The sequence below is a fragment of the Sminthopsis crassicaudata genome, chromosome 2 (assembly GCF_048593235.1).
Source record: "Sminthopsis crassicaudata isolate SCR6 chromosome 2, ASM4859323v1, whole genome shotgun sequence".
Classification (NCBI taxonomy): Eukaryota; Metazoa; Chordata; class Mammalia; order Dasyuromorphia; family Dasyuridae; genus Sminthopsis; species Sminthopsis crassicaudata.
In genome coordinates, this window is record NC_133618.1 from 125,378,154 (window position 1) to 125,666,511 (window position 288,358).

Consider the following 288,358-nt stretch of genomic DNA (forward strand, 5'->3'; position numbering starts at 1 on the left):
CTTAATCTGCTGTTGGTTTAAGAGAAGGTCAGAGGAGGTCACAGGAAGCTGTGTCTGCTCTCTGCCATCTTGGCTCCACTCCCAAGACACAACTTTTTGTGTGTGGCTTGGGGGAATTGGATATTTTTAGAGAGTCCTATGGGTCAGATGAGGCATAGTAGCTAGATTCATAGTAGAAATTTTAGGAATGGCCTGGTCTGGCACTGGAGGGGGGCTTTCTTTGGCATTTCAAACTATACTTTTAACCTATGTCACAGAGCTCCCAAGTTCTAAGCTCCCATAGATTAGATATAATCTCAGAGGCAACTTAAATTATGTCCCTACTCAGATTAGCACTAGAAAAATTTCAAAGAATAGCCGTTGTCTCTATTAATGTATATAACAGGTTCTTAACTCTTACATAAATATTCGAGGTAACACATGTATATCAGGTACAGAGCAATCTTAATTTCATTTTAGAAAAAAATATTCCCATAGGAATTTCTAGAGAAATGATAAAGTATTTGCAATAGCTTGAAAATAATGAACATAATTATTCTCCTTTTCCAGGGAATCTGACATTTCCACCAAGGCCTCAAAATCCTCTTGACTCAATAACATCCTATGGTTTAGATTCCTCTTGGAAGGAAAATAAATTGGGATTGCCACTGTTATAATACCCTGCAATTCTGGATAAATCCCTGAATGAATCCCACATGGTATTACACTGCCTCTTCCAATATCCTAGGACCAACTTATGATTTGTATTTCTCAAGAAAACAATTACATTCTGGGACTTATAGACAGTTCCCTTTTCACAACTCTATACTGTCTGAATACTTCAAAGAAATGTACAGATTTTTGGAAACTCTTTACTAAGACTTAACTCTCTTACTACCAGATGTGTGTGCCATCCAGCTTGAAACAACTCTCAAAAAACAGATGTTAAAACCTTAGTATGAATGTTTCTAACTCAGAAAAGTGTTCAAGGCTGAAAATCATGTTTGCTTTATTCTTTTGTTGATTTTTTAGAGTTAAGAAAATGATAGAGAAAATATTAGCAATGTGAATTGACCTTAAAATTGTGCATTGTACATTTTGTTTTTCAGAGATCTGCTGGTTAAACATTTACCAGCATACCATTGCTTACTGCCCTCCAGCTCCATGGGCAATTTTCTTCTCTCTTTAAAGGACATGCTGCTCAGAGACTTTTTTTCTTCCCTACAATAAAGTATTGTCCTAGAAGTCATAGTCTTTGAAGTCTTTAAGGTAGAATTTTTAAGAAACAACCCCCATGATGTTTGCCTAAAAAATCAGCCCTCTTTGGCTAAAAGATCAGCATCCAGGATCACACTACCTAGGAATTCCTTCTTTTTTAAATAGAATGTAGACATTCAGAAATGTGTTGCTTATGAATTCCTTTCTTGGGTCATGGGCAAGCACTTGAAACCCCAATATATTTCTAATTTCCACAGCTATCCTGGCTACGGCCATCTTTTGGTCTGGATAAATTGTCTTTCATCTTTTGCTTGTGCTCAGAAATGAGTAAAAAAAAGATACAGATAACACTTTCTACTGTGTAATTTAGTTGCCCTATCAACCCCCACCCCTTACACACTTCCATACACACTTCTAGTATATTATTATTGTTGAATTTGATACCATTTTCCCTTTGTGAATTAATAACAGAAAACACACTCTAATGGTCTGTATAGTATGTGTTGTAGGGGGAAGAACAGAAAGAAAAAACAAATACTTGATCCATAAATTTAATCATGGTTAAAAGAAGAGAGAAATATAGAAACCTCAATAAACTGCCATAGATTTCTGAACCCAGAGAACTAAGAAGATTAGAGACCTCAAGAAGAAAATGGTTTGGTGCTCCTAACTGGAGTGATCAGGTAAATTTATAAGCTAGTAGGGAAAAAATCAATCTCCAGGGCAGTTTGGGGGGGGGGGGAGAAGTTGAAATTCCCAGGAAGCTGACTTTAATTAACAAGACTTGGCCGAGGGCCAGATCCTTTACAAATGCTATCTAAATACATCTGTATTTAGTTTTAACTGTTAATAACTTTCCCTGAAGCCAAAGAAAATTAGTTTATCTAGCTAAAGGCCCAGCAAGCCTCTAAAAAGGACACATGAATACCAACTAGTTAGAAAATAAATTACCAGCCTTGGAAACATTATACTAAAAGAAGAGAGTAGAAGCTTTATCTTTAATCAGAATTGCCTAAGCCATAAACAAGAATTTTATCTTCCACCTGGTGTATAAATCTTTAGGGGGTGAGTGCCTCAGGTGCAGGTGCTTCATCTGCAGAAAAAGTAGAAAGAATAGGTTTTCAAGTGGCTTGAGTTTGGGGAGGGAGGGAAACAGCACCAAGGTGACAGCTTTTATGTTGTACAGGTTAAATATATAAACAAACATTTCCAGCCTTGAGGTTTAAGATTTTTGGAGAAGTGAATATTTGTTTATTCAAAATAACATTTCTTTAAGAGAGAAAACTTTTGACAGCTAATACATTTCACATTGGGTTATTACCTGGTTTGCCATGGCCTCAAAATGACCTTGTCTTTAATATGCATAAAAGCAAATTACAATATTTGAGACCCACCCATAAGATAAGTGATTCACTCCTCCAATTCATTTTACAGATGAGCAAATTTAGAAAACAAGGTAAAATGACTTAGCCAGGATCACATAGCTAATAAGCTAATAAGCTAATAAGCCAGATGTGAAATTGGGCCTTCCTGACTTCAGGTTGGGACTCTATCTACTGCACCACCATCTAGCTGCCCCTAAATCCTTCCCATAATTTGATTTATCTCAAGTATTACTTCATCCATTCATCCATTCCAAGATTTATTGTCTTTGCAATTGTCTCCTAGAAATATTCTGTGACTACTGCAGAATTCATTTATGATCCATGATTTTAAACCAATGATCTGAAACAAAACTTAAATTGTGGTTTGTGACCCTATATGGGGTTCCTTAACTGAATATGGGGGTAGAGAAAAATTTAGCAACAGTAAAAGGTATCAGATATTCAGCCAAAATTTTCATATTTAATAAATGGTAAAATTATATGTATAAAGAATTAGTTTAAAATAATTTTTTATGATTTATTATCAGTAAATGTTTGATTTGTATACCTATTTTATATGCCTGTATACTCAGGGTTGGACAAAAATTTTGCAGGTGAAAAGGGGATGTGAAAAAATATTTGTAGCAGCCTTTTTATAATGGCAAGGAACTGGGAATTGAGTGAATGCTATTTAATTGGGAAATGACTGAATAAGATTATATATGAATGTAATGGAATATTATTGTTCTATAAGAAATGTTGAGCAGGTTAAGCTCAGAAAAGCCTGTAAAGATTTACATGAACTGTAAGTTTTAGCTTACCAAGTAAGTCTCCCTTTCATAACAAATACCTTCTGTCCATCTCAGCTACAAGCTTGGATGATCTTATCCCTGAGCTTTTATTACACAGAAACATTCTATCTCCTCAAATTCAGAATTCTGAAATTTTTCTGCCTATATTCTCCTACCATTCGATCTCACCTTGTGTTTCACCCTACCAAAACATATTCATCTTCACTGTAACTTAGAAGAAAACATGAACTCCTATTTAGCATTTCAAGTCTGTCACAGTAGAGCTCATCCTATCTTACCAGACTGATTTTATGTGGTTCTCCTGCAAACATTCTATATTTCAGCAAAACTGGTTGCTCACTATTTCCCATATACAATATTCCATCACTCACTTCTATGCCTTAACACAGATTGGTCCTTGTGACTGAAATGAAAGACTTTTCTCTAAAATCCTTAGCTCCCTTCACAGCTCAGTTCAAATCTTACCTTCTATAAAAGCCCTTTCCTGATCACCACATTTATTAGTGCTTTGTTCTACTCTCCTAAAATTGCTCTTCCTTTACTAAGTGTATGTATGTATGTATTATTATTATTATTGTTGTTAGTAGTAGTACTTACCTGTGTACATGTTTTCCACAGACCTTGCCATATTCTCCCAATAGAATTAAAACTACAATATTTGGGAGAAGAAACTTTTTGCATTTTTGTCATTGCATCTACAACCCATTAAATATCATATAGTATTTGTTTAATAAAGGCTTATTAAATTGAATCAAATCCCAATAATTCTAATTTGTAAAACTTCAAAGGAAATGATCTGGTGAATGATATAAAATAAAACTGGAAAAGCCGGGTAGCATCAACCTGTAAAGAAACTTGAATACATGTTTGAATTTTACTCAGTGAGCAGTAGGAAACCACTGAAGATTTTTAAGCAGAAGTAATAATGGATCTTTGCATAAGAAAGGTTACTTTGACAGTGATATGAAATAGGGAGAGAGTAGAGGCAAAAAGATCTGTTAGAAACCTATTTAGCTAAATCTATGATTTTATAAAATAATCCAGGCAGGTAAAAGAGGATTTATGCTTTAGTGATAGCACTGAGAATAAGGGAAGAGATTTGATTGATGCTTTGGAGTAGGAAAAAAAATATTTTGTTTGGGAAATGTTAAAATGTTTGGGACATGTTGGATATATCTTATAAGATATACATAAGAGATACAGGTCTAAAGTTCACTCATAAGAGAGATGGGTCAGACTTGCAAGTTAATAGCAAAAAGAGAGTGAGGAAATGAATGAACTTATCAAGTAAAAAAGTTTAAGGAGAAAGAAAGGAAACCAAGAGCAGAGTTTTAGGAAACACCCAATTTAAGACATCAGGAAGATAATAAAAACTCAGTAAAGGAAGGAGAAAATGATCAGCCTGAGATAATAACAGAAAAGCCAGGAGAGAGTAGGCAGGTAAACATTCTAATAGAAAGCTTGCCAAACCCAGAGTTAGGATGAACTGAATTGAACGTGGCCTTAGACAATTACTAGTTGTGGGACTCTGGGCAAGTCATTTAATTTGTCTTTCTCATTTATTTAAGCTGTAAAATGGGGATAAAAACAGAGTTGTGAAAATTGCTTGTTCCTTTTTTTCTTTTTACAAACAAAAGATCTCTCTTTAATTTCTCTTTAATATGAGAAATTTACAAATTTCCAACAAAAGTGGAAAAACCATGAGAAAAAAAACAACAGAAGAAAAATACCTGATGGGCAGAAAGTAGAAAAATAAATATTCTGATTCAATAAAAGGGGAAAAAATCTTATTATTTAGAATTGTAGAGAAGTAGAAAGAGCTGCCTTCATCCAACTAACCCCTGAGGACTCTAAGATTCTGATTGTCAAGGACTTTTTTTTTTCTTCTCTTCATTCTGTGGTTCATACCAGGATTTAGAAACAGCATTCTGTAGTACAAAGACCATTACATTAGTTTTGGCATCAAAAGGCCCAGTTTCAAGTTCTTTCTCTTAGTCTCAATTTCCTTTTCTTTGAAATGGGAAATAATATTTGAACTGTGTATAAAATAGGGCCAAACGTTCTCTGTAGCATAGTCTCCAACTCATTTGAATGAAATAGTTTATTTGCTAATTGCCAATTTTCCATAATTGTTGGCTAAAGCAATTTAAAAAATAATCACACATCCAATGAATGGAGGAGGCCACTGGATTAATGTGAGTTCAGAGATTTGGTTTTCTGAGTTCTTTACTTAAGAGGAGGATCATGTCAAAAAGAGGCTTTGTTAAGTGGAAGAGACAGGGTTGGGATTTACTCAATTAATGTCTTTTGATATGCAACAAGACCATGTAACATTTGCCAGACAAGGTTTAATGACTGTGCTAATGATCACAAATGTTTCTTGGGAACCTGAGATTTCTCAGATTCCTGGGAAGAACAAAAACTGTATCCGAAACAAATGAGGTTAGATCAGAGGATCTCTAAGGTTCCTTCTAATTCTGACATTCACGGATTCTATATTCATAGAAACAATGAAAAACCTTCTATAATTCTCTGTTATGATGGAGCAGGAGTTAAAAGAAAATAGTTATATTCTTAGTGAGAGGAAGGCAACTCCAAGGACATTTGTTTTGTATTGTTATTGAAATAGAAAATTTTAAAATTATATATTGTCCTAAGTGAGATGGCAACTTCACCTAGAGAGCTGAGGCTGAGCTTCTTGCTTGCTAATTTTATGTGGGCCATAACAAAACTGAGAAAGAAACAGAAAAAACTCAAGGGAAATGGTCAAAGGAATAGTGATGGTAATGAGGAGAAAGAATACCACCTTAGGGTAGAAAATTTGCACTAATCAGGAAAGACAAGGGGGATCTTGAGTGAGAGGATAAAATATTGAGAACTGGACAAGTCCAAAGAGATTGTAGACTCCAAAATCTTCATTTTATGATTAAAGAGTCAATCAATTAGTATCAAGCACTTACCATGTGTCAGACACTGTATTAAGAGCTGGAGATGCAAATGCAAACAAAAACAGCAGTCCTTGGCCTCGGCTTAGATTTAATTAGAAAAAGTCAGCACATAAAAGGAAAGCTAAAAGGGGACATAATTTGGAAAGGCATATAAGGTGGGAATATAATGGCTAAGTCTGGAATAATAAGGATGGATTGCATCACCTTCCCCAAAATTGAGGTTCCAAGAAGAAACTGAGGAACAGAGAAGGGAAACAAAGCTAGGATATAACCCCATTTCTCTGACTGCAAATCCAATATTCTTTGGCAATGCCATGCATAGAAAAAAAATCACAGAATTATAAAACTATAGATTTAGAGGTAAAAGAGATCTTAAAAGCCAGCATACTCATCCCTCTCATTTTATAGCAGAAAAAGCTAAAGTTGAGAAAAATTAAGGTATTCCTCCAAGGTCACACAGCTATAAAATATCTGGCTATGAGATCTGAGAAAATCACTTAATCAGTCTCTATTTCATTGGATAAAACAAAGAATACCAATCTTGGAATCAAGAAACTTTGACTTTAAACCAGCTCCCAGACTTGCTAGCCTTATGACTATGAAGGCAAGCACGAGAGCTATGTTCCTTCACCTCTTTCAATTTCAGCTTTTCCTATTACAAAATGGGGTTGATAATTTCCATACTTCAACTTTGTAGAGTTTTTGTGAGAAAATTATAAGCAATAACGATGGTAGTAGTAGTGGTGGTTATGACTGTAATGAAATTTAGGACATCATGTTGTTGTTTGCCATTTATTCTTGAAGAGGTCTATGACATCTGGGAGTTGATGCCGTGACATGGGAGTGAATTGCATTTAAATGAGTGAGGGCTGTGCAAAGTCACTTACCTCCTTTCTCCTCCAAAGCTATCTGTGGCCAAATACAGATCATGATAATTGCAAGTGAATCCAGTGGGAGACTTTGTTTTTTAAGCTAAAGTCTTTAACAGGTCTCAGTTTGACTGAAGTTACACCCATTTTATGATTAAGACTAGGTAGCAATTGTGGCAAAGAATGCCTTTTTTTTTTTTTTTTAAGACATCATAAATGCTGTGAATATAGACATGTTCATCAGCTTCCTGAACATTTAATTTAGTCTTTAAAGAGTAAACTTCCCCTTTTTAGTGTTGTAGAACAAATAAAAGTAGAAGTTTTATACAATAGGAAAAATTAGTTATGGAACTTACTGAACCAAGAGGAAGTCATATCAGAGACAAGAATGAAAATCAATGACCTAAAGATATGGATTGACATCTATTAGTAATAATGATGAATGCTAAAATGAGGTATTGAGCTGTAAGCATTAGGCTTAGTATTCATTATGAACCTTGTCCCTAACATGCTAGAACAGATATTTTCCCAGATTCATAAATCTCAGTTAGGAAGGTCTTTAAAAGCTACCCTAACCTGCCTCTCCTTGAATCAGCCTATTTCATTTGTAAGACTCAGTTCAAATTCTAAGGATTTTTTTCTTTTTCACATTTCCAAAATGAATTTGGAATTTATATTAAAAAAAAGAAATTTCTGTCAAAAAAGAATTTATCAAAGACATGAATTCAATGAAAAAAAAAGAGAAAAACCATGAAGTTAATTGAGAAAACTTTTGGAATTATGAAGAAGAGAGATTAAAAATATGAGAAGAAAGCTGGGGTACCTGGGGAAATTTGAGGTAGAATGATTCAAATTAAAGGAGGGGAAGGACTGATTCTGAAAGAGGAAAAAGAACTTCAATTGATCATTCAGTTAACCAACTTCTATACTGAACTAACACTAGTGATAAAAATACAAAAAGGAGACAGTCTCTGACCTCGTAGTATTTATATTCAAATAGAGAAAGAAAAGGTACTTGATAAGGACCAGGACATAATAGTCTGGAAAACCTGAGTTTGACACATATTAACTATGTGTGAACCTGGGCAAGTCAACTTAACCTCTCTTGTCTTCAATTTCCTTATCTTTGAGTTTGTGGCTATAAATGGCTGTAAACCTGTGAATATATGATTTTATGCAAGAAAAAATAAATAAAAAGAATTCGTAACACAGAGATTAGTGAACCTCAAGTAGGAAACTTGGCAGTAGTTAAGAAAGATAATGTCTGAAAATAGAATTTGTCTTTCTGGACTGACTTTAAATAGAGGCTTTCTGGCCAGATACGTGTGCAACTTACTAAATTAAAAAATATATATATTTACTTGGAGTCTCATAAAATTAAATAAAGTGCATAAATTGAAAAGGAGGGAAATAAATACCTGTCTATCAAGTAAGATAGTATAAAGTATAGCTGTGAAGTGAGAAAAAAAAATAACAGTTCAAGATAACAGAAACAAAATCCAAGAAAGCATTGGAAGCATAACATCTAACAGCTCAAACATCTATATACCCAATTGTAACGTGCTGTTGTCTCCAGAAGCTGCCGCTCGCTCTCTGGGAGAACTGCTGTGTCAACTCAAATCTCTCAGACAGATTCTTCTTCCTGCAGAGAGCTGCCTCAAGTCTGTCTAGAGCAGAGACTGACTTTTTTTCTCCAGATCTGCCCTCTTTCTCCTCCCAGAGAATGGGCATGGGATAATGCAAGGGCTTCTGGGAATAATCACTTCAACCAATGAACTTGCTCTTCCCAAGCACGCAAGCTCTTCCCCAGGAATTCACAAGTCAAACTCCCAGGAAAGGCCAGAACTAGAAAATTGTCAAGTATCGACTTAGCACTTAGTAAGAACCTAATATCTTATTATCTCATTAGCACTTAGTAAGAACCTAACACCCAATGTATAAAGTATAGGCAATACAAGAAAGCAAATATAATCCCTTAAGCACCACTGAGACATAAAGATCTATGACTGAAGCATGGCTTTGAATAGGTATACCTTATTCAAAAGAAGTGGGATAGGTAAAAAAGAGAAAATGATAGGTAGCATTAGATATGAAAAAGAAATGTTTTGGTGAGGAAAAGCAAGAACAGAATGAGGAAGTACTTGAATGAAGATCAATGAAGGCATAAACAGGAGCATTTTTGGCATTAGCATGTACTACAAGCCAGCCACCTAATCAGAAAGAGGAAATAGATAAGTAGATCAGAAAATGGAAAAATGGGTATAGAAAAATAATGTTTAAGCATGTCATAATGTCCTCTGCCCAAAAAAAGAAAAATAAAAATATTTTAAACTTGCCATAATGATAATTCCACTTTTTGAAAGATAAAGGAAAAAACAAGTAGAAATTCTATTTCAAATCTGAATTTTATCAAAAGGAGATTGTTTGGTGTAGAAATGATGGGAACTTTGGAAGGGGGAACTAAGGAAAGTGATCATTCCCTCTTGATTTAGTAATAGATATGGAGAGGAAAGCCAAATGTAATATAGAATTAATGCTAAATTTGGGGAGAATAGATTTCAAAGAATTCAAAGGAAGTCTATTTTGAATTTCATAGAGTAAAATCCATATAAGAAGTTAGGCCAAGAGAAACGAGAACCATGTGACATTGAAATTCCGAGGATCCAAATGGAAATAATCTTATTGAGGACCAAAAATGGGAATTCTTTTTCTGAAAGATCAACATAGGTACACAGGGCACTCATCACCAAACTTAGATTTTTAAAAGATGTGTACAGAAGACAAAAGCAAGGTATATCACAGGATGAGCACAAAAACATGAAGATACTTTAAGAATAGTGTCAAGGGCACTAAGGTATCCTGAGGAAAACAGGGTGGATGAGGAAATAACTAGCAAAAGTAAGAAGGTTGACCTGTTAAATATTATTTAAGGCCTCTTTTTCTGATAGCTAATAAGATTTGAATTGGAAATGACAACAAGAATAATAGTAATAATAATAATAACAAACATTTGTATAGCACTTGAAAGTTTTCAATGTGCTTTACAATATAATCATATTTTACAACTTTCCCAGAAGGTAGGGCCTATTATTATTCCCACTTTACAGATAAGGAAACTGAAGCATATGGATATTAAGAATAACAATAACAGCAATAATAACATTTATATGTGTTTAAAATGTGCAAATAACTTTACAAATATTTTTTCATTTTATCCATAAAACTACCATGGGGTATAGGTATTATTATTATTGTCCTTGTATAGGTGAGAAAATGGAGGCAAACACAGGTTAAGTGATTTACCCAGATTTACATAGCTAACAAATGTCTGAGGTCCTATTTAGAGTCAAAACAGAAGTAGTTAATAATAAGATCATACTGAAGATCAGTTTAGGGATATTAAGAGAGTACATGGTTGTCCTTGATGAGTTCAAGACAGTTGGTACAAATGAATTATATCCCTGAGTACTAAAAGAACTTCCAGGTATGATTGCTGGAGTGCTTTCAATGATATCTAAACAATATGGTAGAAAAGGGAAGTTTCTCTCAATCCTGCTCCTTCATCTGATTTCACTATTTTCATCATCTGAATGGCCTCCCATTGGTACTTTGGTGCCTCTTTTATCTGTGGTCAAGTCCTATCAATTTTATATGTCTATACCAGTGGTCCTCAAACTTTTTAAATAGGGGGCCAGTTCACTGTCTCTCAGACTGTTGGAGGGCTGGACTATAGTAAAAACAAAAACTCACACTTTGTCTCCACCCCTCAGCCCATTTGTCATAACCCTGTGGGCAGCATAAACATCTTCGGCGGGCAAAATCTGGCCCATGGGCTGTAGTTTGAGAACTCCTGTTACACCTTTATATCTCTTTCCTCTTTGCTTTTCCACTACCATCACCCTAGAGGACTTTATTCTAACGACCTAGATTATTATAACAGTCTTGAAACTGCTACATTAAAAATCTCTTACATTATTCTGGCTTCCATTCTCATCTCTTAACTCCATCTTCACACCTCTCTCAAAAATCATTCTTTTAAAAAATTATTGATATAATCTTTTATGTCATCTATTCAATATATTTCTCCTCCTCTTCCAAAAGTCATCCTTATAAAATATTTTTTAAAAGGAAAAAATAGTTTAAGCAAATTTCAAAACAACATGATATTAATATATAGTGTTCTACACCCACAACTCCCCTAAATCTGCAAATAAGTGGAGGAATGGAGGAGCTGCCTTCTCTTATCAACAACTCCTTGGGACCAAGTTCATACTGATTTTTTTTTTGGCTGAGGCAATTGAGGTTAAGTGACTTGCCCAGGATCATACAGTTAGGAAGTGCTAAATAACTAAGGTCAATTTTGAATTCAGGTCCTCCTGACTTTAGGGATGGTGCTCTATCCACTGCACCACCTAGTTGCACCTATACTGATTCTTAATATATAGATTTTTTTTGTCACTCCCCAACCAAAAAATTTATAATGGCTTTCTATTATCCATTAAGCAAAATTCAAACTTGTTTTCTTTAAAGTTCTCTCCAATCTAGCATCATTCTATTTTTCCAGCTTTATAACATATTATATTCTTTCATGAAGTTTATGATTTAGCCAAGTTGCATTATTCTATGATTCTATCTTTAAATGATCTGTTTCCTATTCCTAGATTTCTGTTCTTCTATATCTCATCTATCATTTAAAAGTCAATCACATGCCACCTTTTCCATGAAGCCCTCTCTGATCTCACATAGAACTTTTCTTACATTTTATAATCACATGTTATTGTGCCCTGTCATCCTCTCTTTCTTTTCTCCTTAATAAACTGCTAGCTCCTTGGGGGGAAGATTTGTATCTTCTACTTAAACTCAGATAATTCAGTAAGTGTTCACTCTATTGCTTTATATTTTACTGGAGAAAGCAATGTATATGAAATCAATGATTCTAAGTTCAGAGCTCAACTTTACTACTTACCATAGCAGGATCATAAACAAGTCACCACTCTGGATCTTGATATCTTAATCTGTATAATGAGAGAGTTGATTCTTAGATCCAATATAATTTTAAAGTCAGGGAATCAAATTCAATTTCCTCCTCAGTGTGAGCTTAGGGATAAGCCATGGAGACATTTCCAGAAGTGCTAAATAAACTCTTTGAGAAATGGTGTCCAGTGACCTTTCCTCTGGGATTATTACAGGAAGGCTGTGTTCATCTCTAAAGAAAGTGGCAAGTACTTGACAGGTACAGGAACCTTTGTTTGTCAGATTTACTTTCTCATCAAACAATGGATATTGTTTCTGAGAAGTTAGTATAAATTATGGGAAATAGTTGGTCTTATCCTGGGAAACCTGCACAATGGCATCAGAGGAAATCTAGTAGTTCCTAAGAAAAATAAATGTAGCCTACAGAAAAAAATATAAATTATAAGACTGGGCTACAAACCTATAGACATAAATCAAAGTTTATAGCTACATGTAAAATCCTATTTTGAAACTATAAAGACATCATTGTATAAATGTAATATTCTGGCTTTTTTGAACAATACTTATTGTTGAAGTTATGTCTAACTCTTAATGATTCCATAGGGTTTTCTTGGTAAAGGTAATTAGAATGGTTTGTCATGTATTTCTGCAGCTCATTTTACAGATGAGAAAACTGAGGCAAGCTGGGTTAAGTAATTTATCCAGGGTCATACAACTAGTAAGTTTCTGAAGCCAGATTTGAACTTGGGAAGATAAGTCTTCCTTACTCCAGGCCTAGCACGCCATCTATTGTACCACCTAGCTGCCCCATGTATCAAAAAATACATGGTTGAACTAAAATCCAGTGCAAAAATAAGTTGAGCAAAATCTTTTTATAAGATTGAGCTGACATCATACTACTGTGTTTACTGAGACCAGCACATTGCTTTGACCTAATAATGTATTGGAAGTGAGTTTCCGAGGTAGGACTTGCTGGCTTTTCTCTCTGTGTATGTTTATTATGCAGTACAAAGAGTCTAAGAAACATTTGATGTCGAGTGTCTGGACATAATATATTTGCTTCTCAGGTGATTAAAAGCACATTAACTGATCTGTCTTTTTATCATTTAGCATTTCACTGCACAAGCAGATTTCATCTAGCAACACATCTTAAATTATTCAAAAGCTGAGGCATTTAAAATTTTTTTAGTATTCTTTTTTCCTTCTTTATGCTCTTTCTCAAGGTGAGTGGCCATCTTCAAGAACTTATTTTAGAGTTCACTTCCTACTGGGAAACCAGTACCTCAGACCCAAGAACTCAATCATCTACCAAATTGAAGATCTTTCCAATAAGGCAACAAGCACCATATCAGGATTATTGTTCAATAACTTATGTTCAGGGAAGATAGCAAAATAAAGCAGAAGAGGACACTGGGCTTGAGATCCAGTTTCAACTTCACCAGGATAAGTGCATGTTCTTGCTTCCATGAAGGAACAGCCTCTTTAGCTGCTTAGAAGAAAGGGAGAGGAAATCAAACCCACAACTCTTGAGAAAGCCAAGAGAGGTTTACCAGAGGCCCAAGTCATTCATCCAAAAGAGAGAACAAAAGTCATCTCTTCCTTTTGGTCTACTGAATACACAATCCTTCCTGCTCATCTGCCAAACATCATCAGCACAAGCTTCTCACTTATTATTGGACTTAATGTGCATGCCAAAAGGGTCACACAGGAGAAAGGAAAGGAAGGGGGGAGAAAGGAAAGGAATGGGGGAGAAAGGGGAAAAATGAAAAGAAAAAAAGGAGCTATTATAACTCCTCATTTTACAGTAGAGGAAACAGATTAATTGACTTGCTCAGGGTCACATTGCTAGTCATTGTCTCAGACTGGAATCAAATCAGGTTTCTCTTACTCCAGGTCCAAGAGTCTATCTATCCACACCATCTACCTGACTCCACATGGGCCATATGTTCCTAAAAAGGATCCATTTCCAGGCATTCTCCCCAGAGGTAAGTTCATTATTAACATTAAGTTTAATGAAGCCACTTACTTTAGTGGGCTAAAGGGATCTTTGTTTTAAAATGCCATACAATGTCAGGATCATTTGCAGATGATTCCTGCTCCAGAGCATGCAACTTTCTCATAGTTCTCATGAAAGTTGACTATAAATTCAATTTGACTGAAATAACTAAAATAAATCATAGGAAAATATTAAAAATGTTTCCCAACTACTCATATCCTGGAAAATAATAAAATCATGTTTGTTTTTAAAAGCGTATATTTTGTGCTTTGAGCTGAGACCAAAATCTTTAGCTTGGTTGGCTTTGTAGACACCCCCCTCCACAGTCTTGTTCTGTCTTACCTTCCCAGACTCATTTAACACTCCTCCTCCTTATGTACCTTATAATCCAACTTATGCAATCTATTCTTTTTAAAATGTTCATTGATTAAATCTATTTAAGGAATTATTTCATAATATTCTCTATCACTTATATCTTCCATGAAAAAACATTGATTGTATTGCTAAATTAGCCAAGATTTAAGCTTTTTTTTTTTTTTTTTTTTTTTTTTTTTTAGGGTGTATAGAATATAGAGACTGAACTTTTGTATGGTCTAGAAGGAAATACAACCTTTATTCCATGGGGAGGGGAAGTAGATTTAGCCATCCTCTGGTGGTTAAAATCCAGTGGCCTGGGATTTTTTTAAGAGTGTATTGGCAAATTGGAATGTAGTCAGTTAAAGATGACTAGAATAATGAAAAAATCTGTACTAGGGCTGAATGACTGAGACCGCCACAGAATGCCAAAACTGTAAATCTATTGACATATGCAGTCCTTCAGAAGTGTAGAAATAGAAGAATTTAGCTCTTGATTTGGAAAAAATGCTTAGTAAAAATAGGTGTTCCTTCTTGTTTGACTCTTTGTGAACTCATTTTTCTGGGATTTTCTTGGCAAAGATACAGAAATGTTTTTTTTGTTTTCTTGTCCCAGTTCATTTTATGGATGAGGGAAATGAGGTAAACAGGGTTTAGTTACTTATTCTGGGTCATATAGCTGGTAAAAGTCTGAGGCTAGCTTTAAATTCCGGAAAATGAGACTTCCTGATTTCAGACTCTGTGCTCTATCTACTGCACCATCTAACTTTCCCCAGTTAAAATGAAAAGCTCCTATGAATATTGACTAGGGTACTGAATTCTGCTCCATCCTCCTCTCCTGTGTAGTGGCCTTTCCACAAGTAGTTTTATGATGATTTCCTAGCCTTTTGTCCCCCATCTTCCTCTTTCTTCTGGATAAGAGCCAATTTTATTCCACTTGCCTCAGGCATAATTTTTGTTGCTTGCACCAATTGCAAAAACAGTTAATAACTCTGATGATGGGAAATATGGAACCATACTATCTAAAGGCATATTTGAAGGAAATGGAAAATTTAGCCAGGAAAAGATCAAATATAATAACAGTCTTTGAATAGAGAAGGGCTATTATACAGAGAAGTATTGGATTTGTACATTGTAGATAGAACTAATATCAATAGGTGGAAATGCCAAGGAGGAAAATTTGAGCTCTGCAAAAAGAAAAACTTTTTTTTTTTTAACAGAATCGCCTACAAATAGAATGTATTGACTCATAAGATAGTGAATTTCCTTTTACTAAAGGAAACATTCTAGATAACCTCTTATTAGAAATATTTTAAAGGGGGTGCCTCTATCAAATATAAGATGGAACCAGATGAATACTAAGTTGTCTTCCACCTCTGAGATTAAACAAACTTCATTGAATTTCAGTTCCATCACTCATAAAACATAGGAGTTTGGTTGGTGTCTCTAAAGATTCTTGTTAGCTTCAAATTCTATTTATCTCTAATCCTATAATTCTACCAACTAGAGAATGTGTTTACATTGCAACAGAAGTTGAGTAGAAATATATTTATGAATCATGTAATTTGACTGCATTTAAGATTGTATATATCACTAATATCAATCAGTCAATATTTATGGATAAGTAGACCAGATAGTTTGCTACCTGAAATGATTTAATGCATTACCACCTGAAAGCAATGTAGAATAGTGAATAAAAGGTTCATGATTAAATCAGAAAGACTTGAGTTGATTGAAGTCTAGTCTCTGACATGTGACTTTGGAAAAGTCATTTAACTACTTGAAGTTCTATATAACTCTCTAAGACTATTGGGTGTTATAAAGTTGCTTCAATGGATAGAATTCACACAGGAGGAGTTAATATCCTATAACAAAAGATCCCACAAAAATTAAAATCTTAGAAATATCTCTCTAGCAAGATCTACTTTGCCATATATTATGGTATAAGTAATCCTCACTATTCAAGGGATTCACAGTTGAAATACTTCTTTTAGAAAACTATTAATCTACATTTGTAAATTAGATTTGTAGATTTGTAATAAATGCTTATTGATTATTAACTAAAATAACTTGATGAGGGGGGTGTGAAACTTACCCTTCTATTCCAATTCCCCTCTCCTCTCTTATGAGAGGACCTTTAACTAATCTTGTTCTTCCTAGTGATCTGAGGTTCAAGTCATTCACCTTGGTGAATCCAGTGGCTAATGAGCTGTAAGAAATAACTAATTCCAGAGCCTCTGAGGGGAATACTAGATGGTCATGGGCCACAATTTACAAAACAATATCTAAGTCATAAATCAACATGAAAGGTTCATTTAAAACCCCTTTTAATCTAAACTGTATGCAGGGAGTAGATAATAACTTGGGGAGAGATATCACTCTTCAGAACACAAGGTCCCAGACTCTGGAAAGCTACTATCAAAAAGACTGATCCCAGAGGGTAAAGAAGGGCAGGGGGAGCCTTGAGAGGACTTGACTGGTTTAGGTTGTCTAGAGTAATTGGTAGCTTCCTATTTTAACTAGTTATAAGAACAACTAACAAGGTGCAAAAGTACTATCAGTAATTTTAAGATTTCTACTTCCTAGGAAAATAGATCTGGTTATTTCATCAAAGTGAATGGCTCTGCTTAGAATTAATTCAGTGATCTGTTTGTATACCATGGAATCCCTTTACTATGGAGGTCTTGGGGATTAGGATTAGCATTCATGTTTCAGGTATATAGGATCATATGATAAATTTTTGTAGCTAGACATATTAAGTTTCCTCTGGCATCAGAGCTTCTGTTGAAACTTGTCATCTAGGGAAGCTCTTTCTTTAGTCCCATGTCTTTCTCCTTTCACTAGTTAAGTTTTCTCTAATACATGAATCCCAACTAGAGACAGTGACCTTGAGCTTTCTATATTCCCTACCCTACAAAATGTATTGTACTCAATCTCTGTTACCATAACTGAATGCTCTGGTATGGCCTCTGTATTTTTTTCTCTTCTACTCCTTCTCTTCACGTAGTCCAGGCTACAACAGCACACTTTCTAATCTTAATTATAAGAGAAAAGATTATACACCTACATACATACATTAGATACATGTAGCTAGATCAATAGACAGATAGACAGGCATAGATAGTTACACACATTTGGAAATAGCATTCATGGTTTTCATAATTTGAAGTGTACCAAAAGAAAAATAATTTAATCACAGATATTATGATATCTAATTTCTAAACTACCTCATCAAATTGTACTGTCCAATATTATATCATCCCCAATTCATTTCCCTACATCCTCTCATTGAGAATGTTTATGTGCTTTAGACTTTCACATAAGCAATACAGATTGAGGTAAATTGGTTTATTCCACAATTTCAAACTCATTGTCAGCCAATTAACAAGACTTCAGATTGTATGCCAGGTTTTCAGGGTTCCATTCATTATTTTGTTTTTTTTTTTTGTTTGTTTGTTTGCTGAGGCTATTGGGATTAAATAACTTGCCCAGGGTCACACAGCTAGGAAGTGTTAAGTGTCCGAGACCAAATTTGAACTCAGGTCCTCCTGACATCAGGGCTGCTGCTCTGTCCATTGTGCCACCTAGTTGCACTGGTTCCATTCATTATTGACAAATACTTCTTCAGCTAACAAAATATCTCTTCTTCCTGAAAGGTTGGGGAGTGAAGATAAAAAGAAGTAATTATGAAATTCCATCACCTCAAAAACTAAAAAAGTCTTCAAGAAGTACAAGAATGTATCTTTCTTCAATTTCCTCAGTTTCCTGATTTCAAATCTTGGATCAGGTTAGAATTTCCATTTTTTACTCCTTCCTTTATTAATAGACTCTGTTGTTCAAGGCCCTCCATGCATACCTCTATTGATAAAAAGGCTTCTCTTCCCCAAAGATCCAAACACAAATCCTATCTCTTTCAGGAAACCTTTCCAGGTACTGCAGGGCTCGCTGATCTCCTCTTCATGGTCACAGGATTGAAAACTAGAAAGAAACTTAGAGATATTCTCGTTCATGCCCTTTTTCATATTATGTATGAGGCAGCTCAAGCCAGAAGAGGCTAATGACTTCTTTCATCGAGATCACATTGAGAATAGTAAAACTGGGATTCAAACTCTAAAAAGTTAAGGATGAATGAGATTGCAAAATTAGATGAATAAAGGAGATGATAGTGCCCTCAATAGAAACAGAAGAGAGACAGACAACTGACAAACAGAGATATAGACAGAAAGACAAGAACACAGAACCAAAAAGAGAGTCAGAAAGACAGAGTGAGGCAGAGATACAGACAGACAGAGAAAGGAAGAGTGAAAGAGGGATGAGAGACAGAGAGACAGGCATAGAGACAGAGTGACAGAGAGGGATGGAAGGAGAAGAAGGGAGAAAGAAGGAGGGAGAAAAAAAGGGAGAGAGAGATGGAGAGGGAGAGAGAATAAATCATAAAATCCCCTGATTCATATTTCAAGCTCCCCACAATCTAAATTCAACCTGTCTTTTCAGAGATTTCACTGTCACTCCTCTCTGCAAATACTCTATATTCTAGCTTGATGTCCCATGAACGATATTCCATCTTTCATTATTGTGTCTATGAATACTGTATCTTGTATTCATGGATTCTCTACCTTTATTTCTGACCTTTATTTATTAGGTGGATATATCAATAAATCTAACAATTCATTTAACTGTAAAATGGGAACCATAATTGAAACATACCTCCCAGATTTGTTGTAAGGATCATATGAGATAACATTTATAAATCACTTACACAGTGCTTGCTATACAATAGGCACTTAATAACTGCATATTGCCCTTTTTTCCTTCTCCCTCAACTTAGATTTCCTAACTCCCCTCAGAGAAAGCATCAAAAGTGTTACTTCCTTTCATGAGGTCTTTCTTAATTTTGCTTAGATATATGCACTTTTCCTACTCCCAAATTACTTTGGATTTACTTTTCATATATATTTTGATTCTTTATATACGTGTATTTTTTACCCTAATAGAATGTGAGATCAATCCTTCAGGACAAAAACAGCACACTCAGCCCTAAGCCTAGTTTTGGGTGCATTTTAGGAGCTTAATACATGTATATTGAATAGAGTTGAATGGGAAGGGGGCAGTTGAAGGAACAATAGCTGTTAGTCCTTAATAATATGATACATATAGGAGCAATAGGTAGAAACTATAGTGAGACACAATTCAGTGCAATATCAGTGGAAACTTTCTAATATTTTATATATTTCTCATCTAAAGTATTTAGAACTGAAATGCATTGTCTTGGGAATAAGTTTGTTCTCTGTCCCCAGAGATGTTTAGACAGAGGTTAGATAATCCATTGCTGAGAATATCATAGAGAGAATTCATGCTTCAGGCAGATAGACCAATTATGCTTTAAGAGTCATTCCCTCTTTATAAATTCTACAATTTTATAACTTATGCAGGTGGGGTTGAGAGAAGGGGACACAGGATCAAGACTTCAATAGGAGGATGTAGAAATTTAAAAACAAAAAATGTTTAGGGAATCACTGTCCAAACTTAAAATAAGTACAAAAATATAAGTTCAAAAAATGAGTGAACATTAGGCCAAGTTCTTATTTTTAACTGAACTGGTGCACTCGCCCTTATCAAACAACAACTCATTTCCTGGGGCGCAACCCAGCTGCAAGCTGTAGAAAGAACATGCCATGCCTGCTTTGCACAGAGCACAATTACCCTCTGGCTTAACCAGCCTCACTCTAATCATCCTTAGAATCACTAGCGCCATTCCTCAAATGAGAAATGGTTCCCTTTCATTCAAAGATTGTGGCTTCCTATTACTTCTTGCTCTGCATCACATTTCCCACTCACTGTATTTGCTCATTATTTTCACTTTCCAACCCAGTTTTTTGGTACAGAACTCTATAGACCATCTGGGACGGAGCTCAGAAGTGTTGGATCCTTAAATAAAAATAAGTTTCTTCCCCTTCCAAATTTTCTCTGTTCCATGCTAAACATCCTCAGTTTCTTTGACAGATTTCTGTATGTATGTCACAATTTGGCTTGAAGTATGAGTAGCATTGATCCAGATATCAAAAGCCCTGACTCCATGACTGTGGGCAAGTAATTAAATCTTTCTAAGCCTCAGTTTCATAATCTGTAAAATGGCAAGATTAGATTTAGATGAAATCAAAGATCCTCTCCAGTTCTAATGCCTAAAAGCCTAAATCTTGTAACCTTTCTTATGACCTTCCTTTCTAATCTATTCTAGTTGACTCATCACACTTGTACATGGTAGTAAGACTAACTGGGATATAATCGTCAAAGAAAGTATTAGTTAAGAAGGCAAGGAGTAATATAGTAAAATGGAAAGAGCACAGCATTGGTGTCAAGGATCCTGTGTTCAAATCCTGCCTCATCACTTATTTTCATGTAATCATTGTATTAAATGAGAGAATATTTGCAAAGTGCTTGGCCCTATGTCTAGCATAAAATAAGTGTTCTATAAATGTTTATTTTCTTCCCTCATGTGAAACAAGATGACATTGAATTAAATGGTCCATAAGGCCCCTTCCAAACTCAAATGATATGTTAATTATAAAGCACTTTGCAAACTGTTGATTAGTTGTTTTGAGTTGTATCTGACCCTTCATGATTTCATTTGGAGTTTTCTTAGCAAAGATACTGGAATGGTTTACATTTTTCCCCTCTAGTTCATTTTATAGATGAAATTGAGACAAAGGGTTAAGTGACTTATTCAGGATTATATATCTAGAAAATCTCTGAGTACAGATTTGAACTCAGAACAATGAGTTTTTCTGGTTACTTCTATCCAGATGTTCTCTTTCCTAAAGATGATGCACATAGCTGAATACTAAACTCCATATATGGTCCAACTTGGATAAGATTATCACATCCTTTGTCTGAGTCCTATTTTTTTCTCTGTGGCTTAAGATCATATTCCCCCACTAAATTGCCTCATCATAGAAATGACAATGGTTACTTGAATGCTTTGACAGTGGAATACTGACATTTCAAGTCTGACAAATTTATAAAAGTTTTAAGTGTGGTCTCAGTGATGAATTATATGTCCATCTTTCATGGACAAGCTTAACATAATCCACAGAATTCATTACTAGTAAGACAGTGATTAATTTCTTGGCAGTAATAGCTCTTAAAGATCATATATGGGGCTGTGGAATTACAATCAATGTTGGTCAAATAAATGTCCATAGTGGCTAAATCTAAGATTGTTGAATTATTGATTAAAAGCTAGCATAGCTATTTTGGCTCTTGTGTCATATTGTAGTTCCATCAAGTTTGCAGCCCACTAAATCCTCCAGGTTACTGTCACAGAAACTGCTATTTGTCTTCCCCAATCTTATGCAATAAATCTTTTTGAATTCAAGTGATCCTTGAACTCATATTTTTGGACAACCACTCACTTCCCCCATCTAAGAGTCCCTATATCAGGAGTATTGTTATTATCCCACATATTATTTATGATTCCTCTACCTAAAATATCATTTCATCAGAGAGACCTTTATTAAATCATCAATCTTTAATAAACAAAATCCCTGCTTTTTATCAAATGGACAAATCCTTTAAGATAAATGTTTAAATGAAGAGAGGGAATATAGAGAAATTCAAGGTTTGGAGCATTTTTGGAGCATTCTTTATGAATAATCAGATTAGTAGGAGCAAGACTTTAAGAATTTAGTTTCTTGAGGTATTTCAGTCTATGGTTTCTCAATTTGTGAGTCACTTCAATTCAATTTAGCCAAGATAATAAACATTTTAATAAGCATCTACTATATGCCAGATACTGTCCTAAGCACTAGGAATTCCAAGAAAGGAAAATAAAACCCACTTCACGTTCTAAAGGAATTAACAATATAAATGAGTAATGCAATATTCAAACAATTATGCATTAAAAAGATATGTACACGAGATGATCAGGAAGACTTTCCCTAACAGTAAGGGAATTAGAAAGGTTTCTTGTAGAATGTGGGATTTTTAGCAAGACTTGAAAGAAGCCAAGGAAGTCAAAAAGTGGGAATGAGGAGAGAGAGAATTCTATCATGGGGAAATTCTATCATGGAGATAGTCGATGAAATTAGGAAGTATCAGATGAGGAAGAGCAAAAAGGTTAGAGTCTCTGGATCACTAAGTACAAAGAGAAAAGTGTAAGAATACTAAAAAGATAAAGAGGAATTAGGTTATGTTGTTGCTCAGTTAATTTCAGTCTTGTCTGACTCTTCATAACCCCATTTGGAGTTTTCTTAGCAGATACTAGAATGCTTTGCCATCTTCTTTTCCAATTCACTTTTTACAGATAAGGAAACGGAAGCAAACAGAGTTAATGACTTGTTCAGGATCACAGCTAATAAGCATTTGAGACCAGCTTTGAACTCAGAAAGATGAATAATCCTGAGTGTTCTATCCATTTCAGCATCTGGTCAGACTAGGTTATGCATGACTTTAAAAGATGGTTTTAAATTTAGTCCTGGATATAATAAAGAGCTACCAGTATTTGTTGACATTATTATACTATTCTCAAAGAAAATCACTTTGGCAGCTGAGTAGAGAATTGATTGGATTTGAAAGTGAAAGTCAGTAGGACTATTGCCAAAGCATGAACAGTAATGATTACCCTAGAGAAGTAACAGTGACAAAGAAGAAAAGGGCATATAAATCAGAAGGGTTAGAGGAAGAAAACAGAGACAGAGACAGAGATAGAGATAGATAAGGAGAGAGACAGAGAGAGAGAGAGAGAGAGAGAGAGAGAGAGAGAGAGAGAGAGAGAGAGAGAGAGAGAGAGAGAGAGAGAGAGAGAGAGAGAGAGAGAAAGGAAAGGAGGGAAGGAGAAGAGTCTAAGATGACAATTAAGTTGTAACCATTAGGGCTTGGAGAATAGTAATGTCCTTGCCAATAAGAGGAAAATTAAAAAGAGAGGAGGGATTAGGAGGAAAGATAATGTGTAAAGTTCTGGACATATTGAGCTTTTTATTTTATTTTTAATTTATACAATAAAAAATGATTGCATAGGAAACCACAGATATACTGTACACAATTTGCTATTCCTTTCAAGCATACAACAAAATTATCATGTAAATATTTTAAATGTTTGTGGAAGATTCAATTTGAGATGACAAATAGGCAGTTGGAGATGTAACACTGGAGATCAAGTCAGAAGCTAGGCTGGGATTGGAGAAGTAAATCTAATAATCATCAGCATATAAATGATAATTGAATCTATGAGAACTGATGAGATCACTAAGTGAAATACTATAGAGGGAGAGGAGAGGAGGGCCCAGACAGGACCTACATGAAATCTAGCGACTGAAAGTGAGGAGAGGTCATACAAGTAGAAAGAGACCCAGAAGACAGTGGTATGCAAACGTAGAAAAAGTTATCAAGAAAAAGGTGATGGACAATGTCTCAAACTGGAAAGAAGTCAAGAAAGATGAAACTTGTGAAGAAGTCATTAGCTCTGGTAATTAAGGGACCATTGATAATTTTAAAGAAAAATGTTTCAGTTAGTGATAAGTTCAGAAGTCAGACTTCAGCAAATTAAAAAGAATGAGCAGAAAGGAAGTGAAAGCATTGATTAAAGATAATCTCAAGGAATTCAATTACAAAAGTAAGAAGAGTTAAAGTATTCTATCAGAGAATGAAGGGACCCAATGAGGGTTTTTTGAACATTTTTTCTGGTTATACGTGTATATTAATTTTTCCAATGCACATTTCTTTATGAATAATGTTGAGAGAGAAAATCAGATAAGGGGAAAAAACCATAGAAGAGAAAAAAAGCAGAAAAAAGAAGTGAATATAGCATTGTTGATTTACATTCATTGTCCATATTTCTTTTTCTTTTTCTTTTTTTTCCATTGAGAAACTTGGAGTTAAGTGACTTGCTCAGGGTCACGCAGCCAGGAAGTGTTAAATGTCTGAGACCACATTTTAACTCAGGTCCTCCTGACTTCAGGGCTGATGCTCTAGCCACTGTGCCACCTAGCTGCCCATCCATATATTTTTTTCCGGATGCAGATAAAGTTTATTGTGATTGCTTTTTGATCACTGAATCACTGAGAAGAACCAAGTCATTCATATTTGACCATCACACAATCTTGCCATTACTGTGTACAAGGTATTTCTGTTTCTACTTATTTCATTCAGTAAATCTTTCCAGGCCTTTCTAAAATTAGTTTGTTAATCATTTTTTATAGAATAATAATATTAACTTACCTTCATATTACCACAGTTTATTCAGCCATTTCATAATTAATGGGTATCTACTCATTCTTCCCTTCTTTGCTACCACAAAAAAGAGCTGCTAAGAACATCTTTGCACATTTGGGTCCTTTTCTCTCCTTTGTGATTTCCTTGGGATACAGAATATGCACTGCTGGGTCAAAGTGTATGCACAGTTTTATAGTTCTTTAGGCATAGTTACAAATTGATCTCCAGAATGGTTGGAGTTCACAACTTCACCAACAATGCATTAGTGTCCAGTTTTCCCACATTCCTTCCAACATTTATCATTATCTTTTCCTGTCATTTTAGCTAATCTGAGAGGTGTGAGTGAGTGTGAATGGGGTGGTACCTCAGAGTTGTTTTAATTTGCATTTCTCTAATCAAGAGTGATTTAGAGCATTTTTTTTTTCATGTGACTATAGATGGCTTTAATTTCATCATTTGAAAATTGTTCACATCCTTTGACCCTGTATCAATTGAGAAATGACTTGCAATCTTATAAATCTGGCAGTGTTTTATATTTTTCAGAAATGAGGGGGCAGCTAGGTGGTACAGTGGATAGAGCACCAGCCCTGAAGTCAGAAAGACCTGAGTTCAAATTTGGCCTCAGACACTTAAACACTTCCTAGTTGTTTGATCCTGGGCAAGTCACTTCACCCCAATTGTCTTAGCAAAAAAAAATTTTTTTTAAATGAGATTTTATCAGAAACCCTGGCTGTAAAGATTTTTTTCCCAACTTTGTACTTCCCTTTCAATATTGTTTCTATTGATTTTGGTTGTGCAAAAATTTCTTATTTAATGCATTTCTAATTTACCCAGAAATATTTGTGAATAGTGAGTTCTTACCTCAGAACCTGGAGTTTGGGGATTTATCAAATATTATATTACTATAGTCATTGATTATTGTGTCATATGTGTCTAACCTATTCCATTGGTCCACCATTATACTCCTTAGCCAGTACCAAATGCTTCTGATGACTGCTACTTTATAATGTAGTTTTAGATCTGATACTGCTAGGGCACCATCCTTTGTATTTTTTTTATTAATTCCCTTGATGTTTGTGACATTTTTGTTCTTACAGATGAATTTTGTTATTATTTTTTCTAGTTCTATAAAATAATTTTTGTCATTTTTATTGGTATGGCACTGAATAAGTAGACCAATTTAGGTAGAATTGTAATTTTTATTATATTAGCTTGGCTTACCCATGAGCAACTGATATTTTTCCAGTTGTTTATTTTATTTATGTGAGAAGTATTTTATGATTTTGTTCATATAGTCCTAGGTTTGTCTGGACAGGGAAATGCCCAAATATTTTATTTAGTCTAAAGTTATTTTAAATTGAATTTCTCTTTCTATCTCTTGCTTCTGGGCTTTGTGAGTAGTATATAAAAATGCTAGTGATTTGTGTGGGTTTATTTTATTTATATACTGCAATTTTGCGAAAGCTGTTGTTTCCAGTAAGTTTTTGAATGATTTCCTAGGATTTTTTAAAGTATATCATCATATCATCTTCAAAGAATGATAGTTTTATCTCCTCATCGCCTATTTTAATTCCTTTAATTTTTTTTCTTATTGTTAAAGCTAACATTTCAACTACAATATTGAACAATAGTGATTCTTACTGGGAATGTATTCAGCTCCTCTCTATTACAAATAATAGTTAGCATTGATTTTAGATAGATACTGTTTATTATTTTAAGGTAAGTTCCCTTTATCCCAATGCTCTATTTTTTTAATAAGAATGGGTGCTGAATTTTGTCAAAAGCTTTTTCTGCACTTATTAAAATTATCAATATGATTTCTGTTGGCTTTATTATTGGTATGGTTGATTATGGCAATAGTTTTCTTGATATTGAACCAGGCTAGCATTCCTGGTATATTTCTTGGTTATAATATATTATACTGTTGATAAATTTCTATAATCTTTTTAATATATTTAATTTTTATATCAATATTTATTATGGAGGTGAGTCTGTAATTTTCTTTCTCTGTTTTGGATATTCCTGTTTAGGAATTGGTGTCATAATTATGTTATAGAAGGAATTTGGCAGTACTCCTTCTTTACCTATTTTTCCAAATAGTTTACATAATATTGGAATTGTTATTTAAATGTTTGGCAGAATTCACTAGTAAATCCATCAAGCACTGAAGATATTTTCTTAGGGGGTTCATTTATGGCTTGTTCAATTTCTTTTTTCTAGAATGGGACTGTTTAAGTAATTTATTTCCTCTTCTGTTAATCTGGGCTATTTATATTTTTAAAATATTGATCCATTTTGAATAGTGTCAGACTTACTAGCATACAGTTGGGCAAAATAACTTCTAATTTTTGTTTTGATTCTTTTTCATTAGTGGTAAGTGCACCTTTTCATTTTCTTCAATTAAACAATCTTTACTGTTCATTTTGTTGATTTTTTTTTCTTTCTTTTCCTAATCAAATTAAACAAAGATTTATCAATGTTAAAGATTTTATCATAAAACCAGTTGGAATGGAAATGGCCATTAGACAATGAGAGTTTGAAAATAAGTGAGGATGGGGATGATAGAAGGACCAATCTACTGAAGAAGATGGGATGGAAAGATCATGTGTGCATGTAGGGGATTCCTTGACAAGATAAAGGGCTACCTCTTCATATGAAATAAAAGTGAACAATAATACAATGGCAGAAGTCAACTGAATGATGTGGAATGAAGAACCATGAAAAGAATGAAAGTCTCTATAACTGACTTCTTTTTTTTACAATAAAATATAAAGTCAGATCATCAGCTGAGATGCTAGGAGGATGGGGAGCCATGACAGATCTGAAGAGGAAGGAAAAGGTTTGAAAGAACCTCAGTGGTGAGTGTAATAGTGAATCAATTTCATTACAAACCAATATGTGAAGAATTTGATAGTAGGAGATATAGAAAATAATTTCAGTAAAAGAGTTCTGTAGTTGGAGCCAGGAAAACTGGATTTGAGTTCCAGCTCTCCTATTTCCTGTTATACCAATGTGATGTGGAGCAAGTCACTTGTCCTATATTGGGTCTCCAATTCTTCATCTCTAAAAAAGATCATCTGACTCCTAAAGTTTTATTTTGTTTCCCACCCACGAGCATCACAAAGTGCTTTTCTCAGGAAAGTCCTATGAGGTAGATGGAAGAAATGTTATTATTACCATTTTTCAGATAAGAAAACTGGTTCAGAGATGTTGTCATTTTCTTGATGTTGTGTTAGAGCTGGAACTTGAACCCCAGGTTTCTGACCCCCCCAATTCAAAGCTTGGGCCCCATTAGATAGCAAAAGCACAAACATAATGGAAGAAAGAAAGAAAAAAGAATTCTTAGCGTTCTTTTCTCCCAACTTTCCATTTAGAGGTCAATGCATTATTATTTTGCTGTTACTTTTGAATAGCAGCAATCCCATCTGTTACTCATCAGGTTTGACTATTTTGTTTTTCAGTTGTATCCAACTCTTTGTGATACTATTTGGTGTAAAGGGCTGAAACTCTGAAAAAGGTGTGCTTGAATCAGACAACTGAGCACTTAAGGCTAATTACCTATTCCATATGAGACAATGACTCTATTAGCATATGTTTGGATAAATGGCTCTTCTCATGGTTAATGTGGGGTGAATGTTTGGCACTGTTAATCATAAGCAAGAATTAGAGGGCTGTGGGACAGAGGCCAGAGACTCACTTTACAGCAGGATGAGGAGGAGAGAAGTTGGTGACTTTGGACTTGAGAATCAAGGGTACATCTTTGGCTAGTCTGTGGTAGTTTGCCTGCTTCTCTCACTTCACCTCCTGAAGACTAAGGACTCTTATGTATCCTCACTCTTGCTGACCCCAAAGTCCTCCAAAGAACTAGCCTATACTCCACAATTTGAAATTTTCATTTTTTTCATTTTTAAACATTTTTATTTAAAACTTTGAATTCCAAATTCTCTCCCTCATTCCTTCTTCCCTGTGCCCTCACTGAGAAGGGGAGCAATAAGTTATACATATGGATAATGTAAAACATTTCAATATTAGTTATTTTGTACAAGAATACTTGAACAGGGATAAAATGAAAGAAATAAAGTGAAAAATAATGTGTTTCCGTCTGTATCCAATCAATTCTTTGTATCCAGTCAGTTCTTTTTTGGAAGTGGAGAATATGGTTCATCATTAGTTTTTTGAGATTGCCTTGAATCATTGTATTATTGACAATAGCTAAGTAATTCATAGTTTTTCATCAACATCAATATTGCTCTTATTCTGTCTTCTCCTGGTTCTGTTCATTTCCCTCAGAATCAGGTCACATAAGTTTTTCCAGGTTTTTCTGAATTCATCCTGTTTGTCTTTTCTCATAGCACAGTAAGATTCCAATATGGCATATACCACAGCTTGTTTAGGCATTCCTCAGTTGATGGGCATCTCTTTAATTCATAATTCTTATCAAGCCATTCTCCAATTGACAAATGGTCAAAGGATATGAACAGACAATTTTCAGACGATGAAATTGAAACTATTTCCACTCATATGAAAGAGTGTTCCAAATCACTATTGATCAAGAAATGCAAATTAAGACAACTCTGAGATACCATTACACACCTGTCAGATTGGCTAAGGTGACAGGAACAAATAATGATGAATGTTGGAGGGGATGTGGGAAATCTGGGGATGCATTGTTGGTGGAGCTGTGAAAGAATCCAACCATTCTGGAGAGCAATCTGGAATTATGCCCAAAAATTTATCAAACTGTGCATACCCTTTGACCCAGCCGTACTACTACTGGGCTTACATCCCAAGGAAATACTAAAGAAGGGAAAGGGACCTGTATGTGCCAAAATGTTTGTGGCAGCCCTTTTTGTAGTGGCTAGAAACTGGAAAATGAATGGATGCCCATCAATTGGAGAATGGTTGGATAAATTATGGTATATGAATTGTTCTGTAAGAAATGACCAACAGGAGAAATACAGCGAGGCTTGGAGAGACTTACATCAACTGATGCTGAGTGAAATGAGAAGAACTAGGAGATCATTATACACTTCAACAACAATACTATATGAGGATGTATTCTGATGGTAGTGGATATTTCAACATAGAGAAGAGCTAATCCAATTCCAATTGATCAATGATGGACAGAATCAGCTACACCCAGAGAAGAAACACTTGGAAATGAGTGTAAACTGTTAGCATTTTTTGTTTTTCTCCCCAGGTTATTTTTACCTTTTGAATCCAATTCTTACTTTGCAACAACAACAACAAAATTCGGTTCTGCACATATATATTGTACCTAGGATATACTATAAGATATTTAATATGTATGGGAATGCCTGCCATCTAGGGGAGGGGGTGGAGGGAAGGAGGGGAAAATTTGGAACAGAAGGGAGTACAAGGGATAATGTAACAAAAATTGCCTATGCATAAGTACTGTCAAAACATGGTATAATTATAAATTAAAAAAATAGATGCTGGCCATATCTGAGAAAGCATAAAAAATAAAAGCCCACATGCAAAATAAATTCATAATTCTTTGCCAATACAAAAGAGTTGCTATAAACATTTTTGTACAAATTGGTCCTTTCCTCTTTTTTAGATGTCTTTGGAACATAAACTTAATACTGGTATTGCTGGGTGAAAAGGGCATGCACTGTTTTATAATCCTTTGGGCATAGTTCATTTGAGATTTTCTTGATAAAGATATTTACGTAGTTTGTCATTTCCTTATTCAAATAAGTTTGTAGATTAAAAAAAAAACTGAGGCAAATAGGTTTAAGTGATTGACAGCTAATAATGTCTGATACTGGATTTGGATGCAAATCTTTCTGATTCCAGGCCAAGTACCCCTATCCACTGTGCTACCTAGCTACTCTTCAGGTTGGACTAGTAAAGCCCAAACAAACAAACCCCCTATGCTGGCTCAGTTATAAAAGGCTTTGTTCTCTCAACAACAGGGAAAATCATTCATCAGCTAATCAATAGCAGCTGGCAGGCTACATGGGTGGTCCTCCAGGCAGAGAGCATTTGGCTGAATTAATCAATACCACCCTTTCACTAATGATATGTGGCATTTGCCCTTGACCATGTCTAGAAAGGATTCTTCCTTTCTATTTAAGATATTTCTGCTTCAAGAATATTTTTTAAGAATATTCTTTTATGTTCTCAGCCTAGAATATTTTTTTTTCAATTTTGGGCCTGTACATTCTGGAAAATACCTGTCTCACCTACCTTCTCCCTAACCCATTTTTTATGTTGATCTTTTGTCATTAAAGAATATTATGCTGCGGATGAACTCTAACTGTATCTATCTTGGAAGTCTGCTAAAGGTAATGCACCTACCTCAGTACACTCAATCTCCTACCTGCCTCCCTTTTTCCAAATCTTGTCTTTCTGAAAGAAGATGCTCACATTAAGGTAGAGAGAAAGGACCAAGAGAAGGGCAAATAATGGCGTACTGATCTTAACACTGGAAGGATAATTGTCATCAACCAACACCAATTTTTATTATTATTTTACTTTTAAATAAAATTTTTCATCCTACTCTTTTTTTGCCATATACATAAAAAAGTACAATATGTCACTTGATGCAACTTGGTTCTTCAAATTTTGCTCTTTTTAGTTAAATCTGGCCAAGAGACATGACTTTTAGACTTGGCTTCTGTGTACTCTTAGGTAAATCACTTAGCTTTTCTAATCTCTTGTTTCCTCAGTGGTAAAATGAAACTGCTACTGCTCTTACTATTTCACAGAAATATGTTTATTAGAATGAAACGTGTCAGGAAAATTCTTTTAAGATATAAGAGAGCAATTCAAATTGAAACTACTAATAGTTATGATTAATTTTATTATGTACAATGTTATTCTCCCTTTATGTTCAGTTATATAATCCCTTTTATATACATATCTTTATTAAATGTATTCTTATCATATAGTAGGCATCATAAACTTATGATCAATGTAAAATATCATTCTATTTATATCAGAGTGGTTTAGTTGATAGAGTGTTGGACTTGCAATAAGAAAGACCTGTGTTCAAATAGCATCTCTGACATTTATTAAGTATATGAACCGAAGCAAGTCATGTTATGTGCTGAGAATACCAAAACAAGCACTCAGGATAGGATAGTTAAAGTTAGGAAGAAGTGGAGAGAGTATCTATGTTGAAGCATACTTTATTAAAAGCCAGAAGGTAGCCTAATTCCTGACAAGACAAGCTCTGAGAGCCCAGGGCCCCAGAAGCAAAGCCTAAGTACCATTGGTGGGAAGAAGAAAAAGGTCAGAATTCAGTTGGCATTATTTGGAAATGACCCCAAATTACTTAGATCAAAGGTATATAATACATAGCTTTCATGAGGCTCACCCACTCCTGACGGTGGCTCAAATGAGATTAACACAAAATAAGGGAATAGTTAACAAATACATGAAACATAGATAATATTAATATATGATTTTTAAAGTTAATATTTAGCTTAGTGACTCCTTAAAAACTTATCCAAGATGACATGGAGGCAGTGTGTGTTAGAGACAAAACTTAGACTCAGGTTCTCTGGGATCCCAGGTCATATCTCTTATCCCCCCAAATTGCTCCTAATTTGTTTAGTGCCTGCCTCCTAGGCTTATTGTGAGGCTCAAATGACATAATGTATCTAACATATTTTGCAAACTTTCAAGCACTATATAACTAATACTAGACTCTAAGACATCAAAATAATTATAGGGGGATTTTTGTAATATCAGCCACAATGGTAAAATTAAAAAGTGTAACTATAATTATGAGACTGGTTTTATTATAAACTTTTAAGAATTTAGACATCTAAATGAGTATCATCATATTCAAAATGGCACCCAAAGGTGACAACACACTTATCCCAATGATGTTGTTCTGGGAAAGGATTGGGATAAGGGCTCCTGCTTTTGAGGGCCTTTAGATACAAAACATTCTTTATAGCATCATCAATAGGAACACATTTGTATCAGAAAGTGGATTTGATTTTTGAAAGCAGTAAAAAGCTGCCTGGTTTCATCTGGCTAATGATCTGTGTGATCATGCTCATTGACATCAATTGAGATTTAAAAGAACAAAAACTTATTTTGTTTTTCTGGTTGCAACTGAGGAATGATGCTTATTAAGCCTCTGGGTTATGAGAAAGGCCTTAAGTATTAATATCTAACCTGGACCCACAGATTGCCATGAATAATGGGCTTCTCTTTTTTTAGCTTTTTGCATTTGTTCTCTCTTGATCTAGATAAGGTTATGAACCTTTGTGAACTTGGAAAAAGGGAGAAGAGCCCTGGAAGTTGGAATCCATGCTGAATTTTTCAGATGAGTCAACCTCATAAGGAGTTTGTCAGAAGTTAAGTTTGGTGAAATAGTAGTGTAGTTTTAAGGAACATCTTGCATAAAAGTGAATCAAAGGCAACTGAGAGGAAGTGACAATGACATTCATTATTTATATTATATACATATTTATGTATATATATCAGAAGTAAATTTGGTGGGAATATGCAGAATCTACTTTAAGTTTGAGCCCACTTTCTCTAGGAATCAAGGTAATATAGGAAAAAATATATTCCTGGGTGCCAAGAAGAATTCATATGGAAGAACAAAAGGTCAAGAATTTCAAGAGAAGTAATGAAAAAAAATTAAATGAAGGTGATCTAGTTGTACCTGATCTAGAACTGTATTACAAAGCAACAGTCACCAAAACCATTTGGTATTGGCTAAGAAATAGACTAGTTGATCAGTGGCATAGGTTTAGGTTCACAGGGCAAGATAGTGAATAAAAATAGCAATCTAGTGTTTGATAAACCCAAAGATCCCAAATCTTGGGATAAGAATTCATTATTTGACAAAAAACTGCTGGGAAAACTGGAAATTAGTATGGCAGAAACTAGGCATGGACCCACATTTAACACCATATACTAAGATAAGATCAAAATGGGTCCCAGATTTAGTCATAAAGAACGAAATCATAAATAAATTGGAGGAACATGGGATGGTTTACTTCTCCGACTTGTGGAGGAATAAGGGGTTTGTGTCCAAGGGAGAAGTAGAGACCATTATTGATCACAAAATAGAAAATTTTGATTATGCCAAATTAAAAAGTTTCTGCACAAACAAAACTAATGCAAACAAGATTAGAAGGGAAGTAACAAATTGGGAAAACATTTTTACAGGTAAAGGTTCTGATAAAGGCCTCATCTCCAAAATATACAGAGAATTGACTTTAATTTATAAGAAATCAAGCCATTCTCCAATTGATAAATGGTAAAGGATATGAACAGACAATTTTCAGATGATGAAATTAAAAGTATTTCCACTCATATGAAAGAGTGTTCCAAATCACTATTGATCAGAGAAATGCAAATTAAGACAACTCTGAGATATCATTACACACCTGTCAGATTGGCTAAGATGACAGGAACTAATAACGATGAATGTTGGAGGGGCTGTGGGAAAACTGGGACACTGATGCATTGTTGGTGGAGTTGTGAAAGAATCCAACCATTCTAGAGAGCAATCTGGAATTATGCCCAAAAAATTATCAAACTGTGCATACCCTTTGATCCAGCAGTGCTACTACTGGGCTTATATCCCAAGGAAATACTAAAGAAGGGAAAGGGACCTGTATGTGCCAAAATGTTTGTGGCAGCCCTTTTTGTAGAGGCTAGAAACTGGAAGATGAATGGATGTCCATCAATTGGAGAATGGTTGGATAAATTATGGTATATGAATGTTATGGAATATTATTGTTCTGACCAACTGGAGGAATACAGAGAGGCTTGGAGAGACTTACATCAACTGATGCTGAATGAAACGAGCAGAAGAAGGGGATCATTATACACTTCAACAATGATACTGTATGAGGATGTATTCTGATGGAAGTGGATATCTTCAACACAGAGAAGAGCTAATCCAATTCCAATTGACCAATCAATGATGGACAGAATCAGCTACACCCAGAAAAGGGACACCGGAAAATGAGTGTAAACTGAGAGCATTTTTTGTTTGTTTGTTTTTTGTTTTTTGTTTTTTGTTTTTTGTTTTGTTTTGTTTTGTTTCTCTTCCCAGATTATTTTTACCTTGCGAATACAATCCTTCTTTTGCAACAACAAAATTCGGTTCTGCACATATATATTGTACATAAGAAATACTATAAGATATTTAATATGTATGGGAATGCCTGCCATCTAGAGGAGGAGGTGGAGGGAAGGAGGGGAAAATTCAGAACAGAAGGGAGTACAAGGGATAATGTTGTAAAAAAAAAAAAAAAAAACTACCTATACATATGTACTGTCAAAGAAAATGTTATAATTATAAAAATTAATTTTAAAAATGTTCAAAAAAATAAAAATAAAATTTAAAAAAAAGGTATGCACATTTTGATAACTTTTTGGGCATAATTCCAGATTGCTCTCCAGAATGGTTGGATTCTTTCACAACTCCACCAACAATGCATCAGTGTCCCAGTTTTCCCACAGCCCTTCCAACATTCATCGTTATTAGTTCCTGTCATCTTAGCCAATCTGACAGGTGTGTAATGATATCTCAGAGTTGTCTTAATTTGCATTTCTCTGATCAATAGTGATTTGGAGCACTCTTTCATATGAGTGGGAAATACTTTTAATTTCATCATCTGAAAATTGTCTGCTCATATCCTTTGACCATTTATCAATTGGAGAATGGCTTGATTTCTTATAAATTAAAGTAAATTCTCTGTATATTTTGGAGATGAGGCCTTTATCAGAACCTTTACCTGTAAAAATGTTTTCCCAATTTATTACTTCCCTTCTAATCTTGTTTGCATTAGTTTTGTTTGTGCAGAAACTTTTTAATTTGGTGTAATCAAAATTTTCTATTTTGTGATCAATAATGGTCTCTAGTTTTCCTTTGGACACAACTTCCTTCCTTCTCCACAAGTCTGAGAGGTAAACGATCCTATGTTCCTCTAATTTATTTATTATTTTGTTCTTTATGCCTAAATCTTGGACCCAATTTGATCTTATCTTAGTATATGGTGTTAAATGTGGGTCCATGCCTAGTTTCTGCCATACTAATTTCCAGTTTTCCTAGCAGTTTTTGTCAAATAATGAATTCTTATCCCAAAAGTTGGGATCTTTGGGTTTGTCAAACACTAGATTGCTATTTTTATTCACTATCTTGCCCTGTGAACCTAACCTATTCCACTGATCAACTAGTCTATTTCTTAACCAATACCAAATGGTTTTGGTGACTGTTGCTTTATAATATAGTTCTAGATCAGGTACAGCTAGACCTCCATCATTTAATTTTTTTTTCATTACTTCCCTTGAAATTCTCGACCTTTTGTTGTTCTATATGAATTCTGTTGTTATTTTTTCTAGGTCATTAAAATAGTTTCTTGGGAGTCTGATTGATATAGCAATAAATAGATTAGTTTAGGGAGTATTGTCATCTTAATTATATTCGCTCGGCCTCTCCAAGAGCACTGAATGTCTTTCCAATTATTTAAATCTGACTTTATTTTTGTGGCAAGTGTTTCATAATTTTGCTTATATAATTCCTGACTTTCCTTTGGTAGATATATTCCAAAATATTTTATACTATTGAAAGTTATTTTGAATGGAATTTCTCTTTGAATCTCTTGCTCTTGGATTGTGTTAGTAATGTATAAAAATGCTGAAGATTTATGTGGATTTATTTTGTATCCTGCAACTTTGCTAAAGTTATGAATTATTTCTAATAGCATTTTGGCAGCGTCTTTGGGGTTCTCTAAGTATACCATCATGTCATCTGCAAAGAGTGATAATTTGATTTCCTCATTTCCTACTCTAATTCCTTGAATCTCTTTTTCAGCTCTTATTGCTGAGGCTAACGTTTCTAGTACTATATTGAATAGTAATGGTGATAGTGGGCAACCTTGTTTCACTCCTGATCTTACAGGGAAAAGGAACCACATCATCTTACAAAGACTTTGTGATAGGCTGGAAGAAGGCTGCTAGGAAAAGTCAGACTCAAAGAGTCTGGATTTCAAAGTGTTCAGAGAAAAAATAGGTAGGATCCCATGGTCTTAACTTCTTAAAGGAAAGTTAACTGAAGAAGGAGGAACGGCTGTCAAAGATGAAAATCTGATGACAAAACATAAATAATTCTGATGGAATTGAAAAGAGGATGGTATCTAGAAAGAATTTTAATAATTCTCTTAGAAATGATGCAAGCAAGGACTAAGATGAATAATGAACAATAGAATAGTCTGATAAAAAGTTTTAAAAGCTAAAACTCAATAAAAATTGAGATTTGTTACATATGTGAAAAGCAATGAACAAAATGACTCCCTTCCTAACTGGGAAAGAGGACAAAAATTAAATAATAGAACTTCTGCTTAGAATGGAGGGATAGGATTGGCTAGGATATGTAGAACTGCTCAAAATCAACCTTGCTTCTGCCTTTTTTTAAACTAAAGAGAATGATTTTTATATAGTAAAGGAAAGAACAAAAATTAAATTGTCTCACAAGTGAGATGATAAAAAGAGAGTACTTAACTTCCCTTAATAAGTTGAAATTGTCAAAATCAGACAAGTCACATTTAAGAATACTAAAGAACTTTTAAGATATGATTGCTGAGCCAAGAGGACCTGAAAGATATTCCAGGACTAAAAACAGAAGAGTACTGGTTGTGGAAAAGGGAAGAAGATAGACTCTCCAAAATATGGACTGGTGAATTTGGCCTTGTTTATGGGGAAATTTTGGGATTCTCTCAAAAGGGTGTTTTGTGAACTTCTGTTCCACTAAATGTCAATTTGGTATCATGGAGGTGGTCTATTCTGTCAAAGACTATAATGCTTTAGCATAAGCTCTATCAAGTCCTACCAAGTTGGAGAAGTTTCAAAATATGTACCCAGGGGAATCAACTTACTAAATAAATTGGATAACACTTATCAGTGTTGCTTGATGGTAAAGGGCTGAAACTCTAATTTGATGCACAGAAGTTGGACAACCAAGCACTTAAGGCTAATTACCAGTTGGCCAATACTCTATTAGCATATGCTTGGAAAATGGAGCTTCCCATTATTCTATGCTGGTTCAATCTTTTGGTGTATGTAGAGAATTGTGGAAAGGATTAGGGGGTGGAGTAAGACAAGACAGAGTCACCTTTGGAGGTAGAGAAGGAGAGGAGAAGGAGTGCAGAACTTTCATCCATCCAATTCACTTCTACCCCAAAGACTAAGAATAAAGACCAAGGACTTTTGCTTATCTTGACTCTAAGGTATCCAGGGTGCTAACTTGGTCTTCACAATTGGTGCTCAACGTGTGGACCAAGGACCCTACTTTCACTGAAGTCCCAGTGACCAGGAAATTGGGTGAGTATTTTAATAGACAAACAGGGAACTTACTTTGTTAAGAGTTAAACGAGTAACCTTTTCTAGATGAAATGGGGCAGATATTAGGAAAAGATTCTCCCCCATCTCCACTCCCACCCCCACCTCCGCCCCAAAGAGGCACTATAGAAAGCATACTTAAGTTGATCAAGGGAAAAGGCTTAATTGTAACTTGGAACAGATTGCTAGACTCTTGGATACATTAGAATACACATCCCCTGGTTCCTAGAGGAAGAAGAAATAGGGCCAGATAGTTACAAACTAGTAGGAGATCAACTATGTGAATATTTCAATGATAAAGATCCTCATTTAATTTCCAAGGAAGCATTCTATACATACAACATAATACAATTGGCTTTAAAGAATCCTGCAAATTACAGAAAAAAAGAAAGTTTTAGGAACAGCCAGATGAGGAAGTGTGAGGAAAAAGAAGAAGACAAATAACAGATTAATGACATTATCACCTGAGGGCATGAGGAATTAAGTCAGGTTCAAGGTCATGGTGATTCTAGTTCTTACAAGGCAGCTTCAACTCCATCTACAGGGCAGATCCTTGACATGCCCCCATCAAGTCCACCTTCCAGGATGGAGGGAGAAGGAGTAGTGGGAGAGGCAGTGATACCACCAGCAACTTCTTTCCCCCCCCCCCCAGTGATCACCCCCTCCTATGACTAGATTGCAAAAGGCAGTACTTAAAACCACAGAGGAAGGGCAGGTTATAGTTTATTTGAAAATAGGAATATATCCTGTGATTCAACAGTTTAACTCTTCAGGCCAAAAAAGTAAAAGATACACTCCTTTTGATATAGAAATCCTCAATGACCTGAAAAAGGCTTGCACTCTTTATGGGGTTACATCATTTGGCTTATGAAGTCTTGACCCCTAGTGACTAGAAATCTATAGCAAGTGTATGTTTAGAACCTGGACAAAATTTGTTGTGGCTTTCTGTACATAGTGAGCTCTGTAGGATACAAGCTCAACAAAATAGTGAAGTGGAGTTAATACTCCAATCACCTATGACCAACTAACAGTTGTAGGTTCTTATGCAGACATTTCAGTACAGATTAATTACACCATAGCAGCATATGAGCAAATTGCTGCTGCTGCTGCTATCAAAGCATGGGCTTTTCTCCCCAGTAAAAACAACAAGGGAGAGGCCTTCACAAAAATAGCACAAGGGCCAAATGAACCCTTTGCTGATTTTGTAGGACGTTTGCAGACAGCTGTCATACAAACTAATGGTGAAAATGAACTAATAGACATTATGATAAGACAACTTGCTAAAGAAAGTGTTAATGAGGTTTGTAGAAGAATTATACTAGGACTATGCAAGGATGCTCCTTTATAAGAGATCATAAGAAGCTGTGCTACAGTGGGCACAAATACCTTTTATACTCAGGCTATGGTGCAGACTTCCCAAGATCCCAACATAGGAAGACAAGGTCCCTTTTGGCAAGGGACTTCCAGAGAGACTCGTCAATGCTTTCAATGTGGTAAAGTAGGGCATCTGAAAGCTCAATGTTGGCATAGAGACAGAGTGAGAAAACAGGGTGGGAGAACAAGACCCAAAACCCCATGTCTAAAATGCAACAGAGGCTTCCATTGGGTATCAGAATGTAGACTGATTCAGGGATGAGAGGCCCAGCCCCAGGGCTCAAGGCAAAAAATACTTGGGGCATGAGGGGAGCCAATGCTACACCCAGAGAATGCCTAGAAGTTCAGTATCGAGACATGACCAATCAGCCAGGAAGCAACCTGATGGGAGAAAGAGATTACAATTGGGGAGAATGGAGTTATATGCAGCTGGGACAATTGACATACCCCCTGGAGAGGTAAAATCTGTTCCTCTCCAGCCTATGGATCACTTACCTCCAGGCACAGTAAGCTTGACCATTTCACTCCTGAGAGTACTTACTAAATAGTGTCTATCCATACACTGATATAGGAAACTGGGGAATGTGTAGATAACATCCCAGTCACTAATACAGGTAGATAATGTGTGACTTATCACCCAGAAGTAGTAGCATCAGGTTTATTGATACAGACTCCTAATAAGAAACCTGGTGATAGTTGCCCAGATTCTGACTCCAAGCAGCAAAATCCAGGAATATACTAGACAGCAGCTGTGACAACTGACCAACCTATGCTCACTATCTATATAAATGGCATACCATTGGAAGGATTAGTAGGCACTGGTGTAGATAATACAGTCATTAGAGATGCCAACTGGCCCAGTCACTGGCCAAAGATTAAGGCAGACACCTACATACCTCGTGGAGAAGGATCAATAGCAGTTGAAGTTAGTGCTACCCTTTTGAGATAGACTTTTGAAGGCAAAACAGGAGTTTTTACTCCTTTTATAGATGAAAAAAAATCCCCATCAATCTGTGGGGAATAAACATTTTACAACAATTAGAATTACAAATGAGTACTTCGGTTTTTTAGGCAGGGCTGCTGTTGAAGGCCTGCCAACACTTCCACCTGTTCCTATCCAATAGAAAACTGATACATCAGTGTGGATAGAACAGTGGTCTTTAGGTAGCTATAAAATTCAAGCCTTATTAGATATAGTATAGGAGCAACTTGACCAAGGACACTTACAACCTTTTCTAAGTCCTTGGAATTCCCCAGTATTTGTTGTAAGAAAGAAATCTGGAAAATGGAAGCTGTTGACTGATTTAAGAAAAGTAAATGAACAGATGGAAACTATGGGAATTCCTCAGCATAGACTTCCATCTCCTACTCAATTGCTTAGAGAATGGCCTCTTTGGGTTATAGGCATTAAAGATTTTTTCCATTCTAGCCCTCTAGATAAGGAGGATATGACAAGATTTGCCTTTTCAGTGTCCAGCATTAACTTAGCTGAGCCTTATAAAAGGTATGAATGGACAGTTTTGCCATAAGAAATGAAATACAGTCCTATTATGTGTCAAAAGTATGTTCCTGCTGCTCTTACTGAGTAAGAAAAGCATTTCTAATATAATGTTATTACATTTCATGGATGACATATTGGGATGTGCACCTGAGGAACAAATGTTAGAAGCATGTCTACAAAAGACAATGGAAACACTAAGGAATAACAAATTGCACGTAGCTCCAGAAAAAATTATTCAAAGACATGCTCCTTTTCAATATTTAGGATATAAAGTGTAGCTTAAGGTTCTTATAGTACAAAAACTTTCCTTAAGAACAGAGAAGCTAAACACCTTAAATGACTTTTGGAAATTGATAGGAGATATCCAATGGATGCATACAGTGTTAGGCTTGACTACCTATCAACTGCAGCCATTATATGACATATTAAGGGGAGACAGTGCCTTAAACTCACCACACCAGCTTACAAAAGAAGCTCAAGAGGCTTTGGGAGAAGTTGAACTGGCTTTATCCAATGTGGTTGAAAGAGTCACTCAAAAACCCTTGAAAATATCTGTTTTTGCTACACAAGAGGCACCCACAGCAGTCCTTCATCAAGGAGATAGTGTGATAGAGTTGGTGAACCTCCCAGCAAAACCAAAACAAGCCTTACCTAGTGCTTGTGGCTAGAATTTTATTAAAGGCCATTAAGTAAGCAGTACAATTATCTGGGATGGGACCTGACAAAATATACACCTTTTATATTAATGCACAAGTTAATGTGTGCTGTGAAACCATCCCAGAGTGGCAAATTTTATTGGCCATGGCTCCAAATTTTATACATGGGTCTCCATTAAAGATAACCAGACTGTTACATAATTGGTGATGGATTCTTGAAGAAAAGTTTTCTAAAGTTCCTCTTACAGGACCAACTATCTTTACAGATGCATCCAAACATAATATTTGTGCTGTATACGCTCATGACTTAACTATAAAGAGAGTAGTCAGAACACTTTCAGTCCACTCAGTAGAATGAATTGTATGCAATCATTCTAGCTCTTACTTATTATCCAGGACAAGAACCCTCATGGTTTGAAACCTAATGAAATTTTGCAAATGGATGTGACCCATTATAAATCTTTTGATCTGTCTTTTATCCATGTTGTGGTAGACACCTTTTCAGGATTCACTTTTGCAATACAGCAGAAAAAGTGGTCACTGAATTCCTTATACAAACATTTGCAATTATGGGTGTGCCACAAGCAATAAAAACAGATACTGGACCTGCATATACTTCTAAACATTCTGCACACTTTTGTGCACAGTATAAGATTTTACATACTACTGACATACCCTTTGATCCTCAAGGAAGGCAATAGTAGAGAGAAGAAACAGAGACATTAAGAGACATTAAGAAGCGCCTCCAAAAACAAAAGAAAGGGACAGCCACAGGTAACCCTAGAGAACTTTTTTTTTCCCCTGAGGCAGTTGGGGTTAAGTGACTTGCCCAGGGTCACACAGCTAGGAAATCTTAAGTGTCTGAGGCCAGATTTTAACTCAGGTCCTCCTGACTTCAAGGCTGGTGCTCTATCCACTGCACCACCTAGCCACCCCCTAGAGAACTTCTAAATCTAGCCCTTTATACTATTAACTTCTTGATTTTTGACAAAGATGCACTGGCTCTGATGGACAAGTTTTATAACCCACCAGAAGGGCAATGTCCAGTGCGAGCATCTCCACTATCTTTAGATAATCCCCAGGTGAGGTGGAGAGACCCAGAAAGCGATGAATGGAAAGGACCAGATAGGTTAACTCTTGGGGGAAAGGGTTTGCTTGTATCTCTACAGATGGAGAAGGAATCAGATGGGTGCCAATGAGCCATATTCGCCTTGTTCATTGGAGAGGGATGGAGCAGACCCTTGAAATGAAGGAGAAGATCCAAGAAACATTGGGTGGTTCCGTCGCTGACTGTGCCCACCATTGAAAGAGCATGGCAGCTATGGCGTTTGACTCATGGACATTAAAAATAGTTGGACTTCAAAACCCTCAGGAATCATTGGAATCCTTGAGACATGAAAAGATAATCATTGGATTCTCTAAGACATTATAAGACTGTTGCAGGACTTCAAAATCTGCAGGAATCTTTGGATTCCATAACATATAAAAAGACTGTTGCAGGACTTCAAAAACTTGTAGGGATCATTGGATTCCCTGATACATGAAGCAATGGACAATAGATTGGTTTTGGACTATCTCTTGGCTGCTGAAGGAGGCATGTATGTGATTGTTATTTACATACCCTCCTTCTAGGACTTCTGGAAATCTTTTACAAGACCATGTTGATTCATATTGTTTGTTATATCACTACTTGAATGTACAATTCATATTTGTTACACCTCATAGAGCCTGCACTGGCTATGGGGAGAGTCATCACTAATAGCCTGTGCTTAATTGCTATGTCCTTTGTTAATACCTCCCATGCTGATGTAATACCTGTTTCTAATAAGATCCTTCAGCCCAGAAACCTGCTAGCAATCCCCACTTCTCTTTGATGATTTTCATCTCCCTTCCTGAGAAGTCAGGGGAAGGCGTGATCATCTCCTTTTTGGTGTTTTCACCTCCTTTCCTGAGAAGTTAGGAAGGGTGTGATCACCTCTTTTGGGGGGTTTTCACTTCCCTGAGAAGTCAGGGATGTGTGACCACCTGTGTTCTAAACAAAAGAAAGTGGGAGATATAAAGGGCTGAAACTCTTGAGTTGATGCACTGAAGTCGGACAACCGAGCATTTGAAGCTAATTACTAGTTGGACAATACTCTGGAAAATGGCCCTTCCCACTATTCTGTGCTGGTTCAATCTTTTGGTGTATACAGAGAATTGTGGGAAGGATTAGGGGGTGAAGTAAAACAAGATAGAGTCAACTTTGGTGGTAGAGAAGGAGAGGAGAAGGAGTACACATCCTGCATCCATCCAATTCACTGCTACCCCAAAGACCAAGAATAAAGAGTAAGGACTTTTGACAAAGGTCTCATTTCCAAAATATATAGAGAACTGACCCTAATTTATAGGAAACCAAACCATTCTCAAATTGATAAATGGTCAAGGGATATGAACAGACAATTCTCAGATGATGAAATTGAAACTATTTCCACTCATATGAAAGAGTGTTCCAAATCACTACTGATCAGAGAAATGCAAATTAAGACAATTCTGAGATACCACTACACACCTGTCAGATTGGCTAAGATGACAGGAACAAGTAATGATGAATGTTGGAGGGGATGTGGGAAAACTGGGACACTGATACATTGTTGGTGGAGTTGTGAAAGAATCCGGCCATTCTGGAGAGCAATTTGGAACTATGCCCAAAAAGTTATCAAACTGTGCATACCCTTTGACCCAGCATTGCTGTTATTGGGATTATATCCCAAAGAAATACTAAAGAGCGGAAAGGGACCTGTATGTGTCAAAATGTTTGTGGCAGCTCTTTTTGTTGTAGCTAGAAACTGGAAGTTGAATGGATGTCCATCAATTGGAGAATGGTTGGGTAAATTGTGGTATATGAAGGTTATGGAACATTATTGCTCTGTAAGAAATGACCAGCAGGAGGAATTCAGAGAGGCTTGGAGAGACTTAAATCAACTGTTGCTGAGTGAAATGAGCAGAACCAGAAGATCACTACACACTTCAACAACAATACTGTATGAGGATGTATTCTGATGGAAGTGGAAATCTTCAACATAAAGAAGATCCAACTCACTTCCAGTTGATCAATGATGGACAGAAATAACTATACCCAGAGAAGGAACACTGGGAAGTGAATGTAAATTGTTAGCACTACTGTCTATCTACCCAGGTTACTTATACCTTCGGAAGCTAATAATTAATGTGCAACAAGAAAATGATATTTACACAATATATTGTATCTAGGTTATATTGTAACACATGTAAAATGTATGGGATTACCTGTCATCGGGGGGAGGGAGTGGAGAGAGGAAGGGGATAAATTGGAAAATGAATAATAAAAAAAATTTAAAAAAAAGAGTAAGGACTTTTGCTTATCCTGAATCTGGCTGATTCTAAGGTATCCAGGGAGCTAACTCGGTCTTCACAGTTGACAATGAAATGAGATAACCATAGTAATTCACAAATATCATCAAATAAAGTTTCTTTGTGATGAGGTAGTGGGAAGGGAGGGTTTATAATCTGCATCATTGAAGAATTTATTCACATGGATAAAAACAGATCTTTCCCTGTGATTATATTTTAAGTAGAATATATCTTCCTTAAGAACAGAGATTTTCATTTTTGCCTTTTATTTCCAATACCCAGGCAATAAAAAAAAATATTTTTAAAGTTGATTAAGCAATTTTTGAACACTTAGAAAAAGACTTGGTGATCATAATTCATAAACCTGAGTTCCCTACAAGGTTATGTCAGACTTACCTCAATTTCTTGGTTGGCAGTACTACTAGGTATGTAAGTCAGAGTAATGAAGCTGATAAAACATGGAATTTCAGCAAGGTATTTGATAAAGACTTATAAATCTCCATGTAGCAGATAGAAAGAGAAGGAGTAGATAGTCATATTGTTGGTAGATTTAAAATTGAATGATTAAACAAAAATAATGTATGCCATTCAAAAGTGGTAATTAAGAGACAGTTGTTAATCTGGAAATAGGTATGTAATAGAGTGCCACAGCATTTTCCCTTTTGTCCTGTTATAATCAACATATTTTTAATCAGTAATTGAAATGAATACATCAAAATTGGAATTCCATCCAAAGTGGACGCGTGGATATCACTGGAGGTCTTGTTGATCACTTGTTGATTACATTGTAGGAAGGATTTTTTTTTCATATAGGATTTATATTAGATGTATGATCTTTATAAAATGAAGACATCAAACGCAATGAATTTCAAACTTTAAATCCATACTATTATAATTTCTGAGCTACCTCCAACCTTTGAATTCTTTGATTCTTTTTTCTAGGAATAGAGGCAATCCAATTAACGCTTGTGTTTTGAACCCTTAAGGAATGGAACAAAAGATTTGATCCCTTATTTAATGTCATGTACAACTCCATGTACTGTCTCCCTTACCTCATTATGGGGTGTTTTATCAAAGGGAATTGATCACTAAAGCAGAAAAAGCAACCAACTTAATAAATATTTTAAAAAAGAGTGATTTTCTTGTTAGTATTCTCTTTCTATCTGCCAACCTTGTGAGGTCTCTGCAAAGTTCTTTTGGAAGAAAGATTGGTTTTCCAATTCCCACTCTAAAGCTATGATAGCTACTCACATGCTGCCTAGACAAGACAAGCCTTGATTCAATGTCCCTGGCTTCCTTTTCTGCTTATTTTTCTTTTCCTGAGTTCAGGTGACTAAGAAGTGACAGAGAGAAGCAGAAATATTGGGAGTGACTACCTTAGGAGTTTAAAAGTTATTGGGTTTTCATTTAGAATTTACTGACAACAACAGGAATTTTATGCAATTATAACTGTTTCAGTGAAAATGAGCTCTGCTCAAAGAATAAACCTGGAAAGAGTCATTCAGTAAAGAATCAAGGTAATGTAAAAAGGGCCATTTAACAGTCCAATTGTTTCATGTTTTAAGTATTAACTTCCCAGAAGAGTAAAATAGGCATTAGGGTTGCTGTTTTATATTTTCATATATCAGCTCTGAAGTAGAGGCATAAAGACCAAGAGACAACAATAAAGGGCTTGATTTCTTTAATAGTTCAAATCCCTCAGAAGTTACCTGATCCTTAGAGCTCAGGTTCAAATTACAAGTTAAAAAGTTGTTGTGTTGAATCATTTTTCGCTTGTGTTTGACTCTATTAGGATTTTTTTTTTTTGGCACATACTTGCATGGTTTGTCATTTCTTTATCCAACTAATTTGACATATGAGGAAATATAGCTAATAAATATCTGAGGCTGGATTTTAATTCAGGTCTTCCTGAGTCTAGACCTAGTGCACCATCTAGCTGCCCACAGAAGTCAGAGATTCCTGGGTTCAAAACCGGTTTCAGACACTTTGTAACTCAATGATTATAAAGAAGTTGTTTAAACCTAAATATTCCTTCCTATGGAATGTAGATAGCAATTATCACCAGCTTTACAGGATTGTTGGGAAATTAAATGTAATTCACTCTTTGCAAACTTTGAAACTGTATATAAAAGTGAATTATATTATTTTCTTTGCCCTTCTCCAGTTTAAGAAATGGGAAGTAGAATGGAACAATGAGGAGCTAATTTTGAAGTCAGAGACCAGAGTTCTCACTCAACTTCTGCTGCTTTCTGCCTATGTGAGCCTTGGAAGGTCCCTTAATATCTGTTTGGGTTCAGTGTTTTCACTGTAAAAGTTATGATATTGAACTCAGTGGCCTTTAAGGATCCTTATTTAAATCTATTATCTTATAATTATTGGACACACTTATTGTCAATTCTCCCTCTAAATGCCCTTATATATTCAGGACTCAAAAATCTTAGGAGAAACATAAATCTTTTGTTTTTTCTATTTCTGTTTAAGCTCAGTCAGGAGAGGGGACTGGAAGAAAGCTATGAAAGATGGGCTAATATCCTTGGTCACATGAGAAATGAAAATATTTATGGAACAGGCACATGCACATGATTGTAGAGTAGTTGTGATAATAAATTACTGAAAGAAATGGACAATTATTCACTGACCACAGAAATAATATTGGTTAAATAAAATCACCTCAATCACACTAAATATGGAGACTTATTCTTCCTTGCAAGATACTTGCAGAGATGTTCCTTCCCTTAGTGATGATTGTAGCTGCCTCTGGAATAGAACTAGGTGTTGTTCAGTCACTTCGGTCATGTCTGACTCTTCATTACCCTATTTAGGGCTTTCTTTGCAAAGATATTGGAGTTATTTGCCATTTCCATCTGAAATCTAGGGCCAGATTTGAACTTAGGAAAATGAATCTTTCTTATTCTAGATAAGGTACTGTACCACAAGGCTGCCCCTAGGGCTAGAACTTAGATTTCATAAAATCACGGTAAAGAGGAAACTGGACCACAAATACATTGTGATTATTATACCTATTACTCATACTGTTACCTGTTTTTGTCTCTTGCTTCTCAGTCTCTTTCTCTGACTCTGTGTGTGTGTCTCTCTGTCTCTGTCTATACCTCTCTATCTCTGTCTCTGTCTCTCTTTCCCTCCCCTATCTCTCACTTGCTTGCTCTCTACCTGAATCTGCCTCTCTGTTTCTGTGCCTCTGTTTCTATGCCTATTTCTCTCTCTCTCTCTCTCTCTCTCTCTCTCTCTCTCTCTCTCTCTCTCTCTCTCTCTCTCTCTCTCTTTCTCTCTTCTTCCTTCTCCTCCTCCTCCTCCTTCTCCTCCTCCTCCTCTTCTTCTTCCTTCTCCTCCTCTCCCTTCTCTCCCCAAGAAATCCTTCACTAAGTCACTTTAGCATGCTTGAAATGTTTCCTTTATACAAGATTTGTTGCACTTGGGCTTCATTGAACAGATTGTTCCCAAAATCTGAGTATAATTTTAAGCTTTAGTAAATTTAAGTATAGATTTATATTAACAGTGATAGAATTTTAGAATTACAGAACTTAAAAATTGGAGCATACCTTAAAATATCATCTGGTCCAACTCTCTGCCTTCATACAAGCAAGGTATTATCTCCATTTTTAGATAAGGTAACTGAGTCATAAGGGAAGCCAAATGGCATGTGGATAGAATACCAGCCCTGGAATTAGGAAGAACTGAGTTCAAATCCAGCCTCAGACACCTACCAGCTTCATGACCCTGAGTTAGTCACTTAACCCAATTTGTCTCTTTCCCTATCTATCAAATGATCTAGAGAAGGAAATGACAAATCACTCCAGTAGCTTTACCAAGAAAACTCCAAATAGGGTCATGAAGAATCAGACAAAACTGAATTGACTAATTAACAACAATGATAACAACTGAGGCATAAGGTCATATGCTATTAAGTTACAGAACAGCAGAATGGATCCAAAGCCAGAGCTCCTGATTCCTGGTTCAGGATCTTCCTGGAATACCACGCTATTTTTCCTTCTTTCTTGTCTCCCCTGAGATTGTAGTAATAATTATTATTAATTTTTAAAATAGCTAGAATTTGAATAGTGCTTGATAGTACTCAAAATTATATATACCTTGATCCTCACATATATATATATATATATATATATATATATATATATATATATATATATATATATATATATATATATATATATATATATATATGAATTTGATCCTCACAGAAACTCTGAGAGATGACCGCTTTTTATTATTTTCTTTTTACAAGTTAAAATGCTAAAAGAATTGAAGGATTCTTAGGGTCAAAATGACTAATCAGTGTCTGAGGTAGGATTTAAATTCACCTCTTTCTTACTCTACTTCTAGCATTTTGACTCTTATTACTTACCTGCCTAACCTCCTTGAGGAACCCAGCTTTCACTTTTTTTTTTGCGTGTTCTCCCATGATACCAACACTACTGGTATAGCTTGAGAATAACACATATATACATACTTCTTTTGAAAGACAGAGTATGTAAATGAAGATGCCATCTTAGAAAGAGAGAGTTAGATTCTAAATGCATGATTCCCATTAATTCATTCCTGCATGCATTCATCTGAGCATGAGTTGGAGGTATGTTGGAGAGAGTTTCAACATATATTGTCTGCTTCTCATAATGCAGGGCATGCTTAGGAACAGTTCTCAAGTAGCGATGGCATTTCTGGAAAGTGGTATGAAGGTTGTTCTCCTTTCTCAACTATTGCATCAGGAGGAGAGATTAAATGGCATTCCAGAGAATGAGAGTATGGTGGGATTCAGTCAGAGGGCATGTAACATTCCCCTGGCTTGATAGCTATACTTACATTACTGCTCTAAGGGCATTTTTGAATTTAACTAAGACAAAACTGAGAAAAAAATTACAGCCATGTTTCTGATAAAGTTCTCATTTCTAAAATATATAAAGAACTGTATCAAATTTATAAGTATACAAGTCACTCCTCAATTGATAAATGGTCAAAGGATTTTTTTTTCAGATGATGAAGTTAAAACTATTTGTAGTCATATGAAGAAAAGGTCTAAATCACTATTGATTAGAGAAATTCAAATTAAAACAACACTAAGGTACCACCTCATACCTTTCAGAATGACTAAGATGACAGGAAAAGACAATGTTAAATGTTGGAGGGGATATGGGAAAACTAGGATACTAATGCATTGTTGGTGGAGTTGTGAAATGATCCAATCATTCTAGAGAGCAATTTGGAACTGTCTAAAGGGCTATAAAACTGTGCATACCCTTTCCACAGCAGTGACACTATTGGGTCTGTATTTCAAGGAAATACTAAAGGAGGGGGAAAGACCTACATGTGCAAAAATGTTTGTGGCCGCTCTTTTCGTGGTAGCAAAGAACTGAAAAATGAATTGATGCCCATCATTTGGAAAATGGCCAAACAAACTGTGGTATATGAAGGTAATGGAATATTATTGTTCTCTATAAAAGGATGAACAAGCTGATTTTTTGAAAGTCTGGGAAAGATTTACACAAACTGATGCTAAGTGAAACAAGCAGAACCAGAAATACATTATACCCAATAACAAGAAGAATGTATAATGATCAACTATGAAAGATTTAGTTCTTTTCAGTGGCTCAGTGTTCAAAGGCAATTCCAATAGACTTTGGATAGAAAATTCCATCTGCATCCAGTAAAAAGAACTGTGGAAATTGAATGTAAATCATCAGCACATGCTATATTCACTTCTTTTTACTGCTCTTTTACTCTCTCCCATTGTTTTTCCTTTTGTTCTGATTTTTCTCTCCCAACATGATTCATAAAGCAATGTGCATTAAAATTAATTAATTTAAAAGAATTTAAGTAAGAAGGAGCAAAAGGGAAATGTGATTATAAGTCAAAAATAAGATTTTAAATACATGTGCTGTTGGTCTTTTCAATTGCCTGACGAACCTCTAGAATAAGACATAATTTAGGATTTGGAGAGAAAGAAACGGTGCAAGGAGAGGGCTCATTTGTTTTTTTGACTAGGCATTCTGGTTTCTCCCTTTTACTGGCTTTTGTGAGATCAGGACCATGGGCAAGTTTCCCTGTGCGGGAGACAATTGGTTCTGATCTTATCTCTTTTATTCTTGCTTTATGTGTGACAACTATGTCCTTATCAGTTAAGTAAACCATTGTGTTTTTTTTATTTTATAGATATGCCTTGCTTATATTAGACAAGTTATTTTCCATTTGAGATACCTAAAGTTAAGCTTCTTCAGTCTACTAGAATAGACATGATATTACTTGAAGGTAGCAACTGCATCTTTGGTTTTTGTTCCATGAAAGGCAAGACAAGGAAATAAACATTTTTATAGTGCTTCTATTACTAGGCACTATGCTAAGTGATTTTGACAAATTATCATCAAATAATTTGCAAAATTATTCACAATGATTTTGCTAGACATTCTTGTTTTACAGTTGAAGAAACTGGGGTGTACAAACACAGTGACTTGACTAGAGAATCTGAGCTACTCCAGGCCCAGTGCTCTATCCACCATACCACCAACTGCCTCTAACCATTTAGCATGATACTTTACACAAAGTAGGTACTAGATTAATCTGCATTTATTTGAACTGACATGACAAAAGAGGCAGAAACCAGAATAATAATAACTGAAATAAGGGAAAAGCATGAGTATAAAAACATCATCCTTCCCTAAAAAGCAATGGACGGCAATCCTAGCACCAATAAAATGTTTCCCTTTCTTCCTTCCCTGAATCTTTGCTGCCTTCCAAATTAAGAACATGATGATGATGATGATGATAAAGATGATTACCACAAAAGCTCACATTTATAGAATGTTTTGATGATGATGAGATGATGCAGCTTGTCAGAGAGAATACCTCCTGTCTCTGCAGCACATACTTCCTGCCTTCCTGGGCAGCCACTCCAAGATGCCTTTTAATAAGCTGCCTCTGCGTATGGAACATGTTATCTTTGCTCCATGTTTTTCACTCTGTGTCCTACAATCAGGAGTTACATTTAAGGCAGAATCCCAGGGGCAAAGCTTCTTGAGGATATTTTAAGCTTATTCACTGGCTGAGTTTTACATTATGTTCCTGATCACAGAACAAGAGGCATGAATGATTTCATTCCCTGGGGCTCTAATATCTCTGCTAAATGTGAGACCATAACAGTGATTAAAGTAAATAGCAGGATACTGCAATAGGAGGAAAGATCAAGGGCATTCATACTAGCTACCATCTCTTATGAGATAAGCATGCCTTTGTTGATAAAGAATATTAAGAAATAAGTAGCATGATTCAAGCATCAGAAGCACCTCCACTCTTCAAAGAAGCCCTAGAATTTAAGGACAACAATCCTAGTATTCCCCTCCCCATGTCTACAAACATGGTCAACTATTACCTTATCTCCTGTTCACAAAGTGACCCTTATGTGACCCTATTTCTGAAAAAACAAAGGGTACCTGTTTGATTTTTCTGGATTTTTCAACTTTCAGATTACTTCAATTCACTTTTGCTCCATTGGATTAGCTTAGTTCAGTTTCATCTGAATTCAAATCAAGTAATCCCTTTCCTTGTGAGCCAGGCACTAGTAGGTGTTGGAAATTAAGAACAAAAGTGGCTTTGAGCCACTATAAGTTTGCTTTTACTTATATGCTCATAATCCTATGATTTTAATATCTTCTGATATTTGAACTACTAATTCCATAGAATTACCAGGAGCAAAGTACATTGCAAATATTAGATTCCCTTCTCAACATGTGTTGGTGGTTAGGTCAATCAATGATTAAAGCAAGCCTAAGGGAAAACCTTTCCTGGGAAAAGGAAGAGTCAGGCACAGACTCAAGAAAGGGAGAAAAAAAATGCCAGTATGGATCAAGAATGAATGAATAAGCAATTGAACAAAAATGTATTTGTTACTATATTCCAAAGGTTGTGTTAAATATTGGAAATATAAATCAAAGAGGATTCCTGTCCTCAAGGAGTTTATTTTCTAATACTACCTAACACAAATGGAGAAGTACTGGCTAAAAGGCTGGGGTTTTTTATTTGTTAGAATGTCATAGTTATAATGACTAGAAGCACAGAGAAGCTGGTGGGGATAGCTTTTCTGATAGAATTAATTTGATTTTATTTCCAGATATGGAAAGGGGTTTAGGGAATAGGAATAAATCATGGCATGAATAGAGCATATGGTAGAGAATATGATGGGTGGCATAGGAATCATAGCTCAGGCCAGGTGACAAACTGTCCTAACAATGAGGATAGTTTGACATCCCATGTTTCAGGTTCCAAAGATGAGAGACCTAAATTCCCCAGGAAGATTAGGGCAGAGAGTAATATCTAGTAGTCCAGAGGATATAGAAGCAATCAGAGTAAATGGCCAAAAAAATAGAGATAACAAGAGTTTCTTTTGCACATCAGAGTGCAAAAGAATTGAGACTGAGTCAGAATCAGTGTCATTTTGAGCCAGAGGCACAGAATTAGGAAGTTTAAACTTCCAGGACTGCTGGCAAAAATGATAATGTGTCTGATTCCATCTTTTATCATTTTCCACTTTTTATTGTTCAATCCTTTCAGTTGTATCAACTCTTCATGACTCCTTTTGGAGTTTTCTTGGCAAAGGTACTGAAATGGTTAGCCATTTTCTTCTCCAGCTCATTTAACAAATTTAGGAAACTTGCTCAAGGTCACACAATTAGGAAGTGTTTGGGCCAGATTTGACCTCAATAAGATGGCTTCCTTACTCCAAGCCCAGTGCTGTGCTATCTAGCTGCTCATATTTGTTACTACTATCTTGCTTTTCTAGATAGTGTCCTTTTCCTGCACTCCCATCTTTTCAAATTATCATTTCAATTATCATTATTAATATTACTAGTATAATATTACCAGACTCATAATCAAATAGTAATTCAAAAAGCTCCAGTGGCAAAGCAGACACATTGGCTACACATTGACACATCAGTGTGGTCACAGCAGAGTAGGAGCACCAGGGTGCTGACTATAAGGTCCTTTGGGAGCTTTTATTGAGGCTTGTTTCTTCCCCCCAATATCCTCTCTGGCCTTTTTTCAATTACTTATACTTTTCTAAGTGAATTTTCTCTTTTATTCATGACACATAATTATCCTGTGCATTAAAAACATGCTTTGAAAGAGCTTCTAGGTTCCCTGTACTTTACTCATTTTTTTAAAAAAATTACTACTTAAATGTTTTTTTCCTGATGTCCAGATTATAACAATTATCTTTTCTCACACTTAAAATCTGATGCTAAGTGCTAGGGCTAAAAAGAAAGACAAAACAAAGTTCCTTATCCTCAAGGAGCTGACATTCTAATGGAAGATGGGAAACAACATGTAAATAATTATGAACACACACGATATATATAGGATGATGAAAAGTAATAACAATGATAATAATAGCTAGAATTTATGTAGTGCTATTAAGTTTTTCAAAGCGCTCTGCAAATTATCTTAGTTGATCCTCACAACAGTTCTTTGAAACAGGTACTAATATCATCCACATTTTAGGGATGAGGAAATTGATGCTGAATAAGTTTAAGTGTTGTGCCCAGGGTAATACAGCTAGTAAATGGCTAAGACAGAATTTCAACTCAAGTTTTATTGACTCCTTCAAAACAATCTACTTTGTACGGCTGGGATTTTCTTTAGAAAGTAGGATATGAACTGAATCTTGAAGAAAACCAGGGAAACCAAAAGATGAAGCTGAGAAGTGAGAGCCTTCATGGCATGATGGAATACAGTTAGTGAAAAAACTTGAAGTTTGGAGATAGAGAGCTACTTGCTGGAAACATTAAGAAGGCCAGTGTTGCTGTATTGCAGTATATGCCGAGGGAAGTAAATGAAAGAATATTAGAAAAACAAAAAAGGCAAGTTTGTTAATAGCTTTAAAAGCCAAAAAGATTTTATATTTGAGCTTGGAGGTAATAGGGAGTCACTAGAGTATACTGAGCTGAGCTTTATGATCTTCCCTTTGGCAAATAACAGAATGATAAGTTGGACTGAGGAGAAGATGGAGATTACACAGCCAACCAATATGCTGTTGCAATAGTTCAGAAAAGGAAGAAGAGTTCAGGAATAAGCATTTGTAGCAGCATGCCAGCCATGTGAGGACATATACAAGAAATGATGTGAAGGTAGAAATGACAAAACTGGGACTGGATATGGGACATAGATGCAGATAAGGAGTCAAAGATGATACCAAAATAGTGAATAGGAATTGAAAAGAAGAGATTTATTATCCAGTGATTCAAGGAACTTCAAGGACTCTCATATTTTACAAATGAATAAACTGAGGCTCAGAAGTTGAATTATTGCACTTGACCAAGGTCACATATGTAATAAGTATCAGAAGTGAAATTCAAACCTAAAGTCCTTTGACTCTAGAGTCAGTTCTGCTGAAATTCTGGAATGGTGTAATATTGCCCCACGTTGGGCGCCAAATGTAGCGAACTGTCATCTCCAGAAGCTGCCGGATCGCTCTCTGGGAAGAGATCTGCTGTGTATACTCAAATCTCTCGGACAGATTCTTCTTCCTGTAGTGAACCGTTGTCTCCAGACAGTTGCTGTTAACTCTTGTCCTTAGAAGTGACTTCCCTTCCTGCAGAGAGCCCCGTCAGGGCTGATGTAATGCAGAATCTTCTCCTCTTCCTGGAGTGCTGTCCTCTTTATCCTCCCAGAGAATGGGCGTGAGATAATGCAAGGGCTTCTGGGAAGAACCACTTCAGCCAATGAGCTTGCTCCTCTATCAAGTCAACCTGAGTTTCACCTTGTAATTGTCCAGACAACCTGAATTCTCACCTTGTCACTGTCCAGACAACCTGAGTTCTCACCTAGTAATCCTAACATCATTCCTTCTTTTTTTGAAGGGGAGGTGCAATTAGGATTAATTGACTTGCCTAAGGTTACCAGCTAGTAAATGTTAAGCATCTAAAGCCATATTTGAACTCAGATCCTCCTGACTCCAGGACTGGTACCCTGAGCCATCTTGCTGCCCTTATGGGGTAGTATTGTTAGGAAAGGCAGTGGGGTAGCAAGGTGGTACATAGAGTGTTGGGCCTGTAGGTAGAAGCATTTCATCTTCCCAGATTCAAATATGGCCTCAGATACTTACTATTTGGGTGACCCTGGGCATATCACTTAACCCTATCTGCCTCAATGTTCTCATTTGTAAAAGAAGCTGAAGAAGAAAATGACAAACCACTCTAGTATATTTGCCAAGAAAAGCCCAAGTGAAGTCACGAAATGTCAAACATGACTAAAATGATTGAATAACAACAGTGAGAAATTTCCCAGATGATGGATTTGGAGCTGCCAGATACTTTAGAGATCATCTACTCTCTCATTTTACATATTATCTTGAGAAGAGAAGTTGTTACTTTCTTTAAGTCATATAGGTACTATAATATTATTGGGTATTATTTGCTAAGGCAGATTATAAGGTTGGGAGGAACAGTGTGCTGATAAATATTTAACTGACACTCCCCAAAGCATTATACACTTTTAAATTTTATCTCCATTATTATGTTCCTTATCACCCTCAAGTTTCATCTGCATCATTAATATTTTATTCATCACTTTCTTATAGCTAGACAATCAACAAAATAATAAATCAAAGCCTGATTTGTATCATTTGCCTATTTCTGAAGTGTAAATGCTCCCAATGGAAATTTAACAATCAGCTTGCAAAGTCTATCTGAGCTAGCTTCAACACATTGGTACCTGAGATTCAAACCAAAGATCCATAATTCAAAAAATCAGAATTTTCCACTGCCTTTGAACTTTGGGTCCATGGAAAATGACAGTGATCCATAAAGGTTTGGCAGTGAGGTTAATAAGACAAGACAAGACAAGATAAAAGTAATGTTTCAGGATTTATCATTAAATAGCCAAAGAGTTCAAGATGGATTTGAAAGGATAAGGCTACAGGTAAGGAAACCTAGTGAGAGACTCCTTCAGTATTCCAGTTGTGAAGTTATGAGAGAGCCTGGAGGAACCAGGGGGAATGCAAAAGAGAGATCAGATGCAGAAAATAACTAGATTTCCAAAATATTTTACATTGCTCTTTGCTGAAGCTGACTTCACTTTGCAAAGGTTAGTTTAAGTTTCAATTAAGTTTTGATACTTCAAAATTTAAATTGTAGTTACTGAAGCTTAAGGAAAATACAACTTTATTACTGAAATTATATATTACTATTTAAGAGTATCATCTGTATGGGTAATGTAGCATAAGGGATAGAGGACCTGCCAAGAAGACCTGGGTTCAAATATATCCTCTAATATATATTAACTATGTGACCTTGGAAAAATCACTAGTATTCCAGACAACTCTCTAAGACTATAAATGACAGAAAAGGTAAAAACATTCATTAACAGAAGGAATTTTCTGACCCGAGACCAATCTATCCCAATGGAACCACAGATTAAGTCCCTATGCCTACATTAGTAATAATAATAAATGCCAATTATTATTTAATTCCAAAGTACTTTCATTACAATTGTTTGCTGAGGCAGATAGTAGCTCTTTGGGGCTTAACACACTTTCCTGATTTTATATTTTTTTCCAAACACTTACTTATTTGAAATTTAGATTAAAAATTCAATTGTGGAGCAAGCTCTTTCTGGTCTCTGTATGATACTTTTCTTTCCTTAACTATTCCTTTCAGGCCCATCAGAAGGAATTGAGCCTTCTAATAGCTTGATGTAGGAATGACTCTGATTTAACAAGTGTAATTATTCATCTATGTGATTACTGTGCTGGAGCTGGCTCCTGAATGCCTGAGAGTGAAAAGAAGCTCTCACCCTTGCAACCACTACCCTGAGACCTATCTTTAACTTTATTTTAATGAAGGAGCTGAGGATACTTAGCCTGATGGTAAAACAATTAAGCTAGTAGATAACAGTTGTCTTCATCTAAAGAGGGGTTAGATAGGCACCAGTCTACTTTCCAGTCTTATTTCATATGCTCTAGGGTAGAACTTCTTAAACTTTTTCAATTTGTGATCCCTTTTACCGGAGAAATTTTTATACAACCCCATCTCAAATGTGAGTTAAAGTTTGTCTGGAAGTATTCATGTATACACAGTGCAAAGTATGCATATTGTATGTATGTTCAGAACCAAGGCTGCAGTGAAGTCACACAATGTAACACAGCAAATTCTACCAGAAACACATGAGATTCATTACACATTTGATTTTTGAATTAATTTTTGGTTATTGCATTCAGAAACCTTTTACTATTGCTAGTTTTTTTGTGATTCCCACATTCAGTTTTGCAATTCTTTATGAGGTACCAATCCATAGTTTAAGAAGCTTTGCTCCATGAGTTCTTAATCTTTTGTGTGTGTGTGTGTGTGTGTGTGTGTGTGTGTGTGTGTGTGTGTGTGTGTGTGTGTCGTGAAGAATTTGGCATCTGGGAAATCTCAAAATAATTATTTTAAAGGCATAAAATGAAATGCATGGGATCACAGGGTAAACAAATATATTGAAATCATTATCAAATGTCTTTAAAAGTTCAGGGATACTGGGATAAGAAGCCTTACTCTAGGCTTAACTGAAATAGAGGAGAGGGAAGAGATTGGATTTGGATCTAGGAAGATTTGGGTTCAAGTGATACTGGATAGGTGGCTTACCCAACTAATTATTATCTGAAGGAAGATTTGAAATCAGATCTTTCTTTTCTCAAGTTCAGCAATCTACCAACTCTATCAAGGAGCAGTCTTTTCCCATCTTCACCCAATTTTCCCATGAAGAAATTTGTTTTATATCTTCCTAAAGTACTTATCATACAACATTATTATAGCTATCTTTTTCTAAGTCTTATCCTTCTAAAAATGTAAGCTTTATGAGATTCAGCACATAGCAGGTGCTATGCCACCAACACCTAATAATAATAATAGCTATCATTTATATAGTTCTTTAAGATATTCTCAAGCAATTGTACAAATATTCATCCTTATAACAGTCCCTTAAGTTAGGTGCTATAATTATTCTCATTTTAAAGAGAGAAACTGAAGCAGACAGGAGGTTACATAAGTATCTGAGGCAGAATTTGAATTCATCTCTTTCTGAATCTAAATCCAGAACTTTATCCACTGTACTACCTTGCTTACTATGCTAAAAAAGTCAAATATTAAAATATGTTTGGGAATTAAACAAACAAGCAATGCTTTGAATTAGACATGATTTCAAACAAAAAAAAATCCTCATTATTTTCCAGACATAATGATGATCCACAACAGTTTAAGAATATTTTTAATAGATGTTGCCTTAGAAAATACTCCCAATCTTCAAACTATTTAGAACAAAAAACACTCAATATGTGGAGATCTAGTGGAAGAAGGCAAAAGCATGGGTGAATAGAAAGTTAGACAATAAATATGAATGAATAACTGTGTCAGGCACTGTGCTGAGCACTGGAAATTCAAAGAAAGGCCAAAACATGTCCCCTCCATAAAGGAATACATTTCAATGGGGAAGATAGTTGAAGGTACTCAGAGATGGGAATGTGTGGAGGTATCTGGAAAAGGTCTGGATTGTTTAGAAACTTCCTTTGTGCCAGACAGGTTGGTACTGGGTAGAATATTGGATCTAGAGTAAAGAAGCGTTGAATTCAGTCCCAACATCCAGATATTCCAACAGAATAAAAAATTGAAACTAATGACACAATACAGGGATGGGCCCAAATATAGTATCCAGTGAATAGTACTCTGAGAGATGCAAAAATATATATACTTTCCCTCAGACCTTACTAGGTACTCAGAGACTTATTAGCTGGACAGCTCTGAACAAAGCACTTAACTTGTAGCTCTCAATTTTCTAAACTGTAAAATGGGGATGATAACAGCATTCTCCTCACAGGATTGTTGTGAAGATCAAATGAGATATAATTTATAAAGTGCCTGACACAATGTAGGTGCTTAATAAATGCTTTTGTCCTTTCTCTATCACATTCTACATCGTTTGATACATATATTGTATATGTTTATAATGTCTGTCCATATTGTAAAATCTCTATTGGACTAGAACTTTACAAAGGATGGGAATTATGTCACTTCAACTTTGTGTCCTCAGGACTAAAGTCACTGAGCACAGTTTGTCTTTATGAAGCATGTGATAAGTGTTTGTTGAATTGAATTAAACCGAAGACTTGTATTCTAGATTAGCATTTTCATAAATTAGCTAGGTAACTCACAAATCTCTCTACATCTCAAATTTTCTTATCTATAAACTTAAAAGATTATATCCATTCTCATACTTAGGTCTCCCCTTCCATCTTTTTTGTGCTCAAGCATACTTCTCTGTTAAGGATGCACACAAAATACCATAGAATTTCTTTCCAAGTTTTTGTGGTTTCCAAGTAGTCTGCAGTAAAAACTATCTGACTGCTTGCCATCCAGGAATAGGCAAAATAATGGAGATAAATGGAACATTCTCAACCTGGAGGGAGGTCGGCAGGGAAGTGATTCAAAATTCTAGCCTTAGTCTTGTTTTATTGAACATTTTTTTAAATCAATGATAGGGATGAAAGCCTGCTCTAAAGGGAATTGTCCTCAAATATATGACTGATATAAATCTAGGAGGTATCATTATCAGAATAAAAAATTGAATTTGACATAATATAAGGATGGGTCCAAATATAGTATTCAGTGAATAGTATTCTTAGAGATGCAAGAATATATATACTTTCCCTCAGACCTTACTAATCACTCAGTCATTCAAAAATCATTTATTGGGGACAGCTAGGTGGCATAGTAGAGCACCAGCCCTGAAGTCAGGAGTTTAAATCATATGTCAGATACTTAATACTTCCTAGCTATGTGACCCTGGGCAAGTAACTTAACCCGAATTGCCTCAGGGGAAAATCATTTATTAAGTTTTTACTATCTTTCAAATTTGCTTAATATTGAATCCAATTACCTTTCTCTCAGTTCTTATTCTCCTAGTTCTTTTTGCAGCACTTGCTATCATTGATTACTCTTATGAGATGTAGGATCCTGTTTATCTTCCTACTTCTTTGATTCCCATTTCATATTCTTCTCCACTCTTTTGGATTTGTGATTGATTCTCCTACCAGCAAATGAGCTCCATGTGGATAGGGCTAGGTCTTATCTAATTTTGAATATGCTGAGACTGAGTACCATAACCATCTTATGTGATGAACAAAAGAATAATCAATTAATTGATAATGGAGCTTTCCACCAGATTTCCTCATGGATAAAGGGCTTGTTTTAAATATCAATATTGAAATTAGAAAAAGAAAGAAATTCAGAGGTAACATGTCATCTGCTTGTCTCCATCCTCCCTCCAAAATTAGAAGCCAGAATCACTTCTTACTAGTAAGATCAGTCCTGTCTCAACTTCTGGTCCTATTCTTAAGAAGCTATTATATAAGAAGCCCCTGATCAGTAGGTTAGTGATCTGAGATAACTTTTAAAAAAGACTCTACTCTGTCCTGGTACTTTGAGAAACAGTGGGATAAAAGAGTACTTAGGAAAGAGAGCCATATAGAGGAAACATAGAAGAATGTTCATATTTAAAAGATTGGAAGAAGAATATGAGATATGAAAGGCTACATAGAAAGATCAATCAAAGAAGTAGGAAGATAAATAGGATCTCACATCCCATAACAAAGAAGTAATCACTGATGGCAAGTACTACAAAGAGAACTAAGAGGATAAGAACTGAGGGAAAGGTAATTGGATTCAATGATTATGAGGTCATTGGTGACCTTTTAGAATGAAATTTCAGAAGAGTAGAGGAGTAAAAGTCATATTTTCAGAAGTTAAGAAGTAAGTCTATGTCATCAAATATTTGTGGTCCTGTCATGTGGAATAATGATTAATCTTTTCCTCTTTGGTTCCAGAAGAAAGAATATGATATTGTGAACATAATGGGCCATACTGAATTAGAAAGAACACTAAATTTGATTCAGAAGATCAGGGTTCAAATCCTGTCTCCAGGCTCATATCCTGTGTGACCCTGGTCAGCAATTACTTAACTTTTCTGGGTTTTGGTTTCCATACACCTCTAAAATCAGGGAGTGGGATAACATAATCCAAAAAGCCCCTCTTGGCTCTAAACCTATGGTCATAGAAACAGCATAAGATGGGAAAATTATAAGAATATATATGCATATATATATATATATATATATATATATATAGAGAGAGAGAGAGAGAGAGAGAGAGAACTTCCTAATATCTAGGACTATCAAAAATAGACCCTCATCTATCACTGAAGGGTTTCAAAGTAGGAGCATATGACCATTTTGTATGAATATTATAATTACAGGCTTGACTCTGTGATCTCTGAAATCCCTGAAAGTCCATGATTTCAAGTGGAGGTGGCAAGTTTAAATTGTTTGGAAAACATCATGGGGAAACAAAACAAAACTAATATGTCAGGAAAGGAAGGGTATAAATATGTTAGTAGCTAAAAGGGACATCAAGATAGAGTAAAATTGTCTTTAAGGTGAAGTTATCTAGAGTACATTTGAAGACAAAAAGGAAGAAGCTCCTGGACAGCAATGTAAGATTTCTGAGAAGATAATTGAAAGAATGAGTAAGACATTTTTTAAAGGTCAGGGAAGCACAAGTAGAGTGTTTAGCTCAGGGGAACCTCAGCATCTCACATAGAATGTGGAAAGGAAGGATAGTTAAAATAAGGGAATGATAGAGGAGTTCACATTGGAAGTGCTCCATTCTTTCTGTAAGGTAGGAGAAAATGTTAGCTTTACTGATAAAGCATGAATGTGATTGAGAGACCTGACAAAAAAAAAGTCAGGAGAAAAATCATAAGAAATGAATAAAAGAATTATTGAGCAAGAGTGAGGTCCTAGGTAATGTTGGATAAATGAAGTTGTGATGAATCAGCTTAGCTAGGTCATGTGATTTTCTCCAATCCTCAATCATGGCCAAGGAAGTAGAAGTGCACAAGAGGGTGATTGAAGATTGGTATTTTGGGCATGCTAGGATTAATATAGACAGAAGCATGCTAGACCCAATTTAGATAGGCCCCTGGGACAAAGATATAATAGTCCAAAAAATTATCTACTTCTACTTCTTCTTTTCAATGATGAGAAATGAAGCCTCAAAGAAATGATTTGCTTAGGACAAAGTGCTAAATTAAGAAAATTAGAATGAGAACCCGTATTTCCTAACTCCTGATCCACTTTCCTTGTTTGCTGCACAATGTTGCCCTTAGTCTGGCTCTTTGAAAATAACAATAATGGGCTAGAGATAAAGAATGAGATATGCATTTTCAGACAAGTTTAGTATGTTGATTGGTTTTACTTGATTATATTTTACATATTTGTTTCAATGGTTGATTTATATTTCAATAAGATAGTAAAATAGTGGTTAGTGATAGATTTTTTTTAAAGCATCACTAAAACAATTTTAAATAGAAGAAAACAAAAAAAGGCACAGAATAGGATGCAAAGAAAAAGAATAATGTTGTTCCTGCCTTGTTAAATTATGTGTGTATATTTGTAGAAATATTATATATGTGAATGTATACATGTGTGTGTATGCATTTACACACATACATATAGAGGCAGCTAAATGTCTTAATTAATAGACTTCTGATCCCAGAGTCAGGAAGACCTGAGCTTAAATGTATTCTCAGACACTTACTATGTGACTGAAAAAATTCACTTTATCTCCTGTTGGAATACACAGGACAGCTGTTGGAGTACACAGGAGCCACCTGACAGTGGCTGCTAGAGATCCAACCCAGAATGGATCTCCTTTTGTGAGAGGATGATACAAGGAGACTGAGAGGTAGTTGCTGTTCTCTGACCTCTCTGACTGAGAGGCCTTTGCACTGTCTGACCTCTCTCCTCTTCCCTCTGCCTCCAATTTTTCTCATTTCTAGTCCTCAACACCTGTGTCAGCAAAGGCTGCCTTGCAACTCCTTCAGATGCTATAATCCACAGCTGTGGAGGCTCTAGGAGAATTGACCTGTCCCTTAACAATCTTCATTTGCTCTAATCTATTGGAGAAGGAAATCACAAACCTCTCCAGTATCTTTGCTCAAGAAAATCCCAAGGATACTATTGATGTGCTATAGTCCACAGGACCACAAAGAGTCAGACTGAATAACAACAATATACTTATACACAATCTTTTTTTTTTAAACTATATATATGAAAAATGGATAATTTCTTATACAATTCTTTTTCTTTTTTTGTATATTGACATGTATTAAATGATTAAGTTCACAATAAAATAAAATATAATAAATGCATGAAACTTGTTTTGATTGAGTCAGGAGAGCCTGAGTGATAGTCCCATATCTACCATTAATCAACTATGTGCTATGGAAGAAATCACTTTGGCAATCTGCACTTCAGTTTCATCTTATTTAGAAAGAAAGGTTTGATTAGATAATCCTAAAGTTTCCCCAACTCTAGAATTCTGTGTTCAATGATGTAAAGTTTCTTCCAGTTCAGACATTCTATATTGTAAGGCTTCTTCCAGATGTATATATTATAAAAATCTTTTCTGCCTCGGACACTCTGATTTCCCAGTCACAAAATAAAGATTTATTTTTCTTCAAAATCCTTTTATTGCATGCATTAGGATTCTTTGATATAACAGATGAGTTTCAATTAATCTTTATCCCTTCCCCTTACTTTCCCTATTTGAAAATATGTCCCACACTAATACATTGCTGGTGGAGTTGTGAAAAATCCAGCCATTCTGGAGAGCAATCTGGAATTATGCCCAAAAAGTTATCAAACTGTGCATACCCTTTGACCCAGCAGCGCTACTACTGGGATTATATCCCAAAGAAATACTAAAGAGCGGAAAGAGACATATATGTGCCAAAATGTTTGTGGCAGCTCTTTTTGTAGTGGCTAGAAACTGGAAGATGAATGGATGTCCATCAGTTGGAGAATGGTTGGGTAAATTGTGGTATATGAAGGTTATGGAATATTATTGCTCGGTAAGAAATGACCAGCAGGAGGAATATAGAGAGGCCTGGAGAGACTTAACATCAACTGATGCTGAGTGAAATGAGCAGAACCAGGAGATCACTATACATTTCAACAACAATACTGTATGAAGATGTATTCTGATGGAAGTGGAAATCTTCAACATAAAGAAGATCCAACTCACTTCCAGTTGATCAATGATGGACAGAGGTAGCTACACCCAGAGAAGAAACACTGGGAGGGGAATGAAAATTGTTAGCACTAATATCTGTCTGCCCAGGTTGCATGTACCTTCGGATTCTAATGTTTATTGTGCAACAAGAAAATGATATTCGCACACATGTATTGTACCTAGATTATATTGTAACACATGTAAAATGTATGGTATTGCCTGTCGTCGGGGGGAGTGAATAGAGGGAGGGGGGGTAATTTGGAAAAATGAATACAAGGGATAATATTATAAAAAATATATATATATATAATAAATAAAAAAAATTTAAAAAAAAAAAGAAAGAAAATATGTCCCACACTTAATTGTCACAAAATGGCTTACAGATCACAAAAGGAAAGATTGTAGTTTTCCTCTGGCATCAGCAACCCCTAGATATGAGCCTGAAAAACCAAGAACAGCTGCTCATCTTGCTGATATTCTCCCCTTGTTGATGGGCTAGAGCATGCCAGTTCATTAGCTCCCAAGGACAGCTTCTGTTTGCACAACTAATTAATTTCTGAAACAGTTAACCTAATTAGGTGATGAGACAGGTCCCTAGTTTAGAAGACAGACAGCTGAAGGAATTGTCATTAGTCTGGCATTCCAAATGATGACCTTTAGGTCATTAGGATGCCTGTCCTGAGAATGTCTGACTGAGTCCCTGATTCTAAAGGTCAAATAAGAGTCCCAGTAAGTTAAATGACTAAAGTCAAAATAGAAAAGCATTAGGGAGAAGCAGACAGACAAACAGAGACAGAGATAGAGACAGAGAGACAGAAGCAGGAAGGCAATAGGAGAAAGAGAGGGGAAAAACACATTGAGAAAGGTAAAGAAAGAAAGACAAAAATAATAGGACAATCCTCATACAAAAGGGGGTTTTAGTAGTACATGCAAAATCCAAGATGCCAGATAGAAAATGAAAAGAGTAGCAGAACTAGGGATTCTCCAGGACTCTATTTATAACCTGAGTAATCTCGGACAAGTCACCTCACCATTGTAGTCTCATTTTCCTTACCTATAAAACAAAAAAAGTTAGAATGGATAATTCCTGAAGTTCCTTTTAGCTCTGAATTTTAGTACTTTAAAATGAAGAAATCAAGGGGATATTTTAACCCAGAGCACTTGGAGGTAAGAGGAGACACTGAAGTATGAAGCAGATGAAGGTAGGAGTATTCCTCAACCCAACCAAAGGCAATGAATTAGGAATTGCCTGAATGCCTCAAGAGTAATCTTTATACAATGCTTTTTGCTTCTTTTTGATGGGGAGAGGAATAGAATTTTCATCCTCCACTGACTTTCTCTAGCTTTCTTTTAAAGCTCAACTCATTATCACCTCCTATATATGTTCTGGATCCCTGAATCTACTAATGCTCCCCATCTTGGAAAATGACATTTTAAGTGTCTTGCATATCTACAAGTGTGTATTCGTGTAATATCCACTACAAAAAGTCAGCTCCTTCAGGATGGGACTGTTTCAAATTCTGTTTTGTTCCTTCAGTACCTAGGACAGCACTTAAAATCATATTTTGAGTGCATAATAGATGCTGCTGTTTGAGCAATGACTCATTGTGGTATGCAACTGACCCTGGGTTCTCTAAGGCAATGAAAATGGATTGGAAGCTCAGTAAAGTTCTCTCAATTGGAAAAAATTTGAACACAGGTCCAGGAATTGCATTTAGCATTTTTTACTGCACAATACTATTCATTAAAAATGGCAAAAAGGTCCATGATGCAAAAACAATTAAAAAACCCTCAGAACTCAGGGTTATCTGAATATTAATCACCAGGATACATTATTGGTCAGCCTTTTAATAATGGAGAATGGAAATACCAAATCCCATCAATATGGGAAAATATTCAAATTCTATTTGAATGAATGAAGTTCTATTTCAAATAGTTGTCTTCAGGGGAACAAGAAAATTTGACATTTCATAAAATAGGTGGGGGAGGGAGTGAAGAGAACAGGATGTGAAGAGGGAAGAAGAATTATCTTGCAGCCTCTGAAAAATCAACCTAGGAGCCTAGATCAGTGAGAAACAGTCATAATCACTCCATGGTACAAATGTCCATTTATAATTAGTCCCTATGAATAAAAATAGTAGGATTGTATTTAAAAAGGAGCCTGACCTCTGGCTTTCTTGATCACCACCACGTTTTGATTAGTCATACACTCATATCCCTTTGACAATATTTAGCAATCAAAGGAGATTTGAGTCCAGGAATAATTGTTAATTGCTATGGAATTTTAATACATTGTTACTGTTGCTGCAGTTATTATTTTATATTTCTATTCTATTTATCTTACATATCCTATTTCTACTCTGCCTACCTGCTATCCCTCAAGCCACACTCACAAATTACAGTATGATATGCAATTTGGATCATAAGAAGCATTATCTATACTGGATCTTCCTATATTTTTGTGCCTGCCTGCCTCACATTTCTGCCTGTATTTTTGAGTAATATTTTGTTTCTTAGGGCTGCAGGGAACTAACTACAGAGTGTGTATGCAAACGAAATACACTAGACCATAGCATGAATTATTTATGATGATAAACCATACAGATACAAGCTTATGTAAATCAATTAAAGAATTATAGGCTGCGGCCATTTCTAAACCAAAACCCTGGAATGAATCCCTGCAGTCCTGAGGGATTCCATGATGGCCCAACCGATTTACTATCCTCAGGATTTAGTATCTCTGGAACAAGGAAGTTAATTCTTATTGTTGCAGTTTGAACATAGAGGCCACTACATCTCCAGAGACCAGTCATATCAGAATTTAGTCCTGGACTACAGGCAACCAAGATTAACAGAAATCATCAATAGACTTGGGTGAATTGAGTAAAGAAGAATATGGTTGAATGGAAATACACTAAAATTATTGATAGTCACACTTTTTGTAAAAGCAAAGACTTATAAGCTCAAGAGATAGTCATCATTTGGGGAATGACTCAGCAAAATATTAAATGTGACTGCAATGAAATAGGAAGAGCTACAATTTCTATCAGGCAAAGAGAATACTCAAAATTTCTTTCCTTTGCCTTCTTGGCGGAGTGGGGCAACTAACAGGGTGCTTACCTTGCTAAGCCTAGTAGAAGCGCAACACCAAGAGTTGGCCAGCTGGGAGCAGCAGAGAACAATGTCAGGAGTGAGTCTACCCACAGAATTACCCCTCCCCAACCTCCACCCCCGAACTATTCTGACCATTCCTATTTCCACTGAGTCACAGGGAAAGAACAGAGACATGGTGAAAAATTGACTCTGTGGTCTGCCCAGGTAGAGGAAACCTAGAAATTGCCAATTTAGATTTGAGGAATTTTTAGGATTGATGGTAGCTCATTCAAAAATTTCTACCTTTTTTTTTTCTTCTTTTAATCCAATAAACTTTCATTAATAACAATATGCACAGAAAATAGAAAGTCAGTTTCATTGTATTGTTGGGGATGGGGAGTGGGGAAAAAAGACAGGCAAGAGTTTACAAAGATTTTTTCTAAGTCTCCTGAGGGGAAGCTTTGAGAAGAAAGAATTTCTCCTCTTTTCTCCTCCCTCCATAAGCAATCCCCTCCCAAATCTTGTATGGGGTCTGACCAAAATAACTAGAATGATTTATTCATATTACAGTTGAGAAAACAGATCTAGATAGAGAAAATGTCCCTGATCATGTAGATAGTAATGCTAAAATTGAGATATGTTGCTTCCCAGACCACTTCTATAACTCGTTAGTCCATTTTCTCTTCTTTCCCTTTCCCTCCTTTTTTCTCCTCTTCCACTTTCCTTTCTTCCTTCTGATCCTTTCCTCACTTTCTCTCCTTTTTATTCTTCTTCCTTTTCCTCTGCCTTTTTCTATTTTCTTCCCTCTTTCTGTCATACCTCATAGACCAGATGATCAGTACATATCCAAGATACAATCTCCAAAATAGAGTCTGATCCCTCTGCAGAGGTTTATTTGAAAGTTAATAAAAATCAATTTAATCTAGGGATTTTTTTCAATAACCTTTGAGATAATTGTAAGTGCTCTAGGACTTCTTTCCATTTGTCCTGAAAGATATTGCTTTAGGACAAATACCAAGTGCTACTTTACTCAGTAGGGAATAAACTAATGGAATTCATTACACTAAGAGATGATTCAAAATATAGATAAAAATAAATTCCAAATGCAAATTCACGGATGACCAAATGGAATTATGGGGACTGCTGGGAGAAGATAACATAGTGTTCTGGAAAAGAAAAAAGAAAAAAGCTGATCTCAGAAGCAAAGTAAATGACAAGAACCCTAAACTTGAAATTGGGAGATCGGGGTTTAGATCCCAGATCTTCTTTATTTTAATTGTGTGATTTGGAGGAAGTTTTCTCTGGGTCTCAGTTTCTCCTCTATATTGAGGTCTTAAACTAAATGATCTTTAAAATTCCTTCCAGTTATAAATTAATGGTCCTGATTTAAGTCAAGTAACTCTTAGAGTCTTCTGACAACTTTTGGGAACTCTGAAGATCTTCTCTTCCCAGAATAATATCTTTGGGATGGCATATTGGGCTATCTTTTGTTTCATTTATTACCTAGTCCTTAGTCATTGAATGGACTTGACCCCAAGCAAACTGAGACTGGGAAAGACATTAATTTAGGAAGGCCAAGGTCACCTACTACATCTTAAGCTATCATAAGTCACCTTGTCCTTTATCTTGCCACTATCATCAATCATTTGAAGAGTGAGTGAGGCTGATAACTTTGTGCAGCTCTGCTTCATTCAAATTCAATTCACAGGTTAGTCAAGACATTTTGCTCATGGTGTCAAGTTCTGGCTCTGCCTTTCTTGAGCAGGTCCCTTTACCAGTTAATTTTCTAAGTAGCTATTCTTGGCAATATTAAAATTAGAACTGACACCAAATTAAGGTCTAGCTGATTAAAATGGGAGATGGTAGTAATAAAGAAGAGATTATAGTTATAGTCTTCCCCCACTAAGCTCCAAGTGAAACAGTAGAACCCAGAAAGTGAACTCTAATGAATAATATGACTAGGCTGAAGTATTAGCAATTTGTTATTGTTAGCAAGATACCCTTGATTCTTGATCTTTGATACAAAAATTTTACTTATATCTCAGAAAGGTGGATATCTCCTATCCCTGGCCCTCTCTTTCTCTCTTTCTGTGTGTGTATGTTTCTGTCTGTTCCTCTGTCTCTATCTCTCTGGTTGTCTCCTTTCTTGCTCTTCCTCCTCCTTTCATTTTGTGTGTCTGCTTTGGCCTGCACTTAAGTAGCCTGCTTCATCTTGTATTGAAGCAGACCTGATTAGATCCAAGAGAGGTAATCTATTTCTATCTTATTTACTGGAAACTTTATATGTCTTTTCTTTTTAGAGTTACTATTAAGAATTTTATTTTAGTTTATAGCAGTCATTTTGGATGGATTGGTATGTCATACCATATATTGGTATGAAATTTCCCCCAAAAGCTCATGTACTTGTTTGTCCTCATTAAATAGTCTCCCTCTCCCTTGAGCAAAGTTGTCTGTTCATTCAGTAGGATTAAACCTGTCAAGCAACCTATTGTCTAGTGCTTTAAAAGATATCTGATAGAAAAAGAAACACTCACATTCCAGAGTTGATGGAGAGAGGATTCGGGGAAACTGGTGGATTAGGAAAAAGGTGATAGAGAAACAGAAGATTTTTTAAAGTTCTCTTGATACCTTTTGGTTTTGTACTGTAGGAGGAGGAGAAAAGGGGGAGGAGGAAGAGGAAGAGGAGAAAAAGGAGGAGGAGGAAGAGAAGGAAAAAGAGAAGAGGAGAGAGAGGGAGAGAAAGAGAGAGAGAGAGAGAGAGAGAGAGAGAGAGAGAGAGAGAGAGAGAGAGAGAGAGAGAGAGAGAGAGAGAGAGAGAAGAGAGAGAGAGGAGAAACATCAAAAACAACATGGAGGATCCCCAGGAAAGGTTTGTCTCATTGGGTTGAAAGAACCTTGGCAATAGCAACAGCAGAGGTAGCAGAAGTGGCAGCAGCTGCAAAGGCAACTTTCCAAGGTCTCAGCCCAGAGACAGTAAAGGGGGTCAAACAGGCAGTCAGAAGAAGACCTCTTTACTAGCACTGAAGAAGGAATCTGGTGTTTTACCACACTAGAAGTTATAGCCACAGTGGAGTAGGGACCCTCCTCATAATTCAAAGGTTAAAAAAATGCTTGTGGTCACTCAAACACACTTCTCCTTAGAAGACTGAAAACTTACAGATTCCTAGAAAACAACCACATAAAAAACCCTGAATCTTGGCACATTGCATCCTCCATCCTAGAAACAGAGCCCTACTTTAATAAAGAGTTAAAAAGCGAGTAATAGGCTGGGAATGGGCAAACAGGAAAAAAAAAGATTCTGAACATAAAAAAGGTACTATGATTACAAGGAAGATCAAAACACACACTCAGAAAAAAAGTTCTATATCCAAAAATCTCCAAGAAAAATAAGAATTGGTATCAGGCATGGAAGAGCAACAAAATAAGAGAAATAGAAGAAAAATTGGGAAGAGAAATGAAAATGATTCAAAAGAAAATACAAAAAGCTAATGGGGAGAAAAATACCTTAAAAACCAAAACTTGTCCAAAATTGAAAAGGAGGTAAAGCTCACTGAGGAAAATAGTTCCTTAAAATTTTAAACTGAGCAAATGGAAGCTAATGACTTTATGAGAAATTGGGAAACAATAATATCAAAAGAATGAAAAAATAGAAAACAATGTGGAAGAGCTCATTGGAACAATAACTGATTTAAGAAATAGATCCAGAAGCTATAATTTATAAATCTTGGTCTACCTGAAAACTATGACCAGAAAAAGAACCTAAACATCATCTTTTAAGAAGCTATTTAAAAAGACAGTCCTTATATTGTAGAACCAGTGGATAAAATAGAAATTGAAAGAATACACCAATCACTTCCTGAAAGAGATCCCAAGATGAAAACTCCCAAGAATATTATAGCCAAATTCCAGTACTTCCAGATCAAGGAGAAAATATTGCAAGCATCCAGAAAGAAACAATTCACATTTTTGATTCAGTCAAAATAAGACAAGATTTAGAGTTCTACATTACATGATCCAAAGGCATGGGATATGGTATTCTGGAGAGCAATGGAATTAGGATTACAACAAAAAATCACCTACCCAGCAAAACTGAATCTTTTGGGAGAAAAGATGGATTTTCAATGAAATGGATGGCTTTCAGACATTTGTGATGAAAAGACTAGAGCTAAATAGAAATTTTGATTTTCAAATATTGGTCTCAATAAAAACATAAGGAGGGAATCAGAAAAGGAAAATAATATTAATAATATTTATCTATTTACATTCCTACATGGGAGGATGATATTTGTAATTTATAAGAACTTTCTCATTATTATGATAGGAAGAGTGCATATAGATAGAAAGCACAGATGTAAATTGAATATTAAAGGATAATATTTTTCAAAAATAAAATTAAGGTGTGAGAAAGAAATATACTGAGGAGAAAGGAAAAGAGAGATGGAATGGCATAAATTACCTTCCACAAATTTTTTACAGGGGAGTGGGAAGAGGGAGGGAAGAAAAAGTATGTGAACCTTACTCTCATCATAATTGGCTCAAAGAAAGAACATACATAGAAATATGTCTTATCTTATTGGAAAGTAGTAGGAAAGGGAACACATGAAGCAAGTAAGGGTGATAGAAGAAAGGGCATATTGGGAGACAGCAGTCAGAATCAAAACACTTTTGAGGAGGGACAGGATAAAAGGAGAGAGCAAACAGAATAAATGGGTGGGGGGTTCACCTACCAATAGTAATTGTGAAAAGATTTTTGATGAAGACTTTGTTTCTTATAAGTATAGGAAATGAATGAAATTTATTTTAAAAAAAACAAGAAACATTCCCCAACTGATAAATCATCAAAAGATATGAACTATGCCCAAAGGGTTATGAAATCAAACATATCCTTTGATCTAACAGTATTACTACTAGGCATGAATCCAAAGAAAAAAGGAAAAAGGCATATATGTAAAAAATATTTAAAGCAGCTCTTTTCTCAGGGCAAAGAATTGGACATTAAGGAAATGTCTATTAACTAGGTAATGGCTAAAAAAAACTGTCACCTGTGATTATGGTGGAATATTATTATTCTATGGGAAATATGAGCAGGATGCTCTAAGAAAAAACTTGGACTAGCCTCCATGAACTCAAATATGGTGAATTGTAATGTATACAAAGTAATAATGTTGTGAGGTGATCACTGTGAATCATTTTGCTATTCTCAAAAATACAATGATCCAAGACTACTCTGAAGGACCTATGGTGAAAATTGTTATTCATACTCTGAGAAAGAACTAATTGTGTCGGAATATAGATTAAACAATTAAAAAAAAACATTGTCTGTCAAAATCACAATCCTTCTCTTTGTCATGCTAGCATACAATCTGAGAATCATTCCTAACTCTCTTTTTAATTTTACCTATATCCATTCAGTTGTCAAGTTGTTCCCTCCTTTTCTGTCAACTAATACTGTCCCCATCCTATTTAGAATCTTTATTATTTCTTGTCTCAGTTTCTATAATAGTGTCCTAATTGATTTCCTCCATTACTGGCTTTCCCCTTTCCAAACTATCCACCTAATAAATAAAATAAGATTCCAAAGATTCAGGTTCAACAATGTCATTCTCCTGCTCCCCTGCAAGTGGTCCCATTTTCTCTAGGACAAAAAACAACTTCTTAATCTTAATATTTGAAGTCCTATACAATATGTTCTTTACTTATTTTCACAGCCTTATTTTATACCATTCAATTTAATAAATTCTGGATTCTATCTAAAATGTACTATTACTATTTCCCAAACTTGTTACCTTATCTCTTATCTCTATAAAGTTGCACAGACCAAACTCCCATACCTAAAATGTATTCCTTCTCATTTCCTACTCTCAGATCTTTTCTCATCTTTCAAAGTTAAGCTATACAGTTTTATCTGCAAAGACTTCCCTTTTACATCCAATTGTTAATATTTGTTTCCTTAATATATTTATTTGTATAAACATCCAATTGTTAATATTTGTTTCCTTAATATATTTATTTGTATATATATTGGGATTTCACCTATATACACATACACAAACACTTCCAGTGGTACAGTGGATAGAGGCCTGAAGTCAGGAACAATTATCCCTCTAATTTTAAATCTGATCTCAAATACTTACATGTTGTGTAACCCTAGGCAAGTTTGCTCAGTTCTCTCATCTATAAAACATGCTGGAGAAAGAAATGACAAGCCACTCTACTATCTTTCCCAAGAAAACCCCTAATGGGATCAGAAAGAGTCAGGAATGACTGAAATGACTAAACAACAACAATGTTGGGTGCTTCTTTTTGTTTTGATTTGATTTTAATTAATTTAATATTTTCTCCAAATTTCATTCAAAACTTTTTTTTTTTTTTCTGAGGCAATTGGGGTTAAGTGACTTGCTTAGGGTTACACAGCTAGGAAGTGTTAAGTGTCTGAGGTCACATTTGAACTCAGGTCCTCCTGACTTCAAGGTTGGTTCTCTATCTAGGTGCCACTTAGCTGCCCCTCAAAACATTTTTTTTTACATCTGGTTTTAAGATTTTTTGAGTTCTACATTCTATCCCTTATCCCCATCCACAATAAAGTGATACAAAACATTTCTATAATAATCAAGTTGTGAAAGTAGATCTCCTACCCTAATGAAAATTTAAAAAAACCTTAAAGAAAAATTATGTTAAAAAGTAAAGGAGAGATAGAAAGAGAAATAGAGAATGCCTCAATCTGTATTCAAATTTGATCAGTTCCTTCTCTAGGTATGAATAGGATTTTTCATCATAAGTCCTTCAGAGTAGTTTGGATGATTGTACTACTGAAAAAAACAAAATCATTTATGCTGGTCATCCCAGAATATTGCTACTTTGTCTACATTATATTTGCAGGTTTTTTTTTTTCCTGAGAGCATCCTGCTCATCACTTCCCAGAGAACACTAATATTCCAAGAAAGAAACTTGCTTCAATTTTTTTTAATTACTATGTTAATTGTACTTCCTGCCATATGTTTTCTCTCTCTTTTACCCTGTCCCAACTCAAAAGTATTTTGCTATTGACCACACCTTCCCTTAATATGCCCTCTCTTTTTATCACCCCCCCCTTTCGAATATTACATTCCCCTCCTACTCTACTGAAAATGTATGTTACATTCTATATGAACCAGTTCTGATGAAAGTAACACTCGATCATTCACCCTTTCCTCCCTCTCTTGCCCTTCACTGTAAACGTTTTTCTTGTTTTTTTTTTTTGTTGTTTTTTGTTGTTTTGTTTTTTGGCAGATAATTTGCACCATTCCACTTCTCTCTTTCCCTTTCTCCCAACACATTCCTCTCTCCTTAATTTCATCATTTAAAAATATGTATATTATGCCTTCAAATTCAACTCACACTCATGCCCTCTGTCTATATATATTCCAGTTACCATAACGAGAATGTTTTAACGTGTTACAAGTATCATCCTCCCATGTAGTAATATAAACAGATACATCTTATTAAGTCCCTTATACTATCATTTTCCTGTTTACCTCCTTATGCTTCTCCAGAGTCCTGTCAGTTACTTCTAAAGTTCAGAATGTTTTGTTTCTCTCTTCTCTCTATACTACTACCCCTACCATATACATAAATAACATTTATTTCAGTGTTTACACAAAGATGGTACTTTTTCTAAGTAGATTTTTATTGGTCACTTCTGGGTTTTGCATTGCATTGATTTCCCTATGTTTATCTTCTCCATTCTATTTTATTTATTTTATTCTTATAATAAGAATTATTTTTTAAATAAAAGGAAGAAGAAGAGCTAAAAATTTCCAAACCAGTGCATTAGAAAAAATCTTGCATTATATGTAATGTTCCACATTTGCAAAACTCCCACTTTACTTCATCATTGAAAAGAACTAAGTCCATCACAATTGATCATCACATAATCTTGTTGTTCCTGTGTACAATGTTCTTTTAGTTCTGCCCACTTCACTTAACATCTGTTCTTGTAAGTCTTTCAGGCTTTTCTGAAATCAGTATGATCATCATTTCTTATGGAACAATAATATTTGATTACATTAATATACCCTAACATATTCAACCATTCCCCAATTCATGGGTATCCATCAATATCCAGTTCCTTGCCACTACATAAAGGGTTGTTGCAAATATTTTTACATATGTTGATCCTTTTTCCTCTTTTGTGATATTTTTTGGGATACAGATCCTGTAGAGACATTGTTACATCAAAGCATATGCATAGTTTTATAGTACTTTAGGCATAGTATCAAATTGCTCTTCATAATAGCTGGATCACTTCACAACTCCACCAACAATGTATTAGGGTTCCAGTTTTCTCACATTCTGTCCAACAGTGATCATTTTCTTTTCCTGTCATCTTAGCCAATCTGAGAGATGTGAAGTGATACATCAGAGTTAATTTGCATCTCTTTCTTCAATAGTAATTTATAGCATTTTCCCATAAGACTAGAAATGGCTTAAATGTCTTCATTTCACAAGTGTATATTCATATCTTTGGCCATTTATCAATTGGAAAATGACTTGTATTATAAATTTGAGCCAATTTTCTATATATTTTAGAAATAAGGCCTTTATTAGAAGCACTGCTTCCCTTTTAATCTTGGCTGCATTGGTTTTGTTTGTGCAAAATCTTTCTAATTTAAGGTAGTCAATTTTGCATTTTATAATGTTCTCTAGTTCTTTCTTGATCATAAACTTTTCCTTTCTTCATAGGTCTGACAGTTAGATTATCCCTCATTCTCCCAATTTGCTTATATTATCAGCCTTTATGTCTAAATCATGAATCCATGTCAACATTTTAGTAGAGGGTGTTATGTATTGATCAATGCCTTGTTACTGCCATACTATTTTCCAATTTTTCCAACAATTTTTTGTCAGATAGTAACTTTTTTAACCAGAAGCTGGAGTTTTGGGGTTTATGAAACACTAGATTACTATAGTCACTGACTATTGTGTCTTATGAATCTATGCTATTTATGCTATTCCATTGATCCACTACTCTATTTTTCCCCAGTGCCATATGGTTTTGATGGCCACTGCTTTATAATATAGTTTTAGGTCTATAATAGCTAGGCTACTTTTATTTGCATTTTTTTCATTAATTACATTGAAATTCTTGAACTTTTGTTCTTCTAGATGTATTTTGTTATTTTTTGTCTAGCTCTATAAAGTAATTTTTTGGCAGTTTGATACGATACTGAACGAGAGACCAATTTAGGTAAATTGTAATTTTTACATTAGTTTAGCCTACTCATGTACTCATGAGTACTTGATATTCTTCCAGTAGTTTAGCTCTAATTGTATCTTGTAATTGTGTTCATATACTTCATGGCTTTGTCTTGGCAGGTAGACTCCCAAATATTTTATGTTATCTATAGTTATTTTAAGTGGGATTTCTCTTTCTATCTCTTGCTTCTGGGCTTTGTTGGTAACATATAGAAATGCTGGTGATTTTGGTGGGTTTATTTTATGTCCTGCAAGCTCATTAAAATCATTAATTGTTTCTAACAGATTTTTAGTTGATTCTCTAAATATACCATCATATCATCTGCAAAGAGTGGTAGTTTTGTTTGCTCATTACTTTAATTCCTTCAATTTTTTTCTCTCATTGCTACAACTAATATTTCTTTTACAATATTAAAAATAGTGATGATAATGGGCAACCTTGTTTCACCTCTAATTTTATTGGGAGTGTTTCTAGCTGGCATGTCATGAAATGCTTGTTGAGGATTTTTTGATAGGTGCTATTTATAGTTTTAAGGAAAGCTCCACTTATTCCTATGTATTCTTGTGCTTTTAATAAGAAAGAGTGTTGGATTTTGTCAAATATTTTTAATGCATCTATTAAGATAATCATGTGATTTCTCCTAGTTTGGATATTGACATGATCAATTATGCTGATAGTTTGTCTGATATTGAACTGAATCTACATTCCTGGTATAAATCCCACTTGGTTACGCTATATTATCCTGGTGACAAGTTGCTGTAATCTCTTTACTAATATTTTATTTAAGATTTTTGCATCAACATTCATTAAGCAAATTGGTCTCTAATTTTCTTTCTATGTTTTGGCCCTTCCTGGTTTAGGTATCAGTCATAAAGAGAATTTGGTAGGACTACTCCTATTTTCTGGATAGATTATATATTAGAATTAGTTGTTATTTAAATGTTTGTTTGACAGAATTCATTTGTAAATTCATCTGGCCCTGAAGATTTTTTATTAGGGCATTAATTAATGTCTTTTTCTTTTCTAATTGGGACTATTTATTTGTTTATCTGTTAATCTGGGCAATCTATATTTTATAATATTCATCCATTTCATTTAGACTGTCAGATTTGGGCAAAATACCTCTTAATAATTGCTTTAATTTTTCTCTTCATTTGGAGTTATTTACCCTTTTCATTTTTGATGCTAATTATTTGTTTTTTTCTTTCCTTTTTCTGATCAAATTAGCCAAATATTTATCTATTTTGTTGTTTTTTTTAATAAAACCAACTTTTAGTTTTGTTTCTTAGTTCAAAAGCTTTATTACTTTCAATTTTATTAATCCTTCCTTTGATTTTCAAAGTTTCTAATTTGATATTTAATTAGGTTTTTTAAACTTATTCTTTTTCTGGCCTTTTTAGTTGCATGCTTAATTCATTGACTTCTCTTTCTCTATTTTATTCATGTAAGCATCTAAAGATATAACATTTCGCCTAAGAACTGCTTTGGCAGCATCCCATAAGTTTTGGTTTGCTCTCATTATTAGAATTTTCATGGATTAAGTTATCTATTGTTTCTATGATTTTTTTTTTGTTTGACCCATTCATTCTTTAGGATTGAATTATTTAGTTTCCAATTAATTTTTCTCCATTTTTAATGGTCTTTTATTACACATAATTTTGATGCATCATGCATAATGCTATTTTCTTGGCTCAACTTACTTTACTTTATATTAGACCATGTATGTCTTTCTGTGTTTCTCTATATTCATCATCTTTGTCATTATATTTATGTGCCACAAAACTTTTACCATTCTCTAATAAATATCATCCAACATGTTTTAACCATTCTCTGATTCATAGGTATTCTCTTTGTTTCCAGTTTTTTCCCAGCACAAAAATATTGTTAGAATTATTTTGAAAAAATGAAATTTTCTTATTGTTGGTGATTTTCTTCTTGTATATGGAATCTCTGGACAAAATGTATAGATATTTTGTTATTTTACTTTTATAATTCCAATTATTTTTCAGAATCTTTATACTAATTCATAGCTCCATCAACAATGTGTTAAATTGCTATGATTGTTCTTTGTACTATTTCTTGTGTATTGATTACTCCAATCTTTTTTCATTTTTATTATTCCAATTTTCTGGATGTGAGGTGAAACCTCAGGGTTCCTACCAGTTATTTGAATTATTCTTTAGTATGATAGTTATAAATTTTTGTTTATAACTCTTGACAACTTATTTGTTATACAATTATTATAAGTCATATAGATCTGTTAGTTGTCTATGTATTTGGGATATCAAACACCTTGAAATTTGATAAAAAGTTGTTTAGGGTTTTTTTTTTAATTGAGTGCTTACCTTCTTAAGGACTAGATAGGTAGGTCAGTAAATAGAGTGCCCACCCTGGAGCTGGTGAATGGAGCATCAGAACTGAGTTCAAATAGAGCTTCAGACACCTAGACAGTGTGATCCTGAGCATGTCACTTAACCATGCTTGTTTCTTCTGTAAAATGAGCTGGAGAAGGAAATGGCAAACCACTGCAGCATCTTTGCCGAGAAAACCCCAAATGGGATCATGAAAAGTTGAACATGATTAAAACAACTAACTATTAACAACAACTTCCCTTCTTATTCTAGCTGCATTAATTTTAATTATGGAACAGCTTTATATTTTTTTTAATCAAAATTATCTGTATTGTCTTTTGCAATTGCCTCTCTCTTTTGTTTGTTTAAGAATGCATCATCTATTCATAGTGTGAAAGATCTATTATGTACTTATTTTCAAATATTTTGATGACATAATCTTAGTATTCAGGTCATGTATCCATTTTGGATTTATTGTGGAATATAGCAGAAGGAGTTGGTCTCAGCACAATTTCTGCCAGACTGTTTTACAATTTTCCCTGCAGCACTAATTAAAATGGGAATTCTTCCCTAAGTAATTTATGTTTTCAGGTTTATTGAACACTGAGTTATTGAGTTCCATTATTTCTGATTCTACCTTCCCTCATCTACTTTGTGAGTATACTTTTCTATTTTTTAAGCAATACCACAGTTTTGATGATTCCTGTTTTATATTACAGTATGAAGACTGAAAGTGCTATTCCTTCTTTTTTCCTTCTGGATAGTCTAAATTATTTATTAATCCAATTGAATTTTTTTTATTTAGCTCTGAAAAATATTCCTCTGTTAGGTTGATTAGCATAACAAAACTGTAAATTAACTTTGGAATTCATTATTCTTATTATATTGGCACAGCGCAGACATGATCACTAAATAATCCTATCTATAATAAGTGTTTATTGATTTGAACTGCACCTGTAAATTGTGTTAGTATAGTAGATAAGAAACTGTCCTCAAAGTAAGAAAGAGTAAGGCTTGTATTTCTGCTACATAGGATATTATGTACTGTCACTAAACTTCTAAGTGTTCCTCAGTAACTCTCTAAATTTATAGATTGTTTAGGAAATGTTAGGTGATAAAATTTGTATTGAGAGTTCCTCTTTAGAAAACTCACTATGTTGGTGAAATCACAGGTCCTATTAAAAGAATTGTAGTATTTGCATTATGTGCCTCACCAGATTGTTACAAGGAAAAACACTGTAAATTTGAAGTCCCATGTAAATATGAACTATTGTTATTGTCAACCCACAAAAATGGAATCAAGGAATCACAGAATATACATATAGAGAGTTCAGCGACCATCTAGACCTCAGATTCTGAAACTGTAGCTTGAACCCCATATGGGATCTCGTAACTGAATTGGGGATTGCAAAACTATGATTTATTATCAGTAAATGTTTTATTTGTATACATATTTTATGTACCTACATATATGGAGTAACATAAACATTTCTCAAGCAAAGAAGGGGTTACAAGTGGGAAAAGACTAAGAAGCCTTGATCTGGACCAACCCATGCATAATAAAAAGATAATCTTTCTAACAACTAAGCAGTAATCAAATGGCCTTTATGTGAAGACTCCCTCAAGTAGTGAAATACACTTTCTCCTAGGGCATTCTATTCTACTTTTCAGCAGATCTAATTATTAGGAAGTTTTTTTTCTTAAAATTAAGTTTAAAATTGCCTAATTTGAACTTTTACCCATTGCTCCTAGTTCCTTCTTCTGGACCCAAATGAAAGAAATCCAATCCATCTTTAATATAACTATTCTTGAAATACTTGAATGCAATTATCAATTTCCTCACCAATCTCCACTTAGTTTTCATTATTTTTTTTCCATTTTCCCCACATCCTTCAACTGATCTTCATATAACATTAAATCTAGATATTTTACTATCATAAACACCTCCTGATGTTCCTTACAGAGTCATGCAAAGATACCGTGGATACTTTATCCATTACTACTTCTTCTTCTTCATCATCATCATCATCATCTTCTTCTTCTTCTTCTTCTTCTTCTTCTTCTTCTTCTTCTTCTTCTTCTTCTTCTTCTTCTTCTTCTTCTTCTTTTTCTTCTTCTTCTTCTTCTTCTTCTTCTTCTTCTTCTTCTTCTTCTTCTTCTTCTTCTTCTTCTTCTTCTTCTTCTTTTTTCTGCTGAGGCAATTGGGATTAAGTGACTTGCTCAAGGTCACACAATTAGGCAGTATTAAGTGTCTGATTACAGATTTGAACTCAGGACCTTCTGACTTCAGATCTGGTGCTCTATTCAATGTGCCATCTAGCTGCTCCTCTGCATCCATTACTTCTTTCCAAAAATGGCAGCACATTAGAATTATTAAGGGCTATGATTTGAATCTAGCCATTCCATTAATTCTGGATCCATCTAATTGTCTTATAAGGTGTGTCTATTTTTTTCAACACTTAGGTTTCCCCATCCCAAACTAACCTACATAATAAGTGTAGGAAATAAAACCAACTTACCAGGTTTATGCTTTAAAATCTATCTTGGGAGAAGGAATCATTTCTTACTTATTCCCCACTATTGACTGAAGCAATGAAATCCTCAGTGTGAAATCCTCATATTCCATAAGGAGCAGTAGATGATGATTCTGCCCACTCATTCAAGAAAGGAGACTATTGAGGTTTGAGGGAAGTGAGGTAGGGTGCCTAGTAGACATAGGTCTACTTCCCAAATAGAGATCAAAAAGCTTTCTGCTTAAGAAATAGGGGACTGCACTGATCTGACATTAGTCCTTTTCACCCTAACTTTGCTCTGTAAAAAATTCTCATTTGGGCTCACACCCCACAAAATGAATAGTCTGAAAATACACAGCCTTGCAGAATCCATATGGCAGTAATACAGAAAGAGATCAAAGGGTGAGGAGGGGAAATGGAGACAAGAAACTGGGAATCAAGGAGAAAGGCTAGAAGATCAAAAGTCCAAGAATGAAAGCTTAAGAAAAAACTTAGAACAGAAGTGATTAACTAAAGGAAAAACGAATTAAGATGAACACAGAAACTGAAATACTACAAGCAAATTTTAAAGACAAATAAACTAAAATTCTTTTATAGAAAAATATTGCATTCTCCTTTGAGAACATAGAACACCAAAACACTCAACTGTAGTTCAAAAAATAAATAGTTATTTAAAGAAAATAGGAATTGAAATTGAAGCAAAAATGAAAGCCTTCAATGCAGAATTAAACAACAGATTATAAGACATGGAAGACATGATCTCATCACATAAATGAGGGATCTGAGAAAGAAAATAATATAATTTGGATGAAATATACAAAAGATGAATAATATTTGGTATAAGAGAAACTAAAGACAGACAATTAGAAGAATTCATGATCTCTGTAGAAGCTAAAGTGGCTGATCTCAATAAGCCAAATAGAAATAATAGAAAATATCATTGGTCTCCCAGAAAAACAAAAACAAGCAAATGACCAAAAATTGTTTACAACAAGAACATAAATGCCATAAGGTAGGAAATACTACAAGCTCCCTACATCTTTTGAGTTCAAATAATATACTATTCAACGTAATTTATAAATCACCACTGGAGAAAAACATAATATATAAAAATTTGAGGCATAAAGTAGTTCAATAAGAAACAACAAACTTTACAAGGAAATAAGAGGGATACCAGTAACTATGAAGCAACACTAATAAACCTATTCCAAGATAACTTCAGGCTTTTTAAAAATTTATTTTTAATTTATAGAATAAAATAATACTCCCCATAACATGGTATAATTAAAAAAAAGTTGTTTGTACATTAAATTGCAAATATGTTATGTATAACTTGCTATTTCTTTAAAATATATAATTAAGTTACCATGGAAATTCCTTTTTTTCTTCCTTCTTCCCCCCCCTTCCACTCTAAATTGGAGATGAGAATAGAATAATTTATTTCATAAAGCAAAGGAGGTAAAGCTATAACCCTAAGTAGCATATTCTGCTAAGTTGATCCTAATTCTTAGCAAAAATAAGTTGGGCCTTTCCCTAAAAAGTGGTTATTAAGAATATATTTGCCCCCAAATACACATCCCAAGGGGGGAAAAGGAATTGAACAAATATTTGACTTATAAACATTTCAAATAAAAGAAACACAAAATGCTCTCATATTTGTAGAGCATTTAAATAAGAAAAAGAGATTAAATTCAAGATAAAAGAAAGGTCCTTAAAGTCCAAAAAGGACCTAAAAGACTTAAAGTTTAAGAAACACTTAATCAGGAAGAGAGGAGGATATTACATGGACCAAATCTTGTGATGATTTGAGTAAATGTAATTTATTGAAGGTGTAACATTGTGAGATATTGCATGAATGGGAGTGGTAAGGTTAGAAAAAGAAAGAGCTAAAGAAGCAGCATAAAGAAGTCCATGGGTGAGGGGAAAAAAAGGATAATAAATTTGTTGGTCATTCAACAAGATTTAGAATTTGGGAGAATAGGACAGAAGTTGAAGGGAGGGACTGGGATTGAAGGGTTTATCTTACCCCTGAATAGAAAAGGAAAAGGTTTCTTTGGAGAATTTTTCCATGTTAGTGAAAGATGTGTAACTATGCTAAGAGACAATGATCGTTTAATGAATCTTACCTTAAGGTAGTTTAACATTAAGAAAGCACCTTCTTTGAGAAAGGTTTTACCTTCAGGAGCTATATTTTGTCTCATAATGTTATTCCCTGAATAAAATTATATCTCTCTTCCTCTTTAAGAGTGCGAGAACTGAGTCAAAAAAGGAGCTCTAGCCACTTTACATTCCATATGCATTATCTCGATCCTTGCTAGGATACTTTCCCCTCTATTTGAGTATTGCCCTTCACCTCACTGTCTCCTGCCCTTGACTTTCTTATCTTGACCCTTACCCTGTCAGGTTTAAGTTATGAACCTTTCCTGGAATTATGGCTTGTCCATTCACCCAGTATCCTTACCCCACTTATCTGCCTTTGTTTCCCCTATAAGATTGTAGCTATATATGTTCCTTGCCTTAGTTGCTTGCTGCTGGGTCATCAGATGATTGGTTTTACTGAACTGTTTCTTTTTCTTTTAAAATATTTATTATAAGAGTGAGTATACTTGGTAAAGGGACTAGGAGTCATAAATTTGAATGAATGTAATATGAAAAATGAAGTCTTTATTTTTACTTTATTTTTACAAAGTAAGCACACTTACTTGAAAAGCATTATGTAAATGTGTTTGTTAGTTTTTGTTATTATCTCCATCTTGTTTGCCTTCCTCTAGATAATTTCCATCTTCTCAATGTCTTAAAAAAAAAACTGGTATGCATAATGTAATATAGCACACCAAAATCTGAGCAAGGCAGAGGATCTTAAGACTAATGTTCTTTTATTCCTGACTGTCAAGAATCTTATACTAGAGCCCAACAAAGCAAATGACAAAATCTCTCAAATTATTCCTATGGAAAAAAAGTTCTCAAATGTTAATTCATAATGTTTTTGCTTTTTGTAGTATTTCTGTCTTATCTTGTGGATTCAGTTTTGGTTCCCCTATATTTTGCACATAATTTCCCTTTCTGATGTTTTATTTAGTCATCTTGCTGATCATGTGATACTACATAGAACATTAAAATTTATAGAGATATTTTCTTACAATAATCATCAAAGTGAGGTATCTCTAAGATTTCATATTTGTATAATACTCTAGTCTAGAGTTTGTAAGCACATTTCACTTACCACTTACAATTTTGTGATTAACTTTTATTATGATCTTTATTTTACAGATGAGGAAACCAAGCCTCAGAAAGTTTAACTTGTCTAGGGTAACATAGCTAGTAAATTTCTGAGATGATGTTAAAATCCAAATCTTTTTGATTCTAAGTCCAATGGTCTATATATTTACTATACTGCCAAAAAGTAGTGGCTACACTTCTTATTTAGAGAAAAGTAGTAGTCCTTTCTAGAACTACTGGTATTTCTTGCTATTTCTCCTAAAACTGTGTTCTTTTGCAAATTTTGATTTAAACTTCCTTCTTGAAAATAAATAACCTTACTAAAATGTTAGTTGGCATAATACTAAATAGTTATAGAGGTAGATGTTACCCAGAGTTTGGAGTATTAATGTAGTAAAATTTTTGGTACAGAAAGAGGTAGAAGTGTATGGTGAGGATAGCTAATCTCTTGCCAGTCAATATGGTCAACAGTTTGGATAAGTAGTGCACTTGAGTCTCTTGACCCAACCTGAATCAATATCCATATTCTGTAGAGCTAAGAGAGATTCATCAAGACTCCATACATATATGTGTGTGTGTGTATTTGATAGATATATTTGATATATTCATTCTCTTCTAAATAAATATGTCAGAGAAAAATTACTTTTAAAATTTTGGTTAAACAAAATAACTTTTCTTCTGCATCTTCATCCTAGATATTTGTAAAAAAAACCAAAAAACAAAAAAAAAACTTTAGTCTTCTCAAGAATTAACTATACAAATGAATGCGGTCTTTTTAAAACAAGTTCAGGCCAAGAAACATTTATTAAGCAGATATTAGCATTCTTACAAGATGCTGTCAGTTATCTAATTTATCATAGTACTTAGCAGTTCTCTATCTCACTAATGTACTTAGTACTTATTAGAGTTCTACAAGATTCACACCTTTAAGAGAGCATATATAAGCTAGGAGCCTCAACCAGGATGGACTCTGGGAGATTTACAAGCCAGGATTCAGTAAAGGAGATTCAGAAGTCAGAGAACACAGTCCGGCAGAACTGAGGAAGACAGAGAAGTGGTGGCAGACTGTCCTGTGGAGAACACTGAAAGCAAGATCCAGAAGGCCTCCAGAAAAGCTAGCCAAGCCCCAACTGAAGGAAAGAAATAATAAAGGATTTGGACCTTAACTCCTGGCTGCATTTGGGGCAATTACACTAAATTAAAATGAATACTGCTCCCAGAAGCCCCCCAAGAAACCTAATTCCAGAAAGCAGTACACTTTTAGAGAAGAACATATTTTTGCTCAAGTTCAGAGAGGTAGTAAATAGTGGAACTAAGATTTGAACCCAGCTTCCCCCAGAAGAGGTTGGTCCCCTTTCTTCAAGCAAAAATTGGATATCCACTCTTTAGGCACATGACTATGGAGACTCTTTTCTGATACAACTTGAATTAGGCCACTGAGGTCCAAGTCAATTCTCAGATTCTATGATTTTATGATTCATTTGCCTCCAAAGCCAGTACTGTCTTTGATTTTGTAGTAGTGTACCTATCTTACATACGAAGAAATTGAGTCATAGGGAGGTTAATAAATGACCTAGGGTCACAAATTAGTAAATAATTGTAAATATTCAAATGTGGTCATCCCAATTCAAAATCCAGCATGACTCCCATTATTCCACCTGTTCTCTAGAAATTTTAGGGTCTGTCTCTAATACAAAAAGAAGTTTGTTGTTGTTGTTGTTTTATTTTTTATGTTAGAAGCACAAAGTTGGAGAGAATAATGACTCGTGAAAATGGAATCTCCCCTTTTTACCTAATCCCCAAAGTGTTTCAGAGAAACAGGCATACTGCCATGTCCCCAAACCTACATTAAGTACTGGCAGAGTAGATAACTGCTTTACTGGTATGTTTCCCCCACACATACACCCATAAATAGGTCTGCCACTAGTTTGATGTAATGTCTAATGGATCACTACTAGCCACTCTGACTAGTTATCTCCAGATCATATTACCTCCTCAAAGACAGATTTTAGCTAAAATTTGAAATAGTGAAGAGAGGCCAAGAACTAGAGACAAAAGTTCACCTGTAAAAATGTATGGACTAGGGAGGAGTATTTTGTTCAAGCAGCATCAAGGAATCAGTGTTACTGGGGAGTAGATGTGGGGAAAGAGGACATGTAAGGTATGAGAAGGCTAGAAAGGAACTGGAGGCAGTTGGACGCAAAATCTTTAAGGGTAGGGATCATCTTGCTTGATTTATATCTCTAGCACTTAGCACAGTGTCTGGCATAGATTAAGTTCTTAATAAATGTTTACTGGTTTTTTTTCATTCATTCTTTTGGCTTCAGGAATCATCTTCAGACATCTGTTTCAATCCAAATAGCCTTATTGTAAGCTGTCCAGCTAATTTAGAGCTAGAAGACCTGATTTAGCATCCTGGTTCTGTTATTACTATTCAGTTCAATAGTTTTTATTATCTAGCTACAATGAACGATATTATGCCAGGTGTTAGGGATCTAGAGACTAAACAGAAGCATTCACTGCCCTTGAGAACCCTATGTTCTACTAGGAGACCACAAAGAAATTGGGGAGTATGAAGCTATAAAAACTGAGAAAAGCGGGGAGAACTTCTTCTAGGGGTGGTTGTCAAGCTAAGCCCTTGAAAGGGGCTTCAAGAGAGGGAGCTGAAGAGGCAGAATATTTCTGATATAGGGGAATACTGCCAAAAGCTACACAGGGAGTTCAGGAAGTAGGCCTGTTTGGTTGCAGAAAAGTATGTGAAGGGAAGTAATGTTTAATCAGCCTGGAAAGATAACCCAGAATCAGACTAGGAATTACTTCAAAATCTGAACACTGCTCTTTGTGTGGGTTTTGGAAAGTTTTTTAGTCTAATAGAGCTTCTGTTTACTCATCTGTAAAGTGGCAGGATTAAGCTAGATGATAGCTACTATCCCTTTATACTATAGATGATCGTTTATAAGTCATCTACACCAACATGGAGTTTAACTTTTCTAATTTATTTTCAATTTGAAAATTAGAAGAAAGGGATTGGAACTAGTTCTCTTAAAATATAGTGGCCAAGTTAATGTTATTATAACATAGCCTTGATCATTCCACTTCCCTGCTCAAGAAGTTGCTGTGGTTCTCAAATATTTCCCAAATGCCATTTATAAAATAAATGTCTAAGATTATTCCTGATCCCTTAAGGTACAGCTAAGAAAATTCTGATTTTCTTCAAACTCCTCTCTCTCTTTCCCACTTCTTTTAGCAGTCTGTTAAAGAAAAGGAATATTTTCCCATTTATGAAAGCAACTAAATACAATACAGACTAAATACAAATTATGAATAAGATAGTCGCAGAAAGATCAAAAGAATACTTTTCAAAGGATTCCAAAGTAAATATCAAGAGGTTCACATATGCAGGACCAAAGAAATATATAACACTTACTTGATCACAATTCAGAACAATGAATTCAGGTATCAAAAAATATGAGAAAAGACTGTTCTGTGCTTAGAGCTGTTCTTACTCTAGGCTGTTCCTACTTTTCAAACCTACCCAGATGAGGTAAGAAATGAAATACTGACACATGATGTTCTAGACCTATTACTGAAACAATTAGATATAAGGAACTCTTAGAGCTTTGAAGGAAATCAAGGATGAAACTGAAATTATTGTTCTAAGTGCACAATGTCTACTTACAGACAACAGGCTTGCTGAAGGATATGGCAGGCTGCAATTGTGACTGTTTGCAAAAAAATCAGACAAGCAAGCTAAATAGCTCTTTTATTATCAAGTTTTTGAAGGAAAGTCACACAACTCAACTGAAGATACCTGAAGGAGAATGAAGGAAAAGTAAGGAAGAACAAGGAAAGGGTTTTAGTGACTCATTTGTACTGGGCCCAGGACCAAAATAGAAGAAAGGGAATGAAAGGGCAGGGAAAATAAGGGAACAGAAGGGAAGGGAAGGAGAAAGGGGGAAAGGGCAGAGAAGAGTATGGAAGAAAGAGATTGGGAAAGGGAAAAGGGGAAGGGAAAGGAAGAATTTGATTCTCACAACAACTCTGAGAAGTATTGTTGATGTTGAGTACTTTTAGCTCTCTGTGACCACATATAGATCAGCAAAGATACTGGAATAATTTGCCATTTCATTCTCTGGATCATTTTACAAATGAGGAAACTGAGGCAAACAGAGTTAAGTGACTTGGCCAGAATCACCCAACTAATAAGTATCTGATACCAAATTTGAACTGGGGTCCTCCTGACTCCAGAACCAATATTCTACCACTGTGCCACTTAAAGGCTATCTAAAAGTGAAACAGACTGTCTTGGGAAATAATGAGATTCCATTCATTAGTCATCTTTAAGGAAAAGCTAACAATTTGTATATGTTACCAAGAGAATTCTTTTCATTAAGAAGTTGACTTAGATGGTCTCTGAGGTCTCTTCTGTAAAAGATATAATATGCATTTAAATCAGAACCAAGTGTCTAGAAAAGTCAGAATGGCTAGTTATTTGTATTCAAGAAAGATTGATTGTATACTCACTATTCTAATAGTGCTATATAACTAGTTTAAGAGAAGCATTCAAAGCATTATAAAATCAGTCATGGTATTAACATATAAAAGAGCTATTAATAATGCAAACACCAAATTATCTCTCAAAATATGTAAATAAAGCTGTGGACTCATGAGAAGTTAGTGAAGATTTGGGGAATTCTAATCATATTTTCTATATAAGCATACTTTAAGCTGATAAGGATCTGGCTCTTCACCTGATTATTTAATGTAGCTTTCAGTTACATTGGCAGGGAAATACGTTTTATCTCATTGTCTTACAGGCCAAAGCCCAAGTCTCCAAACCAATCTGAGAGCACATTTTGGAAATCTGTGAGCCAGAAGAGGCAGATGTTAACCATACTTGGACTGAGCCAAGTTCCTGGGTCTCATGCAGAGGTCTAGGAAATATGCCATCTGTTTGATCAATGTGCCAATGCTTATATATTCACAAAAAGTCAGTTTACAAAGAGCTATCTAGGTTTCCAGCTCTTTCACCTAAATCTTTGGACTTTGTGTCAGAAGACTAGTTTTAACATGAAGTTATACAGACTACCTGTGTAACTTTAGGCAAGTCATGCAACACGAACTCTCTGAGCTTCAGAGTCTTTTCTTCAAAATTAGAATTGTGCTATCTGCACTATCTACTTCACAGAGTAGTTATGCAGAAAGTATTCTGATAGATTCTATAGAAATGTGAGCTATTGTCATTACATGACTATTTTAATCTTTTATTGTACTCTTTCTTAGTGCTTTATCATGGCAAAAAGGTGGCCCTGGATCCTTAAACTCTATGCCAGCAAAAGGTAAGCTTTGGCAAGTCCCCAAATTTTAAAAAAAAGTCATATATAGAACTAATGATTGACTATGAATCACTTAATTGAGAACCTAGTAAAGTTTGTAAAAAAATAAATGAGATAAAGAAAGAGAAAATGTCAGAGAGAGAGAGAGAGAGAGAGAGAGAGAGAGAGAGAGAGAGAGAGAGAGAGAGAGAGAGAATTGAAGGAATATTAAGCACTCTGTAGTACCTGTAGTATTTTGCTACTACTCTGAAAATACAAATATGAACAAGCAAGACAGTCCAAAACTTCAAGGAACTTACAACCTAATTGAATGAGACAACACATAAAAGAGGAGTTGGAAGGTAAAGGAGGCAGTTTGGGAAGCAGTATGGCATAGAGAGGCATGGATCCCAGCAAAAGGCCAAAATTCACCCATCAGAAAAGAGAAATCCAGGGATGGAACTAAGTTTCTGGTGGGGTAGAGATGGTTGAACTAACATGAAGTAGTGTGGAGACCTGGACCTCAGTAATATAAAGCAAAATTTTATTCCTCTGCCTGACCTGAGAAGGGTTTAAGACCAAGTTTCTCATAGTTTGGATATGATTAGAAAATTAGAAAATCATCAGGTGATTTTCCACCAGGCAGGGAATATAAGAAACCTGTGAGTAGAAAAGAACTTAATATGCTTACAAAATAACAAGAGTAGCTCAAGCCACAGAGAATAGATTTTTGGAAATAATATTTCAAAATATTAATGGATTTCTGATCTCACCAGAGTAGGAACAGAACAAAAACTATTTATGCCTTCTCATCCTGGGTGCTTTTTTTTAAAATAAATTTCATTCATTTCCTATACTTATAAGAAACAAAGTCTTCATCAAAAATCTTTTCACAATTACTATTGGTAGGTGAACCCCCCACCCATTTATTCTGTTTGCTCTCTCCTTTTATCCTGTCCCTCCTCAAAAGTGTTTTGATTCTGACTGCTGTCTCCCAATATGCCCTTTCTTCTATCATATTCTTCCAACATATTCTACAATAAGTTTAAAATATTAAAGATCAAATACTTTAAAAATGCTAAGAAGCAAATTGTATGCATTTCATAGGTATAGAAAGAGATGATTTCTTAACCAAAGCAGAAATAGAGGCAATAACAAAAGGTTAAAAAAGGATAATTTTGATTAAATGAAATTGAAAAGGTTTTGTGCACACATAAAAAAAATGAGTGCAACAAGAACAGAAGTTCTTTACCTAGGGGCCATGGATCACCAAGTTGTATATAAATATATTTTAAGATGTCCATGAATTTAAATATGAAAATAATCATATCTTTATTTTGATATATCTGATTTCCTTTCTAATTTTCAATTTCATTTTACATGTTTAAATATATTATTCTGATAAGGAGGCAGTGAAGTTTTACCTGTGTGATAAATGGACTCTCACACATATATACAAACAAAAGTTTAGAATTTTTCATCTAGGAGAAGATGGCAAGCTATCTACTTGGAAAATAATCTTTGTTTCAAATTTTGCAGATTAGGCTTTGTCATATAAAATACAAAGACAATAGATAGATAGATAGATAGATAGATAGATAGATAGATAGATAGATAGATAGATACCCAAAGCCAAAGCCAGTTTCAAGTTAATAAGTGGCTAAAGTATGTGAATAGATCTCAAAAAAAGAACTTCAAACTCTTAAGAATCTTTGAAAGAATGCTTAAAATCACAAATAAGAGAAATGCACATTCAAATAATGTTGATGTTTCCCCCACGCTCAAAAAATTGGCAAAATGATATAATGTTTCAAAATAATAAATAGTAAGCTTCCCGATAAAGAAGAGATAGAAGAAGGAACCTCTTTTCCAACTCATTTGCAGAGGAAGCATATACATTACAGTAGAACATTATGTATAATGTCACACAAACATATAGATAGATAGATAGATAGATAGATAGATAGATAGATCAGTTTTACTGAATTTTTTCTTCTTTCTCCTTTTCTTTTTTTTCCAAAAAACAGATCTTTGTTGTAAGGGGTAGGGAAGAAGAGATACAAAGGTAAATTAGGCAATGTAAAAACAAAAGATATAAAATTTTGTTTTAAAATCACAGTACAGTTTCTGATTCCATCTTATCTGACCATTTTGTCCTATTCATTTCTGAGCTTCCAACTCATTACCTCTCTCCAATGACTCTTTAAGATAGATATGTCGGTGAACTACATCATCTTTATTCCATGTCCATTTTTATGTCCATTCATCCTTATGTCCTGGTATGAGCAATTGACTTATTTATTCCTTTGGTTTTTCCCATATATTATTAGACTAGACTTTTTTGATTGGTTATGAATAGTGTTGAGTCCTTTAATAATATGGGCTTGATTTACCACTCATAGTTTAAATTCCCTAGGAATATAACTTCCCTAAGTTCAAGGAACTCTGTAGATCCTTATTTATAAAACGATAATTCAGAAGTCATCATCAATGATTTTGCCTTTAGTAGCCAGAAGATACGAAAGGCTTTTAAACCTCTTAAGGACTTCATAAGAATAATGGTAATGCAATATCTCTTCTATAATCCTGGAAAAAATTCTTCCACAAATATGTATAGTCCCCATGGCAAGAAAAGAGTGTTAGAGGAGCCAACTTTAAGGAAAAAATACCATAACTTTAATGTTATTTGCAAATTGATAACAGTATTCATTGGATTATTGACATTATATAAATAAACAAGATGATTATATAATGTTGAGATATTTGGAGACTAAGGAAGAAATGGAAGAGAAAAAACAGTATTGATTGAATGCAATCAGGTCCTAAGCTAGATTTTAGCCTTGGTTTCACAACTAACTCATTATGGGACTTTGCTTCCCTGATCTTCAGTTTATATTTATAAAATGCAGTTGCAGTTAATGATACTCAACATTTATTTCAGTGCAAAAAAATCCATTTTCTATAAGAAATAGCTACAGTCAATTGTAATAGGTCTTGAACATTATTAGTCTTAGAAGTTCAGACTAATCTCAGTGCCTATTATGTACGAGGCCTGGGGATATAAAGTCAAAAGTGAAAAAAAGTCCCTGCCTTAACAGCTTATATTTTAAGTTAGAAAAACCTGGGTTCAGATCTTGACTTGACCACTTACGAGCTATATGACAATGCAAAAGCACCCAAACTTTTAGATTCAATTTTCTCTATTAAAAAAAAAAGATTAACACTTTTTATTAAAGAAATGAAATTAAAATAACTGTGAGATACCATCTCACACTTATCAAATTGGCCAATATGGTAAAAAAAGGGAAAGTGATAAATGTTGGAGAGGATCTGGGAAAATTTGGACACTAATGTACTGTTGGTGGAGTTGTAAACTGATCCAACCATTCTGGAGAGTAATTTGGAACTATGCACAAAGAGTAACCAAATTGTGGGTGTCCTTTGACACAGTAATACCACTACTAGCCCTGTATCCCAAAGAGATCATAAAAAAGGGGGAAAGAGATTCATGTGCAAAAATATTTATGACAACCATTTATATGATGGCAAAATATTAGAAATTAAGCTGATGCTCATCAATTGGGGAATGGCTGAACAAGCTATGATATATGAATGTAATAGTATACTATTGTACAATAAGAAATGATGAACAGACCAAATTCAGAAAAATCTGAAAAGTAAACTTTTGTGAAGTAAATTGAGCAGAACCAGGAAAATCATGTTCACAGTATCAGCAACGGTATGTGATCAACTATGATTGACTAAACTTATTTCAGCAACACAATGATCCCAAAGAAGTACAAAGAACTCATGAAAGAAAAATTTATCCATAACCAGATAGTTATGCAAATCAAAGCCATCTTTTCTTTATGTTTTTTCTATTTGTTTCTTCTTTTATAACTGTGACTAATATGGAAATATGTTTTATAGGATAACACATATATAAATTATATCAAACTGCCTACCATCTTTGGAAAGGGAGAAAACAAGCAGAGAGGGAGGAAAGGAGAAAATTTGGAACTCAAAATTTTATGAAAATGAATAGTAACAATCTTCTTGACATGTAACTGGGGAAAAACACTATTAAAATGTATAAAAATAAAATGAAAATGAACACATTTACTCTGTTCTGATGAAGAAAATGCTGTGTAAACCCTAAGAGGTTATAAAAAACATAATGTATCATTTTCCATCATTTTTATTCCTCTCCTATCTACCCAACCACCATCATCTATTAACTAACTTTATTCTGATCTTAAGGAATTTTGATTAACCAATTTATGCTAAGGTGTTGAGGATTTAAAGTCCAATCTTTCCTAGAGATATTTAATTTTAAAAAGAAGACAATATTTACTTAATACATAGTAATTACTGACTAACTTTGATTCTTTAAATCACAATTAAAAGGATATTTGGAGGCCCTAAAAAGAAATTCTTCAACCTTCTTTACTTCATCCTAGCCCTCTTTTTCTTTTTTTCCTTTCCATGAAGTGGAGGAAGCTCCTAATTCTATAACATATTCATTGTTTCTTTCTTTCTTTTCTTTTCTTTTTTTTTCCCTGAGGCTGGGGTTAAGTGACTTGCCCAGGATCACACAGGTAGGAAGTGTTAAGTGTCTGAGACCAGATTTGAACTCCAGTCCTCCTGAATTCAAGGCTAGTGCTCTATCCACTGCACCACCTAGCTGCCCCCATATTCATTGTTTCTATAGAAAACAAACTATGCAAAAATAAAACCTGGCAGTGCATATTAGATCTGCAGCTCCAAATCACTTTAAATTCATCAACACCATCATTATAAATAATTATAATTTGTTTCCCCAGTGCCTTTTTCATTTTCTTAAAGGAGATGAGGGTAGGAAAGGAATAAGCCTTTTATGTGTTAGACACTACTAAGTGCATTACAAATATTACATCAATTTTTCCATCACAATCAAAAGGGAAGAGCTGTTTTTATCTCCATTTCAGAAATGAGGAAGTCAATGTAAACAGAGATTAGGTTACTTGTCCAGGGTCATACAATTTATAAGTGTCTGAGACTAGAACTTATTGCTTGGGAAGAACTGTTTCTAGGATTATTATACTATGTTATATTATACTTTTTTACAACAGGATACTTTAAGGCATGGTACTAAATTTCAAGAAGTACTTTAGACAAATTCAGTTGTGCTGACAGGGAAATTAATTATTCTAGTGGTCTCCAAATTGTTGAAGGGGTATGTATATTACCTTTGCATCCTCACTCTTGTTACAGTTCTGCTCGAAGACCACTAGAGTTCTGATAACCAATCTTTCACAAAATCAAGCATGAAGCACCTTTGTGGAACTAATAATTTCTTAAACTAAAAAGCAAATTGATCTTAGTTATATTCCATTGTCCAGCCTTTGAAAGCCACACACCAGGACTAATGTTGATAGAGCTAATAATGAATGAGTCATTATTAACTCTTCCAGTAAAATGGAAGCATCTTGAGAGCAAAAACAGCATAAGATTATTTTGTCTTCCTACGACTTATTCCTATCAAAGGCAAATAATAGAGAAAAAGAAAGTGAAAGAGATGGGAAGAGAAGGAAGAAACAGCACACAGATAGAAAGTGTATTGAGTATAGTAAGCCCTGTACTCAGAAGGTTTATATGACAGGAATCTTGGTACCCCAATAGATTGTGGTGTATAGTTGACTCAATAGCTGGAAGTTTGAGGCAACTTCAATTCCCAGTAGGTTCAACACAAATCATCCAATACTAAAATGTATTGTTAGTTAACGCCTGTGGCTAAAACAATTCTCTTTCTTTTAGGTTGGAAGACAAGAGTTTGCCTCCTTCACCTCACTCCTACCTTCCCATTGCATAGAAGTGGTTTAGACTATGGGGATAGATAGCATTTACAAAATTTCAACTGAGAGAAATTGAGAACAATTGAACTAACTTGCTTGAAAGTGACTGGTTATCATGCTTCCTATTGGTGTATGATCCTATTTTTACCATAATATTTCTAACCTAATTAAACTTTTTGTTTAACTTGAGGCTGAAATGATTTGTGAATAAGATTCAGAAACTGGAAAAATTAGAAATTATCTGGTCAGATTAGGAAATATGAATCAATGAGAGTAGAGAATGGGAGTAAAGAGTCTTATACCGCCTCATTACATTGGTTATACTTACCTCTGTGAATCTGGACAAGCCAGCTAATCTTTCTAAGACAGGTTTCTCCTTTATAAAGTCAGGAAAATTAGCCTCTTCAAAAAGTTTTTATTGGAATAAGATAATGATATATATGAAACAATTTACAAAACTTAATTCACTAAATAAATGTCAGATATTATTACTGAATAACCCTGAATGCTCAGGTGAGGTGATATTTTACTTGTTTGAGTAATTCCTTATTTTACACATGAATATTTTGTAGGAACAAGTGAAAAACGTAGCCCTGAAAAATATTCTCTATTCTGAAGCATTTGCTGCCTCTCCCTTTTTTCTTCCTCCTTCTCTTCCTGCCTCCTCCCCTGTTCTTCTGTGTTCATTATCTTACTACCCCTTCTTCTCATTCCACTCATTTCACTCTGAGTGGGCACCTGCTTTGGCTAGTTATTCTATGTTCCATGCTATTCTCCCCTGGGCTTGGGAAATGTGTTGCTGATCTTCAGAAGCACAGATCAGTTTTAGACACACAGAGGCTAATTATAGCAAGGTTTCTAGTTGCCAAACCATTGCTAACCCAACCAAGGGATTGTGAGAATGACTCAGGTAATTAGCATATTTTAAGGGGTTAATGAAAAAAAGAATATTTGTAGAGATGGAGCTGTTGTGCTAATTAAAATGTCATTTATAGCAATTATTGAAACTATGAGAATATTTTAATATGATCCTTTATTTCTGTTCAATTTCCTTTATAGACCATCCTCCAAGAATTGATATTTTTAAGTACTTCATGGTCTTTTATAAAATCTTCTTAACTCATTATAGGAAAACTTTTAGAATGTCAATTTTTGTCTCATTTTTCTCTCTCCAAAAAGTTCCTCAGATCCATAAGTTCTCATTTTCCAAAGGTATTAAATATAGGACAAGTTTTATTAAACCAACAGAAATTATAAGAAGGTCTTAAACTTGAGCCCCTTCAACAATATGGAAAACTTTCCTTCCTTTTCCTCAACTTATCCTCTCCTTTCTGTGTATGGCTTCTATTTAGTTCACATCACTCTTGGTATATGTTGTTCACTGCTACTCTGATCTCTCTAGCACTGTTCAAGAAAATGACCATGAGTTCATTTCTCCCTGTTGTAATTCTGTGATTCATTGCTCCTCAGCATATGTTTCCCCTTTGTATACATCTTTCTAGCATTTGAGAAAGCAAAGTCCCGAGGAGTCCCTTGTAAACAAGGAACTAGAGACTTACCTTCATGGCCATGGCATTCTTTCCCAATTAAAAAAATACTGTCTCTTCAAATTATACTACTGAGCCCCAATCTCTCCAAAACATTATTTTGACCTATGCCAGTAAATATTAGCAAATTATTTGGTCCTGATCTTTGATAATCATTGGATTATAGAATCTGAAGTCAAGAAATAGAGGGGAACTTAAAGATCATCAACTACAACCCTTTTGGTTTATGAATGAGGATACGGAGACCCAAAAAGGGTGACTTGTCCAATTTATATATGTAATAAGGATCACCTCCAAAAGAGTATGTATCAGCTGAATCACTGCAAAGAGTACAGAAAGCTCTATAGCTAACTGCAGCCAGTTCTGTTCAGTTACATTCACATCTTTGGGTAGATAACAGATGCTTTCAATCCTAGTTGTCAGTCAGTGAATTAGCATTTATTAAATACATACTGTGTGCTAGGGACTCTGCTAAAATTTGAGATACAAAGAAAGGCAAAAAATAATAATAATGTCTACTTTCAAGGAGTTTACAATCTAATAGGATAGATAAAATAAAAACAACTACATATAAAGAAAATATTTACAGGATAGATTTGGGGAAGTCTCAAAAAGTTTGATTAAAAAAAACTGGAAGGGACTTCTTACAGAAAATAGGATGTAAGCTCTCCTGCTTTGAGGTCTACATAATCTATATTTTCAACCTAATCAAAATCCTGGTAGTTGTTTTCTATAGATATTCCCCTTACTTTTTCAAAGTGTTAAGTATTTGGCTAATGATATTGTTCTCCTATCCCAGCTTATTGTGAGTCTCTAGAGCACAGGGTAATAGCAAGCCTCAAAATGTCCTCTAGCCAAAGTAATATGTATTGAAAAAAGCCTTTGGTGCTGTTAATCTTGATATTGTAGCTTGCATAGAAAGGCCATGTGGAACCTCTCCAGGCCTTCTCCTCAGGTCTCAGGGCACCCAGCATTTTCAGCAGAGGATCATTAAGGTGCACTGGCTATGTGTTTCCAATATCTCAACCCTAATATGACTAAATCCTTGGCACACTGGATAACAGACTGATAGGAAACACACACACACACACAACCATTGTGCTTTGTTTTTCTTGTTGTTATTTTGAGAAATTATTCTGTAGAGCAAAATACCACAATAAAGGTTTTATTCTAACAAGGTGTTTCAAGTATTCAAAAGTATTTATTAAGGGTTTATGATATGCCAGGCAATGTTCAGAGGGCCAGGATACAAATACAGAAATAAAAAATGCCTTGTCCTCAAGAAGCTTACATTCTATAAAGAGAAACAACATACATTGATATAAATATAAACCAAATCTATACAAAGGAAGTTTAAAAGGAAATCAAAAATGGTCTAATTTACATAGCGATATTTGATCTTGAGCTTTTAAGAAGCAAGCGATTCTAAGAGGCAAAGATAAAGAAGTAATACTTTCCAGGCAAATTTTGCCTATACAAAGTCAGAGAAATAGGAGGCAAAAACAATTCAGGATACTTTGAGAAGTATAACAAAAATAAACTTATCCAATGACGCTATGATCATGGAGCATCTAGCCCTCCTTTCATTCATCTAAATCTTGTTTGTGAACTTCTCATTCAACTCAAACTGCCCTCTCCTGAGTTCTGGATGACCTCTTAATCAATATAAAATTCCTGTTTGACTTTTCAGTCCCTCTATAACTTGCCTCCTACCTATTTTCCAGTCTTCTTATACTTTACTCACTTCCATATCTATGATCCAGTGACACTCATCCAACTTTTGACTTCATGAGTTTTTATAGCTTGTCCTTCATGTTTGGAACTCTTTCCCTGCTCATCTCTCCTTCTTGATTCTCCTAACTTCCTTCATATCCTAGCTAGAATCCCCCTCTCTTCCCTCTAAGACTTTCCATTTCAACTTACCTATATCTTGTATAATTGTTTGCATGTTGGACTATGAGGTCCTTGAGAGCAGAAATTCATTTTTTGTCACTTTTATATCCCTCAGTACTCAAACTCAGTTCCTGACACATAGAAATCACCTAATAACAGATTATTTAATTGATCTTTCTTGATATGCCAAATCTAATGGCCTTTTCTCAATTTTGCTCTTCCATGACAACACTAAAACACTTGATTCTGTCACTCACCTTAACTTTCTGGCTACTGTTCCTTCTAGATTTTCATAATTCTACTCTATCCTGATTATCCCCTTGTTTTTTATTATTGCTTCTTTTCAATCTTTTCCCTAGTTCTTTATCAATGTCATGTCCACTAATTATTGGTATCCTCCAAAGGAACCTGTCCTTTTTTTCATTCTGTAGAGTCTTATTTAATGATTTCATCAGCTCTACTGGCTTCAATTATTGTCTGTATGCAGATGATTTCTAGATTGATTTATTCAGTTCTAGTCTTTCTACTATACTAAATAGTCATACATCTCTGCCTGCCTCTTAGCTATATCCAACTGGATGTTCCATAGAAATCTTCAGCCCAGCACATCCAAAATAGAAAGCAATATCTTTCCTTCTAATTTTTTCCCCTTCTCAACTTTTTTTTATTTAAAAGGCACAAACTCTATATACAATTTGGTTACTTTAACCTTTTTATAGTTTCTCAAGCCCAACACAGAATCTCTCATCTTCACATCTGTGCACTAATAATCCCTCGTATCTGGAATATTATAACTTCTCATCTCTCTCCCTAGTTTCATTAAGACTCAGGTAAAACTCTTCCCCTTTCATGGGTCCTTTTTCAGTTCTCCTGGCAACTTAATATTGTCTTCTTTCACATTATTTTCACATATTCTGTATATGTCATTAATATACTTAATTATGTTATCTTCCTCATTAATATATGTGCACCTTTAAAGTAGAGGCTACTTTTATCTTTCTTTATATCCTTAGCAGTTAGCAAAATGCCATACAAAGTATGAACTTATTAAAACTTGCTGACTGATTGACTAACTGATTATAAATACTAAGAGAGACATAAAACAAAGAGATGTGTTTGTACCACTGTGGTAGAAGAAATCCAAAATATGGTCAAAGTCATACATCATATGAAATTATACATATCCTTTGGCCTAACAATACCATCACTAAGCATGTACCCCAAAAGAGAATTTTTAAAAGGAAAAGGACCTATATGTACAAAAATATTTAAAGCAACTCTTTTTTCAGGGAAAATACAGGGAGAGAATTGGGCACTTAAAGTTTTAAAAACAAATGTTACAAATTATTTTATATGTAATTGGGGAAAATAAAATATTAAAATATTAAATAAATATTAAAATATTAAATATAATTTAAAAGACTAATTGTAAACTTTAAAAAGTACTCTTATTTTTTAACACATTTTAAAAACCTCCACAGCTGATTAAATCTTTTTAAATAACTTTTTAATGTTTTAGCTTTAGGAATTTATTATGATACATAGTGTTTGTGTGAGATCTGAATCTAAATATATTTTCTACTATAATGCTACTTGGTTTTCCTAACATTCATTATACAATGAATGGGGTTTTTTCCAAAAATTATTTTCCATAGGTTTATTAAACATTAATCTTGTATATACATTCAATATTCTTTATTATCTTAATTTTCTTTTATTGCTCTATATTTTCCTTTTTTTTTTCTTTCTAACCTGATAGTTTTGATTATAGGAACATAGATTTAGAACTAAAAATTACCCCAAAATAATTTAACTCCAGTCTCTCATTTTAGAAATGCTCAAAGTCACAAAAGTACTAGATATAAAAGCAGGATTTTGAAACTAGATCCTGTTCATATCTTAAACTCCAGAAGGGTCTACCTTATCCATGAGATTTCTACTTTGCCTTAGTTTCCCCTTTGTTTCCTCTCTCCCAACTCCAGCAGTTAAAATTTGATAAAGTTCATTTTTAGCCTCACTAAATGTGTATCAGGCAGACTGCTCATAGCATGATGTTATGCAATATGAACCCATCATTACCCTTTTCTCTCCCTACACCCCAAATAACAATCTATATTAGTGTAACACTTATTAGTGGATTTATTCATGCAATTCTCTCAAATGCTTTTAAAAATGTTCATAAAACTCTCATTTCTAAGAGAACAAAGACTTGTTATTGGCAGTATTAGCAGGCTAATTAAGAAATCTGTTGTAATGATTGTTAATAAAGGCAACATATTTTTGATTCAGAATGACACTATTCAGGGTATGTTCATCCAATAATTTCAATATAGCAAAGACAGGAATCAGTGGGCCTGCTCAGTGATTTATGATAGGAAAAAAAGAGCTCTTGGATGAAAATGAGGTATCAGAGACACTGAGATCACTTCCCCTCAACCTCACTTTTAGCTGAGCAAGATATTGAGGAAATTCCCCAATTATCTTTTTGACAGGGATAGGGATTCTAAATAAAAATCACAAGTTCATAAATTGCATTTGTTTTAAATAATGCAGAGATACACATTTGAGCACTAATAGCTAGTTAGGTGGCACAATGGATACAGAGTGGGACATGAATCAGAAGATCTAAGTTCAAATCCTACTTTAGACTCTTAGTAGCTATGTGATCCTGAGCAGGTAACTTAACCTTACTGTGTTTCAGTTTCCTTATGTACAAAAAGGGGATATCTCCAGCGTCTACCTCATTGGGTTGATGTAAGGGAAAATTATAAAGTACTTCACAAACCTTAAATAATTATATAATTGCTATCTATTATTATTGTTATTATTTTAAAGATGAGTGATTTCATATAAGGTAGGTAGCCTTTCTACAAATGGAGAGCAAAATCCAGCCATGACTCAGAAGATAGATTTTTATAAGTTGCTATAATCAAGAAAAAACATCACCCAGTGATGATGATATTCTTTCTGCTTAGCTTGACTATTTTTTGAACAACAGATACAGAGTCTGTTGTTGTTCAATCTCTGAAGATTTCTCTTGTGATTAAATCTGACCAGAATTAAATTCTTCCAGCACAGTCAGTGAGAATTCAGAATTGTTTTCACAACCCTGTGAAAACTTTAGAGTAAGACTTTAGTTTTTAACAAAGTATATGTAAATAAATGAATAGTTCTAGATGGCATTCACCCAAGAGCTTTAATGAAACGTAAGGATTAAATTGTGATAACATTGGACAAAATGCTATTCCAAACAGCTGCCATGCTAAAGGATTTGGTCCATTGCCAAATAATCTCCATTTACAACAAGAACTCCAACAGGGACCTGTAGTTTTCCAACTGGAAACTTCTCTATCAAACCAGATGATTATTATGTCCAATATATCAGGAACAATATGAATGCCATATAGGGAAGATAGTTTTTTTTTTTTCTAATAATACAATGAAACTGATTGTGGACTAAGGCTCAAAGCATTAACATAGCTTTCCTTTTAATTATGAGATAAAAAACTCAGCACAGAAGTAAAACTTCCTCAGGCTTGATATACTCTCCTTTCTGGGAACATATCTTAGAAAATGTGGAAAAAACAAACAAACAAACAAACAAACAAACAAACAAATAAATAAATAAATAAATAAATAAATAAATAAATAAATAAATGATTTTTTAAAAAAAAGAAAGAAAGAAAATGTGAAGGTGGGAGAACTGCATTCAATAAAATGCTAAATGCCTTCTTCCCTCCTGTTAAGTAAATGTTTTGATTGAATGTTATACTATCTACAAGCATATCATTTCATTTCAATAGAGAGCCTGAGTCTGAGGAAAGTCTGGCCTAAAACACACTACCTTACCACAGTGAAAAAACGATGGAGCAACAATTGTGATCTGGTGTAGAACAGGATCTAAATGCTGCATGCAATAGCTGAGGAGTTTGGAAATGGAAGGAAAAAACTGGGGTGATAAAATTATGATAGCATCAGGGAAGCTTTTGTCAGATGAACAAACACCTAGAATTGCTGATGACTTGAAGCAGAGAATCAGAAATGAGAAACAATAATCTGGAACAAGATGGATATGAAAAAGGTATGATATATGTCAAACACATAACTCTGCTTGTGTCTAAAAAGACTGGGCCTTTCCTATCTTTCCAATCTTCTTACTTATTACTCTGTGATCCTATTTTATCATCCTGGTTGCTGATATCAATTTGCAATGCTCCATCTAGCCTCTCTGTGCCTTTGTAATGACTTATTCCTATACCTAGAATAGTCTTTTTTCCTATATTTACATCTTGGATTATCTGATTTCCTTAAAAACTCAGTTCAAGTGCCACTTGCTACATGTGGTCTTTCTTGGTTACCCTCGCTACAAATGTCTTCCTTTTCTATTCCTCAATTTCTTATGTTAGCTGGCACCTGCATTGCAAATATAGTAGCTAATATTTTTATAGTCTTTTAAAGTTTGCAACATAGTTTACAAATATCTCATTTTATCCTCATAAAAACTCTAGGAGGTAAGTGTTATTATCCTCCTCCATTTCACAGATGAGAAAATTGAACCAGAGATAAAGTGATTTGACCAGAGTCACAGAGGTCTTCCTAACTGTAGGTCCAGTGATCTATCCAATACCATCTAGCTGCTTCTTCATATTTGCATGTTTATTCTCCCCCCAAAAAATGTTAGCTCTTGGCACAAATTAAGTGTTTAATAAATGTTTGCTGATCATTTCAAGACTTGCATGCTTTCCTATATATCACAATGACCTTTTAACTTATCTGAAATGGTTTCTTTATTTTTAAAATGTGGAGGGTTATGTTTGTATCATCTACTTCACAAAGTTGTGAGAAAACCACTTTGCAAAATCTTAAAACTATATATATATATATATATATATATATATATAGTGCATATGTATAAATATATGTGCATATGCATATACATTTATGTGAATGTATATGTATATATATGTAAATATATACACAAGTTACTGTAGTAGTTGATGTGTATATTAAAATTTAGCTCTCTCCATCCATTTCTGTGTGAAAAAGAACTAGAAACAAATGTAATATCATGCTAGCCAGTTATACCTGATGCATACATAAGGCTGAGTAACTAAACCCAACGAGCCTGTATTCAACTAATTGTTCCTTTTCCTTGACTGGCATGTAATTGTAATAATGAAACCTCATGACTTTTACTCCTTACTGCTACATTTTGGTCACTCACCAGGCTCCATTTGTTTCCCTCACTATACAATCTGTTGAGCACCTTTCATATCTGAGCCATCTGGGGCATCAAGCAAGATAAAGCTGAATATCATAAAGAGATTGTGTATGTGGTTGCATTTCCATTCAAGTCAATAAGCATGTATGTGCTAGGCAGTTAAGACCTGGCGATATGAAGAAAAGCAATAAAACCTCTGCCCTCAAAAGGTTTATAATCTATTGGATAAGACAATGCAAAATAACTATATACAAATAAGATTTATACAGAATAAATTGAAAATAATCTTAGAGGAGAGGTAGTAAGATTAGGGGGGAATAGGAATGATTTTTTATAAAAGGAGTTCGAAGAGAGCCAAGATAGCTAGGAGACAATAAGGAGAAAGAAAATTACAAGCGTGGGAGAGAGCCAGTGACAATGCCAGAAATTGGAAAATGTAGTGTCTCCTCTGAGGAATAATCAATCAGTCAATAAAAGTTATTAGAAACTATGTGTCAGGCACTGTGCTAAACAACAGGTGATACAAAAAGAGGCAAAAGACAGTCCCTGCCCTCAAAGAGCTCAAGTACCATATTCTACATGGTGATCTTTCCTGGTTACCCTAGCTACAAATGTATTCCTTTTCTATTCCTCAACCTCTTGGGTTACCTGGAACCTGCATTGCACATATTATAATAGCTAGCATTGGGGGACACAATAAGCAAACAAATGTGTACAAACAAGCTATATACAGGATAAATAGGAAGAAAAGAACTAGAATTAAAAATAACTGGGAAAGAGCCCATATAGAAGATAGGATTTTAGTTAAGACTTGAAGGAATCCAGGGAAGGCAAGAGGAAGAGATGAGAAAGGAGAACATTTCAGGCATAAGGGACAGCCCCAGAAAATGCCCAGAGCTAAGATAACATGATGACTTTGATTGATTGTGAATCTGCTAAGAATTCGATATTAATGGATTAAAGAGCTTTGTGAGGAATAAATATGAGAAGACTAGAAAAGGGGGAAAGCATTATGTTATGAAAGGCTCCAAATACCAAGTAAAACATTTTATTTGATCCTAGAGGTGGAATTTATTGAAAATGGATTAACATCATCAAATGTGCACTTTAGGAAAATAATTTTTTTTTATTGAATGGAGGATGAACTGGAGTGGGGAGAGACTTGAGGCAGTAAAGACTTACTAGGTTATTTCAATAGTCTAAATATGAGTTGAGAAGAGTCTATACTAAAGTAGTACCAGCATAAGAAGAGTTAAGAGGGTTTATTCAAGATATGTTATGAAAGTGAAGTCAACAGGTCTTGGCAAAAGATTGAATATAGTGGAGGGGAGGGGAGAGGAAGTGGGTAGCTGAGGATGAGGGAGTTGAGGTTTTGAGCCTGGAACCTGGAAAGATGGAGGTTTGATAATAATAGAGATGTTTGGAAGTATGCAAGATTTAGAAGGAAAGATAATGAGCTAAGTTTTGGATATGATGAACTGAAGATATATAGTGGACATCCAGTTTGAGATAATTAAAAAGCAGTTGGAGATGAAAAATTGGAAATGACCAGAGAGGTTAAGGGCAAGATATGTAGATTTGAGAATCATAAGCAGAGAGATGATAATTAACTCCACTGGATCTGATGAGATCACTAAATGAATCTATATATGGAGAACAGATAAGGGCTCAGAACAGCATCTTGTGAGACAGTGTTCAAAGGTCATGACTTGGGTGAAAATTCAGCAAAAAAAAAATTAGAAGAAACAGTCAGATAGGTAGGAAAGGAAGCAGGAGAGAGTGATGATCCAAAAACTTAGAGAGGAGACCAGTATTGTAGACTATGTAGAGGGAATTAGATAGAAGATTAGAAAGGTTGAAAGGAGTGAAGTTAAGAAGGATTGTAAAAAGAAATTGAAAATTTCATTTTTGATCCTGGAAGCAATTAGGCAGAGTAATGGATTAATGAATTACTGAATTGCAGAGGATGGGAAGGTGACCTGGTCAGACTTGCACTTTAAGAAGACTGATTTGCCAGCTGGGGAGAGTAGGGATTGTAGTGAGAAAAAACTTCAAATATGAAGACCACCTAGCAGACTATTATAATAATCCAGGCATGAGGTGATAAGGGCCTTAGTTATGATGCTATCAGAAGAGATAAGAGGTCCTAGGCTAAACTACAACATATGTCCAGTATATGGCAAAGAATCAGACTAGTGTAAGTATTCTTGTGTCTTTTATTATTGTGCCCATGTTAGTACCCTGGATATCTTAGAATCAGCCAGAGTCAGGATAAGCAAAAGTCTTTATTCTTGGTCTTTTGGGGTCTCTGTCAGGGTATTAGATCTAGGAATCTCCACACCTCATTCCTCTCTCTCCACCACCCAAGAATGATCCTCCTTCCCCTACTGCACCAATGATCTCTCCTCCCTTCTCTCATCACACCCACAGATGGAGCCAGCATAGAGTTGAGTAGGGTCATCCTCCAAACATGTTAATAGAGAATTGTCCAATTGATAATTAGCCTTAAGTGCTAAGTTAAGTGCATCTGCTCAATTCTAGCCCTTTACATTTTTATGTATGTGAAACTACTTTTATCTTGTATTTGATTAACATAGTCATTGGAGTAGTGATCTTTTTTTTTTTAATTGTTCAATAACCTGTGACCTCATTTGGGATTTTCTTTGCAAAGATATTGGAATATTTTGCCATTTTCCCCCTCCAGCTCATTTTACTGATAAAAAACAAAAGCAAACAGAGTTAAGTGGTTTGCCTAGGGACATACAATTGGTAAGTGTTTTAAGGTCAGATTTGAACTCAGGAATATAAATTCTAAAGCCAACATTCTATCTAGCCTCCAGCTAGCTGCCCATAGTAGTGATCTTAGTGGATGTAATTAGTCATAGTCTTCATAGTGATCACTGTGGTAATGGCCTAAGCAGCAGCAGCAGCAGCAGCAGCTGTAGTCATAGCAGTAGCAGTAATTTTTACAGAGAAGTAATCTGAAGCACAAAAGTTTTACATGACTAACCTGTCACACTGTCATAGAAATAGTCATACAAACCAATAAGATTTCAGAATATTTCAAAAGAAAAGGGAAGTTCATGATCAAGGAGATAAACAAGGAAATGTACCAGGCACACTAATTCTGTTAAACAGCAGGATATCGTTAATACTTCAAAGATCTGAAAAGGGAAGGTTACTTTTTTTACTTCTAGGAGAAATGAAGAGTCCCTCCCTCTGATATATTTCTTACGCTATATAGTTTCACTTTTCTAGGACACTTACTCTTCTTGATTTCCTATGATGTATATTCAGAGACCAAGAAATTAATATTTAATGGATTTTTCCAGTGGGGGTAAGCACTAAAAAGTGGATTGCATATTCTGAATAAATGATAAAACCGTGAGCTGTGGAATTTATTCAGGGAATTAACAAGGCACCCAGTGTTGGGTAAATTTACCCAATGTATCTTGGCAATCTTTGATGTGACTTATAATTGAATAATATGCACATTGTGGCTATTTCCTGAGTTTTGAACCCAAGATTCCCAAAGAAAACCTTTGCATAGGAACACCACTATAGTCTTTGATCACTACAAGGATCAATCCTAGAATCTATAAGATCTTGACTTCATTTGGGGGTTCTAAGAATCAATCCCTTCAATAAATATCTTAATTATAAGGCCCCAGGGGAATGAAATAGTGATACTTATTCTCAGCTGGACTAATTAAACATGTCATTTCCCGATGCCACCTAGCAGAATTCATTAAAAGCAGCCTTAAGCCTCATACACAAGGCATCTGCTGTTTCCTCAGGCCTCTCTGGTGGTACCCAGCCTCCTCTGAGTACTATTTATTGCCTCTCCAGGACTTCAAACTCCAGCTTAACATACAATATAGTGGGGAGGAGATATTTGCCCAAAAGTCAAGCCAAAAACTAAATCGAAGAAATTTCTAGAAATTCAGGATAGTCAAATTGTTTCACCAGTTACTAAGCAATTATATTATGTGAAGAAAGCTGTGTTAAGTTCTGGGAGAAACATAAAGTTAAACAAAATCCAGTCCTTGCCTTCAAGGAGTTTATAGTCTAGGAAAGGAATGCAACAGAAACAAATAACTAATAAAACATGATCCATTATTATAAAGATCAATGACTTCATCATATGAGCAAATATTCCCTCCACTAATTCATGAACCCTGTATAATTCCTCTTATAGTTATTCTCTGAGCACATTGCTATGATTAAATATGCAGTTTCCTTGTCTGTAAACAAGCTGCTGAGGAAAAGCTCCAAACTCTCCTGGTCTTAACCAGATGCCTTTGAGAACATGGACTGTGATGCTGCCTTGAAGTAGTCCAAAATATAATGTGAAATTGCCCAAGATAAATGTAAATAAAGTACTGTGTGAGATATGGAGAGGGAGTCATTAATTGTGAAAGGCTTCATGTAAGTGAAAGTAAATGATAGTTGGACAATACAGAAGAGTTCCGATTTCAACCATGAGAGGGAGGAAAGAGGGAAACATTCAAAACATAGAATAGTGTGAGCAAATACTTGAAGGCAGGAAAATGATATGAAAAAGAGAGAGACAGAGAGAGTGTGTGTTTATGATAGTATTTCCATTTGGTAGAGCATAGAACATATAGAGAAGCACAGAATCTCAGAATTAGGTGGGTTTTCAGAAAAATCCTACCCATATGTGAACAAGAATTATCTCAATGTTTAGTGGAAAGATAATCAAAATAACGCATTATTGGCACACCTGTGAATTGATTCAACTTTTCTGGAAAGCAATTTAACATTTTGTTAGAGCAAAAAATAATTTATTAGGTGCCTACTATTGCCAAGTACTCTACTAGGTACTTTACAAATATTGTTGGATTTAATCATCAAAATAGCTAGAAGCTATTGTTTTCTCATTTTACATTGAGGAAAGTGAGGCAGAGTTTAAATGATTTGCTCAGGATCATACACCTAATAATTTTCAGGTCTTTCTGATTCAACACTCAGCACTCTGTCCACTGAGCCTTCAAGCTGCCTCAAGAAAATTAGATACCCATATTTGACTCAGAGATAGTGCATATGATAGACATATCCTCACAGTAGGTAAATGATTAAACAAAACAGGTCCCATATAAACCAAAATTTTGAGAGCATCACTTTTTGAAGCAACATAGAACTAGGAATGAAATAGAATATCCATGAATTGAGGCATTCAAATAAATAAATTTTAGTTCATGAGTATAATGGAATATTATTACACAGGAAGGAACAATGAACATGATGAATACAGAGAAGTCTAGGAAGACCCATATGAACTAATGTAAAATAAGCAGAAAAAGGAAAACAATCTACTCAATTACTACAATGATATTAATGGAAAGAAGAACAACAATCAAATAAGCCAAATGGAGCAGAGCTAATACAGTGGCTAGAGCATTGAGCCTGAAGTCAGGAAGACTTGTTCAAATCTGGTTTTAGAGATATTTACTAACCAGCTATGTGACCCTGGTCAAGTCACTTAACCCAGTTTCTCTCAGTTTCTTCATCTGTAAAACGAGGATAATAATATCTATCTCCCAAGGTTGAGATAATAATTGTAAAGTGCTTAGCATAATTCCTAAAGCATTGTGTTTATATACATGTTAATTATTAGCTATTAAAAATGAATTCTATGAGATTATGATGGCCAAGGTTTCCCTCATCCTATATATACAATTAATTGTCAAATCTTGTTAATTCTACATCCAAAATAGCATTCATATGCTCCATCCTCATAAAGGCCCCTATCACCTTTTTCCTGGACTAGCAATTTTCCTACAATAGCTTCTTAATTGTTCTTTCTGATTCCAGTCTTTCCTTCTAAAATTCATTCTTCACTCAGCTGCCAAATCACTATTCCAAGAGCCAAAATCAGACCATGTCATCCTGTCCTCAAAAATCTTTCATGACTCAGTCTCATATTTAAGTTCCTCTGGAATTTAATTCTCACCTATCTTTTCAGTCTTATTTTCTATTCTTTTTCTTCACACACTCCATGTTTTTTTACATGGTCCCATGGTTGAGCTGCATGTTTCTTAACTCAACTCTGGCTTGCAGAGTATTTAGTTTCTTTCAGAACACAGCTTCAGGTCCACCTCCTACTTGCATCATTTCCTGATCCACTCAACCCCTTTGAAATTACTTTGTAAATACTTTTGATTTACTTCTTTTGTATATATTGTTTCCAAGTTTAATTTAACCTTCTTAAAGCCAAAGATTATTTTGTTTTTATCTTTGTATCCTCAATAACTAGCACAGTGTATAGTAAGTATTTAATTAATGCTTGTGGAAATATTTGTTGAATTGAATTGAAAACAAGCAACCCCTTTGGGGACCAGGGTTTATGATCAAAGCAAGAATGGCAATGAAATTGGGTTATTCCCAAGATATGAGAATATATGAGTCAAAGAAATAAATACTCATTACAGATTTAAGTGGACAGTTAGATGAAATGATGCCTAGAGTATACGGACTAGAGCCAGGAATACCTAATTTCAAACCTAGCCTCAGCAAGTTACTACCTATGTGATCCTGGAATCACTTAAACCTGCTTGCCTCAGTTTCCTCATTAGTAAAATGAGTTAGAGAAGAAATTGGCAAACTATGCCAGCATCTTTGCCATGAAAATCACAAATTGGGTTAAGAAGATTTGAATATGACTGAAACAAGTGAACAACAGTAACAACAAATAAATTTAACTCGCCAGCATTACCATATACTAACAACTTGTCATCAGCCCAGATGAATGCTTGGAAAAAGAAGTGATGAAATAAAATTTCACCCAAGGGTAGAAAAATCCTCAATAATAATAATTGAATAGTCTTCAGGCAAATTGAACAGTACAAGAAGAAATAAGAAAGGATGAAGGAAGAGGAAAACTTTCTAAGAACTAATCTCAAAGAATAGACTTCATGGGTCATGAAGTTATCAATAAAATCTATCATTCTGTACTCAGGAATCCAATCTGTCCCTGGACAATGTTCCTCTAGTTTTGCCATGAAAACCTCTGGAGAGGAAGCTCATTAACTCATTAGTTCTTGAAGGAGCTCATTACAATTTAGGACAGATGATTATCAGGAAGCTTTTCCTAATAGCAAATTTAAATCTGCTTCTCTACATTTCTACCCATTTTTCCTAATTGTGACCTCTGGGGCCAAGCAGAAATAATCTAATTCCTCTTCTTCATGACTGGAAGTCAAAAAAAGTAAGTTATCTATAAGATTCTCCTCTAAAACTTTTCTACTTCAAACTAAATATCCCCAGTTTCTTCAATAAATTTCATATCCCATGATTTCCAGAGAGGAAGGGAATAATAATCATTTATATAATACCTACTATGTACCATCCACTGGACAAAGTAATTTTACAATTATTTCATTTGATCCTTACAAAAGTGCTTCAAGGTAGGTTCTGTTATTAGCTCCATTTTATAGCTGAACAAAGTGAGACAAACTGAGATTGTGTCTTCTCCAGGGTCAAACAATTACTAAGTGTCTGAGATTAGATTTGAACTACAATCTTCCTGACTGAAAGTTGAGGTCTGTATATAATGCACCATCTAGCAGCCTTTCATAATTTTTTTCCTCATCTGTAAAATGATGAAATTGAATTAGATTATTTTTAATGCTTCATCCATTTCTACCATTCTAGCATGAATCAGAGTCTCTGGGTCATGGTCAATCTAGGCCCTATCTCCCCAAAGCTTTCAGGCTTTGTGCCCAATTTGGACGGGCAGAGGGCTGGACATTCTGAACTTCCTCAAGATGATATCCTTTGATAGTACAGTAAAAGCACACAAGGGAGGGATTCTGTGGTAGGAGGGAGCATTCATCATCATTCTTTTCCAAAACACCTGCTCTGGTGAGAAATAGATTAACTTCTTGGAACTATGCTACATTAATCCTTCAACAGCCACCATCTATTGCATCAAAATGTGGGCAAAATGAACATTTTTCATCAATGAGCCTAGATGCTAAGAACACAGGTGTGGTTTCAATAAGGATGAGGTTTATTCAATTATAAAATAGAGATAATAACATTTGATCAGAAAGAGATTTCTGTTCCATGCCAAAAATCAGTAGCCATAGTTTGGAGAATAATCAGTCTTCTTGTGAGAAAACACCACGCTTCCTCAAAGCTACTTCATGTTCTTTCATAGTCTTCAATTAAATATGTATGGAAGAGGTAAGCTTATAAATCTGAGAAACTGAACTCTTCTGTATTCTCACCCATCATAGACTGTGAAAAGTAGAAATATGTCTATATGTTACACAAGTGTGGAGTATGAGGGGACAAACCCCGATTCTGCAGACAAAGGACTAAGGGTCAAATTCTACTATGATCCTTATTTGGGTGATTTTGGGCAAGCCAATAAAACAGTTATTTGTGCGTAAAATAGTATGGCAAAGTTAGCATGACTTGAGTTGAAATTCTACTTCTAACATTTACAAGTTCTATAACCCTAAGCAAGTCATTTTACCTCTTCATGTTTTCATTGCCTCATTTGTTGATAAATAAATAAAAAAATTTAAAAATAAAAGAATTGAGCTCAATAGCTTCTAAAGACCTTTCCAATATCAAAGCAATGATCTTATGACTAGTTTATATCTAACATATGAACCAGTATCAAAACTACATTGAAATAATCATACTAGACCATATATAATGGTGTATTTATTATAGAATTTTGATTATGGAATTTTACTGATCACCTCATCCAATTTCCTTCTTTTACAGAAAAAAAGACAAGCTCACTGTGGCTCAGACACAAAGAGATAAAGTGACTTGTAACCTATGAATGCATAATATATAACTTTATAATGTTTACTGTTGTAAGCATTAGCAATTTTGCTCTAAAAGATTGTTCTTAGACTCTAACCTAGCTATAATATATTATTGAAGTGTACATGTTCACAAGGACTTAACAAAGTTCCTGTGATTGCCTAAGATATATTAGAGTAGTGAGATATATAGGTATAGAAACTGAGTATACGTGGGTAATAAGCATAATGCTTGGCACTTATATAGTATTTTAAGATTTATAAATACTTCCCTCAGAACAACCCAGAGACAAAGAATGAGAATTGGTAATTATTAATTGTGCCCCAGGTAAAAGAAATATTTCCTGGGAGGGGATATAACATTCAGCTATTCATCCTTTCTTTCTAGCCATGAATTCCTTGTGCCCATATTGTTCAGAGGTAAGGGCAACTATGAATGGTTTAGTCTTATTCCCCATTCTTTCAGTTTATGATTAAGGGAATGGGACTGCTAAGGCATGCCTCTGATTGGGAGGGGCAGGCACTTTTTTTTGATACTTACAAGTGGGGAATAATGTTTCAATACCTTTATAATTAAGCACAGAAAGGATAAAGACAAGTGGCATGGAGTTACAGAGGCAGATCATATAGGGATGAAGTGGTGAAGGGAGTTACACAGCATGGAGAAAGAGAATAAAGAGGGATATAAGAGTACAGAGAGTCACTTACATAACTGCAGAAAACAGAAGGGTACACTCGGGCAGCATGGACCTGTAGCAGAAGATCAATTTTTTAATAGATTTTGGTAATGGAGAATGAGATAACACTTATCCATACCACTTTAGGGTAAGTGCATTAACATATTCAAGTCATCTCAAAGTAATCAGCAACACTTTAGCATTAGTTCATTAGCATAAGGTTTGCTGGTATTCTTACTGTGGATTTCTAGAGTTTATCTCTGATTTACAGATCCTGGGCAGTTAGCAAGAATAAGAGCCTTTTTTTGTGAAGCCTACCTAACTTCCCTTAATTTAACACATAGTCTTAGGATATATTAATAGTTCATTTATGAGTTCTAATGGCCCCTATGTTCTACTAATTTATGAGAAAGTTTGCAAGTTACTGATATGCTCACTTAATTTATTGGGCAGTCTATAAATGACTTCTAGATTACTCTTTGTAATCTTATTTCCTACAAATGCTATCTCATACTAGCTATTTATAAACTTATTATACTAATTAGAAAACCTAGAGGGGGGTAGAGAGACCAGAACAAGACAAGATTTTAACAAAAACTGGCATGCAGATAACAAGGAAGTAGGGGCTTTTGTTAGATGATTCTCACCTCTATTTTTTCAACCCTAATGTTTCTCTTTTAACTATTAGTCTTAAACCTGCAGCTGCCTATTAGACATCTTGAACTGATTGTTCCATACGCTGAAATTCAATATGCTCAAGACTGAATTCATTATGACTTCCAACTGGAGGGCCACTATCCTCCTAGTCATCAAGACTCAAAATAGTTGTCATCTTTTATTTTTAACCTCACTTATTCCCCATATCCAGTTAGATGGCAAATCCTGTCAATTCTATCTTCTCAACATCTCATATATTCCATTTTCTCTCTTCTGATATTTTTATCACCGTATGGTAGTCCCTTGTCCCCTTATGTCTGAACTATTGCAATAGCCTACTGAGTGGTATCCCTGCCTCAAATCTTTTCCCATTATCTTGCTGACAAACAGATCTATCTAATATACAAGTAACACATAGCTCCCCAATCAATAAAATAAGTTCTGTTCCTCTTCTCCACCATCCAATTCAGAGACCCTGTGATCCTGAGAATAGGACTTGGGGTTTTGCTCTGTTTTTGTTCTCTTGGACATTAGATGAAGTCATTGAGTCCCCATATCTAGATTTGAACCATGGTAATCTTGCAGGCAGGATTTCAAGTAAAATATTGCTGATATCCTAGTAAGAAAGCCCTGAGATGCCAGGGTAACTCAAATTTAAGCTGGGTTGGGATAGGATGCCCTTTGGACTTGAAATTTAGTGACACTAAGTGATATAAAAATTATGTTAAGCTATAAATCATATCTCCTTCATTCTCAGAGATTGATGAGATATAATGGGTGATAATGTCCCATTTCCAAGGGGGAAGTGGTGTTGCTATAATAACTTTGTTCATTATATGCTCATTATACCTTTTAAGTAAACATTTCTTTATATACAAGCGATCCCTAAAACTGAGGGAACACCTGTAGAGGGCTAAAACTCCAAAAAGGTATGCTTGAATCAAATAACTGAGCACTTAAGGCTAATTACCAATTCTATGTGAGATAATTGCTCTCTTAGCATATATTTGGATAATGGTTCTCCTCATCTTTGGTGTTTGCTGATTGTTTGGTGTTAAGATAATCATAGGCAAGGATTAGAGGGGGAGAAAAGGGGTGGGGGGAAGAAGCCAGAGGCATTTGGTGGCAGGACAAGGAGAGAGGCTGGAGACTCTGGACTCAAGAATTCAGGATTCTTCTTGCTTGCCTCCTTCACTTCTCCCCCTAAAGACTAAGGACTTCAATTTATCTTGACTCTGGTTGACCCTGAGGCCCTCTAGGGAGCTAGCAATTATTTTACAAACACCAAAAGAGCTAAAGTCAATGTTAGAAAAAGGAGAATTCCCACACCCCATTAACAATTGGAGAACTCTGGGGAAGAATAAAATGTATATATCTGGCCTTTGTGCACTGGCCTTATTCAATGTCAAATCATGATACCATTTGCATTATAGCATAAAGCCATCTTTTTGGTGATAAGATGTGGAAAAGAAGAAAAGTATAAATCCTAGTGTAAAGGGCTGAAGCTTTGAATAGGTGCACTTGAATCAAATAACCGAGCACTTAAGGCTAATTACCTATTTGAAATAAAACAATGACTCTATTAGGATATGTTTGGATAAATGGCTCTTCTCACCATTGATGCTGGCTCAATATTTGGTATAAAGATAATTGTAGGCAAGGATAAGAGGGTGGGATGACAAAATGCCAGAATTCACTTGAGGGCAGGATTAGGAAGAGAAAGGTAGAGATTCTGGACTTCAGAATCGAGGAGAAATCCTTGGCAAAACTCCTAGCAGTTTTGTCTGTCTCCTTCACTTCTCCCCCTAAAGACCAAGGACTTTTGCCTATCCTGACTCTGGGTAATCATGAGGCCTCCAGAGAGCTAGTCCAGACTTTACATCTTAGGATGTAGGAGTATGAAGTAGAATATGCCTGCTTTTTTTATAACCTTACTTTATTCATATTTAATCATTGTCTTTCTCAGTACACATCATATTTCATAACATGTTTTGCTTTAGTAATATATTAAATTCTCCTAAAACTGCATAAAGAAGTTACCCAATGAATCCAGTGTGACAAGCCATTGGTAGGCTTCTGTTTTGTTTCAATTTGTTTTTTTTGGAGAATAAGAGAAAAGTCAACAACTTGGGGAAAAAAAATAAAACACAAAAATTGAAGACAACAGCTGCTTAAAATAGAATTTTCCAAATGGGAAAAAATATACTGAAGAAACCAATTCCTTAAAAAAGTAGAATTAGACAAATGAAAAAGGAAATAAAAAAGCTAATTAAAGAAAATAATTTATTAAAAATTGGAATTGAATAAATGGAAACTAATGATTCTATGACATAGCAAGAATGAAAAAAAAATGAAAAAATCAAAGAAAATATAAAATACCTCATTGAAAAAAGCCATTATAAAAAAGGAGCCTGAAGAACAATTTTCAAGAAATCATTAAAGAAAACTGTCCTGATATCCTAAAACTTGGAGCCAAAATAGTCATTGAAAGAATCTACCAATCACATCCTGAAAGAGACCCAAAAATGAAAATGCCAAGGGCTATGGTAGCTAAATTCCAGAATTATCAGGTTAAGGAAAAAATATTATAAGCAGTCAGAAATAAATAATTCAGATATCAATGAGTCACAGTTAGGATTTCCCAGAACTTATCAACTTCTATATTAATGGATTGAAGGGCCTCGAATGAAAAAATGAATATTTATGATTCTAGAATGAAAAAAATGACATTCTGAAGGTAAAGGTATTTGGACTGCATCTAAAAATCAACTACCCAGCAAAACTGAGCATAATCTTTCAAGGGAAGAGATGGATATTCAATAAAATAAGGGTTTTTCAATCATTTCTGGAAAAAAAAAAGGAAACAGAAAATTCATCTTTCAAATACAAGATTCAGGAGAAGCATAAAAAGGTAAATGGGAAAGAAAATAATATTTTATCTAAAAGTCAAACTATTTCCATCCCCACTGAAGTTTAAGAAGTTAGGAATTACATGGAGTCATCTAAAAAATTCACAGGTCCGGACCATCTATGAGTCAAGGATCAAAAAGCTTTTATTAGAATGCTATAAGGCAGGGAAAGCCCCTATTAAACTCACAATTAACAAGAGAAAAGAGGGGACCTTATACAAGAAAAAAATAACATTGGGGTTGGCATCTGTAGTTTGGCCTCCTACAGTAACTATGGGGTCAAGGTAATCCTGTTGATGCAAGGAAATCAACAAGAGCCCATTTAAGAACAAAATAATGCTGTCAATATCTCTCCCTATGGTCCTCCTAGACACTGGATTGCTAGAAGGGACATGGTCATTTGCTGGGGTCTTATTTACTCCATCATCCCTTCGTGGAAAGATGATATTTATAAATCTTGAGAATTATTGTTAGGGTTAGAAGGGATATACATAGATAGAGGGTGTATCTTTGTGGATTATAAATGGTATAGATAAACAGAGTTATAAGTGATGATATAAAAAATTAAATGGTGGAAGGGGAAAGGGGAGGAGAAAAGGAGAAAAAAGATAAAATGGAGTAAAATACACCATGTGAGGAAGTACAAAAAGTCTCATTACAGAGAATAAGATACATACTTAATTTGGTGTAAAATTTATCTTACCCAACTGTTGATAATATAAAATATTTGAGAGTCTATCTGCCAAGGCAAAGTCAGGAACTATATGAAGACAATTACAAAACACTTTCCATACAAATAAAATCAAATTTAATCAATTGGATAAATATCAAGTGTTCATGGGTAGGCCAAGGAAATATATTAAAAATAACAATATGACCTAAATTAACCTACTTATTTAGTACTATACCAATCAAACTCCCAAGAAATTATTTTACAAATCTAGAAAAAATAATAACAAAGTTCATCTAGTGTAATGGACCTGGAACTGATCCCCCTGTGCGGAAGGGAGCCGCCCTAATATCAGTCATCTCAGATATGGTTCCGGGTTAACTGATAGAGCTATGTGTGGATAGATGCGTGGAGCTATGAGTTGCCTGGCCATATAAGGAGAAAAACGGCTAGGCATTGCTAAAGGAGCTGGCCCCGCCCACGAAGGGAGGAATGGGGAGGGTCCAAGAAGATTCTGTATAAAAGTAGGGAACAGCAACGGCTAGGGGAGACATTTTGGGGAGCAGACAATAAAGAACAGCTCTGCTACATGTTGGCTCTCTGTTTGCTTATTCCCCGCTCCTCTCTCCAGAGCAGGGCCGGAGACATCCGAAGGCTGGTGGAAGCTAGAAGCGCGCGGTAAGAAACTTTCGGTTTCCAGTGAGACTGCAACAAGGGGTGTGGCAAAAAACCCCAACAATCTAGAAGAACAAAAGATCAAGAATTTCAAGGGAATTAACAAAAAAATGCAAATGAAGGTAGCCTAGTTGTGCCAGATCTAAAACTACATTATAAAGCAGTGGTCATCAAAAACATTTGGTACTGGCTAAGAAACAGAGTAATCAATCAGTGGCATAGTTTAGGTTGACAGGATAAAATAGTCAATGACTATACTAATCTAGTGTTTGACAAATCCAAAGAGCCCAGATTTGGGGATAAAAACTCACTATTTAACAAAAGCTTCTGGGAAAATTGGAAGCTAGTATGGCAGAAAGTAGGCATTGACCTACACCTAACACTCTATACCAACATAAGGTCAAAATGAGTTCAAGATTTAGATATAAAGAGTGATATAATAAGCAAATGAAAAGAACAAAGAATAGTCTATCTCTTAGATCTGTGGCGAAGGAAGGAATTTGTGACTAAAGAAGAACTGGAGATCATTGTGGATGACAAAGAAGATAATTTTGATTATATCATATTAGAAGGGAATATATTATATTATATTAGAAGGGAAGCAATAAACTGGGAAAAAATTTTTTACATTCAAAGCTTCTGATAAAGGCCTCATTTCTAAAATATATAGAGAATTCACTCAAATTTCTAAGAATTCAAGCCATTCTCCAATTGATAAATGGTCAAAAGATATGAACAGAAAATTTCTAGTCATAAAAAGGTGCCCTAAATCACTACTGATCAGAGAAATGGAAATTAAGACAACTCTGAGGTACCACTACATACCTCTCAGAATGGCTAAGATGATAGGAAAAAAAAAGGGGGGGGATGTGGGAAAACTGGGATACTAATAAATTGTTGGGGGAGTTGTGAACTAATCCAACCATTCTGGAGAGCAATTTGGAACTATGCTCTATATGCCCCAATTTGTAACGTGCTGTTGTCTCCAGAAGCTGCCGATCGCTCTCTGGGAGGAGATCTGCTATGTCAACTCAAATCTCTCGGACAGATTCTTCTTCCTGTAGAGAACCATTGTCTCCAGACAGTTGCCGTTAACTATGGCTATCAAAATGTGCATACCCTTTGATCCAACAGTGTTTCTACTGGGCTTAATTCTCAAAGAGATGTGAAAGGAGAGAAAAAAAATGATGTGCAAAAATGTTTGTGGCAGCCCTTTTTGTAGTGGCAAGAAACTGGAAACTGAGTGCATGTCCATCAGTTGGAGAATGGCTGAATAAATTGTGGTATATGAATGTTATGGAATATTATTGTTCCATAAGAAATGTTCAGCAGAATGATTTCAGAAATGCCTGGAGAGACTTACATGAATTTATGCTAAGTGAAATGAGTAGAACCAGGAGATCACTGTACAGAAACAACAAGATTATATGATGATCAATTCTGACAGACATGTCTCTTTTCAACAACAAAATGACAGAGACAAGTTCCAATGATCTTGTGATGAAGAGAGCCATCTACACCCAGAGAGGACTGTGGGAACTGAGTGTGGATCACAACATAGCATTTTCACTCTTTTTGTTATTGTTTGCTTACATTTTATTTTCTTTCTCTCTTTTTTCTTTTTGATCTGATTTTTCTCATGCAGCAAAATAATTATATAAATTTGTATGCATATATTGGATTTAACATGTTTTATTGTGTTTATCATATATTGGATTACTTGCCATCTATGTGAGAGAATAGAGGGAAGGGAGGAAAAATTGGATCATAAAGTTTTGCAAGGGTCAGTGTTGAAAAATACCTATGCATATGTTTTGAAAATATAACTTTAATAACAATATAAAAAATAAAATTTATCTTACCCTATTGGGAAGTGAGAGGAAAAAGAGAAATAAAATAGGAGCTGATAAAAGGGAAGGAAGATTGAGAGAGGTGGGTGTTAAAAGCAAAACACAGATGATGAAGAAAAGCATGAAATGAGAGAGAAAAATATAAATGAAGAAAAATAGAATGGAGGGAAATAAGGTTAATAATCATAACTACATATGTGAATGAGATGAACTCTTCCAAAAAACCAAAATAAAGAGCAGAATATATTAAAAGCCAGAATATCACAATATGTTGTTTATAAGAAACACATTAGAAGCTGAGATACACAGAGAATAAAGGTAACAGGCTGGAGCAGAATACAATATATTTCAGCTAAAGTGAAAAAAAAAGTAGAGATAGAAATCCTTATCTTAGACAAAACAAAAGCAAAAATAGATCTAAATAAAAGAGATAAAGAAGAAAACTACATCTTGGAAAAAGTCCCGTAGACAATGAAATATCAATGCTAAACTTAAATGCACCAGGTGGTATAGCATCCAAATTTTTAGAGAAGAAATTAAGTGAGTTACAGGAAGAAATATAAAACAAAACTATACTAGTTGAGAATCTAACCAAAAATAAGAACCAATTTAGAAGTGAATATAATTTTAGAAAAGTTAAATATGATAGACCTCTGAAAAAAATTTGAAGGGGGATAGAAATGAATATACCTTTTTTCCAGTGGTGCATGGCACCTATACAAAAATTTGATTACATATTAGAGCACAAAAACCTCACAAATACAAAAAAAGACATATTAAATGCATCTTTTCAGATCACAATGCAATAAAAGGGGTGTGTAATGAAGAACCATGGAAAAATAAACCAAAAACTAATTGGAAATTAAATAATCTATTCCTAAAGAAACATCCATAGAAACTATCAATAATTTTGTTCCAGAGAATGACATTAATAAGGCAACATATCAAAACTTTTGGAATTCAGCCAAAGCAGTTTTTAAGGAAACTTTTATATTTTTAAATGCTCACATGAATAAAACAGAGAAATTGGAGATTATTGAATTGAGTATGCAACTAAAAAGCTAAAAAAAAAGAACAAGTTAAAAATCTCCAATTAAATACCCAATTAGAAATTTTGAAAATTAAAGAAAATATCAATAAAATTGAAAGTAAGAAGACTATTAAGGTAGTAAATAAAACTAAAAATTAGTTTGTTGGAGGGAGGAGGAGTGGACAATAAAAAAAGATAAATCACTGATTAATTAAATTAGAAAAAAGAAAGAGGTGGTGCAGTAGATAGTGCACAGCCCTAATGTCAGGAGGACCTGAGTTCAAATTTAGCTCAAACACTTAAAACTTCCTAGTTGTGTGACCCTGGGCAAATCACTTAACCCCACCTGCCTTAGGGAATTTTTTTTTTAAAGGAAAGAAGAAAACCAAATTATTAGCATCAAAAAATGACAAAGATGATCTTAACTGCCAATTAAGAAGAAATTAAAGTAATAGTTAAGAACTATTTGCCCAGATGTATACAAATAAATCTGATGATATAATTGAAATATATATTTACAAAATATAAATTGCCCCAGATTAAGGGGAGAAGAACAAAATACATAAATAATCCCATTCTAGAAGAAAAAAAAGAATTTAAACAAGCTGTCAATGAATTCCCTAAGATAAGACTCTCCAGGCACAGGATGGATTTATGGGGGAATTCTACCAAACATTTAAAGAACAATTACTTCTAATACTATATAAACTATTTGGGAAAAATAAGTAAAGAAGGAGTTTTGCCAAGTTCCTTTTATGATGCAAATATACGAGAAAGAAAATGATAAACCAATTTTCCTAATTTTTTTTTTTTTTTTTTTTGAGGCTGGGGTTAAGTGATTTGCCCAGGGTCACACAGCTAGGAAGTGTTAAGTGTCTGAGATCAGATTTGAACTCCGGTCCTCCTGAATTCAAGACTGGTGTTTTATCCACTGTGCCACCTAGCTGCCCCTCAATTTCCCTAATTAAAGTCATGCAAAAAACTTCAAATAAAATATTATCAAAGAAATTATAGCAATTTATCACCAGGATAATACAAGTGATCAAGTGGGGTTTATTTTAGAAAGATTGGTTTAATATTAGGGAAACTATCAACATAATTGACCATGTCAAAAACCAAACTGAGATTATAAATTTGTCTCAATAATTGCAGAAATAGCTTTTAAAACAATACAGCACCCATTCCTATTTAAAAAATACTAGAGAGCATAGAAATAAATGGATTTCTCCTTAAAATGATAAGCAACATTGGAGGCAGCTAGATGATACAATAAATAGAGCACTGATCCTGGAGATAGAAGGACCTGAGTTCAAATGTGACTTCAACACTTAATACTTACTAGCTATGTGACTCAGGACAAATCACTTAATTCCAATTGCCTTACTTAAAAAAAAAAAAAGATAAGCATCATCTATCTAAAACCATCAGTGAGCATTTATATGTATAATGAGAATAAGTTAGGAGAGTTCTCAATAAGACCAGGGTGAAAGAAGCATGTCTATTATCACCCCTTTTGTTCAATATTATACTAGAAATGTTAGCTATAAGAGAAATGGCTGAACAAATTATGATATATGAATCTAATGAAATATCATTTTTCTTTAAGAAATGATGATGGGGATGCTTTTTTGTGAAAACTGAAGACACTTAAATTAATAGATACAGAGTGAAGTAAACAAAACTAAGATTAAAATTTAAATAATGATAACAATATTGTAAAGACAAACAACTTATAAAGATCAGGAACTCTGATCGATGTAAAGAATGACTATGTTTTCAGAGAATTCATAGTGAAAGGTGTGAGGGATTCAAAGAAAAGAGTCATATTTCTTTTGGATGTGGCCAACGTGAGCATTTGTTTTGCTTAAATATTTCTTTAATATTTTGTTTGAATATTCCCATTTGTAAAAGGAATTTTGTTTTTCTTTTTTTCTCACTTCAGGGGAAGGGAAGAAAGTAGAAAAGGTATGTTTTTTGCTGGTTGAAAAAAATTTTTTTCCAAACAGTTCTCCAAACTTTCTCCTCTAAAATTCTCCATTTTTCAGTTCTAACACTCCATAATTCCAAATAAAAGTGGCACTAGAAATGAATCAAAAAATATCAGAGCTAAAAGAGATATTAAAGATAATCTATTCTGGCAGAATGAAAATAACTATTAAGTTCTTGTCTATTTTTTTAATGGCCCTCATTTTAATGGAAAAAATTGAACCCCTTGCTTTTATATTTATGTATTTCCAAAACCAACTTCTCTTTCCTTACTATGAGAGGGGAGTAATTTGTAATTGAGTCTGAATTTACAATGTGCAAATTGCTGTCTAGTTAATAAATGAATCACTAAAAATAGTATCACATTCCTACCAACAAAAGGTTCTCAGTATCACAAAGTAACCCACAAATACTGGGTTTTTATTCCTGAATTTCAGACTTTTCTTATTGTAATGCCGGAGAAACTGAAGCAAGATAGAGATTAGAGAGTATTTAATATTTTATTTGAAAGGGAGAGGTTTACTGGGACCAAATGAATCCATGATTTGGTCCCAGGGCTGAATGAGACTATCATCGCCAAGAATCCAGCCAACAATGTGAGTTCTCAATGGCATATATACACATGGCTCAGACACAGGGGATAGACCGAGGCAGGGGCAGAATCAGGGTGCTGAAAGTGGAAACACGGGACTAACAATCAGGTTCTGACAGAATGAGGGGAGGCATAGGGGATATCTGATAATTGGGATTACAGAATGGGAAGAGGCACCCAACATTCTGATGATGCCTAAGAGAAAAGATCTTTTTTCCTCATCTGTATCATCATGATTAGGAGGGAGGGATGGTTGAGCAGAAACTGAGGCAGAACAATTCAGGGTAACCAAATCAGGACAATTTAGGGGAACTGAGTCAGGACAATAAAAGAGAATAGTGGCACAACATGATTATATCTGTATTATTGTACATTTCAAAGAAATTGTTGTTTGCCAGATTCATTTAAGAAAATGATATTAATAAGCAGGTTAATAATCTGTTAATTTTTAAGGCAAAGACCTTTAAAAACTGCTTATCTAAACCAACCACTATTATCAGTCGTGAAATTTTCATCTTAATATTCAAACTAAATTCAACCTCCTTAAAATTTAGAGATGAGTCTTGATTTGTTCATCTATACAATGAGAGGAATGCACACACACACACACACACACACACATGCACACACTTTTTTCAAAGACACAAACATTTATTAAACACCTACATGTACAAAGTACTATATCAGGCACTAGGGAGAGACATAAGATTAAAATGTAGAATTGAAGATTTAAAACTGGATTGAGTTGCTTTTATTTTCTTATATTTTCAGAAAATACAATAGGTCAAAAAGCAAAATCTTTTTAAAAGTAGACTCAATCTTATTGTGAAAGAAAATGTCAAGGTCATTTAATCCAATCCCATATTAAAAATGAGAAAACTGAGTCCTAGAAAGATCAAGTGAGTTAACTGAAGTCATACAACTAGTCAATGATATTATTAGGTTTTGAATCAAAGTACTCTTATTTTTTCATTGCACAATGGTCCCCTTTTGTTCTTGCTTAATTAGTCTAGTAGTAGCATCTTCCCATCAGCCTATACTTTTTGAAATCAATGGGTTTTTTCTCCTCTCTTTGTTTTGCCAGTGCATAGCCTATTACCTGGGACATAGTTGGCACTTAAATGCCTGTTGACAAACTGACACAAGACGAAGATTTCTATAAAACAACTTCTTTTTAGAGACTCAGGCATTTAATCTGCCTTTTCCTGGGGCCCCTTGTAATTTGCTTTTCCAAAGTCAAGGCTTATATCAGATTATTTTACATTATTTTCCTTACTTCCCCTACCTTTTGAAAGATAAAATCATCAGTAAAAAAGAAAATCAAAGTTTCCTTAGCTGCTCTTTGTGGCAATAAAACTAAAGCAGGTATCCTATAAGTTAACTCCAATTCATGCTAGCATTGCATTCTTCAAGAAGAATTCAGCATCTAAAATATCTCCTCATGTCCAGGTAATGTTCAGTTTATTTGCACCAAAATATCTTTTATTTTTCTCTCTCCTGTCTTAACCTGTATATGGTATCTACTACATGTCCTCCTTTAGAATCGTAGATTTCTACAAGCATATCTTTTTACTATATATCTCTCCTGTTACAAGTCTCTTCCATAATTCAGTGATACCTATAATTATGTTTGCCTACTTATATTCAGATTTATGTCTCATTTATTATCCATACTCAGCACACTTGTATAAGACATAAAAGGGTATAAATATTGATCTCATCACTTCCCAATTCTCTGTAAACAACAATTACCTTCATTATTTATAGACACATAGAAAAATATATACATACATACTAACATATATGTGTATGAAAATTTAGTATATATAATTACATATTATATGAGTGTATTTTATACTTATGTATATGTGTACACATACACACACACACTTATGTATGTATCATAGCTTTTATTCTCTTCAGTACTTGGTTATATGAGTATATCAGAGTAGCTTTCTTTATAAAAATTTTATAAAGCCTTTATAAAAATAGTTAACATGTATATAGTTCTTTAAGCTTTAAGCCTATGTTATTTAAAGTTTGAAGGTGTTTTATATATGTTAATTTATTTTATCTATGCAGCAATCCTATGAAGTTGCAACTAATAGGCAAACCCAATTTTATATCTGTTTTATAGATGAAGAAAATAAAGGGCAGTTGGTACACAGTGGACAGAGTATCAGCCCTGGAGTCAAGAGAACCTGAGTTGACATCCAGTCTCAGATACTTCAACTAGCTGTGTGACCTTTGGCAAGTCACTTAACTCTGATTGCTTCACCCCAAAAAAAACCCACTATATAAAATGAAGAAAATGAAATACAGATCAGAAAAAAAGATTAGTTTTTAAGACACTTCTAAATCTCAGGACCCCTTTATATTCTTAAAAATTATCAAAGATCATCTCCCCCTAAAAGCTCCTCATGTATGTGGGTTGTCTCTATTGATATCTACCATTTTACAAATGAAAATATCTAAGTATTATTATGAAAGTAGCTATGGATCCTCTAAAAGGGTCTATGGACAATTCAAAACCAATGATCTGACAAGCTTCATAGTCAAATATTCCACACTCCAAACCCCTGCTCTATCCAATATGCCAGCTAAAGGCCTGGTTGGAATTGGTTTTACTAGATTGGCCAAAGTTCTCACATTTTTGTCTTCAACCATGAACCCAGGAAAACCAAATCTCATTCTCTGAGAGCTTAGTTCATTCCTCATAGATTGCTGTTTATCAACTTTGATTTCAATTGACAGAAGAAAACTTTTCTCTTATGATTTATCCTTCATCATCCTATATGGAGCTTTACAATTCTTAGGAACATTTTTTTCCTCTACTATAATCCTTTTCCCAATGCCTCAACATGCTGTTGAAGTCATCCAAAGTTCTTATCCCAGAATAAATTTTTTGCAGGACCTACCAAGGTGGATAAACTGCAAGAACATATTATGTTTGTGACTCAAGGACCAAACTAGATAAATTTAGAGAGATATTACAAGGTTGGCCACACCGTTTGATTTTTTTAGGCCAGAGAAATTCAGAAAAATTATTTACTAAGTCATAGAGGGATTATGATCTGTGTTTTGGAAAGAGTATATACACTAAGAAGATCGTGAAGTCATGGAGACCTAAAGTTGCAGGGATGTCTGCAAAGTTCATCTGGTGCACCAATCACTCATTTCCACAAGGCACCATAAATACTTTATGGTCCTAAATTTGGCAAGGATCTGGAAATTATCACTTCCCTATTGATTCTATTAAGTGGACATTAACCAATAGGACATATCCTTCTTTCCTATGGTTAGTAATAGATGCTCTCAATACTGGTGATCTCCTTATTTCTTGGTAGAAGACAGAAAGATGGGTAGTATTATGGAAATATTTAGTCTTAGGAATCTGAATTTTAATGGCATCTCCACTATTTACTAGCTGTATGACCTTGAGCAAGTCCATGTAAGCACTTTAAAATTCAGATAAAACTAGCTGACCTTCAAGATTCCTACCAGTTCTAGATCGGTGATATGATTATCTTAATGTTATTAACATCTTTGTTTTTATATTACAAACATTTACATATTACCCCATTTCATTACAGGGGTTCTTATAACAAAGTAAAATAATCAAAAACTATAGTCAACTCATCTGAAAATATATTCAGCACAATCATAGTACCTCTCCAATTTCATTATTTTCAAAACATTTCAAATTATAATTCACTTACTTTTAATATTCTTTTTTAAAAAATTTTGAGTTCTAAATTCTCTCCTTTCTTCCTACTCTCTCTCACAATCACTGAAAAGAGAAGCAATATGTTATCAATTATACATGTGAAAACATATTTCCATATTAGTCATATTTCTCAAAAAAGCAAGAAAAATAAAGTGAGAAAATTATCCTTCATTTTGACTCAGTTATATACTTAGTATATATTTGAGAAATGAGGCCTTCTTTAGAGAAATCTGCAATAAAATTTTTTGGTTTTACTTCCTGGTCTGTATTACTTTTCAGCATAATGGAGTTTCCCTAATTTATCACTTTTAATTAGATCTATTTTTGCTTTTGCTTTGTCTGAAATCATTATTGCTTCTTTGCCTTTTTTACTTCAGTTAAAGCATATTAGATTCTGATCCAGCCCTTTATTTGAACCCTGAGTGTGTCTTTTTGTTTCAAGTGAGTCTCTTACAAACAACATATTGTTGGATTTTAGTTTCTAATCCATGCTTCCATTTTTATGGGTAAGATCATCCCATTTAACATTCACAGTTATGATTACTTAATGTATATTTCCTTGCATAATATTTTCTTCTTCCTCTTCCTCTCTCTCTCCCTCTTTATCATATCCTGCCTAAAAAACTTATTTTGCTTCTCATTACTGCCTTCCTTAATTCTCCCTCTCTTTTTTTTTCTTCTCCCTACTTTCTCATATCTCTTTTCCCTCATATTTTTCTACTGGATACATTACATTTCTATACACAACAGATGTATGTGTATGTATTCTTCCCTCTTTGAACCAATTCTAATGAGAATGTTGAAGTGTTGCCCACCCCCCATTTTCACTTCATTGGATACCTCTTTTTGTGAGAAAATATTCCCTTTCTACCCTTCCCTTTCCTTTTCTCCTACAGCATTCCTCTTTCTTATCCATCTACTATGAGGAGATCCTTCTAACATAGTTTAACAGTTTAACCTTATTGAATCCCTTATAATTTCTCTTTCACATTTACCTTTTTTGTACTTCTTTTGAGTAGCATTTAAATGCTGGATTTTCATTCAGTTCTGCTCTTTTTATCAGAAATGCTTGAAAGTTCTCTATTTAATTAAATAGTCACTTTTCTCCTGAAGGGTTTCACTCACTTTTGCTGGGTAGGTTAATTTTTTATTTTAATCCTAGCATTTTGTTTCCTAGAATATCATATTCTAAGTCCTTTACTCCCTTAATGTGGAAGCTGCTAAATCTTGTGTAACGCTGACTGACTGCATGATAATTGAACTGCTTCTTTCTGGCTGCTTGAAGTATTTTCACTTTTACCTGAGAATTCTGGAATTTCGTTATAGTATTTTGGGGAATTTTATTTTGGAATTGCTTTTAAGAGGTAATTAATTGATGGATTGTTGTTATTTCTGTTTTACCCTCTATATCAAATTTTCTTGATGATTTCTTGAAATACATTGTCTAACTTGTGATGGAAAGAACCATTTGCATTCAGAGAAAGGACTATGGAGACTGAATGTGCATTACAACATAATATTTTCACTTTTGCTGTTGTTTGCTTATTTTTTTCTTACTCATTTTTCCCTTTTGATGTGATTTTTTTTTGCACAACATGATAAATGTGGAAATATGGTTAGAAGAACTGCACTTGTTTAATCTATGTTGTACTACTTGCTATCCAGGAAAGGGGAAGGAGGAGAAAGAAAAAAAAATGGAACACAAGGTTTTGCAAGGGCTAATGTTGAAAACTATATTTGCATGGATGCCCATCAAATGGAGAATGGTTGGGTAAATTATGGTATATGAATGTTATGGAATATTATTGTTCTGTAAGAAATGACCAGCAGGATGAATACAGAGAGGCTTGGAGAGACTTACATCAACTGATGCTGAGTGAAACGAACAGAACCAGGAGATTACTATACACTTCAACAACCATACTGTATGAAGATGTATTCTGATTGAAGTGGATATCTTCAACATAGAGAAGATCCAATTCAGTTCTAGTTGATCAATGATGGACAGAAACAGCTACACCCAGAGAAGGAACACTGGGAAATGAATGCGGACTACTTTCATTTTTGTTTTTCTTCCCAGGTTATTTTTACCTTCTGAATCCAATTCTTCTTGTGCAACAAGAGAACCATATGGTTCTGCATACATATATTGTATCTAGGATATACTATAACATATTTAACATGTATGGGACTGCCTGACATCTAGGAAAGGGGGTAGAGGGAAAGAGGGGAAAATTTGGAACAGAAGTGAGTGCAAGGAATAATGTAAAAAATTACCCATGCATACGTACTGTCAAAAAAAAGTTATAATTATAAAATTAATAAAAAAAGAAAACTATATTTGCATGTATTTTGAAAAAGAAAGTTATTATTAAAATATATATACTTACTAATCTAATTTTAAAAAAGAAATATATTGTCTAAATTTTCTTTCATGGTTATCAGGTTCTCCAATAATTCTAAATTGTCTCTCCTCAATTTATTTTCCAAGTCAGTTGTTTTTCCAATGAAATATTTCACATTTGCTTTTATTTTTCATTCTTTTGATTTTGCTTTATTGTTTCTTGATGTAGATATTAGCTTCCATTTACCCAATTCTAATTTTTACCTCTTTAAACATTTTATTTTTTATTTAGTATTTTATTTTTCCCCACTTATATAGAGAAGCAATTTCTAGCATTCATGTTTAAAACTCTGAGCTTATAAAAATTTCATAAAGAAGTTTCCCCAAAATTTTTGCTTTGTTTCTTCCAGAGACTCTAGTTGCATTTGTACCTAAGGTATTTTCACCTTCTCTCTGCCCAGGTATTTTTTTTTTTTTTTTGGTAGATATCTTAAGTTATTCTCTTCTTTTGAGTTTGTGTCTTGAATATTCTTATTGCTATAAAAGTTCATTATAGCAGGATTGTTTTTGTTATCTACCTATTATGCCAGTTTATTTCTTGATTTTTGATTTGATGTTAAAACTAGGCTCTGCATTGGCTTATTTATTTATTTATTTATTTTGCTGAGGTAATTGAGATTCAGTGACTTGCCCAAAGTCACACAGCTAGGAAGTGTTAAATATCTGAGGCTAAATTTGAACTCAGATTTTCCTAACTTCAGGGCTGGTTCTCTAACCACTGCACCACCTAACTGTCCTCTATCAATGATTCTTTTTTTCTTCTTCTTTTTTTCTCTTTATTTATTTATTTTTATTTATTTTAATTAGTTTTATAATTGTAACATTTTTTACAACATTATCCCTTGTACTCCCTTCTGTTCCAAATTTTCCCCTACTTCCCTCCACTCCCTTCCCTAGATGGCAGGCATTCCCATACATATTAAATATGTTATACTATATCCTAGGTACAATATATATGTGCAGAACCGAATTTTGTTGTTGTTGTTGTTGTTGCAAAGGAAGAATTGGATTCGGAAGGTAAAAAATAACCTGGGAGAAAAACAAAAAAATGCTAAAACTTTACACTCATTTCCCAGTGTTCCTTTTCTGGGTGTAGCTGATTCTGTCCATCATTGATCATTTGGAATTGGATTAGCTCTTCTCTATGTTGAAGATATCCACTTCCATCAGAATACATCCTCATACAGTATTTTTGTTGAAGTGTATAATGATCCCCTAGTTCTGCTCATTTCACTCAGCATCAGTTCATGTAAGTCTCTCCAAGCCTCTCTGTATTCATCCTGTTGGTAATTTCTTACAGAACAATAATATTACATAACAGATGAAATCCTGTTCTGATTCTGAGTTCTGAGCCATACAAGTACTGTTGCTCCTGCTTCTGGTGGTTTCAAAATTTAAGCCTTGCTTAATATATTGCCTAGGGCCTCTCTCAGCAGATAGAACTGGCCTTTTTCAAGTTCCCTTTTCTGCTCACCCTTTCTATGGCCCAGAAGTGGGTAGTAGAAAAGTAAACTTTGTACCTGTCCATACACAGGTACTCTCATTTGGATATTTGAAAAAATTTGCTTATGAATCAATCTAATCCTGGAAATTTTCCCTATGGAAGTTGATTTTGTTGTATTCAATTCCTTCCTCTTGAATTGAATTGTTTAAAAATCTCCATTACTTGTTGTGTTGATATGAATTTTGTGTTTTGTAAATATTCACTTAAATTATTATTAAGTACCATGACTCTTCTCCCATAAATTTCAGCTGCCCAATACAGAAGAAAATACTGGGACCTACTACATAGATTCAACACACCATTACTTCCCTGTCTTTTATTTTTAAGAGATACCACTCCATCTTTTCAAGGATCAGTTGAGTTACTCTAGCCCTTCTATTTTCTCTACCATCAGAGAGACAAGTTGATATTTAACTCATGTAAAGTTGTTGGCTGTCCTTTGGAGGAAAACTAAAAGAAATGTAATCCCTACGGGCTGCTGGCAAAAATCTATAATTCTACAAATCAGCTGAAAACAAAATCTTCTATCTTTTGTACCCATCTTCCCCTCCCAAGTATTCCTGCTGTTGATTTCTATAGTAAACTACTTATTTTCAGGCCACTGGTCTCTGTTCTTACTAGAGGATTCTGAACAGCTGCCTTTATGAGACTGATTAGCCTTTACTCATCTACTTTTAATGCTACCTATAGGAGTAGAAAGCTTTAGCTATTAATCATCTCCTACTAATGTTCTACTGCAAAAATAACAATAAAAACCCACTCAACAGCAAAAAAATCAAACATTTCTGAGATTCCAAAAAAAAAAAAAAAAGAGAAGAGGGAAAGGGGAAAGAAAGCTTCAGGGAAAGATAGGGGAAATAAAGGAGATGATTGGTTTCAGGTTATTGTGGAAGAAAATCAATTGTGAAGGAAAATATAGAAAGTGAAAGTAACACACATGTGCAGAAAGAAAAATAGCAGGAAGAAAATACCTCTAAGAAAGATCAGGAGACTGAAAACATTTGTTTCTAAATAGACAGCTATGTTTAGACTCTTCAGAAGAAAAAAAAATGGGTACTTATAGAGAAAATCATGGACTGAAAGAGCAAGGCAGTATACAGGGGGAGGAGACTAGCCCTGCCCTTCCACTAGTATATGTTATATCACATTAGCAAGCCACATCATCTGTCTTGGACTTAGTTCCTCCTTTGTAAAGTTATGAGATTGAATGAGATCTTTGAGTTTCCTTTTAATGCTATTATTCTGAAGCCTATTGCTCTTTACCCTCCCAGGTAAATAAACCTCAAAGTGAAATCTGAATGTGAGTCATCTTGATTGTTGCCACTGATATTGTTACTATCCTTATTTTATACTCCACAAAATTCAAGTTCCAGAAGAAGAACGACTACCAAAGAGGAAAAGTATCATCAATAGAAACTACAATAAAAGGGGAAAACAATTAATTGATCAAGTATTTATTAAATATTTATGTGCTAATTACCTTGCTAGATGCTGGAATACAAAAACGAGAATGAAATATCTTTTTGCAATGACCTTACATCATAATGAAGAAAACAAATACATATGAAAATATATCCAGCATAATTATAGTGTGTGTGTGTGTGTGTGTGTGTGTGTGTGTGTGTGTGTGTGTGTGAGAGACAGAGACAGAGACAGAGAGACAGAGACAGAGAGACAGAGAGAGATACAATTGAGAGACTCAGAAAAGATGCTTGACTAAAGGAGGACAGGAGTTCTGTGAAGCACAAGGTAGGAGAGGTGGTTGGATTCCAAGTATAAGAGACAGTTAATATAAAGGCAGAGAGATGGGAGATAGTATCCAATGAGGCTGGAAAGATGGGTTGAGGTCAGTTGTTTAGAACTTTCAAAGTTGGAGAAATTCTATTTTATTCTAAAGGCAATAGAAAAACATTGAAGATTGAAGTTGGCTGAGTAATGGAGTCACATGGTCAGATCTCCACTTTAAAAAATTAGAGAATTCTGTGTAGGTTGGATTGTAGCAGTGAAAAACTTAGGACAAGAACACCAATTAGGAGGGTGTTGTAACAAAATAGGCAAGAAATAAAGAAAGCCTAAATTAAAAAGGTAACTATGTGATTGGAGGAAAAGGGTCAGATAACAGAAATGTTGTGGTAAGAGAGAGATTATTAAAGAAAGAGAGGAATAAAGGAAAACACTGAGATTACAAATCTAAACTACCAGAAGGATGGTGGTGCTTCTGATCAAAATAAAGAAGACTGGAAAAGGGGAGAGTTTAGGGTTAAGGATAATGAATTCTTTCTTCTACATATTGAATTTAAGATGTTTCCAGGACATCTAGTTTAAAATGTCTAATAGACAATTAGAGATCAAGGAAATTATCAGAAAAAGAAAAAAAAAGAAGGAATTAAAAAAAAAACCTCTGATATTTCCCTGGATAAAATCATACAAGTTTAAAGGTAACACATCTTAAATATATAAACAAATGCAATCCTTTAGTAATATTGTAGATTTAGACAAACTCACATTCAATACCAAGGGCAAATAAAAAACATACTTAATATCTTTTTGACATATAATTTATAACTTTTTGGAAATCTCAGAATATAATTTGATTGTAATTAGTCTATGTCTATGTCTTTATGTCTAGTTTATATCTATGTCTCTGCAGATGCAAACTAAATTATCTCCAGATCCAATACAAGGATTCAAGATAAGTTATAGTATAGATATTTTTGTTCCACCCCATAGAATTTGAAAACATAAAGTACATATAATGACCCATACATAATCATTATAATTCTATAATACAATACAATATCCTCTCACTCGTGAATATCACCTATAATACACATTTAAAAACAAGCACAATTTTAGGAGTAAGCCAGGAGCATGACTTGTATTGTGAAATCACAATGAGAATGAGTATTTAGTGATGTTCACTACCAGCCTCTGCTGAATCATCATCAGCCTGAGATGATGTGTGTTCTCTCTATATAAATTAGAGGATTAGTCCTAAAGGAAAAAAGGCAATTCCCTAGCATGGAGCTCACTATTGCTCCATGGTAGATGTTTGATGGTAGAGTGGAAAAGGGAAGGTGAGGTAATCTGAACTTTATAGCTAAAATAATTATATAATCTTGAGATTTTTTGAACAATGAATGATAATGATGATATATAAATGCTATAGATTATTCTGTCATAACTAATAACAAATATGAATAATTTAAAGGGCATATGGGAAGTTTTGTATGAAATGATGAATAAAGGAAGAATAGCCAAAAGAATACAATAACTAGAATTATATGAATGGAAACAATATTTAACTAAAAAGAACAAATTTAATATGGAAAATAATAGTTTTTTACTTAGGTTCAGAAAGTCATATATTACAAGCATAATGGGAGTGTATGGCAATATAATAGTGTAAAAAAGATCTGAAGAATTTAATAGGTTACTCATGCATTATGTTTCAACAATATGATTAGCTAGTATAGTCTTATTGTTGTTTAGTTATTTCAGTCATGATGATTCCATTGGGGTATTCTTGACAAAGATACTGGAATAGTTGTCATTTCCTTCTCCAACTCATTTTATAGATGAGGAAGCTGAGGCAAACTGGCCCATGGTCACACAGCTAATAAGTGTCATAGGTTACATTTAAACTCAGGTCTTCCAAATTCCAAGCTCATCATTCTGTCTACTACTAGTACAACCTTAGGTTTAATTAAAAGAGATATAGTATCCAGAATCAGGGAGTTGATAGTCACAGTATACTTTGATCACACTGCACCTAGATTATAATCAATTTTGGATATAAGAACTTAAGAAAACTATTGATAACTTGAAGAGCATTCAAAAGAAATACAACCAGAATGCTGAAGAACTCTTAGTCTCCAGCATAGAAACATCAAATTAATGGATTAATAATATTTAGCAAGAAGAAGGAAAAATTGGGAGGAAGATGATGGCTGTCTTTATTTGAAGGTCTATCATATAGAACAAAGGTATTAGAGTCTTGTCCCACAAGTCCAACAAAACTCCCAAATATGCCCTGAGAGACCAATTAAAATGTAATTGGGAAATGTTTAACAAAATAAATAAAATACAGATAATTTTTATTTGTGGCTTTTCTATGTCACTATGCAGCTCACAGTTTGTATTTAAGTTTGACACCACTGATGTAGAAGACAGATTAGACTTGATATGTTTATTCCCAAGGGGCTAATAATGAGAGTAATGAGAAGTTACAAGGAGATAATTATAGGATTGATATGGAGTTTGGGGGGGGGGGCATCATACTAATTAGGTCTATCCAAAGACTTATCTTAAGAGGTAACTAGGTGGCACATTGAATAGAACATTTACCTTAGAATCTATCTTAGACTGGACAAATTGGAGTTCAAATTCTGCTTCAGACACTTAGTAGTTGTATGGCCCTAAGCAAGTCATTCAGCCTTTTCTTTTCAGTTTGCTCATCTTTTAATCAGATAAAGTATAGCACTTAATTGCCAAGTTTGTCGTGGGCTCAAAATAACATCATATTTCTAAAGTATTTTGCAAACTTTAAGGTGACATATAAATGTTAGCTATCATTATTGTGGTGGTGGTGGTGGTGGTGGTGATTGTTGTTGTTATTGTTATAGCTGGATGACCCTCATCGGGTCAGTTAACTTCTGTTTGCCCCAATTTTCTTATCTGTAAAATAGGGATAATAGTAATATCTATCTCACAAGGATATTATAAGGATCAACTGAGGTTAAAAAATTATAAATTATTTAGCAAGTTGTCTGACGTAGTAAGTGCTATTTAAATGTTAGCTATAACCATCATTATCATCATTATTGTCATTATTTGGAAGTGGTAGTGAGTTGGCTATTACTTTAAGTCACTAAACAGAGGATAGTTCATTACCTGTACACTATGTTGTAAAGGGGATTATTGTAAAGGTCCATGGCTTAAACCAAATGGTAATTAAGGTTCTTTCCAACTCACATGTTCTGTGAATTTCAAATTGTGGTGGTGATTACTGACATTAAATTTAGAGTTTAAACTCTTCCTTTATATTAACAGCTAAAAAAAAAGTTTAAGTTGAGTTGCATATTAGCAACAGTGAGAGAAAGTTCTTTTTTATTTTGTTTTTCTTAACTGTTTTCAAGAGACACAACTATAGATGATTGGTTTGTGTATTTGTTTAGATTTGTCTGCTTCATAAAAGCAAAATCTAGCCAACTCTTTCAAGTCATGGGAGCAACAAGAGGACAAACTAGACATTTCTCTATGTCCTTGCACCTTCTCCAATATAGAAATTAAATGTCAAAGATAAATCAACTTCAGCAGTTTCTGTTATCTAAGTCACCTGGTATTCAAGAATAGGTAAAAAAAATTCTTCCCAAACCTAGGAACTGATATTCATTGACCTTGAGCTTAGTACCCCTGTCCTTCCTCCCACACTACCAACAGCAAAGCCACACCAGGAAACCCAAGGAGATAATACAGGCTTATAAAAATCCACCCCTGTATCCTACTTCTCCATCCACTTTCCAGATTTATAGACATCCTGGCTCTAGGCTGTGGAAGTTTCTTCATGTCTCAACAGCTTGTTTGGCCAGAGCCCTTCAAGAGCAAAAATCTGTTAGGAGTAACATTTTGGAAGCATCAGTGATGCAAAGATCTGGTTGCCAGTACCCAGGAAAGCAGTCTCTGAACTGCCAATGCTAGATCAGAGAACTGTAGGACAGAGGGAGTGTGTCATGAAGCAGGACAGAACATTGTGCGGGTAGAGAACTATGAAATACTCCACCAATTCTGAAGGAAAAAATATAACAGATAGCTGCAACTAGTTCTGAACACTTAAAGTCGGTTAAGGCAGAATCCTAGGTTGTTAAAACCATGAATTGCCCAGTGTGGGAGGAGACTAGTCTCTTTAATAGCCATCACTTAAGAAAACTACTATTACTGGGAAAAGAATGAGGAAGTGAATGATTAGGGGGATAGTGGAGAAGAGTTGACAATATTAAAGATTTTAGGAAGCAAAAAACTCAAAAACTGTGAACAAAAACAGACAAATCAACAGAAAAACAGTAATAACACGAGGGAAATATGGTTTCAAAAATCTAGTAAATAAATTCAGAAATCTATAAATAAATACTGAAGAAAAAATAAAATTATTAAATATTTAATGAGACAAATAACTCTATAGAATTTGAGATTGTATAACCAAATATTCTGTTTCTGAGTGGTTTAAAAGAGAAATGAGAATTATGAATACAAAATTTATATCCTTCACAATAAAAACAAGGAGCAGAAGAAAAACATGAGTTTGTAATGGCAAGCTTCAGAAATGGAGACAGAGAATGTTGATTGGGAAAATACAAAGAACTGAAGGACCTAGACAAAGAAAAGTAAAAAAACAATAATACTAAAAGAAAATATGATTACTATGTAAGGAAAACATACTGAACTCAAAGATAAGAGGAATAGAAAATCTACAGATCTTAGGTTTTCCAAAAGAAAAGGACAAAAATTTTCAACATCAAAATGAAAGAAATAACAAAACTGTTTAGAACTCCTAAACATAGAAAATGACATATTAATTAAAAGAATTCACAGATCACCTCTAGGAAAAAAAACTACGAATTTTAAAAAAAGAATCTTAGGACTTAGATAGAAGAGAAATTAATAATCATATAGCCCAAATCCCTCATTTTAGAGATGAAAACTAAGACCTATAGAGATTAAATATTTCGGCAAATTTACCTAAGATGCAAAGTTGAATTTTAAATTCAAATGATCTAAGTTTTGTTCTTTTTCTTGTAACCACAGTCTATATTTCAAAAAATAGTTAACATTTATTTGAATTTGTAAAATTATTGCATTTCTAAAACAGATGATTGGTGGGTCTCATTTCTACAACCATCTTCTTTGTCCTTTTTCATCTTCCAAATAATAATTGCCTTTTTTAACCAGCAGGACTGCATTTATTTCACGTTATTTGAGATCATGACAGAATACAAATAGGGCAAGTGTTGCTACTTCTAGGCAGCAAGCAGTACACATTTGTTTTACCCATATGTTTCAGTCCATTGCAAATACTTTTGGAGAATATTTTTTTGTATTTGATACTTTCTTTATTAAAGCTTTTTATTTTTAAAACATGTGCATGGATAATTTTTCAACACTGACTCTTGCAAAACCTTGTGTTCCAAACTTCCCCCTCCTTTCCCCCACCCCTCCTCTAGATGGCAGATAATCCAATATATGTTGAACATGTTAAAATATATGTTAAATCCAACATATGTACACATATTTATACAATTATCTTGTTGCACAAGAAAAATCAGATAAAAAAGAAAAAAAAAGGAGAAAGAAAACAAAATTCAAGCAAACAAAAAAAGAGTGAAAATGTGTTGTGACCACATTCAGTTCCCATAGTCCTCTCTCTGGATGTGATGTCTCTCTTGATCATTGAAACTGGCCTCAATCATCTCATTGTTGGAAAGAGTCACATCCTTCAGAATTGATCATCGTATAATCTTGTTGTTGACATGTATAATGATTGGAGAACTTTTTTTGACCTAGAAGGTCATGATTTTAGTTATGATATTCCCAGGAATCTTCATTTTGGGGTTTCTTTTTAGTTGACAACTGGTGATGTGTGAGTGTCTGGATTACACCAAGTCTTCATCCAGCCTCTTTTTGGGTAAGAGGGAAGTTGTTACAATTCATTTTTTGAAAGCTGAAATTATTTTTTAAAATTCTGTTAAGACAAATTGTGTTTCTGTAAAACATCTACCAATTCTTATGGTACTCTTTAGAGTCATATAGATAAGGTATAATTTTTTTGTAGGATACTTATTTTTCTCTTTGAAGACAGCAATGTCTTCCTAAGTTTTCTTTTATCCAGGCTATAAACAAGTAATTTCTTAAGATGCTCATCATGTAACATGTTTTAGAATCTCTTCACCCTCTGAGTCACATTCCAGTATACTATTGACTCTAAAAATCCAGGCCCCAAACTAAAGAGCTATATAATTCTTGATATTGTGATTCTGTGATATTTGCTCTGGAAAAAAAACCAGAGAGCCATTGTTGTGAGGAATTATCACCTCCCTCATTTTGGATTCTATAATTTGATAAAGGTGACCTAGGATCTCTTCAGTTTCAGGAGTTGCCTCATCACATTATTGTTTCCCACTGAACTTGCAGTTCTTGAATCTTCTAGGGATTTTTCAAAGAAACATGATCATGTATAATCATGTCTTAATTTAATTCTAAAAATATTTCCCTCATCCTGCAATGGTGATGTTAAATTTTTTTTTAATTAAGTTTAAGACTTCAGAAATAACCCAATTAAAATTTGATTTTATACAGTCAATTGTTGTAGCATCTAAAATATTTGTGGATCCTGTTAGTGATTTCTGTCATCTACATGTTGGACATGCAAATTATTGTACAATATTCATCTCATTCAGTGACAGAACAAATTAACGGAACAGGACAAAGAATAGGATGTAATTTAGAATCATTCCACCTTTAGTATAATAATCAATAACTTTTTAATGAATTTGTTCTATCATACAGTCCATATTTCATCATCTTGTTCATAGAATATCATGAGACACTGTACAAGATGTACAAGATATATTATTTTCCCCTGATAAAAATGTTTATAAATTATAGGTCTCTCAAAAAAATTAAGGTAAGTCTAAATGACTTTTTTTTAGTGAACCCATAATGTTTTCTAGTGATCATATTTCCTCCTTTCTAAGGTTCCCCAAACAGTCATTTAATAACCTCTTCTAAAATTGTAACAGTGTCAAAGTCACCACTCTACATTTTGTAAAATGCAGCCAGTAGAATCTAAATTTTAGAAAGCAGAGACTGGATAGTGCCCTGGAGTTTTTAGGAGGACCTAAACTCAAATTTAGCCTCAGACACTTGAAATTTATTAGCTGTGTGACCCTGAGCAAGTCACTTAATCCCAATTTCCTCACCAAAAAAAAAAGAAAAAGTAGAGAAAGTTTTATATTTTGCCTGGCTATCTCCATTCTTGCACTTAATGAATGATTTGTGTATTGAATTGAATGCTGTTTCCTTCTGAAAACTGAAAATTGTCCTTTAATATTTTAGTATCCAACTTGTTCTTTTTTGTACCCAAGTTGAATTTTTTTCTGAGATATTTTGATATTTTGAAGTCGTTATCTTCTTTTGGGTTTATGTCTTGAGCATCCCTGCCACCATAATTGCTCATTATGACAATAGTCATTTTTTGCTTGTCCATTATTCTATCCTGCTTCATGATTTCAGACTTGATGGGAGTACTAGGCTTTGTCAAACTTCTGGAGGAAAGTTTTGCTTTGGACAAATTTCTGTTTTCTTAGACTATTGAGTGTTGCAATTTTTCATGATCTCAGGATGTCAGGATAGAGGTTTTCAAAATGGTCTCATGCAAAACAAAGCCTATTTGTTGCCCCTATGATCTGAACTCTGAAAATTCCTAACCTGAGTTTGTTTTTAAAAAAAATAAATTACTGCTAGCTCTGCCCCTATCAGTCAGCTAGATTGTAGATGCCCATTTAGTCTCACACTAGTCAGTCTTCCACAGTCTAGACAAAATGCCATAAATGAAACTTTGTTCTGCATCTGGGATCTGAGCATACTGTTACTGTTGGAATTCTAAACATCTTCACCAACAGGTCTCATTCTGCTCTGGATCTGATTATTAATAACATAATGGTTTACAAAGCTTCCTGGTGGCATTTATCCTCACCATAGTGTTTTATTATGGGTTTGCCAATTAGTACCCCACATGAATCTGAGACATTCTCCTACACTGGTGCATAGCCTCTCTCCAGTGTTAAAATGCTTTCCATGTAGCAATGTCCTGATCAACCTGTCCTCTGTTTTCAGCAGAACCCACTATTTGTTTCTCAAGCTGTGTGAGACAAATGACTCGTTATGACTTTTCTTCTAGATTTTCCAATCAGAATTCAGTCTGGTGCATTCTCTAGAATTTTGTAGGATGTTTTTGGAAGGAAGCTTGCCATACTATATCTTATCACTCTGCCATCTTGGCTCCTCCTTTCTTTTTCTTCTATTTTCTCTGATTACTTGAAAATTACCAACAGCAATCTACTGATCATATCTTTGAATCTTTTTGGAATACTGGGGATGAAATTCATCCAAATCAGGTGATTTCAACGTACCCAGGCAAATTAGTTTATTCTTTGTATCTCTTTACTTATCTTGGCTTCTATTTTCCCTTAAAATATTTTTATTCTAGATTCCAAGATTATTCACCTTGAAAGAGAAAATAATAGTAAGGTAGCCATTGACTTTGTAACATTTGTTAATATTATCTGCATCTATTAGAAGTCTATCCTTTCCTTCTTCATTTGCTTGTACTGATTGTTGTGTTCAATTATTTTCAATTATATTTAACTCTTTATAACTCCATTTGTCATTTTCTTGGCTTAAGTATTTTCTTCCCTAGCTCATTTTACAGATGAGGAACCAAGGCAAACAGGGGTAAGTGACTTGTCCCGGGTCACATGGCTAATACATCTCTGAGGACAGATTTTAACTCAGGAAGATGAATCTTCTTGATTCCAGGCCTGCCACTCTATCCATTGCATCACTTAGCTGCTCATCACTATTCTTGCACTAAACATTGCTTTGAATTTTTTTAATAATTGGCAATTACATTTTTCACAAGCTTTATCTTATTCTAGAACTTTAACATTCTTGACACTAATTTTTATATATCCATATATCTCATATATTACTATTCTTTGACAGCAGAATTTTATAAAGAATACACGGAATTACAAATCAAAGGACTTTCTTTCTATTCCTAATTCTGTGGTATGATTTGAGCAAGCTGCTTAACTCCTCTCTCCAATCAATCAATTAATGAACATTTAGTAAGTGCCTACTATGTGCCAGGTACCATGCTGCTTTCAATTTCCAGTTTGTAAAATTACTTGTACAGACTAGACAATTTCTAAGATGCTTTCTAGCTCTACATGATTTTCAATAATTTAAAATCTATAAAACAATGTATTAGCAGGTAGCTTTTTGAGATACTTATTTCAGAGTACATATGACAATAACAATAATGTTGTTTCCTCCTATTAAAATATAATAGTTGTAGGATGATTTCAGAAAGGCCTGGAGAGACTTACATGAACTTATGCTGAGAAATGAGCAGGACCAAGAGATCATTGTATACTTCAACAACAATACTATATGAAGATCAATTCTGATGGACGTGGCCATCTTCAACAATGAGATGAACCAAATCAGTTCCAATAGAGCAGTAATGAACTGAACCAGCTACACCCAGCAAAAGAACTCTGGGAGATGACTATGAACCATTACATAGAATTCCCAATCCCTCTATTTCTGTCCACCTGCATTTTTTATTTCCTTCACAGGCTAATTGCACACTTTTTCAAAGTCTGATTCTTTTTGTAGAGTAAAACAACTGTTTAGACAAGTATACATATATTGTACTTAATTTATACTTTAACATATTTAACATGTATTGGTCAATCTTCCAGGGGGTGGGGCGGGAAGGAGGGGAAAAATTGGAACAAAAGGTGTGACAATTGTCAATGCTGTAAAATTACCCATGCATATATCTGGTAAATAAAAACTATAATTAAATTTTTAAAAAAATAATATTCTTGTGAAAATATTAAATAAAAGTTGGCAAAGAGATTAAAAAACTATAATAGTTGTGTGAACCAGAACTTACTTTTCTATTTCTATCTCCAGCTGAACATGCTTTGCATATAGGAGGAATTTAATAAAAAAATTCTTATTATTTACTAAGGGAAATAAAAAAATATGGTTTACTATGAACTCTCTTCACAAGATTCAGAGGTAGATTATATGATAACATTCCATGGCTAATAACAATGACAACAACAAACAACAATATTAATTGATTATTTTAAGAATCCATGATTTGTTTAGAGTTCCCACAACTTCTATCATTAAATAACAATTACTAGATGATTGGTGAATTTCTGTGGCTGAAAAAAACATATCACACTGGGGTCAATGTGATAATGATCATCATATCAAAATTTCAGCACTTCAGAATTAAGATTAATTGTATCTCCTCCAGTGATTTAGACAAATCCTCTACTGCTGAACATTTCTTTAAGTGTAGTTTTGTGCTTAAAACCAAAAGCTAGTATTATTTGCAATGTGAAAGCATTAGAATATTTTTCTACAAGAAAAAGAAAAAAGTGAGACTTTTTTCTTGCTATTTTTTTACTCGGTTTGAGAAATGTTATGGATAGCAATAAGGCAAAAGAAAGAAATTAAAACAAAACATTGAAAAATCAGAGACAATATTAGTTTTAATAATAGCTGATATATTGGCTTGCTTAGAAAATCTCAAAGAATTAAAAAAATAAATCAAAACAATTACTCATTTCAGTAAATTAGAAAATATACAACACATTTATGAAATAATTAGCATTTCTATATAACAAAAATTCAAGGAAGAAATGACCCAAGATAAATACTTCTCAAAATAACTATAAAATATATGAAATATCTGGGGACCAATCTACCAAGAAATTCTCACTACTTATATAAATATAATAAGAATGACAAACAATTGAAGGGATATTCATTGCTTATAACTGGATCACACCAACATAATAAAAATGCCTAAATTATCTAATTTATAAATTTAACACTATATTAAAACACTAAGCTACTATTTCAGATAACTAAATAAAACAACTCATTTGGAGAAAGAAATGCTCCAAATTATTGAGGGAAATAAAAGAAAAAGTAGTAAAGGATAAAGAATTGTTTTTCTAAATTTCAAATTATGTTTTAAAGAAGTTGTTAAAATGATTTGGTACTAGTTTAAAAAATAAAAATAATTCAGTGCAACAATCAAGGCAAGATCAAAAATATTCAAAGCAAATAACCCAATGTTCAGTAAACACAAGAAAAATAAATACTTAACTCCCAGTTTGATCACAACTTTAGAGAAAACTGTAAAACAATTTGGCAAAAATTAGGTTCAAACCAACATCTTACAACACATAAAAAAATCTCAAAATGCTTATGCAACTTGAATATTAGGTTATATTATAAAAAGATAGGTGAGAGGAAGACCAGATACTATTCAACTAGCTTTAGGGAAAAGAATTCTTCATCAAACAATTGAAAGAGGAGGAGTTAAAGTACAGAGGTGATAGAGTAAAATCAATCAGAACTTAATCTCCAGTGGAAAAAAAAAATGTTTAAAGAAGCCAATGAGAACTTTGGGAATGTTAAAGCAACAGAGAAGGAATTTAATTTAATGTACATAGTTCTCATAACAATAACAATGGTACTGAGCTCATTTTATAGATCAAAAGTTCATGAGAGTATAATTTTAGAACTAGAAGGATCTGAGATCATCTAGTCCAATCTCTATTGTATAGGAAACTGAGATCAGGGGATATAAAGTGATTTCTCTTAATTCACCCAAGAGTTAAATGAAGCTAAGATTCACACTCAGGTCTTTTGATTTCAGGACAATTCTTTCTCTCTCTCCCTCGATTTCCTCTCCTTCTCCTTCTCCCCTTCCCTTTCCTCCTTCCTTTCCCTCTTCTCTCTCAGCTTCCCTCTCCTCATTCTCTCTCTCCTCCTTTTCTCTCTCTCTCTCTCTCTCTCTCTCTCTCTCTCTCTCTCTCTCTCTCTCTCTCTCTCTCTCTCTGTCTCTGTCTCTCTCTGTCTCTCTCTCTGTGTCTCTCTCTGTGTGTGTCTCTCTCTGTCTCAGTCTCTGTCTGTCTGTCTGTCTCTCTCTGTCTCTCTCCTTGTCTTTCTCTCTCTGTCTCTGTCCTTGTCTTTCTCTCTCTCTTTCTCTTTCTCTTTCTCTCTCTTTCTTTATATTGCTGAGAATGTCTGCTGCTGCGAAGCTCACTAAATTAGGACAAGCTTAAGCATTGGAAACTTTTCACAATAAGAAAATCTCTACTGAAAGAAAGTGAAAAAAAACAATTTAATCTGAAATGTCAATACTGGCTATCTTTCAGGAAGAAAGATCATTGGAACTCAGGAATGTGGTGTTGCTGTTCAGGTCAAACAAGTTGAACAGATCTGTCTTCATAATATTGCAGACCAGGAACTTTCTCTCCTAATTCTGTTCAGAAAGTGCTGTTTGAAGTTAATGATTTTCAGAGAGAAGCAGAGACAGAGCTTCTCAAATTGTCACCACTTTTCTTCCATGGCTACAGGCTGTAATGCCGAGAAGTTAATGAGAGATGATGTCTGCCCTGCTCTGCACAGGCTTCTGTTCTTCAGTTCTTCTGGAGCCACCGTCAATGACTCTGTGGTCTCCTAAACATGGAAACACATGCCTTTGCTGAGATTGGCAGAAGGAGAATGTGCCAAAGGCAAATTCAGACAGAAGCTCCTCCAGTTGGGTTAAAAAAATCAGTTGCATAAGTGCATGGCTGGGTAGGATCAGGATAGGGAGAAATACAGCTAGCTAGTTTGCAGGCTTAATATCAATCAGTTCTATAAATGTGGAAGCCAAAAATAGCTAATGTATTCTTGTTCTGTATTAATAGGGGATATATTGAGAGCATATTAGATATGTGAAACTATGTAGTCTATACTCAGTTTTGGATGCCATATTTTACAGAGAACATACACACATTCTAAACAGGTGAAAAAAACAACAACTATTTAATCTGGAGAAGACAAGACAGGAAGAAAGAGGGAAGAAAGGGAAAGGCATGATATCTATTTCCAAATGTTTTAAAATTGTCACTATAAAAGAGTGCTGGAACTTTATTTACTTAGACATGGGGAGAATGGTATTTAATAAATGGAAAATCAAGTTAGGAGAAGAGATAGTAGTCCAGTTTAAATAGAGATAGCCATAAAAGAGAGTAATGTACAATAAAGCTGAAGAGAAAGGAAAAAGCCAGATTATTAAAGGTCTTAAATATAATCTGAGTTTGAGTTTTATCCTGGAGGAAACAAGGAACCAATTAAAGTTGTGTGAGAGCAGAATCATGATGTGATCAGATCTGTGCCTTAGGAAAGTTGTTTTAGAAATTGAGAAGAGGATGGATTAGAGATAGGAGAGCCTAGAAGCAGGAAGACCAATGAGGAGACTATTATGGTTACATGAGCAAGATTGGCAAAAGTCTGAACGATAATGGAGGCTATATTAGAGTAAAGGAGAGAATGAATGTTAAAACACATTATGGGAAAAAAAGAAATCTTGGCAACTGATTAGATTTGGGGAAGAGGGGGAAAAAGATGGAAATTTGAAAATTGACTCCAGGGTTATTAGAAAACTTAATAACCCTATAGACAGGAATAAATGAGTTAGATGATGGTAGTGGGGGAAATTATAAATTCTATTTGGGAACTGTTGAGTTTGAGATTCTTTGAGACACATAGATGGAAATAACTAGTAGTCTATTGGTGAGCTGTGATAAGGATTCTCAAAAAAAATTGGAAATATATTTAAGTTGGCCTTCATATTCATAGAAATGATACTTGAATCCAGAGTGTAATGAAATATTGAAGAGAGATACTTTAGAGAGAGATTAGAAGATGATCCTAGTTGGTATTTGGGAACACTCATGTGGAGGAATCCCCTTAACATGTAAAAGAAAGACTGAAAAAAGTATAAAGAAAACCAGGAGCAATGTCATAAAAACCAAAAGAAAGAGTATTCAGTAAAAAGGTATATAGTCTGTATAAAAAGCTGTGGAAAAATCAAGCAGAACAAGAACTAAGAAAATTTCACTGAATTGAATTTAGCATTTAAAAAGATGGGGATAGATGACTTTTGTTTGCTAAAGTACAGAGTAGTTTCAGCTAAGTGGTAGAGTTGGAGATCTAATTAGAAGGAATTAAGAAGTAGAAAGCAAAGAATTGGAGAAAACAAGTATAGACAATTCTTTTAAGGAAGTGGAAAGAATCTGAATTAAGATTATTGGTTGATCACTTGAGACAACAGGAAGATCAAGCAAAGATATTTTAAGCAAGAGGTAGACCTGAACATCTTCATTGGTGTTGGGAAAGGAACCAATACAAACTTAAGATGAGAGAGATCATAAGTGCTCTCTGAAAGGATAGTGGGGAACAAAATTGAGGAAATAGGAATGGGAAAGAAAGGTTGACTTTGGCAAGAAAAAGAAACATTATGCTCAGAAACAGAGGAAAAGAAGTGGGAAAAAATGTGTGAAAAATTATGTAGTCTAGGGACATCTAGGTGGTACAGTGGACAGAGCACTAACCCTGATGTCAGGAGGACCTGGGTTCAAATGTAGCCTCAGAGACTTAAACCTAGTATTAATTCCAATTGCATCAGAAAAAAAAAGTTATGTAGTCTAGAATCCAACTTCTTAAACTATGCGTTATGACCCTAAATGGGGTCTTATAATTGAATTGGAGGTTGCAAAATTATAATTTATCATCAGCAAATGTTTCATTTCATACCTATTTTATGTATCCATATACTCAGAGTCATTAAATTTTTCTTGGGGGAAAAGATGTTGTGAAAAAGGAAAGTGTAAGATGCCCTGGTCTAGAATGGGAAAAAGAGGGATTTCTTTGCAGATAATCTGTATTTTCTTAGAAAAAAAGTCAGGGCTATTAGGGATCAAATGAACAAATTGTATTCATATGAGCAGTAAGAGCCCACTGAACTGAGAGCTTCAGACTTTGATCTGTGAGATTTTGACTGATACTGGCCAATTTTTTTTTTTAATTCCTTCCAAGGAATGGTATATATAGGCATTTTTTTATTACACAGATCAATCATTGAAAGCAGCACGAGTGATACATTCCATTCAGTTAAATTCACATAACACAGTAATAGTTGCAGGAGAAACACTAGTATTCAAATATTACTCTCATCAAACATAGGAATTAAATTAAATCTTTTTGTTAACCTCATATAAAGAAACAATTATAACTTCTCCCTATGATAATAGAATCTTGGAAATAGAATTGTCATGTTATTTATGGATTTGAAAATTATTTTATTCCAAGCCTTGTCTCATTCAGATGAAGAGCTGTGAAATATTATTAAGCAGAATATAATTGCATAAATTCTTCAAATCTAGCTCCCGGTGTTAGGTTTTAAGACAAATTAAAGTAGTTTTACATTTGACAATCTCATTGTTAAAGGATTACTTTCTACCTCAAGTTCATTCTTCCCATCTCCAGTACTGGCTTTTTTTCTGTTTTATGAGGATTTTGCAGCCAGCTATGTAATATCCTTTGAGATCCTCCTGGAGTCAATATCAATGTAAAATTCTCAAAGTGTTTCCTCCAATGGAACAAACCAAAAAAGAGGTTTGAATATGGAGACTTTGCTTTCTCATTTTTTTCCTCTTTGATCTGTGTTATGGGCCAGAACTCTGAACTTGAAACAAAGGATTGAAACAAGGTGCTAAGTCAGTGGAATTGATAGAGACAATGATTATTTAGCATGGTATTTAACAGTTCTCTAGTTCAGTACATGTACTTAATACTTACTAGAGTTCTACAAGCTTCACACCTTTAAGAGAGCATATATAAGCTAGGAACCTCAACCAGGATTCAGTCAGGGAGATTCAGAAGCCAGAGATGGCAGTGGAGGAGAGCAAAGGAAGACAGAGAAGTGCGCAAAAGGCAGTACTTAAAGCTACAGAAGAAGGGAGGGATATAGGTGATCTGAGGCTCCAAATATATCCCATGATTTGAAAGTTTAACTCTTTAGGTTAGAAGTTAGGTGTAGAAGATACATTCCTTTTGATATAGACGTCCTCAAGGACCTGAAAAAAGCTTGCACTCTTTATGGGGCTACATCAGCTTATGATAACATGTTATTACAGAATTTGGCTTATGAAGTCTTGACCCTTAGTGACTGAAAATCTATAGCAAGGGTATGCTTAGAACCTGGACAAAACTTGTTGTGGCTTTCTGAATATAGTGAGCTCTGTAGGTTACAAACCCAACAAAATAATCAAAGTGGAGTTAATACTTCAATCACCTGTGAACAACTAACAGGTGTAGGTTCTTAAGCAGAAATTTCAGAACAGATTAATTACTCTATAGCAGCATATGAGCAAATTGCTGCTGCTGCTATCAAAGCATGGGCTTCTCTCCCCAATAAAAACGACAAGGGTGAGACCTTCACAAAAATTGTACAAGGATCAAATGAACCCTTTGCTGACTTTGTGGGACATTTGCAGACAGCTATCATATGGACAAATGGTGAAAATACAGTAACAGACATTTTGATAAGGCAACTTGCTAAAGAAAATGCTAATGAGGTTTGCAGAAGAATTATACTAGGACTTCCTAAGGATGTTCCTTTAGAGGAAATCAGAAGATTCTGTGCCACAGTGGGCTCAAATGCCTTTTATAACCAGGCTATGATGTAGAATTCCCAAGATCCCAACATGGGAAGACAAAGTCCCTTTTGGCAAGGGACTTCCAGAGAGACTCGTCAATGCTTTCATTGTGGTAAAATAGGGCATCTGAAAGCTCAATGCTGGCATAGAGACAGAGTGAGAAAACAGGGTGGGAGAACAAGACCCAATACCCTATGTCCAAAATGTAACAGAGGGTTTCACTGGGCATCAGAGTGTAGACTGATTCAGGGAAACAGGATGAGGGGCCCAGGTCCAGGGCCCCAGGCAAAAAACACTTGTGGCATGATGGCAGCTGATGCCATTCCCAGAGAGTGCCTAGAAGTCCAATACCCAGACATGACCAGTCAGCCAGGAAGCCATCTCATGGGAGAAAGGGATTAGAATTGGAGAGGATAGAGTTGTATGCAGCTGGGACAACTAAGATACCCCCTGGAGAGGTAAAATCTGTTCTTCTCCAGCCTATGGATCCCTTGCCTCCAGGCACAATAGGCTTGACCATTTCACCTCCTAAGAGTACTTATAAAACAGTGTCCATCCATAAACTGATGTGGGAAACTGGGGAATGTGTAGATAATATTCCAGTCACTAACATAGGTAGATAATGTGTGACTTATCAATCAGGAGAAGTAGTAGCATCAGTTTTATTGATATAGACTCCTATTAAGCAACCTGGTGATAGTCGCCCAGATTCTGATTCCAAGCAGAAAAATCCAGGAATATCCTGGACAGCAGCTGTGACAGCTGACCAATCTATTCTCACTATCTATATAAATGGCATACCATAAGGATTAGTAGGCACTGGTGTAGATTATACAGTCATTAGAAATGCCAACTGGCCCAGTCACTGGCCAAAGATTAAGGCAGACACCTACGTGCCTGGTGGAGAAGGATCAATAGCAGCTGAAGTTAGTGCTACCCCTTTGAGATGGATATTTGAAGGCAAAACAGTCATTTTTACTCCTTTTTTAGTTGAAAAAAATCCCCATCAATGTGTGGGGAAGAGACATTTTACAACAATTAGGGTTAAAAATGAGTACTTCAGTTTTTTAGGCAGGGCTGCTGTTGAAGGCCTGCCAACACTTTCACCTGTTCCTATCCAATGGAAAACTCGTCCACCAGTGTGGATAGAAGAGTGGCCCTTAGGTAGCGATAAAATTCAGGCCTTATTAGATATAGTACAGGAGCAACTTGACCAAGAACATTTACAACCTTCTCTAAGTCCTTGGAATTTCCCAGTATTTGTTGTAAAAAAGAAATCTGGAAAATGGAGGATGTTGACTGATTTAAGAAAGGTAAATGAACAGATGGAAACTATGGGAACTCTTCAACCTGGACTTCCATCTCCTAGTCAATTGCCTAGAGAAAGGCCTCTTTGGGTTATAGACATTAAGGATTGTTTGTATTCTATCTCTCTAGATAAGGAGAATATAAAAAGATTTGCCTTTTCAGTGTCCAGCATTAACTTAGCTGAGCCTTATAAAAGATATGGACAGATTTGACACAGGAAATGAAAAACAGCCCTACTATGTGTCAAATGTATGTTGTTCCTGCTCTTACTCCAGTAAGAAAAGCATTTCCAAAAAGTAATGTTATTACATTACATTGGGATCTGCTCCTGAGGAACAAATGTTAGAAGCATGTCTACCAAAAAACCCATAGAAACACTAAGGAATTATAAATTGCACATAGCTTCAGAAAACATTCAAAGGCATGCTCCTTTTCAATATTTAGGATATGAAGTATATCCTAAGGTGCTTACAGTACAAAAACTCTCCTTAAGAACAGAGAAGCTAAACACTTTAAATGACTTTCAGAAATTGATAGGAGATATCCAATGGATGCGTCCCATGCTAGGCTTGACTACCTGTCAATTGCAACCATTATATGACATTTTAAGGGGAGACAGTGCTTTAAATTCACCACGCCAGCTTACAAAAGAAGCTCAAGAGGCTTTGAGACAAGTTGAACTGTCTTTCTCCAATGTGATTGAAAGAGTCACTCAAAAACCCTTGGAAATATCAGTTTTTGCTACACAAGGGGCACCCACAGCAGTCCTTCATCAAGGAGACAGTGTGATAGAGTGGGTGAACCTCCCAGCACAATCAGAACAAAGCCTTACTCTTTACCCAGTGCTTGTGGCTAGAATTTTATTAAAGGCCATTAAGCAAGCAATACAATCACCTGGCAAGATATACACCTTTAATACTAATACACAAGTTAATGTGTGCTGTGAAACCATCCCAGAGTGGCAAATTTTATTAGCCATGGCTCAAAATTTTACACACGGGTCTCCATTAAAGATAACCAGACTGTTACATAATTGGCAATGGATTCTTGAAGAAAAGGTTTCTAAAGTTCCTCTTAAAGGACCAACTATCTTTACATATGCATCCAAACATAATATTTGTGCTGTATACTCTCTTGCCTTAACTATAAAGAGAGTAATCAGAACTCCTTTTCAGTCCACTCAGCAGAATGAATTGTATGCGATCATTCTAGCTCTTACTTATTATCCAGAAGATATAAACATAATATCTGATTCGGCCTATTCAGTAGGTGTGGTACAAAGAATTGCCACAGCCCAAATAAAATTTGTAGCCTCCGATATATATCAGGTATTTTTTAAAGAACTTCAAGAGCGAGTGAGAAAGCATCCAGGTAAGATTTATATATTGCATGTCCAGTCTCATAGTGGACTTCCAGGTCCTATTTTTGATGGTAATTCAAAGGCAGATAGCCTATTAATATACTCCTTTATTTCACGAAGCCCAAGAATCTCATTCTAAATATCACCAGGCTGCCCAAGCTTTAGGTTTACATTTGAAATAACAAGAGAAGAAGCTAGGGTCATAGTAAAAGCCTGTACAGCTTGCCTTCCTTTTCATGCTCCTACTCTACCTCCAGGGAAGAACCCTCATGATTTGAGACTTAATGAAATTTGGCAAATGGATGTGACCCATTATAAATCTTTTGGTCATCTGTTGTTTATCCATGTTGTGGTAGACACCTTTTCAGGATTCACTTTTGCAATACCAGCAGCAAAAGAGACAGCCTAAGTGGTCACTGAATTCCTTATACAAGCATTTGCAATTATGGGTGTTCCACAAGCAATAAAAACAGAAAATGGACCTGCATATACTTCTAAACATTTTGCACACTTTTGTGCACTGTATGAGATTTTACATACCACTGGCATACCCTTTAATCCTCAAGGACAGACAATAGTAGAAAGGAGAAACAGAGACCTCAAGATGCTCCTCCAAAAACGAAAAGGGGAGCCACAGGTAACCCTAGAGAACTTCTAAATCTAGCCCTTTATAATATTAACTTCTTAATCTTTGACAAAGATGCACTGGCTCCAGCAGACAGGTTTTATAATCCACCATAAGGGCAGTTTCCAATATGAGCAGCTCCACTGTCTTTAGATAATCGCCAGGTCATGGGGAGAGACCCAGAAAGTGGTGAATGGAAGGGACCAGATAGGTTAACTGCTTGGGGAAGAGGGTTTGCTTGTATCTCTACAGATGAAGAAGGAATCAGATGGGTGCTGATGAGCCATATTCACCTTGTCCATTGGAGAGAGACAGAGCAGGCTCTTGAAACAAAGAAGACCCAAGAAGCATCGGGTAGTCCCCTTGCTGACTGTGCCCACCACTAAAACAGCATGGTAGTTATGGCGTTTGACTCATGGACATCAAAAAGTGTTGGACTTCAAACCCCTCAGGAATCATAGGATTTTCTGAGACATAAGACTGTTGTAGGACTTGAAAGCCCTCAGAAGAAAGTGGGAGATGTGAAGGGCTAGAACTGAGCAAATGCACTTAACCAAGATAACCTAGCACTTAAGGCTAATTACCAATTGGACAATTCTCTATTAACATATGCTTGGAGGATGATCCTACTCAACTCTGTGCTGGCTTGATCTGTAGGTGTAGACAAAACCCTCAGGAATCATTGGATTTTCTGAGACATAAGACTATTGTAGGACTTGAAAGCCCTCAGGAATCATTGGATTTTCTGAGACCTGATAAGACTGTTGTTGGTCTTCAAAACCTGTAAGAATCATTGGAAAAGTAGACACTGTGGTACTTACCCCTCTGTGGTACAATGGATAAAATCATAGAGTTGGAATCAGAAATATCCAAATTCAAATTCTGTCTCAGGCACCAGAAAACACTGAGGAAACTGCTTTCCCTTTTTCAATTTCATTTTATCTGTAAGTAGATCATAATAACACCAAATTCACAGAGTTTTTCTGAATACCAAATGAATACTTTGCAATCCTTAAAGCTAATGAAGGGCTTGCTTTTTAACACAATTTTACCCATTATGGGTCAGTATTCCCCTATACTACCTCTCTCTCACCACTGAAAACTTAGAACTACTTTGGGCATTAGCTCCTCAGAGCAACTACAATCTAATGGGAATCCAAATATCAAACTACTTATAGCAGTGGTGCTAATAGGATTCCCTGCCTTGTGGACTTCCTATTCCCAGATTACAGTGTGGTTGCCACAGGTATCATTCAGTGCAGATTCTGGGGCAGTGGCTAGTGGGGAAGGCTTTAGAATTGGAAGGAAAAAAAAACAATACTCATATAAACAATTTGGGGGGGTTGGTGGGAAACAACAATTATATATACACATACATAGCTTGTGATCTTCACTACAAACCTCCTTATATTATCTTTCCCAAAAAATCTACATTCTTCCAAACTTCTCTATCATCAACATCCTTTCACTATCTCAAGTTCCCAAACTTAGCATTATATAATAGTCTTTATCCAATCAATCACCAAATCTTGCATTTCTTATTTTGGCATTTTTCATATCCATCCTCTTCTCATTATTTCCATAGTTAATATCTTATTTCAAACCCTCATCATCTCTTACAAAGAGTATTGAAATAGATTCCTAATTGTTCTCTTTGTCTCAAGTATCTTCTGACTCAATTGCCAAATTATTTTCCTAAAGGTCAAGTCAGACTATATCTTTTGCTTATTACTCTACTAGCTCTCTATTGATTCTAGGATCAAATTATTTCATCTTTATCTAACCCTTCTTAATTTCTATTTTTGTATAAGTTTTATAAAGTATGTAGTTATAAGTAATTATATATAATTAATAAATAAATAATTTTATATATTGGAATTGAATAATCTATTTTTTTTCCTTTTTTTACTGATAGGATATATGATCAAAAATTTTGAGCATCACTGGTCTGACACATGGAAGAGTTATATTCTGTGTTGATGAAGGAAGTACAAGGACAAAAATCTGGATCTTTCAACATACCAAAGAAAAACAACACAGACTTACAAAAGAATACAGACACTATTAGAAGTTAAGAGATTGTCAGTCAAAGAAGGAGCTTTTATTTATTTATGCTGGCAGAAGGGCATATTCTTGAAGGGACAATGCAATAGTTTTTATTTTTTTTTAAATTTCTCAGTATTCTGTAACTTTAGAGTCCAGGATAGCATAGTTGGATGCTTTCATGATTTTAGAGTAATAACATTATGATGTTGATTCATTGTTCATTTATTCCTTGCTTATAGCCAGGACAATTGACTTTTTTCCTTCTTTGATTTATTCTGTCTTCTTGTCACATTCATTTTTCTTTGGTATTCTTACTTGGATGACTTGTTGATGAACTCTAAATGAAAGTCATTTTCATTTTTAATGAGAAATGCTATTTGATATTTAATGAGCAGCAAACTTGGAAGACAGGTAATGGACTTGTGACCATGCTTGAAAGGTTACTTAAACTGAGATTAATTTAAGAAGGAAAAGGAAGAGAAGAAAAAAATCCACTAATCTTTTTCAATGATGAAAGAAGATTTAATTTGATTAAAAACAAAACTGAAGATATCCACCTCTAGAAAAAGAACTGATGGAACCTGAATGCAAATTGAAGCATACTGTTGTTTTACTTTATTTTTCTTAGGGGTTTATCAGTTGTGCTTTCTTTCACAATATGACTAATATGAAAATATGTATTCCATGATTGCACATTTATAACCTTTATCAGATTGCTTGCTTTCTCAAGGGGAAGGGAAGGAAGAGAGAAGAGAATTTATAACTCAAAATGGAAAAAAAAAGGTTAAAATTGCTATTACATCTAATTGGATAATCAAAATATTAAAATGAAAGCTACATTTTTTTAAAATCAAAAAACAGACAGGGATAAGGGGCACCCATAAAATCCTCCTTCCCAAGGCTTAGCCCTTTATAAAATAATGAAGAAGCAGAAGATTATCTTGCGTGTTCTCCTTTCCTTCAGGAACATTTCCCTCTCAGACACTGAGTTCTTTGGTGTTTTTTACTGTCAAATCAGGTCAGTGGGTACTCAGTATCATGCTACTGTGTATTTCATTTAATCAGTATATCATCTTTTGTAATGCCTCATGCCAGATCACTTGATGTTCCACTAATATACTATCCTTTAACATACCAGATTATTTGCAGTCATGGCAATTCACAGATGGCAGTAAATGGGAGATTCTAGGAACATCCAGGGCTACCTTGAGACTATATAGAAGCTGAATTGTGAGGGACTGTGAAATAATGAGCCAGAAACTAAGTAAGCAATAGAAATTTAGAACATAGAACTATCAGAAGGCAAAACAGGACTGTGGATCTAAAGTAAACAATTTGATGCAATAGATGCAGATGATTTGAGGGATAGGATGGAAGAAGATAGTGCAAAGACAGGAAAAATATAACAAAAGATCTCAAACACTAGGAGAGCAGAGACAAGATGAACAAGAAAACATACCTGGCACAATCCCACCCAGTGAACTCCAAAGAAAGAACTATGATACTAAGACTACTTGCTGTCCCAGTTCAACTACCTTTGTGCTCCATTCTTCTTCATAGAAACCAATGGCTTGACTGGTCTGAATGTTTCCTTATGATCATAATTGCAGACTGTTGGTTGGTTGATTTATGATAAAGAACTTGAGAATTGGCTAAAATAAGGTTTTGGGCTATGTGGAATATAGGCTTGATATTAGGAAAAACTTCCTAATGATAAGACATGTACAAAAGGGACTGTATCAAGAAGTAGAGGGTTTCTTTAAATCAGAGATTTTTAAGCATGGAGTGAGTGGATAACCATTTGTCTAAAATATTAAGTACAGCAATTCCTTTTAGATATAGTATAGACTAAATGATTACTAAAGTCCGCAAGTCTGAAATTTTTAATCCTGTCAAAATTTTCCCATATTTGTTACATGGTAGCATTTGGGTGGGAGAAACAAATTAGTGAGGAATGATAGAAGTGAAAAACAAACAAACAAACATTAAAACTTAAAAAAAATCACTGAAGAAAATGAGTGCTACTAAGGGAACATTGTATACAGTAATAGCAACATTGTAACGATGATTAACCTTGAAAGACTTAGTCACTCTGATCAATGCAATGATCCAAGACAATTCATAAGAACCCATGATGAAAAGTGTTCTCTACCTCCATAGAGAAATCTAATGAACTGTAAATTCAGGTTGCAGTATTTTTTCACTTTTTATTTTATTTTATTTTATTTTTTGCTTTTCTGCAACATGGCTAATATGGAAATATTTTTTACCTAATTTCAGAAGTGTAATTAATATCACCATTCTTGCCCTCTCAATGGATGGGGAAGAATTGAGAGGAAGGAGGAAATGTTGAAACTCAATATTTTAAAAGAATGTTTAAAATAAATAGTATTTATTTTTAAAAAGAAAAAATAAATAAAAATCCACAGGAGAAAACAAAAAGTGATATCAATAGGTACAAAACATCAGAATAACTCAGAAATCAAAGCAGTTTCTTGTGCTCATGAATTTTTATAGAAAGGGGTGCTATTCACATTAGTTTATCACCTTTGGTGTAGCCTCCTTTGGTGTCACAGAAAGAGAGTTGCCAATTATTTAGGACTGGAAGTTTCTATATTAGAAGTTTCTAAGGGAAGTAGATTCCCAATATGGGGGAGAATTGTGGTCCATAAACTTGATAGTAGAGATCAGGATTACTCTTAAGATTCCTTGAAGCTTTGAATCCATGACCTAATGGAATTTTATGGAAGAAAATAGCCCTTTATCCACAATTACCTGGAAAGACACCAGTAAAACAAGTCCTCTATAGTTCAGTAGTCTAGAGATAAGCAGCTTTCTTTGACCATCTAAGAGGACCTACATTTCAAAGGTTCTGGATAGCTGAGGTTATGCTAATTAGGAAGAGAACTAAAAGTCAGATTCAGATGTATATCTTTAGCACCAACTCTAAAGCTATTTTCCTTAATTGCTATCTTAAACAATATTAGATAGAATTTCTTAAAATTTTTCCACTAATAGTCCTTTTTTGCCTGAGAAAATATACATGACCTTGGGTACATAAGTAAATAAAACAGATATGCAAATCAAACTTAAATTGGTATACAAACTAATTTCATGACCTCCCACATTCAGTTATAAGACCCCATATGAGCTCATGAATCACAATTTAAGAAGCTGGATTATATAGGATACTGCCTTCCTTAGAGAGAAAATAGATAAATTCTGAAATCTGGTGGATTTGTGTTCTCAGTGATGTGAATGCTCTTTCCATTGATGCAGATGCTCTCTCTATTGATACAGATTGCATTTTCTCTATGTCTTCCTCATCTGAATTATTCTTGTCTATATTTTTTCATAAATCTTTAATAAGTTGGGCCAGTAAATTTGTCAGTATGATAATGACATCATTTGTAACTTTTATTCCTTTTCTATAGGAATAAACATCCTCATTGCAAGCATTGGTATTGTGTCTGGATATTGGAAACCTGAACTGGGGGCTAAGATTTGGTCCTATAAAATAGAGTTAGGAAAACTACCAGTCAGTAAGAGAAAGATCAAGGGTATAGAGATCAGAAACATGAGAGCAGATTAGGGTTTCTATTGAGCATAGAATGGGAACTATCACCAATCTCCTCAAGAAAACACCTTCAGAAGGGACAGAATCAGAAAGTAAATAAGGGGGAAAAGACAGAGAGACTGAAATTTCTAAAGATCTCAGGAAAAAAAAAAAAACAACTTGTTCAAACAGGTTATCTTGAACAGATAATCAACATAGAACATTGACAGCAAAAGGGAATATGACTTTCAGATCAATGAATGAGTTCAGGTATCTATGAAAAAAACACTACATAACAAAAGAAAATGATCTAATACTCATTGACACATAACCTATTCTTGAGAAATTCAAAAGAGAAATGAGAATTATGAGAGCAGAATTTATGACCTGCACAGCAAAAATTATGAGCAGAAAAGATAAATTGTCATACATGTCAAGATTCACCAAAGAAATGGAAGAGTGAACACTAAATTAGAAATGCAAATCAACAGAAGTGAAAGACAATCTAGAAGAAAGGAAGCAAAAAGCAATAGTACTAAAAGAAAATATATTCACTGCTCAGGCAAAACATATTAATCTCTAAGTCAGAATATGAAGAGACAACCTAAAGATCATAGATTTCTCTGAAAAACACAACAGGAAAAATTTTTTTAAACATAATGAAAGAAATAGTAAGAAGAATTTCTCAAAACTTCTAAACATAGAAGATGAAATTCCGGATTGAAAGAATTCACAAATCATCTCCAAAATAGGTAAAGGAATAAACACATATGTAACATTTTGCTATGTTCCAGGCACTATGCTAAGAATTTTTAAAAATATTATCCATTTGATCTTCAAAACAACCCTATTGGATAGGTTCTAGTATTAATGTCATTTTATAATTGAGGAAAACAAAGCAGACAAAGGTTAAGTGATTTATCCAGGTAATAAGTTTCTGAGGCCAGATTTGAACTTCTTGTCCTAATTGGCAGCATAACTTTCTGTCCACTGCCTCTTCTGAACTATCCCTTGTGTGTAGAACACATTCTGAGTGGCTTCAAGCCCATGATACTATTTTTCGTGCTTTTCTGGTAATTATATAGGACAAGGCTATATAACAGTAATTCTTCCAGGAAGCCTAATTATTTAGACTTAAATTGGTTCCTGTCAATTCAAACCTATCCATTCATGTCCTCCAGAAAATTTAAATTCATAACCCAGTGCTTAGTAACTTTAAGTTGTGTTTTCAGCTATCTCATTACAAAAACAATTAGAATCATAGAATGATGAACCTGAATGGGACTTTAGATATTATCTAATTTGTGACAACATTTTTATGAGGAAACTGGGACTCAATCAGGTTATATCAATTTCAAAAATTTGTGTGGAAAGAATATGGTAAAGGAAGACTTCATCTTTTTCTCTAACTCATATTTACTATTAATTTCATTAATTTTGTCATGTTCTTCTTCTGACAATGACTTTACTTTTTTCTTAAATTTTCCAAATGATCACTAAACACCTATAATTTGAGGGAAAGGAGTTGAAATAACTTATTTCAAAAACTTCTGTAAGCAAGAAATTAGCAATGTTAAATCATTGTTTTTAGTTTATAAAAAAGTTGGGCTATTTTATTATCACTTTTCCAAAAGAATTTTAACATAAGTAAATTTTTTAAAAGTTTTCCTAAGGTTCTATACCATGAAGGTTAGTAGATTAGTTCTTTTCCCAAAGTGGTATTGAGATTGTCTTCAAAACCTAATTTGCTAAAGGGATTGGCTCAAGTTGTTGATGTGACTTCTTGTTCAGTTTAGTAGAAAAGCACACTAAGATATTCATTACTCTAAAGTAGGAATGACTAACATTGAAATGGATATACAGCTGAATCAGTATGGTTTTCACTGAATATCCTTGTTGAATATCTTTTCTGGGTTATGGCTAAATAAACTTCCTTTTGTTAATTACTGGGGGAAAAAAAGAATGTAGATTTACTGAACAATGCTGATTATGGAAGGAAGCAGTGGAAACTTGCAACCTATCTCTACAAGCTACAATAATTTAAATGGAAAGAACAACGATAAAAACCTAACACGTAAAATTATGAAGACTGACCTAAAAAAGAGATATAGAAAATATATTTTATCAAAGCCAGAATTCTTGGATATGACACATTGCTTATAAAATCAAAATCTTCTTCAATACATTGGTCAATTTTACTGAATTCTTTTCTTCTTCCTCTCTTTCTTTCATTAGAAAATTGGATTTCTGCATCTAGATAATGAAAAAAAATTATTATTCAGATCTTAGCACAGTGCCTGACTTAATAAGAATACTCACATGGCATAGTGATAGAACATTTGCCCTAAAGTCAGAAAACCCTAAATTCAAATCCATCCCCAGACACTTAGCAATTATCTGACCCTAGGTAGGTCATTAAACATCTTTCTGTCTCAGTTTCATCAGCTATAAAAATAAAATCATAATAGTAGCTACCTTCCAAGGTTATTTTGAAGTTCAAATGAGATAATAACTAAAAATTAGTTAGAATAATGCCTGCCCCACAGAAAGTTCAAAATAAATGTATATAAATTTTCCTCTATCAATAAAGATCTTTGTTTATTTTTAATGTTCTTTTTATTGTAGGAATTTTATTTATTTTAATACACATTGTTTAATAGAAAAATCAGAGCAAAAGGGAAAACCCATCAGAAAGATTAAAAAACAGAAAAAAAGAAGTGAACATAGCATGTGTTGATTTACTTCACTCTTCTTAGTTCTTTTTCTGGATGCAGATGGCATTTTCTCTCAAAAGTTTATTGGGATTGCTTTGGATCACTGAACTCTTGAGAAGAACCAAGTCTTTCATAGTTGATAATCACATATTCTTGCTGTTACTGAATAAAATTCTGCTTGTTTCACTCAGTATCAGTTCATGTAACTCTTTCCAGGCCTTTCTATAATCAGCTTGTTCATCATTTTTTAAAAACCAATCATATTCCATGATATTCATATGCCACAACATGTTCACCCATTCCCCAATTGATGGGCTTCCACTCCTTTTCCAATTCTTTGCTACCACAAAAAGAGCTGTTACAAACATTTTTGCACACGTAGTTTCTTTTCTCTCCTTTATGATTTCCTTGGGATACAGACCCAGTAATGCCATTACTGGGTCAAAAGATATGCACAGTTTTATAGCTCTTTGAACATAGTTCCAAATTATTCTCCAGAATGGTTGGATCATTTCACAACTTAATTAACAAGGCATTATCTTTTCCTGTCATCTTAGCCAATCTGAGAGGTGTGAGGTAGTACATAGAGTTGCTTTAATTTGCATTTCTCTAATTAATAGTGATTTGGAGCACTGTTTCATACAACTATAAATGGCTTTAATTTCATCATCTGAAAATTGTCTCTTCAAATCTTTGACCATTTATCAATTGGGGAATGATTAATATTTTTATAAATTTGACACCGTTCTTTATATTTAGAAGTTTTTTAGAATATATTTTATTTAGAAGTGAGACCTTTATCAAAAATACTGGCTGTAAAGACTTTTTTCCAACTTTGTATTTCCCTTTTAATCTTGTTTCTGTTGGATTTGTGTGAAAACTTTTTAATTTAATGTAATCAAAGTTGTCCATTTTGCCTTTCATAATGTTCTCTAGTTCTTCTTTAGTCATAAATTTCTCCCTTCTCTAAAGATCTGATAGAAAAATTATCCCTTGTCCTCCTAACTTGTTTATGATACCATCTTTTATGCCTAAATCATGTATCCATTTTGACCTTACTTTGGTATGGTGTGTGAGATGTAGGTCTATGCAGAATTTCTGACATATTATATTCCAGTGTCCCAGCAATTTTTGTCAAATAGTGAGTTAGATAAAATAGTTCCTAATTATTTCTTTAATTTCTTTTTCATTGGTATAAGTTCACCCTTTCACTTTTGATGCTGGTGATTGGTTTTCTTTATTTTTTTCTGATCAAAGTTACCAAAGATTTATCTATTTTTTTAGTGTTTTCATAAAACCAACTCTTAGTTTTGTTTATTAGTTCAATTGTTTTTTTAGTTTCTATTTTATTGATCTCTCCTTTGAGTTTTTATCACACCTTTCTCCCCCTTCTCTTATCTTTTTCTCTAGTGTTTCTGCCCTGCCTTCTATTCTGCCCTTCCCTTTTCTTGTCTTCTTTCACCTCCTACTTCTTAATAGAGCTAGATTAATTTCTATACCCAATTTAATGATTAAGTTATTCCTTCTTAAAGTCAAAACTAATGAAATCAAGTTTCAGACAATGCTCATTTCCCTCCCTTCTTTCCTTTAGATCTTTTGCACCTCTTCATGTAAACTGTCCCATTATCCCTCCCCTTTTCTATTTTTCCAATACAAACTTTTCCTAGTCCTTAATGTCTTTTTCTCTGATGTCATCACATCAGAGTCCATTCAGGATCACATGCATCCATGTTATGCACCCAGCTGTCTGCCCCAGTAACAGATTCAGCTCTCAAGAATTACAGATATTGTCTTCCCCTCTAGGGATGTAAACAGTTTAACCTCTAAGTATATATTTTCCCTTTGTTTACTTTTTTATGGTTCTCTTGAGTCCTGTCTTTGTAGATAAAATTTTCTGTTTAATTCTTGTTTTTTCAATAGAAATGATTGAAAATCTCTTAACCTCATTGAAACTCTATCTTCTCCTCTGAAAGATGATGCTGAGTCTCATTGGGTAGTTAATTCTTGGTTGTAACCCTAGATCCTTTGCCTTCCAGAATATGGTATTCCAAGCCCTCCTATCCTTTATTGGAGATGCTTCCAGATTTTGGGTAATCCTGACTGTTGCTCTTTAATATTTGAATTGTTTTTGTCTGGCAGCTTGCAATATTTTTTCCTCAACATAATGATTTTGGAGTTTCACAACAATGTTTTTCGGGGTATTCCTTATGGGATCTCTTTCCAGAGATGAATGATGGATTCTTTCAGTGAGTATTTCCCCCTCTGTTTTTAGGATATTGGGGCAGTTTATTAATGATCTCTTGTAGAATGCTACCCAGACTTTTGTTGGTCATGGCCTTTAAGTAGGCCAATAATTTTTAAATTTTCTCTTCCTGATTTATTTTCTAGGTCAGCTGTTTTGCCAATGACGTATTTCACATTTTCTTCCATTTTTTCATTCTTTTTAATTTGTTTGATTCTTGCTGTCTCACAAAGTCATTAGCTTCCATTTGTCCTGCTCTAGTTTTTAATGTGTCATTTTCTTCAGTTATTTTTTATATCTCTTTTTTCATTTGGTTTATTTTACTGTTTAAGTAGTTGTTTTCTTCAAATTTTTTTCTCTTTTTTTCCAAACTGTTCACTCTCTCATGCATACCTCTCACTTTTTTGCTCATTTTTTTTCTTTTATTTTTCTTATTTGCCTATTGAAGTCTTTCATGATCCTTTCCAAGAAGTCTCTTTGGGCTTGAGACCAATTTATCTCACTCTTTGCAGCTTCTTCTGTAGACATTTTGTCCTCATCTGAATTAGTGTTTTGGTCTGTCCTGTCACCATAGTAGCTTTCTATGGTCAAGGTTCTTTTTTGTTTCTTGCTATTTTCTTGCCTTTTCTTTTGGTATTTCCTCTTTTTTTTTCTTAGTTTTGGAGGAACTCTGCTTTTGGGGTAAAGGTGGCGCTGTCCCAAACTTTCTGTGCAGCTCTGAGCCTTGGCTTTGAGCACAAGAGCCACTTGTGTTTGTAGGGGGTAGCTTGGCTGTTCTTTCCAGGAAAAAAGCCGGTTTACCAAAGTTTGCTTTCTGAGCTGGTACTAGGGGCTGCCCCACTGATTTGCTCCTTTACTGAGCCAGGACTGACTGTCTTAGTTGCTGATTTGCTGTGGTTAAGACCCTCTCACCAACTTTCCCAGAGTCTATCTGACCTGGGCTGAACACCCTTTTCACCCAAGTTAAACTGATATTTCTTGAAGTTTTTTTCAGTCTATCCTGAGAAAAACTTCAAGAAAGCTCATTCATTTCATTATATCCTTCTCTGTTCAGAGGCTTGGTTTCATGTGGTTTCCCTTGACGGAAACTGGGAAAGCTAGAGCAGCTTCCTGACTTTACTTCACCATCTTGGTTCCATCCCCACAACTCTAAGATCTATTTTTTAAAGTTACTTTTTCTTAATGGTGACTGCATTAGCTAATTAATTTAAAAGGCACACTGATCCAGAAGAATGTTCATAGATGCCATCGAAAACACATGTACCTCAATCTTGATTTAACTTTTAACATTTAACCAGCAATGTCAAAACAAATTTTGTTCCTAGGCAAGTTTGGGGAAGGGAATAGTATTAGAACCTGGAGGAAATATTCAGGGGATTCTGTAATAGCAATAGGAAATTTGCACTGCAAGTTAAAATACATAATGAAGTTGGAATTTATTTGCCAATCAAAATCATATACAAGTACAAAGCCCTAGTTTTCAGACTTCTTGGATCCATGTATTTCTACATTGCTCTGCTGAAAGAATATGTGTGCATTAGATTTTGAATTTGTTTATTAATCAGGTATTTCCATCTAAACTTCATGACATATTGATACATTTCTCACATCTCTAATATATTTTTTTAATATTGTAGATAGTGGGATTCAATAGGACTCCCCTAGACCACAGTCAGGCAAAACTCTTTTAGAATTTGAAAACTTTTTCTGAATTACTGAGGACTCTAACCAATAATCTTTCTTTACATTGTCTCTTGTAAAATTCATCCATTTCTGTGGGTTTAATAATGCAATTCATGTTTATGATTCCCATTTCTCCTGTCCTGTTCTCTTATCCAAACTATAGTCTGATGTATCCATCTATCTAGTAGACAATTTTATTTGAATGTTTTATTGTAACATCAAACTCACCATTCCCAAATTGAACTTAAATTTCCTATTCTTCACCAATGGCATCAGTTTCTCATTTGAAACTGTATGGAAATCTCTGAGTCAATTTCAATATAACACATTCTTACTTTTGTAAACTTTATGACTATATTTTATGTATATTTATGAAAAACTATAGGGGGAAATGATAATGATCATAATGTTCTTGAGCATAAGGTCTTTTATTCCATGTAGACTTAGAGAAGGGACTATGCAGGTAATAGGTATTCAATAAATCAAAAATCACAGTAAATTCAAATGTAAAGATAGTCCATATCAACTCGCAACCTAACACTGTTTTTTAAAAGCCTAAGAATGTTCTTGAATATCTCTAGGGATGAGAATTCTTCATGAGAGGATCTAGAAGCTATAGTTTGAGTGGGACAAGGGGGGACCACACACTAAGAGAATAACAGCAGAAGGATTAAGAGTGCCAACTGTTATGGTTCCTCCAGCAGATGTGGCATCATTATCATCATCATAGCTAACTTTTATGTGGTTTTTAACAGTTTGATATATATATATATAATCTCATTAGATTTTCATAGTAATCCTGGGAGGTAGGTATTCTTATTATATTATAACCATATACATGAGGTAACTGAAATAAATAAAAGTTAGGTGACTTGCTCAGATTCACATGGTCAATAAGTGTCTAAGGCCATAGTTTAATTCAGATCTTCCTGATTCAAAGCTTAGGACTCTTCCCACTGCATCACCTAGGTATACCTAGTCACAATGGGCTAGCACCAAATCTACATGAGGTTCTTTGGAGGTCAAAGCCCAGCTCTCCTCTACCACAGAAGAGTGCATAGATTATGGAATTAGTGTACACATATAGGAAATACTTGAAGCCAAGCAACACATATAAAGGGAGAGGTGTCAGGAATTCATATGGTCAGGGTACTTACCTCTTGTCTTTGATACTGCAGAGAAATATATATCCTTAGACTCCTCTCTGATGGCCAGTGTTTCTGCTTTCCTCTGGGATATGTTTCTCTGTTCTACCCTCCTGAACATCTCCAGAAATTAACCTTTCTATCCTACTATCTACTGGAGTTTAGTCTTACAGGACAATCTATTAGTTCTTTGTTTCATATCCTAAGGTAGGGTTGCTAGAAAGCTACATTATGACAAAGATAAGTTTTGCTTTTTGAATGCATATAGGTGAGGTTATAAGCTACCATATCTAACCAGGCAGTCAAAACAAAATAGTGAGTGTAATCAAGGCTAAGATTTAATCCATTCTTTGGACTGCCTGTTTCAGGTGCTCATATTTTGTAAACATATTTTGGATGTGGATAATTTCTTCACCCTTGGATTTCATGGCAAATATTTTCCCAGTTCTATTCCTACCTGTCTGACCATTCAATTATATCTTTTAAATCATCTAATTCCTACCTCCTAAGTATGAATATGTCCCTGGGGTATATATTAGGCCTTCTTATTTTATATATGTGTGTATTAATCTTATTTCTTGGTTATCAGCTCTCATGCATTCAATTATTTTCTCTTTGCAAATTACTATATCTATCCATACACACCCTAAACATAACCTCATCTAAATATCCTTAGTCACCCAGTTTTGTTACCTTGTTATCATCCTTGACTAGCCTTCTTCCCCCCCTTCTACATACAAACAATTGCTAAATCTTGTTGGTTTTTCCCCTACAACATCTTTTGTGCTCAATTTCTTCTCTTCCTCTTCCTTTTCCTCTGTCTCCATCTCCTCTTTCTCTCCCTCCTTCTTTCCTCCCTCTCTCCCTCTTTTCCTTTCTCTCTCTCTCTCTCTCTCTCTCTCTTTCTCTCTCTCTCTCTTTCTCTCTCTCTCTCTCTTTCTCTCTCTCTCTCTCTCTCTCTCTTTCTCTCTCTCTCTCTCTCTCTTTCTCTCTCTCTCTCTCTCTTTCTCTCTCTTTCTCTCTCTCTCTCTTTCTCTCTCTCTCTCTCTCTCTCTCTCTCTCTCTCTCTCTCTCTCTCTGTCTTCGTCTGTCTCTGTTTATATTTCTCTCTGTTTCTTTTTCTCTATGTGTATGTTTCTCTTTCTCTCTGTTTCTCTCTGTCTGTCTCTCTCTCCATTATATATTCCACCTAATTCAGTTTTTTTGGTTTTGTCTCTTAACTAGACTATTGTAGGATTCTTCTAATTGAACTCCCAGCTTCCAGTCTTTCCTTTGAAATCAATTTACCACACAGTTTCTAAAATAATCTTCCTGTGGCAGTGCTCTGTTTAAGAACTTTCAGTTGTTCTCTCCTGCCTCTAAGATAAACCAACACCTTAGCTGAATATTTGAAGGTCTTAGCAGTCTGTTCCCAGTCTTCTTCTCAAGGTTTATTGCATATTCAACCTCTATTGTTGTTGTGTTTCTCAACATGCATTCTACATTCTAGCCAAATAAGACTACTTGCTTTCCCCTGAATTTGACAATCTTTCTGTCTCTGTGCCTTTGGATAGGTGGTCTCCCATGAATAAAATGTACTGTTTCCTCTCCTTCATCCTCTTGGAATTCTTCTTAACTTTCTTCATTTCAAGGTTTAATTCATGTGTTACTTTATGAGAAATGTTCTTAATTTTTCTTTTCAAATTATCATGTTTATGTTTCTTTGTATATGTAGCATATCTTCTAAGTAGATAGTAAATTCCTTTGGACAAGGACTGCTTTTTGACTTTGTGGCCCCAGCATCTAGCACAGTGATTTGTGTAGAGTAAGTACTTGTCAAAAAGCTTGGTTTGGATTGGTAAAAGCTTGAGTCAGAAGTTGCTACTTGAAGATCTCTGATGATGGAAACATACTTTTACACTGTAAGTTTACAGAACAATATATTCCATTTTGTACAATTTTAATTCAATAGAAGGTTTTCTTATTCTTTCCCCCCCCCTTATACTGAAGAGTATGCTGCTTCTCTACAAATTTCTCTCAGTGGAATGAAAGAGAACATGCTAAATCTTTCTTTCAATAGCAACCTTTCAGATATTTATAGCCAGCATGCCTGTCCTATCTCTTACTCCTTGTTTCTTCAACTCATTCTTGAATGGTGTGATTTCCAGTTTTCTTATTACTTCAGTCAACCTCTAGAAAATGGGCTTAATATGTGACTCTGTGACTTTAACAAAAGACTAAATGTGGTATGACCAAGGGCAAAATTCAATGGGCTGTCAGCTCTCTGTTATGGTAAATATAATTCTATTAATATAGTCTAAGATTATTCTAGAGGTCTATTTACAGGTGCTACATCACACTGTTGATTCTTATAGAGCTTCCCATCCACTAAACCCCCTAGATCATTTTTAGGAACTGTCAAATCATAACTCCCATGGCCTTTATTGTTTAATCTTTTTTTTTCAAATAGGACCTTGCCATTATTCCTAATAAATTCCATTGTGGCAACTTCAGCAAAATTTTTCCAGCATCCACAGTTTATTTTTTTAAATTAGCTGACATTTACAATTTGATAGGTATGCCACCTATGAATTCATCTAAGTTACTTTATAACAATGTTGAACAGAATCAAATTATTGCCAAAGTTCTATGATATACTATTGGACCTCTCTCTTTAGAATGATACCAATAGACTTTTTATCTGGTAAGCAAAGCACTTCTGAAGCCTATACTGTCATCCAATTCACATTTCTTAATCTTATATACAAGGATATCACAAATAATATTTTCAAATGTTTTGCTGAAATCCACAATATCTGTCAATCTAGTCACCCTATAAAAAAGGAAATGGCTTTCACATAATTTGTCCGTAATAAACTTATTATAGCTCCTTATGATCATCAATTCCTTCTCTAAGTACTCATAAACTGTCCTTTTAATAACTATTTCAAAAAATTTTTAGAGAATGGATACCACACTCACCAGCATAAAGAATGAATTATGTAATTCATTCCTTATGCTTCTGAAAACTGAACATTTGTCCTTTTGTCCTGAAGCATTTCTCATTCCTTACAATTTTTCAGAGATCACTGACAGCAATTCAGATTTCATGTCTATAAGATCTTTTATAATCATGGATAGAGTGCATTCAGATCATATAGTTTTGAACTCATTTAAAACTCTTATTGAGAGCAAAGAAAAAAAAGAGAAACAAATAGAAAAGGGCATAAAAGAAACATGAGTACAAGAAACAAAGTTGTCAAAGTAACTATATGATTTTCTCTTTGCCTAAATTTGGTTCTTCTTCTTGTGTCCATTCTCATAGAATTTGTTCATTCTTATAGACCCTTGAGAGTGAAAACTGTTCCATTTTTTTTTGGTCTCATATCTCTGGCCCTCCGCATAGTATCTAGCCCATAGGAAAAACTTTGGAAATGGCTGTCAATTTATTGATAGTTTAATTGTATGAGAAAAGTGTTGATGTCCTTTTCCCTCCCATCTTTTATGTGGTAGGTAGCCATCTTTTGATGAAGACAAAGAAGTTGGATGGAAGAACTGATTTGACAAAATAGCATAATGAGTTCAGCAACTAATGTGTTGATTTGGAAATGACCTTGGGAAATCTAGGTGTAAATGCCTAGCAAAAAGTTAGAGATCTTAGATTAAAATAAATCAGACAGGTCAAACCAAGGACAAAAGTAGGATTTTGTCTAGATAAATAACAGGTAACAAAAAATTCTTGAATATATTAAAAGATAGATAATAGATATTTCTTTGCTTGTCTTAAGTAAATTGTCCCATTCTCTGATATTTAGGGGACAGAATGGAACAGGATAGAATGGGAAGTGATTGTCAGTGTTGGATTTCACATGTTATCCTTTTGATCAAAAGGGTTTTGAAATTCAAAGTAAATTATCACGAAATAACCCATTATCATTCTCCTTTGCAATGCTGACTAATGATCCTTTCTGAACAGGGAAGCAATTTTTCTGATTTTCTTTTCAGTTTTTAAAGAGCATTTTTGAGGCTGCACTGCACTTTATTTGTATCCTGGAATTCACATACAATGGAAGCTGTGTTGAAGAGCCACCTAAGTTTTAGATATTTCATAGAAATTGTAAAGAGAAATAAAAAGAAGTCTGGGGATCATCTAGTCTAACACTCTCATTTCACAGTGAAGAAAATAGACTTGAAGAAAAAAAGGTAACTTTTTCAAGTCACATGGAATTAAAGGCTGAAATCAAAGGTCTCCTGATTTTCATTGGTTTCATTTACTTCGGGACCTTAGAGATACTATTTGATTTCCAAAATACTCAGTTTGAAAGTACCTTTGCTAACCAAAAGGGATTAGATTGCTTCATCACTTAGGTATGAGTGTCTAAAACTCAAGTGCAGATTTCAGATACTTGACATCAAACGGTTTGGATAAAATTATGCCTGGTTTAGAGGTTTACTTCTCAAAATTATGATTATCATCAAAAACAACAATATCATCGCCATTACCATAACTCACATTTACTACTTTTAGGTTTATTAACCACTTTTCTCAAATATTTCTCAAAATATTATAAGGTTTATTATCCTAATTTTGTAGAAAATAAAACTAAACCTACCCAAGATAACAATCTATAAATATCAGAGGCATGATTTATACGCAGGTCTCCTGAATCTAAGACCAGCACTTTTGTCACTCCATCAGTGATGCTTTATATTCATCAAGAAATAATTATTGAATACCTACTGCAAAAAATCATAGTGGCTAATTTAGTAACAGGAACAGGAAGAGATTTCTGACTGCTTAAGTATAGAGAAGTCTCATATAAAGAAGCTCTCTACCAGTGGGGAGAAAGGGAAGAAAAGAAAGAGGGAGGAAGGAGGGAAAGGGAGAGAAAAGATGGAAGGCAGAGGGCAGTAGGGAAGGAGAGGAAGAGAAAGAAGGAAAGGGAGAGAGAGGGAGGGAGGGAAGGAGAAAGACTGCATTTATTAAGCACTAAGCTAAAGATTAGGTATATATTAAATATAAGCAAGCAAGATAGTTTCTGCCTTTAATAAGCTTTTAAAGGGAGAACTAATACATAAAGAAAAGATGGAAAGAGAATATGAGGAAGAAAGATCAGGCTGAAACTCAGTGTATAGATGACAGAGAAGTGACTGAAAAGAGACCTGATCCCAGGCAAGATGGATCACAACTCAATTAAAGAACTATAAAAAACCTAGATATTGATTCCATGTTTGGGAATCAACAAGATTTGAGGTCAGTAGCCAGTTGCAAGCAGCATGGTGTCGAGATAACAATAATTATATGTCAGATGAAAAACTTGAACCTAGGTCTTTCTAATTTAACTTCTGATTCTATCCACTATGCCATATTGCTCCTTACATAATGATATTTTACTAAATGCTTTACATGTGTCTTTTTATTTCTGCTGAGTCATCAGATATGTAAAAGAGTATGTAAATGAGTTTCTAATCAATGGAGGTCTTTATAAAATGAGATATCATTTTTGTTATCATTAGCATATTATTTTTTTTTTAAATTTTACAATAAAACCCAATCACTGCCTTCAAAAGCTTACAAATTAATAAAAGCAGGACATAAAAACAACAACAATATAAACACTAGGCAATAGTCAGTATGAACTAGAAAATGTGTATTATAGACAATCAGAAGAACAAGACATCACCTCCATCTTAAAGAAACCTCTCTAGATCCCTTAGTGTCTTCCCTCTCCAATGCCATCCTAGTAATATATTCAAAGACAGACACATCCTTATTTTTAATGAAAGGGTTAAAGGCACATTCATTTATGGCCTTAGTCTTTCCAACTGAGCAGGTAAATAAATCTCACTGCAGCCTCTCTGCCATTCCCAGATTCACTAAACCACAGGAGCTTTCCTCTTGAAAATAGCAGCAGGGAACATTGAAGAAGTTGTATTCTGCAGACTCCTTTCAAATGCTCCAGGACTTTCTCCTCATTAACCTTTTGCTCCAACTGAGCATAGAGAGCTATAAAAGAGTTGAAGTTGAAAATAATATTTGAGGGGGTGGTGGAGAGTGTTGGGGGGAAAGCATAGGAAGCTTGAAATAGTGTAAGTAAAAAAAAATTAAAACTCAACAGTCTGAGCTATTTCTCCTAACTAACTTTCCCTGTTCCATTTATTTGCAGAGAGACCTCGATGGCAACATAGATAGAAACAATAGGAAACTGATAACCCAGTATCAGTATTTGATCTGCTGTCACCTTGAATGTAGCAATGAGAATAAGAGAAAAACTTGGGAAATAAGGGAAAAGCTTGTGCCTCCTTCTGTGGGAGTTAAAAGATACAGGCAAATTTGAACCTGTAACTGGAGGTTAGTGACTTGCCCAAAATCATATCAATAGTTGATTCATTCATTGGTTGCTATCCTTTATGCTCAGAGAGAACTAAATTTGCATTAATGTGCTGGCATCAAGGTACAGTGTGTTTCACTGTTGCTGATAAGACTGCACAAAATCCAAGTACACAAAAGTCTCAATAAATGAATTGTTCTTATATGAATATACACAAATTTGTTTATCTTAATAGAGCAATGAGTTATTAATGCAGAAAACAATTAAAGCAAAGATATAGTATAAATTCTGTTGATTAATTGATTACTCATGTTTTCTTAGTGAACTAGTGACAGAGAAGAGAAACAAAGATAGACCATAGGTAAGGGTGAAAACTGGGCCAATGGGAGAAAAGTCTACATTAAAAAGGAACCCCATCCCCTCCAAAAAATGTAATTCCTACCAAAGCAGCAGTTAGAAACTTAGAAATTTAGGTAGAAACTTATCACTATAGTATTTCCTAACACAAGTATTGACCATAAGATTTGGATCTAGAAAACCTGGGTTCAAATCCTAGTTCTCATTAAGTGTGTGAATTTGAGGGATTAACTTAATTTCTCTGGGCCTTAATTTCTTTGCAATTTAACACTGAGAGGATAGGTCTAAATAAGGGATCCTTAATCTTCTTTGGCAGACTGTTTAAACCTATGGACCCTTCTGAGAATAGAGCTTTTAAAATACATAAAATAAAATGCATAGGATTCCAAAGAAAAACAATTACAGTTAGGTAGCAAATAATGTGAATAAAGAATCCCCTGAAATAGTCTCTTTTTATTCAAAATTTTAACTCTTCAAAGTTTTAATTATTTAACTGGAGGATTTGTTACATTAATGGAAATATGGTGTGAGAACTTGAATAAGTGACTACTTGAAGGGATTCATCAGTAGTTGCACTAATAAGGATCTGATTGTATATTGAAACAGTTATCAAATTTAAAAACAAAAACAAAACAAGGTCATGGAACCTAAGTTAAGAACCCCCATCAATCTCTAAATCCTCGGAGATAGCTTGCACAAATATTAGCATTCTCACTTTGTAAATGGGAAACTGATTTCATTTTTATAGAAGGAAATCAAAAGGCTTGCTTTAAGCCTTACCATTAATGAATTTCTCCATTATTATTAATTGTTTTTGTTGGTCAAAAAACTGTAATTCTTATCACTTTCCATCCCATTTCCACCATTCTGTCGCCTTCACCATGAAAATGAAAGTGACCACAAAGAAGAGAAGACCATGTCATAGTTTTATCTGCCCATAGATCACCACAGTTTAAAAGAAAATCCATTACCTGGTGGACTCTCCATAAGCAGGCTGATATTCAGATGGGAATAATCCATCACTAGGACCATACAAGAAGCTTTGTTACTTTTAAAGAACCTGCCAAGGACTGTGGTCTAATGGCATAGCTTTCAAGATCCCAGGGTTGCTTCCACACCATGATGAGCAATCAGAGGATTTTAAGTGGAAGACTAGAGCAATAAACTCTGTAATTGTTCTTATATGAATATACACAAATCTGTTTATCTTACTAGAGCAATGAGTTGTTAATGCAGAAAATAATTAAAGCAAAGAGCCAATTATTTGAAAGTATTGAATGGCTGTGAAAAGATAAGTTACAAACTGTGAGAGGGCACTCTATTGTTCTATAAATGCACTGAACTGCATGGGGTTGAGTCAGAGAAGAGAACTCTGAGTATTTATATTTTTGCTTGAATAATTCTTGTTGAAGAGATGCCTGCAGCCCAAAGATATGCTTATCACAAAAAGTTACATGTTGGGGATTTCATATCATGCTTCAAGGTTAGCTCTCTTATACCTCCCTATTTGCTTTCATTATAGTTAGCTAGGAGAAGATTCTCAAAATGTATATCTGAAAGGGATTTCTTATTCTGGGGATATTCTTGGGGATAGCATCATGTTATATGAAGAGTTTAGATATGGAGGAAAAGCAACAGAGTTCTAATCCTGATATTTACTAGTTATATGACCTTAAATAAATTATTTGATCTCTTTCAAGATTATTTTCCCATTTGTGAATTAAGTATATTAATATATGTAACACCTGCTTAATGGGGCTGATGTAGGGAAAGCATTTTGAAAGCCTGAAAGCTAAACTAAAATATATATATATATATATATATGGTTTTTATTTTTTTAGGTTGAGGGAGAATCAGTGAGATATATTGAAAAATTGCTAAAGTTAAATTAAACCTAAATTTGAATCCTGGCATTACTATTTATTAATTGTTTGATCTTGGACAAGTCATTTAGTATCAACAGATCTTTTTCCTCAACTGTAAATTAGGTATAAAGGACTTCCAATATCCCTTATAAAATCTATTGAATAACTTTTGAGATACTATTTGTATAGTGCTTTGTAAATCATAAACTCTATATAAAAGCTAGTAGTAATAGTAGTAATACTAGGAGGAGGAGGAAGAAGAGGAAGTAGAAGACGAAGTAATAGTAGTAACAGTAGTATTGGTGGTGGTAGTGGTGATAGTGGTATCCTACATGATAATATTTATCTTAATTAACTATGCTACCAGTGTTTCAGTAACATAGTATTAAACCCTATTTCCCTTGAACTCTCAAGAATACCGTCAGATCTATGGTGAAGTCAAATGATAAAGTAAAGGCAAGTGCCCAAGCTCTCTTCCAAACTTCTACAAATACCTTTAAATAATGACTCTAAATTTGGGAGAGTTGGTACACACAAAAATATGTAGTGGCACAAATTTCCAGCCAAAGGCAACTTAGAAGGTCAGCAGAAAAGGTCATTTGCACCAGGGTGGGACTGAAAAGAATTCCAGCCCCAGCCCCAGCCCCAGCCCCAGCCTCAGAAAACCAATATTGGGACTCTGATCCAGTAGTGGTAGTAGATGTTTCTAGACCTCTCAGCCCACAGATACCTAGGACAACTTAAAAGGTTGTCAGGAAACATTTGTCCTTCTAGGGTGAGAGGGAAGTCCTACTAAGAAGAAGAAGTGGACTTTGGGAGCCATGGAATCAACAGGAGCAGTGGCTGCAGCAGCAGCAACAGCAGCAGCTTCCAGAGGTTTGAATCTATAGATAAGGGGGGGGGGCAGAACAATTGATCAGATGAAGATTTATAGGAGTATCTTTGCTAGCACTGAGGAAGGACTCTGTTGTTTTGCCAGTACTCGGATTCAGGTTGCAGTGCTTCCTCACAGTTCAGGTTTCTAGAAGGATCATTGAAAACAGCTGCATAAAACCCCTGAATCTTGGAACATTGCACCCTCTCCCCTGGAAATGGGGCCATACTTTAAGAAAGAGTTAAAAACCAAGTAATAGTCTGGGGAAATGAGCAAACAGCAGAAAAAAAGGTTCTGGTCATAGAAAGTCTATATGGTAACAATGGAGATCAAAATACACATTTAGAAAAAGATAGCAAGGTCAAAGATCCTACATCCAAAGCCTCCAAGAAAAATAAGAATTTGTCTCAGGCCATGAAAGAACTCAAAGGGAATTTTGAAAATCATGTAAGATAAATAGAAAAAATGGAGAAGAGAAATGAGAGATGCAAAGGAAAATACAAAAAACTAATGAGAACAACTTAAAAGATAAAATTGGCCAAAAGGAAAAGGATGTACAAAAGTTCAGTGAGGGAAATAATTACTTAAAAATTAGATTTGAGCATATGGAAGCTAATAATTTTATTAAAAATCATTAAAACAAAATTAAAAGAGTGATAAATTTTTTAAAAATGTGAAACGTCTCATTGGAAAAACAACTAATCTGGGAAATAGATCCAGGAGAGATTATTTTAAAATTATTGCTCTACCTGAAAGCCATGATCAAATAAAAAGATCTAAGCATAATTTTTCAAGAAATTATCAAAGAAAACTATCCTGATATTCTAGAAGCAGAAGGTAAATATCCTGATATTCTAGAACCTAGATATTCTAGGTAAATTAGAAATTGAAAGAATCCACCAATCACCTCCTGAAAGAATTCCCAAGATGAAAACTCCCAGGTCAAGGATAAAATATTCCAATCATCCAAAAAGAAACAATTCAAATAGGGTCATGTCACAATCATGATAACACAAGATTTAAGAATCAGAGGGCTTAGAATATGATATTCTGGAGAGCAACCAAAAATCACCTACCCAGCAAAACTGAGCATAATTCTTCAGAGGAAAAGATGAACATTCAATTAAATAGATGGTCTTCAAGAATTCATGATGAAAAAACCAAAGTTGAATAGAATATTTGACTTTCAAATACAGGACTCAGTAAAAGCATAATAGGATAATCGGAAAAGGGAACTCATAGATTAATGTAGATTAATCCACTTACATTTTTACATGGGAGGATGATATTTGTAACTAAGAAGAATTTTATCATTATTAGGGCAGTAAGAAAGAGTATATATAGGCAGAGGACACAGATGTGAGTTGAATATATATCTTTTTTAATAATAATATCTTTTTAAAATAGAGAGATGTAATGAGAGAAAGGAAAGGGGGAGGTAGAATGGTGTAAATTATCTGCCACAAAAGAAGCAAGAAAAAATCTTTTTACAGTGGAGGAAAAAGTGGAAAGATGAGGGAGGATGAATAAACTTTACCCTGGTCACAATTGGCTCAAAGTGGAAATAACATACATATTTTATATGGATATAGAAATCTGTCTTACCCTATAGAAAGTAGGAAGGAAAGGGGATAAGAGAAGGGGGAAGAGTGATAAAAGAGAGTATATTGGAAGAGGGAGTGATCAGAAACAAAACACTTTTGAAGAGAGATAGGGTGAAAGGAGAGAATAAAATAAATGGATAGAAAATTCAATTAGCAATAGAATTGTGAAAAGAATTTTGAAGCAAATTTCTCTGATGAAGGCCATATTTCACAAATATATAAGAAACAGTCAAATTTATTAAAAATAAGAACCATTCCCCAATTGATAAATGATCAAAAAATATGAACTATACCCTAAGGGCTATAAAATAATGTATAATCTTTAATCTAACAATACCACTATAAGACATGTATCCCAAAAGAATTTTTTTAAAAAGGGAAAAGTCTATATGTACAAAAATATTTGTAGCATTTCTTTTCTCAGAGCAAAGAATTGAAAATTGAGAAGATGGGGGCAGCTAGGTGGTGCAGTGGATAGAGCACCAAACTTGAAGTCAGGAGGACCTGAGTTCAAATCTGATCTCAGACACATAACACTTCCTAAAACTTCCTAACTGTGTGATCCTGGGCAGGTCACTTAACTCCAATTGCCTCAGGAAAAAAAAAAGAGGAGATGGCCATAAATTGAGTAATGATTGAATAAATTGTCACATGATTATGATAGAATACTGTTGTTCTACAAGAAATAATGAGCAAGATACTCTCAGAAAAAACTGTGAAAGTCTTCCATGAACTCATGCAAACTGAAATGCACTATGTACAAACTAATAACAATATTGTGGGATGATCTGCTGTGAATGACTTTGCTATTCTCATCAATACAATGATCCAACACTACTTTGAAGGACTTATAATGACAAATACTGTTCATAGAAAGAGAACTGATTGTGTCTGAATAAAAATTGAAGCATTTTTTTTTTCTGAGGCAATTTTGGGTAAGTGACTTGCCCAGAGTCACACAGCTAGGAAGTGTTAAGTGTCTGAGACCAGATTTGAACTCAGGTCCTCCTGACTTCAGGGCTGTTGCTCTATCCACTCCATGACCTAGATATCTGCCTCACATTTTTAAAACTTTATTTCTCTTGAGAAGTTTTTTTTTTGGGGGGGGGAGGGAGAAATCTATATTTTCTTTTGCAACATGACCTTTATAGAAATGTTTTGTATAACTTCACTTGTGCCTTCTCAATGGGGGTGCAGTGGGAAGGGAGGAAGGGAGAGAATCTGGAATTAAAAGTTGTAAGGTTCTTGTTGGTTTTCTGGAGGTCTTGGGAGTAATCACCATGAGAATAGCCAGATGTTATTATCTCCTTTATTATCTCCTTCACAATCTAGTTTCCTTGCCTGGTGCCTGGGCCAACTTTCTGGAGAGCCTTTCAGACCTGCTTTGGTCTCAGTGGGGGAAGTGTAGGAGGCCAGCCATCAAGATGCTATAAGATTAAGTGAATGAATCTGGTTCTGAGTCTGTGTCTGGCCCTTCTGAGTCTGTCTCTGGCTCTCTCTCTCTCTCTCTGGATGAGTTTGTTGCAGCTTGTTTGTTGTATGCTCTATTTTGAATATAAACCAATCATTATATATATAGAAAACCATTATTTGTTGTAAAATTAAATCAATCATACTGAAGTATTAATCATCATGATAAATTAGATAACCATTGTCTCATTAATTCCATTGAATTAGCACCTTGTAAGAATCCTTATTTTAAGTACAGAGTTGTGGTTCATAACAGAAAGTTTTAAAAACAAAAGTTTAAAAAACTTTTTTACATGTAACAAAAATATTAATAAAAAAGAATGCATGTACATAAACATGTCTTCAGAAAGGAGCACCAATTCAATTCAAGATATTCAGTGGTATGATTGAGTGGGAGCAGATAGAGATCATGACCAAATCACATAAACACCAATGTCTTAGTGCCAATGTAAGGTAGGAAATACACATAATTAGAATTGAAGATTGAAGCTTTAGAGATGCCGGTTCAATCAAACACTAAATTCACATACTCTATATACTTTGCCTGCTGAGTCAATTCTGACCTCTTGTTATGAATTTTCATTATTTAAGAAGACTTCTCACTCCTAGACGGTGACACTAAAGAAATCATGTGTCTACCTGATGAATTCAGGGAGAAATAAGTGAGCCTATCAGCTTCAAGTCTCTCCCCACTCCCTATATTCCATTTGGTCACTAAAATGATTTCCCTAAAGGACAGGTCTAGTCATGTCATTCCTGCTTACACACCCAATGAACTTCAGTGGCTCTCTATTGCCTCCAATATAAAATATAAAATCCTCTCATTGCCATTCAAATATTTTCATAACCTGGTCCCTTCTTTTCCATTTTTCTTATACCTTATTCCCCAATTTGCAGTCTTCATCTATTGATACTTGATTCCACAAATAAGACACTCCATCTCTTGGCTCCAGTAATTTTCTCTAGTTATCTCTTGTGCTTGAAATGTTCTCTCTCATCTGCATATAATCCCTTCCCTGGTTTCCTTTCAGTTCCAAGTAAAATTCCATCTTCTACAGAAACTCTTTCCCAACCTCTTGATTCTAGTGCTATCATTTAATTAATTATTTTCTATTGATCTTGAAAATAGCCTGTTTGTATATATTTATTTGTTTGATTGTTGTTGCCCTCCCTTCGATATTGAGCTCCTTGAAGGCCAGAACAGTCTTTTGCCTCTTTTTATACCCCCTGTACTAAGTACAAAGCCTGGAACATTTAACAATGTGCTTAATAAGTATTTATTAATTGATTAATTCATTCATGCTCACTTCTTGAGATTTGCATCTTTCTCTTTCTTCTTCAGAAAGTTGCTTCTCTTCATCCCCAATGCTTTTATTAATAGTAACACACATTATCTTCTCCCATTTGGATATGTCAGTATGTCACAGGACAAGTCACATAAGATTCAACACATCAAAAGTGAAGTAATAATATAACCAGAACAATATGGAAAGGGGAAATACAGTTTATTGAAACATGTTCTGCAGGAATCTCTTTGCAGAATATGTGTCCTTTGATACAAGCTTTGACAGGCTAAGGGTACAAGGACTATTATAGATTATCAGCCAAGAGATAAGTTTCTATAATGTATTCAGGACTAAAATAGTTCAATTAACAATTTGTACAAATATAGGCTTGCACTCACAGAGATTTAAGTTAAAATACAAATTTAAACACTTTTTAAATATAGCCTCTAAGATCCCTTCCAAATCTAAATGTATGATCATTTTCTCTTAGAGTGTGACAGAATTGGTATTGCTCTTGTTTGGTGTTGAATTGATTTATGTTGACTGATATCAAGACATGTTTTCCAGTTTTAGCCAGAAGGAATGACTTGATACATTAGGAAGTTCCTACTTGAGCAGGTAATAGAATTATCTTGCAAAAAGTCAAATATCAGTGCCCAGGAAGAAGATGTGGTTTAGAGATAGTTTGCAATGACTGAAGTGGAAGAGAGGGCATAATAAAAATAATAGCAAAAACCAAGATAAGATCCAGAAATAGTAAGTGCATCCTTTTCAGACCACAGTGCAATTAAAATTACATTTAATAAAAAGCCAGGTGAAAATAGACCAAAAATAATTGGAAACTAAATAATCTTATACTAAAGAATGATTGGGTAAAACAGCAAATCATAGACATAATTAATAACTTCACCCAAGAAAATGACAATAATGAGACATCATACCAAAATGTGTGGGATACAGCCAAAGCAGTAATAAGGGAAAGTTTTATATCTTTACAAGCCTACTTGCATAAAATAGAGAAAGAGAGGGCCAACGAATTGGGCTTACAACTAAAATTGCTAGAAAAGGAACAAATTAAAAACCCCCAGACAAACACAAAACTTGAAATTCTAAAAATAAAAGGTGAGATTAATAAAATTGAAAGTAAAAAAAAAACTATTGAATTAATTAATAAAACTAAGAGTTGGTTCTATGAAAAAACCAATAAAATAGACAAACCCTTAGTAAATCTGATTAAAAAAAGGAAAGAGGAAAAGCAAATTGTTAGTCTTGAAAATGAAAAGGGAGAGTTCACCACTAATGAAGAGGAAATTAGAACAATAGTTAGGAGCTACTTTGCTCAACTTTATGCCAATAAATTCGATAACTTAAATGAAATGGAAGAATACCTTCAAAAATATAGCTTGCCCAGATTAACAGAGGAAGAAGTAATAGTCTAAATAGTCCCATTTCAGAAAAAGAAATAAAACAAGCTATTAACCAACTCCCTAAGAAAAAACCCCCAGGACCAGATGGATTTACATGTGAATTCTACCATACATTTAAAGAACAACTAACTCCAATGCTATATAAACTATTTGGAAAAATAGGGATTGAAGGAGTCCTACCAAATTCCCTTTATGACATAGACATGGTACTGATACCTACATGACCCTAGACTAACCAATTCTTAGACTCAGTTTCCTGATTTAAAAAATGAAACAATAGTACCATCTATTTCATGGCTTTTGTGAGAAGCAAATAAATTAATAAAGGTAAAGCTTTTGCAAACCTTGAAGCATGTAGAAGTGTTAGCAGTTATTATTTATTTTGAAATTTAAGCATTTCACTTCACAAAAGATTTCAGTAGAGATTGCCCAATTTCTCCTGTTCGCAATTTGCATTGGAGGTGCTATATTCATCAAAGAAAAAAACAATGCCTGTTTCTGTACCTTGTATCTTTGGGGAAAACGGATTTTGCTTGTAAGTTTATGTGTGTGGAACAGTTTAGAAATAGCAAAGGTTTCTGTGCATCTTTCTGAATGCATTGTAAGTGGCAATAGGTCAAGGAGATCTGCAAGAAAGAAAGAATTGGACAATATCTCAACTATTAGTGTAGAACAATGAAGGTTTCTGGAGCATGTGTTTTGAAAAACAAGTTAGCTAAACCAGATCCTAAATTGAAAATTAAAATGTGATAGAATAATAATTTTTTAGAAAATTGGAAAGAACCTTAGAGATCATTTGTTCTGGTCCCCTAACTTCACAGATGAGGAAAGTGAGATAAGAAATCAATCGATTGATTTATGAGAACTCCTGATTCCTAGCCAAGTATGCTATCTACCATACCTCACAAAGTATAATACCATTCCCTATGCATTTCTCTTGGGAAAAAAATATGAACAAGAGGATTTTGTGTTCACTTCACCCAGAGGTAGCTTAGAAATGGAGATGGCAATTATCAAGGAAGTTGGGATTGATCCAATACTATATGTCTATGGCTCTGTGGTCGCTGATAAACAAGTGTGCAGATGTAGCCCTGGCCTTCCTGTGAAGTTCATTCCTTGTTTTCAGTTCCAAAGTGAAAGCTCTGCTAATCAGTCCCATTGAATATGCTAGAAGGGGAGGCATTTGAAAATTGTCAGTGATTGATTGCACATGACCCAACCTGGTAATTATTCTCTTCACTGTTCAGGGCTTTAAGTAGCATCCTCAAAAGTGTAGTAAATTGAATATGGAAATTTCAAAAGCTGCTTCAATAGTTTCCAGGATGGGAAATTTGAGAAACCATGCTATTGGCATGGAAAGAATGTCCCAATGATGAGCCTGGTTCATTCAAATAAAATTACATTACTGTGAGGTAATATGAATATAAAGCCAAAGTTTTCCAGAGTTCTTTCTCTAAGAAGGCTTTTACAGCTTGGTTGAGTTTCATGCCTTCTTACTATCAATGGTATTATAAGGGCTTTGTCATCTGGTGGTCTAATGAGCAGTGAAACAATCTATCAGATGCTGATCAAGATCTTTACCACCCAGCAGTATTTTATCCACTATTATGAGAAACTTGTCAAACATATCAAAGGATCAAAGCAAAATAAATATAATCCCCAAAGATAAATTTTATCCAGGATTTTCTCTTAAGTTCATACTCTTGTCAATGAAAAGTTAAGAATGTTAATAAAAATGTGTGGGTCCAAGGATTCTGTTACATATCAAATGACAGGATTTCTCCCAGAATCTTATGCAGGAGATTTCTGCTCAGAGAATGATGAAAGAAAAAATAGAACTGGTAAAGGGTACAGAATGCTAAAAGCTTCCATTGACATATGAATAAAGTAACTTATCATTGACTTGCAAAATCATGAATCTCAAAATCAGAAAGGACCTCAGAGATCATCTAGATAAACTCAAACCCAAGAAGAACAGCTAATTGATGCAGTGAATAATGTGTTTGCTGGGACTAGAGTCAAGAAGTTTTAATCTGGCTCCAGACATTAGCTATGTGACAATGGACAAGTCACTTAGCCCTATTTACCTTGTTTCCTCATCTATAAAATGAGCTTGAGAAGGAAATAGCAAACCATTTCAGTATCTCTACTGAACATATTTGTGGCTTTAGGAGTGTTATCAGCCACAGCACTTTTGGTACAAGAAAAGTCAGAAATTAACCTTTGGGAATAGTTTAATAGTGAATGTCCTGCACCAGGTTCAATCAATTCTGAATCAAAGAGGCCAGGAGGTGGCTAATTGATTCAAGGATTTTAAAATATGAAGCAATACTATTGGAAAGAGATGATTTGGCACTCTCACCAGATCATAACTTTAATCCAGCCATGTTCTTATCCATTCTTATCCTCTTCCCCTGGGGAACATGTGTCCCTTGAACATGATTGTCCAAATGTGATTGATTACCAAACTAAGGTTAAAGAAGATTTGTAGGAAGTCCCTTTGTTGAAAGGCACTGAATAGTTCATAGATGGTTCTTCACAAATAGTTAATGGGAAAAGGAAAAATGGTTATGCTATTGTTAATGGGAAGATTTGACTTTGGTTCAAGCTGGATTCTTGCCAAAAGAATGGTCAGCTCAAAATTTGTGAATTATATGCAATAAATCAAGCCCTAAAATTGCTTGAAGGACTGATTCAAAATATGCTTGGGGAATTGTTCACATATTTGGGAAATATGAGAAGAAAGGGGAATGGTAAACAGTAAAGGAAAGGGATTGGCACACAGGGCATTGGTCACTGAAATTTTGACTAATCTTATGTTACCTAAGAATGCTGCAGTGATTCATGTGCAGGGGCACCAAAGAGGAAATTCATTTGAGATAAGGAGAAACTTCTTTGCAGATGAGGAAGCAAAGCAGCCTGGAGAAGAGGAATCTGTAAGTACAGAGGAGATGGTGGAGCAGGCAGATTTAGGCCAAAGCACCTGTTTCACAGCTAAGATCCTCCAATCTGTGGCCCAAGCTATAGCATCCTCCCTCATCATGTAAAGTGGAAAGGGTGGATAAGGAAATTAAACAGCAACTGACTGAATTGGCATTAGAGACACAATTGCCCTGGACCAAGTGCCTTCCCCTTGCCTTATTAAGAATTAAAACAAAACCCCTGAAGAGATGTGGAATTGTCACCTTATGAATTATTGTATGGTCACCCTTATCCAAAAGGGATTCAAAATTCTTACTTGTATCCAATATTTGAAACCAAGGATTTGTTTTTAAGGAAATATGTTATGTCTTTACTGTAACATCTGAAAACTTTGCAACTAAACAGGCTTATTGCTCAGACTCCTCCCTTAGGATTTCAACAGTGCATGAGTTCTAGCTTGGAGATGGGGTCCTGGTTCAGACATGGAAGGAGGACAAGCTGACCCTGAGATGGAAAGGACTGTTCCAGATCCTCTTGACATCAGATACAGCAGTGCTACACAGGAAAGAGAGTGGACTCAACATACCAGAATTAAAGGACTGGTGGACTCCGAGGGTGTGGACTTCCCAACTGAATGCAGAGAACAAGCTGAGACAGACATTGAAAAGCAACTGATGAACTGTGCATGTAAAATCTTGATAGCAGTATTGAAGCCTCACTATTAGATAAAATATCTATTACTGACACCTCCCCCATTTTTCCCTGGTGTCTTTCCAAGACTTGGTCTCAATCATGTCCTACCCCATTTCTTATGTAAGCTGTGACTGAGTCCATGACGGGATTAGTGTGACCCCGGGTGGTGGATGATTTGAGGTTTGACTTATTATTTTCAGAACCATGGCAGTAAGACCACGCAATTGCCATGACGGGCAACCTCGAGAGGTCTGTTTCCCACCCACTTAAGATAGAATCTGGTATAATATACCCTCGAGTTGGTGTGGTTGACCCCGATGACCTAAGACAGCATTTGGTGGCATGCTATTGACATAGATCAAACGCTCACTCCCCACAACCGGAGGCAGGTCACACAGCCTAAGACAGGCCTGTCACCTTACAAATGAAAAAAGGGGGACATGCCAAGGCCCTTCACCCAGACATCTACAAACCATTTTAAGATTAGATAAAGAGTCTTGGCCCCAAAGGAATGTCCTGGATGTGTGAGAACTCCCTGCCCCAAGGTTTCTCTGACCCAGGCGTTAACTGTCAAAAACATGACGAATGTTCCAATCGCAAACCGTCACATATTGCCTTGACTTTCTGATATATGGTCAACAAATGTTATATCTTTTGTTCTATGGAAATTTACTTTGCTACGTGGCATTCGCTCCACAACATATAAAAACCCTTTGCTTTGCCTCAATAAACGAGCTATTCTGTCACTACACAGAGTGGTTTCCATTCATTCTTTCTTTTCAGCCCATCCCCAGGCAAACGCCTCCCCCAGCCTCCGGCTTACAGACTGATGTGTGACTTCAGCCGTCCCTAGTTCGAGACCCGCAGGCCAGGTCAGGTAGTATAAATATTCACTCCCATTTTGCAATTGAAAAAAGTGAATCAGATGATGTGTGCAAAGATTATTGATTATGAATCAGAGTACCTTGTTTTGAACTCTGCTTCAGTTTATCTTTACTTGTATGACAAGGAAAGTTAGTTATATTCTCTGAGCTTCAATTTCATCAGTTGTAAAAATAAGAATATTATTCTAGATGACTTCAAAATCCCAAATCCAGTTTGAAATCATATGACTTCCACAAGCTTACCTGACTAATAAGTGTCTGAGAAAATATTTAAAGTCACATCTCTTGACTGAGGTCCCACATTCTATCTGCTGCTTTGTGACTTAGATTAGTAGCTTCTTCAGGGAAGAGATTCTTTGTACTCTTCCTTGTATTCCCAACAACTTAGCATAATGTCTGACATAAACCAAGGTCTTTGTTGTTCAATCATGTCCTACTCTTTGTAACCACATTTGGAGTATTCTAGGCTTGCCCATTTCCTTCTCCAGTTTGTTTTTGAGATAGATGAGAAAGTAAAACAAACAGGGTTGAGTGATTTACCCAGGATCGCATAGCTATTAAATGTCTGAGTTCATATTTAAACTCATGAAGATGAAATACCTAACATATATGTTAACTTCTTGATTTTCAGGAATTCTTTCTGTAGTATCCCAAGAAAAATATCTCAATATTTATTTCAAGACTTCTAGGGACAGAATTCCTTACTCATCTGAGACCCTATCTTTTTTTGGATAGCTCCAAGGGTTTGGAAACTTTTCACATTTAGAGAGATTTACTTCTTTGTAATTTCTTCCTCATTGGTTTTAGTTCTGCTCTCTGCAGCCAATTTTTAAAAATTAATCACTTTTTCACATAACACACTTTACAATATTTGAAGACAGCTGATACATCCCACTTAAGTCATCTCTTTTCTATATTAAATGATCACGCTGTTTGTTCAACTATTTTTTTCATGGCATTGTTTTGAGACTTCATTATCCTGGAACATGAAAACTTGCCATGTCCTTTCTAAAATTTATATTTCCATGACTACTACTACTACTTATTATTATTATTATTATTATTATTATTATTATTATTATTATTATTATTAGTGTTTAGAGGGAGCTTTAAAATCTACAAAGTTGTATATATATATGCATATATATGTATATATATACACATATGTATATACATGCATATGAATATATAACAATTCTGTGATGTGGGTTGTTGAGAGCCAACGGCTTCGGCCCAGGTGTCTCTCCCCCCTAAGTGGGCGTGCCCAGGTGTTTCTCCCCCCTAAGTGGGCATTACCCTCAGACAAATTGTTCTGAGAATCAGCCGACCACAGGTGGGCATTACCCTCAGACAAATAGTTTCAAGAACCGGCCGACCATAGAATATTCCAACATTGTATATCCTAACTGCAAACTGTTCCTGTTCATTGAACCAGCCATCCCCATGTTCCTTTCCCAGGCCCAACCCTACTTCTCTTTCTTATGCGTTTTGCTATATAAGTTGTACCCCAAGAGCAATAAACTGAGACCTTGACAAGAATCTCCTTGGTCTTGCTCTTTTTTCTTGCCTGTTTCTCTTTCAGGCTGGGTTCCCCTTGACCCCCCGAATAATTGAGTCCTGCTGGACCGGAACAGTGGGTATTGTTATTATTCCCATTTTACAGATGAGCAAAGTGAGATTTAAAACAGGTTGGTTACTTGTCTAGAGCTACACAACTAAAAAGTGTCAGAGGCAAAATTTAGACTTTGATTTTCCTGACTTTAAGACCATTTCTCTCTATACTGTTCTGTCAATATGTTGACATGTTGAATATAACATTCCAAAAGTGCTCTCAATGGAACGACAGGCATAACAAATTTGTAAAACAAACACAGCATATTAAAAGCAAAATAGCAGAGTGATGCTGGGCAAAAGTATATAAAAATCTAACTTTTGGCTTCCTGCTAATTTATTGAATGTAGCCAAAAGAGCGCTGGAACTGTCAAAATGGTATTATGTGTGTGAGGAACTTTCTATCTCCATTTCATTAATTTCCTACTAAACTCTTTCCTCATCAGAATTCTCTAATTCTGAGAAGGACTTGGCGGTCATAGTAGAACCCAATCAAAACTGACTACAGTTGCTTTCAATATTTTGACTGTCACAAATATTTCTAGATTTTAGCATTATTGATATTATTCTTTTTTTATTAAAGCTTTTCATTTACAAAACATATGCATGGGTAATTTTTCAGCATTGAACCTTGCAAAACCTTCTGTTCCAAATTTTTCCTTCTTTCTTCCACCCCCTCCCCTAGATGGTAGGTAGTCCAATATATATTAAATATGTTAAAATATATGTTAGATCCAATATATGTACACATAGTTATACAGAATGCAAGCAAACAACAACAGAAAGAGTGAAAATGCTATGTTGTGGTGCACACTCAGGTCCCACAATCCTCTCTCTGGGTGTGGATGACTCTCTTTATAACTGAACTGGTTTGAATCACCTCATTGTTGAGATTCACATTCCTCAGAATTGATCATTGAATAATCTTGTTATTGCCATGTATAATTGTCTCCTGGGTCTGCTCATTTCACTTAGCATCAGTTCATGTAAGTCTCTCCAGGCATCTCTGAAATCATCCTGCTGGTCGTTTCTTACAAAACAGTAATATTCCATAATATTCATATGTCATAATTTATCTAGCCATTCTCCAATTGATGGGTATCCACTCAGTTTCCAGTTTCTAGCCACTACCAAAAGGGCTGCCGCAAATGTTTTTGCATATGTGGGTCCCTTATATCCCTAGGATATAAGCCTAGTAGAGACTGCTGAGTCATAGGGTATGCACAGTTTGATAACTTTTTGAGTGTAATTCCACATTGCTCTCCAGAATGGTTGGATCCGTTCACAGTTTTATCAACACTGTATTAGTGTCCCAGTTTTCCACATCTCCTCCAACATTCATTATCTTTTCTTGTCATCTTAGCCAATTTGAGAGATGTATAGTGGTATCTCAGAGTTGTATTGACACTATTCTTATGGAATTGTACCACAAATATTATACTTTGCTTTGATTGGTTGTAACATCCTTGAAAAATCTGACATCAGTGGAAAACTACCCATGGAGTTACAATAGCCTCTAGAGATCTCTTTTCTTTCTTAATCAACAAAATTATTTGAAATTTCAATATCAGAATTTCATTCTTAAAAGCATTTTATTCATTGTGAGCTATATTTTACTTTTAAATGTCAGGTTATGGGATAGCACTCATATTTCTCTGAATTTTAAAAAACCATTTTCTCTAAAACTAAGAGTTCACATTTGAGAATGCCAAGAGTTTGTCAACTTATCTATCATGAAGTTTAAAATATTTTCTTTCGATGTTTCTGTCATTTTTGCTTCACTGACAAGATTTACTGTGTTTACTAGAATCAGGTTCAGAAATTGCTCTTCTTTGCTTTCTTTATACCATGTGAAGTGTGAAATTATTAGTGACCCGAGTCCATTTATCAGATGCTTGACTTTTCTCAGACAGAGACATTCAGAAGGCATAGACTACAGGTTAGGGAGAAGCTGCAGTGAAAAATACATTGGGTTTATAATTAGAAGATCTAAGCTCAAGTCACTGCTTTTTAATTCAATAGTTGTATGGTTTGTATAAAATACTTCTCTTCTTCATATAAGTTTCCTCCTACATAAAATGAAACTAAGTAAGACCTTGCAGAACTGCTTTGAGGATAAAATGAGATAATCTATTTGAAGCTTTTTGTAAACTGTAAAATCCTCCTATTTTGATGGTGACAATGTCTATGACAATGATTTCTGGAGGTAGTGTCCCTGCTCACAAATCTATTCTGTCATTAGGGGGACATTTTTCAGATACTCATCATTCATTTTCTCCATCTGATAGAGAAATTTATAAAATACACCAACAGATATTCCATCAATTTTTCTCCATTTTTAAAAAAGTAACCTATTTTATCAATAAATCTTTACTATTTTAATATCCTTTTATCATAAAATATCATTTTAATTATATAAAATACCTTACTATATTAAGCCCTGTAGTTAACTACTGAGTCTACCAATTACCTTTCATTCAAATATTTTGCTAAATGTTTGTGTCTATAATTATTGCATTTGCCTAGTGGTTTTAGTTCATCATAGTTTTCCTAATCCATGAGGATCAACATAGCTTGAGCAGGAGATTCACCTCGTTTCTGTCCAAATATAATGTGTTTTTTTCCTATAGAAAATCCTTATATACAAGAGTTTCTCCTGTCCCTTGTTCAGTCTTCACTACCAACTCCTCAATCCAGCCTGATTATTCATTTCATTCAACAGCATAAGCCATCTGTCTGAGAATGTGGTTCTATCCATGCCCTACTATCTACATTTATGAAACAAGTGAAAGAGAAAATCATGAGGCATTTTTGCAAAGCATGACCAAAGTGGTTATTTGAAAATGATTAAATTTCTCAGGACAAACAAGATTTCAAAATAGCATTCAAAATATTTTGAAAAAAATTGTCTGAAGCAGGTGTTTACATAATATAACAAGAGAAATGCTCATAAAAAGTTGTATATGATTCAAATTTTTGTCAAAGAAAGTATATGTTAGCTCATAATTTAAAGAAATCATAAAATGAATCCTTCAGAAAAGTAAAGAATCATTTGGTGAAGTTAGTAAATACACTCTAATCTACCCATTTTATATTTAGATTTTCATGCATAAAGCCTTCTTTTGGTGCAATTTGCTGTCAAAACACCCAGTTTAAAATGATGATGTGATTTGTTGTTATGGTTCTTAAAATGATAAGTTAAAAACATAAATAACTGAAATATATATATATATATATAAATCCTACACCCAAAACCTGGTGTTATAGGACTCTCTCCTCATTGGTGGAAATTAATGATCAGCCCTGGGTGAGGAATAGGATGTGGTGAGTGTGAGAGCTCAAGCTTTCTTCAGTCATTTTTAGAACTCTTCAACATTCACACGGCTTTGGTTTCTTCTGGCTCACAGCTTTGAAAGGAAAAATGGAAGCAGTCATTTCCTGTTAGGCTGCTGAAAGCAGAGTCCAGAAAGAATCAGGAGCTGGCAGTCTCCATTATCTCTCTATCTCCAGCTTTCTACATTACAGACTTTAGGGAGTTTTGCCTTGAATGAGATTAAATCTCTCTTTTGGCTGAGCTCAGTAACTTTATTACCAATGTAAGAGTAAGAGTGTGTGTGTGTGTGTGTGTGTGTGTGTGTGTGTGTGTGTGTGTGTGTGTACTTTCTCTGATTTCTGTTTTTCTATCAATTTGGATGAATAGATTTTCTTTGTTATTTACTATGTGTGTTCATTATAGACCTGGTATTTGGTAGGATGAGAGTCAACTGTTAGATAAAAAATCTAAGGTTCTCTTTCCCCCTAATAATACCATGTTCAGAAATTAGATTATTTAATTATATTTTCCTAGATTAATAACATTTAAGAAAGAAGGCAGATATAATTCTAGCACAGCACCTTCTCACTCTGAGGAAAGCAGAGGTAGCCTCTGGCCCCAAGTTCCTGCTTTCCCTCAAGGAAAGAATTAAATTTAGCTTCTCTTAAAGTAGGAGAAAAAAGAAGCTAGAGATATCTGTTCTGCCCTCCTTTGAAACACACAATACCCCCCATATTACATGTTTTCACGACACAGGGGCCTTGACACATATTGAGCCTCATTATATATGCAGCATCATGTTTAGATGGACAAACAAGAACACTGAGGAATATATCATGACCTATATATTATTGTAAAATAGAAGCCTAACTGAGAATAAAACTGAATCCTCTTCACAAGCAGATTTTGACTCATTGTAATGAGGGAAATTCAACTACAGGTATTGAGAATAGAATGGAATTTCTTGGAAAATGGTGAAATCACTAATAAAGAAAAGCTAAATAAGACCCTTTCAGGGACTTTGAAATGAGAATCCCTGTATTAAAGTGAACTAGATTAATACCATTTCAATAAAAGATACCATTTCATCCATTTCAATAAAGATATCATTGCGGAATTATAGATAAGAAAGAATAAGAAATTTTGGTAATATTTTTCAAATGGGTGGGAGGTCAATAGCTAGAGAGAGAAGGACAAGCATTTCAGATAAGGAGTACAGCCAGAGAAGAGAGAATCACTAGAACTGAGTGACAGAATGCTTTATTTATGTAGTTGCCAAGAGACCATTGTCATCAAATTGAACAGTAAGTGTCAAAAGTGGATAATAGTAAAAGAATTAAATAACAAATTATGTAACACTTTAAGATTTGCAAAACACTTTATAAATTTTATCTCATTTTCCTCTCAAAAATAATCCTAGGAATATGTTATAATTATCCCCAATACATAGGTAAAGCTAATAAGGCAGTCATAGGTTAAGAGATTTGCCTAGTCACACAGATAATGTCTAAGACCAGATCTGAATTCAGTTCTTTCTGATTCCAGATTTAAAACCTAAACCACCTAGTTTCATATCATTATGGTGTAGTAATAAAATAAGTGACATCTATTTCTGTTGACTAAATTCAATTTTATTTTATTTTAAAATTTAAATTCTCTCTTTCTCCCCTCCTCATCAATTGAGAAGGCAAGAAAAACAAGTCATTAAATATACATAATCATGCAAAATAAATTCCTGTATTAACCATAGTCAAAGACAATGAAAGAAAGAGAACAAAGTATGATTCAATCTGTACTCTGAGGTGGATAGCAGGTTTCATTGTTAGTCCATTGGAATTGGAGTGGTCATAATACTGACCAGAGTTCTTAAGTATTTGAAAGTTGTTTATCTTTACAATATTGTTGTTATATACACTCTTCTCATTCTGTTCATTTCACTTTCTATCAGCTCATGCAAATCTTCCCAGGTTTTTCTGAAATCATTCTTTTCACCCTTCGTTATAATTGCGTTTCATCACATCCTTAACTCGTTTAACCATTTCTCAATTGATTCCTTTTTCCCAAATCATTGCCCCTGAGAGAGACAGACAGAGACAGAGACAGAAAGAGACAGAGAGAGAGAGAGAGAAAGAGAGAGAAGACAGAGAGAGAGAGAGAGAGAGAGAGAGAGAGAGAGAGAGAGAGAGAGAGAGAGAGAGAGAGACTACAAATATTTTTTGTACATAAGGCCTTTTCCACTTTGATTTCTTTGGGATAGAATTCAATATTTTTTTTAATTTTGGGGGGGTTAGTTATTTTAACCATTCTGATGGGAGTAAAGTGGTTCCTCACAGTCATTTTAATTAATATTTTTCTAATTAGCTTCAGATAATTCATTCTTGTGTCACAATACTTTTTAGTTCCATTTAAGCCCAGTGTCTCTGAGTTTTTATCCAAAGAATTAACTCTATTTCATTTTTCCATTATAAGGATGCATAGTACCCAAACTGTTCCTCTTTTAGTCCTTTTCTCTTGCTTTAAGAGATTTTTTTCACTTCTTTATAAAACTTTAATTCCATGTCATGTGTATATATATATATATATATATATGTATGTATGTATATATATATATATATATATATATAAATAATTTCTTTACTGATCATATAACCTGAGTCAATGTAGATTACATTTCTTCCTTTATTTAACAGACAATATCATGAACTGAAATGGATAGGAAAATACATCTTTCAGTGACCTGATGCTAAATCTCTTTGTACTTAGCTAGATATATCTTCAAACAAAAGACACATAGTCTATCACTGAGCTCATTCTCAAAACCTCTCCAGCTTGTTAGAACTGGTCATAATTTGTCTGCTTCATAGCTTTGAAAACCGATTGTCACCTTTGATACCAAGATGAAGTATTAAAAAAGAGATCTGTGGAGAACTCTTAATATCACTTCCAACCTCTGTCTCTGGTTTCTATAATCCTTTAAGGAATCATCACTCTCAGTAACAATTCTCTTGTTCTATCAGCTACAATTACCTTCTCTCTCTGGTTACTTTCCATCTATTCTGTATGTATCATGTATATACCTATTTGTTCACATGTTGTCTCCACCATTAAAATGGAAACTCTTTGAGGCCAGGAACTATTTTTAATTTTTTGTATCCTTGTGCTTAACATAATACCTGGCATACAGTAAGGACTTTTAAAAATACTTATTGGTGGATTTTTTTTTGCTTTATTGAGTCTTTTCCAGTATCAGTACTAGCATGATTATTTGCATCTCTAAAACCAAATTCATCTGATCTAGCATCAGTTTCCACTCTCAATCCCAAATAAGATTTAGGGGAGAAGCTTTGTAATTTTTATACCAGTCTCAAAAACTATTATCTCACTCCCAAATTATACCTTGAATTTAGCTTCTTTATGTGCCTAAAGATAAGTCTGGTCTTACCTATTTAGTCTAACTGATTGTACTTGTGGCTGGAAAGCTTGGAGCCCTTACCTCAAAGAATATTGTCCCTGCCAAACTAACCAAAGAAGCAATTAAGTAAAACAGCAGATAGAGTGCTGAATTTGGTATCAGAAAGACTTGACTTCATATCCAACTTTAGACACTTTCTAGCTTTATTGTGTGACCTTGGGCAAGTCATTTATCCCTGGTCTGCTTCAGTTTCCCCATTTGTAAGTGGGGATAATAATAGGGCTATTGTGACATATAGTGTATGCTTAATAAGTTCTTGTTTTCTTCTGAATACAATCCTTTTCCTTCAGAATAACCTGTTTTATATTGGCGATTAGCTTGACAATTAATTCAACCAAAATACCTTCCTTTCCCCAGCCTCTTACACTGTCCAAATATTGCCACAGCCCTCTACTTACTGACCTTGTGAGAAGTCAGTAGACATAATTCACTTAAGCCACTTTTCAGGCAGAGAAAGAATTATCTCAGAGAGGAGTGAATGATATAAAAACACAAGAGAGTGGAAAAGTCCAATTTTCACTTTACTATACTGCCCAGCACCATGCTTACAAGTTCCTAAATCAAATATTATGGTGAGCTATATTTTCAGCATTAGCTTAGCTCCATAAAAGAATAAAGCATAAAATCAAAAATGGAAGGGGAGAAAGCAAAATAGCTCTGCATTTTCTGTTTGAAAGCTTTTGACCAATAAATCTTTTTTATTTTATCTTATTTAAGTTCTTTACAATTCAAGGTTCTGATTTGTATATTGAGTTGATCTGAAATGCAGTTATCTAGGAAACAGGAAACTCAGAAATTTATTGTCACTTCTGATTCACAAACCTTTCTTTCAAAACATTTATTATTTTTTTCCTTTAAAATTTAATTTTAATTTGTCAAAAAAAAATTTCTCTCTCTCCTGACTCTCTCATTAAGAAAAAAAATTGTATGAAAAGCCAAACACATTCTCTCATTAACTATCTGTTAAAAAAAAAAAAACTTTCATGTTATACTCTGAGTCCATCACCTTTCTATAAGAAGATGAATATCATACTTCATCATTCATCCTCTGGAAACAATGATTGGTCATGCATTGATTGGAAAATAGCATACTTACTAATTTATATTAATATGATTTACTCACTGCTTTCCCACTTGCTCAATAAATTCTAGATAATGTCTTCTGTGGCCATCATAGGTAACTTTCTGTTTGTAGGGCTAAAAGGGGCTCTTATTTTGAGATTTCGAGTTTAATTTAAATAGAAAAAATAAGGATTCAGTTGTCATGTGAAAAGAGTTTAACAAATAATTCTTTTAGACCAAAACCCAAATTATAATTTTTTTTGCTTTCTTAGAGTGGAATTCTTAGATTGAGAGTTAATATGGTACAGAAGAAAGATCAATAAAGAATCTAGAGCAAAAAAAATATAGTTTGATTCCCACCCCTGCCATTGTAAGACCCAAAAGAAATTAATGAATTTATCTTGGCTTCAATTTCTCATCTTTAAACTGAGAGAATTGTTCTAGAGAACCATGGAAGTATCTTCCAGCTCTAAATATATAATCCCATGAATCTTGAATCTTGGCAAGTCTTTTCTGGTAGCATAAGCCAAGAGACTGAATTAATAAATAATTAATATTAGCTTATATTAACATAAAATGGGTAAAATTCATTTTACTCTTCATGGTGGGAGGAGTGAAAGAACAAGGAAAAACAAAGAGGAAAAACGAAGACAATTTTATTTTTGAGGAGGGGCAAGGTTGTAAAACACAAGCATTTTACCAAAAATTCTGCAGACTTAGTGATAAAGCCAGGAAAAGATTTTTATTCATGATCTTACAAAAACAGGTGTCTAAAAGCATAGATAACTAAAAACACTAAAACATAATTTTATACCCTGTTTCCAAAAATGCAAATCCCTCCTCTAATTCTCCATTGACTGAGAACTACAGAGATTATAGGAATGCAGATTACTTAATTCCCTTCTATGAGTGTGAGTCCCCTTAAATACATATTCCTTTGGCATTCACCTTATTTGGACATAGCTTGGTGCCTCCCTGATCCCACGTTGGCTGGGTGCTACAGAGGCTACAGCCTATCCAGAGCACCTAATTCCCCCACATGAGTCTCCACACATAATTAAATCCCCTCTTGACATTTGCTTTATTTGGACATAGCTCCCCACAAGTTATCATTTGCATGTTCTCTGTCACATATGCATTTACAAATGAGTACATGTCCCTCCTTCCGCCCAATGCAGAAACATTTTCAGCCTCATTTTTCTACAAGGTGAAAGGAGGAAGAGAATAGGACAAATGGGGAGAGAATAAGATAAAAAGAAATATAATTAGCAACAGTAACTGTGAAAAAAATTGAAGCAAGTTTCTTTAATAAAGCCCTCATTTCTCAAATATTTAGAAAATTGAGTCAAATTCATATCTAAAAAAAGAGCCATTCTCCAACTGATAAATGATTAGAAGATATGAACAGTTTTCAAATGAAGTAATTAAGTTATCTATAATCACAGGGGAAAAAAATGTCCTAACTCACTATTGATTGGAGAAATGCAAATTAAAACAATTCTGAGACACTATCACATACCTGTTAGACTGGCTAACAGAAATGAAAAGTGAATGGTGGAGGGGATGTGAGAAAAATGAAATATTAATGCACTGCTGATGGAGTTGTGAACTGATTCAACCATTATATTGAGCAATTTGGAATTATGCCCAAAGGATTATAAAACTATGTATTTACTTTGATCTAGCAGAATAGCTACTAAGTCTATATTCCAAAAGAGATTTAAAAAAAAGAAAAAGAGGCTTTATATACAAAAATATTTATAGCAGCTCTTTTCTAAGGACAAAGAATTTTAAATTGAAGGAATGTCCATCAATTGGGAAATGGCTGAACAAATTGTAGTATGTGTGCATGATGAGCAGAAATAATGAGGGAGATGCTCTCAGAAAAAATCTGAAAGGACTTATATTAAGTGATGTAAAGTGAAATGTTCTAGTTCAAAGTAATAGCAATATTGTAAGATGATTAGCTATAAATAACTTTGTTATTCTCAGCAACACAGTGATCTAAAACAATTCTGAAGGACTTTTATCACAAAGTGCTATCCATCCCTAGACAAAGAACTTATGGTGCCTTAATACAATTTGAAGCATAGATTTAAACTTTAGTTTCCTTTAAAAAAAGTTTGGTCAGTTTTCTTTTACAACATTACTATTATGGAAATATTTTATGTAACTACACATATATAATCTACATTGATTTATTTGCCTTCCCAGTGAGAGGGAATGGGGAGGGTAAAAAAAAGAATTTGCAACTCAAACTTTAAAAAATTAATGTTTAAAGTTGTTTTTACATGGAACTGAGGGAAAATGAAATACTAAATAAAAAAGAAAGTTACATGATAACCTTATTATATGTTTAAGAGGAATAGCAAGTTATACATTATAGATTTGATGTTTCAAGTGAGATGAAGTGATCCTAGATACTTAAAGGCCATGCCCATGAAGCTCTAGGTCTAGAAGGTTTTTATTATAACATGCTATGAAAATGCTTGTTTTACAGATGAATTCCATTGTTTCTAAGGAAAAAGCCAGATCTAAACAAAAAATTTGATCTCCAACCACAGAACTCAAGAGAAGCAGAAAAAGGTAAAAGGAACTCTTGAGGACTGTATTTCTGTTGTAGATATACATAAAATCCACATGTATAATTTGATTTTACTGATATAACATAAAAAAGGGAAGTAGAAATGGAAAGTGGATAATGTCAGAAAACGGGAAAAGGGGAGATAAAAAGAGGGAAACTACATCCCAGGAAGAGGCAAAGAAAACTTATCATATCTGAGGAAATTTAGAGAGGGGGAGGAACATTGTGTGAATCGTACTCTTATTAGAATTGGCTCAAAGAGAAAATAACTGACATATTGGTTTTACAGAGAATTCTCTCTCACCTCATTAAAAAGGGGGAGAGGAAAAGGGAAAAGGAAAAGAGTAATAAGGGAAGGTACAAGAAAGAGGAAGGGATTTAAAGGGAGGGGGGAGGGATACTAAAAAAGGAGGACTGCGTGATGCAAGTGAGGCCCAGAAGTTTAATACTGGGGAAGGGGTTCAGGGTGGGGCAAGGGAAAAAAAGCATAATCTGGGGATAGTATGATGGCAAGAAATACAGAATTAGTAATTTTAAGTGTAAGTATGAATGGGATGAACTCTCCCATTAAGTGGAGGCAGATAGCAGACTGGATCAAAAGTCAGAACCCTACAATACGTTGTTTACAGGAAACACATTTAAAACAGGGAGATACATACAGAGTAAAGGTAAAAGTCTGGAGCAGAATCTATTATATTTCAAGTGAGATCAAAAAAGCAGGAGTAGCCATCCTTATCTCAGATCAATCAAAAGCAAAAATTGATCTAATTAAAAGATATAAGGAAGGAAATTATATCTTGCTAAAGGGTAGCATAGGCAATGAAGCAATATCAACACTAAACATCTATGTACCAAATGATATAGCATCTAACTTCCTAAAGGAGAAGATAAGAGAGTTGCAAGAAGAAATAGACATCAAAACTATAATAATGGGAGATCTCAACCTTGTACTCTCAGAATTATATAAATCAAACAACAAAACAAATAAAAAAGACATTAAAGAGGTAAATAGAATATTAGAAAAATTAGGTATGATAGATCTTTGGAGAAAACTGAATGGTGACAGAAAGAAGTATACTTTCTTCTCAGCAGTTCATGGTACTTATACAAAAATTGACCTTATATTGGGACATAAAGATCTCAAAATTAAATGCAGGAAGGCAGAAATAGTAAATGCTTTCTTTTTCAGATAACAACACAATAAAAACTACATTCAACAAAAAATTAGGGGTAAATAGACCAAAAAGTAATTGGAAACTAAATAATCTCATTTTAAAGAATGATTGCGTGAAATAGTAAATTATAGACACAATGAATAATTTCACTCAAGATAATGACAACGATGAGATATCATACCAAAATTTATGGGATGCAGCTAAAGCAGTAATAAGAGGAAATTTTATATCTTTAGAGGCTTACTTGAATAAAATAGAGAAAGAGAAGATCAATGAATTGGGCTTGCAACTTAAAAAGCTAGAAAAAGACCAAATTAAAACTCCCCAATTAAATACTAAACTTGAAATTCTAAAATTAAAAGGAGAAATTAATAATATTGAAAGTAAAAAAAGTATTGAATCAATAAATAAAACTGAGTTGGTTTTATGAAAAAACCAATAAAATAGATAAACCTTTGATAAATCTGATCAGAAAAAGGAGAGAGGAAAATCAAATTGTTAATCTTGAAAATGAAAAGGGGGAACTTTCCACCAATTAAGAGGAAATTGGAGCAATAAAAAGGAGTTACTTTGCCCAACTTTATGCCAATTAATTTGATAACTTAAGTGAAATGGATGACTACCTCCAAAAATATAGGCTTCCCAGATTAACAGAGGAGGAAGTAAATTGCTTTCAGAAAAAGAAATAGAACAAGCTATTAATCAGCTCCCTAAGAAAAAATCCCCAGGACCAGATGGATTTACATGTGAATTCTACCAAACATTTAAAGAACAATGTTCTTTAGCCCCAATGTTATATAAATTGAAAAAATAGGGAATGAAGGAGTCCTACCAAATTCCTTTTATGACACAGCCATGGTACTGATACCTAAACCAAGTAGGTTGAAAACTGAGAAAGAAAATTATAGACCAATCTCCTTAATGAATATTGATGCTAAAATCTTAAATAAGATATTATCAAAAAGACTACAGAAAATAATCTCCTGGATAATACACCATGATCAAGTAGGAGTTATACCAGGAATGCAGGGCTGGTTTAATATTAGGAAAACTATTAGTATTATTGACCATATTAATAATCTAATTAACAAAAATCATATGATCATCTCAATGGATGCAGAAAAAGAATTTGACAAAAACCAACATCCATTCTACTAAAAACACTTGAGAGTATAGGAATAAATGGACTATTCCTTAAAATAATAAGGAGCATATATTTAAAACCGTCAGTAAACATCATATATAATGGCAATAAACTGGAACCTTTCCCAGTAAAATCAAGAGTGAAACAAGATTGCCCACTATCACCATTACTATTCAATATAGTACTAGAAACTCTAGCCTTGGCAATAAGAGCCTAGAAAGAGATTCAAGGAATTAGAGTAGGTAATGAGGAAATCAAACTATCACTCTTTGCAGATGACATGATGGAATACTTAGATAACCCCAAAGACTCTGCTAAAAAGCTATTAGAAATAATTCAGAACTTTAGTAAAGTTACAGGATACAAAATAAATCCACATAAATCCTCAGCATTTTTATACATTACCAACACAATCCAACAGCAAGAGATACAAAGAGAAATTCCATTCAAAATAACAGTCGATAGTATAAAATATTTGGGAATATATCTACCAAAGGAAAGTCAGGAATTATATGAGCAAAATTATGAAACACTTGCCACAAAAATAAAGTCAGATTTAAATAATTGGAAAGATATTGAGTGCTCTTGGATAGGCCGAGCGAATATAATTAAGATGGCAATATTCCCTAAACCAATCTATTTATTTAGTCCTATACCAATCAGACAAAAAAACTGTTTTAATGACCTAGAAAAAATAACAACAAAATTCATATGGAAGAACAAAAGGTCGAGAATTTTAAGGGAAGTAATGAAAAAAATCAAATGAAGGTAGCCTAGCTGTACCTGATCTAGAACTATATTATAAAGCAGCAGTCACCAAAACCATTTGGTATTGGCTAAGAAATAGACTAATTGATCAGTGGAATAGGTTAGGTTTACAGGGCAAGATAATGAATAAAAATAGCAATCTAGTGTTTGACAAACCCAAAGATCCCAACTTTTAGGATAAGAATTCATTATTTGACAAAAACTGCTAGGAAAACTGGAAATTAGTATGGCAGAAACTAGACATGGACCCACATTTAACACCACATACTAAGATAAGATCAAAATGGGTCCATGATTTAGGCATAAAGAACAAGATCATAAATAAATTAGAGGAACATAGGATAGTTTACCTCTCAGACTTGTGGAGGAGGAAGGAGTTTGTGACCAAAGGAGGACTAGAGATCATTACTGATCACTAAATAGAAAATTTTGATTACATCAAATTAAAAAGCTTTTGTATAAACAAAACTAATGCAAACAAGATTAGAAGGGAAGTAACAAATTGGGAAAACATTTTACAGTTAAAGGTTCTGATAAAGGCCTCATCTCCAAAATATACAAAGAATTGACTCTAATATATAAGAAATCAAGCCATTCTGCAATTGATAAATGGTCAAAGGATATGAACAGACAATTTTCAGATGATGAAATTGTAACTATTTCCACTCATATGAAAGAGTGTTCCAAATCACTATTGATCAAGAAATGCAAATTAAGACAACTCTGAGATACCATTACACACCTGTCAAATTGGCTAAGATGACAGGAACAAATAATGATGAATGTTGGAGGGGATGTGGGAAAACTGGGACACTGATGGAGTTGTGAAGGGAGTTGGTGGCATTGTGAAAGAATCCAACCATTCTGGAGAACAATCTGGAATTATGCCCAAAAAGTTATCAAACTGTGCATACCCTTTGATCCAGCAGTGCTATTACTGGACATATATCTCAAAGAAATACTAAAAAAGGGAAAGGGCCCTGTATGTGCCAAAATGTTTGTGGCAGCCCTTTTTGTAATGGCTAGAAACTAGAAAATCAATCAATGCCCATCAATTGGAGAATGGTTGGGTAAATTATGGTATATGAATGTTATGGAATATTATTGTTCTGTAAGAAATGACCAGCAGGATGAATACAGAGAAGCTTGGAGAGACTTACATCAACTGATGCTGAATGAAATGAGCAGAACCAGGAGATCATGATACACTTCAACAAAGATACTGTATGAGGATGTATTCTGATGGAAGCAGATATCTTCAACAAAGAGAAGATCTAATTCAGTTCCAATTGATCAATGATGGACAGAATCAGCTACACCCAGAGAAGGAACACTGGGAAATGAGTGTAAACTGTTTGCATTTTTATCTTTCTTCCCAGGTTATTTTTACCTTCTGAATCCAATTCTTCCTGTGCAACAAGAAATTCAGTTCTGCACACATATATTACATCTAGGATGTAGTAAAACACATTTAACATGTATGGGACTGCCTGCCATCTAGGGGAGGGGGTGGAGGGAAGGAGGGAAAAATTCAGAACTAAAATGACTACAAAGGATAATGTTGTAAAAAATTACCCATGCATATGTACTGTCAAAAATTATAATTATAAAATTAATTTTAAAAAGAAAATGCTTGTTTTATTTCACAAATTAAAAAAATAAAATATGTAGGATACATACTGTTATTCTCATTTTACAAATGAGAGTTAAAAAGTTTAGGAAATAAGATTTAGTTTTTCCTATATACCAGTTTTTGAATCCATCAAAATCTCTTATTTAATATGGCACTGTAGATAGTCCTCTACCCACTTTAATGGTAAAACTTTCTATTATTTTGGGAAGAGCAATCTTCTGCTGAGTCATGTTCCTTAGTCATGTTGATACCATGATCCTTGGATTATTGACTTGAAACCCTTCCTTTTATTAAAACCTTCTAGATCTAGAGCTCCATGGCCATGACCACTTTCAATACCTAGGATCATTTTCATCTCACAGTTAGAATTGGAACAACTATGTTGGATTTGGCCCTGGCTACCTTTACACTGACTTAAAAGCAGTTCAAATAATGTTAAAGAAAAAAAAAGCAAAAACAACTGCAACTGCTTTTTTTTGGTAGCAAAGAAGTGTAAGCAGAGTTTATTTCAGTTGAGGGGATACTATACAAAGAATTCAGAAAAGCATCAGAAGACTTATTATGAACCAATATAGAATAAAGTAAGCCAGATCAGGAAAACAATGTGCATAATGACTATTATGTCTCTATTCTTGTTCTTTCCAAAACACACACACACACACACACACACACACACACACACACACACACACACACACATCCTGGAGGCAACTAGCAAGCATAGAGTATTAGAGCTCTGAGCCTGGAGTCAGAAAGAATTAAGTTCAAATATCATTTCATACACTTATTATTTGTGTAACCTTTAGCAAATTAGTTAACTTCTGTCCATCTCAGTCTCTTCAACTCTAAAATGAAGTAAATAATGGCACCTTCCTTCCCAGGTTATTGTAAGGATCAAATGAGATAGTAATTGTAAAATGCTTAGCACAGTATCTGACACATAGAAGCTATCACTCCTCTACATGTGTTAAATGCATTAACATTAAAATGCAAGAATAGAGGCTATCTCTTCTCTATATTTGTATCTCCATTACTTAATAGACTGTCTGATATATAATTAGTACTTAAGAATATTTTCATTCATTCATTCAATGTAAGTGCAGAAAACAAATAAACAAAATAAAAGTCTGAATTCTCTAATTATAATGACTAAGCCTAGCTTGACAGAAGATGAAGATGGACTTTAACTACAGAACATTGAAGACACTATAAAATTGTTGATGTATTGCTTAGTTTTGTTGAACAGCTCTAGATTTCTTTGTTTTATTTTGGTTTTGGTTATATTTTGTTACTATCTCCATAGTAACATCAACACAGTCTTAGTTTTAATGTAAACCTTTGAGATACTGTGAAGGGACTTCAAGATGATATTTGTTCTACCAAATCAAATGTTTTCTTAAAAATCAATAAATAATAGACAAGATGGGATTATGCATTCACTACACTTCTCACTTAGCTGCTTGAGGACAGCAAGCTCCTTTGCTTCATCAATTCTTCAAGGAGCCAAGATTTCCTTAGAGGGACTCATGAGTCAGAGCACAACTTGATAATAAATTATCTTGAGTATCCATGGATGAAAACTTCCTTCTGAAGAACTGAAAGATCTCAGAAGAATTAAAATTACAATGAACCTATCCAAGATATGTAAGAACAAAAGTCATTCTTTAATAAATAAGTAATCTGAGAATATCAACAAATAGTTCTCAAAAGAAAAATTATAAATTGTTATTAACCAGATGAAAGAATTCTACAAATTATTAATAATAAAAGAAATGAAAATCAAAACAGTTCTGAGATTTCACTCAACACTCAGAAAATTGGCAGAGAGATGGGAACAGTAAAGGTGGAGTTGTAGAAAGACAGGCACATTAAGAGAGGTATTTTTTGTTGGATTTGTGAATTAGTTATTGTTTAGTCATTCAGTTATGTCCAACTTCATGAGTCCATGGAATTAACAGGGCTAAGTGACTTACGTAAGAACACAGAGGCAGTAAGTGTCTGAGGTCAGAACTTAGGTCTTCCTTATTTTAGGTCCAGAATTCAATCCATTGAGACATCTAATTGCCTTATAAATAAATATACTCTCCAATATATAACCTTGTTATGGGTGGTTTCAGTTAAGAAAAAAATTAATATCACAGGATGATGATAGTAACAATAATATAATTAGTATTTATAATATTATTAGTAATTAGCAATATAACATAATAAATTTTGCAAAGCACTTTATAAAATACTATGTCATTTTGTCTCAACAACAATCCTAAAAGGTAAGTACTATTATTAATCTCCATCTTAAAGAGGAGGATACAGATGCAAAAAAGATTAAGTTATCTTGAGTCACATAGCTAGTAAGTGTATGAATCTAGATTTGAATTCATGTCTTCCTGACTCTGAACCCAGTGTTCTGTCCCTTGCACCACATAACATCAAACCCCTAACTCTAGAACTAAAATAGTTGCCTAATACTGAGGACAACTGCATTCTGCTGGTACCTTTTCTCCAGCCAGACCTTCTTAGACAAGTGTCTTGTCCTGCCTCAGTTTCTAGGTCTTTGTAAAACAAATAGGGAGTCCTCTGACTTTAGACCAGAGACTAGTTTTCAAGGTCTCTCATATTTAGCATTAAAATGTACAGACTTGTATACATATACCAAATGTATAAAAACAAATAAGGATATCTGAGATTGCCATCTACCTGACACTATATATTGATCATTCTATTCTCTTTTATTCTCTCTTCTCTGTGTTATCAAACACATTTTATCCTGATCCTCCTCCTACCTATATGGCCACTCATTCCTTCTTGGACTACCCTTTGCTGGGTTATCCAGGTCATGTATACTAACCAACCGTGCCCCACCTTTCTCTTCCCCCTGCCTCAAGGCTTTGTCCTATGCCCTGTCTTCTTCTCTTTTCCCTCTGTATAATTTTTCTTGGTCATCTCATTAACCCCATGCATTCAATTATCATCTCTAAGCCTATGGTCCTAAAATCTATTTATCCAGCTCACTCTTTTAAGATCCAAATTCCCATCTTCAACTACCTACTGGATATCTAGAACAGATGTCCTAGACATACCAACATGTCCAATATTGAATTCATTACCTTTCTCCCAAACCTTTCCTTCTTCCTAACTTCCCTTTTACTCTCAAGTAAGGGTACCAAAATCCTCTGGATAATCTAGACTTGTCACCAAAGTATAATCCTTGACTTTTTGTTCTAACTCTTTCATGTTTGAATTGTGGTCAAGGTCTATGGGTGTTGCCTTCTCAGAATCTCTTGTATATGTTCTTTTTCCCCTTCTGATATTGCCACCACTCTGGTGATGACAGACTCATTACTTTATCCCTGCTCTCTTACAATAGCTTTTGTTTGGTCTTCCTACCTCATCTCCTTCTACTCCAGTCTAATCCCCAATAAATTATGTAATTAATCTTCAGAAAGTACATATCTGACCAAGCTCTGCACCCCCAGAAATGAATGATTTCCAATGGCTTCCTCATACCTGTTGGATCATATATCAAATTCTCTTGTTTGGCATTCAAAACTCTTCATAACCTGGTCCCCTCCAAACTTTCCATATTCTTAAAGCTTCTTTACCTCTCACATACTCTGTTATCCAAGGACACTAGCTTTCTTGCTGTTCCTAAAATTAGACACTCCATGCCCTGACTAGTCCTTTTCCCTGAATGACCCCTATGCCTGAAATGTCCTCCTTTTTTATCTCTGCATTCTGACTTCCTTGGCTTCTTTCAACATATAGCTAAAATCTCTTTCCATAAGAAGCCTTTCCTGATTCTCCCCCAACCAAAGTCAATGCCTTCCTTCCTTTGCTTCACTCTAATTTATCATGAACATATCATGTTTGACCACAATTGTTTACATGTTATTTTCTCCATTATATTGTGAAGTCCTTGAAAGTAGAAGCTGTTTTTTTCCTTTCTTTTTACCTCCAAAACTTGATGTAGGGCTTGACACATAATAAGTATGTAATAAATATTTGTTAACTGACTTCAACTTCTGGTTCAAAGAATATGAACATTTAACAACTCTTTCTCTCAACCACAATTTGGCTTTTTCCCTCAATATCTTTCCCTAATTTTTTGTTTAATACCTTTCTCTGTTACCAATTTCCTCGGGCACAAATATTTGTTCATATTCTGTAAATATAAATACTTTTAATAGTTACCCATGATCTTTTAATTTTTTTGTTATAAATGAGGCAACTTAGTGTAATTCTTATATTTGCTATTTTGGTTTTAGTTTATTACCAAAATCAAAACTAAAAATATTAAAGAGAAAAATTATTTTTGACATTAGTATTGTGCTTTACAAAAAAAAAAAAGTTCCAACTATCAGCACTTCTTAGAAACTCCTTTAAAAAATACTTTGCTTTGAAATTGTAAATACCAGAGATTCCTCTTTTGTAGTAGTTTCTGTATTTTGTAGAGTTACAATAATAAAATTAACGGTATCAAGCTTGGAACCAAAAAAGATACAGTTTAATTATTATTCTTTCCTCTTGAGAGGATATAGTTTCCTGAGTAAGTAAAGATTACTAGATGCTTTCTCACTATCAGTTTATAGTTCTATACTGATCAATGCTTTGTTGAGTTTAAAACCTTTCACTTTGCCACTGATTATTGCATTTACTCTGCACTTGGCTCTATTGTCTCTGTAATATGCTATGTGATCTTGGGAAAAGCCATTTCACTTTTATAAGTCTGGGTTCTCTCTTCTGGTAAATGAAGGGAAATTAGTAGATGATCTCTAAGATCCCTTACAGTTCTGACAGTCTATGTTCTAAAATTCCTTCTACCTTGGATAGTTTATATTATGTGTGGTAAAGCGCTTTTAGGAGTAACATATTCTAATTCTGAGTGCCTTTGTGCAAAGACATCAATATTTCCCAACCATTAGAAAGCTATTTAATTTCTAACCCAGTCAGGTCTGGCTCACTAGCTACCTTCACAGCTGGTCATGAATTATTTCTCATATCAGTAAAGACCCCAAGACATTTTTAAAGGGCTTATCCAAGCATGCTTCAGCAACAGCAATAGCCATTGCTCATTTTATATACTTGTGCCTGAATTGGATTTAAGAAAGGTGAAATGGTACAAAGTCATCAATTTCACTCATTTTTCCAGAGTCATCAATGCCCGATAACAAGTCAAAAATTGGGATGGCTAGTGATGACTCTGGATTTAAGGGCATCTTTGATATCTGACCAAGCTCTAAACACTCCACATTGTCTGCTTCAGCTGCCTTTGTGATTGCTGGAATAAACTGTTCTCACCCTTACGTTTGTCTGGGGAACTCTCCATATGCTTGTGGCAGATGTTCCCCAACTGACAAGACAGGGCTAGTCACTCAACCTGGTTTAGCTCATCTACTCAGAGGGTTTTACTGGGATATGGCTGCTATACATGCTATAGCTCCTTGGAACCACAGGTGAGAGTTGGGATGAAAGGTAGACACCAAAAGTAGATGAGCAGCTTTGTAAAGGGCTCAACAAGCTCTTATATCAGAGGTATTAATCCTCCCTGAACACCTCATAAACTCACTTTTCACTAAAATAAGCATCATAAAAGCATCAACTTCACAGGGTTGTTGTGAGGATCAAATAAAACAATATTTATAAAATACTGAGCACAATTTCTGGCACATAGTAGCCACCTAGTAAATTGCTTGTTCCCTCCCTCCCACATGTCTCAGTTTCTTCATCTGAAGGAGTTGGATTTGATTGCTTCCAAGGTCTCTTCCAGCTCTAAATTTATGAAACTATGATTGTTATGCCTTCTTTGTAGATTAAAAACCAAGGCTTAAAGAGTTTTTAAATAAAATAAGAACATCTTCATTCAAAGATGAGAGACAAGTTATTTACATCCTGATAGCATGGCATAGGGGATAGCAGTCCAACTTTGAAGTTAGGAAGACCAGAGTTCAAGTCCTCCTTCTGACATATTTCTTGAGCCTTTTAAACTCTCAAGTATAAGCCTATTCTCTCAGATAAATAGCCAGGCAGCACAGTGGTTATGGCATTAGGTCTAGATTCAGAACATCCTGAGTTCTAGCCTCATATCAGATTCTTATTAGCTTTGTGATCCTGGGCAAATCACTTAAATCTCAGTTTGCCTCAGTTTCCTCACCTACAAAACAGAAATGATAACAATACCTACCTTTCAGAGTTGTTGTGAGGATCAATAATAATTGTAAAGTGTTTAGCACAGTGGCTGGCATATAGTAAATGTCATGCAAATGTCAACAGTGATCTGATGTCATCATTGCTAACATTTACATAACATTTACTATATGCCAAGCACTGCGCTAAACTTTTTATAATCACTATGACTAAGATGACTACAAGTTACAGATAAAAGGAGTTTCAAGACTGAAGAATTCCCTGTACCTGTGAAATCATAAGTCAATGCCAAAAAAAAAAAATGATAGTAAGAAACTTTGAAAGTCATTATATGAGCTTGGGATGTCAGTTTCCTTATCTATAAAGCTTAATCTAATCAATTAAGTGAAATCTAAGGCCCTTTTGGTTCTGAAATTCTTTGATTCTATAATTCATTGTATAAGGAGTTTATTAAAGAAGTAATAATTTGATAAGTCTAGTAAGAGGTAATGGGCAACCAGGTGGCACCATAGATAGAGTGCCAGCCCTGCAGTCAGGAAAATCAGAGTCCAACTTAGCCTTAGTTGTGTGATCCTGGGCAAGTCACTTAACCTCTGTTTGCATTAATCCACTGGAGGAGGAAATGATAAACCACTCCAGTGTCTTTGCCAAGATAACTTTATGGACAGTATGGTCCATAGGGTCACAAAAAGTTGGATATGTCTGAACAACAGGAAAACAACAACAAAAAAGCATCATCCAGGGCAGTGATGAATTATTCTAAAGAAGCTTACCCATCTAGCCAAATATTATCTTTGGACATTACTCTGAAAATTGTTCCTTTGTAAAGGAAGTTTTGGGCAAATTAATTTCCTAGGTAATATGATACTAGAATTTCCCCTTTTAGCCCCCAAAAGGTAAAATTTCTCAGTAGTAACAGTATTGGGTATCAACAGTAATTCTATATTTGATTGCTTGATCCTGTACCTATGTCCTGTTATATTTTTGCTGATCTACTGAACATCAGTTGTTTTTTTTCTCTCTTCTTGCTCTCTCTGGACCTTCTCTGTTCTGTGCTAGGTGTGTCACTTTACTAGTTTTGTTGTTTCTGATGGGCAATGTTCACTGAATTAAGCTTCTGATTTTTTGAACCAACCTGCCAACTATCTCAGCTCAAGTCTGTAAGGGTGTGATAACTAGAAAGCCTTACTCATAATCAGATCATGCTAAGCTAATAAAGTAAAATATCTTTGTGCTAAGATGAATTGTGACCAAGATGATTTAGGGTTAGAATTTTCTAAGATCCTCTTTTGCTTGATCTACAAATGATTTTGAGCCAAAACAAAATATAAGTAAAGATGAGTCAGTTTTCTCAATTCAGATTACTCACATTCTTTTCTTCAATATAGACACACACACACCTGTGTGTGTAACAGCAACAAAATAATATTTTTATGCCTTATTTTAGTTAACAAAATGTTGGAGACAATATCTAAGCAATATATATGTTGGCTAAAGCTAATGGCTAAAACTAGGATCTCCCCTAAAGGAGAACAAAGGCATGTAAACAAAATTGTCAATTGTACTGAACTCAGATGAAATAAAAAGTAACTTAAGAAATATCTATTAGGAGTTTTTTTAATTGGTTGAATAAGATTGTTTTGAGAATTTCATTGTATATAAACTAGAACTTTCTGAGCTCTCACTTAATCTATTGTTTCCTCCTCATCTTCATGGGATTTGTCTCCTCTAAATGGACTCACTTAGTCTGAGTATATGTAAGAATGAATGAAAGAATGTTTAGAATAAGTGTATATTTTAATGTATGTTTCTTATAACTAATAAATATTCTTAGATAATAGAATGTTATTTAATAATTTAAAAATAATATATTTTATCAAAATATTTTGATAAACTTTTATTTTATCTATTTTAGAGCATTGTCTAACTCAAGAGTTTTGTTCATTTGACAAGGATCCCATTCCACCTGGAGTAATTTGGGGATACCAGTTGCAATTATACCACTTTGAGATCTTATGAATAAAATAAGTTCAATAAACAGATGTCTCGGTTTGTTATCCTAGTGACTGATTCAGGGTTCTCAAAGACTGTGCTAAAAGGTTATTGCCTATCTCCATTTCTGAGACTAGAGAGGTGTCATCTAATATATACTTACAGGGGAGATAAAAATAGCAAAAATAAAGAATGGCAGATAGATTGGAACAAGTTTTAGAGGCAATCCATACTGAGAATTACACAATTATGATGGCATTAAAAGATTATTATATTATGAGCTGGCTAATTTCAGCAAAGCCTGGAAAGATTAAATGAGCAGATGTTGAGTGAAGTGAGCACAAGAGAACATTGTACAGCAAGATTATGTGATGATCAACTATGACAGACTTAACTCTTCTCAGTAATGTGTTGATCCAAGACAATATCTTAGCCTTGGGATGGAAAATGCCATCTGCATCCAGAGAGAGAAGTATGGAGACTGAATGTGAATTGAAGCATATTTTTTTGTTTTTTCTCTTTAGGGTTTTTCCCCTTTTCTCCAATTCTTCTTGCACAACATATATGGAAATATGTTTTAAAGGATTGTACATATAAATTTATCTCACATTACTTTTGTTTTAGAGAGGGAAGAGGGAAAGGAGTAAGGAAGAAAATAATTTAGAACACCAAATCTTATAAAAATGAATGTTGAAAACTAAATTTACATGTATTTGGAAAAATAAAATGCTATAGAGAAAAAAAAAGAAATGGGAGATAGTATTAAAGCTGCACAGAGTTATGGGGGGAAAGAGATGATTATATTTACTAATGTAATCAGAAAACATGCTAGATTTGGTCATGATAGAATAAAGGATTCTAGGCTAGTCTGGTGAGAGATTGCTCTTGGTCCTTGCCTCCTAATTAACGAAACTCTTCAAGGTATCTTGGGTCCAAGTTTCAAGGCAACCCCTTATATTAAAGGTCATGACAGCTTCATAATCAGGACACTTCAGATATTTTATAGGAAGAAAAAGGATCCTGCTTACATGGGACCAATAACCTAAGAAAAGGGATTTATGAAGCAAATGAGCTATAAGGAAGTAGAAGCTCCAAGCTTAAACCATACTTCATGAGAATGAAGCAGTAATACAGAAAATCTTAGACTTGGATAAGACAGAGGTCTTTCTAGTTTATAACTTGAAGTTGACCCCAAATCGTCTCCTTGACATGCTTGAAAAGTGGTCATCCAGCCTTGCTTGAAAAACTCTATTGAAGGGTATCAGTTACCTCCAAAAGTAATTTATTCCAATCTATTTTGAATAGTTCTAATTATCACATTGGACCAAAATATGCCTCTTTGCAACTTCTACTCACTGTTTCTAGTTCTTCCCCTTGAGGCCAAAAAAAATAAATAATCAAATTGAAGAGGGAGGGAAACTGCTCCTTTTATTGAAGCTGTTTTCCCTTTAAGATTCTCTTTATTGTGTCCCCTTTTTTGATCTGAGAGATCAGGAACTTCAAGACTCCAAGAAGTGTAGAGAGGTCCCATCTTCCCAGGATGAGAGAAGAAACAATATCAAGGACAAATCAACTCCCATTGATCTTTTTGAAATTCTACATTCTCATTCTATTGAGAAATCCTAGTTTAATCAGCTCAGGCTATCCCATACCCCCACCAGGATGCCCATATAGCAGGCTTCCTTCAGCTCAGCTCCTTGCAGAAGGTCCAAGCAATTTGCTAGGATCCTTCCCAGTGAGCACTCAGCATAAGATTCCATTTCTCTAATAGGGCTCTGCCACTATAGAAGTCAGTGTCTTAGTAAACTGGTTTCTATCCAACAATAAACTTTCATTTTACAATTAATAATTTGGGAATAAGTGAATTATTTCACTTTAAACCTGTGGCCCATTAAAAGGGGATTTTAACAACTCTTTTTTTTGCTACTAATCTCATTTCCGCTGGGAATTGAGGAGATTCTAACCTCATCATGTTTGAACCAAACCCCATCATAATCCTTTTCCTATATGATCGCTCTACAAATACTTGATAGGAAAAAAATTACAATGCCTTTTCTATATAGCTGTGTGCTGGTAAATGTTTAACACATGTTATCTATCATTTTCTTAAGTCAAGGAAACCAACAAAACAGTAAGTCAAATAGTAATTTATAGTGTTTGCCAATTTCCTAGGTATAAATGTTCCCATTAAAATTTAACAATTAAGCGACATTTGAACTGACTCCAGCATATCTTTGCATCTGGGTCTCTGATTGCTTCCACTGTACATTCTCATTTCCTTCCAATGATTTTTTTGTGGGCATGATCTCAAGACTCTTCCATATCTTAGTTACCCACTTTGAAATTTCTCTGGCTTATAGATGTCCTTCCTGAAATGTGACCCCCTAGAGCTGAACACAATGCTACATTGAAATAATGTAATGCTACATTAAAAGATGTAAGTTTTTAAGGAGAGGAGGATGTTTTATTTATCAGCAGAAGTTGGAAAAATTACATGAGCAGAAGGTCAGTAATGAAATGGAGTAAATTGTTCTTAGTTTGACTCGGTTACTCTTAGTCTGACTTGTTACTCATTTTATACACACACACACACACACACACACACACACACACATGATGAGGGTGAAATCAGACAGCCCAGTATGTAAATGATCAACAAAACCTTACATCCTCTGGAGAAAAATTTCTTTTTTATACAAACTTCAAAAGACTTACAGTCTCTGGAGAAACTCCTTTGATATACAAACTTCTCCATATCCTCTGGAAGCAGAAAAGTCTTTTCAGATACAAATCCTGTTCTATTATCCTGTTTTGTATAAAGTTTTCAAGTTATGTTTTTTGCAATATTGCTTCTCTCTTGAAGCTGATCTTGCCCGCCAAGACTCTGTGGCATTCTTTCCTAACGAATAAAGCCTTTTTTAATCAGTTTTCAGTAGGCGAATTCTTTTGCCAAAGACCCATCTTTAGCACTTTGGAGAGAGAGAGAGAGAGAGACCTACAGACCCATCTCTGCCTAGTATCAGACCCTCTTCAAAACATACGCATACAGAATCATATATACTCATAATTCCCTTTCACACACCCTTTTGATCTAGACAAAATTTACATTCTTGTCATTCCTCATGCAATGCACTCTCTTTCTCATATCACTATATGATATCTATTTTGAGAAAGTATCTAAGCCAGCTATCCTTCACTCCTGTCTCCAGATTTTGCCACTATATCTCTGTTGCCCTCTCATTTGGGAAGATCCCTCCACTTTTGTGACCTGTTTATCATATTGGCAGTACTTCCTACAACTTCCATATTGAGGAATTTCCAAAGCCTCCCATTTTTGACTCCTGCTCTTTGACTTTTCTTCTTCCTCTCCAAACTTTGCCACCAATACCCCTCCCCATTATGTTCCTTTTATGTGTTCTCTCCCCATTAGAATGTAAATTCCTTGAGGTAAAGGAATTACTTCTTTGTTGCTTATATTTATAATCCTGTCATTTAGTACACAATCTGTCACACAGGAAGTACTTAATAAATGTCTGTTAACTGATTTTGCAGACTGTCCCTCATGCCTGGAATATACACTCTTTAATTTTTCCTCTTGGAATCCCTAGTTTTTCTCAAAGTCTATCTTAAGCCGCATCACTTACATGAGGTATTTTGTGATCTCTCCATCATCAAGGTAACTTGTATTTATTCCCAAACCCCCCCCAAAAAAATTTTTGTTTGTGTTTATTTGTTATATATTTTTTGCATATACTTGTGTGGATAAATGTGGTTTCCTTGTTAGAATTAAATGTTAATTAATTAATGTTTTATTATCTGTATTTAAATTATTTAAATATTTAAATTTATATTTTATTGTCTGTATTCTCATTGCCTAATATAAGTGCTTGTCATATAGTAGTTGTTCAAGAAATGTTTCTTAATTGGTTGATTCATTCACAATGGAACAGATGTTCCAAAGACCTAATGAAAAGAGTATGAAAGAAGATAAGGATAGAGCTGACTTAGATTAAATGAAGAGAGGTAACCAGAGAAAGGGATTTTCACCCCAGCAGACGGCTGGTTCTAAATCACAGAACCTAAAAGAGTTGGAGGTAAGAATTTTCTATTCAAGAGACTGAGAAAATAGCAACCAGAAGTATAAACTTAAGTAGTCCCTAAGATTTTAATTAAAATGATGGTGTAAAGACATCTCTTCAGATAATATCTCCCAAGGTAGGATTTTACCTCACTTGCTGTTGAGACAGAAAAGGTTTATGATAACAGAGAACTTCTGGTAGTTCTCTAGGTTGCCCTGAGATATAGCTAAGTGTTCTCTAGCCATGTCATTTACCTTGGTTTTCTTCTTATACTGCCACCCACTTCACATTAACCAAACCACTTTTGTTCTATCCTTCCCAGTCTCAAGATAAAACAAACCAAAAATCATATAACTAAGCTATTTTTTTTTTAAATTAAGTTAATTTATAGCCCAAAGGTTGAAACGTGAAAAGAAAGTAAAACCTTCCCTTAAAGCTATTCCCCAATCCGCACAAAAATATCTTTTCTCTTTCTCTCCCTCCTTCTCACACTTCTGCAAACCCCCTAAACATATAGGCAAACTTGAGCTAATAGCTTAACACTAAAGGCCCATTGTTATTTCTTTTCTCAGAAGAGCTTTTGATGTAGAGGTTTTCAGTGACACCTTTCTGGGAAACATTTCATTAGTTGAATGGGGAAGTACTTTGCTCACTTTTACAATAGGTGATATTCTTTCAGAAATCCTTTACTTTGCTTCCCATGATAATCTTTTATTGAATCATCTTGTGTTAGTGCTGCTTTCTGTCCCAGATTTATCCAATAGAGAAAAAAAGTAAGGGAGTTATTTTCTTAAAAATTTAAATATCTATTTGCAGGGTCTAAAATTGAGAATGTTGAAAAATAGCAAATGGATCAAAAAAAAAAAAAGATCAAAGAAAAGATGAAAGGAGAGTTAACTTCTAAACTTGATTGCTGGTAGATGTTGAAACCAAATGTTGATTAACCCACAGAGATGGATAAAATCCCCTTTTCTTTATCACAAAAAATCCCAACCTAGAATTTACCCTTTTCTATTAGATAGGATCTAGAATTTACATTTGGATGAGAATTTAGAACATAGAGCATAGATTGTCAGAGATAAAATGTAGTATAGACTTCCGGCCAAGATGGCCACGTGGAGGCAGACAGCTGCTTGAGCTCCTCGTTTTCTCTCAGAACTTACTTCATGACAAGCCTCTGACTTAATGCTTGACCCAGAAAGAAATCCACAAATTATCACCAAGAGAAGACATCCTTGAAAGTCGCCAGAAAAGGTCTGTGTTTGTTCGGGGGAGGGTCAATCAGACTGGGCGCAGACTGAGGGCAGACAGCCAGAGCAAGACAGGCAGCTCACACAGCTCAGACCGGAGGGGGAGGGGTGTGATCTCTGCCGTTTCTGTGAAAGGGCTTTTGCCCCAGTGTGGATGCTCCGTCTTGGCAGCAAGCCAGGAGTGGTGGAGAGGGTGTAAACACCGGAGGTGAAGATTAAAACCCCAGAAAGCCAGCGTCTCTCAGAGCCCGGCCACCCCCAACCCCCACCTGGACTGACTCGGTGCATTCTCAGAGCCTCAGAGCGCAGACTCAGTACAGTCAGTGCTGTTCTGTTAGTGGCTCTCTGCTGCCCTACCCCCAGTCTGTAGAGGAAGCCCATTAATAACATCCAGCCCTATCCCCCGCAAAACAGACCAATTGTTTCTCTTGTCAGTTTGTTTTCTTTGATTCCTACTCTGACAAAATGAACAAAAAATTCAAAAGGGCTCTAACCATTGACAGCTTCTGTGTGGAGAGGGAGCAGACTTCAAATGCTGAGGAGACTAGGAACAGAATGTCCCCAGATGTATCCCCTGGGAGGGATATAAGCTGCTCCTCAATACAAAAGAACCTCATAGAGGAAATCAAAAAGGCTCTCACAAGAGAGCTGGAAGAGAAATGGGAAAAGGAAAGGGAAGCTTGGCAAGAGAGCCTGGAGAAGTCATCCCACGCATTCAAAGACAGAATGGATAAAGAAATCAAATCATTGAGAAACAAGATTAGTGAGCTGGAAAAGGTAAACAACTCCAAGGAAAACAGGATTAGTGAGCTGGAAAAGGTAAACAACTCCAAGGAAAACAGGATTAGAGAGCTGGAAAAAGAAATCAGCTCTCTAAAAAATAAAATGGATAAAATGGAAAAAAATTCCATAGAAGATGAAAACTCAATTGGACAATTACAAAGAGATATAAAAAAAGTGAGTGAAGAAAATACATCATTGAAAATTAGACTGGAACAAGTAGAAATGAATGACTCAAGGAGAAACCAAGAGGTAGTCAATCAAAACCAGAGAAATGAAACAATTGAAAAGAATGTCAAGTACCTTACTAGAAAGACAACAGACCTGGAAAACAGATCCAGAAGAGACAATTTGAGAATAATTGGACTCCCTGAAAAATGTGAGGAAAAAAAGAGCTTGGACACCATTTTCGAGGAAATTATCAAAGAGAACTGCCCAGACGTTTTGGAAACAGAGGGTAAAATAGACATTGAGAAAATTCATCAATCACCTACTGAAAGGGACCCTAAAATCAAAACGCCAAGAAATATAGTGGCCAAGTTCAAGAACCATCAGACAAAGGAAAAGATATTGGAAGCTGCTAGAAAAAAACAATTCAGATATGGAGGATCCACAATAAGGATAACACAGGATCTAGCAGCGTCCACATTAAAAGAATGCAGGGCCTGGAACATGATATTCCGAAAGGCTAAGGAACTTGGTATGCAGCCAAGAATAACTTACCCAGCAAGAATGAGCATCGTTTTCCAGGGAAGAAGATGGACATTTAACGAAATAAATGAATTCCATCTATTTTTGATGAAAAAACCAGACCTACATAAAAGGTTTGATCTTCAAATACAGAACTCAAGAGACTTCTAAAAAAGGTAAAAAGAAATCTTGAGAACTATACTTCTGTCAAAAAAATATGTAAAGAACATATGTACAATTTGTCTTAGAAACTAGAGGTGGAAAGGAGATTATATCATAAAAAAGTATAAAGTGGTGGTACTACATCTCATGAAGAGGCAAAGGTAACCTATTATATCTGAGAGAAAGAAAGGAGGGAGATGAACATAGCGTGTATCAATAGACATATTCGATTTATGGTGAAACTTCTTCCACTTCATTGAAAAGTGAAAGGGAAGGAGTAAGCTAAGGGGAAGGGAATACAGTAATTTCGAGGAAAAGGGGTAAAATAAGGGGAGGATCTTTAAGGTGGGGGAGGGATCCTAAAAAGGGAGGGCTGTGAAAAGCAAGTGGTGTTTACCAGTTTAATACTGGATAGGAGGGTAAAAGGGAAGGAAAGGGGAAAAGCATAAGCAGGGGTTAATAGGATGGCAAGCAATATAGAATTAGTCCTTCTAACCATAAATGTGAATGGGGCAAACTGCCTCATAAAGAGGAAGCAGTTAGCAGACTGGATTAAAAGTCAGAATTCTACTATATGTTGTTTACAGGAAACACACCTGAAACAGGTTGAGACATTCAAACTAAAAGTAAAAGGGTGGAGCAGAATCTATTATGCTTCAGGCAAAACCAAAAAAGCAGGAGTAGCCATCCTCATCTCAGATCAAGCAAAAACAAAAATTGATCTAATTAAAAGAGATAAGGAAGGGCATTATATCCTGCTAAAGGGCAGCATCAATAATGAAGCAGTATCAATATTAAACATGTATGCACCAAGTGGTGCAGCATCTAAATTCTTAAAAGAGAAATTAAGAGAGCTGCAAGAGGAAATAGATAGCAAAACTATAATAGTGGGAGATCTTAACCTTGCACTATCAGAATTAGATAAATCAAACCACAAAATAAATAAGAAAGAAGTCAAAGAGGTAAATAGAATACTAGAAAAGTTTGATATGATAGATCTTTGGCGAAAGCTAAATGGAGACAGAAAGGAATATACTTTCTTCTCAGCAGTTCATGGAACCTATACAAAAATTGATCATATACTAGGGCATAAAAACCTCAAAATCAAATGCAGTAAGGCAGAAATAGTAAATGCATCCTTTTCAGACCATAATGCAATCAAAATAACATTTAATAAAAAACCAGGGGAAAATAGACCAAAAAATAATTGGAAACTAAATAATCTTAAACTAAAGAATGATTGGGTAAAACAGCAAATCATAGACATAATTAATAACTTCACCCAAGAAAATGACAATAATGAGACATCATACGAAAATGTGTGGGATACAGCCAAAGCAGTAATTAGGGGAAGTTTTATATCTCTACAGGCCTACTTGCATAAAATAGAGAAAGAGAGGGCCAACGAATTGGGTTTACAACTCAAATTGCTAGAAAAGGAACAAATTAAAAACCCCCAGACAAACACAAAACTTGAAATTCAAAAAATAAAAGGTGAGATTAATAAAATTGAAAGTAAAAAAACTATTGAATTAATTAATAAAACTAAGAGTTGGTTCTATGAAAAAACCAACAAAATAGACAAACCCTTAGTAAACCTGATTAAAAAAAGGAAAGAGAAAAAGCAAATTGATAGTCTTGAAAATGAAAAGGGTGAACTCACCACTAATGAAGAGGAAATTAGAACAATAGTTAGGAGCTACTTTGCTCAACTTTATGCCGAAAAATTCGATAACTTAAATGAAATGGAAGAATACCTTCAAAAATATAGCTTGCCCAGATTAACAGAGGAAGAAGTAAGTAGTCTAAATAGTTCCATCTCAGAAAAAGAAATAGACCAAGCTATTAACCAACTTCCTAAGAAAAAGTCCCCAGGACCAGATGGATTTACAGGTGAATTCTACCAAACATTTAAAGAACAACTAACTCCAATGCTATGTAAACTATTTGAAAAAATAGGGATTGAAGGAGTCCTACCAAATTCCTTCTATGACACAGACATGGTACTGATACCTAAACCAGGTAGATCGAAAACTGAGAAAGAAAACTATAGACCAATTTCCTTAATGAATATTGATGCTAAAATATTAAATAAGATATTATCAAAAAGACTTCAGAAAATCATCCCCAGGATAATACACTATGACCAAGTGGGATTTATACCAGGAATGCAGGGCTGGTTTAATATTAGGAAAACTATTAGTATAATTGACCATATTAATAATCAAATTAATAAAAACCATATGATCATCTCAATAGATGCAGAAAAGGCATTTGATAAAATCCAACATCCATTCCTACTAAAAACGCTTGAGAGTATAGGAATAAATGGACTATTCCTTAAAATAATAAGGAGCATATATTTAAAACCTTCAGTAAACATCATATATAATGGTGATAAACTAGAACCTTTCCCTGTAAGATCAGGAGTGAAACAAGGTTGCCCACTATCACCATTACTATTCAATATAGTACTAGAAACTCTAGCCTTGGCAATAAGAGCCGAGAAAGAGATCCAAGGAATTAGAGTAGGAAATGAAGAAATCAAATTGTCACTTTTCGCAGATGACATGATGGTATACTTAGAGAACCCCAAAGACTCTGCTAAAAAGCTATTAGAAATAATTCAGAATTTTAGCAAAGTCGCAGGATACAAAATAAATCCACATAAATCCTCAGCATTTTTATACATTACCAACACAATCCAACAGCAAGACATACAAAGAGAAATTCCATTCAAAATAACAGTTGATAGTATCAAATATTTGGGAATATATCTACCAAAGGAGAGTCAGGAATTATATGAGCAAAATTACAAAACACTTGCCACAAAAATAAAGTCAGATTTAAATAATTGGAAAGACATTCAATGTTCTTGGATAGGCCGAGCGAATATAATAAAGATGACAATACTCCCCAAACTAATCTATTTATTTAGTGCTATACCAATCAGACTCCCAAGAAACTATTTTAATGACCTAGAAAAAATAACAACAAAATTCATATGGAAGAATAAAACGTCGAGAATTGCAAGGGAACTAATGAAAAAAAAGTCAGAGGAAGGTGGTCTAAGTATACCTGATTTAAAGCTATATTATAAAGCAACAGTCACCAAAACCATTTGGTAGTGGCTAAGAAATAGACTAGTTGATCAGTGGCATAGGTTAGGTTCACAGGACAAGATAGTGAATAAAAATAGCAATCTAATCTTTGACAAACCCAAAGATCCCAAATTTTGGGATAAGAATTCATTATTTGACAAAAACTGCTGGGAAAACTGGAAATTAGTATGGCAGAAACTAGGCATGGACCCACATTTAACACCACATACTAAGATTAGATCAAAATGGGTCCAAGATTTAGGCATAAAGAACGAAATCATAAATAAATTGGAGGAACATGGGATGGTTTACCTCTCAGACTTGTGGAGGAGGAAGGAGTTTGTGTCCAAGGGAGAACTAGAGACCATTATTGATCACAAAATAGAACATTTTGATTACACCAAATTAAAAAGTTTCTGCACAAACAAAACTAATGCAAACAAGATTAGAAGGGAAGTAACAAATTGGGAAAAAATTTTTACAGTTAAAGGTTCTGATAAAGGCCTCATCTCCAAAATATACAGAGAATTGACTTTAATTTATAAGAAATCAAGCCATTCTGCAATTGATAAATGGTCAAAGGATATGAACAGACAATTTTCAGATGATGAAATTAAAACTATTTCCACTCATATGAAAGAGTGTTCCAAATCACTATTGATCAGAGAAATGCAAATTAAGACAACTCTGAGGTATCATTACACACCTGTCAGATTGGCTAAGATGACAGGAACAAATAATGATGAATGTTGGAAGGGCTGTGGGAAAACTGGGACACTGATGCATTGTTGGTGGAGTTGTGAAAGAATCCAACCATTCTGGAGAGCAATCTGGAATTATGCCCAAAAAGTTATCAAAATGTGCATACCCTTTGACCCAGCCATACTACTACTGGGCTTATACCCCAAGGAACTACTAGAGAAGGGAAAGGGTCCTGTATGTGCCAAAATGTTTGTGGCAGCCCTTTTCATAGTGGCTAGAAGCTGGAAGATGAATGGATGTCCATCAATTGGAGAATGGTTGGGTAAACTATGGTATATGAATGTTATGGAATATTATTGTTCTATAAGAAATGACCAACAGGAGAAATACAGAGAGGCTTGGAGAGACTTACATCAACTGATGCTGAGTGAAACGAGCAGAACCAGAAGATCATTATACACTTCAACAATGATACTGTACGAGGATGTATGCTGATGGAAGTGGATTTCTTCAACATAGAGAAGAGCTAATCCAATTCCAATTGATTAATGATGGACAGAACCAGCTACATCCAGAAAAGGAACACTGGGAAATGAATGTAAACTGTTATTTTTACCTTCTGAATCCAATTCTTCCTGTGCAACAAAAAATTCGGTTCTACACACATATATTGTATCTAAATTATACTGTAATATATTTAACATATGTAAGACTGCTTGCCATCTGGGGGAGGGGGTTGGGGGAGGAAGGGAAAAAATCTGAATAGAAGTAAGTGCAAGGGATAATGTTGTAAAAAATTACCCATGCATATGTACTGTCAAAAAATGTTATAATTATAAAATAAAATAAAAAATTAAAAAAATAAATAAATAAAATGTAGTATAGAACAGAAAGGTTTTAGGACATAAAATGTCAAAGACAAAAGGAACTTTTGGAGGAAAAAAAGACAAATTTTTAGATTCTGAAATAACCTTGAAACATGAAACATATCATCAATCAATTATCAAAAAATGAATTCATTAAGTACCTACTGTGCCAGCCAACCACTGTATTAGACACAAAGAATACAATTTTTAAAAAAATGAAACAGTCCCTCTCTCAAAGAATTTATACTGTAGGGGAGTGGTGAGTTACACATTAAAATGTGAGTTGTTTGAGAGAACAATCTTTTGCCCCTTATTGACTCTCCAATCCATAATGCATAGTAGGCACTTAATAAATATTTGTTAACTAGGAAAGATAATGTGTACATGTACATATGTATCCAGAATAAATAAATAGATATAAAATAAATAAAAGATCATTAATAAATAGTAGTTAGGAAGACAGGTCCTAGCAGAGAACAGGATCAGGAAAGACTCCATAGAATGGCTTGCTTGAGTTAAATTTTGAAGCCAAAAGAGGGATTCTTTGAGGCAGAGTACCATATATTTCAGGAAGAGAGGATAGCCTGCTCAAAATTTGCAAAGAAGAAAGATGAAAAAATGGGTTTAAAGAACAGCAAAAAGCCCAGTTTGGTTGAACAATGATATATGAGAAAAATGAGTAATATATAATAAGTTGAAAAGGCAGGTTGATGATAGATTATGACGGGCTTTGAATGGGAAAAGTTTGATATTTCTTCAAAAGGACACTATAAATTAAAGAATCTATAGGATTAGGTTCCCATTTTTTCCCTGACTATTCTCCCTAGCAAGCAATCCCCAGGATATGGGTAGACAGAACAATTCTGGAAATGTGTAGAACAAACTCTTCTATTCCATATCTACTCAGCCCATATGTTGAGAACACATATGTCAGGGTCAGAAAAAGGCATGCCTTTGTTTAAATTTTATTTTATGTGTTGTTTCCCAGTTTCCTACTGATTTAGCACCTGTTTTCCCAGCCAGTGTCAGATTGTTTTAATGATGAATGCTTCTTAATATAGTTTGTTTTTTAATAGCTTTTGTGCTTAGAATGTAAGGCCAAGGAGAATGAGCCAGCAAGGAAGGTGGGGAGGATTAATATTGCATCAGGGGCTATATATATATATATATATATATATATATATATATATATATATATATATATATATATAGAGAGAGAGAGAGAGAGAGAGAGAGAGAGAGAGAGAGAGAGAGAGAAGAGATAGTTTGATCCTTATGCTGAAGGCATCACTTTTACTTCTTGTATAGTGAAAGTGATTCCCACTTCTCATGGGAAATGCATAAAACTTTTTCTTTACACCTTGAAAGATCTATGAAACTTATTGGTGGATTATGTACCACATAGTTTGGGGGCTCATCTGGGATCATGTGATCCTTAGGGTGTCACCAGGCTCTTGGAATTTGGCAAAAGACACCCCGCCCAATTTCAGCAATTTACCATAGGTTGAGATTCCTTGTTGCCTCCTCACCCCACTTTGAGCCAAAGTGACCTAAAGCAGAGAGACTCAGTATAAAATAAAAGTAAATCTGCTTTTGAAAATCTGATCAGTGACAGAAAAAAGTAACAATACACTGACTTTGTGTCCTTTTATGTACACAACCCAAAAGCAAGGTAAGCTAGATCTTGAAATCTTAGGGTACTAGATTCCTGGAGGGTCAGGACCGTTTGGATGACTAAAGGTTGGGGAAGACCCTCACAGAATTGTGTGTAAGAGACTGAGATTTAAGCATACTTGATCCTGTAAATCTGGTCAAATATTCAAATGGGAAAGGTTCAGTCCAAGCCTCTCTCCACAAAGAAGAAAATAAAGGTACCAACAGATAGTCCCTTGGAAAATAGATTAAGCATTTGGGATGAACTACCAAACCATAAGGGCAAAAGTAAGAAGAAAATTATTAGATGTTATTGCTCTGTATGGGGAGGATACTCCCAGGGCTAATTGAGTATGTTAGACTTAAATCTGTATGTGAATGTATGAAACTGAAGTTACTCTGGATGGGTGAGTGTATTGGTTTTTGATCTTGGTAAGGTCATTTGAAAGCTAATTCTGGGCTCCTTAGGGATTAGGAGAGTGCAAGGAAAGAGAATATTTTTCCCTTTCTCTGAGTTTGCCTGACTGCAGTAGTTTTGCAGAAGAGGGAGACAGAAGAGGAAAATATATTTAATACAGTAAAGATGGCAAAAGCAAATAAAAGAAAGAAGATATATGTACATAGAAAGGTGAATGAGAAAGTTTAAATATGTAGGGATGAGAAGAACATAGACTGAAAGGGATTAGAGTTTGGGAACTTTTGGGAAATGAAAAAGCAGTGTACTACCACTTTAAAAACTACTGTAATCAAGGGGCCTGTAATTTTGTTATCAGAACTCAGGCCTGTGGAATCCTGCCAGGAAGGCTCAAGGTAAAACCCATATGGAGCAGGAATAGGTGCTTAATTCTTTTCTAGCTTACAAAAAAAGAAGTTTGTGGGAATCAGGAAAACAACTAACAGGTAATTCTGCTTGAATGGGACAGCTAGGTAGATTTTAAGGAATCTTACAAATTAAAGAACTAGTTAATTTTAAAATAACTTTAAATTGGTATTTGTGTTAAAATTGGAAACTTAATTGATTGTGATACAGATTGATTCTGTTCAATTTGAACTGAAGCAATGAGTTGTTCCTGAGATTTGGTTTGTTATCTAGTACCCTGAAAATAAACTAAAAACTAACTGGAACAGGAATATATGTTTAAAAAACTGTTGTTATTATAAGCTTTGCTAACTCAGTAAATGTAATTTAGGAGATCAGGTATTTCTACCTTTGCTTGTGAGTTAAGAAATTCTATTATTCACTATATTAAAATTTACAATTGGAAATTACTATGTGTATATAACAATAGTAAAAAGGAGAAGATTTATAGATACTGGAGTGAAGAAATCTTTGATCTATAAATTAGTCCAAAATTTAAGGAATAGTTAATAGATGGGAGTGAAGAAAAATATTTCTGTGTACCTATATAGAAGCCACTCCTGAATATGGGAAAAATTAAAGGATAGATGTAAATCCCAGAGGTGAATAATAATTTGTGAGGCAGAGATTGAATTATTTTTTTATTTTTTTTATTAATTTTTATAATTATAACTTTTTCTTTGACAGTACATATACATAGGTAATTTTTTTTTACAACATTATCCCTTGTACTCCCTTGTGTTCCAAATTTTTCCCCGCCTTCCCTCCACCCCCTCCCCTAGATGGCAGGCATTCCCATACATATTAAATATCTTATGGTATATGCTAGGTACAATATATATGTGCACTACTGAATTTTGTTGTTGTTGTTGTTGCAAAGGAAGGATTGTATTCGGAAGCTAAAAATAATCTGGGAAGAAAAACAAAACAAAACAAAACAAAACAGTGCTCACAGTTTATACTCATTTCCCAGTGTTCCTTTTCTGGATGTAACTGATTCTGTCCATCATTGATCAATTGGAATTGGATTAGCTCTTCTCTATGTTGAAGATATCTACTTCCATCAGAATAAGTCCTCATACAGTATCATTGTTGAAGTGTATAATGATATCCTAGTTCTGTTCATTTCACTCAGCATCAGTTGATGTAAGTTTCTCCAAGCTTCTCTGTATTCCTCCTGTTGGTCGTTTCTTACAGAACAATAATATTCCATAACATTCATATACCATAATTTACCCAACCATTCTCCAATTGATGGACATCCATTCATCTTCCAGTTTCTAGCCACTATGAAAAGGGCTGCCACAAACATTTTGGCACATACAGGTCCCTTTCCCTTCTTTAGTATTTCCTTGGGATATAAGCCCAGTAGGAGCACTGCTGGGTCAAAGGGTATGCACATTTTGATAACTTTTTGGGCATAATTCCAGATTGCTCTCCAGAATGGTAGGATTCTTTCACAACTCCACCAACAATGCATCAGTGTCCCAGTTTTCCCACATCCCCTCCAACATTCATCATTATTTGTTCCTGTCATCTTAGCCAATCTGACAGGTGTGTAATGATATCTCAGAGTTGTCTTAATTTGCATTTCTCTGATCAATAGTGATTTGGAACACTCTTTCATATGAGTGGAAATTAGTTTCAATTTCATCATCTGAAAATTGTCTGTTCATATCCTTTGACCATTTATCAATTGCAGAATGGCTTGATTTCTTATAAATTAAAGTCAATTCTCTGTATATTTTGGAGATGAGGCCTTTATCAGAACCTTTAACTGTCAAAATGTTTTCCCAATTTGTTACTTCCCTTCTAATCTTGTTTGCATTAGTTTTGTTTCTGCAGAAACTTTTTAATTTGATGTAATCAAAATGTTCTATTTTGTTATCAATAATGGTCCCTACTTCTCCCTTGGACACAAACTCCTTCCTCCTCCACAAGTCTGAGAGGTAAACCATCCCATGTTCCTCCAATTTATGTATGATTTCATTCTTTATGCCTAATTTTTGGACCCATTTTGATCTTATCTTAGTATGTGGTGTTAAATGTGGGTCCATGCCTAGTTTCTGCCATACTAATTTCCAGTTTTACCGGCAGTTTTTGTCAAATAATGAATGCTTATCCCAAAAGTTGGGATCTTTGATTGCTAATTTTATTCACTATCTTGCCCTGTGAACCTAATTTATTCCACTGATCAACTAGTCTATTTCTTAGCCAATACTAAATGGTTTTGGTGACTGTTGCTTTATAATATAGTTCTAGGTCAGGGACAGCTAGACCACCTTCATTTAATTTTTTTCATTACTTCCCTTGAAATTCTCGACCTTTTGTTGTTCCATATGAATTCTGTTGTTATTTTTTCTAGGTCATTAAAATAGTTTCTTGGGAATCTGATTGGTATAGCACTAAATAAATAGATTAGTTTAGGGAGTATTGCCATCTTAATTATATTCGCTCAGCCTATCCAAGAACACTTAATGTCTTTCCAATTATTTAAATCTGACTTTATTTTTGTGGCAAGTGTTTCATAATTTTACTCATATAATTCCTGACTTTCCTTTGGTAGATATATTCCCAAATATTTTATACTATCGACTGTTATTTTGAATGGAATTTCTCTTTGTATCCCTTGCTCTTGGATTGTGTTGGTAATGTATAAAAATGCTGAGGATTTATGTGGATTTATTTTGTATCCTGCAACTTTGCTAAAGTTCTGAATTATTTTTAATAGCTTTTTAGCAGAGTATTTGGGGTTCTCTAAGTATACCATCATGTCATCTGCAAAGAGTGACAATTTGATTTCTTCATTTCCTACTCTAATTCCTTGAATCACTTTCTCGGCTCTTGTTGCTGAGGCTAGAGTTTCTAATACTATATTGAATAGTTTCACTCCTGATCTTACAGGGAAAGTTTCTAGTTTATTGCCATTACATATGATGTTTACTGACGGTTTTAAATATATGCTCTTTATTATTTTATGGAATAGTCCATTTATTCCTATATTCTCAAGCGTTTTTAGTAGGAATGGATGTTGGATTTTATCAAATGCTTTTTCTGCATCTATTAAAATGATTTGATATGATTATTAATATGGTCAATTATACTAATAGTTTTCCTAATATTAAACCAGCCCTGCATTCCTGGTATAAATCCTACTTGATCTTAGTGTATTATGCTGGGGATGATTTCCTGAAGTCTTTTTGCTAATATCTCATTTAAGATTTTAGCATCAATACTCATTAAGGAAATTGGTCTATAGTTTTCTTTCTCAGTTTTCGATCTACCTGGTTTAGGTATCAGTACCATGTCTGTGTCATAAAAGGAATTTGGTAGGACTCCTTCAATCCCTATTTTTTCAAATAGTTTACATAGCATTGGAGTTAGTTGTTCTTTAAATGTTTGGTAGAATTCACATATAAATCCATCTGGTCCTGGGGGTTTTTTCTTAGGGAGTTGGTTAATAGCTTGTTCTATTTCTTTTTCTGAGATGGAACTATTTAGACTACTTACTTCTTCCTCTGTTAATCTGGGCAAGCTATATTTTTGAAGGTATTCTTCCATTTCATTTAAGTTATCGAATTTATTGGCATAAAGTTGAGCAAAGTAGCTCCTAACTATTGTTCAAATTTCCTCTTCATTAGTGGTGAGTTCACCCTTTTCATTTTCAAGACTATCAATTTGCTTTTTCTCTTTCCTTTTTTTAATCAGGTTTACTAAGGGTTTGTCTATTTTGTTGGTTTTTTCATAGAACCAACTCTTAGTTTTATTAATTAATTCAATAGTTTTTTTTTTTTTACTTTCAATTTTATTAATCTCACCTTTTATTTTTAGAATTTCAAGTTTTGTTTTTGTCTGGGGGTTTTTAATTTGTTCCTTTTCTAGCAATTTGAGTTGTAAGCCCAATTCGTTGGCCCTCTCTTTCTCTATTTTATGCAAGTAGGCCTGTAGAGATATAAAACTTCCCCTTATTACTGCTTTCGCTGAATCCCACACATTTTGGTATGATGTCTCATCATTGTCATTTTTCTTGGGTGAAGTTGTTAATTATGTCTATGATTTGCTGTTTTACCCAATCATTCTTTAGTATAAGATTATTTAGTTTCCAATTATTTTTTGGTCTATTTTCACCTGGCTTTTTATTAAATTTAATTTTAATTGCATTGTGGTCTGAAAAGGATGCATTTACTATTTCTGCCTTAATGCATTTGATTTTGAGGTTTTTATGCCCTAGTATATGATCTATTTTTGTATAGGTTCCATGATCTGCTGAGAAGGAAGTATACTCCTTTCTGTCTCCATTTAGCTTTTGCCAAAGATCTATCATATCAAACTTTTCTAGTATTCTATTTACCTCTTTGATTTCTTTTTTATTTATTTTGTGGTTTGATTTATCTAATTCTGAGAGTGCAAGGTTAAGATCTCCCACTATTATAGTTTTGCTATTTATTTTTGCAGCTCTCTTAATTTCTCTTTTAAGAATTTAGATGCTGCACCACTTGGTGCATATATGTTTAATATTGATACTGCTTCATTATTAATGCTACCCTTTAGCAGGATATAATGCCCTTCCTTATCTCTTTTAATTAGATCAATTTTTGTTTTTGCTTGATCTGAGATGAAGATGGCTACCCCTGCTTTTTTGGCTTCACCTGAAGCATAGTAGATTCTGCTCCACCCTTTTACTTTTAGTTTGAATGTATCACCCTGTTTCAGGTGTGTTTCCTGTAAACAACATATAGTAGGATTCTGACTTTTAATCCAATCTGCTAACTGCTTCCTCTTTATGAGGGAGTTTACCCCATTCACATTTATGGTTAGAATGACTAATTCTATATTGCTTGCCATCCTGTTAACCCCTGCTTATGCTTTTCTCCTTTCCTTCCCTCTTACCCCTTTACCCAGTATTAAACTTGTGAACACCACTTGCTTTTCACAGCCCTCCCTTTTTAGTATACCTCCCCCACCTTAAAGTTACTTCCCTTATTTTACCCCTTTTCCTCACAATTTCTGTATTCCCTTCCCCTTAGCTTACTCCTTCCCTCTCACTTTTCAATGAAGTGGAAGAAGTTTCACCATAAATCGAATATGTCTATTGATACACACTATGTTCATCTCCCTCCTTTCTTTCTCTCAGATATAATAGGTTACCTTTGCCTCTTCATGAGATGTAGTACCACCACTTTACCCTTTTTTATGATATAATTTCCTTTCCCCCTCTAGTTTCCAGGACAAGTTATAAACATGTTCTTTACATATTTTTTTATGGCAGAAGTGTAGTTCTCAAGATTTCTTTTTACCTTTTTAGAAATCTTTTGAGTTCTGTATTTGATGATCAAACATTTTATGTAGGTCTGGTTTTTTCATCAAGAATAGATGGAATTCATTTATTTCATTAAATGTCCATCTTCTTCCCTGGAAAACGATGCTCATTTTTGCTGTTAAGTTATTCTTGGCTGCATACCAAGTTCATTAGCCTTTCAGAATATCATGTTCCAGGCCCTTCGTTCTTTTAATGTGGACTCTGCTAGATCCTGGGTTATCCTTATTGTGGCTCCTCCATATCTGAATTGCTTTTTTCTAGCAGCTTCCAGTTATTTTTTCCTTTGTCTGATAGTTCTTGAACTTGGCCACTATATTTCTTGGTGGAGATTGAATTATACAATTGATCATTGGAATTAAAGGTGTTGAAACACAAAGTAGTATTTAAAATGGACCTTCTTTTTTTTTTACATGAAATACACTTTTAAGTTTTATTTACATTTTTTGAAAAAGATAAACCACTTATAAAATATTGTATAGCACCACTTGCAGTGAACAGAATTTCCACTTTTCCATTTAGTTAATGCATCTTGACTGTCACACAATGATAATAATATTTTCTCCCAAGAACACTTTTAAACAGATATCTTAAAGAGATTGCCTCTTGAGCTGTTGGTGAAGGGCACCTTTTCATCAACAAAAACACTTTGACACATGGTTTTACTGACAACAGAGAGACTTCAATTTGTAAATTGTACTTTGGCTTTAGAATGCTGATTTTCTAAGGCATACAGTGCAATATATGCTGTAGAATCCACCTAATATAGTGATTCAAGTGGTTTTCCCAATTACCTCTATTTTCCAAAGATTTGAGAAAAATGTTATTTTTTTCTTTTCTTTTTTTGTAATTAAAGCTTTTTTTATTTTTCAAAACATATTCATGGATAATTCTTTGTCATTAATCCTTGCAAAACCTTGTGTTCCAATTTTTCTCCCCTTGTTTCCCCATCCCCTCCTCAAGATGGCAAGTATTCCAATATATGTTAAACATGTTAGAAATATATGCTAAATCCAGTATATGCATACATATTTATACAATTGTCTTGCTGCACAGGAAAAATCAGATCAAAAAGGAAAAAATGATAAAGAAAATAAAATGTAAGCAAGCAACAAAAAAAGTGAAAATGCTATGTTATGAATAACACAAAATTCAATAAAAAATAAGATTGCAATCAGTAATAAAGGGACTTGTGAAGGATGAACTATTAAAACTTTGTATGTTCCCTTTCAATATCCCTGTTTGCTCCTTAAGAAATCAGATAAGGAGGCAGCTAGGTGGCATAGTAGATAGAGTACTAGTCCTGAAGTCAGGAGGACCTGAGTTCAAATATGGTCTCAGACACTAACACTGCCTAGCTGTGTGACCCTGGGCAAGTCATTTAACCCCAATTGTCTCAGCAAAAAAAAAAAAAAAAAAGAAAGAAAGAAAGAAAGAAAGAAAGAAAGAAAGAAAGAAAGAAAGAAAGAAAGAAAGAAAGAAAGAAAGAAAGAAAGAAAGAAAGAAAGAAAGAAAGAAAGAAAGAAAGAAAGAAAGAAAGAAAGAAAGAAAAAAAGAAATCAGATGAGACTTATAGATTAAGGCAAGACCTTGGGGGAATAAACAATTAATGAAACCATTAGAAGGGAATAACCCTTGAGGCAGGGGGGGAATATTTGACTAAAGAGGAAAATGTTTAAAGGAAGTGGCTCTGTAGAAGGAGGAGTGGGAAACAAATACTGGCTTTGTCTAAAATGGAAGCAGCCCTGATATGTTCTAAAGAGGAAGAGAAAAAGCTGGAAGATATTGGAGTAATAAAAATCCCCTGAAGGATATTGGCAATTAATTGATGAGGGGAGAATGCTAAATAAGGCCTTGATTGGGTATATTTTAACTGTATTTTATTAAGAAAGCCATTGGGTTGCTCAAGCAACGTGTGATATCTTTTCAGAAAATGTGGCTTTATAGGTGATGAGGGAAGCCTGAAACTGAAAGGGGGACCTCAAAACTCTCTGAAAAGTCCTTTAAGAAGAAATTCTCCTTGAAACCTGCCTCTGTGAAACCCATCCCAAGCAACCAAGATAAAGTGGTTTATCTTGGTGGGGCACTAGTTGAAGTAATTTCATTTAGGTGGACATCTAGATTTTTATTGACCCCTATTGTTGGCTCAAAACCACTCCAGTAAGAGATCTCATCTAGACCTGGGGGCAGTGACAGCATTGAGGGAATCTCATTCAATTGAAACTTCTCAGATTTCCTTATAACTTGGGGCTCAGTCCTGGCAGAGGACCTAACATGCCATGGCATGCATAGCAGCAACCTCTGCCTGCTGGAATGATATTCTCTTTCAGCATTACCCTCTCTTTATCTTCACTTATTTCTCTAATGAAACTTTATATCTCTCTGTTGGGATTGCTCTACTAGAAAATTTATTTCTCTGTCATATCTTGCCACTAAGGAATTCAGTCTTTCTATTCATTCATAGCAAAGGCTGACTTCCCAATGCCAATAATAAACCTCTTTTTATCAGTCTAGCTTTTGGGGTTCATAAATTCCTTTACAAAGGATCTCTGCAACTTTAGAAGGGGTTCCCAAAACTCCCTATCCATGCACTGAATTCCAAGGGGTTTAGGGGAGCCAAACTTCTTTATTTGGTTCTCTGAACCCCAAACCTGCCACTAACCTCATCATCTAACTCCCTGACCACCAGGAATCCTAATCTCATCATTCTGTTTCCATGAATCTAATCTCATCATAGGGATATGTACAACTACTACACCTTGAAAAAAAAATTTGGCATGTCTGTGGATCTAAAACTGGTGAATTTGAGTCTGCAGAAATAGTTAAAAGTTACAGCACTGTTAAAAACATTTTTAATAGATTTCTGGGGGTTTCCAGAATAGGTTTTAAGTTGCTTAATGCTATCAGCTAAATTGAATGAGTCTATTGTGTTTTTAAATAGTCCTAATTTACATGATTAAAAGCCTTCTGAGAGAAATTGTCAAAGCAAGGGAAAAAACTTGGCCTCTGGGATTTTCCATGCTTTTTAGGTTTGTAGAATCTGTCTTGCCTAGGAAGGTATCCCTGAATTCTTTTGGGGTTTGTGCTGGTGCCCCAACATCTTTGACATGGGTTCCCCTACCCAGAATTCCTGACACAAAGGATGAAGTAGTCACTGGGCCACAGACCTGTAGCCGAACACCTGGGTCCAAATTTCTCCCACCCTCTTCCCGCAGAGACCTAAAGTGCCAATTTCTTAAAGCCCTGTAGTCCAACTTGAAAGGGCAGCCCTTAGGAAGTAAAGATTGCTGATCTGGACAACACCTTTGGAGTTTGTAATTCCAGGTGAGCTAGGAGTGAGAAGAACCTTATCAGATGTTATTAATGACTGAGCCTGTGGTCCAGAGGCTGAGAAAAGGTGGACTCTACACGAAGGCTTAAGGACCTGTGGAGAAACCTCAAGAATATACTGTTGAAGACAATTAATAAGCTGCAAAAACTGACTTTGCACCAGGGCAATTACTATTTTGACAGCCTTGGGAAAAGTGATGGTTTAAATTTTATAGTCTCCAAACAAGGAATGAATTTATTCATAGTCTACAAATTAATTATATAAAAATTATTTTAATGCTTACTCATAACAGAATGAATTTTTACTATAAAAAAGGATCAAAGATGTTAAATGAAATCTCTTATGTGTGTGAAGTTTTATCAAATTTTGTTTTGATTGTTTTGGGTCATCTTAAAGTTGTATCTATTATTTAAAGGGACTCTGAGAATAATAGTTTTTGCCTTTGTCCCTTTGAACATATTTCTGCTATAGACAACATGCAATTTAGAATTTTTTAATGTATTGAGCATTTTAAAAACAAAATGATTTGTGTAATGTTGAATTTAAAACCATCTACTTAGATATGAAAGATAGGCTGTGAACTTTCTAGAATGAATTTCTTTTTTTTTTTTTTATTCATTTTTCCAAATTATCCCCTCCCTCCCTCCACTCCCTCCCCCCGATGACAGGTAATCCCATACATTTTACATGTGTTACAATATAACCTAGATACAATATATGTGTGTAAATATCATTTTCTTGTTGCACATTAATTATTAGCTTTCGAAGGTATAAGTAACCTGGGTAGATAGACAGTAGTGCTAACAATTTACATTCACTTCCCAGTGTTCCTTCTCTGGGTGTAGTTATTTCTGTCCATCATTGATCAACTGGAAGTGAGTTGGATCTTCTTTATGTTGAAGATTTCCACTTCCATCAGAATACATCCTCATACAGTATTGTTGTTGAAGTGTATAGTGATCTTCTGGTTCTGCTCATTTCACTCAGCAACAGTTGATTTAAGTCTCTCCAAGCCTCTCTGTATTCCTCCTGCTGGTCATTTCTTACAGAGCAATAATATTCCATAACCTTCATATACCACAATTTACCCAACCATTCTCCAATTGATGGACATCCATTCAACTTCCAGTTTCTAGCTACAACAAAAAGAGCTGCCACAAACATTTTGGCACATACAGGTCCCTTTCCACTCTTTAGTATTTCTTTGGGATATAATCCCAATAACAGCAATGCTGGGTGAAAGGGTATGCACAGTTTGATAACTTTACCAAGAATATTAGGAAACTAGTGCATGTTCTGGTACAGACTTAAAACTCTCCTTTGGCACCTCATGGTGGTCCTGGTTTAGTGAGAGTTGGTAAAAAATTCTTTGGTTCTCCTTAGTGGCCTTTAGTAGAATTATTTCACTACCCATCTGTTTATCCCACTTAAATCAGTTAATACCCAAGTACCTCAGAATAGTCTTAACAAGATTCTGGTTACTTCCAATCAAACAAGGATGCTAATCTTGAAAGGACAAGGATGGATTCCCTTCAACATGTCATGAGTATATCCCCTCTCCTAGAACGTGGATTAGGGAGTCAAAAAGACCTACACTGAAATCCTGCCTCAGACACTATCAATGTGAACTTCTTTTCCAATAAAAAAGTTTGGTTCATTCTTTTTAATGAGCCAGTGTTAGGTTCTTACAAGTGCTAATGAGATAATGAGATATTAGGTTCTTACTAGATGCTAAATCGGTACTTAACAATTCTCTAGTTCCGGCCTTTAAAGGGAGTTTACCCCTTTGAACTTCTGGGGAGGAGCTTGCATGCTTAGGAGGAGCAAGTTCATTGGTTGAAGTATTTTTTCCCAGAAGCCCCTGAGTTATTCCATGCCCATTCTCTGGGAGGATAAAGGAGGCAACATTGAGCAAGGGAGAGAAGTCTCTACTCTAGGTCAGAGTTGGGAGGGCTCTCTACAGGAAGAAGAATCTGGCTGAGAGATTGAGTTGAGACAGCAGATCTCCTCCCAGAGAGCGATCAGCAGTTTCTGGAGACAACAGAACTTTACAAGCCAGCAATCAATATTTTAGAAACCAATTCAATTATAATCTACTTGACAAATATATACTGAGTATCTACTATATGTTCAATCCTCCTGGGACATTTAATAATATTATAAGACTAATTCTTGGACCATACTCAGAAACCATGCTTATTTTCTGACAGCCACTACACAAGGATTTTTAAACCTATCATTATTATCTGGAGAAAGACAGTCATAGACAGACATAAGTCAGAGACAGAAAGAAATGAATGTGGCACAATAGAAAAAGTCCTAGATTTGTAGTTAAATGAAGCAATCAGGCTTTGAATCTTGGCTGTTTTATTTACCTGTGTGATCTTGGATAAATTATCTAACCTTTCTAGGCCTCCATAAGCTTCTTCATAAAATGAAGGCACATATATAAAAGCTGTTAAGGACTATTCCAATTATAGATTCTATGATTCTATACTTGTCTCTATTCCACAATTCAATTTCATCAATATTTAGAGAAGCAAAGTTTAGGTTGGAGATGGCCCTTGTTATCTCTGGTTTTTATTATCCCAGAAGGGGGATAAAACCTACAGAAAGCTATAATACAATATTATGTGATAAGTGCACTAGAGAGAGATTCAAAGAAGATACTATATGAGACCTGAAGAAGGAAAGGTCATTACCAAACAACAAAATCAGAGAAAGAATTCTGGTCGGGATGAGGCAGTATATGAATTGGACTCAAAAGCACGATTTAGATTTCAGAGAGGAAAGATTAAGAAGGAAAAATTCCCAAATCATAAAAAGAGGCTTTAGCAAAAACAAAGAAACTAGAAGACAACAAAGTGCTAAGTTGTGGGAGGAAGCACAGAATCCTGGGGGAAAGCAGAGGCTCTCACCATTTCCTGGATCCATGAAAGTTTTTAAGAGATCAGCAACCCACCTATGAGGTCAATTATGCCTTCAAAGCAGATGTGTAATGAGAGCTCAGTCAGACTCGCCAGGCAAAAGTTTAGTCAAAGATGGGTAAACACACATTTCCAGGACACTCAGAGAGTCATCTTATCATCCTGTATGTGGTGAATCACCCTCAAGTGCATCTGGGATGATTTCTAAGGCAGATGTGTTGTGTCTGTGCATGCATATTTGTGTGTATGCATGAAATAGCTTAATTGTAAGGGTTCACTGCTAAGAGGTAAACAAAAGCAGTCTGAGTACTCCAGGAGAAAAAAAATGAAAACTCCTGAAAATAGTTGTGACCTAGAGTAGAGCTAGTTCTGAGAGTACAGGGAATAGTAGATCAAAGGGTAATAAGGCTGTCTAACAGGAGGGAGAAGATAGTTAGAGAAAACTAATTTCAGAAGACCAACAGAGACACAGGGATAGAGAGTTTGATGCAAACATAAAATTACCTTTGATGGATTTTTATTCAAAATGACACCAATAACCTCTCTGTCAACAATTCAAAGCAATAGAGAAAAAGTCTGGTAATTCTATTCTGATTCTTAGTGGATGGTGAGGCTGGGGGAATAGAAGGGAAGATGAAGAGGAGAGGAAATTTAGCCTAGACAAAACAGAAATACAGTAAAACTTGAAAGAGAATTTTTTTAAAGAATTGAACAGGACCTCAGAGATTGTTTAGTCAAAGTATCCCCCTTTGGAGATGGGGAAACCGAACCCTAGCCTAACCTGTCCGTCACTTAAACTTGGTAGGACCAAGAGATGAGGAAGCTTCAGCCTTAAAGTCAGAGGTATAAACAAGAGCTCTCATTTGTTGACAGTGAAGGTAGGAAATCTGCTGGGACACTGATACCCAAAATGGTATGTTAGTTGGCAGCTTTATTTTTATTGTTTGATACACAATTGCCATGAAACTAAGATGCCTCTCTCCAGATAAGCTCATCACTTCTAAACTCACTACCATGTTGCTAACTCTAATCTTAACTAAGTCCCCCTCCCTCAACCTCCTGTCCACTTCTTAATTTGAGGCCTGGAGGAAGGAGTACCACCTCTTCTCAATGCCTTCCTTCAAAGAAGGCAGAAATTAAACTTTGACTCCACTTTGTATGTGCTGCTCTAGCTGGTATCAATTCCATGGAACAAGATGCCCTCATAATAGAAACCCCTGGTGTGAAGCCTTCCCCCTTTCACTTCTTCCTGATTTCTAGCCTCCTTTTGTGTAATATTACTTCCTTAGAATCTAAATTCCTTTCTTTTTATTAATTGTCTTCCCACACATAGCACTTTCTTTGGCACGTAATAGGCACATAATAAATACTTATTGGATTAGATCAGATTGCTTGTCTTTAAATTTACCCACATTTCCTACCATAGAAAGAAGCACAGATTTAAGCACAGAAAATTGCTAACCTTCAGCAACATTTTCAACTTATTTATTTTTGTTCTATTGGCTCCAAGATCCTTTTAATCAAAAGCAACCTTTCTCCTCATGTAACCTTTTCTTTTCCATCTCTCTAATGCATTTATATATTATTGGGCATTGCAGTTCATTGAATCATAGTCTCATAGCTCTAGAGTTGAAAGAGACCTGAGAAGCTTTCTAATTCAATGCCTTTATTATTTATATATGATGAAATCAAAACTCAAAGAGCTTAAATGACTCACCAAAAGCATTATAGGGAGGGAATGACATCTGTGACATGGATCACTGAGATCCTTAATACTCAAAAAAAAATCACCCTAACAAACCACACAGTAAAAGCTAGATGGATGAAGATGGATTTGTCTATTCTAAAATTTACAATTCCAGGGGCAATCCATTGATCATTTGTATAGATATTTTGGATAGGCACTCTAGACATAAGCTAGGGCCAAAACTGAACAAGAACAAGAGAATAGGATAGGTTTCTTTTAAGAAATTGTGCATTGCTTTGAACAGTCCTAAGCCTCTCCCCAACACAAAAATCCATCTTTTACACACCAGTGTTTTCTTAACAATCCTGAATGAGAATGCATCTTGGAATACAACAAACTAAAAGAATCAAAGCTGTGAAAAGTCCAAAGAATACTGGAAAGAAGCACACTGGGAAAAAAAAATCAGTAGCATATTTATGACAATGACCAATATGCTAGAGGTATAGTGAAGAACAAGATCATCCAGGAAATATGTAATCAGAAAAGAAGATGAGTCAATATCAAGAGCAAAGAATAGCCCATAGAAAACATGGCTGTTCATTAGCACCCACAAAATGTACAAGGATTTGAATCCTAGAAGATTTCTAGCATGTTGACCAGCTTTTCTGTAGATCTATAGAACAATATGGATATGAGAAGGTAGGGAGCATTTCTTTTTTTTTTTTTCTTTCCTTTATTTTGGTAGTTTTTCAATCCTGATGTCTAGGATAATGCCTGGTATATTGTGATAAATATTTTTTGATTAGTTGATGAAATCATAATAGTCACAAAAGAGAAGAAGATATGGATAGGTTGTAATTTGAACTAGTAGAGAGCACTCATTTATGAAATCATGCATCTATTAAGATATACTTATCAGTGTCTGTCTCTTATTTTCTTATTAAACTTTAAACTCCTTTAGATGAGAGAATTCAACATATATGCATTTGAATGTGGAGTTCAAGGATCAGAAGTTAAATTCCAACTCTGTGATTTGCTAAGTATGTGTCTCTTTATTTCTATTTAACTTATTTATAAAATTAGAGTTGAACTTGATATTGAAGGTCACTTCCAGTTTAAAATCTACTCAAGCTTTATATCTTCTCTAATTTTGGGAATGGGGTTCTACATACAATTGTTGTTGTTTGTTTTTCATTCTTGAAGAGGATCATGATATCAATAAGTGAGAGAGGGCTGTAGTCAATTAATAAATATCTACCAAATTGATTGATTCATTGAATTGTCTGCTCAATTAATTAATTAATGATTAGCATTCCAGGATTTATTTAAAGGAAATAATTTCTTATATAACACAGGGATGTGTTCCTCAAAATTATGTCACTGACAACAATACTGAAAGCTTGAAAGATTACCATTCAGAGAGGGGTGTAGAGTACTGAAACTCTGAAAAGGTGTGCTTGAATCAGACAGCAGAACATTTAAGGCTAATTATCTATTTAATGTGAAATAATGACTCTATAAGCATATATTTAGATGATATGGTAATATGTTGGCTCTTCTCATGATTGGTGCTCGCTGAATGTTTGGTAGTGAGGTAATCATAGGCAAGGATTGGAGGGAGGGCTGAGGGAGAGTGGTCAAGGTCACTTGGCTATAGGATGAGGAGGAGAGAGGCTGGAGACTCCAGACTCCAGAATCCACAATACATCTTTGGCAAGTGTTGTGACAGTTTGCCTGCCTCCTCCACTTCTCCCCCTAGAGACCAAGGACTTTGATTTATCCTGATTCTAACATCCTGGGGCCTTCCAGGGAGCTAGCCTGGATATTACAGAGAGGTGTGTAGATATGCATACTAACTTTTGATATGCTACACCAGTCTAAGTATGCTACTACATTCAAATTTATGTGCATATGGAAAGAGGAGACAAGAAGGCAAAGAATCTGAAAAGGTATTGTCCAAAAAATTTCATGGGATTGTTATTAAGAATCAGATTTAGAAATGAAAGATTTTATCTGTCTTCTCATTTTGCAGACAAGGAAACTAAAGCCCAAAGAGGCTAAATGTTAAATAATTTGCTCACATGGGTAATTAGCAGTAAAGTTAGTATTCAATCCCAGCTCTAAATCTAACACTCTTTCCATTATACTAAGTTGATATTGTAGAATGAACTAATTTTCACTATATGGACAAATCACATTTAAAGGGGATATGGGCCCAATGGTATGCTAATAAATATTTAACAATTGGGTATTCAAAAAAAGGATAAACATGATACACTTTAAAATTTGATCTCTATTTAATATTTTCCATCAATTTCTTAAGTCTAGATAATGCTAGATTTGAGTTGATTGTCAATATTTGAGGTATAAATTTATACTATTTAATATTACAATATAAAATTTAACAATCAGATCTCTCTCAAAGTAGTCAGTTGGAGCTGGTTCCAGTATACTGCTGGATATGGTATTATATAAATTCAAAATGTAGTTTTATTTTATACCAACCATTAAGCTATCTGCCTTCCCTCTCCATGATTCTAGAATACTTACAAGTGTTCTTAGATGATTTTTGATGGTGAGTATCCAAATGTTTGGATAACTTGAATTTTCACCCCATGATGAATTGAATTTAAAGAGAAGGGAATCACTAATCCTTTGTAGTTTATTTTAACTAGCTTAGATGATGTATCTTGGATACAATAAGGATACAATAAATCCAGACTCACAGTCCATGTAACTTCCTATGCATCGCTTAAGTGAAGGATCTGTATACTTAACAACAGAAGATGCAGATTTGGATCCCGCCCTGACACTTATAAGCTACACGACTGGTCCCTTCTCTCTGAGTCTCAATTTCCCACTCTGCAAAACAAAGATAATTCTTGCATTATTAAACACTCAATTGTTGTGAATATCCAATAAGATAACATACACAAGACTTTGGGATTTTCAAAGTGTGATGTGCTCTTATTCTTCTGACTTCAGAGGAGATCCAATAGAATGCCCACTGGTCCATAACTTCAGCATTCTTTATGACTGATGCCTGTCAGGCAGTCAACTTTGAATAGGAAATAAACTCTGTCATGGGCTGCAGGGAGACTTTCATCTGTGCATGACCACAACTGCTGTGAAGGTTGAAGAACGGTACTCTGTCTGCCAGAGAGGTTTTGCTGAATGGCAATCTGCTTGAAGGAAATAAAAGAGGGATGGAGAAGCTTGAACTACAACTAAGAATTGCTCATTTTTAACAGCAGAGGATTAAAAAAACAATTTCGCACCTAGTAAATATGGTGTAACTAATAGGATTTCTCTTTGGGGACCTTAAGCAGGCCTTCCACTCCAAGGTCTACAATCAGCTTCATTTAATTCTGGAGTGTAGAAACTGCTAAACCTCTGTTGGATTTCTGAATTACTTTCTTCTGGATACCTTTCAGGGTATGGGATCCTAGAGGTGAGAGGTATATGCTCTTATAAAGGGAACTCTCTAATAATGGGAAAGATAACTTTTTAAAAAAAACTTACTTTGTCAAGTCAAAGGCAAGTCAATTGCTTTATAGATAAATATGACATTCCAACTAAAAGGCTAAGCTAACAAGGCAGAGGAATTGCTAAATTCAAGCAAAGTATTTCATTAAATACTACTTATTAGAACTAGTGAGATCCAAGAACAAGAGAATTGAATTTTAAAGTCACAAAAATGGGATCAACTACTTAATACCTGTGTGACTCTAACCAAAATGCTTAGTCTCTCTAGGTCTGGTTTCCTTGTGTGTGTGTGTGTGTGTGTGTGTGTGTGTGTGTGTGTGTGTGTGTGTGAGAGAGAGAGAGGAGAGAGAGAGAGAGAGAGAGAGAGAGAGAGAGAGAGAGGAGAGAGAGAAAGAGAGAGAGAGAGAGAGAGAAGGAGAGAGAGAGAGAGAGAGAGAGAGAGAGAGAGAAGAGGAGAGAGAGAGAGAGATGAGAGAGAGAGAGAGAGAGAGAGAGAGAGGAGAGAGGAGAGAGAGAGAGGAGGAAGAGAGAGAGAGAGAGAGAGAGGAGAGAGAGAGAGAGAGAGAGAGAGAGAGAGAGAGGAGAGAGAGGAAACAGACCTACAGACAAAGACAGAGGAAGAGAGAGATTGTATTAAGTTTGAACCACCAGTGAGAAAGATGAGTGGCTCATTTTGCCCCCATACCCCCACCAAAATTCAATGCAGCTAAATATGACAATACATATCTGAAATACAAAAAAGTACAATATAAATGCAAGATATTGCATTCTCGCTGGTATATTTGTCACAACTTTGTATAGTGAAAGGAATAGTCTTCATTCTGGATTCCACTTTCTTTTCCAACCCTATTTTCAAATTTTTATACCTCTACAGCCTTGTTTATATCACTCCTGAGCCATGTAATCCCCACTATCAAAATCTGAGCAGTCTTGAAGACCCAATTTAAATGTCACCACTTCAATGAAGCCTTCTCTTAAACCCCAATCTAGAAGAGTCCCTCCTTTTCCTGGCACCTTCTCTGATCCTCTCCTCTGATACTGTTCATGGGCATCCATAATAGCAACAACTTTCTTATTGACAATATCCTTTCACAATAATACCATTTTAAGAAGACTCATCTTCCTGAGTTCAAATCCAGTCTTCAACATTTACTGTGTGACCCTGGAAAAGTCACACACCCGTGTTTCTATCTTCAGCATCTATGGCTTTACTAAATGAAAAACAGCAACTACAGAATGCTGTAGAGCAATGCTAGGATGGAGGAAGGGGGAAAAGGAATGGGATATCTTCTCTTTTTGCATTCCATTGCTCCATCTCTGAACAATTGCAAGCAACTCTGGGCAGCAGCTTCTCATACCCAACCAAATAAATCTGCTTCCCAAAAAAGCCTTTTTTTGTGATTGTTGAATCTTTTCAGTTATGTCTGATTCTTTGACATACCATTTGGAGGTTTTCTTGTCAAAGATGCTAGAGTGATTTGCCATTTCCTTTTCCATCTCATTTTACAGAAGAAAAAAACGAGGTACGCAAGGTTCAGTGACTCATCCAAAATCACACAGCTAGTAGGTGTCTAAAGGACAGATTTGACTTCAGGAATTTGAGTATTCCTGATTCCAAGCCTGCCTCCATACAAGGCATAAAGTGACAGGGAAGTTGGGAAACATGATCAGGACACCAGTGATGGAAAGCATATTCACTGGTTATGAAGTCACAGATCAAGGATTCAGGACTCAGCTCCATTGCTTATTCTTGAATGTCCTCGAGCACATATTCTGTACCTTAATTGCCTTATCTGTAAAATGAAATAATTGTCTATTAAAATCCCTTCCATCTTTTAATTCTTATCAACCTCCAACCATGATTCTATCTTGGTTTCACTCTCTTCAAGTCTTCAGCCAAATTCTAAGATGGTTGGGCATTTTAAAGCCAGTTTGAGTTGCCTCTAGCACATTCATAGCAGTTTTGTGACTCCACTTTCACCATATCGTGTTTCTTTTCAATAAATAGTGAGAAGCCACCAACTCCAGTATGAATGCAGATTAGAAAACAAGGAATTCTGCGAATGTAATCTGTCTCAGCTGTGAATGCCAGTTTCCTTTCCCACTCAGGCTTTTTCCTTACAAATCAATTTCTAGGGCCCTTGTACATTAACCTTCTGGTTTTGATCTCCCCAAAGGCTACTACTTGTGACTTGTAAAATCTCCCAAATGGGAAGGGAAATGATACTCACTTTTAAGTGAGTCTCAGACCTCCTTCTGAGAGAGCTACATTATGTTCTGTTAGATACAGCTGTTACTGCTGCCACCCTTCTAACCTGGGATATTTCTTTATAGGCTCTTTCACAGGGATTCAATTGCTCCTCATTTCTGTGAGAGATGTTATAATACTCACATGAATTCCAAGCAATCAGGGAAGTTTGACGCACATGCAAAATTACCTGTGATAAATCTTCATTCAGAAGTCTATCAATTACCATCCTGCCACCAATGAAAGATCTAAGGAACAAGCCATCATTTCCTCCCCAATGATCCAAAGCTAATTAGCTTCTCAGAGACTGTTCTATGGTCTTATAAGGATTCTGGCTAAATACGGAGATCTGTTCCTACTTATGACGAAAATAGTATCGTTGCACAGGGCCTAATCTTGGCTAAAGCAATGGTCTGCCTCCATAGTTAAACCATAATTCACACTATAGGGCAGTGTAATGGGGAAAACTCTGCTCCTGGTTTGGAGAATTGGTCCTGCATTGCATTAGTAAGTGATCCTGGGCAAGCCACTTGTCTTCTCTCTTCCTCAACTATAAAATATTGGCGAGAGGAGAATAATATGGTCTCTGAGTTCCTTTTTTTTTTAATCTATCATTCTGATACCTATTATCCTCCACAATGGTAAACATCTCTCTTGAGCCAACACCTCTTTTGAGCCTTCATCTCTCTGTTTTATCTTAACTTTGATACTAATAACCAGAGGTATATTAGATATATTGTGCTGTATCCTTCATAAGACCTTAATTCAAACTACTCAGAGGAAGATATATGAAGTTTAATGGAGAAACTGATGGTCAGGGAGATTTTATCTCTTTTGAAATTTCTTATATTTTGCATTTATATTCTTTTATAATAATAGCTTTTTATTTTTCAAAATGCATGAAAAATAGTTTTCAACATTTACTCCTGCAAAACTTTCTGCTCCAAATTTTTTTCTCCCTCTCTTCCCTATCTCCCTCCTTCCCAACATGGCAAGTAATCCAATATAGGTTAAACATGTGCAATTCTTCTAAACATATTTCCACATTTGTCATGTTGCACAAGAAAAATCAGATCAAAAAGGAAAAAATAAGAAAGAAAAAAGACAACCAAACAACAACAACAAAAGCAGTGAAAAAACTATGCTATGATTTATACTCACTCCCCACAGTCCTCTCTCTGAATGTAGATGGTTCTTAACATCACAAGACCTTTGGAACTGCCTGAATCACTTCATTGTTGTAAAGAGACACATTCATCAGAACTGATAATCATATAATCTTCTTGTTGCTATGTACATTGTGCTCTTGGTTCTGCTCACTTCAGACAGAACCAGTTCATGTAAGCCTCTCCAAGCCTCTCTGAAATCATATTGTTGGTCATTTCTTATAGAACAATAATACTCTGTTATATTCATATGCCATAACTTATTCAGCCATTCTCCAATTGATGGGTGTCCACTCAGTTTCCAATTCCTTGCCACTGCAAAAAAAAAAAAAAAAAGCTGCCAAACATTTTTGCACCCATGAATTCTTTCCCCTTTTTAATGATCTTTTTAGAATACAGACCCAGTAAGGACACTGCTGAATTAAAGGGTATGCACACAGTTTTATAGCCCTTTGAGCATAACTCCAAATTTCTCTCCAGGATGGTTGGATCAATTCACAATCCCACCAGCAATATATTAACATCCCAGTTTTCCCACATCTCCTCCAACATTTATCATTGTCCTTTTCTGTCATCTTCGCCAATCTGAGAGGTGTGAATTGGTAGGGAGATTTTTTTTTCTCAATGAGAACATCTTTTTATCTTTTAATGGCTTTATAAAAATATACACCTTTGGAATAGCAAAACTCAGGAATATTAAATAAATCACCCAAGGTCACAAAGTAAGTGAGCATTTGAGGTTGGATTTGGTCTTCAGTCTTTCTAAATCCAAAAAATAGTGTTTTGTCCATTACACCAAGCAGTTTCCCTCAAATGTCCCACAAAAAGTTCAAATGGAAAAGGAATTTTTTAATAAAGCTTTTTATTTTCATAACATATGCACGGATAATTTGACAACATTGATCCTTGCATAGCTTTGTGTTTTAGATTTTCTCCTCTTTCCCCCTACCCCTTCCTCTAGATGGCAGGCAATGCAATATATGTTAAACATGTTAAAAATATATGTTAAATCCAATATGTATAAATATATTTATACAATTCTCTTGCTGCACAAGAAAAGTCAGATCAAAATAAAAAGAAAGTAAATGAGTAAAAAAAAAACAAAATGCAAATGAACAACAACAAAAAGAATGAAAATGTTATGCTGTGATCCACATTCAGTTCCCACAGTCCTTTCTCTGAGTGTGGATGACTCTCTTCATCACAAAATCATTGGAGCTGGCATCAGTCATCTCATTGTTGGAAAGTGTCATGTCTGTCAGAATTAATCATTGTATAATATTGATGTTGCTATGTACAATGATCTCCTGGTTCTGTTCACTTCACTCAGTATCAGTTCATGTAAGTCTCTCCAGGCCTCTCAAAAATCATCCTCCTGATCTTTTATTATAAAACAAAAATATTCTATAATATTAATATTCTACAATTTATTCTCCAACTGATGGGCATCCATTCAGTTTCCAGTTTCTTGTCACTATGAAAAGAGCAGCCATAAACATTTTTGCACATGTGGGTCCCTTTCCCTCCTTTAAGATCTCTTTGGGATATAGGCCCAAGAGAAACACTGCTGGGTGAAAGAGTATGCACAGTTTGATAACTTTTTGAGCATAGTTCCAAATTGCTCTCCAGAATGGCTGGATCCATTCACAGTTCCACCAACAATGTATTAGTGTCCCAGTTTTCCCATATCCCCTCCAACATTCATCTTTGTCTCAAGAAATTCACTCAATATGTTAATACTTTCCAGATATTCAACTGAATTTGTTAGCAAACCAGATACTGTGCCTGCTGCTAAGAATATAAAACAAAAATTAAAGTCTTCATTCTACTAGTAGAATATAGATAAGTACAAGCCATAGTCAAAATAAATTCAAAATAATATCAGAAAATGGTAGAAGGAACTATAAACTGAAGCATTCAGAAAAAGTTTTGAACTGAAGATGGTAGCTGAATAAAGCCTTGAAGGCAGAGAATTCTAGGCTTGGAGAATCATGTGAAGAGTTTAAGGAAGAGAGAGATGTCCCTGTTTGGAAATAACATTGTGTTGCTACATTAAGCCTCAAAATTCTATTAGGGATTCTAGGAGATTCACTCAAAAGATGTCTACACAAGAAAAAACAAATGGATGAAAATGCCTAGTATCCAGACTACAACATACAGTTAATTAAGCAACCCATGGAGTTATATGATCAGCACATATATCTTGAGCAAAAACTAAAAATTAGGGATGAATTAGTTCTAGGATTGAATAAAAAGATAATGGGCTGAATAGCATTTGGGAAATTATGTAGCACTTTCAACAATCTCAAATTATTCCCATCCACAATTACTAGTTGTTTTAACATTATTCTCCTGATGTTTTTTAGAAATGAATCTAGAAAATTGCAGCTTCCAAAAATATCAAAAGCATGGATAATCCTAAGAGCAATTGATAGAAAATCTACTTCCTACCAACAATGACTTGTGTCCAAGGAAGGTTCTTCATGTTATTGGCAAATATTTGTGCAAATAAAGTAGCATAAAAGATGTCATGGAAGAAGTATGTGTAGACTAGTCATGTGCCAAGAGTGTGGAATAACAGATAAAAAGTCCAAGCACTGTGTTAGTCAGTCAATAAACATTTATTAACATGTGCCAGGCATTGGGCTACCCCCGTCAAAATGAAGAAGGAAAGCATTATATAGATAAGGATGATCAAGAAAAATGCTCAGAGTAGGGAGAAAATTTCTTTCTAGGCCATAGGGATCACAGTAGTCAGTGTTATATACTTACTTAAAAATTTTCATTTCCTTCAACTCATTTTACTGATAAGGAAATTGAGGCAAACCAGCTTCAGTGACTTAAACAGAGTCATACAATCTAATAAATGTCTGAGGCCAGATTTAAACTCAGGAAGGTAAGTAGTCCTGATTCCAAAACCAGTCCACTTTACCACTTAGCTGCCCTGAGTTAGGAATGTGGAGATGATGGGTAAAATTCCATTCTAGAAATGGAGGACAAATAGTTTATGGAAAGAAATGGAGAGGGCAAAGAGATGGGTATTATTTGATACAGAATAGGAAGAGGATAAAGAAATATTGTCCTACCTTAAGCATCAGGAAGAGGAAAGTAAACTATTAAAGAGAGCAAGATAAAATTTGGTAGTAGAATCAGAAGAGACTAATGACTTGGAAATCTTGAAAAAAGAGACTGTTTATAAACAGGATGGTCAATGGCATCAAATAAAGAATGAAAATGATATTGAATATGGCATTTCAGAGAGCAATTTGAGTAGTGGTGGGACAGAAGCAGCAGAGGAAAGAATAGGGTAGTGAGGTAGTGGAAAGAATGAATGTAAATTTTTCTTTTTATGATTTTCACAATGAAGGGCAAGATAGCTGGATAGATCACAGAGGAAGAGGAAGATTTTTGAGATTAGGAAAAATCTGGGTATATTAATAGACAATGAAGGGAAAGAGCTAGGAAGAGAGAGAAAGAAAGGCAAAGATAGAGACAGAAAAAGAAAGAGGAGAGATAGACAGAAAGACAGAGAGAGAGAGAGAGAGATATTCAGAGATAGAGACAGAGGCAGAAATAGAAAGAGAGATAGACAGAGAGACAGGGAAGTCCCAGACAGGAGAGGAGTGAATAGAATGAAGGCAACCCTGGAAGAATTTAGCTTTGGTATAAAAGTGGATTTTTTTCACTATCCTACCTACCTCATATTGGGAAGGATACTACGTAAATGTAAGCTATTATTGTTACATGGCAAGTTTTGTAGTTTCTTTTTCATCCTGATTGCTTTTCTATAATCATCTATACATTTATCAGTGCATCTTAACTAGTGGGAACAAAAAAGAGCATAATCCACCAGGTATGGTCTAGCCAAGGTATACAACAAGAAGAATATCTTCCCTCCTCTTTTTTGTAGCCCAAGATCACATTATCATAAGCAATGGCTCATCAGAAGTGATTTAATGATGCTCCTGCTGTTCCTTCCAGGCAACAAATTGCAAAAATTAGTTCTTGTAAATCTATTAAGAAGGAAAATGTGGCTGATAATAGATGCAGATCATTCAGGGTGACTAACTAACCTTGGATGTATCATTAGAGTGCACATCCCTGTGACTACTGTGGGTAAATACCAAGAGGCATAATTATGCTGCTTAAATTAGAGACCAGCAATTAGCACTGAAATGTGGGTGGAAAAGAATCACTCCCGAGCCATGTATGAAAAATCTAAGAATGCTTTTGAAAATTACCTCTCCTCATCCTACCATATTCTGGCTTCGAATACATCTTCTTTGAAAACTTCTATGACTATTCCATTCCTCATTAATATCTCTTTTCACTAAACTCTGCTAAGACAAAAAAAATGATCTATGACACTTGTCTCAAATATAAATTTCCTATATCACAAAAATTTATGCCATTTATTGGTTTGCCCTAATACTTATTAAGGCTTGGGAATAGGATTTAATAATGCCTTAATAGAATTCAGAGCCACATAATAAGGGAAAGGAGAATAGGAAGAATGCTATAAGAAAGCAGCACAAAACAGCTGTCAGCAAAAATTTGAAATACTTAGAAGCTACCTGGATAGAATGATGAGCCTGGAATTAGGAAGATTTAAATTCCAATCCAGACTCAGATATTCACTCCCTAGCTGTGACTTAGCTGAATTTAGCTGAACACTTAACCTCCACTCCTTTTTCCTCACTTATACATCAAGCATAATAAACGGCACTCATATCCCAAGGATGTTGTGAGGATCTAATGAAATAATATTTGTTAGTACACAGTAGGTACTTAATAAGTGCTTCTTTCCTATAGTACACAATTTTCTTACACGATTCTATACATGGTACAAGAGTTAAATTCAGGTGCAGATGATTATATTTTTAAAAATTCCTCATTCTTATATTCTCAGACAGATTTTTGAGAGTCCTATACGAGTGTAAAATTAGATTTGCTGTAGAGAGACCAAATAACTCAATAAATATGAACTAATATTAAACCTGACTATATAAAAGAATTAGGGAGGGCAGATAGATGGTACAGTGGCTAGAGCATTGGTCCTGAAGTCAGGAGGACCTGCAAAAAAAAAGAACTTGGGGTTTTTCATTTATACATGCCCCCCAATATGGAAACTAAAGAGAAACTTGCTTTTTAGATATGTTATCCAAGATAGAATTTAACTAGGCATTTTTACAGTTCCCCAATACCCATAGGAGCATGTCTGAACAGAAATGCCCAAATTTCTCTGAGCTTTGTTTTCCAGTAGCCCTCATTAATGGACATTTCTGGCATAGCTTCACAGCCTATTCATCTTAAGATTGGCCAGTTGACATTATCATTCAAGTTCTAGTTCAAGGGAAAATTGAAAAAGGGATGCCAAGGGTAAGATACAAAAAAGAAAGAGATGAAAGTGGGGAAAAGATGTGTATTTTCTTGTTATTGTCCATAAGAAGATTGAGAACTGATGAAACAAGTCATTGGAAGATCAGTGAGATTTCTTTTATTTCTGCTTATGTCAGTCCCAAGGTCTCAAAAGGACCACACAGTTTTTGAGTTTTGAGATATACAACTCTGAAGGAGAAGACAAGTGGTAGGGGAGGGAGTCAAGATGGAGATTCCCTATTCTTGTGCAAGAAGCTTTGCTAGCCCAACTAGGGAGATGCAGAGCTTTTAAGGGTCATCTGTTGTCAGTCCTACCATATCTATCCATGCCCCCATAGAGTGAAAATGGCTCTAATGTAGTCACTTTACCAGAGACCCAGGAGTCTTAACTTTATGTTCTTAAAAGTTAGGAATCAGAAGCATGGGAAAAGAATTTTGGGATGGTGATTGCATTTGCTGAAATGTATGCAATTTATCATTTAATGTTTTCTTGATGTCACAATACTTCACATTGCAATTAAATTATTCTTGTTCTCAGTAAAATATGATATTATGTCTAAATTCTGCCTCATCTAATAGATTCAATTAAATTGTAACCCTGGAATCTACTCATTTGGAGTTTAAAATTACTCCAAATGAGTAGATGTCAAGGGTTACAATTTAGAAACTTATTATATTATTACTACTATGTATTGTAAGAGTAGTATTGTAAGTGTAAGAGCATGTTCTCACACTTTAATCAAAGTACCTATCACCAGCTAGGACTATAGATTCCAGCTTTAACATTCATTGATTCTCTCTAACATACCTACTCTTTTTCACTAATGATTATTCTCACCAAAGCCAATGCCTCTACCTATACCCTTGACTGTATCTTCTCCAGAAGACTTCTACAACCATCCAACCTTTTGTAATCTTCTTTCTCTCCCTCCATTCACCACTTCCTGAAAATACATACATTTCTCCCATTCTTAAAAAATATACCCTTAAGTTATCCTCCAATATATCTCTCCTCTATCAGCCAAACTACTTATAAAAAACCTATCTACACCAATAGCCTCCACTTCTCCCATTAATTTCTCTACCACTTGAAATCCAGTATTTGAATTCATTCAACTGAAAATGCTCTCTCCAAAATAAACAATTACTTCATCTAAAACAATTGTTTTTATTTTTTATTACATTTTAGGTTACTCTTTCCTTCCCTCCCTTCCTCCCCTTTTCACATTAGATAAGATCACAATTTGACACAGATACTATATATAAATAATACATATATATATGAACATACATTTATATGTATAAAAGTATATTGTGCATATTTATATTTACCAGTTCTTTTCCTGGAAGTGAATAGTATCTTCCTTCATAGATACTTTGTAGTTGATTTAAATATTTATGATACTCAGAATAGCTTAGTTATTCCCAGCTATTCTTCAAACAATATTGCTATTACTGTACATAGTAATCTTTTGGTTCTGCTTATTTCACTCTTATCTCATGCAAGTTTTTTGCTAAAACCAACTTAGTCATTTTTATAGCATAATATTATTCCATCACAATCCTATAATACAACTTGTTCAACCATCCTCCAATTGATGGGCATCCCCTAAATTTCTAGTTCTTTGCCATCACAAAGAGAGGTGCTATAAATATTTTAGAAGAATATATTATTTTTTTCCCTTGATGACCCTGAGAAATAGACCTAATAGTGGCATCACTGAGTCAAAGGGCATTCACAGTTCTATAATTCTATAATTTCAGATTGTTCTCCAAAATGGTTAGATCAGTTCACAATTCTACAGTGTATTAGTGTCCTAGTTTTTTTTTTCTCATCCTCTCCAGCATTCATCATTTTGCCCGTCATTTTATCTAATCTAATAGGTATGAAATTATATCTCAAATGTTTTAATTGGTATTTTTCTAATCAATAATGATTTAAAGTTTTCCATATGATTTTGATTTCTTCATCCTAAAACTGCCTGTTCATATCCTTTGAGCATTTATCAACAGGGAAATTTATGTTCTTAAAAATCTGACAAAGTTCTCTACATATTTAGGATATGAAACCTTTATCTAAGAAACCGTCCATAAAAAAAAGTTTTCTCCCAATTTTCTGCTTTCCTTCCAGTCTTAGTTACATTAGTTTTATTTATGCAAAAAATCTTTTTAATTTAATATAATCAAGTTTATCTATTTTACATACTACAATATTCTTGTTTGTTCACAAATTCCTCTCTCCATAAGTATGACAGATAATATGTTCTATTAATTTATTTATTATATCTCCCTTTATATATAGGTAATTTATCCATTTTAACCTTAACTTGGTAAATGGTATAAGATTTTAATCTATATCTAGTTTTTGCCAGATAGTTTTCCAGTTTTCGCAATTTTTACCAAATTGTGAATTCTTATTCCCACAAGATTAAATGCCTGAATTTGTCAAACACAAGGTTAGTACAATCATTTAGTATTGTGTATTATATGTCTACTTTGTTCCATAGATCCACCTTTCTATCTACTAACCAATACCAAGTGTTTTGATGATTACTACCTTATAATATAATTTAAGATCTGATATTGCTAAACATCCTTCCTTCATATATTTTTCATCAATTCCTTTTATATTCTTGATCTTTTTTTCCAAGTTGAATTTAATTATTAGTTTTTCTAGATCAATAAAATATTTTTGGTAATTTAGTTGGGATAATATTGACTAAGTAGATTTGTTAGTAAAATTGTAGTGGAAATTTTTTTATATTGGTTATGCATACCCATGAGTTTTGCCTTGGCATGTGTATTCCCAGATATTTTATGTTGTCTATTTTAAATGGACTATATCTTACTATATCTTTTTGTGGGGGAGGGGGACTAATTGGGAGAGGGTGATATATATGTGATGATGATTTACAATGACCTCTTAATTATCAAATCTGATGGCCTTTTCTCAATTCTCATTCCTCTAAACCTCCATCCAGTATTTGGCAGAGTTGACCAACAGCCACCACCACAGTTCAGACTACCATTACTTCTCATCTGGATTATTGAAATACTCCCTACTTGGTGTCCCTAATTCAAATCTTCCTCCACTCTTATCCATCTGTACATAGGCTACCAAAGTGATTTTATTAAAACTGATATCTGACGATATCATTGCCTGCTCATTAAACTCCACTGCCTCCTTATTACCTCTAAGATGAAGGTACCCAGCTTGAAAGATTTGTTTGATACTCAGCATTTCCTTTTGAAAATTACACCCTGTATATCCAATGAAATTCCTACAATGCAGTATAAATGATAAATAAATATCTTCTAGACTAAATTGAATTAAAAGATGGATAGAAGGCATATGTAGTTTATGCGTGTTCTCTACAGACCTACAAATATACCTAAATGTGAAGTGATTGGATAGTTGTAATCCTCTGCATCCTGAATTTAAGTTACACTGAAATGGGGCACTGAGCAAGAGTAAAGAACATCCCAGGTGCTGCTCTGGGGCTCTATTTACATATAGAGCTCACTCCCCTATCCCTTGAAGAATGAGAAATGGATATCAATCCCTTGAGAGGGGACCACAGAAATAGAATAGAAAATGGTTGTTAAATAATTCAGAATTCTTTCTTAAGAGCAAGAAGGCATTCACCTGCTGGCCTATGAGATAATTTTTTAAAATCTCTTTTTTGATAGTAATGAAGGATAACCTTCCATCTCAAGAAATACTGCCTAATATGCTATCATGAGATTTCTAATAGACAAATTTGTAGAAATTACCAATCCTGTGAGCAACAACTGTCCATAAAAATATGTGTCTCTAAAGAATCTTTCATTTCATTTTTATAAGTCATAGCATTGAATGTTGGAGGGGATGAGGGAAAACTAGGACACTGACACACTGTTGGCGGAATTGTGAACAGATCGAACCTTTCTGAAGAGCAATTTGAAACTATGCTGAAAAGGTTATCAAACTGTGCATACCCTTTGATCCAGCAGTATTACTACTGGGCTTATACCCCAAAAAGATCTTTAAAAATGGAAAGAGACCCATGTGTGCAAAAATGTTTGTGGCAGCCCTATTTGTAGTGGTAAAAAACTGGAAATTGAATAGATGCCCATCAATTGGAGAATGACTGAATAAATTGTGGTATATGAATGTTATGGAATATTATTGTTCTGTAAGAAATGGCCAGCAGGATGATTTCAGAAAGGCCTGGAGAGACTTACATGAACTGATGCTGAATGAAATGAGCAGGACCAAGAGATCATTATATACTTCAACAACAGTACTATATGATGATCAATTGTGATGGACGTGGTTCTGTTCAACAATGAGATGAACCAAATCAGTTCCATTTGTTCAATAATGAATAGAACCAGCCACACCTAGCGAAAGAACTCTGGGAAATGAGTGTGAATTACTATATAGCATTTCCAATCCCTCTGTTTTTGTCCTTTTGCATTTATGAGTTCCTTCATAGGTTAATTGTAGATTATTTCAAAGTCTGATTCTTCTTGTGCAGCAAAATAACTTATTTAACATGTATTGGTCAACCTGCCATCTGGGGGATAGGGTACGGGGAAGGAGGGGAAAAATTGGAACAAAAGGTTTTGTGATTGTCAATGCTAAAAAATTACCCATGCATATATCTTGTAAATAAAAAGCTATTTTAAAAAATAAATGCATAAAAGTCATAGCACTTAGTGGAAACCTTAGAAACAACTGCTTATTAGCTAAGATAAGAAGAAAAGAATTGTGGGCCAATGTTATAAACTATAGTTAAGTTCTCTACAAAGCTTCATTATGTCCTTGTAAAAACTGAAAAAAGAGACTTGACAAGATTTTAGAACAATACAAACCAAAATGAACAGATTATTTCTATACAAGGCCAGGCATCTAATCAGCTTAAACTAATACCAGGATGATTCATTTTCAAAGGGCCAACTCATCTACAGATCTCTGTGTGTCAGGTCAGTTACCTAAAAAAATAAATTAAACTTCATTCATAGGACAGGAAACTGAGGAACAGAGATTGAATTGTACCTAATACAGATGCATTTGATTGAAAAAAAAAAAAAAAGCAACTTTGGAATGAGGCCAAGTGGGTTCTACTTCTGCGGTACCTCTGAGCTGTCTGAGGAAGACTGCTTCAGTCTTAAGAACCACTTGCCTACTCTTGGCTAAGAAAGAGATTTGGGCTAAGGATCAAAGAAGCAAGCACTTTAATCCAAGGACAGAAAAATGTTTGACTCAGAAGTCATGGTTCCTATTTTGTGGCTTCTCTTTTCTTCTTGTGCAAGATGAAAAGTTTCTTCTTTTACTTCCATTTAGGATCATTTTATCATGCTCTCTTCACTGCCAACAAGTTGTACTTCTTGTTCCCTGTCTGGGAACAAGATTAATGCCCAAGAAGGTCAAGAGCAAGACTCAGCAGCTTTTTTGAGGTTTCACTTATTATACATGTCTCACTCCTCAGGCAGATATCTCTCAACTTTCATCCTCAGAGTCAAAAAGAGAAATCCCAAATATCCCTGACTTTAGATGATAGGCTGGCCCATCATCTGAAGTTGGTACATGGGACTTGATGACACATGCTTTCTGTGAATGTCACACCTATGAGACACAAAGGAATAGGACAACAGAAGACTTGTATTTGGCTCCAGGGATTTTTTTATTTGGGGTTAAATGAGTGATTTCTTTAGTGTCCCTTGAGGAAATCATCTCTATGTAATCTCTTTTCATTATTTTAACATATTTATATATATACATATATTATTATTTATTATAACCATAATTATCCCTACTATCATTTAATACAGATGAACTCCTGCTTTATAATTATAGTCTTAACTAGAACTTCAGGGGCACTGAAAAACCAAATGGTTTGCACAGGGTTATACCACCAATATATGCAGAGACAGAATGTGAACAGAGATTCTTCCTAACTCTAAATCAAGGTCTCTATCGACTCTTTCATGTTGTCTCTGAGTATGACAAAAAAGAAATTGTTCTTATACTCAAGAAATTTACATTCCATATATATATGTGTGTGTGTATACACACACACACACACACACACACACACACACACACACACACACACACACACACAAACAGTTGGGAGAAGGGGGAAGTAAATATAAAATACATACAGTACAAAAGACAAAACCTTGGAGGGACATTCCATGTTGGGATAAAAGGGAAAAAAAATATGAGTTAAAAAAAGGAAACAAAGAAGTAGGGTTAGAACTATGCTGTGCTACAGAAGCCAAGGAAGGAAAGCCTCCTAAAGCGGAGCTGGTCAATAGCAATGTAGTAGATAAAATAAGGGACTGGCAGTCAAGATTATCCAGATTTATTCCTACCTCTGTTGCTTACTAGCTTCACCAATGCAAATTGGTGGGCAATTTTTTGCCCAGAATCATTCAGGCCAGTATGTGTACAATTTAGAAATTGAACCCAAGGTTTTCTTGACTTTACGGCTTATTATCAATTATATCAAGCTGTGTACTAGTCTGTTTTAAATGTTATTACTATGATTATTATTGAATATTAATCAGGTCATTGACAACCTTGGAAAGAGTGGTGGTTTCAGTAAAGAATGAAAGAGACTGAAGAAAGATTGAAGGGACTGAGAAGAGAAAGAATGATGAAGATTTAAACAGATATAAAGTATTTTAGTTACTGCTTGGGGTTAGGATCAGAAATTTCCTCTCTTTCTTCCCCATTTGTCTCTGACATAGACAAACCTAGCAGCTATTTTTCCTAATGAACACAATGAATTGGGATCTCTAGAAGCCCAAAAAATCTTAGTGAAGGTTTTTAGCAGAAGCTTTTAAAAGGATTTCAAGCTTTTTTAACAGTTCTCTCTTACCTAAATGATTCTTCAAAAGGTCAAAACTCATGATCTTCATAGCAAAATAGCTCCTGAAGGGTTTTCCTTTATGATAGATACTTTTTATCTAAGTCCTTCTCTAAGGAATCCTAGGGAAAAGCAAACTTTATATTGCTTTTTGAAAAACTGAAAATTTTCCATTTCCTTAGAGAAATGTATCATTATATTTATAGTCAGAAGAGAAATTAAATGTCATCTATCCCAACTCCTCATTTTGCAGGTAAAGTAACTAAGGTTTAGAAAGCTTAAGTCTAAGATCATATCAATAATAAATGGTGAGAGAGAATTATAGAAACTGAATGTGGATCAAAACATAGTATTTTGACCCTTGTTTTTGTTGTTGTTGTTTGTTTTTCTTTATCATTTTTCTGATTTGATCTAAATTTTCTTACAAAGTATGACAAATGTGGAAATATGTTTAGAAGAATTGCACATTTAGCCTATACTGGATTACTTATTGTCTAAGTGAGGGGGATGTTAAGAAGGGAAAGAGAAAAATTTGGAACACAAGGTTTTACAAGGATGGATTTTGAAAACTATCTTTTCATGTATTTCAAAAAATAAATAGTAAATAGCAGAATTACATTATCAAACTCCAAACACAGCCTGTTTTTCCCAGCACCACTTCTTAAGTCATGTAGATCAAAGTTCCCTAATTATAGAAAGAAAGGGAAGGAAATGAAAACAATGGCCAAAATTTTATTAGATTTTTTTTATTATTCCATAATTCCCACATAAAGTCATTCACTTTTTCAAATAAAAAAGGCAAAATCAAAATCAACAAAATTAAAACCAATAGGTAAAACTTCTTCCAACTTTTGGAGTGGCAGAAAAGGAATTTCCTGAAAGGGGAAAAAAACCCTTCTTCTTTCTCCCTAGGATCATTTAAGCAAAACATCCAGATATGATTGATGCTTCTCATCTGGAAGCCCAAGCTTCATTCCTTCTATAAGTATAGATACATATACTTGGGGAAGGACAAGAGCTGGAGGAGATTCAAAGCTCCCAAGAAACATGCTCACAGAGAAAAGATTATACAGAAAAGAGATCTCCTCCCAGAGAAGGACTACAACTGAGAGAGAAGAGACAACAGGACCTTTACAATTTGGCACCGACAACGTGGGGCAAGGACTTTTGCTTATCCTGGCAAGGACTTATCCTGAGCCTTTCAGAGGAGCTAGCCCGGACCTTCACAATTTGGAAGACAGAAGTGCCCAAATGGCAAGCATGGAATGTTGTAGCTTATGGCCACAATTATGGGGGGGGGTTGTCTTTGGAAGGCAACCTGGTTTAGTAGAAAGAATTTCGTTGAATTGTAAATCAGAGAACCTATACTCAAACCTTAGCTTTGCTATTTACTGCCTGAGTGACATTAGGAATATCACTTAAGTTCTCTGGTCCTCAGTTTCCTCAACAATAACATAAAGGGGATCTCCTTAGATACTCTCATAGATTTCTAAATCTCTGAACCTTTATTCTTATGATATTATGACAGTCTACACACACATACACACACGCTCATTGATTGGTCAATAATAGATCCAAGCCCAAGTCCCACCTGGCCATTATTTGGATCCTGATGGTTCAGAGTAAATATGAATAGTATCTGTTTTTTTTTTTTTTGGGGGGGGGAGAAACTCTAAGGGCCTTGCCTTCTCAGATTGATTTTTATGATGTAGAAGAAACCATTGCTTACCTCATTTTTACCTAACCTTCATCACTAAGTTTTGCCTCAAACCTGTTAAAAATCTTTAGCTTAAAAGTCCACAATCTGCTACTACCTCTAGTATCTCCAGCCACTGGGCCCTGGAGGAAAAAGTAAGGCTGACTTTGCATAGCCTTTCCTTACTTACATCCAATTCACTTACAAATCATGACCTACCTGATGCTATGATCTTCTTCAAGAATGAAGCTCAAATAATAGCCTATCAGCTGATGCTAATTAATCCCCTACTTTCTAACCTTGCTTTTGAATTTTTTTCACCTTCAATAAAATAGATGGAGATGGAAGGAATTTTAGAGTTTTTGGTTTAAAAAGTTCCCCCAGCATAATTTGTTACACAGATTACCTGGGTAATGTGAAAAGTCATAGGGAGGTTTCATAATTTTAATATTTTTTTAATTATGTCTTTTAGGTAGACCATTAATTTTTTTTGATTTAATTTTTATTTTATTTTATAATTATAACTTTTTTTTGACAGTACATATGCATGGGTAATTTTTTACAACATTATCCCTTGCACTTACTTCTATTCAGATTTTTTCCCTTCCTCCCCCAACGCCCTCCCCCAGATGGCAGGCAGTCTTATACATGTTAAATATATTACAGTATATTCTAGATACAATATATGTGTGTAGAATCGAATTTTTTGTTGCACAGGAAGAATTGGATTCAGAAGGTAAAAATAACAGTTTACACTCATTTCCCAGTGTTCCTTTTCTGGATGTAGCTGATTCTGTCCATCATTAATCAATTGGAACTGGATTAGCTCTTCTCTATGTTGAAGATATCCATTTCCATCAGCATACATCCTCATACAGTATCATTGTTGAAGTGTATAATGATCTTCTGGTTCTGCTCGTTTCACTCAGGATCAGTTGATGTAAGTCTCTCCAAGCCTCTCTGTATTTCTCCTGTTGGTCATTTCTTATAGAACAATAATATTCCATAACATTCATATACCATAATTTACCCAACCATTCTCCAATTGATGGACATCCATTAATCTTCCAGCTTCTAGCCACTATGAAAAGGGCTGCCACAAACATTTTGGCATACAGGTCCCTTTACCTTCTTTAGTATTTCCTTGGGATATAAGCCCAGTAGTAGTATGGCTGGGTCAAAGGGTATGCACATTTTGATAACTTTTGGGGCATAATTCCAGATTGCTCTCCAGAATGGTTGGATTCTTTCACAACTCCACCAACAATGCATCAGTGTCCCAGTTTTCCCACAGCCCCTCCAACATTCATCGTTATTTGTTCCTGTCATCTTAGCCAATCTGACAGGTGAGTAATGGTATCTCAGAGTTGTCTTAATTTGCATTTCTCTGATCAATAGTGATTTGGAACACTCTTTCATATGAGTGGAAATAGTTTTAATTTCATCATCTGAAAATTGTCTGTTCATATCCTTTGACCATTTATCAATTGGAGAATGGCTTGATTTCTTATAAATTAAAGTCAATTCTCTGTATATTTTGGAGATGAGGCCTTTATCAGAACCTATAACTGTAAAAATGTTTTCCCAATTTGTTACTTCCCTTCTAATCTTGTTTGCATTAGTTTTGTTTGTGCAGAAACTTTTTAATTTGGTGTAATCAAAATGTTCTATTTTGTGACCAATAATGGTCTCTAGTTCTCCCTTGGACACAAACTCCTTCCTCCTCCACAAGTCTGAGAGGTAAACCATCCCATGTTCCTCCAATTTATTTATGATTTCGTTTTTTATGCCTAAATCTTGGACCCATTTTGATCTAATCTTAGTATGTGGTGTTAAATGTGGGTCCATGCCTAGTTTCTGCCATACTAATTTCCAGTTTTCCCAGCAGTTTTTGTCAAATAATGAATTCTTATCCCAAAATTTGGGATCTTTGGGTTTGTCAAAGATTAGATTGCTATTTTTATTCACTATCTTGCCCTGTGAACATAACCTATGCCACTGATCAACTAGTCTATTTCTTAGCCAATACCAAATGGTTTTGGTGACTGAAGCTTTATAATATAGCTTTAAATCAGGTACACTTAGACCACCTTCCTGTGACTTTTTTTTCATTAGTTCCCTTGCAATTCTCGACCTTTTATTCTTCCATATGAATTTTGTTGTTATTTTTTCTAGGTCATTAAAATAGTTTCTTGGGAGTCTGATTGGTATAGCACTAAATAAATAGATTAGTTTGGGGAGTATTGTCATCTTTATTATATTCGCTCGGCCTATCCAAGAGCACTGAATGTCTTTCCAATTATTTAAATCTGACTTTATTTTTGTGGCAAGTGTTTTGTAATTTTGCTCATATAACTCCTGACTTTCCTTTGGTAGATATATTCCCAAATATTTTATACTATCGACTGTTATTTTGAATGAAATTTCTCTTTGTATCTCAGCATTTGTATAAAAATGCTGAGGATTTTTGTGGATTTATTTTGTACCCTGCAACTTTGCTAAAATTCTGAATTATTTCTAATAGCTTTTTAGCAGAGTCTTTGGGGTTCTCTAAGTACACCATCATGTCATCTGCGAAAAGTGATAATTTGATTTCCTCATTTCCTACTCTAATTCCTTGAATCTCTTTCTCGGCTCTTATTGCTGAGGCTAGAGTTTCTAGTACTATATTGAATAGTAATGGTGATAGTGGGCAACCTTGTTTCACTCCTGATCTTACAGGGAAAGGTTCTAGTTTATCACCATTACATATGATGTTTACTGAAGGTTTTAAATATATGCTCATTATTTTAAGGAATAGTCCATTTATTCCTATACTCTCAAGCGTTTTTAGTAGGAATAGATGTTGGATTTTATCAAATGCTTTTTCTGCATCTATTGAAATGATCATATGTTTTTTATTAATTTGATTATTAATATGGTCAATTATACTAATAGTTTTCCTAATATTAAACCAGCCCTGCATTCCTGGTATAAATCCCACTTGGTCATAGTGTATTATCCTGGGGATGATTTTCTGAAGTCTTTTTGCTAATATCTTATTTAAGATTTTAGCATCAATATTCATTAAGGAAATTGGTCTATAGTTTTCTTTCTCAGTTTTCGATCTACCTGGTTTAGGTATCAGTACCATGTCTGTGTCATAGAAGGAATTTGGTAGGACTCCTTCAATCCCTATTTTTTCAAATAGTTTACATAGCATTGGAGTTAGTTGTTCTTTAAATGTTTGGTAGAATTCACCTGTAAATCCATCTGGTCCTGGGGACTTTTTCTTAGGAAGTTGGTTAATAGCTTGGTCTATTTCTTTTTCTGAGATGGGACTATTTAGACTACTTACTTCTTCCTCTGTTAATCTGGAAAAGATATATATTTTTAAGGTATTCTTCCATTTCATTTAAGTTATCGAATTTATCGGCATAAAGTTGAGCAAAGTAGCTCCTAACTATTGTTCTAATTTCCTCTTCATTAGTGGTGAGTTCACCCTTTTCATTTTCAAGACTAACAATTTGCTTTTTCTCTTTCCTTTTTTTAATCAGGTTTACTAAGGGTTTGTCTATTTTGTTGGTTTTTTCATAAAACCAACTCTTAGTTTTATTAATTAATTCAACAGTTTTTTTTTTACTTTCAATTTTATTAATCTCACCTTTTATGTTTTGAATTTCAAGTTTTGTGTTTGTCTGGGGGTTTTTAATTTGCTCCTTTTTTAGCAATTTTAGTTGTAAGCCCAATTCATTGGCCCTCTCTTTCTCTATTTTATGCAAGTAGGCCTGTAGAGATATAAAACTTCCCCTTATTACTGCTTTGGCTGTATCCCACACATTTTGGTATGATGTCTCATTATTGTCATTTTCTTGGGTGAAGTTGTTAATTATGTCTATGATTTGCTGTTTTACCCAATCATTCTTTAGTATAAGATTATTTAGTTTCCAATTATTTTTTGGTCTATTTTCCCCTGGCTTTTTATTAAATGTAATTTTGATTGCATTGTGGTCTGAAAAGGATATATTTACTATTTCTGCCTTAATGCATTTGATTTTGAGGTTTTTATGCCCTAGTATATGATCAATTTTTGTATAGGTTCCATGAACTGCTGAGAAGAAAGTATATTCCTTTCTGTCTCCATTTAGCTTTCGCCAAAGATCTATCATATCAAACTTTTCTAGTATTCTATTTACTTCTTTGACTTCTTTCTTATTTATTTTGTGGTTTGATTTATCTAATTCTGAGAGTGCAAGGTTGAGATATTATAGTTTTGCTATCTATTTTCTCTTGCAGCTCTCTTAATTTCTCTTTTAAGAATTTAGATGCTGCACCACTTGGTGCATATATGTTTAATATTGATACTGCTTCATTATTGATGCTGCCCTTTAGCAGGATATAATGCCCTTCCTTATCTCTTTTAATTAGATCAATTTTTGTTTTTGCTTGATCTGAGATGAGGATGGCTATTCCTGCTTTTTTGGTTTTGCCTGAAGCATAATAGATTCTGCTCCACCCTTTTACTTTTAGTTTGAATGTCTCAACCTGTTTCAGGTGTGTTTCCTGTAAACAACATATAGTAGGATCCTGACTTTTAATCCAGTCTGCTAACTGCTTCCTCTTTATGAGGCAGTTTGCCCCATTCACATTTATGGTTAGAAGGACTAATTCTATATTGCTTGCCATCCTATTAACCCCTGATTATGCTTTTCCCCTTTCCTTCCCTTTTACCCTCCTATCCAGTATTAAACTGGTAAACACCACTTGCTTTTCACAGCCCTCCCTTTTTAGGATCCCTCCCCCACCTTAAAGATCCTCCCCTTATTTTACCCCTTTTCCTCGAAATTTCTGTATTCCCTTCCCCTTAGCTTACTCCTTCCCTTTCACTTTTCAATGAAGTGGAAGAAGTTTCACCATAAATCGAATATGTCTATTGATACACACTATGTTCATCTCCCTCCTTTCTTTCTCTCAGATATAATAGGTTACCTTTGCCTCTTCATGAGATGTAGTACCACCACTTTACACTTTTTTATGATATAATTTCCTTTCCACCTCTAGTTTCTAAGACAAATTGTACATATGTTCTTTACATATTTTTTTGGCAGAAGTATAGTTCTCAAGATTTCTTTTTACCTTTTTAGAAATCTCTTGAGTTCTGTATTTGAAGATCAAACCTTTTATGTAGGTCTAGTTTTTTCATCAAAAATAGATGGAATTCATTTATTTTGTTAAATGTCCATCTTCTTCCCTGGAAAATGATGCTCATTCTTGCTGGGTACGTTATTCTTGGCTGCATACCAAGTTACTTAGCCTTTTGGAATATCATGTTCCAGGCCCTTCGTTCTTTTAATGTGGACGCTGCTACATCCTGGGTTATCCTTATTGTGGATCCTCCATATCTGAATTGCTTTTTTCTAGCAGCTTCCAATATCTTTTCCTTTGTCTGATGGTTCTTGAACTTGGCAACTATATTTCTTGGCGTTTTGATTTTATGGTCCCTTTCAGTAGGTGATCGATGAATTTTTTCAATGTCTATTTTACCCTCTGCTTCCAGAATGTCTGGGCAATTCTCTTTGATAATTTCCTCGAAAATGGTGTCCAAGCTCTTTTTTTCCTCACATTTTTCAGGGAGTCCAATTATTCTCAAATTGTCTCTTCTGGATCTGTTTTCCAGGTCTGTTGTCTTTCTAGTAAGGTACTTGACATTCTTTTCAATTGTTTCATTTCTCTGGTTTTGATTGACTACCTCTTGGTTTCTCCTTGAGTCATTCATTTCTACTTGTTCCAGTCTAATTTTCAATGATGTATTTTCTTCACTCACTTTTTTTATATCTCTTTGTAATTGTCCAATTGAGTTTTTATCTTCTATGGAATTTTTTTCCATTTTATCCATTTTATTTTTTAGAGAGCTGTTTTCTTTTTCCAGCTCACTAATCCTGTTTTCCTTGGAGTTGTTTACCTTTTCCAGCTCACTAATCTTGTTTCTCAATGATTTTATTTCTTTATCCACTCTGTCTTTGAATGCATGGGATGACTTCTCCAGGCTCTCTTGCCAAGCTTCCCTTTCCTTTTCCCATTTCTCTTCCAGCTCTCTTGTGAGAGTCTTTTTGATTTCCTCTATGAGGTTCTTTTGTATTGAGGAGCAGCTTATATCCCTCCCAGGGGATACATCTGGGGACAGTCTGTTCCTAGTCTCCTCAGCATTTGAAGTCTGCTCTCTCTCCACACAGAAGCTGTCAATGGTTAGAGCCCTTTTGAATTTTTTGTTCATTTTGTCAGAGTAGGAATCAAAGAAAACAAACTGACAAGAGAAACAATTGGTCTGTTTTGTGGGGGATGGGGCTGAATGGTATTAATGGGCTTCCTCTACAGACTGGGGGTAGGGCAGCAGAGAGCCACTAACAGAACAGCAATGACTGTACTGAGTCTGCGCTCTGAGGCTCTGAGAAAGCACTGAGTCAGTCCAGGTGGGGGTTGGGGGTGGCTGGGTTCTGCGAGACGCTGGCTTTCTGGGGTTTTAATCTTCACCTCCAGTGTTTACACCCTCTCCGCTGCTCCTGGCTTGCTGCCAAGACAGAGTATCCACACTGGGGTAAAAGCCTTTTCACAGAAACGGCAGAGATCGTACCACTCCCCCTCTGGTCTGAGCTGTGTGAGCTGCCTGTCTCGCTCTAGCTTGCCTGCCCTCTGTCTGCGCCCAGTCTGATTGACCCTCCGCCAAGCAAACACAGACCTTTTCTGGTGACTTTCAAGGATGTCTTCTCTTGGTGATTATTTGTGATTTTCTTTCTGGGTCAAGCATTAAGTCTGAAGCTTGTCATGAAGTAAGTTCTGAGAGAAAATGAGGAGCTCAAGCAGTTGTCTGCCTCCATGCCGCCATCTTGGCCGGAAGTCCCTCATAATTTTAATATTTCAGAGAGATATTCAATTCTTCCCAGTTTAATGAAATAGAGTGTCAAGATAACATAATTAGAACAAAATTGGGATGGTAGAAATGTGAAATGATCTTTAATCTTGTAGATAAGCATCTTATTGAATAGTGAGGAAACTATGCTATTTAGTAAAGTTAGTGAATACTAAATACTCTAAAGGAACTATTGGCTAGGTGGCTTGGGTGTGATAAAAATATATAAATATAATTCTATTATTATGTGTGTTTTGAAAATGGGTTTATTTCCAAAGTGATCAATATATTAGGGAATATTTTGAACATAACTCTAATTTCAAGTTTGCTTATTCTAGATTTTATCCAGGAACTTGACACTATAGTAAAAAGGCCAGACTTGACCTTAACTATTGCAAACTCCTAAACATGGGATGTAGGACCCTGTGTCTAAGACAGAAGGTATCAGTGGAGTATAATGTTGGAGGATGTTGGTTGAGACCAGTCCTCAAACCACAACTTCTACTAACATTAAATATGAATCATTACTTTGAAAAAGACTCAAAATTTGCTTGTGGAAGTGGGTGACAAAAGGTTGTAATTTATCAGTTGTTGTGAGGTACTATAATTTTCTATGTTTTTGTTATTTCTCAAAGAGGAAATAGCAAACAAGCCAACTTGAAATTCTAGTTTTGTCCAGCTTTATATATGTTAAATAGTTAAGAAATACATTTTTGTTGTTCAGTCATGGCCAACTCTTCATGAACCTATTAAACATACTACTTTTATGCCCTCCTATCATCTATTACCTTCCAAAGTCTGCCCAGGTTCAAGTTCATTGTTTCCATGATAGTGACTATTCATCTCATCATCTGCCATCCTCTTTCTCTTTAGCCTTCAATATTTCCTAATATCAGAATCTTGTCCAATGAGTCCCATCTTCCCTTTATGTGGCCAGATTTTTAAAAATTCAGATTCAGTATTTGACCTTCCGGTAAATCACCTATTTTTTTTTAATTTTGGCTAATTTGAAGTCCTTGATATCCAAGGGATCATAAAAATCTTCTCAAGAATCACAATTCAAAAACAACTGTTATATGCCTCTCTGCTTTCCTTATCGTCTAATTCTCACAATCATAGTGATATACAAAAAGCTAGACTTTGTCAGCAAGATGATGTCTTTCCTTTTTAGTGTTCTGTCCATATTTTCCATAGCTTTCATTCTAAGAAGCAAGCATCTTTTTATTTCATGGCTGCAGTTACCATCTGCAATGATCTTTGAACACAAGAATATAAAATCTAAAATTGCTTCTATTTCTTCTCTCTCTTTTTCAGAAAGTGATGGGATCAATTGATATGATCTTAGCATTGGGTTTTTTTTAATGTTAAGCTTCAAGTAAGCTTCTTTCTCCTCTTTCTCACTTATAAAGAGGCTTTCGGCCGCCTTTCCTCCTCCTCTCTCCGACCGATAATTCATTCTCCCCACCGGAGCCAGCCAGTCTGGGTATCGCGGGAGGATTGGGGGCGAGGAGGAAGAGGAAGAGGAAGAGATTTACTGTCTTAAGGAGAGAAGATGAGGAACTTCAGAGATATGAAATGAATTGTCAACTGTCGCACAGCTAAAAATCCTTAATAGGAGGCGGAGCCAAGATGGCGGAGAAGAAACACACTACTCAGTGAACGTCCTCACTCCCTCACAACCAATTAGATAAATTAAGTCTCAAAATTAGCTCAGGACTGATAGATACCACAAGGACTGGAAGCACGACTTACCAGCTGAAGAGAATCTGGAGTTTCAACAGGAAAGGTCAGTTCTCAGGGGAGGAATAAGAAAGACCAGCACAGACGGTGGGGTAGGGGCACACTGCGCCCATTGCGCTGGGAGGGGCTCTGGGATCAGAGAAGCCACTGAGGTAAAGGAATCTGGCACAGGCTGTTAGCTCTTCTCTGCTAATTATTTAGCAGTTCAGAAGAGAAAGCCAAAATATTTTAAAACTCAGATTAGATTTCCCCTCCCCCCCCCACCCTGGGGGTGACTCGGCACCAGGGGGTGTGGCCTCAGCTACCTCCTGAGAATAGTTAAGAGACTGACAAGTGGGTGGATACGGCCCAAGGCAACACACACAGCCTAGCTTAGCTGAAGGGAGTGGAACTCAGCTCCAGGAAGTCCCAGAGAAGCGGAACCTTTGAACTAGGGACCGTGGTTTCTGGCAGACACTTCCAGTTTGAGCACAGGGGCTTCTCACGTCACCTGCTGCAGACATCCACTCCCCACCCGGACACATAGGCTGAGCTTCTTGCTGTCTTCACTATTCTACGCCCTCAAAGCACAGCAGTGCTAATCACCTCTGAGGCACTTCCAGGGAGGGGGTGGGGAACTCTCTCCCAGAGCTCTCTCTTAGCGCGGGCGCAGGGGCCGCTGCATCCATCCGGTCTGGGAGGAAGCTGGTAAAGAAGTAAATAATTTCCTACCCCAGGGACAGACCCCAAAACATTTTTTAAGTATGAGCAAAAAAGCTAGAAAAACTATAGATTCCTTCTATACAGAGAAAGAGCGGGTACCCAACCCCGAGGAAGTTAACAGCAAAGATTCAGAAGATAACAACCTAAAGGGGAACGATTCCTGCCCCCCATCACATAACTCTCTCCTAGAAGAAGCTCTTAAGAAATTGAGGGAGATCGAAGAAAAATGGGGCAAGGAAAGGGAAGTTATGATAGAGAATAACAACGTCCTGAAATTGGAGTTGGAAAAAATAAAGAATTCACAGGAGATGCAGGGAAACAAAATTAGTGAATTAGAAAAGGTTAAAAAAACACAGGAAAGTAGGATTTCTGAATTGGAAAAGATAAAAAAGTCTCAAGAAAATAGAATTTCTGAATTGGAAAAAGAAAACAATTCTCAAAAAAAAAAAATTAGGGAAATGGAAAAAAATTCAATAGAGCAAAATAATTCATTTAAAAACGAAATTGGGCATTTACAAAAAGAACTAAAAACTGTGAAAGAAGAAAATAACTCCTTAAAAGTCAGGATGGAACAAATAGAAATGAATGATTCACAGAGAACCCAAGAATCAGTCAAACAAAACAAAAAAAATGAGAAGCTGGAGAACAATGTCAAATACTTACTGGGAAAATCTATAGACCTGGAAAATAGATCTAGGAGAGATAATCTGCGGATTATTGGACTTCCAGAAAACTATGACCAAAAAAAGAGCCTAGATTCTATTTTACAGGAAATTATCAAAGAGAACTGTCCAGAGATAATAGAAACAGAAGGGAAAGTAGATGTGGAAAGAATTCATCGAACTCCTTCTGAAATAGACCCTAAAAAAAGAACACCACGGAATATTGTGGCTAAGCTGCAGAATTACCACACAAAGGAGAAAATCCTGCAAGCAGCTAGAAAAAAACAATTTAAATACCAAGGTGCCACAATAAGGGTCACCCAAGATCTGGCTGCCTCCACATTAAAAGATAGAAGGGCCTGGAACCTGATATTCCGTAAGGCAAAAGATCAAGGACTGCAACCAAGAATGAACTACCCAGCTAAGTTTAGCATCTTTTTCCACGGAAGAAGATGGTCATTCAATGAAACAGAGGAATTCTATATGTTTCTAAGAAAAAAACCAGACTTAAACAAAAAATTTGATCTACATCCACAAGACTGAAGAGAAACAGAAAAAGGTACACAGAACCCTTGAGAACTGTAACTCTGTTGTGGGTATATAAAAAATACTCAAGGATAATTTGATTTTACTGATATAAAAGAAAAAAAGGGGGGTGTAGTAAAGGGAAGGAGGTCGGTTCAGAAAAAGGGGAAGGAGTGATAAAAAGAGGGAAACTACATCCCAGGAAGAGACATAGAAAATACACCATATCTGAGGGAACTTAGTGAGGGGGAGAATCATTGTGTGAATCTTACTCTCATCAGAAGAGGCTCAAAGAGTAAATAATTAACATATTTGTTTTTCAGAGAATTTTCTCTCACCTCATTAAAAGGGGGGAGAGGAAAAGGGAAAAGGAAAAGGGGAATAAGTGAAGGGACTTGGAGGGAGGGGGGAGGGATCCTAAAAAAAAAAAAAAAAAAAAAAAAAAAAAAAAAAGAGGGAGGGTTGCACGTCACAAGGGGGGTCTGTAAATTAAATATCGGGGAGGGGGATCAGGGGGGTCAAGGGAAAAAAGCATAATCTGGGGATAATACGATGGCAGGAAATACAGAATTAGTAATTTTAACTGTAAATGTAAATGGGATGAACGATCCCATCAAACGGAGACGGATAGTAGATTGGATCAAAAAGCAGAACCCTACAATATGTTGCCTACAGGAAACACACTTAAAGCAGGGAGATACATACAGAGTAAAGGTAAAAGGTTGGAACAGAGCCTATTATGCTTCAGGTAAAGCCAAAAAAGCAGGGGTAGCTATCCTTATCTCAGATCAAGCAAAAGCAGAAGTAGATCTCGTTAAAAAAGATAAGGAAGGAAACTATATCCTGCTGAAAGGTAGCATAAATAATGAAACCATATCAATACTAAACATATATGCACCAAGTGGTATAGCATCTAACTTTCTAAAGGAAAAGTTAAGAGAACTGCAAGAAGAAATAGACAGTAAAATTATAATAGTGGGAGATCTCAACCTTGCACTCTCAGATTTAGACAAATCAAACCACAAAACAAACAAGAAAGAAATTAAAAAAGTAAATAGAACATTAGAAAAACTAGGTATGATAGACCTTTGGAGAAAACTGAATGGCAATAGGAAGGAATATACTTTCTTCTCAGCAGTTCATGGATCCTATACAAAAATTGACCATATACTAGGACATAAAGATCTCAAAATTAAATGTAGGAAGGCAGAAATAATAAATGCCTTCTTCTCAGATCACAATGCAATAAAAGCTACATTCAGTAAAAAGTTAGGGGTAAATAGACCAAAAAGTAATTGGAAACTGAATAATCTCATCTTAAAGAATGACTGGGTGAAAGAGCAAATTATAGAAACAATTAACAATTTCACCCAAGATAATGATAATGATGAGACATCATATCAAAATCTTTGGGATGCAGCTAAAGCGGTAATAAGGGGAAATTTTATATCTTTAGAGGCTTATTTGAAGAAAATTGAGAAAGAGAAGATTAACGAATTGGGCTTACAACTTAAAAGGCTAGAAAAAGACCAAATTATAAACCCCCAACCAAAAATTAAACTCGAAATACAAAAATTAAAAGGAGAAATCAATAAAATGGAAAGTAAAAAAACTAGTGAATTAATAAATAAAACCAAGAGTTGGTTTTATGAAAAAGCCAATAAAATAGATAAACCTTTGGTAAATTTGATCAAAAAAAAGAAAGAGGAAAATCAAATTGATAGTCTTACAAATGAAAAGGGGGATCTTTCCACCAATGAAGAGGAAATTAGAGAAATAATAAGGAGTTACTTTGCCCAACTTTATGCCAATAAATTTGATAACTTAAGTGAAATGGATGACTTCCTCCAAAAATATAGGCTCCCTAGATTAACAGAGGAGGAGATAAATTGCTTAAATAGTCCCATTTCAGAAAAAGAAATAGAACAAGCTATTAATCAACTCCCCAGGAAAAAATCCCCAGGGCCAGATGGATTCACATGTGAATTCTATCAAACATTTAAAGAACAATTAGCCCCAATGTTATATAAATTATTTGAAAAAATAGGGGATGAAGGAGTCCTACCAAATTCCTTTTATGACACAGACATGGTACTGATACCTAAACCTGGTAGATCGAAAACTGAGAAAGAAAATTATAGACCAATCTCCTTAATGAATATTGATGCTAAAATCTTAAATAAGATATTAGCAAAAAGACTTCAGAAAATCATCTCCAAGATAATACACTATGATCAAGTAGGATTTATTCCAGGAATGCAGGGCTGGTTTAATATTAGGAAAACTATTAATATAATTGACCATATTAATAATCAAATTAATAAGAACCATATGATCATCTCAATAGATGCAGAAAAAGCATTTGACAAAATCCAACATCCATTCCTACTAAAAACTCTTGAGAGTATAGGAATAAATGGATTATTCCTTAGAATAATCAGGAGTATATATTTAAGACCGTCAGTAAGCATAATATGCAACAGAAATAAACTGCAACCTTTCCCAGTAAGATCAGGAGTGAAACAAGGTTGCCCACTATCACCATTACTATTCAATATAGTACTAGAAACGCTAGCCTCGGCAATAAGAGCCGAGAAAGAGATTCAAGGAATTAGAGTAGGAAATGAGGAAATTAAACTATCACTTTTTGCAGATGACATGATGGTATACTTAGAGAACCCCAAAGACTCTGCTAAAAAGCTACTAGAAATAATTCAAAATTTCAGCAAAGTGGCAGGATACAAAATAAATCCACATAAATCCTCGGCATTTTTATATATCACTAACAAAATGCAACAGCAAGAGATACAAAGAGAAATTCCATTCCAAACAAATGTTGATAGTATAAAATATTTGGGAATCCATCTACCAAAGAAAAGTCAGGAATTATATGAGAAAAATTACAAAACACTTGCCACAAAAATAAAATCAGATTTAAATAATTGGAAAGACATTCAGTGCTCTTGGATAGGCCGAGCGAATATAATAAAGATGACAATACTCCCCAAACTAATCTATTTATTTAGTGCTATACCAATCAGACTCCCAAGAAACTATTTTAATGACCTAGAAAAAATAACAACAAAATTCATATGGAAGAATAAAAGGTCAAGAATTGCAAGGGAACTAATGAAAAAAAACTCAGAGGAAGGTGGTCTAAGTGTACCTGATCTAAAGCTATATTATATAGCAGCAGTCACCAAAACCATTTGGTATTGGCTAAGAAATAGACCGGTAGATCAGTGGAACAGATTAGATACAAAGGACAAAAAAGGGTACATCTATAGCAATCTAATCTTTGACAAACCCAAAGATTCCAACATTAGGGATAAAAATTCATTATTCGGAAAAAACTGTTGGGAAAACTGGAAATTAGTATGGCAGAAATTAGATATGGATCCACACTTAACACCATATACCAAGATAAGATCAAAATGGGTCCATGATTTAGGCATAAAGAGGGAGATAATAAATAGATTAGAGGAACAGAGGATAATCTACCTCTCAGACTTGTGGAGGAGGAAGGAATTTATGACCAGAGGAGAACTAGAGATCATTATTGATCACAAAATAGAAGATTTTGATTACATCAAACTAAAAAGTTTCTGTACAAATAATACTAATGCAAACAAGATTAGAAGGGAAGTAACAAATTGGGAAAATATTTTTAAAAACAAAGGTTCTGACAAAGGTCTCATTTCCAAAATATATAGAGAACTGACCATAATTTATAAGAAACCAAACCATTCTCCAATTGATAAATGGTCAAAGGATATGAACAGACAATTCTCAGAGGAAGAAATTGAAACTATATCCACTCACATGAAAGAGTGTTCCAAATCACTACTGATCAGAGAAATGCAAATTAAGACCACTCTGAGATACCACTACACACCTGTCAGATTGGCTAAGATGACAGGAACAAATAATGACAAATGTTGGAGGGGATGTGGGGAAATTGGGACACTAATACATTGCTGGTGGAGTTGTGAAAGAATCCAGCCATTCTGGAGAGCAATCTGGAATTATGCCCAAAAAGTTATCAAACTGTGCATACCCTTTGACCCAGCAGCGCTACTACTGGGATTATATCCCAAAGAAATACTAAAGAGCGGAAAGAGACATATATGTGCCAAAATGTTTGTGGCAGCTCTTTTTGTTGTAGCTAGAAACTGGAAGATGAATGGATGTCCATCAGTTGGAGAATGGTTGGGTAAATTGTGGTATATGAAAGTTATGGAATATTATTGCTCAGTAAGAAATGACCAGCAGGAGGAATACAGAGAGGGTTGGAGAGACTTAAATCAACTGATGCTGAGTGAAATGAGCAGAACCAGAAGATCACTGTATACTTCAACAACGATACTGTATGAGGATGTATTCTGATGGAAGTGGAAATCTTCAACATAAAGAAGATCCAACTCACTTCCAGTTGATCAATGATGGACAGAGGTAGATACACCCAGAGAAGAAACACTGGGAGGGGAATGTAAATTGTTAGCACTAATATCTGTCTGCCCAGGTTGCATGTACCTTCGGATTCTAATGTTTATTGTGCAACAAGAAAATGATATTCACACACATGTATTGTACTTAGACTATATTGTAACACATGTAAAATGTATGGTATTGCCTGTCGTCGGGGGGAGGGAATAAGGGAGGGGGGGTAATTTGGAAAAATGAATACAAGGGATAATATTATAAAATATATATATATATATATAATAAAAAAATTTAAAAAAAAAAAAAAAAAAAAAAAAAAAGAAAATCCTTAATAAATATGAATTCATTGGAGGAAAAAAAAAAAACTTATAAAGAGGCTTCCTAATTCCTCATCACTTTCTGCTATCAGAATGAGTAATTGTTGAAATTTCACCCAGAAACCTCGATTCATGTTTTTGATTGGTTCAGCCTAGCATTTCACATTATATGCTCTGCACATGTTATGTCAAACTCTGAAAATAAATAATCTAAGAGCCACAGAGGTTATTATATCATCAACTCTGAAACTGTCAAAAAGCTTATAGAGGTTATACACCAACTGATAACTCCGAAAAATAAAATAAAACCAAAGAGTTCACAGAGATCATAGGCAAACAGCCTTCTTTACTCATTGAAGGAGAGAAACTACACATATGCTAGGATCTCCTCTAGAAGGAGACCTAAAACAGCAGGGCTGAGCTTTGATATATATATATATATATATATATATATATATATATATATATATATATAGTAGTGACTAGACAAAGAAAAAGGCACTGAGCTGGAATTATGGCAAAATAAGGAAGTGATAGCAACAGTTTGGCAGTCTGGTTGATATTAGGGCTTCATGACAGGAATGTAGTTCCTACAGGTGCTTGTCCAAGCTCAGGATCACCTGGAGCTGGTGTAAAATAGTTCTGTGCTTTGCTGCAGCATAATTCATGCTGAGGATGAGCAAAAAAGATAGTTGTTATGTCAAATTCAAGGTACAACTTGTTTGCTGGACCTTAGATCTGGAAAATAGACTGTCTTCTAAGAGCAAAAAGGGAGGAATAAAAAGAGAGGAGTACTCTTAATATGGGGGATCCCGACAGTTAAATAAGGGGACAACATACAGTCCTTTCATACTCCTTTTCCAATCTTAAACAAATTAGTTGTCCACATTTGGGTCTAACTGTTGCTTTTTGGACCATATTAGGTTCCTCAGGAGACAAAATAATGTGGTCCTCCCATTTCTTTGAAGTCATGCCACATTTTGTTGTGATCCATATTGTCAAAGGTTTTCCTCTAATCAATGAATCAGTAGATTTTTTTTTTTATTCTCTTGCTTTCTCCATAATCTAGTGAATATTGACATTTGCTCAATTCTAGTTTCTCTGACTCTTTGAAAACCAACCTGCTCTTCCAGTAATTCTGGGTTCACAAATTGCTGAAGCGTAGCTTGAAGAATCTTAAGCAAAGTCATGGTGAAATGTGAAATGAATACAATTGTTTGATAATTAAGCATTTCTTGGTATTGTCCTTCTTTAGGACTGGGACAAAAATTAATCTTTTCTAATCAGGTGACTACTGTTGAGTTTTCCAAATTTGCTGGCATATTGAAGACAGAACTTTTAGGGTTTAAATTAAATCAACTGAATTTCCTTCACCTCCATTAGCCTTAGTGTTAACAATGTTTCCTAAGAAATACATATGTATTTCAATAAATAGTGGTAACATACATGGCCTTGTATAAAATTATTATCATTTATATTACTTTCTATCTTTTTAAAATGTGTTCCTGTTGAAGTTTCAAAGTTTTGTCCTTTTAACCCCATTTTTCTGATAAGCCCTCTGTTATTTATTGCTCAGTTTTGTATATCATAGGAGTTTATAGCAATCTGTGAATCATAATAACAGAACTGACTACACTATACTTCTTAGCTGGTTAAAATTGATTGATTTAAGTGTCAACCTAAGGTACTATAAATTTCTGCAAGATTTTCTGCAAAAGCAGAGAAATAATCAGGCATGAGCTGCTAGTTCTACTGTGCCATTAAGGATTCTCACCCAGGTCTTAAACTGATAAAGAAAGATATTGCAGTGATTTGGAATCAAAAGGACTTAGGTTCAACACAATTCTGCCATTTACTGTATGATTTTGGACAAATCTTTCCTCCCTCTACCCTTCAATTGATCTCAGTCAGAACATCTATTTCATTACCCATTGTCACAAATTCTGTCCCTTTGATTGTAAGGTAGAAAAATGTGGTAAATAGGAAAAGCACTGATTCTGGAGTTAGCAAGTAAGAATTCAAAATTCAGCTATCTTACAATTTGTAGTCAGCAAGTAATTTTAAACCTGTGTGACTTTCTTCATTTATAAAATGAAAGGGCTAGAGTAGATGATCTCTAAGATCCCTTTTAGCTCTAGAGCTACAATGTTATGAACTATCAATAAGAACTAACCCTATTTATTTCTTATAATGTTTTTGGTCCTTATCTCTAATATTGAACTCAAGCTCTTGATCTCCTACCCTCCAGTTTTGGAACCACAAATCATGGTCAAATCAATTCTGCCATTGTTTCTGGATGGGTTATGTCAATCAACTTCCCTATGACTCCATTCATTATCTCATAATTTTCTAAACAAAAGTATCTCTCCTTTGCTCCCACAATAATATGTTGTTTCTCCTGTTTAGAATGAAAATCCATTATGAACAGATAATTTTCAGATGATGAAATTGAAACTATTTCTACTCATATGAAAGGGTGTTCCAAAGCACTATTGATCAGAGAAATGCAAATTAAGACAACTCTGAGATACCACTATATATCTGTCAAATTTGTTAAGATGACAGGAAAAGATAGTGACAAATGTTGGAGGGGATGCAGGAAAACTGGGACATTGATACATTGTTGGTGAAGTTGTGAACGGATCCAACCATTTTGGAGAACAATTTGGAACTATGCTCAAAAAGTTATCAAACTGTTCCATTCAGAAGCCTTTTTACTGGGCCTGTATCCCAAAGAGATATTAAAGAAGGGAAAGGGTACTGTATGTGCCAAAATATAGTAGTTAGTGGTTAGAAACTGGAAATTGAATGGATGCCCATCAATTGGAGAATGATTGGGTAAATTGTGGTATATGAATGTTATGGAATATTATTGTTATGTAAGAAATGACCAGCAGGATGAACACAGAGAGGCTTGGAGAGACTTACATGAATTGATGCTAAGTGAAATGAGCAGAACCAGGAGATCATTACACACTTCAACAATAATACTATATGAGGATGTATTTTGATGGAAGTGAATATCTTCGACAAAAAGAAGATCTAATTCAGTTCCAATTGATCAATGATGAACAGAACCAGATACACCCAGAGAAGAAACACTGGGAAATGAACGTGACTACTTGCATTTTTATTTGTCTTCCCAGTTTATTTTTACCGTTTGAATCCAATTTTTCTTGTGCAACAAGAGTACTGTATGAATCTGCACACATATATTGTATCAAAGATATACTTCAACATGTTTAATATGTATGAAATTGCCTGCAATTTAGGGGAGGGGGTGAAGGGAGGGAAGGGAAAAGTTGGAACAGAAGTGAGTGCAAGGGACAATGTTGCAAAAATTACCCATGCATATGTTCTGTCAATAAAAAGCTATAAAAAATAAAATAAAATATTGATTGAAAAAAAATGAAGATCCTTAAGGGCAAGAACTACTTTTGTTTTTATATTTTAGTTCCTAACATTTAGTAGGCTGCTTGGCAATAGTAAACCACTTAAATGCTTTTTATTCACCCATCTATCCATCCATTTATTTATCCTAGGATTCCTTCTGCCAAACTTCTATTATCATGACTTGCCCAAATGTGCATAGCTAGAAAGTGGCAGAATCAACATATTCTAAATCTCAAGTTCATTCACTGTAGCACAGTATTTTGTGTGTTTGTTTTATCTCTGAATCTTGAGATCAGGGATTAGACTTTATATCAATGTGTATTTTACTAATCCATACCTTTCCTAACATAGTACTAGGCACATAAGAGGCACAGATAAAATAGTGATTAGTAATTGAATAAACAAATGAATTTTTCTAAAGCTGTTTTAAAGTCATTTGTATTTATAGCTTACACTACTTTTTCATATGATTAATCTCATTACCTCTATAAATACATTTCCCTTCATTTTTTACAAAATTAGCCTCTTTTAAGTTTCAAAATATCTTAATATTTGGAATAAGGGCAGGTCATGTGCCCAAAGTTATATGAAATAATAATATATGTAGAGTTCTGTGGAAACCTTAAGGCACTAAATAAATGTCAAGTGCTAATATGATTATCCGTGATTGCATCAACCTTTTATATATATTTTTCATGTCTTTATTATTTTCAACTGAAAAGTACAGGCCCATTCCAAGTCAATTATCATTTTCATAGTTCTGTTCAATGGAAAATGAAGGGTTAAAGAACACATAATTATAACCAAAACTTACTCTCTTGGAAGAGCATGAGCTATTGTTGCCATCAGAAGGTAAGGCTGAGAAATGAGGATAGGAAGAAAAGAAGAAGGAAATGTAAATTGAAGCTTCAAAACCAAAGGGATTAAGGCAAACCAAAACAAGGTACAAACTGAATCAATTGGATTTTCATTGAAAGACCTGAAATCAAATCAAAGCTCAGCCATTTGCTAACTGTATGAGTTTGGGCAAATCCTAGATTTACTTTGTATGTTTATTTCCTCATCTATAAGGTAAGAAACTGAGTAATCTCTCAAGTGTCTTCTAATTTTAATCCAATGATCCTATGTTTACTAGCTGTGTTACTTTAGTTAAGTCACTTGTAAAATGAGGTCAATGATATTAACTTTGCCATCTTGTTAGCAGATTGTATATATTTCAAATTGTAGAAGAATTCATAGATCAATTGGATCTTCAGATCAGGGCAGGGTTTCAATAGATCAATCCAAAACTCAAAGACTCATAAGGATTTCTGACACGTGTTCTGCTGCTCACTCATTTTGTACCTTTTCACCTTAACATAAGTAGAGTAGATTTGCTTTAAAAAAATTTTTTTTATTATTATACCTTTTTCATTGGTCCTGTACTGCTGAATAATCCTTGGTGAAATTTAAACACTAATTCACCATTAGTGAATCAGACCACATAGACAAAATGGTCATTAGCATGTCTCCAAAGGTTCTCAACCTCCCTTTTCCTCTTCACTCCCAAGAGTCTATAAACTCTAGAAAGAGTATTTTTTTCCTAGTACTCTAAAAAGCTCCCCCAGAAAAATAGAACTTTACAAAGTGAGATTGGTTACATTTGGTTTTCAATTTTATATTTACAAAAGGGCTATTCCCTTTAAACTAGGAGAAGCTGGCTGTATCCAGGCAAGAAACAGATGACAGAGATCAAGGTTTTCATGATTATCAAAGTCTAGGTGCTTGAGACTTCATGCACATGTTAAGGGATTACTGGCTCTCACCAAATGGATGCAAAGTCAAGGAGTTTGAATATTTCAAGTAGAAGTAGACCAGAGATGGGAAAGTCAAAAAAAAAATCACTTAAAGTAGAAGGAAACAACTAGATCCCAAAGGTAAAAAGCAATCAGGTATAGTAATTAGGTATCCTGACAATAGAAATTAAGGAATGACAAATCCCAATTCAATTCCATGAGCATTCATTAACTGCCAGCTATGCACTGGGTACTATGTGAGAGACTGGAACTACAAAGATGAAAATAAAATAGTTGTGGCCACAGCAATGTTCTACTAGAGGAAAACAACCTGTACAGAGATGAGCAAATTCTAAATATATACAAAAATGATTACATAATTCTGCCAGTGGAGTAGGAAAAACACTAACAATAGGAGAGAATAAGAAAGGTCTTTTGTAGGAGATAGCTCTTGACCTAAGTCTAAAGGGAAAGAAGTATTGCAATTAGTAGAGAAGGGAAACAGTTGGAGGTGGAAAATGAAATGTAGTTATGAGGAACAGCTTGAATGCAAAATTCATAAGGGGAGTAATGTCAATTAAGTACAGAAAGAGAAGTTATAACCAAATTGCAAAGGACTTTTACTATCCAACAAAGGAGTTTGCATTTCATCCAAGAAGCAACAGGAAGTTTCTGATGTTTCTTGAGGAAAGGAATAATACAATCAAATCTTAAGGCAGGATTGTTTGCCCTAACTTCTTATAATTTCCACCAGACTAGTCAAAAAGTAGGATCAGGCCTATTTCTGAGTAGTAGAGAGGAAAACAACATAAAAAGTTATCTACTTGAGTCTAATTTAGCCAGAACTTAAGAGAGGAAAGAGTAAATGAGGTTGATGAATTTTTTAGATAATTGGCCACTAGAATTATGAGATGTGCTGAGAGTCTAGGTACCTAAAGGACAACAGGAATAAAGTGAAGCTTGCAAAATTGTTTGGGTGTCATGGTTATGTTGAGGTGTGAGAAATGAGGATCAAAAAATCCCCTGACAGCAATGGGGTCCTCTAGCCAGTGTTGCAGGCTTTGTGAAAGAATTCACAATCCCAAAAGGTGAGGTTTGTGGCAAAAATGGGTTTGTTACACTAAGAAATAATTTCCTCAATGGGCTAAATCCTGAAAGGATTTTTAGTAAAGGTTTGTTTTTAGCAAAGATGGGTTTTCATCCCTCCCTGAGACTTCAGTATTGCTATGTACTGAGATTTTTATAAGTAATTTTTATAAAGAGATGCAGGAAAGAGAAAGAAGTATGTATACACGTTTAAATTAAATCTGAATTGTTAACACTTTCTTTAATCTATCAATAAAACAATAAATTAAACTGTGATTTGTAGGATTTGATATTTCTGAGGTATAAGTACTCATACTTAAAATTTAACAATTGGTTCTCATAGTCCATGTAGAACAGAATCCATTATATCCCTGCTTCATGGGGGAACATGCTCTCAAGTATGTTTCTCTTTGCATATGTGTTGCTAGCTACTCTCCCACAAGCCAGAGAATTTATAGTGAGTATGCACCTAGAATATGGTCTGTCTCTGACTATAGCATTTGATGTGCTAGACTCAAACTTTTTTTATTCAAAGGTTAGGTTGCAGTAATAGATATGTCCAGAGGCATTAAAAGTTATTAACTTTAGTATATTTTCTCCTAACGATTGCCACTTCCTATAAGTCTAGATTACCTACACAAGGGTACATACATGGCAGCTATGTTGTTGCACTGGATAGAGTGCTGAAGTCAGAAAGACTTAGCTTCCTGAATTTAAATTTGGCCTCAGACACTTATTAGTTATGTGATACTAGGTAACTCACTTAACCTTGCTTGCCTCAGTTTCCCCCAGAGGAAAAACGTCAATATTTGTGCCAAATGACTGAACAGCAACAATCTGTATCAGAACTCATTGAATCTTTGATGGGGAGAGGTTGCAGAATACATTCACTATCATTGCATGTACTCATGAGAAAGTAATTATAGCTTGTAAGTTTATGAGTGACTAAAGCATGATAAAGTGATTATAACAAGAGCTCTGATCCAGATTGAACAAAGGAGAAAAGAATAAAAGTTACAAGAAAATTCTTAGGATAGTTCAACATCAAGAGCCATCCAGCCTATTGTCTCCTAAAGCAGCTCTGGTTCTGTTCTTTAATGATAATGCCTGAGACCCAGAAGGCTACAAAACCTGGGGCTGGAAGGGATTTAAAAAAGTAGAGAAAGATGAAGCAGTTCCCAATTTAGTTGTCATCCAAGATAAGATCTATAGATAAAAACAGAGTCAGTTCGAGTGCTATAGAAAAGGGCTCTGCTCCCAGAAGAAATATCCCTCCAATCAGGGACAACTATGAAAGGAAAGTACATATCATAAGGAAAACTGAAAAGCTAAAGTCATGTTTGAGGAAAGTTAAAAATACAATATTTTAGTTAGTGTTCCTATAGCCCTCTGTGATTTGCAGAATGCTTCATATGTGGTTTCATTAGATCCTCAGAGTCAAGTGGCATAGTAGATAGAGCACCAGAACTGGAGTCAGAAAAATATTAAAATTCAGCCGCTGACACTAGTCATGTGATACTGAGCAAGTTCCATAATCTCTGTTAGCTTCAGGTTTCTGATCTGTAAAATGGAGCTAATACTAGCACCCATCTTTCAGGGAGGATAAAATAAAATGTTCATAAAGTACTTTGAAGACCTTAAGTGTTATTTTATATGGCTATATTTTATTATATATTAGATAGCTATATTAAGTTAGCTATCATTATTTTAATACTCCTGTAAGCTAAGCGTTAGAGAGAAAATTCAAGACTAAAAAAAGTTTCAGAAAGAAATCCATTAAGTCTTCTGGCAGAAAAGAGAGCGCAAGAAGAGGTGACCAGCTCCTATTGGGCCTCTGTAAGTTTTATATTATATAGAATTCAAACAAAGGCACGAGAAAACAACTGAATGGCTATGATGGTTTCCAGATAAGAAACATAGATTACTTGAGATATATAATTGAAGGAAAGTCTTTACATTTCAATCTTCAGTTCTTACTCCCCAAAGAAGCTTTTTTAAAGAGGGTCAATATAACCTGCAGCACTGAATTAAGCATTAAATAAATCTGGTCTCTAAGCAATATCTGGTCACTCAGCTATGCAAGTTTAGTTTAAACAATACAATAAAGTTTTCCCACATAGGTGCTATTATTATTCCCATTTTATTGATGAAAAAATATGGCTGAAAGAGGTTAAATGATTTGCTTAAGGTTTGCAAAGGTAGTAAGCTCTTTTTGACTCTCAAGTACAATACAGTATTCTACCTAGCTACTAACTAGAATAAAAGGTTAGGAAGAATAAGAAGATTCAGAATTACAATGGATTCACAAATTTGTCTTCATTTTAACTGCAGTTTCTATTTATACTGAAAGGGAGACAGAAATGGAGGGAAGGGAGAGAAGGTGGTCATGTTCCTTTCCTTTCCTTAAGTTCCCTTTCCCTTCAGTTAATAGACTGAAGCTGTGTTTGAACTGATTCTGGCATCTCTAAGTTAGGGGTTTGGTTTTATCTAGATTTAGCCTTATAGTTCATCATTCATAGATCCTCTTGTCTCATCAGGAGCAGAAACATACCTTAGATAAAAGGATGTGTATCAATAGGTAGGATCTTATAAGCTAAGAACTGATGAAGTAAAATCAGGGTTTTAATAAGAGAATAATGTGAATGGAATGACAGCCCAGAGTGCAACTCAACTCTCTCTGCTCCAATAATGTATTTCAATCTGATTCACTATCAATATTAACTGAATACTAAATAGATTTTTTCTGACCACTCTTATTTTGTAGGATCCTATTTCCAAGATCATAGTGAATGCATCATTAAGTACCCAGCTATCATACATTTGATGCATTGATTTCCTGCCTAGCCTAAGGTTGTAGAAAATAGAAGAGATAAAATATTTGCTTTTTATCCCATGTCTCCACTCTTTTTCCTCTAGGACTCTATATTACAAAGAATACCTACTCATTTGTTATACAGTTCAATCCTTGAGTAAAGTTTTGGACTTGTATGAGGTTGAGAAGCAAGTGGCACCAAATTTTGGAGCCCCTGACTACCAACACCAGGCTTTTAGAAACGTAAGAGCTTGGGGACCTCCTAGAAAAAAGTAGAGAAATAGGTCATAAAGGGAATTCAGAAAGTTCAGTGAGGAGAATCCAACCTGAAGGCTAAATATTTAGTAATGGTTGGTTTTTTGTTTTTTGTTTTTCCTGCAGTAATACCCACACCCCACCCTAGAGAGAGAAATGCTAAAAAGATTCCCATATCATCCACAGGTACCCAATGATTGCAGTTTGAAAGACATTTTTCAGATTCTGACAGAATGATATAGAAATGTGAGCCCTCGAAAAGTTATTATGACACCCAGGTTCAGTCTGAGTATAGCAGAATACCTTAATCAAGCTACCAGCTACATGGATTAGTCAGTCTTATTTAAACAGCAATGTGGGAAAACTTACAAAAGGAGGAGATACTAACCAATCCATATATAAAATGACCCAATATGATTCACTCATAAAGATTTAATCCTTTGATATTTTATGAAGGCAATATCTACTGATACCCTACCACTTTTAGATATTGTGTAGAACAATGTAGTCCTCTTTTTCCTGGGGAATTCCTCATTGTCATTGTGATTTTTTTTATTTTTGTTTAATATACTTTATCAATCTCTACATTGATTGGGAGTCCTTCTGGCATTTACAAGTTATTATCTTCCCAAAACTAGATGTGGTAAAGAGTTAAATGATTTGTTCATTACTACTTACTGAATGTTAGAGATGAGCAGAAGGGATTGTATTACTTATTTCTGAAGCCCTAAAGAAAGATTTCTAACCTGTCATATACTGATATATGTTTAATTTTCACTGATGTATGTTTAATTTGTAACCAAATTCAGCAATGTAAATGCCCACACTGAAAATATAGCAATCTCTCCAGAGCTTATTATCAACTGTTAATTTTGAAATCTAATGACCTTTTCTCAATTTTTATTCTTCTTGGCCTCATTGTAGCATTTGATCTTATTGAGTATCTTATCCTACTTGATACTCTTTCCTGGCTTTGTAAGTGTGTACAAAATAAATAGATACAAGACAAATTGGGGGTTGAGGGAAATGCATTAGCCACTAAGGGAACATAAGCATCACAATGAACACACAGCCTTGATTTTTGTAGTATTTGCTTTTATTGGTTCTTTTCTTATCTGTCTTACCACTCCTCAGTCATCCTTGATTTCTCACCCCATATATATAATGAGTAACCAAACTTCACAATTTCTTTCTGCCCATCTCTCACATATCTCATTCTCCGCATTCACAAAGTCATCACACTGATTCAGACACTCATGATCTCTACCTAGAATATTTCAATACTTTCTAATTAGTCTCCCTAACTAAAGTTTCTCCCCACTTTAATCCATTCTACATAGATGCCATATTGATTCTCCTAAAGTGAAGGTTTGACCATGTCACCCCCCCTACCCTCCTCATTAAACTACAATAACCCTATTAATTATAAGATCAAATACAATTTTTTTGCTATGAAAAGTTCTTTCTAATATGGACCCTTCCTAGATTTCCAGTATTCTTACACATTACTCCCTGCTATGAATTTTATGGTCTAGCCAGTCATATTATCCTCCTGCTCCCAAATACTGCTCCATCTTCCATCTCTATACTATTGCCTATGTTAAGGACCACACCTAAATGTGAAGGTGCAGGTCAATCTCCTGGAATTTTTATCATCCTCTCACATGAAGGGATCTATTCTGCTGGTCAGAATTAGATTCCCAGAAGCCACTAGTCGGTGGCTCCTGTAACAGCCCTGATGATCCTCCATGTCTTGGATATTCCCGTTTATAAGCTTCACCATTCACCTAGAATCCTTGGATTGCTTCAGTGCAATTGCCTCCTTCTGAAAAAAGATATTTCCTTGTGGCTCTAGTTGCTAGTGAGATTAATTTCCATCTTCTCTGCATGTGTATTGTATGTAACTATTCAATAAATGATTATTTATTGAATGATTGCTAGTGTTCCCTCTCTATCAAAAGCAGAATAGTTAATAATTCCTGGATTGCCTTAGTGATAACTTCATTTTTCAAAAATAAGGTGGTGAAACCAACAAGAGGAAATTTCTTTTCTTTGAATCTGACTCTCACTTATAAGGAGGGAATTGATTAACAAGGTGAAAATGATGATAACTCTGAGGTGAAGGTATTATTAATCATTCATAAATTTTATGAGAAAAGCAAGAAAATTCAAATGTTATCTGGCATAGACATAGATTTTGGGAAATCATATTTCAAAAGGTTGAAAGAAAAGAAAGACAATATCCTATGAACCAATATGATACATGGGAACTCAGCAAAGGAGAATGAAGAGATGCTCAAGAATAAAAATTTTAGAATGTGAAGGGAATCAATTCAATGAAAAAGAAAAATGGAATGTGTGTGGAAAAATTTGATCTGCATGCCCAGGAAACTAACTAATTAAATGTTTGTTTGTTTTTCCTGAAGCAATTGGGGTTAAGTAATTTGGCCAGGGTCACACAGATAGGAAGTATTAAGTGTCTGAGGCTAAATTTGAACTCAAGTCCTCCTGACTTCAGGATTTGTGCTCTATCCACTGTTCCACTTAGCTGCCCCTACTAAATCTGTTTTTAAAAAAGAAATGTATAGAAGATGAAAGCAAGACCAAATAAGAGGATGAAGATATGAGAATGTCATTGTTCTATAATAATAATGTCACAAATACTGAATGTACCCTTTATAAGCTCAGGGCATCTTTATCCCAACTCTTAGTCTCACTGATAAAATGGATCTCCAGAGCACCAGCTAATTATAAATTCTGGGTATCCTTATCCCAACTCTCACTTAAAATGGTAATTAGGACTCCAAAGCAAGGCTCTATCTTTCCCTCAGAGCTCTGGGGACAACTTTGAGGGATTGAGACATCTTTTTAATGCAACTGGCTCAAGTCCCCATTTTAGTATATTTTCTGTAATGTCAGTTTATAGTTCCTAGAATCCCAGTATTATTTAACAAGTAGCTTTTACAATAGAGTTCTTTACTAAAGAGATAAGTCAAGAATAAAAGAACAAACTCATGCTCCTGAACCAAGGACACACTCTTCCTTATTCTACTTCGTCCCTAAGATTTGGCTGATACTAAAGCAACTGC